The sequence below is a fragment of the Mesoplodon densirostris genome, chromosome 14 (assembly GCF_025265405.1).
Source record: "Mesoplodon densirostris isolate mMesDen1 chromosome 14, mMesDen1 primary haplotype, whole genome shotgun sequence".
Taxonomy (NCBI): domain Eukaryota; kingdom Metazoa; phylum Chordata; class Mammalia; order Artiodactyla; family Ziphiidae; genus Mesoplodon; species Mesoplodon densirostris.
The window spans coordinates 26,098,530-26,355,096 of record NC_082674.1 but is presented as its reverse complement, the minus strand read 5'-3'; the positions used below and the strand labels follow the sequence as shown (position 1 = coordinate 26,355,096).

Below are 256,567 nucleotides of genomic sequence, written 5' to 3'. Positions count from 1 at the left end.
AAATGTTACAAGCAGACTTCTGTGTGATGTCCTTTTACAGTTTGGAACAAGAAAGGAGATTTCTACCTTCCAGTCTCCCTACCTGCCTCCTCAATTCCAGTTTTCGATCTGAAGACACTTCTCTTATCCACATGATCAATGTAACATGTACTTTCATGCATTAAGGGGATAATCACTTCACAGACAAGAAAAGAATAGCCACTTCACATAAAAAAACAGACACACAGATCAGTGGAACAGAACTGAGAGCCAAGAAATAAACCCATGTATATATGGACAGTTAATTTATGACAGAGGAGCCAAGAAGATACAACAGAGGGAAGACAGTCTCTTTGATAAATTGTGTTGGGAAAACTGGACAGGCACATGCAAAAGAATGAAACTAGACCACTATCTTACACCATACACAAAAATTAACTCAAAATGGCTTAAAGATTTTAAGACCTGAAACCGTAAAATTCCTGGAAGAAAGCAAAGGTGGTAAACACATTGACATTGGTCTTAGCAATGGTTGGTGGATCTCACTCCAAAAGCAAAAGAAACAAAAGCAAAAATAAATAAATGGGATTACATCAAACTATAAAGCTTCTGCATAGTGAAGGAAACCATCATCAAAATGAAAAGGCAACCTACTGAATGGGAAAAGATATTTACAAATCATACACTTGACAAAGGGTTAATATCCAAAATATATAAAGAACTCATACAACTCAACAACAAAAAGCAACTTAATTAAACAATGGGCAGAAGTTCTGAATATACATTTTTCCAAAGAAGACAAGCACACGGCCAACAGGTACATGAAAAGATGTTCAACATCACTAATCATCATACCTGTTAGAATGGTTATTATCAAAAAGACAAGAAACAACAAGTGTTGGAGAGGATGTAGAGAAAAGGAAATCCTTGTGCGCTACTGGTGGGAATGTAAACTGGTGCAGCCACTGCAGAAAATGGTATGTAGATTCCTGAAAAATTTAAGAATAGAACTACCATGTGATTCAGCTATTTCACTTCTGGGTATTTATCTGAAGAACACTAAAACATTAATTTGAAAAGACATATGCACCCCTATGCTCACTGCAGCATTTTTTTACAATATCCTAGATATGGAAACAACTTAAGTGTCCATCAATGGGTGAATGGATAAAGATGTGGTATGTATATATAATAAAATACCACTCAGACATTAAAAAAAAAAAAGGAAATCTTGCCAATTGAGACAGCATGGATGGAACTTGAGGATATTATGCTAAGTCAAAGAAGTCTGACAGAGTAAGACAAATACCATATGATTTCACTCATATGTGGAATTTAAACAAAGAAAGAAAGAAAGAAAAACAAACTCGTAGATACAGAGAACAGATTGGTGTTTACCAGAGGGTAAAGAGGTTAGGGACTGAGGGAAAGGGGTGAAGGGGTCAATTGTATGGTGACAGATGGTAACTAGACTTTGGGGGGTGGTCACTTTACAGAGTATACAGACGTAAAATTAAATGTTGTACACCTGAAACTATATAATGTTATATACCAATTTTACCTCAACTGAAAATAAAAAAGAGGATAGCCACTTTAAAGTAATATCAGAGCCATAGACATCCTATCAAAATCTGTACACACATGGCATGGGGAGGGCTTTTCCCTCTCAGACATATAGGAGAAAAATTCCTGAAGTTTGGGAAGGGCATCAACTTCAGGGGAGAACTAAGAGAAATAGAAGAGAGTGGATTGAGAGAAAATTACCACTTTTGGGAGCAGTTAATAGTGATTCTCGAATCAGGCTGTCCATCAGAACCACCTTGGGAGTTTTGCAATCACCTGCTTGGAATCAACCCTCACTAATTAAATCAGAAGCTCTGGCAGGTGGGGAGACTCCTATTCTCAGGATTTTTTAAAGGTCTCCAGGTGAGTCTAATAAGCCAGGGACGAGAACCATGAACTAGTAGGTACCACGGATACTGTGCTAGACATTCCCCTTAAGTTATGCCCTTGATACTTATAATAACACAGATAGTTATTATTGTTTCCAATTACAGATGAAGAAAATGACTCTCAGAGAAGTCATGTGGCTTGTCTGAGGCCACACAACTAGTGATCTGGAACCAGGATGACTCCAACCTTCTTTCCTCTGCAGACCAACAAAATATCATTGACTTGGATTCAGAGTGTAAATTTGTCAATCAGCCTGAAAGTACCACAAATTCCCTTGTCTAGAGCTAAGAGATGTTCAGCCACTTTAGGAGAAGAGTGGGACATATGAAAGTCACTTTTTATGTTGAGAATAACATTCTCCAAAGTTTAGGGAAAGACTGGCTATTCTGCCAGCCATTAAACCTATTCAATTAATGAAAACCTACCTCACTGAATATACTTTTGTAAGACATCCAATCAGTGTTAGACTCTTGCTTCTGAAAGTCAGCCTGTGGGGGATGGACTCAATCAAATAAACTTACCTCTGAGTGCCAACCAACCAACAAGAGTGTCAAGTAGGTAGTCATACTTCAGATGATGTCAACTCCTTATTGCTCTGAAAGTCTGCCAGACTCTGATCTCCACACTGCCCCAAACCCATGCAAGACCAACACTCTGCTCAGCTGTGAGAGACTGGGCCTGACCAGCATAACTTTCCCACTGATGACATATTTAAGATCCTTTAAAATCAAAATGGAGTAAATGTGATTCAGGCATTCAAAGTAGAGCCTGGTGGCCATTGTGAACGTGGCTTCAGACACATTCCTGCATCAACTGAGAATCTGAATTTTCTAAACTGTATCAAACTCAAGGACACCACCAGCCATTTTGAAAACAATATCGGCTAGCAGCTACCAGATGCAACCATATGGCCTCAAGGTCTCCCCTTGTAAACATGCAACCATTTTGGACCCCAAGCAATTCTTGCTTAACAAGCACCCTTCATGCCAGCTCTAATCCTAATTCTTAACAATTTACACAACTTTTCAATTTTTGCCTATATAAGCCTCTCCCATTTTGTAGTCCAGCGGAACACAGTTCAAGTGTGTCCTGAATCTGTGTTTCCCAAGCTATAATCCTCAGTTTGGCTCAAATAAAACTCTTTTCTATTCCCGTTACAGATTGTTTATTGATTATTTGCATTGACACCTCGCTATATGTTATGGGCTGAATTGTGTAGGCCCCCCAAATTCCTATGTTGAATTCCTATGCTAATTCCTTAGCCCCCCAATTAGGACCCCTCAAAATGTGATTGTAAAAGAAAAAAAGTGATTGTATTTGAAGATAGGGTCTTTAAAGAGGTAATTAAAGGAAAATAAGGTCATTAGGATGGGCACTAATCCAAAGTGACTGGTGTCCTTCTTGTAAAGGAGAATGTGAGATACAGTTACCAAGCATATATGTTAACCAACTGTGCTGGCCTTGTTCTTGGTGTGACACAGGTTTGCCTATAACAAAGTCTAAACTTCTTCTTGGAAGAATTTCTACCTCTTATACAAAGCTATACCGTAATCCTAACTCTTGAATTTTCTTTGGTAAATGGAAAAATTAAACAAAAAAATTTTTTTAATCTTTTAAAACTTAGAATAACAATGGCCATCATGGGAAACTTTTGACATGTCATAAAGAATAAATACGTTTAAGAGGCATTCTGAAAAAATTTAGGAGACAAAACACCAAATAGACAATATCAGCTTCTTTAAAATTGGAAAAGTGAGGCCTCAAAAAAAAAAAAAATTCAAACTCCAAGACACTACCCAATGGGACTTCCCTGGTGGTCCACTGGTTAAGAATCAGCCTTCCAATGTAGGGGATGCGGGTTCGATCCCTGGTCAGGGAAATAAGATCCCACATGCCACGGGGCAACTAAGTCCATGTGCTGCAACTACAGAGCCCTAGAGCCCACACATTGCTACTACTGAGCCCACACGACACGGTTAGAGAGAAACCTGCGTGCTGCAATGAAAGAGCCCACATGCCACAACTAAGACCCAACTCAGACTCTGGTTAGAAGAGCCAGATATGAGGCCTCCGCATATAGCCCCCTGTGAGCAAGTGAAACCCGACTAAGCACAAAGGAAAAAAAAAAAAAGCCATCTCAGAGCTGTGACTATTTTCAGGCTACTGTTTTTCTGTGGAACACTGCCTGCAAAACAAAAAAGAAGTAGGTGATTCTAATGTGCAGCACAGAAGGACAGCCAATGCAGGCCAGCTTCTCCAACTCTGAAGGCACTCCTGCTGTGTGGCTCATAGGGTCTCGGTGCTCCAGCCAGATGTCAGGCCTGAGCCTCTGAGGTGGGAGAGCCAAGCTGAGGACAATGGACCACCAGAGACCTCCTGGCCCCACGTAATATCAATTGGCAAGAGCTCTCGCAGAGATCTCCGTCTCAACGCTAAGACACAGCTCCACTCAACGACCGGCAAGCTACAGTGCTAGACACCCTATGCCAAACAACTAGCAAGACAGTAACACAACACCATGCATCAGCAGAGAGGTTGCCTAAAATCATATTAAGTTCACAGACATCCCAAAACACACCACAGGATGCAGTCCTGCCCACCAGAAAGACAAGATCCAGCTTGATCCACCAGAACACAGGCACAAGTCCCCTCCACCAGGAAGTCTACACAAGCCACTGAACCAACCTTATTCACTGGGAGCAGAAACCAAAAACAACGGAAACTATGAACCTGAAGCCTGCGAAAAGGCGACCCCAAACACAGTAAGTTAAGCAAAATGAGAAGACAGAGAAATATGCAGCAGATGAAGGAGCAAGATAAAAACCCACCAGACCAAACACATGAAGAGGAAGTATGCAGCCTACCTGAAAAAGAATTCAGAATAATGATAGTAAAGATGATCCAAAATCTTGGAAATAGAATAGAGAAAATACAAGAAACGCTTAACAAGGACCTAGAAGAACTAAAGATCAAACAAATGATGAACAACACAATAAATGAAATTAAAAATTCTCTAGAAGGAATCAATAGCAGAATAACTGAGGCAGAAGAATGGATAAGTGACCTGGAAGACAAAATAGTGGAAATAACTACCACAGAGCAGAATAAAGAAAAAAGAATGAAAAGAATGGAGGATGATCTCAGAGACCTCTGGGACAACATTAAACATACCAACATTCAAATTATAGGGGTCCCAGAAGAAGAAGAGAAAAAGAAAGGGACTGAGAAAATATTTGAACAGATTATAGTTGAAAACTTCCCTAATATGGGAAAGGAAATAGTCAACCAAGTCCAAGAGGCGCAGAGAGTCCCATACAGGATAAATCCAAGGAGAAACACACCAAGACACATATTAACCAAACTATCAAAAATTAAATACAAAGAAAAAATATTAAAAGCACCAAAGGAAAAACAACAAATTAAAAGGGAATCCCCATAAGGTTAACAGCTGATCTTTCAGCAGAAATTCTGCAAGCCAGAAAGGTGTGGCAGGACATATTTAAAGTGATGAAAGGGAAAAACCTACAACCAACATTACTCTACCCAGCAAGGATCTCATTGAGATTCAACAGAAAAATTAAAACCTTTACAGACAAGCAAAAGCTAAGAGAATTCAGCAACACCAAACCAACTTTACAACAAATGCTAAAGGAACTTCTCTAGGCAGGAAACACAAGAGAAGGAAAGACCTACAATAACAAATCCAAAACAATTGAGAAAATGGTAATAGGAAAATACATATCAATAATTAACTTAAATGTAAATGGATTGAATGCTCCCACCAAAAGACACAGACTGGATGAATGGATACAAAAACAAGACCTATATATATGCTGTCTATAAGAGACCCACTTCAGACCTAGGGACACATACAGACTGAAAGTGAGGGGATGGAAAAAGATATCCTATGAAAATGGAAATCAAAAGAAAGCTGGAGTAGCAATTCTCATATCAGACAAAACAGACTTTAAAATAAAGACTATTAGAAGAGACAAAGAAGGACACGACATAATGATCAAGGGATCAGTTGAAGAAGATATAACAATTTTAAATATTTATGCACCCAACATAGGAGCACCTCAATACATAAGTCAAATGCTAACAGCCATAAAAGGGGAAACCGACAGTAACACAATAATAGTAGGGGACTTTAACACCCCACTTCCACCAATGGACACGTCAACCAAATGAAAATAAATAAGGAAACACAAGCTTTATTTATTTTTTTGAATAAAATTTATTTATTTATTTATTTATTTTTGGCTGTGTTGGGTCTTCGTTGCTGCCTGTGCTTTCTCTAGCTGCAGCGAGCAGGGCCTACTCTTCATTGTGGTGTGCAGGCTTCTCCTTGTGGTGGCTTCTCTTGTTGCGCAGAACGGGCTCTAGGCACGTGGGCTTCATTAGTTGTGGTTTGCCGGCTCTAGAGCACAGGCTCGCTAGTTTTGGCACATGGGCTTAGCTGCTCCATGGCATGTGGGATATTCCCAGGTCAGGGTTCAAACACATGTCCCCTGCACTGGCAGGCAGACTCTCAACCACTGCACCAACAGAGAAGCCCAGGAAACACAAGCTTTGAATGCCACATTAAACAAGACGGACTTAATTGATATTTATAGGACATTCCATCCAAAAACAACAGAATACACTTTCTTCTCAAGTGCTCATGGAACATTCTCCAGGATAAATCATATCTTGTGTCACAAATTAAGCCTTGGTAAATTTAAGAAAACTGAAGTCATATCAAGTATCTTTGCGAACCACAATGCTATGAGACTAGATATCAATTACAGGAAAAAATCTGTAAAAAATACAAACACATGGAGACTAAACAATACACTACTAAATAACCAAGAGATCACTGAAGAAATCAAAGAGGAAATCAAAAAATACCTAGAAACAAATGACAATGAAAACACGATGGCCCAAAACCTATGAGATGCAGCAAAAGCAGTTCTAACAGGGAAGTTTATAGCAATACAATCCTACCTCAAGAAACAAGAAACATCTCAAATAAACAACCTAATCTTACACCTAAAGCAATTAGAGAAAGAAGAACAAAAAAACCCTCAAAGTTAGCAGAAGGAAAGAAATGATAAAGATCAGACCAGAAATAAATGAAAAAGAAATGAAGAAAACAATAGCAAAGATCAATAAAACTAAAAGCTGGTTGGTTCTTTGAGAAGATAAACAAAATTGATAAACCATTAACCAGACTCATCAAGAAAAAAAGGGAGAAGACTCAAATGAATAGAATTAGAAACGAAAAAGGAGAAGTAACAACTGACACTGCAGAAATACAAAGGATCATGAGAGATTACTACAAGCAACTATATGCCAATAAAATGGCCAACCTGGAAAAAATGGACAAATTCTTAGAAAAGCACAACCTTCCAAGAATAAACCAGGAATAGAAAATATAAACAGACCAATCACAAGCACTGAAATTGAAACTGTGATTAAAAATCTTCTAACAAACAAAAGCCCAGGACCAGATGGCTTCACAGGCGAATTCTATCAAACATTTAGAGAAGAGCTAACACCTATCCTTCTCAAACTCTTCCAAAATATAGAAGAGGGAGGAACACTCCCAAACTCATTCTGAGGCCACCATCACCCTGACACCAAAACCAGACAAAGATGTCATAAAAAAAGAAAATTACACACCAATATCACTAATGAGCATAGATGGAAAAATCCTCAACCAAATATTAGCAAAGAAAATCCAACAGCACATTAAAAGGATCACACACCATGATCAAGTGCGGTTTATTCCAGGAAAGGAAGGATTCTTCAATATATGCACATCAATCAATGTGATAAACCATATTAACAAACTGAAGGATAAAAACCATATGATCATCTCAATAGATGCAGAAAAAGCTTTCATCAAAATTCAATATCCATTTATGATAAAAAAAAACTCTCCAGAAAACAGGCATAGAGGGAACTTACCTCAACACAATAAAGGCCATATATGACAAACCCACAGCCAACATCGTTCTCAGTGGTGAGAAACTGAAACCATTTCCACTAAGCTCAGGAACAAGACAAGGGTGCCCACTCTCACCACTATTATTCAACATACTTTTGGAAGTTTTAGCCACAGCAATCAGAGATGAAAAAGAAATTAAAGGAATCCAAATCGGAAAAAAAGAAGTAAAACTGTCACTGTTTGCAGATCATGATACCATACATACAGAATCCTAAAGATGCTACCAGAACACTACAAGAACTAATCAATGAATTTGGTAAAGTAGCAGGATACAATATTAATGCACAGAAATCTCTTGCGTTCCCATACACTAATGATGAAAAATCTGAAAGAGAAATTAAGGAAGCACTCCCATTTACCACTGCAACAAAAAGAATAAAATACCTAGGAATAAACCTACCTAAGGAGACAAAAGACCTGGATGCAGAGAACTATAAGACACTGATGAAAGAAATTAAAGATGATACAAACAGATGGAGAGATGTACCATGTTCTTGGATTGGAAGAATCAACATTGTGAAAATGACTCTACTACCCAAAGCAATCTACGGATTCAGTGCAATCCCTATCAAACTACCACTGGCATTTTTCACATAACTAAAACAAAAAATTTCACAATTTTTGTATAGAAACACAAAAGACCCCAAATAGGCAAAGCAATCTTCTGAAAGAAAAATGGAGCTGGAGGGATTAGGCTCCCTGACTTTAGACTATACTAGAAAGCTACAGTAATCAAGACAGTATGGTACTGGCACAAAAACAGAAAGATAGATCAATGGAACAGGATAGAAAGCCCAGAGATAAAACCATGCACATATGGTCACCTTATTTTTGATAAAGGAGGGAAGAATATACAATGGAGAAAAGACACCCTCTTCAATAAGTGGTGCTGGGAAAACTGGACAGCTACATGTAAAAGAATGAAATTAGAACACTCCCTAACACCATATACAAAAATAAATTCAAAATGGATTAAAGACCTAAATGTAAGGCCAGAAACTATCAAACTCTTAGAGGAAAACATAGGCAGAACACTCTATGACATAAATCACAGCAAGATCCTTTTTGACCCACCTCCTAGAGAAATGGAAATTAAAAAAAAATAAACAAATGGGACCTAATGAAACTTAAAGGCTTTTGCACAGCAAAGGAAACTATAAACAAGATGAAAAGACAATCCTCAGAATGGGAGAAAATATTTGCAAATGAATCAACTGACAAAGGATTAATCTCCAAAATTTACAAGCAGCTCATGCAGCTCAATATCAAAACAACAAACAACCCAATCGAAAAATGGACAGAAGACCTAAGTAGACATTTCTCCAAAGAAGATACACAGATTGCCAACAAACACATGAAAGAATGCTCAACATCACTAATCATTAGAGAAATGCAAATCAAAACTACAATGAGGTATCATCTCACTCCAGTCAGAATGGCCATCGTCAAAAAATCTATAAACAATAAATGCTGGAGAGGGTGTGGAGAAAAGGGAACCCTCTTGCACTGTTGGTGGGAATGTAAACTGATACAGCCACTATGGGGAATAGTATGGAGGTTCCTCAAAAAACTAAAAATAGAACTACCATATGACCCAGAAATCCCACTACTGGGCATATACCCTGAGAAAGACATAATTCAAAAAGAGTTATGTACCAAAATGTTCACTGCAGCTCTATTTACAATAGCCAGGACATGGAAGCAACCTAAGTGTCCATCAACAGATGAATGGATAAAGAAGATGTGGCACATATATACAACGGAATATTACTCAGCCATAAAAAGAAATGAAACTGAGTTATTTGTAGTGAGGTGGATGGACCTAGCGTCTGTCATACAGAGTGAAGTAAGTCAGAAAGAGAAAAACAAATACCGTATGCTAACATATATATATGGAATCTTAAAAAAAAATGGTTCTGAAGAACCCAGGGGCAGGACAGGAATAAAGACACAGACGTAGAGAATGCACTTGAGGACATGGGGAGGGGGAAGAGGAAGCTGAGACAAAGTGAGAGAGTGGCATTGACATATATACACTACCAAATGTAAAATAGCTAGCTAGTGGGAAGCACCTGCCTAGCACAGGAGATCAGCTCAGTGCTTTGTGACCACCTAGAGGGATGGGACAGGGAGGGAGACGCAAGAGGGAGGGGATATGGGGATATATGTATACATACAGCTGATTCACTTTGTTATACAGCAGAAACTAAGAGAACAATGTAAAGCAATTATACTCCAATAAAGATGTTTAAAAAAAAAAGACCTGACACAGCCAAAAGTAAATAAATAAATAAATAACGTATTTTTAAAAAGAGACAGTCTCAAAGCCTTTGTAACCTTCTGAATCCTATCCTTTTGAGTTACTCTCTTGTCTTACTCAGCTTTACCTGATTTTCCAAATGAACTCTTTACCTACAGAATTTTCACAAAACACACACACCTACTGTAGTGGATCAAATCAACTCTGTGAACGATAGGGAATTGAATGTACAGATTCTGGCAGAATAAAGGTACAGAGGCAGATAAACCACAAACCTAATGCAGCTTAAGTTTTATGGCCCCTCTCAAGACTCTGGGAACAGTCCTAACAATGTAGTGACCTGATCCTAAGATTGTATAAAATTTGCAATACGTAATAGGAAAGTAGGTTAATGATGGTTTAGGGCTGGTGAGGGGACAAGGGGAGCAGACAGTGGTAACTAAAAGATATGGGGTTTCTTCTTGAGATGATGAACATATTCTAAAATTGTGGTGATGGTTGCACATATCTATGAATATACTAAAAACCACTGAATTTTACACTTCAAATGGTTAAATTGTATGGTATGTGAAATATATCTTAATACAACTTTTTAAGAAAATGATACTTTTGGGAATACCTGGTGGTCCAGTGGTTAGGACTCTGAACTTCTACTGTGAGGGGCATGGGTTCAACCTCTGGTTGGGTAACTAAGATCCTGCAAGCTGTGCGGCATGGTCAAAAAAAAGATACTTTCATGTCAATCAGTTAGGCCTATTGTACCTTTCACTGAGATATACTTCCCCTCTACTCAGGTGGCTTTGGAGTGGCTGTGGTAATCTGGGGGATCCAGGAAGTTGGCGATGTGTTTAATTTTGGTTTGGTGAGATAGATTTATATAGTATGCTGTCATTTCTGTGGATATTGCTAACCACTTCAGTGTAGGAACTGGCTTCCAGGATATATTCCTACAGCCTGTGTACTGACCTACCATGAAACAAAATCGAAAGCTGGAGGTCTTAGAATGAAATGAATGAACGAGTCCTGTGGTGCTCAACACGAGAGGCAGGTGCGTAATGGAAGAGAAACAAGATTTGAAATGCCCACAACCAGAAGCTGTCGATGTAAAATTCTTCCAGTAATCAGACTAATCTAAAAGTGTGAGAAGATTCAGTCCTCATCAATGCTTGGCCAAAATGGAAATCCACTCCTATCAGGAATATACTTGATTTTTTATATCATTATAAATCCATCACGTTCTTTTCTTTTGTGATGGGAATCACAGAATACAAAATGTATGTGTTGGTGGGCCACAAACCTGTTGGAATACTGTAAACAGTGTATATGTCCATGGGAGAAGTTGTATGTTTTATGCATCTCTACCATCAATAATAAAAAGCAAAGTTTGTTCAACCATGCAGGAAAAAATAATGAATTCTCTTTCTATTCAATCTTAGAAAATATTACAAAAACTGTGGTCCTACGAAGAGGTAATCAAAAGATTACAGGCAAGAAAAAAAAAAGATTTTTAAAAAAACTGCAGCCAAAATATGTAAGGAAAAAGTATTATAAAGATGTATCTGTCAATTAATTAATTTAATTATTTTATTTTTCTGCATTTTATGTTTGTGGCATTTTAATTGATTAAGGTCTCTTTTCTCATTTTAAATAAATATCCTTTTGTGTAATACAAAAAGAAAATCTAAAAACAAAAACCAATCAAACAAAAAGACAAGTACATTGTAAAACTGCTAGGACAGAAAGACAGATTTGAAGTTAAATTAAAACTACCATCAAGAGTAAAGTAAAGGACTATAATTAAGGATTTTCATCAACTTCAGGAAAACAGATAAAGGGACAATATATTTGAGATAGGTTACAATCCTGGACTATAGCTCTGTATCAATTAGTTCAATTAACTGTTAGACTCTTAGATGGAAAAAAAAAGTTTCAGAATAGCAGGGTAAAAAAAAGATTTGGGGCTTTCCTGGTGGCACAGTGGTTAAGAATCCGCCTTCCAATGCAGGGGAAATGGGTTCAAGCCCTGGTCCAGGAAGATCCCACATGCCGCAGAAGAGCTAAGCCCGTGCGCCACAACTACTGAGCCTGCGCTCTAGAGCCTGCAGGCCACAACTAGTGAGACCGAATGCCACAACTACTGAAGCCCGCGTGTGTAGAGCCCGTGTTCCGCAACGAGAAGCCACCACAATGAGAAGCCTGCACACTGCAACAATGAGTAACCCCTGCTCGCCGCAACTAGAGAAAGTCTGTGCGCAGCAAAGAAGACCCAACGCAGCCAAAAATAAATAAATTTAAAAAAAGAAAAAAAATTTATTAAAAAAAAGATTTCAATAAAGCCTCTATGTAAAATTTAAAAACACACTACATAAAGTTCAGAAGCCTTTGTTAAGGTTGGGTTAAACTTAAAACCTAAAGTTTCAAAATTATGAAATACAGATTTAAAAAAGACTTTAACTCAAGGTGAGATAAAGGGAGCCTAATAACCTCTTTTATAAATGGGCTCAAGCATGAATTATTGAATTCAATCAGAAATAATACATGAAATTGCCAGGTTAAAAAAATATCCACTGTGTAGTTAGATATTTCCGGACAGTCTTAGAAAGTAAACAAGTGAGAAATCCATATAATTTATGTTTCTCTCTATAAAACAACAAAATGAGCCTTTCTTCTTTAAGACTTGGGGGCCTACATATAAGGATAACGGTACAGATTACAAGCAGAAGGCCCACTGAAAGAAACATTGATCCACACTGTCTATAAAACAAAAGGACAAGTGTCCAAAATCAGTCCAATGGTGCCACTCCAAGAGATATTCGCACCCAAAAATATTCTGTCCTTCATCTAAACTCCCAAGGAGAATTATCTATAATAATGGGATGATAATTCTTGTTGATATAGTGCCATTTTATCTACCTCATTCCCACTACTGTAGAACATAAAATCTTGCTGTGAACAATTTTAAAGTCGGCTGAAAAGCAAAAAGGAAAGCAAGTTCACTTTTCTTAAGAAAAAAAGAGAGGAACTTCTTGTGCCAGTGTGTGGGGGAAAATAGATAATAAAAGACAAATTTGAGGGTATACAGTAAACTGTAAAGAGGCTGAAGGGAAATGAACTTTATTTACATTGGTTTAATAGAAGCATTCAAGTAGTAAGAATCTCTAATGAGCCTATATCCTAACCTATGATTGGTGTTTTGGAATCATTAGAAGAAGAAGACTTCTTTATTCTATGGGACACACCACCTACAGTTTTAGGATTTGCTTCCAGACAGAAGATACTGCAGCTGTTATGCAGGATCAGATTACAGCTGAACTAGACATTAGAATACCTAGACTATGTATAATTCAAGAAATTATTAAAAATAATACCTCTGATCAGAGAACCTCTATAGGTAATATAGGATAAACACAGGAAGATTATGAACACAGAAGAGTCCAGATTAACTATTCCTAGAAAATTATAAATCTTTCTTTTTGTACAAATATTGAAAATGTTAGTCTGTACTTTTGGAGTATTACATCAATAACATGGTACATATTGAAGAACCATTGCCAGATAAAGCATATCCTTTAATTCAGTAGCCAATGCTTAGCCTTGCCTCAGAGCAATTACAAGAGCCAACTGGTCAAAAAAACTTTATATAGCTAGAGCTAAGATAACAAGGATAGCCACTTGTAGAAAAGGGGCACCAACAAGCTAAAGGAGCTCTAGCTGGCCCCTCTAAATAATGATAATGGCTCCAGAGAAATGGGAGTTGCTCTGGGGCTAGGTTTGCCAATTTTGCAGACAACAAGGTGAAAAGAGGAAGAGATAAATCAAAGAACAAAACCTGTAGAAAGCCTAGGGAAAAACAACAGCAAGGAACAGAAGGGGAGGGGGTGGCGAGGATGAGGGAGATCTGTGTCTACCCTTGTGACCTAGCCCTTGGAAAAGAGAGAGGCCAGGGAGGTGGAGAAGATCAATCACTCTCCTAGGAACCCCACTAGGCAGAGATACTTAACCAGAGGCTGTGTGCTGCCCAGTGACCCAGGGCAACCTGCAGCTGACACAGCTGGACTGGGCATTCCCTCCTTGGAGAAGCTCCGAGTAAAACTAAAACACTATCAAAATGGTGGCCTGTTGCAATCTCTTCCTGCACTGGAAAACATAGCTGGTGCAACCTGAGGAGGGACACATATGAATAAAGCAAAGAAAACCAGTCTTTTGGTGGAGCCCATGGGATCACTACAGGATCACATCCAGGGGCTGAGGGAAGAAGGCCAGAGGATGCCTCTTCTGCCCAGGAAATGCATAAGTTCAGAGGGCTGTCAGCTCCTTTAGTTTGAAGAATCAGGAGACTAGAAGCTGAGAAAAAGGAGGATGGCTGCTGGAAACTGGACAGATTTTGAAGAGAGAAAGAGTAAAGAGCTTCCTTTCAACCTGGTGTGCCCCTTCCAACTCAAGCATGTGGCCCCTACATTCTTACCACCTCGCTGGGCTCTGGAGGGGGTGGGAAGCAGAGAGCTTTTAGGCCTGTTCCAATTTAGCTCCAGACAGGTTTACACCAACACCAGAACCAATCCTAGTTAGAAAATATATATGATTCTTTCATCTTTGTAGAGGGGAGTTCTGAAAAAGAGTAAAAAAGTAATTAAAATCACAAAGGAAAAGATCAACAGATGATTTCATGATAATTTAAAACTTCCACGAGGGACTTCCCTAGTGGTCCAGTGGTTAAGAGTCCACCTTCCAATGCAGGGGACGTAGGTTCAATCACTGGTCAGGGAACTAAGATCCCACATGCCACAGGGCAACTAAGCCCACGTACCACAACTACTGAGCCCACGTGCCACAACTAGAGAGAAGCCCACGCACCACAACGAAGATCCCCTGCATGCCACAACTAAGACCCAATGCAGCCAAATTAAAACAAACAAACAAAAAACTTCTATGAGAAAAATTAAAAGTTAAAAGGCCATCTGGAAAACATACAAATATGATAAAAATTAATATTCTACCACACAAGTAGCTCATTTACATTAAAACATCCTAAGACAATACAAAAAAATGGGGAAAAGGTATAAACTGATTATTGACAAAGTAGAAATTCAAATGGCTAATAAATATTGATATAAACAATGTTGGAAAAAAAAGCAGACTAAAGCATGTTTAATGATGCTACATAAAAATTTCAGATTAAAAAGTTATAATCTCCAATGCTGGCCAGGGAATAGGAACGTTAACTGAACCTGGAAGTGTGAAATCAATACAATCTCTCTGGAAAGCAATTAGTCATTAAATATCAAACCCTTTGACCTAATAATTCTAGGCTTTATCATAAGGAAATAAAAGATATAGACCATGGTTATTAGAGCATTATTTATAATTAGCAAAATAGAAATAGCTTAAATGTCCAACAGTAAGGGATTAGTTAACTACATTCATATCATGCAGTCATTTTTTAAAAAAATAAATGTATTTATTTATTTTTGGCTGCATTGGGTCTTTGTTGCTGCATGCAGGCTTTCTCTAGTTGCAGTGAGTGGGGGCTACTCTTCCTTGTGGTGTGCAGGCTTCTCATTGAGGTGGCTTCTCTTGTTGCAGAGCACAGGCTCTAGGCACATGGGCTTCAGTAGTTGTGGCACGCTGGCTCAGTAGTTGTGGCTCATGGGCTCTAGAGCACAGGTTCAGTAGTTGTGACACAGGGGCTTAGCTGCTCTGCGGCATGTGGGATCTTCCCGGACCAGGGCTTAAACACATGTCCTATTCACTGGCAGGCTGATTCTTAACCACTGTGCCACCAGGTATGTCCCGCCATTAATTTTCTTTATGATAAAAGTGCATAATATATTGTTAAAAAGGTGATAAAATTGTTCATGCAATATACCAATTATATAGAAAAGAGAAGTATAGAAAACAGACTATGAAGAAAGATATCAGAAAATTGTTTTAATTTCATGTTGTATTTTTCAGTATTTTCCCAATTTTCCTTAGTAAGCTGTTCATTATAGAGTATAACTATCATAAAAGAGAAAAAAAAAAAACAACTCAAAAAGCTCAGTATTACTGAAACCAAATGAACCTGAGGCCCTGTCATGTTCTGACCATCTTGTCTAAGACTGAAACACCAGTGCAGCAGCTTGGCCCAGGCTCCTCATTCCAGTCGTCTTGTACCCTGGCTGCCTGCTCCAGCTGAGTATCTAGCTCCACCAAGGTCTGCAACTGGGTCTGTTCCCATCTCTAGGCTGATCCAGCAGGCATGTCTGTTTCTTTCTTGGAATCTTTTGGTCTAACCAATCTCATGGACGTACCAGAGTATTAACTCTTAATTGTGGAAAAGTATGTAATATGGTGAAAAAAATGTAACTATAGAAATTTGTCTACTAAATAATTAGCTTTGGTTTAAGGAATAAATGGCCAGTCAGCAATGCCTAGCTAGGGACCAACCCTCATTTGAGTTAATTAGTACAGGGCCGCTCAAGCCACAGTCCATAGACTGCGACCAGTTGGCAGTGGGCTAAGTACAGAAAGTGAGTAAGCAACAGGACAATGCTGCAATGTCTTCATTGTATTTTATAAAGTACCGGTCTCTAATGGAAAGAAAGGTAACCAAAAACCTTGGCCCTTCACCACAGTTTGACCCACTAACTAGAATATTTCACCTCACCCATCTTACCCTAAGTAAACCAAATTATAGGACATCAAAGAAAAAAATGTTGGGAATTCCCTAGAGGTCCAGTAGTTAGGACTCCTGCACTCTCACTGCCTGCTGAGGGCCCGGGTTCGATCTCTGGTTGCGGAACTAAGATACCACAAGCAGTGGGTGCAGCCAAAAGAAAAAGAAAAAAACGTTTACAGTACTTTCTATATTTGTCTGACTTCAGGGATACTGGTCTTAACACTAAAATGTTAACTAAGCAGTTTATATTTGTACTTCTCTTTAAGATCACAACTTCATAGTTAATAGTTTTATGAACTGACCTGTTGGATTTACTGATTTCCGCACGTGCTCTTGGATCTAGGCCATCCCATGTCTGCTGGCATCTGCTCCAGCCTTCTCCAAGGCCTTCACACTCACCCTTCTCCCCTGGCTCCTCAGCCTGTAAACATCCTGAAGTTATTCTCATACCAAAAAATACATATTTCCCCAAGCTCTGTCACTTGTCCCTTCCTCTCCACCCCTTCATTGTCCTAGTTTATGACCACCACCTCAACTCCAGTGTGGGCTCTCTACTGACCTCCTTGCCACCCAACAGGTGGCAGAATGATCTTCCTGAAACACCATCTGACCAGGTTGCTCCTCTCATTAAAGCTACTGGACAGCCCTCCATCACCTACAGGATGTCAAAGCTCCTTAACAGGACAACCAAGTTCTTCCATGACCCAACCCCTCCTATCTTCCTGACACCACAGTCCACATCGCACCCATTCAACTATCCCCACTTTGCCTCTTAAAGTCCAATAGTATCGAACATGGTACCATTAACTCAAGCTCTCCTTTTTACTCTCTTGTATCTGGAATAACTTCTTTTTGCCTGGCTAACTTATTTATCTTCACCCTTCCAGACTCAGGATACCTTCCTTTTTTTTTTTTTTTTTTTTTGTTTTGGCTGCATTGAGTCCTTGTCGCTGCACGTGGGCTTTCTCTAGTTGTGGCGAGCCGGTCTACTCTTCATTGCAGTGCACGGGCTTCTCATGGCGGTGGCTTCTCTTGTTGTGGAGCATGGGCTCTAGGCGCATGGGCTTCAGTAGTTGTGGAACGCAGGCTCAGTAGTTGTGGCTCACAGGCTCTAGAATGCAAGCTCAGCAGTTGTGGTGCACGGGCTTCGTTGCTCCGCATCATGTGGGATCTTCCCAGACCAGGGATCAAACCCGTGTCCTCTGCATTGGCGGGCAGATTCTTAACCACTGCGCCACCAGGGAAGTCCAGGAGATCTTCCTTTAGGAAGCTCTTCCTGACCATATCACCTCAGTGCCCATCAACATTTTGTCCGAGGTAGGTGTCCCTCCTCTGTGCTCCCAATATACCCTGTAAATAACACTATCAGAGAACTTACCATTTTGCACTGACATGTTTTCATGTTTGTCATTCAATCCTCAAGTGCAGGAACCTGTACCTAGACAAACTGAGTGCTCAAATGTTTGTTATAAAGTCTAGATTCCAGGTGGAACCAAATTAGACTAAAGTCTCAAATTCACACTTTAGGTCTTGGTTTTTAAAAAACATGAACTGGAACTTATAGTACTGATATTGTTACTTCGCTTTTATAAAGTTTTCTGAGGACTAGTGGTGTGAAATGGGGAAAATGACCCTACCTTATTTTAATGATTAAAAATAAAATCCCAAATTGGAGGTAAACAATATACTTGAAGATTTTATCATCTATCCCTGACAGGACCCTGACAGACCGAGAAACAAAAGGCCTAGAGGATTGATGACTGTCCTTTTACTACTTATTGCTGCTAATTTTATACTGAGATATAAGATAGCAGGTCTGTGAGCAACATTTAATTGACTCTGCTTTCTCATAAACTGACTCGATTTTGTCATGCTTGTGTAACTCATCACCCACTAGACCTAATGCTGTGTGTTTTGGAACCTTTGATTTCCTGGTCACACACTTTATTCACTTTAAGGAGCTCTGTACCTTGTTGAGAGAGTATCACGATCCCTAGTTCCCCTTTTCCTTCAGAGAGTAACTCACTGCTCAGGATAGAGCTTCTCCTTCAGGTCAGCTCCAGATTCAGGGTTTCCACACACCAGTTTATTTTATATAAACTCTATCAAGAATCACCTTAGCTCTTCCTTTGTGATAACGGGTTTTGAAAAAATAGCCTTCCCTTTCTCGTGAGTAGCTCTTGAAAGTGTCCAATTCTTTGTAGAAATAGCATTTCACACCATGGCAAACTGTTTTAGAAACAAGACATACCAATACACCTAAGTCTTTATTTATTTGGCTCTAGGAAGAATTTGCATGAAAATGAGCCTATATGGCAAGTACAGAATGTACTGTAACAGCACCAGAGAGGTACATCCTCTCTGCTCTACAGAGCCTCAATGTTTAACACATACATGTGACGTTAGTAATAAAACCAGATAGTCCAGGAAGAAAGGAGCCCTTTAGGAAAAACTCAGTTTAGAGTGACTTTTCAAATTGACCATTCCTCTCCATATACTTAATTTCAAATAATAGATACATTCACAGGCCCAATATTGGCATAGAATAAAATCAAGTTCATTTATTTTTCTGCATCTTAGAATTTTAGAAAGCATAAAATTAAATACGTTGAATGTAATAAATTCATCCATACAAGTGCAAGTCTCCAGCTATAATGCATTTTATGGCAGATTTATCATTTAAAAAATGTACCAGTAAATCAAAAAAGAGGGAGTATGTCCATTTAACTTTTATTGAAGTGTATGTAGGAGGTCTTCAGAAATCAAATATGAGCATGAAGATATGGCCAAACATAAAATCTATCAAATTCAGTGAAAAGTTGCTGACTTTAAATAGTAGTTGTAAGAATGATCAATATATATTCTTTGTTAACAACCCTTCACTCTACAGTAAAAAAAAAAAAAAAAAATTCAGTAAACATTCTTTCCTAAGGTAGTTTCCCTTATATAATCAGTGATTTATCCATTTCTTTGTATACACAAATTTGTTGAACATACCAATCAGTGGTTCTCACAAGTGAAAAATAAAAGCACAAAAAAGTTTACACTCTTGTACAGGTAAATAAAAGATCACCTTGAATTAAACCGGATCTCCTTAAGGGTGTAGTATAGTTTCAGTTTCATTACCTATTACATAATTAGTTTCTTACATACAAATATTGACATATTTGGCTTGTGCTTCAAAGCCTCTGCGTCTATGAAGTCCATATCAATGCAGCTCACAATTTGAAGTCACTGGGGAGTTCTTTACTGCTGCTGGGTTTGACCTGATCATGCATTAGAGTCTCCTCAGCACCCGCTGTGGCACTGCACATTTCCGAGGCATCATCGGCATCAGGGTCCAAGTCTTCAGGACAGGGAAGTTTCAGCAGCTCTTCTCGGAGCTGAGCTGTGTGACGCTACGCAGGGGAAAATGAGTGATGTTAGAATTGTAAACCCTGGGATACTAGCACAACATCACTGGAGGGAAGAGTTGAGTTCAAAACAAAACCCAAAGCATTAGGTCTAGAAATATTTATTAAGACCTTCCTTAAGCTAGCTGCTCTAACAGGCAGTGAACAAAGTTGGCACAAATGTCTAACCTCAAAGTAACTGATGCTGCTGATAAGCCCTGAGTACTGAGTAGCACGCCCACAGACCCTACCAATGCCCCAACACCTGTGACAAAAACAGCATTACTAATGACTTAGAGGACACCAGTCATTTGCCATATATAGTTTTAAAGAGAATAACATCTTGACTTGTAATACATGCTGCCTCTGACTAAAATTTTTGAGAGACAGTCTATAAATTAAAATAAAACCGGGGCTTCCCTGGTGGCGCAGTGGTTGAGAGTCCGCCTGCCGATGCAGGGGACACGGGTTCGTGCCCCGGTCTGGGAGGATCCCACATGCCGCGGAGCGGCTGGGCCTGTGAGCCATGGCCGCTGAGCCTGCGCGTCCGGAGCCTGTGCTCCGCAACGGGAGAGGCCACAGCAGTGAGAGGCCCGCGAACCGCAAAATAAATAAATAAATAAATAAAATAAAATAAAACCACTGTTATTTTAGTGAATAAAAACTAGGCCCTATGTAAAACGTTTGAAATGTTTCATACTCATTGCCTCATGTAATGCTTGGCTTACACCTTATAAATAATTTAATCATAAAAATTTTTAAAAATGTAAGCAAATGAAAAAGAAGATCTAGAGAGAGTATATAACTTTGTATTACCCCATACTGCCATTCAGGGAAGGATACAGAGATGTTAACAGAGAGTGGTTGGTTGTTTACAAACATTAAGTTTTAGTTTATAAATTTCTAGTGGGAGAGAAATGACCTCAAATCTCATACCAAGGGCTTTGAAAATTAGTTGTGTCAATAGCTGACTTTGAAAATCAACCAGCATTTATAGAACAAGGCACTGTGCTCAACAGTAACAATGTAAAAGCAATGTGTAAAATAAGGAGGACACAGCTGGATAAAAAGAGCTGACTGTACTAGGCCATTTTATCTAAGGGACTGGAGCATCTGTGGATTTTGGTATTTGCAGGGGATCCTGGAACCAATCCCCTGTGGATATGGAGGACCAACTATATGATCTCTGATTTTACAGAGCCTAAACTCTGGTTAGAAGTAGAAGACATATAAGCAAGATAAGACAACACCACATTTGCAGCCATTTTTAAGGTTTCAAAGTATATTTACATACTGGTAACTCGAAATTTTTCTAGCCCCAATTTCCCTTCCACCATGGACAACAGAAGAAAGCACTAACTAGGGAAGAAAAAAAAAAAGGACAATTATGAAGGCCCAGTTGAGGTGGGAATACTATGCCTTTATTTCGAAATTAAACTGAACAGCTGCATACTTTTCTCAAGTAGCACTCAGCAGCAAAAGTATACCTGAGATGATATAAATTTGGACTGATTCAGGATAGAGATTTCCAAATCAGGGCATTACAGAAACAAAGAATAAGAATTTGAGATACGGCTTCCCTGGTGGCGCAGTGGTTGAGAGCCCGCCTGCCGATGCAGGGGACACAGGTTCGTGCCCCGGTCCGGGAAGATCCCACATGCCGCGGAGCGGCTGGGCCCGTGAGCCATGGCCGCTGAGCCTGCGCGTCCGGAGCCTGTGCTCCGCAACGGGAGAGGCCACAACAGTGAGAGGCCTGCGTACCGCAAAAAAAAAAAAAAAAAGAATTTGAGATAAAAACAAGACAGTGACTGAAATAACAAAGCAAAAGAAGCTGGACTTTAGCCACTGAGGTTTTGTGTAAGGGAAAGATATATCTAAACGATTGAGCTATAGGAACTGAGGAGAATAATGGGGAGGAGAATCCCTGTATGAAGGCAGCACTGATAGGACCTAGCACTGACCAGATAAGTATACTAGATGAAGCGGGAGTGAAATAAAATCTGAAGATTTTAAGACAGAGAAAAGTTGTTTAAAATTAAGAAAATACAGAAAGTTATAAAATTTGATTGAAAGAAAGATAAGTTCTCTTTTTTAGATCTTCAATGAAGAGTGATGACAGGGCATCCAAGTAAAAATGCCAGTAATATGACTCTGAGAAAGCTAAGAGCAGACAACAGTTTGCAAAGTCACTTTTAAAGAGAAAATGGCCAATGTCAGGGGTATAGATACAATGATAGAGAAAGAGAATAAAATAGTCCTAAGGGCCAAATAGGAAGGCTTCGGGTACACAATCATTCAGGAGAAGGGGAAAGAAAAAACAAGCTGAAAGAATTAAGAGTGTGAGAAGAGGAGCCAAGATAGCCCACAGATGAGAAGTACAGAGAAAAAAGGAACATTAGACCAGTGTTAGGACTGTTTTTATTAAGTAGGCAACAGTGTTACTAGAGATTATACTGAAATCATCTAATTTAAAAGTCAAGGCAAGTTTCCACGAAGTGAAATTTAAGCTGAAAACTGAACAGAAGTGAGCCAGTAGAGCAGGCAAAAGTAAGCATCTGTAAAGGCCTGGAGGGGAGAGAGATGCACGGAGGGGACAGAGGTGTGTAGAGAGCAGAGCCAGGGTCACTTTGAGAACTGGATAGTGGGTAACTTCCGTAGAATGGAAATTCAACTGCAAAACGTTGATTGGTGAGAGGGTTATTTAAAAATGGAGGCAAAAGTGTTAACAGCTCTAGTTTTTGTAGTAAAAGGAGAGAAACATTTTTATAATTACAGGGGCAAAATAAAACTAGCTTAAGGGGATGCAAATGTTAAGGAGAAAAAAATTTTTCTTTTTAAAGGTTTTTATAATGGAAAATCTCAAACATATACAGAAGTAAGCAGAATATAAAATAAATACCCATGAATCTATCACCGAGCTTCAACATTTATCAGCTCAGAGCTAGTCTTCTTTCATCTATAATACCACCACTTTTCTCATTTTGTTTTGAAGCAAACCCCAGATATTGTATGGTTTTACATTCATAAATATTTCTGTATGTAACCTGAAAAATAGGGACATTAAAAAAATTCACCAATAAAAAAACCTAATAAATCCTTATCATTATCATCTAATCATTTCAAGTGAAGATACTTTTAAAGTTAGAAGGAAAGGAGCCAGTAGAGATGACCATAATCAGTGGAGGATAAAAGCAACAGAGGTGAGTAAAGACAGGTATCTCCCAAGGCAGGGGAAAAAGGGTGGCCTTTGAAGGTATGATTCCCACATAAAAAAAAAAAAAAAATCCCCAAAACCATCATGTACTGCATTTCCATTCTGTGAACGCCCTAGTTGAAAACAACAGCTCACCTCCCCCAAAACAGGATTGTATCACAGACACTTCCACACCAATCAGCTGTTGGAGGCTCTGTAGCTACCATCTCCCTCATTACTCCAAGTAATAAAATTCTGGAAGGTAAGAGGCTCAGGGAAAAGCTAATGCAAACTGTCATGGAGCACATTTTGTTGCCATCATTGTCAAACAACTCTATGAAACTCTGTTGGCTCAGTCCCTATACTCATTTTTAATTTTAGGAACTGTCACTTCATTGTCAAAAGGAATGTATCTTTTCTATAGACTTCTGGGTAACCTCTGAACTTAATAAATTTAATGTTTCTTTCTAGCGGTCATCACGGTTCTGTCAGTGAATATACAACTCTTCTTTTAAAGCCACCGACAAGGCTCCTGTTAGGGAGGGTTACTCACCTTGAGAGCTGCTGCATGGTGAGACATGGTCCTGCCTACGCGCTTATCACTGCTGTGCTGCTGGATGTCTGCAATCCACTCCTCACACTGGGCCATGATCTCAGCTCTTTTCAAGTAAAAATGTTTATGTATAACCTTAAGAATAAACCAAGTAAGAGAACAAAATGTGATCGGGTCAAAATTTAAAAGACAAAGTATGTGGCATTACAAAAACATGAAATTTAAAAGACATGGCATTTTTTTTCTCTCCACAAAACTCAATGTGGTGAACACTCTACATTATTAACAGGAAAGAATCAGGATTATGACATCAGATGACTTGTGTTGAAATACCCAGTTCTATAAGCAGAAAATAATGCCCAATCCCACTCAGACATTTCAGTAGTTAATCCTATCCAGAGAACATAAGACATCTATAAAACAACAGAGTCAGAAGGCAAATGTAAATAAATGAATAACCAGGAGAAAAAGTATTGACAACAGAAAAACTGTCAATTTCTATCTTTCAAAGAGAACTCAAAGAACATTTAGATGAGTAAAGAGATTCTCAATCACAGGCATTCGCACAGAAATCAGAACATAGCCCAAAATAGGCAATATTATTACTCTCTTAATTTTGTCTTCTGGTTAACTTATGAACAAGATTTTATTTTATGACGTTTAACTCCTTGTGATAAATGTGCTTTATATTTCAGATTTTTGAAATTCTTTCTCTGAAAAACTGAGTAAAATTTCTGTGTATGTAGTAAAAGTCTATTTTTGACAAATTTAAGCTAGAAAATAGATTATTTTGGAATTATTATTCTGTATTCTGGGTGAGCTACTTACTACGTTGCCCAATGAGCTTGTCTCCTCTAAAGAAAAGGCAATAATACCTACAAGGGAAAAATCATTAGGAAAAACTGGGAATGGACGTAAAACACCAATAAGTTATTGAGTTTGATACGTACAGGGATACAAAAATGAGTACGAAACCACCTGATACGAAGAACCATGGTAACCACAGAATAAGATGGGAGATGAGTGCACAAGAAAAAGATACGCTTTGAAAAATACAAAACAACAACAATAAGAAACAAAAACAAATCCCATGAAATTAAAAAAGTAGCAGGCTACAACTGATTGGGAAAATTAGAAAAGCATTCATGGACAAGGGGTACCCCTTTAATGTGAGCTAGGTTCTAAAAGATGAGAAAGAATTATTGTTTCAAATTATACTTATTTCCTTTTTGTGAAAGTCATGTCCCCACTCTGAGTCCCGTGTTAGCACTTTATTCTTCCAGAAAACAAAACAAAACTTTAAGCATGAACCAACAAATTACACTGACCGTGTACACTTAACAAATTTCTTTGAAAACATTTAAAAACTGACGTTTAACATATACAGAAAAGTGCCCAAATCATGTGTGTAAATGAACGCATTTTCCCACAGTGATCACAAGAAAACAACCTCTACTTAGATAAGAAACAGAACATTACCAAGCACGCCGGAAGACCCCCTTGTGCTACTTCTTACCATTAACCCTCATCGAAAAGTATTCACTATACTAACTTCTTTAAGTATGAGTTTAACTCAGTTTTGAACTTTTTATAAATAGAATCATATAGAAAGTACTCTTGTGCCTGGCTTCTTATGCTCTTTATTGTGTTTATGATATTTGTCTATCTTAATGTGTGCAGGAGTTCACTCATTTACACTGCTGTATTCCACTTTATGAAAATTCCGTGATTTCTCCATTCATTCTGCTGATCAGACTGTTTCCAATTTTTGGCAATGTTATAAACATTCTCTACACCCAATATGTACACAACTGCTATTGAGCATATACCAAGGAATGGAATTGCTAGTCATAAGGCATATATTAGGCTTATTACCTGAAAGTATTGATATGTTAGAAAGTATTGATATATCAGAGCTCCAGTTGTTCCACAACCTAACATTTGGTATCAAAAGCCTTTGAACTCTTAGAGATGCTGAAGGATAGGTAGACAGGAGCCAGACAATGTAGAGCTTTGAAGGCTATGGTAAGGACTCTGTGTTTTCATCTTCAATTAATGGGAAGTCAATGGAGTGAGATGATCTGATTATGCGTGGGGAACCATTGTAGGACAAAGTGGAAGCAGCGAAATCAGAAAACTACTTCAACAATTCAAGCAATAGGTAATGGTAGCTTGATTTTTTGTTTGGTTTTTAAAAAATATTTATTTATTTGTTTGGTTGCGCCAGGTTTTTTTTTTAAATAAATAAATTAATTTATTTACTTTTGGCTGCGTTGGGCCTTCGTTGTTGCGCACGGGCTTTCTCTAGTTGTGGAGAGCAGGGGCTCCTCTTCGTTGTGGTGCACGGGCTTCTCATTGTGGTGGCTCCTCTTGTTGCGGAGCATGGGTTTTAGGCACGTGGGCTTCAGTAGTCGTGGCATGCGGGCTCAGTAGTTGTGGCTCGCAGGCTCTAGAGTGCAGGCTCAGTAGTTGTGGCGCATGGGCTTAGCTGCTCCACTAGCTTATGGGATCTTCCCGGACCAGGGATCGAAACCGTGTCCCGTGTTGGCAGGCAGATTCTTAACCCAGGGAAGTCCCTGCACTGGGTCTTAGTTGCGGCAGGCGGGCTCCTTAGCTGTGGCTTGCCGGCTCCTTAGTTGCAGCATGCATGTGGGATCTAGTTCCGTGACCAGGGGTCAAACCTGGGCCCCCCGCATTGGCAGCGCAGAGTCTTAATCACTGCACCACCAGGGAAGTCCCGGTAATGGGAGCCTGAAATAGGCTGGCCATGGCAATGAATTAATTAATTAATTAATTGAAGTATAGTTGATTTACAATGTTGTGTCCGTTTCTGGATATAGCAAAGTAATTCAGTTATACATATACATACATATTCTTTTCCATTATGATTTATTACAGAACATTGAATATAGTTCCCTGTACTATACAGTAGAACCTTGTTTATCTATTTTATATACAGTAGTTTGTATTTGCTAATTCCAAACTCCTACTTTATCCCTCCCCCACCTCCTTTCCCCTTTGGTAACCATAAGTTTGTTTTCTGTGTCTGCGAGTCTGTTTCTGTTCTGTAAATAAGTTCATTTTAGATTTAAGTTCAATTAGATTCCACATATAAGTGATATCATACGGTATTTGTCTTTCTCTGTCTGACTTACTTCACTTAGTATGATAATCTCTAGGTCCATCCTTGTTGCTGCAAATGGCATTATTTCATTTTTTTATGGATGAGTAGTATTCCATTGCATATATACCACACCTTTATCCATTCATCTATCAATGGACATTCAGGTTGCTTCCATGTCTTGGCTATTGTAAATAGTGTGGCCATGAACATCGGGGTGCATGTATCTTTATTTTTTTTAATTAATTTATTTATTTTTGGCTGTGTTGGGTCTTTGTTGCTGTGCGCAGGGCTTTCTCTAGTTGTGGTGAGCGGGCACTACTCTTCGTTGCGGTGCACGAGCTTCTCATTGCGGTGGCTTATCTCATTGTGAAGCATGGGCTCTAGGCATGCAGGCTTCAGTAGTTGCGGCACGTGGGTTCAGTAGTTGTGGCTCACAGGCTCTAGAGCACAGGCTCAGTAGTTGTGGCACACGAGCTTAGTTGCTCCATGGCATGTGGGATCTTCCCGGACCAGGGATCAAACCTGTGTCCCCTGAATTGGCAGGTGGATTCTCAACCACTGCGCCACTGGGGAAGCCTTGTAGATTTTTTGATGATGGCCACTCTGACCAGTGTGAGGTGGTACCTCACTGTAGTTTTTCTTTTTTTTAATTAATTAATTTACTTATTTATTAATTTTTGGATGCGTTGGGTCTTCGTTGCTGCGTGCGGGCTTTCTCTAGTTGTGGCGAGCAGGGGCTACTCTTTGTTGTGGTGCACGGGCTTCTCATTGCGGTGGCTTCTCTTGTTGCAGAGCACGGGCTCTAGGTGTGTGGGCTTCAGTAGTCGTGGCACGTGGGCTCAGTAGTTGCGGCACACGGACTCTAGAATGCAGGCTCGGTAGTTGTGGCCCACGGGCTTAGTTGCTCCGCGACATGTGAGATCTTCCCGGACCAGGGCTTGAACCCCTGTTCCCTGCATTGGCAGGCGGATTCTTAACCACTGCTCCACCAGGGAAGCCTCCCTCACTGTAGATGTGATTTGCACTTCTCTAATAATTAGCAATGCTAAGCATCTTTTCATATGCTTATTGACCATCTCTATGTCTTCTTTAGAGAAATGTCTCTTTAGGTCTTCTGCCCATTTTTTTGACTGGGTTGTTTTTTTGTTATTGAGTTGTATGAGCTGTTTGTATATTTTGGAAATTAAGCCCTTTTTGGTCACAGCGAAAATATATTTTATTATCAAATTTTGATTATGCTTTGAATGGTGGAACGAAATTTGTCAACAGATTGAATGTGGTATGTGAGTAAAAGAATGAAGCCACACGTGGTTAGGGTTTTGGGTTTAGACCATGGTGCTTTTACTGAGAGAAGAAAGGAAGGAAGAATCAAGAGTGCAGTTTTGCAGTGTTAAATTTGAGGTGGTTATTATACATTCTAGTAGACTTGTCAAGTAGTTTACATATCTGGATACATTATTTGAGTCTTCAGGGCACTAAGAAATTAATTTATGATACAAACAGGAGGAATATAAGTTTATCAAGGGCAGGAACTGACTTTCACTTTTCCTTGAGTTCAGAGTACCTTAGAGCAGTACCTAGTAACAGCTGATATTCCACACAGCTGCCAAATGAATTACTTAATGTAAGTAATCCAAACTTGAAAAGGGACAGAACATTATGCTTAAGAGTACAAAGAAATGCATGTTTGTATTTCCTGTAATATTAGGAAAAGCAATTACCCACAGCCTTGAATACAAGCCTTTGCAAAAGTAAAATACCCAACTATGTCATTCAAAGTGCAAATTCATTTAGTAATAACAAAAGGAAGAAACGTTTTTACATTCCTTCAGAGTATATTCATCGATACTACTTAATGAGGAGAGTTTCGCGTGTGATGCTACATAGAGTTCACACATAATATTTGCTTAACTGTATTAAAGATCAATTTTCTATCAGGTAAATATGCCAATTCTTTGTCTAAAGTGTTGTGTTTCTAGCACAACGTAAGAAACTGATGATCAAGGGAAACGATTTAGGAAAGAAAAATGTTTCATGACAGAGTTAAAGTAAGATGTGATGAAGTAATCTGATGTGACAAGTGAAAAATACAATCATATTTTAGGCAGACTAAGAAGAGATAACTAAGTACAGGAAAAGAGCCACACTTCAGGATGTGGTAAAATGAAAGCACGTGACAGTATCAAGACTGGTTTCAGAAACTAAGTTCAACTTTTCCTAAAGAAAAGAAAATGTCTTTTTCTTCAATTTCACACACAGATATTAGTATAAGGGCAAAGTTTCTATTTGCAAGACAATTAGAAAGTATCTTAATCTCTAATAAAAAAGTATTTTTATGAAGAATATTTTAGTAACATATTCTAGCATATACTAACATAATAACTAGCACAGTATGCTAGTAGAACAGTAGCCATGAAAAATAAAGAATTAATAAAACTGTCCAAAAATATAGTCAGATGCCTTTTAGGAAGTAAATGGTTTAAAAAATTCATCTGTACTATATTATTACTGGTTTTTCAAGACTAAAAACAAGAGTTAACTTTAGTATACCACAGATATAAAGGGAAGTATAATACCTAAACTATATTCTATTATGTCTTTAATAAAGTATTTCATTAATTTTATTAAACATACCTCTTTAAAACATGGTGAAGGGTTTCTGATTTGTTCTAGCATTGCCCACTTAACCGTTGCTTGTCGAATGTTTCCATCATATTCTCGAGAACTCTGTGTGCCACTGGGAGTGCCTCTAGACCGTTCATATCCTGGTTCATTAAAATAAGGCTCAGCTACTAATATAAGGGACTGAACAGACACCAACACCTGAGGACCAAAGAAATAAAGAATAGTTATGACAGGACATTTTTACTACCAGTAAACTAATACCTTACTTTATCAACTAGGAGTGTCTTTTAATATGTGCTTCCACATAACTTTATCACCATAAAATTGATGTTAATAATTGACATTGAAATACTTTATTATTAGAGCAAAATTAAAATAGGTACAGTAGAATCTTATATAATATTTATATATATGTTTTATATTCTTGAATCCTTGAAAAAGAAAAATAGGTATGAAGATCCTATTTCCTGAAACTACTAAAAAAAACACTTGCTTATAAACATCCCATACCAATTTAGACATCATTTTGCTCGAACTGTCCTTACTCTTAAAGGGCATAAAGCTAACAATGTACTCCTAACAATACTCACTTGTGAGGAAAACTACACATGACACAGTCTTTACTTTCATTCCTAGGAAAATTTACTTTCATGGTATCACAAAAATATTACCAGCTTTCAATGGCAAGATGACATGGCTCTAAGACCACCTCTGACCCCCTACTTAAATACCAGACGGTTTGTTTCTCCAGATATAACCAATATTGAGAGTTCACTCTTAGTTAATATAGTACTGCTTGCTAATATACTTATATAACTGGCTAATATGACATCTTTGGAGGCAGGAAAATATTAGCTATAATCTTCCCACTTCATAAATGAAAAACAATTAGCAGCAGTTGCATTTTCACTAGGAAAGATGATTAAACAACATCAAGGATATGCACCTTAGAAGTCAAGGGATATATTTTCTTAAAAATTTTTAAAAATGGAAAACTTGAACCTGAAATATATGACTTATGAATACACAAAGTTAAATATGACCTGAACTAACCATGTTACTGAGGCCAAGGTCAACTACAGAAAAAAAAAATTAACCTGTATAATTCTGAGGCAAAGATCTCATAATTTTTAAACTTACTGAAACTAAATATATCACTAAAGGAAAGTGATTTCCCTTGGCTATATACTTTCCCCCAACTCAAATCTGACACTTCTGAAATAATCTTCCAGGGCAAATTTATTAGTTCCTTTCCTTTTCCCTTTTAAATAATCTTCCTCTTATTCGAGTAGGGTATATTCCCATTATCTACAAAGGTGGAGAAAGAAATTTTGTAACATAGGATTCAGTTACTTACTTAACCTCAACTCCTTTGAGACAAAATATAGTTTTATAAATCTCAAGCAGCTGGAGATTCAAACAATTTACAAACTACTTCAGATTCATAACACATCTGGTTTTTTAAAAGAGCTAAACTATATACAGGAAATGAAAAATAGATGCTTTGTGTATAGAACAAAGAAAACTACATTTGAGAAATAAATTTGAGTTTAGTATTGTCTGCTAAAAAAACTGAGCTATAACATCTGCATTTGATAACAAATAAATTAGCAGAGATCGATATTTCTTGGAATTAAATTCAAAGAATAATTTATAACACATGCTTTTTTCTCACTGGGTGACATTATTATTTACTTTTTATGGGCATCTTCTATTTACTTTTTAAACATGTACCCTTTAGGAAATATATAAATGCCACTTTATTTTTCTTTGGTGAACTCAGCTATTTAGGAGTCAAAATATTCATTTTATGGAATTTCTGGAGCTTTGAATTATCTGACCTACTTACTCATTTTATTTCACAGCACACTTTATTGTAGCCCATAAAACACTCCCATGAAAAACCAGTAAATAAATCCTTGGGAAGAGGATTTCCCTTTTTTAAAAGGATTTGATTTTCAATATTCTAAATTAATAGGATTTATCTAACTCTGAGAAACACTATATTTTGAAGTCAGAGAGACCAAGGTAGGCAGAGTAACTTTATCCCCTCAGAATCCATTTTTTGGTCATCTGTAAATAGAAATAATACCTACTTACATTATAGGATGACTGTGAGAATTAAATAAGGGGTTGAGGGGTGTAAAACAGTAGGGCTCGGGCCTCCCTGGTGGCGCAAGTGGTTGAGAGTCCGCCTGCCGATGCAGGGGATACGGGTTCGTGCCCCGGTCTGGGAGGATCCCATATGCCGCGGAGCGGCTGGGCCCGTGAGCCATGGCCGCTGAGCCTGTGCGTCCGGAGCCTGCGCATCCGGAGCCTGTGCTCCGCAACGGGGGAGGCCACAACAGTGAGAGGCCCGCATACCGCAAAAAAAAAAAAAAAAAAAAAAAAACAGTAGGGCTCATATGTGTAATTAATACACAATAGCTATTCTTTCATGGAGTGAAAATGACAGCATACATCCAGAAGATAGCAAAATGCAAAACAAAATCACTTCTACTCTAAAAACAATATATTTTAACTTAATGTAATAGGGATATGCAAAAAAGCAGTCAGCATGAGTTCCATTTTGATCAACAAAACTTAATTAAAAGAGCTCCCTGGATCAAACCAAAAAACAAACAAACCAAAAAAACCCAACATTCATCATAGCCACATCTGGCTAAAGTGTTTTCTTAGAATGAGTTGAAAACGAGTTGGTAATTAACAGAAAAATATCTATTACGTACCATAATATACTATATATATGTTATACTTAATAATAAATAGAATATATTTTCATTCCATAGTGTAAGTTCACCGATTCTTAGTCAGTTCTTTGACATTTTCATAAAGTCAAGAGTCAAAAAAGCTTTAATTCATAGGCTGAATTTACAGTCCCTCTCCTCTTTAGCTTTATGTTAGCACACACAAAACTGTAAGATGTTCTCATTATAATTTATTCAGAGGCTGATTAAATCAAGAACCATATAACAGCTTCCTTTCACTGTCTGTGTCAAACAAAAATTTTAACCCTACCAGGCCATAACCAGTCAGCAATCTTGACTCCTATGAATGCCTTTATTTTCAAATTATAACTTGTCAGAAGATTTAATTCTTTAACCTGGTCTGGTATGTTAAAAATTTTTATTATAGATATTTCAAACACAGCAAAGTACAGAGTATACAATCCAAAATATTAATTTGCAACAAGAAACTACATTATACAAACTAATAACTTGTTTAGGGTAATGGAAAGAAACAGTCTTAGTTAAAAATGCTTTTAGCCTTTCAAAATAGTAAGTATCCTCCTCTACGGAAAATTATACTGCTGTTGAGTAGAACTATAATCAGAGGCTGATTTCCAGAACTTTCCATTTTAAGAAAAATGGTAGTATTTATATATTATTATATTATAAATATATTTATAAATGGTTGATTATGTGACATTAAATATGTTTAACTCCTCTTGCACATGACATCTTTATTAACATCCAACTGGAACAAACTATTCATAGGCATTAATATGTATTTTAGGTAGATTATAACAACATTAAAAACCCGTCACAAATGGGAATTCCCTGGTGGCACAGTGATTAAGAATCCATCTGCCAATGCAGGGGACACGGGTGAGCGCCCTGGTTCGGGAAGATCCCACATGCTGCGGAGCAACTAAGCCCGTGCGCCACAACTACTGAGCCTGCACTCTAGAGCCCACGAGCCACAACTACTGAGCCTGTGTGCCACAACTACTGAAGCCTGAGCACCCAGAGCCTGTGTTCCGCAACAAGAGAAGCCACCGCAATGAGAAGCCTGCGCACCACAACAAAGAGTAGCTCCCGCTCGTCACAACTAGTGAAAGCCTGTGCACAGCAACAAAGACCCCACACAGCCAAGAATAAATAAAATTTAAAAAGTAAAGAAATTAAGTAATTTTTCCTAAGGCTCTGTAGTCTGCCTCTGAAGAACAAATCTAATAAACAACAAAGGGCAATGTGTTCCTGCCTAGATGCATTTGTTTCTAGTATGATGTTTATAAAGTAGTATAACACACAAAAAAATACAGGCCAATATTTCTTAGAAATATGGATACAAAAATCCTCAAGAAAAATACTAGCAAACTGGGACTTCCCTAGTGGTCCAGTGGTTAGGACTCGGCGCTTTCACTGCCTGGGCCAGGGTTCAATCCCTGGTTGGGGAACTAAGATCCTGCAAGCCGCTCAGCATGGCCTATATATATACCTATATATATATATAGATATAGATATATATATAGATACATACACACACACACACACATATATACATATATATATACACACACTAGCAAACAATTCAGTTACATATAAAAAGAATTACACACCATGACCAACTGAGCTTTATCCCAGGAAAGCAAAGTTGGCTTATATCAAAAAATTAATATATCGTATTAATAGAATAAAAAATAAGAATAATACAATCATTTCAATAGATGCAGAAAAAGCATTTGACAAAATCCAACATCTGTTCATGTTAAAAATACGCAAGAAACTAGTAGAGGGGAATGTCCTCAACATGATGACGGGAATTTATGAAAAATCCACAGCTATTATCACACTCAATGGGGAAAGAGTGAAAGTTTTCCCCTAAGATCTGGACAAAACAAGGCGATTCACTCTTGCCACAGAAAAGATATAACCTCTCTTGTTCTTGCTCAAGTCAATTTTGTCACAGATCTGGAAATCTATATTCAGTAAACCATCTAAAATGTAGAGAGTCATATAATAATGGTATTATTTGTAAAACTAAAATAGTAAAAGTGAAATATTTAGTCAACAGCGGTGAAATCATTCAGTTATACTATATGAACTCAAAAGATTATTACATAGCATTTACAAATTATAAAATTGTAAACTGGGAAGATGGATAGGCTCTAATGCTAGGTGAACAAAGCAATATACAAATAATTATCTACTATGTTAATTATGACTATGTAAACTATGTATATGACAAAAAACCCTAAAGAGAAAATACAGAAAAGATCATACTTTATGTGTAGTAAGGTTTCAAAGTTGTAAAATTTAAACACTTCAGAATAAGTTTCTTTATTTCACAGGATTTCTGGTATATATTAGACATACTGATAACATAAAAGTTAAAAGCAAATCCAATTTTAAATTAAAAAACTTTGAAAACTGTAAATTTATTTTTAAAACTACATAAATCCAACAAAAGTTTCAAAAATTGATTCCACTTCTCAGGTAAGTCTAATTTACTTCATGAAAAACAGGATATCTCTGAGTTTCCTTTCAGAGTAAAACTCATCATAAAAATAGTTTCTGTTGACAAGAGTAACATACATGTAGAAAAATATTTTAAGGTTTTTGAACTAGAATTGACAATTTCTTTTTTAGTTTTCTAAATTGAAGTATAGCTGATTTACAATGTTGTGTTTGTTAGTTTCCGGTGTACAGCAAAGTGAATACATATATTCTTTTCCATTATAGATTATTACAAGATATTGAATATAGATCCCTGTGCTATACAGTAGGACCTTGTTGTTTATCTATTTTATATATAGTAGCCTATAGCTGCTAATCCCAAACTCCTAATTTATCCCTCCCCCTACATAATCATTTCTCAAATGAAGAAGTATTATAGTTACTTGGGGGAACATTCTAATAACTTCCTTAGTTACTTTGCATGGATCATATAATCTCTGTTTTTCTTGAGTCTCCATGTTAGCACAAAGGAAAAATTTATATTACAGTACTATTTAATTCATGGGGCTGCTTCAAGGTCTTTTCAGAGAACCTAAAAAAGTCACATCCTAAAGAATGATTTTTCATATCTCTTTTACTTAATTCAATATAAGAATGTAGGAAAAAAATCCTTTCAAGGTAGGTCAACTTTAACAGGCTTACCTCGGGATAATTTATGATGGTCTTTCTTAAAATAAACACTAAACTGCAAATGTGAGTTTAAACTATTATGCAGCAACTGTGATTTATTTCTGTTTCCTCAATGATCAAGCAACAAAGTTAATTCCTATTATTAATATGTCTGTCTCTTTGCTGGAATTCTGAACTATTAAGATAAAGCATCAGCAAAAAAAAATTTGATGGGATACTATATAACATCTTATTTTATGTACTCAAATGGCTTGTGAAAATTAACTTAAAAAATTCAAGACTATGAAACATGTGTGTTAAGTGCTCTACAAAATAAGAATGGCAAATCCCAAGTTTTATGACTTCCAGGACAGTACTTCTAGACCTCGGATGAGACCCATTATTTTTTTTATTTTTATTTTATTTATTTTATTTTTGGCTGTGTTGGGTCTTCGTTGTTGCATGCGGGCTTTCTCTAGTTGCAGCAAGTGGGGGGCTATTCTTCATTGTGGTGGGAGGGCTTCTCATTGTGGTGGCTTCTCTTGTTGCAGTGCACGGGCTCTAGGAGCACAGGCTCAGTAGTTGTGGCCCACGGGCTCTAGAGCACAGGCTCAGTAGTTGTAGTGTACAGGCTTAATTGCTCTGCAGCACGCGGGATCTTCCCGGACCAGGGGTCGAACCCGTGTCGCCTGCACTAGCAAGTGGATTTTTAACCACTGCGCCACCAGGGAAGCACCGAGTCCCATTATTAACTAGATTACAGAAGAACCATATCACGTGTGGAGAGACATGTAACACTAGTAGTTATTAAATTCTACTCACCTGAGTTTGAGCCTTATAGTGGCTGGGAGATGGAAAAGGCTAATCTGTCTTGCCTGATCTTGTTGCACCAGAGTGTACTTTAAGGCAAGTTAGGGATTTTTTAAAAGGGAATTTTGACAAAAAGAAAATTCTAATGTCCTAACTTAAGATTCTAAACTCAAAATGAGCTATAACTCCATTGTACTAACTGCTCACCTATAAGCTATTTAATATGTACTTCCTATCAATCTAGCTTTTTATTTTTTATGGTTTACTATGTTTATTCTTGGTCGCTAAAATAAATGTTCTTAAACCAAGATGGTTCCTTATTTTCTAAGTGAAACTGTAAGAGAAATTTGTTTACTTGCAAAAAGCTTGAGGTCTGGGGATTCCACTTCTCTTCTGGTCTTCCATGCCATGTATTTAAGATGCTTAAACAAACCTGAGGAAGAAGGGGGAAAAGTATAAACAGAATTGAAAGGAGTGCTTTTTAAAAGTAATCTGCCGGAACTAGAAATAAAATTGAAATGTTATTATGTCAAAGTATCTCAGTTTTATGTACCCCCAGAAAACCCTAAGGGTTGGTCTGTTAAAACAAATTGGTATCTTCAAATGTGATCCAAATCTGTGTGGCATTATAATTTCTTCATAATGAAAAATGAGTTAGCAGCTATTACACATTAATACAAATAACATATTTTTTAATGAAAAATAACTCTTTTTCCAAACAACAACAAAAAAATTTTTGGTGAGGAAAAGTGGTATTGTTTTACATTTAAGAAAATCTCTTTCAAAATTCTGTAAATTTTGAAAATGGGTTATAGCTTAATAGAAGAGATCTTGATTTCATACCTGCCTCTATATTTGACTTGTTGTTATATATTGCTTTGGTTGAAATGTATGAATAAAATCTGGCCTCACGCAAACATGAAGTGGGAAAGGGGAGGACCCTGCATATTCCCTGAAGGGTCCTGAGGATCCCCAGAGTTCCTCGGAACAAATATGAAGACACATTAGTTACTTGTTCACTCAAAGAGCAAGAATGAACTCAAAGCATCTGCCAAACACAGGCCAACAGTCACTCTGGGAAAAAGAGAACCAGGGACATGTTATCTGTACTTGTAAACTAATAATTTCATGTAATGGACAACAGATTTGGAAAATAAGTGGTCCTTAAAAGAGCAGAGAAGTCCATCTCTTTGCTATTCTTTTAATGCTCTGTGAAAATAATGCAAAATACATCAATTTGTTTAGTAGATAAATTCATTAATCATTTTAAAAGACTTGTATCTGAACAGTTTTGTGAATTATCGTTTGAAGCACTATCAGACATACCTTTCCACCTGGTTTTTAGAGCATCCCTGTGACTACCATTGGCAGGGATCTGCTTCCTAACTACAGATCTAGATCCCAAGGTTGAATGTTAGTCCCAATGTACAGACTATACAATTCTGGGTACTGGAATCTCAAACCCTAAACCTCTTCCCTATACCAGTAAGTCTTAAGGAAGTAATTTCTATTTTTTTTAATTAATTAATTTATTTATTTTTGGCTGCATTGGGTCTTCGTTGTTGCACGTGGGCTTTCTCTAGTTGCGGCGAGAGGGGGAGGGGCTACTCTTCATTGTGGTATGCAGGCTTCTCACTGCAGTGGCTCCTCTTGTTACAGAGCACGGGCTCTAGGTGTGCAGGCTTCGGTAGTTGTGGCATGTGGGCTCAGTAGTTGTGGCCTGTGGGATCTAGAGTGCAGGCTCAGTAGTTGTGGCGCACAGGCTTAGTTGCTCCATGGCATGTGGGATCTTCCCAGACCAGGGCTTGAACCCAGGTCCCCTGCACTGGCAGGCAGATTCTTAACCACTGTGCCACCAGGGAAGTCCAAGGAAGTAATTTCTTAAATAATTCTTAACATCTACACTTAAACTCTATTCAAGTTCCAGACTCTCTCTTGAATAAAGTCAACACTGCTACTTTGTCTACTTTGCTCAGTTATAAAAGACCTGTTCTTTGCTTTCCCCAACAAAGCAAGGTTTACCTCTGGTTAAGTATCCTACAATAAACCCAGAAAATGAATTCCAATTTTGCGATTTGAGCTTATGGTGAAGACAAAATGATAACTTGTAAGCACAGATCGGAGGCAGGCTGCACCTTTTAAAAATAGGAAGGGGCTTCCCTGGTGGCGCAGTGGTTGAGAGTCTGGCTGCCGATTCACGGGACACGGGTTCGTGCCCCGGTCCGGGAAGATCCCACATGCCGCGGAGTGGCTGGGCCCGTGAGCCATGGCCGCTGAGCCTGCATGTCCGGAGCCTGTGATCCACAACGGGAGAGGCCACAACAGTGAGAGGGCCGCGTACCGCAAAAAAAAATAAAATAAAATAAATTAAAATAGGAAGACAAAACCAGGGGAAAACTTGGGCCATCTTTAATAAACCAGATCAACTTCAAGCATTTATTATTCTCACATCATCAAAGAGTCTGCTTATGAAATCCAGAAATTTCTTCTGACCTTCTAGTAATTTTTAAACATTGAATACACTCAGCATGGAATTTACTATTGAAATTTCATCAAACTGTCCAAAATTACTTTGAAAGGTGATGATTATTCTTTTAAATCTAATTTTTAAAGGTTTATTGCCATATGAAATGATTTTTATTATACCTCTTCGTCAACTATTTTTGTGGAGACAGGAATGCATCTTCCTACTTACAAGAAAATATAAAACATTTTAACACAAATTAAACTTTAAAAATAAGTTCACAATGGTACATATCATAGAAAACATGGATAGTATCTTCAGGCAATTGTGAAAAGATAACTGGAATTGAAGATACAGAAAGTAAAGAAAGGTGAATGGCAAAGACAGGCATCTGGCTCTGTTATCTTCTGAGTGGAGATAGCTCTCAATTGGCCAAGGAATGTGTTGAATAAGCTAGTCCCTCACAATAACCCCTTAAGACTATAAGTGCTTTGTAACACTGTTGTGTTTCTGCCATTTTTGGTTCCTTCTCTCTCATTCCTCAGGCTAATCTTTGCATACAGGGAAAAGAAGCACAAAGAAACTCACGTACTTTTGAAAAGAAGATAACTAAAACAAAATTTCTGTTCAAATTACAAAGAACCTTTGGGTTACAATACTTTGGCATTAGAAACAAAAGACTGCAATTACATTACCTTGCCATCATTATAAAGGTTTGGATTGAATCGCACACTATGACCACCAGTCGTCTCTAGATTCACAAGAGGAGGTGAACTGGGATAATCTTGAGGAAAATAGACATCAAACTCAAAGCAGCCATTTGCATAAGGAGTGTCTGCTGGACCAGTTATCAGAACCTAGTATGCACATACAAACACAAAAGCCTATGTTACTATTCCTAAATGCTACTATTTAGAAAAACAATTCAACATGAAATAAGAACAATCTTCTTACATCCTATATACATCTCTACCAAAATGTGTTAAAAATTAAGTTAAAAGTTAAAAACATACACAGGACTAGGAAACGGTTTTAAATTACAATTAAAGTGATTTGGTTTTGGTGAAAATGGGCTTTTAAAAGAGAGATGCTCAATTGGCAGCAGGAAAGCTTACCTTAACAGCAGATACCTTTTAAAATATTGTTACTTTTTTTTTTTTTTTTTTTTGCAGTACGCGGGCCTCTCACTGTTGTGGCCTCTCCTGCTGCGGAGCACAGGCTCCGGACGTGCAGGCTCAGCGGCCATGGCTCACAGGTCAAGCCGCTCCACAGCATGTGGGATCTTCCCGGACCGGGGCACGAACCCATGTCCCCTACATCGGCAGGCGGACTCTCAACCACTGCACCACCAGGGAAGCCCTATTAAGTTACTTTTTTTCTAAGAGCTTTCCTTCATGATCTCTACATTACTGTCAACAATTTGAGATTCTAGGTATATTCATTATCATATCTCAAAGGTATGAGAGTAACTTTCTGCTTCAAATCTTCAAGTTAATGTTTTAAGAAATAGCTTACTTTTAAAAAAAATAAATTAACATTTTAAAAATAAATTTATTTTATTTATTTATTTTTGGCTGCATTGGGTCTTCATTGCTGCGCACGGTCGTTCTCTAGTTAAGGCGAGCAGGGGCTACTCTTTGTTGCGGTGGCTTCTCTTGATGCAGAGCATGGACTCTAGGCACGCGGGCTTTAGTATTTGTGGCACATAGGCTCAGTAGTTGTGGCTTGCAGGCTCTAGAGCATAGGCTCAGTAGTTGTGGCACACAGGCTGAGCTGCTCCATGGCATGTGGGATCTTCCCGGACCAGGGCTCGAACCTGTGTCCCCTGCACTGGCAGGTAGATTCTCAGCCACTGCGCCACCAAGGAAGTCCAAGAAATAGCTTACTTTTAAATATTTTCTTCTGGGATAATGAGACAAGTAGGTAACAGGAATAAATGTTTTCATGTAACAATTTATGATAAAAAGGTTCTGAGAGAACAGTAGGTGTGATGTTTCCCTTAGGGTTACTGGTAGTCCAAAAAATAGCAGAGAACCCAACAGTGAGTGTCAGAATTATTTAATGAATTATGTTTGAGTCAATCAACAGATATTTAGTGTACAAGACATGAGCAGCAAAGCCTCGGGTCCTGAACAGCTGTGTGTGGAGGCAAGTGGTACTAGAGTCCCGTTCTGTGACAACTCTGATTTACATTTTGGGGCTCCAACTTGGGATCCTTTCTGTGAGGTACAGCATAATGCTTAACAGTCACAAGTTTGAACTTGTGTGGTCCATTTAGCAATAAAATACTTCCCTAGGCAATCATATAATAATCAGCTCTACTGTTTGTATCAAGGAAAAGTGTGGTCAATAGGCAAGGTCTATGAGATTTCTACTGAAAAATTATCCAAAAGAGCAAAACAAAAAAGCAAACAAGCAAAAAACCTTATTCAAATCAACGGGTCAATAGTTTTAGCTGTGTATCTAAGGAAGACACAATATTTAATCCATCAATTAAATCAAGTAAAGAAAGGTTCCTCCCACCCCAGGTATCAAATCTTTAAAAATTACTAGCTGCAGCTTCTCTTGGAATTTAAGGCCAGATCACCACAGTGTTAAAACATAAAGCTGCTGGTTTTATTTATTATTGTACTACCATTACTTAAATCATATGAGAATGTAAATATATAAATTTCCTAAAAAAGAAAAAAAGATAAAAAATTTTGAAGACTGATAGTATAAAACATGAGATAAGTATTCTGGATTACAAGGAAGAAGTCCTGTAACTTTTTTTCAACTGACCAGCATTAAATCCTTTGATAGTAGGTTCTAAAACTATGACAGGGTGCACACAGCCTTTGTCCAGGGAAGGTATCTTGGTATTTTCTTCTAAATCTTTATTTTGAATAGTACTCTCATCCACATACTCTGAACTAACATTAGAAAAGGACTCCCTTGGGCTTCCCTGGTGGTGCAGTGGTTGAGAGTCCGCCTGCCGATGCAGGGGACATGGGTTCATGCCCCGGTCCGAGAAGATCCCACATGCCGCAGAGTGGCTAGGCCCGTGAGCCATGGCCGCTGAGCCTGCGCATCCGGAGCCTGTGCTCCGCATCGGGAGAGGCCACAACAGTGAGAGGCCCGTGTACCGAAAAAAAAACAAAAAGAAAAAAAACAAAAAAAAAAAGAAAAGGACTCCCTTCACTGATGTCCAAAATGGTCAACAGAATTTTTATTAAATTTATTTAAATTCATGTTATTTCTAGTACTTTATATGAATATTTGAATAACTGGATTAGCCAGGGAAATAGGAAAAAAAGTTGTTTTTTCTACCTTCATGATGTCAAGTCGCTCCTCATCACAGCGCACAAAAACACTAGAGGACGATGAAAGAGGCAGTGAGGTTGACAGCGTCACAGCTTCCTGTGCAAGGCGGCGGGCTCTGGCAGCACTGTTAGCATCGTTTGCATTTTTCACCTGAGACATGTAGTGGTAGTTTACTTTAAAACCCAATTTCCCATCTTCATCTTCAGAAACCATCTCAAACGTATCTAAAAGAAAAGAAAAAAAAAAAACACTGAAAAAAAACAAAAAAAAACCAGAACGGAGGATAGCTGTCATAATAACAAAAAATTACAAATAAACAAATCACTAACCCTTCTTCCCCCCCAAAATGGAGAGGACTGCAATGTGGAAGAAGAGCAAACTATAAATGTTTATGTAATACCTACATATGTGTGTTAATGCTGCTAGAGCAATGGAATATGTCATAGAAGCAAAGGAAGAAATCAATTTTAATTTACAATTTGGACATGCAGGCAGATTATATAATATCAAGCATTTAAATCACAATGCAAAGTAGCAGATAATTTATTGTTAAAATGAATGGTATATAATGTTTTTTGCCAAAATAATTCAGAACATGAAACGCCAAAAAGTATTTCAGTATATTTCTTTTCTTTTCTTTTTTTTTTTTTGCGGTAGCGGGCCTCTCACTGTTGTGGCCTCTCCCGTTGTGGAGCACAGGCTCCGGACGCGCAGGCTCAGTGGCCATGGCTCACAGGCCCAGCCGCTCCGCGGCATGTGGGATCTTCCTGGACCCCGGTCCATGAGCCCGTGTCCCCTGCATCGGCAGGCGGACTCTCATCCACTGCACCACCAGGGAAGCCCTATTTCATTTTTAAAAAGAGAATAAGTCTTTATATATTTGTACTGATTTGGAATCAGAAAACAGAAATTGACGTTGCTGACGTTTATTTCTGTATTACTTTTGAAATTTAAATTAATAGGATAAAACAGGATTATTAGGGAAGCCTCTGAAGTACTTTGATAGAATATAAGTAATGGGTTAATTCTTAACCGTTTATTCAGGCAGATTTGGAAGGACTTAAAGTTATGATTTACTGATAAGCTATATGTCCATCCAAAATAGAAAGAAAAAAGTGGATTTGAACTCTATCTCTAATTCAGATTAAACCTACCTCACCAATGGATGAAAACAAAGATATTTAAATATCTTATAAAACTAAATTAAAACCACCTACTGATACAAGGGCAAATACAAAGAAACAATGGTAACTTTTGATCTTGTGTTCACACAATTCTAAATATACAGAAAAACATGAAAACTACATTATAATTACCATTAATGCAGTAAATTTTACCAAGAACTTACTAAGTACAAGGTCCTAGGCTAGGCTCTTTGGGTTAAATAATAAACAGGAAAATATATCTGTCTTCAGGAAGTTTATAATCTAGAAAAAAGGGGAAGACCTATAAACAGTGTCATGGGTCTGTGCACTACAAATGTACTATGTCTCAGCAAGACTACTGAGTAGTTTCTATCAGTAAACTTGTAAACCAGAGTTATTTCATCTGCTCAACTCTGCTGCCTTTCACATAATACAGGGATATATTTCCTTTGAGTTTTATAAATAGCAATCCACCAGATACACACATGAGCCTATCCCCATGCCTGGAGGAAATTTTTATATCATATATCTATAAGAAAACAGGGTCTTCTTATACCAAAATTTTATTAAAATATACAATCGAAGATAATGGCTAGTTGCTAAAAACCTACATACTGCTTGATTCAGCAATTCCTCTTCTATTAATTTGTCCTAAGGAAATAATCCTGGATGTGTACAAATATTTATATGAAATAATGCCCACTGAGATGTTGCTGACGTTACTAAAAAACTGGAAACAACCTAAAGGTCTAGTTATTGGTTAAACAAATGACAGTACTTTATATGAGAATATTAGGCAGTCAAGGACTTCCCTGGTCATCCAGTGGTTAAAAATCCGCCTGCCAATGCAGGGCACACGGGTTCAATCCCTGGTCTGGGAAGATCCCACATGCTGAGGGGCAACTAAGCCCGTGCACCACAACTACTGAGCCCACGTTCTAGCCCCTGCTCACCACAACTAGAGACAGCCCGCACGGAGCAACAAAGACCCAGCGCAGCCAAAAAAATAAAAAATATATATATATATATAAAGTACTTTAAAAAATAATTAGGCTTATAAAAATATTAGGTAGTCAATAAATATCAAGTTGTACAAGAATCATGATATGAGAAAATATTTGATACATAAGTTAGAAAACGCAGTTTACTAAAAAACAACACAACAGAAAACCCGTTATTTTTTCTAAATTATTCTAAAAGTCAATGGATAGCAAAACTCAATTACATTTAAAGTCACGTCCAACTGGTAGAGTTTATGATTTTAAGTGATAATGAGAGAAGCCTCCTGGCTGACTAACATTAATCAAGGGCTCTGGCCTATGACTCTGACAGTTAGGACATAAATCTACCTTTTTTTCTGGACTCCTACTTTGGTGTTCTTTTTAGTATAGTCAATGTCCTTTGGGCTGGTTCTCAAGAATGAAAAAGAGGGACATACAATAATAGTTAATAATGGTCATCAAAATTTGGAATTCTAGTGTTTATTCATAAACCAGCACCTTATGAAGGGTGCTTATATAATCTTTTCATCAGTCCTTACTTGTCAAGAGTTTTGGAATGGGAAAGGCTACATTTTCCAAAGGTATATCCCTTGGAATTCTAAAATGGTAAGAGTAACAGACTTGGTTCAAAGTCCCAGGTCTTGGCTTCCTTCAGGCAAGGATATACAGACATGGAGAGGTAAAGAAAGAAAACCACTTTCTGCCTGTTTGTTAGACATTTGGCTTTGTTTTTTTCCTGGTTTCTACTGAATCATGATTTCCAAACATAACTATAAACACAGATATAAATTCAGAGATAGAAAGATAAAAATTTTTGCATGTGTGTATATATAAACATACATACACACATACATAGAGTATATGAATAATTCATGGTAAAAGCAAGTTTGAAATTCTTTAATTTTACTAGAACACATTTCAATAGCACTATTAAAAAACGTAAAATGAGAGCTGAAGAAATAAAAAGTACAATTTCAACTTACCAAACTGTAATTTCTTCATGACAGCCACATATTTTTCTTCAAGTGATTTCAATAGTGATAAAGGTTTGGGTTTCATAGCCACCTTCTTTGAATATTCACCTAGTTTTTTTTCTGTTATTTAATATTTCAAGATAAATAACATAAGTATACATTTTCGAAGAGTAAAACAAAAAAACTATTAACTTTTAGAGTTCAGATTTTGAATTCCGAAAAATTACGAAACTCTTCATAATTATCTTCCTATTGTACCATTTTAAAATTAAAAGATTTCTTTCTATTTCATAAAAATAATAGGGCTAAAAATCTTATCAACTTTAAAGCTTAAATTCTTAAAATGCTAATTAGATTTCATCCATTCAGGCAAAAACAGCAGAAATGAAGCAATAGATGATGAAGCATCATTTATTTCTTCCATTGCTAATATGTGAAAACGCCAATTTTAACTGAATTCTTACACACTATTAATGTACTGTTTTCTGTCTAATACAGTTGCATTTTTCAATTTCATAACTTTCAGTGGGAAGAAAAGAGAAATTTATAATGCATGCTGTCAGCCTACTAAGAGTCTCAGAAATCATACACAGTAGAGATAAATATTTTAAAATTAGAGACTATATAATTAGCTTGAAAACCTGACATAGAACAGAATCTTTAAGTAAATAACTTGCTGGAAAACCATTAACATAGAGGGAAGAGAAGGCGGTTTTCAGTAAGTAAATGAAACATCTTTGTATCAAAAGAAAAGGAGCATAAAGAGAATAGTGCTGTACCTTGATTTGCTTGCCGCAAACTGGTAGTGGCTGCATAAACAATCTCAGCAGTCCTCTGAATGTCTGGCACCAAAAGAGTAAGTCCTTCTGGCTCTTGATCAGATGCATCTGGTTTTACTCCTGTTTTAACATTTTCCCTTTTAGATCTGAAAAGGTTTTTTTAATATGGAAAGAAATGCAAGGAAAATTAAGATTTTAGTAGTTTTGAAAAATAAATACTTCCATAAATCAGTAACAGTGGTTAAAAATCAACATGATAGTCTGCATTTCATTTGACATACACATGATATATACCAGGAGTAGTTTAAATTAGATTCATTTTGAAGCCATAGGATAATGCCTAGCATAATAACCAAAGTTTCAGATAGCTTGTCTCTTCATATGCAAAAACAGACAAGAGTTAAACACTGTAGAAATGTCATACTGTAAAAAGACCCCAATACCTGGTATGTCCTTCGATCCACACCTTTAAAAACATACTTACAGTAACTATGTACCTAGAAGTAGAGAAATCACTTCTATATCTAAAAGTAAAAGATCCTCTGCCTTCTAAGACTTGGGAAACAAAGATCCATAGGTGGTTTTTCAGTTTAATTCTATTTGTATTTCACTTAGAGTATATTAATTTCCAAGGGGGGGAAAAAGGAAAAATTCCAGAATAAAGTGCAGGTTCACTACTAGGTAACTTAATATAATGTGCTTCTATACACTGAATCTTTATTTAAACATTAAATTTTAGGGCATAATCATTTTAAAGATATTCTTCTGTATTCCCTATTCAGGGTCTAATATAGACTCAAATTAAATTTTATAGGTGAATGCAGTAGCATTTTATTAACAAGGTTCACTAAAAACAGCAACTAAATATCAATTTCCTTTTTTCTATTTCAACTCTCAGCATGTTTTATTCACATCATCATTACACTACTGCTTAGATACTAAAAATCTACATCTTTGTTAATTCATTAAATAGATAATTTAAAACAAACTGAAATCACATATAAATAAAAGTGTTTAAAATGTTTATGCTAAGGTATGATCTAAACTACGCATCATTCATTTTTCTAGTTTGTACAGCTACTAACAAAAGGACATGGCTATTATATTAAAACAACATTTCACAAAGTGGGCATGGAGCCTTAGAGAACTATAAAAAGACTAACAGAAGACAGAAGAGTCCTTAACAAAATAATATACAATCTATGTCCAAATAAACTGTTCTTTATCACAAAGACAAAAATCTGCTCAGAAGCCATTCAGTGCTTAACTTTAGGTAGATAATAAGAGGTAAATTAAGAAGAGCCACTCAGATGGATAACAACGGTAACCGGATTTAGTGTTATGCATGAGTCTTGAATTGGCTCCCACACTGTGAAAATCTAGCATCCACAGATATTTTTATACCACCTCATACACCACCTCACCTGGCAAGAGGATTTAACTTAAGAACCATAATGTGTCACTGGGTTACTGCTTTTTCTCCTACCCTCTCTTCTTATCTTCCCTGATGTATATTTAGGAGTCACAGAGAACACATGGCCAACTCTCATTTGCTACTCAGGAGCCACTTGGTAGATGTTATGTTGTGTATCATATTAGTCATCAACCTCTGTGTGTGAACATGTATATGAACATATATGTTTGCATATGTAAGTAAGGAGAATATAGTGAATGAATGTTTTAAGACTGAAATAGACATTTTACTGCTAGAATCAAATAACATACTGCATCTTTTATAGCTATGAAGTTAAGTTGAGACTACAGTTTAATAGTGAGTCTGACAATTTTTTTTTTTTTTTTTTTTTTTTTTTTTGCGGTACGCGGGCCTCTCACTGTTGTGGCCTCTCCCGTTGCGGAGCACAGGCTCCGGACGTGCAGGCTCAGCAGCCATGGCTCACGGGCCCAGTTGCTCTGCGGCATGTGGGATCCTCCCGGACCGGGGCACGAACCCGTGTCCCCTGCATCGGCAGGCGGACTCTCAACCACTGTGCCACCAGGGAAGCCCAGTCTGACAATTTTTTAAATAAAGATATGATTCTGGTAGACAAGCTCAAACAGATTCTCAAATTCTGCATTTACCAATGGCTGTTCACAAACTTTGTGAAACACTGAGACTCAAGAAAAAACACTTAAGTTGATTGACAGTACCCCCTCTGAATTTATAAAGACTCTCTCTCTCCCCAATTGCAAATGATTCTCTTCCTGGGGCTTAAAAAAATTCTTAATTAGAAGGGCCACTGAACAATAGGAAAACAACAGTAAGTAGTTTGAGAAAACAGAAGAGTTATAGTTATAGCTGTAATAAAATAAAGATGGTTTCCTAAATCTATCATTAGTCAGTTGATCCATTATATTCTCAATAAAGATGTCACTTAAAGAAACATATCTTGCCAAGCAGAGAAGGAAGATTACAGGAGTGAAGCTCATTTTTCCAGAATTAGAGTATTTTCTCCTTGAAGAAACAAGAACCTCTGGCATGGACAGTAAACTGCCTCAATGCAATTTAGAGCAAGTTACCCTCAGAAAACTACTGATTCTGAATTTCAAGCCCTATTCATGAATACCAATTTCCTAACTCCAGTTTTTAAAAGATGATTAGTAGGAGAAATCTCTATTATTAAAATACTGCAAATAGTTAGGATAAAAATTTTTGTTATTTTTCACCACAAAATTTTAAAAATGTTTAAGAATAGTGCAAAAAAATCCACAGAAATTTTAAAAACAGCATTTTTTACACCAAATGCGTAAAAGAAATAATCATATACATCTTGAAGATAATGGCTGAATCATAAAGCAGACATAATTAGACCTTTACAGCAGGTTCTAACAAGAATTTTTTATGTGGATAGTCTTTTTGAAAAAACATACAGCAGAAAAAGGAATAATCTTCAAAAGGTAAAAGTACTTCAAATATATGAAGAACACACACTACCTGCCTAATGATGACTACAACTAGTCATTGTCTGACATTAAACTACAGACAGCAGTCTCTTTTCTATAAAAGCTGCAGGTTACTGTCAACCCATATGTAGGCCCAGCTCATGAAAAAAGGCCATACCTTAGCTCACATCCTGAAGTCTGTGTGAAAAGCTATTTGAGTTCAAGGCACCTAGCTGGAAGTAGGTCTTTGAGACTGACAATGGATCCAACATGGTAAAAGCAATCAGCGACGGCCGCTACCATGGTATCCGCTGCTTTGTGCATACGTTGAATCTGGTTGTGATCACTGCCCTGAAGAAATACGAGGAATCAACTGAAGTTTCTACTATTGCACAGAATTATCTGCAAACATTTTCCACTATGCTGTGAATTCCAACTACACAGCTAATAAATTAAGCAAATTTTGGCTCTGTGACATATAATCTAAACTAGGATGTGAGCAGAATGGGCAAATCTTTCTTGTGAAAACAAAAAGAAAAAAGAAACCCATAACTCAACATTCAGTTATATTGAACTACTTCTTCTAATTCTACCACCCACATTAAGTTGGATATTTGTATGACTACAAGATATCAGAATTATGTTCTCTTATAATCTATAAACTAAAGACAGCTTAATACAACTATTTTCTTGGTCGGACATTAGGAAAGACCACTTCAATCCCCTGCACTCCTAATTCTAAAGTCAAAACTATCAAACTGTTGAAATAAACATTTAAAAAGCAGAGCCACATTGAAGAAGTAATCAGGACACCATGTGCTGAAACATCCAGATTCAGAAGTATTAAGAATTAGTGTCTTAGAGGAAGATTCTAAAACTATAAGAGAATGAAACTTCTATATTTACCTATAAAACAATGCACCATATCATACTCCACAGTTCTAAAGCTCTTTGCCAGGAATTAGAGTTTAAAAAAAATTAAAAGTAAAAGTAAGCAGAAAGATTTTTAAAAATATTACTGTGGAGAATTATTTGCTTCTAATGTCTATAGAAAACATGAAAATAATTTTTGAAATGCACCACTAAATGGGATAAGACCTTTGTAAGATGAATGTTTTCCATGCTTATTTTAAAGCTTAGTTTTAAACTTTAGATTCCCTTTTGTTTTTACTTAAATTCTTTCCAAATGGAAGTACTGGTTTTAGTTTTCAATATGATTTAAATGAAAGTAGAAAATAAAATCTTCTTTGTCTTAAATGAAGCATAAATGAGCAATAGGAGAGAAGGGAATATCCAAAACAGAGGTATGAGAAGCCTTTGAAAATAAAACCTTGATTTTTAGATTAGATAAAAATATAATCGTTTTCCAGTCAGATTAAACATCACAGGACAAATATGGTACTGTGTGCTGCTATGGAATGGAGTTGCCACAAGTAATATGCTTCACCAGGGGACAACCCAACTGAGGCTAAGAGATATTAAAATAAATGTTGGCACTGCTCTCTCCACCACCAAGTAAAAAAGGGTGACAAACCACTGAACTTGTTCAAGGTCATCACAAAAAGAAACTTAAATATATATATATATATATATATATATATGGTTGCAACAAATGCTTCTTGTCTAAGAAATCAGGCCTTTTTCACTTTGTAGGTTTGAGAAACAGAGGAAAAAGAAAAGATAGGAAATGTTTTTCCAATGAAAACAAATGTAGGAGGACTGGAACTGAAATTCTTTCTCAACTGAAGCCCTAAAGGAACTAACTTAAAGGAGTTAAAACCAGAGAGTCTGATAGAAAATATGCCATTTAAGAAGTAAATCAACTAATCTTATTGCTTAGTTGGATAAAAGGGAATTGGGTATTTCTACAAGACAATTCAGTTATTTTAAAAACTGATGAACTTTGCACCGGAAGACACTCTGGGATAGCTAAGGGGAAGGGCAATCAAGGATGCTTACTTTAATAATGCTATTAAAGAGAAGTTCAATGTTGAGAACACCTTTCACTCAACAGAGTCTTTTGTGTCACGTCCTGATTAGCAATTAAGATTATCTGATTGGCAGCAAGTACCTTTTTCAAATTTCTGGTGAAGCTATCAAGTACTAAATATACAAAATATGATTATTTGTCTACTGGAGTCTAGCAGGAAAAGTCTGCACAAAAGATCAAGGACAAAATATTTGCCTTTGCTCCAACTCCAAGGAGGCTACGAAGTGCCACACTTACTCAAAAGTGAAACCAAACTACTATGCCTGTACTTTGACTTCATTTTGAGAAGGTTGGCACACAGGTTGAAATGGCCAGCAGAAGATGAATTTCACCAAGAATGGTACTTAAATTCCGAAGGGCTCACATTTTCACACTGTGATTATTTTGTGGGCAACAAAATGAATTTTCACACTAGATAATTATATTTCAAGTGGAAACAATACATATATAAAGGTTTAAAGTATTATGTTACCGATGCCACAAATCCCTTTATTAATGGAGGTGACAGAGTTGCTTTCAAGTTCTTTCTTTTTTAAGAATCTAAAATAAAATGCTGATCGACAACTGGTCATAAATAGGCAGGAGTTGTTTTTGCTATTTGTTATTTAAATATCGAATTTTGCTAATAAACTCTTTAATTTCTTCTTGACAAGGGAGTTAAAGATATTACAAATATAGGACATAGTAAGATAGTAACAAAATTCAGGAGATGGAAAACAATAGGGTGTTTAGGGGGGTGGGAAGAGGCTTCTCCAGCAACATAGAGAAAATAATTGTATCTCCAACACACCACCCTAGTCTATGCAAGTAGACACCAAATCAGCTTGAAAAGACAGTAAAGGAAAAATACATACATCAATAACTAAGAAATTTTCAGAGGAAATGTTTTTATTGATTCTTTTGAGCAAAAAAAAAAAAATCAAATGGGTAAAGCTGACTTAATCCTCATTTAAGTGATAATTACATGAAGTTGCTACCAGCTCATGTTCTACAGACCACAAAACAGTCTACCTTACTTAGTGTACCTTAGTGATCTAATAATTATTACTTAGGCACCACTTGAATGGCTATGCGTATCTAATGAAATATGCTGCCTTTTAACATCTTATAGTGTTAACAAAAATTCTTCAGGGGAATGAAAAAAGATAAGCAAAAGAAAATATAAGAAAAATTCTGTAGAATCTGCATTCTTATATATACTTTTTAAATTATCAAAAGCAAAATTTTCAATTAAAAAATTTTACTTGTCAACATTAAAATTTTTTTTATGTATACCAAATTTCCAAAGCCAAATCAGAAATAAGTTCACACTTCGATTTCTAATTATTCACTGATGCATAAATCCAATTGTTCTTTGGAAGTTAAGTTCAATTTAGTAAATAAATATACTTGATTGGGACATTAGGAAATTTGAGGTCTTATCATAGCTCTCTGCCACTAAGCATGAGACCTTGGAACAAATCACAGTATTTATGGACCTTGTTTTCCTCATTTATAAAAAGGGGGATATGAACTATCTGAACTCTTAAGAGCATCCCTTATAGTTCTAAAAACCTTTGGATATTATGGGACAGGTTACTTATCGTGAAGTGCCCAGAAAGATTTACAAACTAAATCTTACTTGGCAAGAGACTTTAAATTCAGCAATTAAGACTGCTTGAGATTTTGTCAGAAGTAAGATAGTGGAAACCATCTTGAAACATAAAGCTCATCTAATGCAATCTGACAAGGAATAAATAATCATTTTATATGTTATGCTACTGAGGTAGAAGTATTAAGTCAATTTATAATTTTTAATGAGTTTATGTTTGTTAATCACTTAAATAATAGAATAAGCTGTACTTTGGTACTTGATCTAAGTGTTTTTCAGGAATCAGCTAAAGCTGAAGTCTAGCCATTACACATGCATGACACCTTAGTGATCAATGAACAATTTTGGTAAAAGGTAGCAATGGGGTATAAAAATAGAAGTATCTGGACTACAGGTCAATCAACTTGTCTTTTTTTTTTTTAATTATTTATTTGGCTGTGCTGGGTCTTAGTTGCAGCATGCAGGATCTTTAGTCGCTGCATGTGGGGTTTAACTCCCTGACCAGGGATTGAACTCAGGCTCCCGGCCTTGGGAGCATGGAGTCCTACCCACTGAACCACCAGTGAAGTCCCTCTTTCTTCATAAATGTTGTTTTTAATAATGAACACCACAGGCATCAGGAAAGTGGGGAGCTAAATCCCAGATTTATTACCTATTAGTAAGTTTTTAAATGTTAAACTCTAAGTAATAGTTTCATTCTTTGTCGAACAAGAATATTTTCTTGTCTACCACACAGAACAGAAAAAACTAGTAATAGACATCTAAGAACTTCTGAAACTCTATATCCTACACAGAAGTTAGGTTATAATATTATTCCTTGTATTTTTTACACAGCTATATGCTACTACATATTTATTATAACTTTACCCACAATGTAAAGCAGTTTGGCTTATTCTTCAGAAACAAGAAGGGAAATCAATAAAAACATAGAGGCTGGAACATAAATATTACACTAATCAAAATTATTTCAAACTGACAGAACAAAAGGAATTCAGGAAATAGTTTTGTCTTTTATCTGCCTAAGTCATTAATCTGACAGTTAGGAAAATTCATTTTTACCAGATTTTGATCTCTCGTAACTGGCATAAAATTAAGTGGTAGTGACCTTGGACTTATGTGCAGTAAACATCTAATCACAGGCTGTCTTCGGCATGTGTCTAACAAGCACTGCTTACACCTTTATACATCCTTTACCTCCTACTTTTGTATCAGGCTGTCATTCTCACATGCGCTCCCCCTCGCCCCCCGCCCCGGCCTCTCTCTTTTGGCCCCTAGGGAACTATTTCTTCCACTGCTTGTAGATATAAAAATTAAAAGTATTAAACACAAAAATCATCAAATTATAAAACTAAAGAAAAAAACAGAAATTAAGGCTTTTTGAATAAAATAAATGAAAAACTGTTTTTTTTCTGCATTAGGCAAGAAAGAAAAGTGTCAATATTGCTATACTGAGGGTACCTGAAAAACGGAACATTTATGGTAATAAAGTTTTCAAAAACTATGCAAGGGAGTGAATTCTACTTATCCTTTATAGACAAATGTTAAACTTTTTGTTCTTCGTAAGTGTCTATTACATCAATAGACAGGCAAAAGAATTTTATTGTTTTGGAAGTCCTTTGATCTTTTTATTGCAGTGATTATTAAGGTGGCTTCTGAATAATTTCTCTGAAATAAAGTAAATGAGCTACTTAATGTTAATGAGGCAAACGAAGTTAAATAGAAACAATATTTAAATCAACCATTTCCTATTTTTGTTCAAATTATTATAAAAAATTTCAACTGAATAAGAAAAAAGTACAAAATTTCCATATGATAGCATCATGAAATGTCCCAATTTTGTTTAAATTTTAAGTGATAGATGATGTTAGAAAATGGCCTAGGTAGAAAATTACATTTAACATTATAGGTACATTTAAGTTATGTTTTCAAAATGGTATAAAACCAGTGTACAAAACATGCTATTATATACTTAGAAAAAAATTAATTTCTGAAAAAGTCCTCATCATTAATTATCTAAATGTTATCTGTTTCAGACAAAAGTTGGAAAGTGCTGAATGTAAAAATTCTCTATTTTGAAGCAATACACTTTTGCCTAGTCTTTAGTTAGGAATGTTTCCCTGACTTATCTTAATATAAATGTTTACTAATAATCAGCCAACAGTAATATTAATCAGTTTATTTATGTTAACCATTAGACTCAAATTAACTCTAAGCAGTTACTGCAAATTGTGCATCTTGAGAGGACTTATTAGGAGAGGTGGTAGACAGTAAAATATAGAATCATGAGTAAAAGAATATTAAAATATCATCATCTTTAGGAAGTTCTTAATGCAATTTGTAAATATTTAACAACTTTTTAAAGACAGACTAAATCACAATAAATCACTCCTAGGTGCCACCTTGCCATGTCAACAGGTTAATCTTACCAGGAAAGATGAACATAATAAACTAGAAGTATATACATTTATTCCTTGAATAGTGCTCTGGTTTACACTAATACCAACCCCATCAGAATACTGTAATTATCTGTCACCAAACTAATCCTCATCCATAGGAGAGTGAGGATGAGAATCAAAATACCACTCTAAATTGTAGCCACATTAAAACAAAAGCAAGCCTAGTTTGGCTTCTGCTAACTTTCGTTTCTCCCAATTAAGCACAGATAAAAGGGGGAAGGAGAGTAAGACAGTCAATGGACATACATCATCCCATTTCTTCTCCTTTTTAATTTTGTTAGTTTATATTTGCAAAATGCCATTACTTTTAGAGGACTTGATATATCCTATTAATAAAGTTTCCCAAAGCGTGAGAAAACATTAAGTGATAATTAGACATGGTATTAGTTAACTGAACCGAAGAGTGAGAAAACTAGTCTCTTTCCAATGAAAAGAGAGGTCTCAGTAAGCCTTTGGTAATTTCTTAGCATTGTTAAATCTTCCTTCTTAAAACACAAAACGGGTCTGGAGTCAGACACTAACTTTCTTTTTTTTTTTAATATTTATTTATTATTTATTTATTTTATTTATTTTTGGTTGCATCAGGTCTCAGTTGCAGCACATGAGATCTTTGTTGAGGCACGCAGGATCTTTCATGGCAGCACTTGGGCTCTTCGTTGTGGTGCATGGGCTTCTCTCTAGTTGTTGCGTGTGGGTTTTCTCTTCTCTAGTTGTGGCGCACAGGCTCCAGGATGCATGGGCTCTGTAGTTGTGGCGCATGGGTTCCAGAGTGCTTGGGCTCTGTAGTTTGCAGCACGTGGGCTCTCTAGTTGAGGTGCACGAGCTCAGTAGTTGTGGCGCACAGGCCTAGTTGCCTTGCAGCATGTGGGATGTTAGTTCTCTGACCAGGGATCAAACCAGCGTCCCCTGACTTTAAGGTGGATTCTTTTTTTTTTTTTTTTTTTTGCGGTATGCGGGCCTCTCACTGTTGTGGCCTCTCCCGTTACGGAGCACAGGCTCCGGACGCGCAGGCCCAGCGGCCATGGCTCACAGGCCCAGCCGCTCCGCGGCATATGGGATCCTCCCAGACCGGGGCACGAACCCGTATCCCCTGCATCGGCAGGCGGACTCTCAACCACTGCGCCACCAGGGAGGCCCTAAGGTGGATTCTTTACCACTGGACCACCAGGGAAGTCCCAGACACTAATTTTTTAAATTTAGTTTATTCACTTTTAGACTTATCTTCTATTTATGGCAAATGATACTGGTCCTTCTGATATGTTAGTAATGTGAAGTTCCCTCTTTAAATAAAATGTTTGGTTTAAAAAAAAAACTGATCTAAAGAAAGATTCTAGCAAAAGCATGGGTGGTAAAGGTTTGAAAGTTCCTCCTCATAAATGTTAAGGCTCTTCACTCTGACAAAGAATTTCTACCAAGAAAAATTTCCTTCAGTTTTCAACCATGAAAATGGTTTGGTTTATTTTGATCCGATTAATAAAATTCCCATATTACATGATACTCTCTTAAGATGAATTCTAAAATAATATAGACAAAAGGCTCCAGAAAAATTAAATCTAAAGCCTACTTACTGTCATATAAGTTTTCCACATATACAACTTTAGCTGGATGACAGCTTTAAGGAAATAGAAGAATTGTATGAAAATGAATGTAGTCTCACCCTGTCATTCCTGAACCTTAATATAAAAGATTTTAGATTCTCTGCTAATGATTCTGAGCTTCTGTCAAGCCAATAGATGACTGTTTTCTGTCTTCAGTAAAAATAACCTAGTAGGATTAGTACTGGAGAACTTCTGCGAAGGATTACAGACTTCAGATTCTGGTATGTCAACAAAGGAAACCATGCTCCGAAAACCATTTATTTGATAGCACTTACACTTTACTGAAGGAGATCCCCAGGGATAAATCTGCAGTCACTGATACTAACACATAGGCAGAATAATGTAGTTAATAAGTAATTTAAAGCCTGAGTAATAACTTATTTTTTCTTTTTTAAAGTCAAACATCTGAAACATAGACGGTATTTCTACCTAGGAACTTTCTTTTAAGTCCATAATTTTAGAGCAAGAATGCTAATAGACTCAAATCCTCAGTCCCCACAATGGCAGGATGGGAGAGGACACAAACAGCTCAACCGTCAAGATAGAAAGGATGAAAATCTCCTCCATGGCAATTTAGTCTTGTTCTAACTCCCACCCTAACCATTCAGCTACACTGCAAGACAATCTTTTTTATAATGCAGATCTGATTAGATCTCTGCTGAAATCCTTTCAATGGCTCATCACATTTAAGAGTAGGTAACTATGAAGTTCTTCAAGCCCCTGCTTTCCTCTCTAGCCTCATTTCCCACCCCTATCTCCCACCCGAAGGACACCCAGGCACACCAAACTTCTTTGTTCTCTACATTTCCCTGAATACGTGATGCTTTCTTTCACTCCTAACATTCTTCACACAGCCTGGTATACCAGGCCCCTGCTCCTCTTTATTTAGCCAATTCTTATGTATTCTTTGGGCTTCCAAATCTGGGTTGATCCTCCAGTAATGTTTTAAACTTCCAATATGCCATGTACTGTGTTATTAAAACTGCCTAGTTATTGTTTCCCCCATTATCTGTCAGTCCCTTAGAAAAAGACCTTATTTTCTTGTTATGCTCTCATGAACATTCAATAAACATCCGTTAAATGAACAAATCAGTGATGCTCTTGTGACCAGGCCAGATCTCATCTATCTGAATATAAGCGCAAGCTTCTAAATCACAAATTAGATAAAAGCAAAGTAAATGATCTGCCTTTTCAGCTTCTTAATGATATTTTCCTATTTCCTCTTATAGAAGGTTTCAGGCTTGGAGGGGAGAGTCAGCTAACCTATATAATCTCTATCATTCTTTGAATTTTGAGATAAAAATTAGTTGGGTTTAAGCACTGTCCTCAAGATAGGATACTCTTAATTGGATTATTCCAACCAGTAAAAGTAAGCTTCCTCTTTAGATTTGGGCAAAACGTTTTAATTTCTTTCATCCAAAAAAGATAAAAATTTTAAGTATAACATATACAGAGGAAATAATATCAATGTAAATCATTATATGTAACCACAATTATCATCCAGAGACCTGCAAATTACATAGAGAATCTATCTTTTCTTTATCAAATTGTGCTATGTTAAATTTTCATTTGGAGGGAAAAAACTGCATGCCTTTTGTGTATGCCTGGCTTTTAGAAAGAAAAAAAAAACAGTAACAAATGAGAAATAACGAGAAGAAAACAAGGCAATACAATGATATACATAAACATAATTAGTAAACTAGTACTTGCTTTCTTGCTTTAAAAAAAAAGAAAAACCTACACTAAATAGATGTACTCTATCTACCCTTACTTTTTTTTCCCCCTGAGCCCCCAGGTGCAGATGTGGCCAGGACTTCCCAGGGCATCACCCACAGGCAACGCATCCCCCCCACCCGCCTTATTTCTTACTGAGAGAAAAAGAGACAAAAATAATGCAAAAATGTTCTGAGCTGGGGAACACCTACACATTATTTTTAAAGTCATAACTCCAAACCCTGATGAAGCACTAAAACACATCCTAAAAGTGATATGTAAACAGAATGTAATTTGCCTTGACCATCGTTTTCTCAGAGTATCCTGGGTTTTGTTTTTGTTTTTAAATTCAGTTGGGGATCAGGTAGGCAGGTAGAGGGGAGGGGGGAGGGGGAAGCTTTGCATCTTGAAACAGTGTTAAAAATAAATTTAGACCAATTTCTGTGGTTATAAACTTTACAGGAAATTGGACTACACCGTTCACTTTATTAGAGTTCTATTGTGATGAAAATATGAAAAGAAATACATTTAAGTTTTGACAGGCTGGAAAAGAGTAGATTTTCCCCTCTTTCTGTGAGGTGGAAAGTGAATTCTCAAGGTGCCAAACCTTGATAGGAAAGTAGGGACGTTATAACATGTACGTCTTTGCTGGCTTCTTTTTGTAACAGAGGCTGTATTCTACACATATATAAAAAAATAACAGATATCATGAGGAATCTTGACGAAGAGGCACATTCAAACCCTAATACAAAACTCTCTTTAGTGTTTCTTCGTCAGTAAAATAGCTTTAAAAAATAGTTAACTGCACAGGGTCACTGTAAAGATAAAATAAAAAATGAAATGATCTCTGTGAACAGTCATTATGATCTTTATGTGCATTTTTTTCAATTTTTAAAAAATTAACTAATGTATTTATTTTTGGCTGCATTGGGTCTTCGTTGCTGCGCGCGGGCTTTCTCTAGTTGTGGCGAGTGGGGGCTACTCTTCGTTGCGGTGCGCGGGCTTCTCATTGTGGTGGCTTCTCTTGTTGCGGAGCACGGGCTCTAGGTGTGTGGGCTTCAGCAGTTGTGGCTCACGGGCTCTAGAGCGCAGGCTCAGTAGTTGTGGCACACGGGCTTAGCTGCTCTGCGGCATGTGGGATCTTCCCGGACCAGGGCACGAAACTGTGTCCCCTGCATTAGCAGGCGGACTCCCAACCACTGCACCACCAGGGAAGCCCCCTACATGCATGTTTTGCTGGTACAGAATTTAAAAGTTTGAAGTGTCATTTTTTCTTGGTGAAAGATTTTAAAGAATATTTTGTTTCCAGGTAACCAAGTAGAAAAATAAAGAGCTCCTGTTAACTGAAACTCAGTTATCCTCTATCTGCAATTAAATTTTTGTAGTGGATCATTAATACATTTCATGCAGAAGTTTAATTTTTAAGAAATTATACTGCATGTTATGTGAACAGGATATACATGAAGAAAAGCAGCAAAAAAGGCACTCTAGGTGTACAAATTCCATTCACTTAGCTCAGTTAGAAAATCAGACCTTTAGTCTGATGATACCACACTATTTTTGTATAATTATGTTAGCTGCCTAGGTTACCAGTTAGAAAGATTTTTGCCATAATGAAGGATGGGACCAAAGATAATATTATTTTCTTCTCTACAACGTAAAGAAGTCTCACACTATCAAAGAAAATATACCTTTACATTTTACCTCCCTGGTAAAAGAGTATGAACCTACAGCTTTTTATATAGCTACCAACTGGCTCTTCTTTAATCTCTTCGCTAATTCATGATTCTTCCTGCCTGGCAGTGAGCCACTAGTTCTTAAAGTGATAATGACAGTACAATAAAGCTAAAAGAGTCAGAATAACCTGAGGAGTTGATTCCTTCTGAAAAATGAAAGCTGACAAAAACTATTCCTCCAATGACCAATTCTCTGCCATCACTTGATGTATACTGAGTTTCCCAAATTTTAGGCTACTAAAAAAATAAGTGAGAACAGGTAGGACAAATATATTGCAAAGATGGTAAAGAAGATTAACTGATTCAAAAGACCACTAACAAAGAAATAAGCTTCCTCTAGCCTAATTCTGAATGTTTATGCAAACATCAGAATTTATGCCATCTTTAAGTAAAACTGACAACCATTAAACAGATTCTGCTAAGAGAATGAAAAAGCTTACCAGGAAAAGGTTTTTTAAAGTTTTTGATAAGAGGACTCATCATCTGATTTCTAGCAAGGTATAAACTTAACCAAAGATTCATTTAAAAATTCAATTTTCCACGAAGATAAAATACTAACTTTACTATAACTTCAACAAATAAATACAGAATCCTCTACCTTCTAAAAAATATTATAGCATGAATTATAACATATGTATCAAAATGAAACTAGTAATTCCTAAAGCCAACAGTTCTAATTCTATGAATCTACTCTGCAGAGATTTCTGCAAGTCCCAAAAGATGTATGTCAGAGGTTATTACAAATTAGAAATAACCCAAATGCCCACTAATAGATGGTTAAGTAAAATACAGCATCTATATACAATGCATAATCAGAAATATTAAGAACAGTATCAGCAATATGTATTTACTGAGAGTGAAGGTGTCTTTCACCTCAATATTGAGTAAAACTAGCATCTATCAGTATAATAGGTACAATGTGATAGCATTTAAGAAAAACTCTATCTATAGCTATAAGACTGCATAGGGCAATATCTGATAAGCCACTGTTAATAAACGTTTCTGAGTGTAGGATTTGGTGGCTACTTTTTCTTTGTAGTTTTATTTACTGCTTGTGCATGTGTTTAATTAGCATACATCATTTTTAAAAAACCAACAAAGCTATTTTAAAAAAGACTGTAAAAGTCAAGGTCAAAAGAAATGAACAAAGTATAGTACCTTAAACGGTTGGTGTAGGTATCAACACAGGTCTTCATTTTGGCTAATAATGTACCAACAGAAGCTTGACACTCTGACTGTTCTTCTTCCTCTTCACCATTCTCTGCAGAAAGAGGCAACAATAGGGGCACCATGCACGTACAAGAAGCAATGGCCCGGAGCAATTCTAGCAGAGCTCGATAGAGTGGTACATGTCTTGCCATGTCGAGAACTGTAAGAAGGAAGAGGGGGAAAGCATAAAATGAGCACATGTGCAATATAAAAGTAAGTCCACAGCAATGTAGTTTCTACTTGGATCTTAAGATTAATTGCTTGGTTGGTAAGTGGACTAAAGTAGATGTTCATGAAGCACCAATGTGCAAAGTGTAAGACGCACTTTTAGGGAACAAAAAAAAAATGAAAATGGCAGAGTTGGGGAGACAGCAAGAAATGTAATTAAGTAACTATTTAGTTATATCACACATAAAAATGATTAAATAGTCCAGATAATAAATTATGGCAGTAAATACATTTACTTATTTACTTTTTAAAAAAATTTATTTATTATTATTTATTTTTGGCTGCATTGGGCCTTTGTTGCTGCAATGCGGCTTTCTCTAGTTGAGGAGAGTGGGCCTACTCGTCAATGTGGTGCGTGGGCTTCTCATTGAGGTGGCTTCTCTTGTTGTGGAGCACGGGCTCTAGGTGCGTGGGCTTCAATAGTTGTGGCACGCGGGCTCAGTAGTTCTGGCACACGGGCTTAGTTGCTCCGTGGCATGTGGGATCTTCCCGGACCAGGGCTCGAACCCGTGTCCCCTGCATTGGTAGGCGGATTCTTAACCACTGCACCACCAGGGAAGCCCAATGCATTTATTAATATAATGTAGAAATAATATATTTTTTAAACAATTGAAAGGAAGCCACTGTATCTTAGGTAAAATAGAATGATATGACCAGCTTATCAAAAGTATAATTAAACAAATCAACTTGTTAGGAAAAAAAAAAGTTGACAATGCCAGCTTTTAGTTATTTGCTATAAATCAAATGAATTCTTTTCTTAAAACTACATGCATCTAACAGTGGATTCCATACTCTAAGAACATGTATTGCTTCTATAGCATTTATAAGTTGTTTTGTTAGGTTTTGTGGCTTTCTCCCAAGTGTAATTTACTTTGGTCAATTATGTGAGACAAGGACCTAACAACTTTTTTCCAATACCAGTTACTGAATAAAGTTATTCCATAAATGTTTATTATTTATTATGTTAGTTATTCCCAATTATTTACTGAAAACCCACAGGTGGACAGGCTGGGAATACAGCAGTGAAGAAAACAACCAAAAATTCTTGCCTTCATGTAGCTTACCCTCAAGGTAGAGAACAAGTGAGTAAAAATTTTTTCAGACACTACTAAGTACTCTGAACGCTAAACAGAAGATTGAAATGGGAGAAGAACTGGGGAGTACCTGCTGGAGGAAGAAATGGTCTCACTGCCCACAGAGCTATACTGGGATTGGAGTATGGGGGTGGGTGTTGAGGCATCACCTAGGAATTCTGGACTTTGTTTGGCAAGTGATTTAAAGGGATAAAGGCCTTAATAAAATTAGTTCTGATGATGTAAAGACAAAGAGTGAGCCTGTTCAGAGTTATGGATGAGTAGGCCCTTGTTTCACATCTTCCAATAATGATACAGAGGACAGGGGTAAAAAAGTATGACTGCCCATTCTTTCCTCGCTTATTTGAAATTTTACTCTCCATCTTTATCATATATAAAACTTGTATACAAACTTGGTTATGTTTAAAGCTTCTTTTCCAACTTATTATCGAATGTTACTACTTTCATAGTATAACATAGTACACTATAGTTTCAGGAAATCCAGGTTAAAATCCAGTTACTAATCAATAGGTACAAAACACAACATTAATATTTGTAAGGATATAGAAAAGCTAGACTTACATAAAGAGGTGGACATGCAAAATGATAACCAATTTGGCATTATTTTACATGCCCATATTCTATGACTTAGCAATATCACTTCTTACTATAAACCTATAAACAAGGATGATCAATATAATACTGTTTTTAATACTGAGAGTTGGAAGCACCAAGGGGCAATGAAAGGATAAATATACAATAGCATGTCCAAATGATTCTATTCTATGTAGCATTTAAAAAGAGTAACAGTAGATCTATCTCCTACATCTATATTTGAGTGAATTAGGTTGCAAAAAATACATGAAGATGACATTTATGGAAACAAAGACTCACATATTTCTTTTTCATGGCTGAGCAACCATGTAGGAATACTCGAGAAAAAAATGAATTTCTAAATATTAATTTTATACACATAAGTAACATCTCAAACCAATTACTCTGACAAATAGCAAAACATTCTTGATACGGCTATAGTCTCTTTTGACCATTTCTCTCCTTCTCCACGTGTATCACTGTGGAATACATACATCTAATCTTCTTTCTATATGATGACAGTTCTGCATGTGTATTATTCTTTGGAGAAAGCATTGTGTGTGAGAAGCTAAGGTTTAGTAAGTTGCGTAAGCAGCTAAATAGAAGGCAGCAAGACCAACACTGACACCTAGGTATATCTAACCCTAGAGCTTCATTATACCATGATGCTTCCTGAGTTGTCCAATATGGTAGCTACTGGTCACATATGACTATTTAAATTTAATTAAAATGTAAAAAAATTAAAAGTTCTGTTCAATTGTACTAGCCACATTGCAAGTGATCAATAGCTACACAAGTCCATACTGGACAGCAGAGACATAGGACATTTCCATCATAGCAAAAAGTCTCTTGTATAGTGTCATCATCAAGAGCCAAATTCCTTATATTGTTTATATATGCAAACCACGAGAACTATGCAGGTATGAGCTCTATCCAAAGAGATGGGTCTTTTTCTAGGGGTTATAGGTGTCACAGAGCCACCACAGCTCTGCTTAAAGGAAACAATCTCTAGACTATATGCAAAATAGCATGAATATGTTGTCTCAGGTTTATTTCAAAATGAGGGGTACATACATGTACTGGATATACCTGCACAGGTATAGAATACTGAGAATATTAACCATAAACTAGTAATGGTAGTTTCATGTAGAAAAGGACTAGGCTTTGGTGGGGCAATGTTAGGGTAAATTACTTTTCATTATATACCTTTCTGAACTGTTTTGCAATGGTTTACCAGAGTATATGGCATGCAATAAATATTTTATTGACAATATAGTTTAGTAATTACTAGATCACAGTAACTTGATAACACATAGATGATTTAAAGAACTTAAGATATAAGCACATGCACAAACGGAATTAAGCTATGATCTTTATTTTTTAATAAATTTACTTTATTTTATTTTTGGCTGCATTGGGTCTTCGTTGCTGCGCGCAGGCTTTCTCTAGTTGCAGTGAGCAGGGATCACTCTTCTTTGCAGTGCGCAGGCCTCTCACTGCGGTGGCTTCTCTTGTTGCGGACCACGGGCCCTAGGCCCGCCAGTTTCAGTAGCTGTGGCCTGCAGGCTCTAGAGCGCAGGCTCAGTAGCTGTGGTGCATGGGCTCAGTTGCTCTGCAGCATGTGGGATCTTCCCAGACCAGGGCTCGAACCCGTGTCCCCTGCACTGGCAGGCAGATTCTTAACCACAGCGCCACCAGGGAAGCCCTAAGCTATGATCTTATCCCAGTTATAAAAAGCAACAAACAATATTAATTAATCCTAAAAATTAATCTGACCTCTATAAAAAAGAAAAATACTTAGTATTTTAGATAGTGTGTTCATTGAGATAGAAGATTATTTCCCAATGTTATTAAATAATGTATAGTTATAATCCTTTCCTCAGAATTTGCTGTTTCTCCTTACATTCTTTTGAATGGAGTTCTATGGATGTAATTTATGCTCCATTATTACCTCCAAATAATCTACACTTCACTGTCCTGCAATGTTCTATTGCCAGAAAAATAAAGCCAACTATAAGAAAGCATGGCTTTTTATAATATAGTAAATAACATATATTCTTACATTAGAAAAGCAGTAATACAAATTACCTGCTAAATCACATCATGTTAAGTAATTCTAAACATTAAAATGACAAAGGGTTATTATGTATACACAAAAACTGTCTTAGAGGTTTAATAACAGACACTTTGCCAGGATAACAATCAATGCAATTGAAAATGAGGCAATATTGTGTTCTTATTATAAGACAATAACCTTGGAGAATTACATCTAAAATGTTCTGAGATATAAATAAACTATTTGATCCAAAGAATATAAGAAATAATGTGACATAGGAAAGAACTTGCATGAAGAACTTGCTTAAGACTGTATAATCAGTGAAGTGGAGCCAGCAGGATGCACACACAGGTCATCCAGTTCTGAAGTCCAGACACTTAACTACTAAAATATAATGGCACTCAATAGTCACAATTTCAGAAAAAAACACTAACATGATTTACCAACAGAGAGGAAAAAAGTGATTTAGTCATGGGAAAAAATTTAATATGGCCTGAAATTCCTCCTAACAGGTTCCTTAAAGCACACTAAAAAATGCTAGTTGCCTTTAAGCTTTAATCTATATAATTCATAATCTTAAAATAAATATTTTCAACATAACTCACAGCAGTCTCAAACTTAGCTTTCTACTACAACATTCAAATGGTAAAATAAAAAATTTGCCTCTTAATATAATTTAATTCTCTAGAATCTTTAAGTGGCACTTGTTATTAAAAAAAATCAAAACTCTAAGTAATCCAAGCAAAATCACAAAATCATTTCCAGATGAATTATTTATAACTTTCAAAATCAACCTACTGAGGCATAACTTACAATCAATAAAATGCACTAACTTTAAGTACATATTCAATGATATCTGACAATATACACTCCTGTGTAATCACTGCCAAAATGAAGATACAGAATATTTTTATCATCCCAAACACCTCTTATGCCCCTTTGTAGTTAATCATCCTCCTCTGGCCAGCTCAGGCAACCACTCCTATGCTGTCACCATAGAAAGCAGATAAGCAACAGAGAAAACCAACAATGCCAAATCGGTTCTTTTTTATTTTTTTAAAACATTTTTAAAAACCCCACTTACTTATTGATTGATTGATTGATTGCCACACAGTGCGCCTTGTGGGATTTTAGTTTCCTGACCAGGGACTGAACCCAAGCCCTCGGCAGTTAAAGCGCAGAGTCCTAACCACTAGACCGCCAGGGAATTCCCCCAAATCGGTTCTTTAAAAATAAATAGCAAATCTCAATAGCCCCCTGTCAGTTAAAAATATTGAATTCTTACTTAAAATCCTTTGCATTAAAAAGCTCTATATGGCTTCACAGGTAAATTTTATCAAACACTTAAAAAACACATACTTTTTTGGCCACACCACGTGACTTGCGGGATTTTTCACTCCATGACCAGGGATTGACACCCCCCACCCCCCCCACCAACCCGGCCGTGAAAGCACCTAGTCCTAACCACTGGACCACCAGGGAATTCCCTAAAAAACACATACTATTAATTGTATGTGATCTACTTCAGAAAACAGAGGAAGTGGTAACAACTCATTTTATGAGGACAAAATTACCCAGATATCAAAATGAGACAAAGACATTACCAATAAAAAAAAGAAAGAAAAGAAAAAAGAAACTACAGATGAGTATCCCTCATGAACACAGAGACAAAAAAGTATAATAAATCACAACCAAGTGGCTTTTATTCTAGGAATGCAAAGTTGACTTTACATTTGAAAAATCAATGTAATTCACCATATTAACAGACAAAATAAGAAAAGCCATATGATCATCTTACCATATCTAAACAAAGCATTTAACGAAATTCAAAATTCATTGATGATAAAACTCTAACCAAACCAGAAATAGAAGAAAACTGCCTCAAGCTGATAAAGGGAATCTAAAAAAAACCCTACATCAACCACCATATTTAATGGTGAAAAGACTGAACACCTTTCCCCCAAACTGACAACTTCTGCAAGATCTAGACAGTACAATAAGAAAAAAAAAAAAAAATCTTTTAAACAAACAAACAAAACTCATATAAATTGGAAAGAAGAAATAAAATTGTCTGTCTTTAACGTTCATGGCATGATTATCTTTCTATACAGAAATCCTAAGGAATGTAGCACAACTACTAAGTTTCACAAGGTAGTAGGATATCAGGTGAATAAATAAAAATCAACTGTATTCTTATATACTAGTAACAAGAAAGTAAAAATTTAAAAAACAGTATAATTTACAATAGCATAAAAAATGAAATTGGGATAAATTTGACAATTTCAGAAATATAAAAACACTGCTGAGGCTCCTTAAAGGAAATTTAAACAACTAGATATACAATGCTCACAGAAGACCCAATATTGTTAATAAGTTAATTCTCTCCAAATTCATGTACAGATTGAATGCAATTCCAATCAAATTTCCAATGGGCTTTTAGCTGGGGGGTAGAAACTAACAAGATGACTCATATACATGGAAATGCAAAGGACCTAGAGCGTCAAAATAATTACAGCTGAATTTTATTTGCCATAAGATTACAAATTCTGCAATTAATGCATCTTAAGAGTTAAGTAAACTTTAGAAGTATTAACTGGTCAAATGCTTGCCTTTTTTGAAACTATCTAGTAGGACAAAGGAACAAGAAACAAACAAATTTACAATGATACTTTGACTAATAAAATCTCTGAGAGTAGAAATCCTCTAGGTAAAAACAAAACAAAAATACTTCGTAAATCATGCAAAGCCTAATTGTTTAGCTGAATACCTATGACTGACAAAAATACTTCCATGTAGAATTTCTATTCATTCTAGCCCACATAAAAGTTACAAGGGCTTGGGAATATAATCGCTGATGTCCCAACACCAGCCTTTCACTCTTCTCTCCAATTCTGGTAGAAATAGCTAATCTGTGTAAGTTCCAAATATTTTCATACTCTCATCTTCTATTACCAATCTGTCTGTTCATACTTCTAGCTATACATGCTAGATATAATGTTACTGATTACTATTTCTGGATGGTGGTCCATGAGGTAATTTATGTTAAAATTTATTTTTACTTTCTCCTTTGTGCTTTTAGGCATTGCTTAATACTTATAGCCTGCATAAAATGATGTCTTAAATTTGCTTTAAAATAACCTATTATGTGTATATATGTATGTGTTTGGAAAAAATGGGTTAGTGAGCATGTAAATGAAAAGCTTGGCCATATGTTTATCTGATGAAGCTGGTGACGGAACTCAAAGGGGTTCATTATGCTACATTCACTAATTTTACATATTTTGAACTTTTACATAATAAAAATTTTTATTAAATTGTCATGGTCATTAAAGACAAAGTTGGAGGAATGTTACAAATTGAAGAAGGTGGAAAAGGTTACTAAATGATCCTAGATTAAATTTTGGACAAAAAGCATTTTTTTTCTTTGCTATAGAGGACATAACTGGGACAACAGATCAAATATGAATGGTATCTATGGATTGGATGATTAGATAGGTGTATTCTATCAATGCTTTTTTTCTGATTTTGGTTACTGTAATGTGGTTATGTAGTAGACTGCCTTTGTGTTTTAGGAAATAAACAGTGAAATACTTAGGGGTAATAGAGCTATCATATCTGCAACATATGTCTCACAATTGGTGCAGAAAAAATAATGTGTATGTATAAAATTTATATATGCTTACATGTATAGACAGACAAAAGAAAGGAAGGAAGTTGGTATCAAACTCCTAGAAAGGCATGGGGTGTGGGGGGACTTCACTGGTAAGACTCCATGCTCCCAATGCAAGGAGCCCGGGTTCGATCCCTGGTCAGGGCACTAGATCCCGCATGCATGCTGCAACTAAGAGCCCTTATGCTGCAATTAAAGATCCCACATGCCAAAATGAAGACTCAGTGTGCCACAACTAAGACCCGGTGCGGTCAAAATAAATAAATAAATAAAATAAATATTTTTTTAGAAAAAGAAAGGTGTGGGGAAATAGCCACTCAACATTACTGGTATAATATCTATGGAGCACAAGTTACAATTTGTCAAAACAACAAATTGGCATACTCTTTGAATCATCAATTCTAGTTAATTCTGAAAACTAATCCTACAGATAAAATTATCAAGGTCACCAAAATTAGTCACTGCAACATTGTTTATAACAGCAAAATAATCCATTTATGTTCATTAGATGGAGCTGTTTCGATGACTAAGTATCAATTATGCAGTCATAAAAATGAAGATGTGCCTTATGCTGCACTGGAACAAATTCCGAAGTACCTAAGGTGGGAACAGGAGGAACAAGGAATAGAAATGGGGTTGTATGGGGAATTCCCGGGAGGTCCAGTGGTTAGGACATGGTGCTTTCACTGCCGGGGGCCTGTGTTCAATCTCTTGATTGGGATCCTACAAGCCTCGTGGGTGTGGCAAAAAAAAAAAAAAAAAAAGAAAGAAAAAGAAATGGGGTTGTATGGTATAGTGTCATTTGGGTAAATATAACATAACAACAACATAAAAGGTAAGGAAAGAGAATGTGTATTCATATTTACTTGTTTTTTATATATACATATATATATACACACACAGGATCTCTATTAAAAATATAAGAAATTAGTACTATTGATTATCTCTAGTGAGCTAAATTGGTCGGCTAGAGGACAGGTGCAGGAAGACAACTATTTATTAGATACCACCTTAAAGCTTTTGAATTTTAAAACAAGTGAAGAATATAATATTTGGATAAAGAAAACAATGTGTAATTTAATATTTAATAAAGCTGATTAATGTTACAAGTAAAAGGCACATGATATAGTACATTTAGGTATGTGTTGCATTTTTACTTTCAAGGAATTAATGGATGCAAAATATCCCACTATAAGGATACAGAACAATTAATGAGAGGTTAAAAATTTTACTAGGCTTTTGAAACCTAATTTTTTTTTCTCACCAGCATGATAGCATGAAGAGTTCAGTGAACCTGCTCCGCCATGAAACAGATACAAATTTTTTAAAAAACATCACCACTCAAGGCCCTAGAAATAGTCCAAAGAGCACACAACAAACTGAGAAAACATTCATTTAAGAAAATCTACTAAAACTCAGTAAGAAAAACAAGAACCTAAAATATTTGAACCAAGATCCTACTCCCTTCCTGCTCTCAGCTCAGCAAGAAAGCAAATTCACTGCAGACTGGTAGAACCTGAGCTCCCTCTTCCCCTAGCCTGAGTTGGAAGATTACCTCCCCAGGAGGGGAAGATCTCAGCATTTCTCATCCAACCACCAGCTACTTGCTGCTGTGGCTAAGTTTCAGATAAGTAGAGCTAAGAGGCAGATGCTTCCTTTTGCCCAGACCCCACTTATGGGACAGGGGATCTGAATAGATAATTCTCCAAAAAAGATACACAAATGACCAGCAAACACATCATCATTAGTCATCAGGGAAATGCAAATCAAAACCACAACGAGATACCTGCCATCTCACATGCACTAAGATGGCTGTAATTTAAAAGTCAAGGAGGGACTTCCCTGGTGGCGCAGTGGTTGAGAGTCAGCCTGCCGATGCAGGGGACACGGGTTCATGCCCAGGTCCGGGAAGATCCCACATGCCGCAGAGCAGCTGGGCCCGTGAGCTATGGCCGCTGAGCCTGCGCGTCCGGAGCCTGTGCTCCGCAACGGGAGAGGCCACAACTGTGAGAGGCCAGCGTACCGCAAAAAAATTTTAAAAAATAAAATAAAATAAAAGTCAAGGAATAACTTATTACCATGTGAACCAGCACTTCCACTCCTAGGTATACACTCAAAGAAACTGAAAGGAGGAACAAAAACAGGTATTTGTACACTCATGTTCACTGTTATTCACAATAGCCAAAAGGTATAAACAACTCAAATGTCTATCAAATGATGAATAAGCAAAATGCAGTAGATATCCATACAGTGAAATATTATCCAGTCATAAAAAGGAAATCGAGTACTGATACATGAAACAACATCAATGGACCTTGACAACACTGTACTGAGATTAAAAATGTAAACAAAAGACTACATATTACATGATCTGATTTATATGAAATGTTCACAGTGGGCAACTCTCTATACATAGAGAAACAGTAGATTAGTGGTTGCTTAAGGCTGGAGGGGTGGTAAGGAGAAAGAGGGATGATAGCTAAGGTGTATATGGTGTGTTTTTTTTAATTAATTAATTTAATTTATTTATTTTGGCTGTGCTGGGTCTTTGTTACTGTGCACGGGGTTTCTCTAGTTGCGGTGAGCAGGGGCTACTCTTTGTTGAGGTGCGCAGGCTTCTCTCTGCAGTGGCTTCTCTTGTTGCGGAGCATGGGCTCTAGTTGCATGGGCTTCAGTAGTTGTGGCGCACGGGCTTAGTTGCTCTGCGGCACGTGGTATCTTCCCAGACCAGGGCTCGAACCCACGTTCCCTGCATTGGCAGTAACCACTGCGCCACCAGGGAAGCCGTGGTTTCATTTCGTTTCTTTTCTTCTTTTCTTTTTCTTTTCTTTCCTTTCTTCCTCCCTCCCTCCCTCTCTTCCTTCCTCTCTCTCTCTCTCTCTCTCTCTCTCTCTTTCTTTATGGCCGCATTGGGTCTTCGTTGCTGTGCATGGGCTTTCTCTAGTTACGGCGAGCGGGGGCTACTCTTCGTTGCGGTGTGCGGGCTTCTTACTGTGGTGGTTTCTCTTGTTGCAGAGCATGGGCTCTAGGTGCGCGGGCTTCAGTAGTTGTGGCACACAGGCTCAGTAGTTGTGGCTCGTGGGCCCTAGAGCACAGGCTCAGTAGTTGTGGCGCACGGGCTTAGCTGCTCCGTGGCATGTGGGATCTTCCTGGACCAGGGCTCGAAGCCATGTCCCCTGAACTGGCAGGAGGATTCTTAACCACTGTGCCATCAGGGAAGCCAACTCTGGTTTCTTTTTAAATTGACAAAAATGTTCTAAATTTGACTGTCATAACAGTTGCACATAACTGTGAACATGCCAAAAATCACTGAATGTGCCCTTTAAGTGGACAAATTGTATGGTAAGTGAATTATCTTTCAATAAAGCTGTTATTAATTTTTTAAAGTACTTATTCACATACCATTTGCTCCTTTTTCTTCTGGGAAGTTTAGTTTCTTCAATTGCTTAATAATATTACTTTGTATATGAGACAAAGAACACAATAAGCTTTCCAAACATTTCCCCTCATATGATGTTTTGATTTTCAAATACATGCAAACACAGATGTAAATGCATACTCATATAGCCTCTTCCAACTTGGGACCAGCTAAAGAATGAAGTCTTGGAAAAACTTTCTTTCACTCAAGTTCTGAATGGCTTCCATTTCTCTATTTAAGTACTTGAAACATTAGAATTTCTATTACTATAAATGTAGCCAGTTATCCAAAAATTTCCATTTGTACTGCTTTATAAACCTATTTAACAAAGTATTGCACACAGTGTTTTATTTTTCCCAATCCCCTTTCATGTGGCATACAATGGAAAAAAGAACAGAGTACAAAAATCATCCCAATAAAAGCCCTAGCAAGTTATTTTGTGGATATTGACCAAATGATTCTAAAATTTATATGGAAAGGCAGAATATCCAGAAGAGCCAACACAATAATGAAGAAGAAGAACAAAGTTGGAGGACTGATATGACCAGACTTCGAAGCTTACTATAAAGCTACAATAATCAAGATAATGTAGCACTGGCGAAAGAACAAATAGATCAATGGAACAAAAACAGTAACAAGAATCTGTACATGAAGGTTTATAGCAGCTTTATTCATAACTGCACAAAACTGGAAGCAATCAAGATGTTCTTCAAAAGGTGACTGGATAAACAAACTGTTGTATATCCATACAGTGGAATATTATTATGCAATAAAAGGAAATGAGCTACCAAACCAAGAAAAGACATGGAGGAAACTTAAATGTATATTGCTTAGTAAAAGAAGCCAATCTGAAAAGGTTATACACTGTTATGATTCCAACTATATGACATTCTGGAAAAGGAAAAGCTATGGAGCCAGGAAAAATATCAGTGGTCACCAGAGGCTTCACTGTGGGGAGAGAGGGTGGGATGAATAGAGCACAGGAAATTTCTCAGGGCAGTGAAACTATTCTGCACAATACTGTAAGGGTGAAATGCACAACACCAGGCATTTGTCAAAACCCATAGAACGGTATAACGCAAAGAGTGAACCCTAATGTAAATTACTGACTTTAGTTAAAAATAATGTCATGTCACTATCTGTTTACCACTGTACCATGTACCACACTAATACCAGATGTAACAGGACACTATGAGTGGAAGGGGGTGGTGATATGTACTATCTGCTCAATTTTCTGTAAACCCAAAACTGCTTTTAAACTAGTAGTTTATTGATTAATTTTTTTAAATATTAGTCTATTAATTTAAAAAAATTAACTACCTAAAATTATAGTACTTTACATAAAATTACATAAGAATACAGGTAATCCAAGACAGGTTGATTTTTCAAAAGCAATTAAATGGTTATGAAGTTACCAAGAACAACAAGAAAAACCACAAAATGAGAAGCTACCTCTCCATTATACGAATAAAGCCGAGGATAGCCTACCATGCTGACAACACTGAAGAGAGGGGGAAAAGAATCTGACAAACATGAAGGGTTGACAATTTTTAAAATACTTTAAAATCTGGAAATAAATGGGCATAGAGAAAATAAGACAGCTCTTCTAAAATAAATGAAACATGATACTTCTTTTTATGCTATTGTTGTTTATCTTATTCAATTAAGTTAGCAGTGAGAGGATTCCAAGTGGGAATCTTAAATTATGGAAAGAGAAGATACTCTCTTCATATCAAGGAGGGATGCAAGCAAAAGCTGTGGAGGCAAGGTAATAGGCAGTGGACAATGAGATTGAAAATAGTAAAAACAGGGCAAGACAAAATTATGGGTCTGATTTACAAAGAACTTTAAATAAATTTCAGTACTATGTCATTTCTTATGATACACATTTTAAACTTAAAATAGGAAGTTTTTGTATATTTGCATTTTTCTCGACAACAGTCAGTTACATAAACAAGTGTGCTCATTTTAATGTCAAATTCCACCCAGATATTAATGCATCCGGCAATCTATGCTTATGCCAGGAAACTGGAAAGTGATTATTCATATCTGATTTTACATTACTCATGTTTTTCTTTTAAAGACTTACATCTGAATATCCCTGCAGAAGGGAATCTGGAAAACTAAGGGAGAGCTAATTTTTGCTCTCTTTTTTAAGATATGCACTTTTAAACTAACATGTATGGGTGGTCAGCGAACAAAAGGAGTCAGTAAATGTAACAAACTCTTAATGAAATACAAACGAGTACAAAATACACCAAGTGTTTCAATCCTGAATTCCTTAATCCTATGTTTGGTCATGCAGAGCTTCATCAGAAAACCTTAGGTGTTTTTTCACACAGCACACTTCATCATTAATACAGGATTAAATGTGACCAGCCTGACAAAGAAGAGCAGGGGCATAACACTGTTATGCAACTCCATGTCTGCAAGGGTGGGTTGCAGCAACTTCTTCACTCAGCAAGTGCCAAGTGCATGTTCAATGTTACTGCTTACCACCAACCAAGCAAAGACACTATCCTTTGGATCCTCAGACGAACCTGTTTGCTGAATTATGCAATGCTTGAAAAATACCTTGGAAGTATCATCAACAACTACAGATAGAGGTGTGTGACACTACTATATAATTATTTCAGTAAGAGAAATTTTCTAATTTGAAAGTAGTTACTAGTACTAGGTAAAAATAAAATTCTCATCTTCTGTATTTGAAACAACATTTCAATGGGGAAAAGGATATTCAAATGGCTGAAAAGAAACAGAATAGTTTAAAGGTTGATAAGAAATGTATAAGAAATAATCAAAAAGATTAGTCATTTTTTCCAAGAAACACATGATCCAGCATGTATAAAAGCTAAAAATAATTCTAAGAAAGAATGTAAAACATTTACTGCTTGGCTTACTACTGGCAGAAGCTCATCAATTCTTACCAAACAGTTACAGTGAAATTTACCACAGATTACTAATGGAAAAGACACACCCCTTCTGGAGAACTGAAAACATTTGCCATGGTCAATAAAGAAGTTTGTCCAGGTTTTTTGTTCACTTCTTTTTCTCTGAGTGTAAACAGAAGTTCTCCACAAAGAGAAAAGGTCCATTCATCACTACTGTGGACTAAAGCAGGATAACTGGGAATACTTTATTCCTGATGCAATGTAGAGTAAGGAACACTTTTCTTTTAATTATTTTAAAACTTGGACATTTATAGAAAATATTTTATAATAACTATAAATGGAGTATAAGCTTTAAAAATTGTGAATCACTGGGCTTCCATGGTGGCGCAGTGGTTGAGAGTCCGCCTGCCGATGCAGGGGACACGGGTTCGTGCCCCGATCCCGGAAGATCCCACATGCCGCGGAGCGGCGAGCCATGGCCGCGGAGCCTGTGTGTCCGGAGCCTGTGCTCCGCAACGGGAGAGGCCACAGCAGTGAGAGGCCCGCGTACAGAAAAAAAAAAAAAAAAAAAAAAAAAAAAATTGTGAATCACTATTTTGTACACCTGCAATTTATATAATATCATACATCAACTATACTTCAAAAAAATAAACTCAGACATTTAGTAACTTCATTATTTTAGGCTAAAATATGTGGTGATTATACATATTAGGTATAAACTGTAATTCACATTAAATACATCAGCTTAGTTAAATATACATAAAAGACTTAAAAAATGTATTTATAGCTACTAAATATACACCCAGAATATATAACTGGCAGAATCTGTGTGCCTTTTCATTATATTTTCTATTATTCTATCCAACTGTTAAAATGATAATAGATTATTTAAAGTTCTACTAAAATGCCTCTATTTTCTATCATGTTCCACCACCTTCAACAGAGTAAAACAGAACTGCAGGCTGAAAAATTATGCAACAAAAGCTAGTACAATAAATTTTTTTCCTATTTCTCTGTACAGTTCAAAGATACCTTTCCTAAGGATTTGTTTCACAGTCAACTTTCTTCTTCTCTAGACCAAGAGATTTTTTTGGAAAATGGGTACTCCTGTCATCACTACAACAGAAGATGTAAAGAAGCAAGAAGAGAAAGAAGAAAATGAAGAATCTGTCTTGACCATGTTAGGCATTATTGGGATAGTACTTAACCTCTTGGTAGTAGTTATTGTGTATATCTATATCACAAGCTGATAGTCTCTTTCATGGGGTTGCATTCAGGACAAAACCCAGCTCTAACAAAAATGATTTCTAAGAATAACCTTTAAAAGAATATTTCCAGAAGATTATGACAAATATTCCAAGGCAAGTGCCTGGCTCTAAGGGCAGTAACCAGGGTAAGTGCCTTACTCTAGGCACTGCAGTGAATATATTGATAATAAAGATTTATTTCTGTATGCCAGAAAACACACAAGATCCAGTAATAGAAATAAGACACAAAAACAACAATGTAATACATTTTTTTCTAAAAGTACATATTGAATATATATCATTTTCATTCCAATTGCTTTTAAATTTATGTTTATTTTAAGCCTCTAATATAGGAAAGTAAAATTTTTTCAGCATGGGAAAGAAAACTAACAAAATCTACAGAAAAATAAAGTTTTATTCAGTATCAATAAATGCTGAATATTCTCAAAAGTACTGTCTTCCTTTGGATTTTTACTTAATATCTCAAAAGAAATGAATGCTTTATAATAATTTTTTGGTAGTTAAGCATTTGTAACTATAAGATTGCATAGAAAATAAATACTACATAGAAAAAGCATCTTGTTTTTTTCTGATGTTCTTCAGCATGTGTTGACTTTATTTCTCTGATCAATTTCAGTAATACAAAACGAGAGGCTCACCTAAAGTATAAAAACCTCAACTCAATCTAATAAAGTAATACTTGTTTATGGAATGTTCATTTGAGTGGACTCAAAAACTAATGTGAAAATGAAAAACAATAAATCGCTCAAATATTTATTTTCAATTAAAGAATTTATTCATCCTACTTTGCCTAACTTGAAACATAAAGTCATCCTACATTTCACGGAAGTATCACATGGAAGTAAAGCAATCAGAGATCCTTAAATTATTTCTCTGTAAATTAAAAATCCTTTCAAGTAACTGAATACTAAAATTTAATCCATAACTATATGCAATCAATATCCCTACAAGTAGTGTGGCTAGTGTGCATATCTTAAAAGATAATCATGTAACAAATATATTCTGTCTGGTAAACTACCTTATTCAAAAGACAGGTCCATTTTTCAAAGTACCAATCCAATAATTTGACTTATTTTATACTCATAAACCTTCCTAACGCTAAACTATTTTCTTCCCTAGCAGATCAACAGTTGTAGAAATTATACTTGAACAACATACAGTTTTTTTAAAAAAAGGCTGAAATAAACACTGGGTACGGTAAAGTAAGAGAGAATTTTTTCACCTAGGATCTTAAATTCTCACTAAAATGTAACTCAACGAATAAACCAAAAACTCTTCCTTGATACATTTAAAAACAAAACATTGCTCTGCAATAAAGATCTTTGAAGATGAGATTACTGAAAGGATATCTTAAGTGAGCATATATCATCAAGAATATTTGTACATTAATAAAATGTTAGTTGGAAGTTGTTTTACTGCAGAGCCATGAATTTAGTATGTAATTAGTAATAACTCTATCACATACAAGTGCTGTAAGGAAAACATCAATGAGTTTTACACAAATAACTTCTGTATGTAAGGATTCATACACAATATTTCCTTTTCAATTTTTCCATTGTTTAATTTCTTGAATTTATACTTTTCAATCAAGCCTTAGCCAACAAATTGTTTTGGGGATTCATGTCAACCCCAGAACATGTTAAACTTTGGCTGAAGTTGGCAGTTAAGCCAGCCACTAGGGCAAAATAATGAAATAAATGGAAACCCTATCAAAAGGTCAAAGATTCTTGGCAGAATATCAGAGTATGAATGTTTTTTACACAAGTCAAGGCCAACTTGCTCTACTCAGCAAGAAGGATATTCTACTGGGGGCATGATACACACACACACACACACACACACACACACACACACACACACACACACACACACACACACACACACACACACAATCTTTTACAGTTTCTCATGTAAGCCTAATTCAATGATTGTTTTAGCCAATTCCCTTTTTATGCTTTTAAAAAGTATTCTACTGGGAATTCCCTGCTGGTCCAGTGGTTAGGGCTTGGCGCTTTCACTGCCACGGTGCAGGTTCAATCCCTGGTCAGGGAACTAAGATTCCATAAGCCACACTGTGCAGCCACAAAAAAAAAAAAAAAAAAAAAGTATAAGCATCTAGTATGTGTAATATTTGACTATGTAATGGCAACATAATTGGCATAAAGAAATCTGGAAACAAATATAACTCTTAATAGGCTTACAATTTAATTAATGGGAAATTATATATATATATATATATATATATATATATGGCACAAGTCAAGTTGTTTATAGAAGAAATGAAGAGTTATAGTTCACTTGGCAGGTTGGTTAGGTGGAATTTTATTAAGAAGGTGTGCACTATAAACAGACTACAATGTGAGAAGTGAAAATATAAACAATAGATGCACTGGCAACTAACAGGAAGAGAAGGACGACTCTACTTTGGGTAAACAAGGAAGGTATCTTTAAAAGGTTCCAGATATTTTACCCTTACAAATCTATACAAATCAAATCAACTGGAAACCAGATAAATTTTAAGCAACCTCTCTCCCCCTTATAAAATTTATGCAATATAATCATTTAAGAGACAGAGTAATGTATTCCATACCAAAGACATTTCAAAATAGAATACCTTTGACAAACAGGAAAATTCTAGATAAAAGAAACTAGTATTTGTTGATGAGCACTTATGTGTGCCAGATACTCTGAGTGGCCACTAACATGCTCAAAATTTTGGTATTCTGTACTCTTTTACCAAGAATGAAACAGCAGACAGGATCTTGTTTTTGACTCATGCAGAAATAAAATACATTAAATGCAGCCAAGTGTTTCAGATTTTATTTGTACTACTCAGATAATTTTTAAGAAAACTGGGGCCATATTATAACACAGTTTGGAATTAAAAACCAAGCGACCTGCAACTTTACTTAGCAGAAGAATCTTGTAAAATCTTCACTCATTTCTGATAGACTCATTATTAAAAGTGTAAAGAAATGGCAATAAAATACAATATAACTCAAAAGTTTCAAATGAACTATTACCAAGAAAACCGTAAATAAGGATATGATGTTAAGAACTATGTGTTATGACAGCTCAATAATTTCTATTTATTTGTTTCTCAGGCAATGTGTATCAACAAAACAAGCAAAATAACTATTTTCGTAAATGATAAAATAATATATTTTCTACTGATAAACCACTATATTTTCATGTAACAGAACTAATATAATTTGTAAGCCCTCTACAAACAACAGGCCCTCTTGAATTTGCTGCCCTGAGGCCTGAAAAGATAGCAATGGTTCCAACTGTATTTACTCTGAAGGATCTTTTTAGTAATAACTTTTGGATTTAAAGAATGTGGTCATATTTAAGACATTTGCCATAACAACAAAATTAACTTTATTCTCTCATAAAATTAAACTTAAATACTGAATTTTTGAGGAATTTAACCTAAGATATATTCCAAAGATATATTGGATTTTAACCCAAAATCCATTTTCCTGAAGAAAATCAGGTGGTATAAGAAAGCTTGCAATAATGGCTTCTGTCCCATTATAGCTAGTTACAGAACTACCATAGCAATATTATGAAATGAGGAAATTTTAATACTAGTATATACTATCACTTAGCTAAGACAACCAAGCCAAATTAGTAGATACTTTATAATGTTCTCAATAAAAAAAAAGTTTTGTGCTTGTTCTCCTTTCTTCCTTCCTCTAACATATCACATTTATTCATTTCTCTCTTCCATAGTGAAAAAATCCATTTATATCTTTTTTAAAATATGAAAATATGTGAACTTAGTAATGGCCACATCACAGCTAAACAGTAAAACGTGGGCAACTGAATAAATTTCTCTGGATTTCATCTGCTCTTTCCTAATCTGACACTATGAAACACACACTAAAAAGGTAGAGATTTTATAACACTTTGATAAAGAGTTTCCAGCATGCTCTACTATATTAATGGCAAGTAATTTAATGTGCTCAGTGGTGCTGTTTTCTGAACACAGGAACATGTCATTTTCCAAAATGGGAATGAGAATGATAAGGGTGAGGGACTCTAAAGTAACATTTTACCTGCTAATTCTCACATTCACACAGTTTTACAAAGTATTTCTAGCAATGAAATGAGATCGCCATCTAGTGGCCAGTGGGGTAACTGAAGGCTTACTCAATGGCATGTATGTAACTGACAGCAGCCTGAGGAAAAATGATCCTTGTTTACAACGCAGCTTTCAAAATAACATGGCTGTGACAAATGGAACTCAGAATGTTGGGAGAGAGAAATTAAAATGAACATCCTTCATATGAAGATTTTCCTATCTACCTAAGAAATCTCATGAAAATAACTACTTTAAGATTTTTATCATTCCTTTAAAATATGATACTAGAGATAAAATTAGCCTAATACAAACATATAAATCACTTATTTGTTTCAGTTACCTACCTTGAAGCTGTGGCTTCAAATTCACTGTTTTATACACAGAGTTACCTTAATGAGCATTGTTTGCCTCAAGTCTCACTCATTCACTACTTGTGCTGTGTGCACCCTTTGTTTCTATGGAAAAAAAAAAAGGCTCCTATAAAGCAATTAAGTGGTCAAAGCAACACCTCAAAGGCTAAGAGGGAACATAAAGTGCTATCTCTTGACGAGAAAATTAAAATCTTAGATCATTTAAAAAGTGGCATGTCGCCTGCCAAAGTGGACAGGTAAGGTTGATAAGAATAAGCTGAACATTCATAAAATAAAACGGAAAGAAGTCAAAATTTGTGGAAGTGTTAGTGCTGCCCTTACAATAGCAAAAATGGTCTCTCTGGTTCGTGATAAAGCGCCTGCAAAGACTGAGAAAGCATCAAGTTTGTGACTAGAGGACACGTCACAGAAGCATATCCCCGTTGAAGGCAAAACAATGTGTGAAAAGCACTTGGCCTCTGTGAGCACTACTGTGAGGGGGTTGAGGAGAGCTGAGGAGAGGAAGTTCAAGGCTAGTAAAGGATGGTTGGCTAGCTACGTAAAGTGCTACAGTCTTAAGAACTTAAAGATCACAGGAGAATTGGCATTCCCAGAAGAGCTCAAGAAACTCACAGAAGAGAAAGGCTATCTTCTAGAGAAAGTCTTCAACTGTGATGAAACAGGCTTGTTCGGGAATAAGATGTCCAATCATACCTACATCCATAACAGTACCAAGCAGGCCCCGGGGGCTCTAGGCCTGGAAAGATAACTTTACTGGTGCTGTGCGGCAACACAGCAGGTCACATGATCAAGCTAGGCCTCATCTATGAAGCAAACAATCACCAGGTCCTTGAAAACAAAAATTGCCTGCCCGTGTGTTGGCAATGCAACAAGAAGGCTTGAGTGACACCCAACTTGTTGAGATGGTTCCACCAGTGCTTCATTCCTGAAGTGAAGAAATACCTCAAAGAGAAGGGGCTGCCAATAAGGTCCTCCTCACAATGCTCCCAGCCATCCCCAATGTCTCTGCTTTGCCAACAAGAACATGGAAGTGATGTTCCTGCCTCTTAACACTACCTCACTACCACAGCCACTTGACCAATGGATCATCAAGTGCATTACTGAGGTGACTTACACCCACCTCACCTTCAGGAGGATCCCTGCTGCCCTTGATACTAACCTTGACTTCAGCATCATGGATTTATGGAAGAGCTTCACAACTGTAGATGAAACTGTCCTTACTGCAGAGGCTGCAGATGCCCTAAAGCCCAAGACAGTCAATGCATGTTGGAAGCCACTATGGGGTGGGGTAGTCAGTGATTACCCATTATTGATGCAGAAGTCAGGAATATCTTGAATGTTGCAAGTGAAGTTGCTGGAGAAGACTTCACTGACATGATTTGAGGACAACAAGGAACACATAGAAGAACATAGAGAAACCTTTCCCAACAAGGAACTCAAAGATCTACTGAAATCCTTGACAGATGATGATGATGATGATGATGATGATGATGATGATGATGATGATGATGATGCAGCAGAAGATCTAGAAGAGGCAGGGCTATCAATCTGGACACTTGAAAATTTTGCAGCAGTTTTCCAAAAGGTGGAATTATTAAAGGATATGATCCTGAGTACATCCTCCAATGGAATGAAGCCTCCGTGTCACCCGAGGGATAACAACGTAAGTACAACCACTGTAAGATTTGTTTGATGATGCAAAGAAGAAACAGCTTACAACAATGTTTCTAACTAAAGCACCTGCAATTGTGAAGCCTTGATCTTCAATACTTCAAGACCCTCAGCTCTCAACCTCCACACATCAAAACATCATTATTATTGGACCTCCTTCAAAGTATCAACATCTGCAATTAGAAGCTGGTTCTTCCAACACAGATGTCCTGTCAGCAGGTTCAAGTTAGCCTGATGTCTCACTGCTTACCTACATGCTACACATCTGTCACTTCACCATAGGCATCAGACAGCAATCATCATCATCATCACATGACAGTTAACAAAAGAGAAGAACCAGGGTTTTGGTGAGTGTTAACACAGTGTGTGTGAGAAAAAGAATAAATTTATATTTTCTCTATTTATAACTATATTTTCTATATGTACTTATATTTTAAACACTCTATGTATTTCTCTTTCATTAAATGAAAGCAGTCTGTACGTGCTGAAAGGAAGAAAATATTATGTTGTTGCTGGTGTGTACTATGTAGTTAGGTCTATGATGAGTGTCTCTGTACTGAACCTGTAGACTTTTTTTTTTTTTTTTTTACATCTTTATTGGAGTATAATTGCTTTACAATGGTGTGTTAGTTTCTGCTTTATAACAAAGTGAATCAGTTATACATATACATACGTTCCCATATCTCTTCCCTCTTGCGTCTCCCACCCTCCCACCCTCCCTATCCCACCCCTCTAGGTGGTCACAAAGCACCGAGCTGATCTCCCTGTGCTATGCGGCTGCTTCCCACTAGCTATCTATTTTATGTTTGGTAGTGTATATATGTCCATGCCACTCTCTCACTTTGTCCCAGCTTACCCTTCCCCCTCCCCATATCCTCAAGTCCATTCTCTAGCAGGTCTGTGTCTTTATTCCTGTCTTACCCCTGGGTTCTTCATGACATTTTTACGAATAGTGTGTTGTAGACTTTTTTCTTGTCATTATTCCTTAAACAATACAGCATAATAACTATTTATGTAACATTTACATTGTGTTAGGTATTATAAGTAATCTAGAGTTGATTTAGAGCATATGGGAGGATGTGCAGAGCTTATATGCAAACACTATGACATTTGATATAAGTGACTTGAGCTCCTGTGGATTTTGGTTTTGGAGGGTCCTGGAACCAATCTCCCAAGGGTTAATTATATTTTACTATAGCTCTCGAAAGAGCTTATTACATTAGGCTTGTGTTTTTGCATATCATCTGCTAGCAACGTAAGCAAACCATCTCTTGAATAAAACATCTCACACGAAATTATTAGCACTGCTCTCACACTTAAAAACCAACTTGCTGGATATGCTATAAAATAGTCCGTATTCTGTAAAAATGTCAATATCATGAAAGACAAAGAAAAGTTGGGAACTTTTCTGGATTAAAGGAGAACAAAGATATGACAATTACATGAAGTAACAGATTCTGTATTGGATGCTCTACCTTATCCCAACCCCCCAAATGGCCAAAAATAATATTCTACAGACCAATGACAAAACCGGAAAATGGACTTAAGACTAATTTTATAAAATAAGAATTTTACTAAGTTCCAAGAAGACTGACTAGATAATTTGTTCAGATTTTAAAATGTCATTTTAAAAATTAGCATTTTAACCAAAATTGATAATTTATATAAGTAGCATATTTACTAACATATTAAGCTACATTTTCTTGAAATACATCTATAACTCATATTTAGAATATTCTAAATGGGCATACTTAAATAATATACCTTGTTCCTTAAAAACTATGGATTGGATATATCCTAAGTTCCAAAAAATTTTCTCTGATAAATGAAAACATCATTTAAGAGGTGTTCTGCCAATTATCTGACCTACTTATCTTAACTAAGTTAATTATTTTATATTAATTTACCTTAACTTAAAATCTTATTTCAAAATAATTTTTGTAACCACATTCAAATATAAATCTATCAATTAAAATTATACCACTGGACAAAGTACCAGATTCAAGCATATAAATCTCAACCTTGGGCAAAGAAATTTCTTTACTCTGGGAAAATAATCACAAAGGAAAGGCAAAGATTAAATTTCTAAAGTAGTTCCAAGATAGACTATCTCAAGTCTCTGCAATTCCATATATTTACCAGAATCAAGGCTTATTTATTAAAATACACACTTAACAGAAAGTGCACCTACTTGAATAGACTATTTTAAACAGTAAAAGTAAGTAATACCAGATTTCCTGTTTGATTCTGAACCATAAAGATAAAAGCCCAGTGTTACACAAGGACTGAATTTCAGAACAAGACAAAATTAAAAATTTCTGAGACGTCATATAGTTTGAAAGTAAAAGGATTAAAAATATTTTAACAATGTGGAAGGAAGTAAAGAGAAACCTTATCTTACTCTGTTCAATTTTCCTAAACGATTTAATATTAAATTGCGGCACTGATCTGAAATACTTGTGTTTACAGCTCCAAATATTTTACTTAATCAAAAAATATATTGTGCATTTGACATCTATTTTTTCAAAAAGACAAATCTGATGGATCAAACAGGTCAATCTAAAAAAAAATCCATTATATAACACCTCAATATTTTTATGAAAAAGTTTGAGGTAGGCTGGGAAATGGTGTGTTTGGAAGCACAATAATCTTTTGAAGGTGGAGAACACAGGCAGTAAACCCTTTTCAAATACAAGTACATTTTCAATCCATCTAATTGCATTTGAACTGCTACCACAAATCAAAATAGACTACTTCAAGATTCACTTCCATTGCTTTCCTCACCTATTCTTCCTTAATAATATAATTAAATGTGTAAGTGTTTATTTTCTTGAGTAAGAATATGAATAAAAGCAGAGATGAGAAGCAGAGCAAATATTTTAAATTTTAAAATGAATAAATAAAATTAAAGGTCCTGGCTAAAAGGAGGAGATGTTAACTATTTGTTTTTCTTGGCAATACTTGTATGTCACTGAGTGTCTAAATAAAACAAACTTTCTGTTCTTATTTAGGAAAAGAATACATTTCTTGGAAGATAATTCCACAACCAAGGAAATAATAAACTAGTTTCAATCAATAATCAATTGTATATTGGCAAAGTAAGTAACTATGGTACTTTTTATTACTGAATTTGTAAAAACTAATACTCATTGTCAAGTATCTATGGACTTGAATAATTCATCTATCTGCCTTTCTTCAAATAACTACTGTCTGAAATTCTAATTTTGAGAAAAACATTAAAAACACATAGAAATTCAATTAATCGTATTCAGATCAGAATATTGTCATGAAACTGCTAGGCTTTGCCCTATCATTTTCAGTTACAGGTTATTAAAAGAAAAAAATGTACTTTCACAGTTGAAAACAAAGGGATAATGAAAACTTTTATTCTATGTTATAGATGACTACATAGTAACAAATTAGGGGCTCCCCAAAACAACTAAATGTTTCTCAAATAATTTTAAGAAATAAATCCATCAAACTCACACCTATATATATTAGGGAAGGATAATTTCAAATATTCCAATTGAACCTTATTGTTTAAACTGATAATGATAAAATAAGTAAACCAAAGTAATCATCCACTAAGATATTTCAAAGGACTAGTTACAGTGTGATTTACCTGAGTCATTTCGTAGATAAGATGACATGGCTGGGATGAGGCAGGACTGACTGAGAAGCTCTAGAAGAACAGACGGAAGGGCATTACTGTTCTGTCCTCTACTCTCGTGAGATGACTGAGCTTCTCCATTTACAGCACCACTTGCAGGATTTATATAACTTGCAAGAACCTAAAAATAAAAATTGTTGGATTTAAATTGCATTCTAGCTTCGCAGTTTAAAAGCCCATATTTTATGTTAGTCAATCTGAATATCAAGAGAATATATTTTCAACTCAATCAATGCCTCATACTACCTGTTTTAAAAATGACATTTTTTTCTTTAGATTTTCAAAAGAGGGTATGCTTTGCATGATGATGTAGTGTATGACCAGACATACAGAAGCAATCCACCTAAGAACATGAACTTAAAAGCTTAGTAGCAACTCTGAGATTATTTATTTCATTGAATAGATTCAGTTTATAGTTTGAGGGTGATGGAATCTTAGAATTTTATACAAGAATAAGCTTATCATCCTAGAACTGCAAAAATTATGTTCAAAGACTTCACCAATGCTCTAAAAAAAAAAATGGACAACTAATTTTAGTCAATTAGTTGATCCAGGAACAAAAGCTAATCTTTAAGAACGTACTCATTTCTGTGGTACTGAAGACTTTATAAGCTAGTTCACCTTGCCCAGTTCTAGAAAACTTATAGAACAATGTGAGAAACAAAGATATAAAAAATAGATTTTTTTAAAGAGTCCAGATATAGCACTTTAGATGAGAAGTTGACCAGAAGAAAGTAGACATGGCACATTCCAGTGATTTGATAATTTCATCTTTGTCACTTTCCTCTCAGTGAAGAAACTAACCAAGAGGGAAGAATTTAGAGCTACAAGTAGGGAAGAGAAATCTTTGTCCAGTATCTTAAATGTACTGAGAGCACGGAGTACAATGGGCTGTATAAAAGTAGCTTAGGATGAGATGGATAGTCAACAATAGTTAAAAATCAATACAACCAAAAAAAATTTAACTATTATCACTGACAATATCAACTTTGCAAATATACCTGCAGGAGACAGGTAACATGTTCCTCTTCCAGCCTCTGTTTAGTTAAGGCTTGTTCCACATCCCATCCAGAAGCTGTAGAGCCTGTTCCAAAGCCAGTCCCTTTGGCCCAATAGAGCTGCTGTTCTTCTGTTGACGTAGGGTTGTGAGAGCTTGATACTGGTGGCTTATAACAAAAAATAAAAATGTATTACTATTTGGTTTCATTTATCGTCAAAAATTTATCAGTAGAAATTTAAATAGTTTAGCTGCTATGGAAAACAGTTTGGCACTCCTTAAAAAATTAGACAAAGAAAGACAATGTGACCCAGCAATTCCACTCCTAGGTATACATCCAAAGACATAAAAACTGATACTAAAACAAATACGTTACTATTATGTTCATAGCAAGACCATTCTCAATAGCCAAAGGGTCAGCCCAAAAGCCCACCAATGGCTGAATGCATAAACAAACTGTGGTTTATACATACAATGGAATATTATTCAGCCATAAGGAATAACGAAGTACTGATACATGTTACCTAGATGAAACTCAAAAACATTATGCTAAGTCAAAGAAGACAGACACAAAGGTAACATATTGTATGATTCCATTTATATGAAATATCCAGAGTAGGTAAATAAACAGAGACAGAAAGCAAAGTACAGCTGTCAAGGGTTAGGGGAAGGGAAAAATGGGGAACAAATGCTTATATTTAAGACTAGATAAATGCGGACTTCCCTGGTGGCGCAGTGGTTAAAAATCCACTTGCCAATGCAAGGGACATGGGTTCGAGCCCTGGTCCAGGAAGATCCCATGTGCCGCGGAGCAACTAAGCCCGTGGGCCACAACTACTGAAGCCCACATGCCTAGAGCCCATGCTCCACAACAAGAGAAGCCACCGCAATGAGAAGCCCGCGCACCGCAACGAAGAGTAGTCCCCACTCCTTGCAACTACAGAAAGCCTGCGTGCAGCAACAAAGACCCAACGCAGACAAAAATTAAAATTAATTAATTAATTAATTTTTAAAAAGGATAAATGAAACTTTAACAATGTTTCCCAGGAATAGTTAGGTTAAAGCATTTTAGGGCCTAAAGAGTCAATAACTCAAAATTAAACAGAGAAAACAGTGAAAGGAATAGGGATATGAGCCAGATCTTTTAGGATGAATCTATAATGGTGTCATATGTTTTCAATTAAAGGAAACTTCAACTGAGTAATGTAGACTGGATCACCACTGTTTTGCCATTGTTAAAGAAGCTAAGAAATCTAATAATCACCTGTCAGTTTACACAAAGCATGCTTATTTTAGAACTAAATTAAACTTTGAATACATTGAAGTTTTTGTCATAAAGAATCTTAAGAGTGATTACTCCTTTGTTATCTTGAAGTGTTTTTGAAGTATCAAACTAAGATTAAATCAGAAAACCATATATATTTGAAGATTTTATTCAAAGTTTGTCAGGTTTCCAGTTAAAGATAGATTTGTTTGGAGACTGGCTAATATCAGAATCACTGAAATTATTTTTCTAAATTAAGGGTTGAACAAGGACTATTTTTCCTAATAATTTATCTTCTTCCTTCTTATTTGGTGTCATTTCCTAAAACAGTCTGTTATGTGATGCCTTGATATTTTTTCTGTTGAGCTCTTGTTCACTGTAGTCCTTTTTTTTCGCCACAGCCAAAAAAAAAAAAAAAGTTAATGAAATGCCGTATTTTCTACTCTGTGAGAGGTAAACATGGACAGATGCTTCAGTTTATTAAAGTCTAATTAATAATTGTCTTTCTAAAAAGTTTTATGTATTTTATGAGATGTCTTATACATCTTTTTCAGATTTACTTATAGATATTTTCTTCTTCTTTTGGCCGTGCCGCCCAAAGGATGTGGGATATAGTTCTCTGACCAGGGATTGAACCCACGCCCCCTGCGTTGGAAGCACAGAGTCTTAACCAATGGACCCCCAAGGGAAGTCCGATATTTTCTATTTTTGATACTATTCTAAAAGACATCTTTAAACAGCTCAATTGGGACTTTACTGGTGGCGCAGTGGTTAAGAATCCACCTGCCAATGCAGGGGACACAGGTTCAGTCCCTGGTCCAGGAAGATCCCACATGCAGCGGAACAACTAAGCCTGTGGGCCACAACTACTGAGCCTGCGCTCTAGAGCCCGCAAGCCACAACTACTGAGCCTACGTGCCACAGCTACTGAAGCCTACGCACCTAGAGCCTGTGCTCCAGAACAAGAGAAGCCACCACAATGAGAAGCCCATGCACCAAAGGGAAGAGTAGCTCCCGCTTGCCTCAACTAAAGAAAGCCAATGCGCAGCAACGAAGACCCAACGCAGCCAAAAACAGATATAAATAAAATGACATCTTCTTTAAAAAAAAAAAAAAAAAAACTGAACCTACCTCTGTTTGATTGAGGCTAGAGTTTGGAACTCGTGGGGCATGGTGGCTCAGAGCAGAGAGACAGACAAGTATGAGGTGTAGTGCTCCAATTTCCAATGCCATCCTCCGCAGAAGCACACCATCGTCAGTCGTCAAAGGTGTAGTGCTAAACAAGCTACGAAGGACATGGAAAGGAAGGGTTGGGAGCACGTTGGCTGATGGAGATTGCAGGATATGACCTAGATTAAAAGGAGAAGAGAACTCAAAATTAAAAATACTTAAAAACACAATAAGGAACAACACACAAGCTCACAAATTTATAATGGCAATGTAATATAAAATTATATCATTATACTTATTAGAAAACAACCACAAAATAATACCAGAAATAGTGATATCTTAGTCTTTAAGAATAAAGTGTCTAGAAAAGCAGTAAGAAGACATCATATACATAAACTCCAAAAGAAAGTTGAAATATACTCATATGATATTAGTTACAGACTGTCAAAATTATTATAATCTAGAATTTAAGCGAAAACTAACAACGAAAAAAGAAGCATTAAAAGTTTTTTTACAAGAGTATGAAAGTAACTGCTTGCCTTGGAAGTAGTTTCAACCATGAATGCAAGAGTGTAACAATTTTGTTTTGTTTGCAATAAAGTTTTCTACTACGTTCTAGCTAGAGACGAGCGTTAAATGTAAAAAAAACAAAACAAAACAAACAAACACCCACTCCTACATGAATGGGAGATGAGATAACTACTGTAAAAAGGTATGTCAGAATTATGCTTTTTAATAAACATTCATTGTATATTCACTAGAAATAGTTTGAAATGACCGAAAGACAATTCTTTTTCCTTTTCAGTTTAGTGTTACATCTACTATCTCGTAATAGAGTCCTAAAATACTATGGTTCTTATCCCTCTAGGTACTTAAAAAATCAGATGAAGCAATTAGAAATTCCCGATCTACTAAAATAAATATATACAATTTATATATGAAACCAAACAAGCAGGACTTATTTAGTATATAGACACTGTAATTTAATGACAATTATTACAAAAACATTTAAAATTATGTCAACATTTTTGAAGAATTCCATCAATATGAAAATACAAAAGAAAAAGTACATACAATGAATATTCAATAGCTTCAGAGTTATAGGATTCACGAATAAATTCATATAATTTTATTGGATTATATATACTTTGTACAGGGTTTAAAAGTGTATACTTTCTAAATGGCATGTGAAAGATTTCACCTCTAATCAAAACCACATGAGTTTAAAGTAAGATTGAAAAATACTAATTATCAAATGTAATGGTCATTGAAGAATCAGAGGTAAACCAAATGAAAATGTACTTGCTAGGCTACCCTATGATTTTTCTTTGTTTCCTTCTATTAACACAACTGCCCGCCCAATGGAAATAATCACCATAGCTTTCTATTATTATTCTCTATTATTATTATATTATGAAATAGATTATCATATAGTATATTGTTATAATATTTTCTTCATTCTGTTCTCTTTAATCTAAATATTGCTACCAGATTCACTGAAGAATTCTTTAAAAAGATTCTCATCACATCACTACTTCACTTAACATATTTTAATAAATTTTAATTACTATTCAGAATAAAATCTGAAGTTCTTAAGAAGCCTTTCCATGATTTGTTATCAATAACAACTTTTTAAATGAGATCTCAGTCCTGCTTTATGCAAATTTCATCAGCCAACTTATCCCCTCTCATATAATATGAGCATATAAACACTGCTCAAATCATTCCTTCTTTCTGAAATAACCTACATTGACAATTTCCTTCAAGGCCCCATTAAAAACTACAATGCTGTTTTATTCACAATGCTGGGTAGTAAGGAAATAATCTCACACTCGTAAGCCTCCATAATACTGTACTTCTCTCAAGGCTTTTGTAACTTGTTAAGTCTATATGTGTATATACATTCCTCACTGCTATTACTGGAACACATTAGCTACTTGATGGCAGGATCTAAATACCTGCTTCATCTTTAAATGCCTCCAACGATGCCCAGCAGTTTTGTAAGTACTCAATATATAACTTTTGAATGAATAAAGAAGTGAAAATGAAGCTTCTTTAGGATTTATTATATCTATTATTGGAACTAAGTTGCCAATAAGAAATTATCTAGTAGCTAAACTATGAAATAAATAAATGAAGAATAATAGGCAATGATCTGAGTAATTTTACACAACCTACCTACATTAAATTTCATTAATAACACTAAACACTTACTTCCTTCTCCATCATCTGTCACTCCCAAAACCAAGCGAAGAAGGCACTGGGCATGTTTCCTTTCTTTTAGTAGCACTTCAGCATAGCCCGGAAGACGAAGAAATAATCCAAAAGCAGCCAAAGAATGGGCAGGTATGGGAGACATGGTCTGTACTGCTGACTTGATAGGTGGAGGTTCAGCAGCAATGGTTTCTGGCGCTTCATAAACTAATTCCCCTGATTGTTCAATAGTCACCCATTCAAACTGATCACTATCCTTTGGTTTCTCCTGAGTGGTAGATGTTACAACTGGAGCACTCACCTAAAGAAAAAACAATTTTGTTTGGCTATTTGTACGTTTCAACATCAGATTCAAATTAAAGACTTGGATTCAAATGATCTCCTTAAAATATAAGAATATAAAAATCAATAAAGGATGTATAACTGATCACTTTGGTGTATACCTGAAACTAACACATTGTTAATCAACTATACTCCAATATAAAATAAAATTTTTTTTAAAAATCAGTAAAAGGACATGTTTTTTATTTTATTTTTTTTATTTTTTTATTTTTTTTTTTTCGGTACGCGGGCCTCTCACTGTTGTGGCCTCTCCCGTTGCGGAGCACAGGCTCTGGACGCGCAGGCTCAGCGGCCATGGCCCACGGGCCCAGCCGCTCCGCGGCATGTGGGACCCTCCCAGACCGGGGCACGAACCCGTGTCCCCTGCATCGGCAGGCGGACTCTCAACCACTGCGCCACCAGGGAAGCCCAAGGACATGTTTTTTAAAATGAGTTACATGATACCATGAGTATGGTGGTATCTGCCAAGTACCTCTACTCTAAAAATTACTATTTTCTCCTTTGTAATTAGTTAAGTACCTGTAGACAGGTTCTCTGAGACTATATAAATATCCTGTTTCGCACTAAACTTTGATCATTAGCATTTTTATGCTTGCGTGAAATAATAATTATTACAGTGGTTGCCAAATGGTGATTTTCTAATTCTACCATTCCTGCTACATTAGTTGGCACTGAACTGTAGACAAAAACATTTCCTTCTTCTCCATCTATTTATTCATTCATTTATTAATTTATATCCATATGGATTCTAATTTTACTCTGTAAGTTATAATCTGTTACTATCATTTTATCTGATGCCCAAGGAGAATCAGATTTGGTCAGTGGAACCCCCTTAAAGCAGGCTTCTGTATCTAGGCTCATCTTGTACATTCTCTGCCCCAATCCTAGAATTTTTCCAAGGGGCACTGATTTTAGTGGAAACGGTATTTTAAAAAGAAGATATGGTATATAGGTATATACACACTGCTGGAGGTAGTCTGATTCCATGCCCTATAAGCAAACAAATCTAGGAAAAAATATATAGAAACATGTATATCTGTAACCACATATATAGACAAAATTTCTAGCCTGTACTCTTCCATATGCCATGGTCATGAAAAACAAAGGTAACAGAATTGTTACAGATTAAAGGAGACTAAAGAGACAACTGAATGTAATATATGATCCTGAACTGAATCTCTGACGATTACCTCCCTCAAATCATGCAAAAGAAATTGAATTTTTTTCCTTTTGTCCTTGAGAACATTAGTGGGACAACTGGCAAAATGTGAATAAGATCTGTTCACTGACTTATTTTACTGTTAACCACAGGTAACATTTTCTTATTTCTTTGCATGTGGTAGTTTTTCTATTATACACCGTACATTGTTGATGAGATGTTGTAGTAACTCTTAGTTCTATAATCACACTCTGGGATGTGTTCAGTTTTATTTTAGAAAATAGTTAAATTACTGATAAGTCACCTTGAGGCCTTCTGTAAATTTATTAGGAGAGTCTATTTTGGTTTTGCTCTTATTTCTCAAGTGAATCCCTGATTACCGGGATGCCATCTATACTCTTAATGTGTGACTCATTTGCAATTCCAATAGAAAAGCCAAGATTTTTACCTCTAACTTGGAAGGAATAGAACTGCAAATTGTCTCCTCCATGCTGGATAGACGCTGAAATCTCTGGACAGCTCTTTTACCCTTCTAGTTTTCCCTCAAGAATCCTATGTATCCATAATTCAGGAGCCAGCTATGGTTGTGCAGAAATTCATGTGCAGAATTCCTGGAGCTCCCCCTTCTGTGGCTCCCTCCTTTCTGAATTCCTCCCCTTTTAATTTCCAGCCAGGATGGAAGAACCAAACTCCTCTGTAGCTTTTGCATGAGTTCTACCATCCTACCCCACAGAGACTGAGGAGTATTCTCAGGAGAAAGGTCACGTAGACACTAATCTCACCCAATGTGGTTTCATTCTTTTTGTGTTTAAATCCTCTTCAATATGTGCCTACTTTTAGTCACTCTCCAGAGCCTTTAAACAATTTTTTTAAAATAGTCTGTCCAGAGTTTATATATACAGGAGAGTTAATCCTATACCTGTTATTCTGTTTTACCAATTTACCTTTGATGGAAAGAGTAGTAATGGTTGAGGGAAATGTACAAAATTTTCTTCACTGGGTATAAAATTCTAGGATGGCAGATTTTTTTTTCTTTTTACATTTCAAAGATGTAATTCCCTGCCTCCCAAGGTTTCTGATGAAAGGTTAGTTGTCAGTGTTATTGTTACTGTTTTGAAAAGAAATGAGTTGACTGCTTTTTTGGCTGGTTTTAAGCTCTTCTCTTGTTTTTGTTTTAAGCAGTTTATCATAATGTTCTTAGACATGAATATCCTGCTTGGGGTTTACAGAGCTTCTTGAATTTTGGATTGACGTTTTATATAAGTTCTGGAAATTTTCTTCCTTTCTGTACTGTTTCTGTCCCTGTTTCAATCCACTCGTTTTCTGCAACCATAAATTCACGTCAGAATTTTGCACTTCTAGCTACATGTCCATATAGCTCTTATGTTCTTTTCATTCCTTATACATTCTATGCTTCAGTTTGGATGATTTCTTTTGACGCATCCTCTCTACCACTAAATTTTGTAATCTTTAGTGTTTGATCTGTGGGAAAATCCATCTAACAGTTTTCTTAATATGAAGTATTAGAAATTCCCAACCCATTCTATAAGACGGTATTACCCTGATACCAAAATGAGACAAAAACATCCTAAGAAAGTACAGACCAAAATCTGTATTCATTTCCTATATGGTATGCTGTAACACATCACCACAAACTTACTTAAAACAACACAAATTTATTATACTAAAGATCTAGAGGTCAGAAATCCAAAAAGAGTCTTATGGAGCTAGAATCAAAGCTTTTGATCCTAAATATCAAGTGTTCCTTCTGGAGACTCTCAAGGAGTGTGGGTTCCTTGTATTTTCCAGCTTCTAGAGGCTATTCACATTCCTTGGCTTTTGGCCGCTTCATTTGAACCTCTGCTTCCACAGCCACATATCCTCCTTTGACTTTGCTACCATTGTCACACAACTTTCTCTATTCTTGGCTTCCGTTTAGATGGCTGAGGGGATCCATGAATAATATGACTGATCTCTTCAAATAGCACTCTGTGTGACTGAATGCACTAGCATCTTGATTTTTCTGAGGCACCAGCGAAGGTTGAACAGCCATATCCTTGGCTTTTTCTCCAGAGCATGCTTTTCTGACAGCAAATCTCTAATTTTAGCATCTTTTGCAATCTGGATAGACTGAGAATTTCTCAAATTGTCAAGTGATGGTTGCTTGTTGCTCAACAGTTCTTTCCGCTCACATTTTACTATTAGCACCAAGAAGAAAACAGGTAACTTCATACTCGGGTTGGAAATTCAACTAAATATCCAAGTTCATCACTTACCCTTCCACATTCAGGACATAAATATGCTAGGATTTCTACCAATAAAAGACAGGGATACCCTTTCCTCCAGTTTCCAATAACATGTGCCTCATTTCTTTCTAAGCTGCACCATTAGTATTTTTAACATCCATATTTCTACCAACAGTCTGCTTAAGCCAATTTAGGAATTCTCTATGATACACAGGTTCTCTCTACTGTGATCCTCACTTTCATCTGGGCCCTCACTGGCAAAGGCTTTCCATCCATAGTTCTACTAGCCATCTGTTCAAAGCAATCTAGACCTCTTTTTATCATGCTCCTCAAAATTCTTCCACACTCTGACAACTACCCAATTCTAAAGTCACATCCACTCTTTTAGGTATTTATTACAGCAGCACCCAATTTCCACTCAATATAATAAAGCATACTGAATACTGAATTAGGGAAGTCTTTTTCATTGAACAACAATAATCTTGAGAATGTTGAAGTTTTTTCCATTTCAAACTTTTGGCTGTATCATTACATTTTCTAGGAAGAAATAAAACTTTACTCATATTTTTCTGTGACAGTCATCTTATATCATGGTTATATTATCTTAAAATAAAAATATCATAAGCTCTTTGAATAGCAGGTTAAGTAATAACCATTTACTGAAAAGGTATTATTGTGGATTGAACTGTATCCTCCCAAAGATATGCTCAAGTCTTAACCCCCAATACTTGTGAATGTGACCTTATTTGGAAATAGGGTCTTTGCAGATGTAACCAATTAAGAAATGAGGTCATAATGGCTTAGGGTGGACCCTAAATCCAATGACAGTGTTGTTAAAAGGAGAGGGAGATACAGAGACACACAGATACACAAAAGGAAGACGGCCATGTGAAAAGGCAGGCAGAAACTGGAGTGATGCAGCTATAGACCACTGAATGCCGTTAACTGCCAGCAATAACCAGAAGCTAAGAAGAGGCAAGGAAGGATAATCCCCTAGAGCCTTCACAGTGAGCATGGCTCTGGTGGACACCTTGATTTCAGACTTATAGCCTCCTGAGCTGTAAGAAAATTAAATTTCTGTTGTTTTAAGCCACCCAGTTTGTGGTACTTTGTCACAGCGGCCCTAGGAAACTAATGCAGGCATACACACACATACACATACACACGCACAGACACACACACAAGTAGATAAAATTAGAGAGAATAATTCCCCTACCTCAATCAACAGAAATCAAGAGCTTGGTATTTACAACTCTCCATGCATCACACCCCTCGCATTAATAACAGAACATCGAAAGTACATACCTCAGTGACAGTAACATTAATGAACAGGAGAAGAAGTTAAATTAATGTTTTAAAAACTACTTAAATGGAAATAGCACTTAAAAAGGAATAAAAGTTAAGCCAAAAGACATAGTGTACTTGGGTAGAAGTATACACTACTATTTCACTCTCCCATTTCCAGTAATATCCATAATTAATATCACACCTTAGGAAGCACAGAAACAAAAATGTTACAGTGTGATGACCATGAAATCAAAGTAAATGCTACAGTGTGATGCCCCTGGCAAATCTGCTTGGTCTTCAACATTTCTTTACCAAATTACTCATTTCTTTACCAAAGCTCCGTATAGGCTGAGCTTTGAAAGGTTTATATGCTACTCAAAGACTTTAGGGAAACGGTACTTCCAAACATTAAGTTAAACACAAACCGGAAAACAGATGGTCTTTCCCATGGAATGATACAATTAATTAGGAATCTTATCTTACCTGTTGAATTACTTCTGGATACAGCATGGGTAGTCTTTCTGCAATAAGAGCCAGTCCACCCATTCCTGCAAAAACTTGTAATGGTGACTGAATGGGACAGGTTTCAAGTAAAGATTCATCCAGTATCCCATCCATACATTCATCACTTGGAGTGAGAGCCTCATCATCCGGACAACTACCAAGTAAATCTCCATGATCTAGAAGAATAATTGCAAATAACAGCTAAGAGAGGATCTATTTTTATAATACTTTTTCATTTACAAAGCAAATATTGTTGTCATCTCTCTACTCAACAAAAGAGCATAATTATCTTAAGTTATTCAGATACAGCTATTTTAGGCTAGATGCTACAAACATGTTTAGGTAACTTCTGATGTTGCTCCCTACAGTCTTACTACTCGAAATATATGGTCCATGGACTAGTAAGCATCAGTATCAGCCTGAGAGCTTCTGAAATGTAGACTCTCAGGTGCCATCCTAGACTGTGTAGGAATCTGTATTTTTATAATGTTCTAGGTGATTTACAAGCATACTGAAGTTTGAGAAGTATTGTCCTTTAGGGCAAATAAGTAAAACATCAGAGACTCCAGAAAATATGAATGTATGTGCATGTTATGCTCTAAAGTATCCAATTAGGAAAAACTGAATAATGACAAAGACTTTTCTTACTGAAGACTGAAAATTATACCATATTGGTTAACTTCGAATCACTCACAGAGGAAAACCAAAAGTTTATGTTCACACATAACCAGACCCTATGAACATTAAAACAGACAAATGACCCTGCTGAAAATCTGGGCAAAGAAAATGTACTAAAATTTATTAAAGAGTACAAAAGGCTAATAACTGAATCTTTCATCATGAGAAAGACTGACAATAAATGACACCATATCCACACTATGAAAATCATTGCTTAAATATCATTTATAGTAGTGAAAAATTGGAAACAATCAGATTCCTTCAACAATTGTGAAACAGATAAATTGTTATATCCATATTTAAAATAGGCAATAAAATGCACATTTATAAATATTTAATTGAATATATAAAAATAAAAAGGTAAGAAAATGTATGATCCCACTTTTGTTTAAGGTAAAAAATGTTTATGAGCACAAAATATCACTCAATATAAATTATCAGTAAATTGGAAATTCTAAATTGGGGTTCTCACTTTGATTATAAAGTTATGAACAATTCACATGGCTCATGCAGAAATAATATTTTAAAAATTAGGGAATTCCTTGGTGGTCCAGTGGTTAGGACTCCATGCTTTCACTGCTGAGGGCCCGGGTTCATTCCCTGGTCGGGGAACTAAGATCCCGCCAGCCACACAGTGCGGCCAAAGGAAAAAAAAAAATTAAAGCATATGGGCCCATAAAATAAGTGATGCTACATAGGGAATTAACATTAATTTCCAATGGAAATAATGGCAATTTTCTATACTTACAAATAACTCTGTCATAAAGAAAGAAAAGTATCTCAAGTTGATGTAATAAAAATGTACATTAAGTCATCAGCTACAAAAATCCCTGCCTGCTCAGATTACAGACTGCAGTTTTAAAGAAATATCATACACATACCTTTTTCAGGGTGCAGTCTTTTAAAAGAATCTGTTTTTGACAGACTTGGGTCTGTGATAACTCTAGAACCCAATTTAACTGTCAGATCTATTGAACGGTAACCTTGAGGAAGTTTTCTGTCATACAGCAGAGTTAAAAGTTGGGCAAGCGTCATTTCAGCTGGCAATGGCTGGCCTAAAAATGATATAACTAAGTTAAACCTGGAATCTAAGAGGGAGACATTTACTTGATTCAATTTACTCAATTATTTAATGCTTTTACCAAGTTAAATTACAGGTAAGAGTTTCAAAGCAATTTAAAAACTGCCCACACAAAGTTTACAAAACTCAAATCTACTTCTGACATATGTGAACAAAAATATCTATACAAAGTGTTAATCAGTTGCTAACCAAATCCCACCAAGATCTTCTGAGAGCCATGGTGAACAGAAAAAAAAGAAACATTCCCACAAATCTGGGATTGGCAAATCTTTTCCATAAAAGGCCAGATAGAAAATATTTTAAGCTATGGAGGCCATATGGTCTCTGCTGCAACCTACTAACTCTACTGTAGCATGAAAACAGCTATGGACAATACATAAATGAATGGGCATAGCTGTATTCCTATAAAAATGTTTTTACAAAAAGAAGCATCCGGGCTTCCCTGGTGGTGCAGTGGTTGAGAGTCCGCCTGCCGATGCAGGGGACACGGGTTCGTGCCCCGATCCCGGAAGATCCCACATGCCGCGGAGCGGCTGGGCCCGCGAGCCATGGCCGCGGAGCCTGTGTGTCCGCAGCCTGTGCTCCGCAACGGGAGAGGCCACAGCAGTGAGAGGCCCGCGTACAGCAAAAAAAAAAAAAAAAAAAAAGAAGCATCCAGTCCACCTGCGATAGTTTACTGACCTCTGCTTTAAATCAACAATGCAAAGCTAAGAAGTAAAATCCAGTCAAAGTTAGTTGGCAATTTGATTATAATGATACAGCACAAAAATGCAGATAAAATGGTTATCACCTTGACCAACGGCAAGTATACTGGTCAAAGAATATGTTTAGGTAGAGAGGAAGCTTAACTATCAGGGCTACATCTAAGAATTCCACAGCTAGAACTAATTCTTTAAAATTCGCCTCACACTGCATCCTACATAACTTGTTATGAACACACGAAAACATTAATTTTACTGATCATTTTATGGCACATTCATAACAAAATTTAGGAAGTAAAGTATAAAAATGCAACATTATAGTGTTAAAAAGGGTACAAAATAGGTTACTCCCTTTTTGTTCTCACTTCTTTTGGAGGGAACTATATGGACAAAGTCTCACTAAATTATTTATCTCATCAATAGCACCTGATTACACAACTGATTTTACACTTGTAAGATTAGCAAAATTTCATATGTTTTATCACTGTGAACACTACCAGCTAAGAGTTTGTGGAACAGGTGAAACACAGGGACAGTAATTATTTTGTTGGCAGCCTCTGCTCCTGAGGAAGCACTTCCTGCTTTATCCGGCATTGTCCTCCCTCTCCTGGATGGTGGGCGAGGTGGTGTAGATGACACAGCACGTTTAGATTGGGATTTCAGCCCTGAAAGAAAAAAAATCACCAAGATTTTATATAGCCAACACACTCAGGAAGTAAAAGTGTATTTCTACAATATATTACTAAAGCGCCACATTCCCAACGCCAAAAGATAGAAATATTTCTTCTCATTAAATATCTATTCTCTTGGTTCTACCTGTCATTTATTATACTCCATGAATAACTGGCTGCATGTGTAACTACTTTCCAAGAAAGTATAAATTAACTCCTATACTCTCTGAGATACATATAGATGACCATCCATTTACTAGAATGTAATTTTGTGCAAATATGTACAGAAAATCTTGTGTTCTTAATTTTTCTCTGAGATAGGATGGATTAAACCAATACATAGGTCTGCTATTTGAGGAGTAAGGTAATCTAGGTTGAGCTTTCTCTTCTGAACTAAGAATTTTGTTAAGGAAAATATCCTCCAAAATTATCACTTATCATGGTCATTTTTTCTTCTTCCTGCATCTAACAGTAAAAACTCATTTTTCAACCAATTTTCTTTCGATGATCTTTATTTTCTAATTTTATGTAATAAGCACAATATCATAAGTAAAACTAGTGAATACTTTTTCTTTTTTTAAAAAAAAAGGAGGTTACAGGGACTTCCCTGGTGGTCCAGTGGTTGAGAATCCTCTTTCCAATGTAGGGGATGCAAGTTCAATGCCTGGTCGGGGAAGTAAGATCCCACATGCCATGGGGCAACTAAGCCCGTGTGTCACAACTAGAGAGAAGCCTGCGCATCGCAACTAAGACCCGATGCAGCACTCAATCAATCAATCAATAAACAGGTTACAGAAAAATTCCTTAACACTTAGTGAACTTTTAAGAGTATAATTCCCAGTATGCTGTCAAGCTGAAACAAAATATCTATTTACACATGCTGAGTATCTGATTAAAATATACTAAGCTCAAAATAAGTTTAATAAGTTCAGTGCCAAAAAGTAATGGATTGCTGGTACAATTGTGTATTTAATATTAAGACATCATTATGCCAGTTTTTTGCATTAATACTTTTTATTACATGAAGTTCCTGTAAATATAAATTGTTACATTTTACAGAAACCCAAACAAAATCAAGATCATAAAAAAAAAAAAGCAAGCAAGCATACCTGAAGCAACAACAACACTGTAATTGTCCTGAAATCCATTTTCTGCCTTAACTTTCTCCTTCTCTTCATGGTTTTTCTTTTCTTTGTCATCTTTTTGTTCATTAATTAGTTTAGCAGTGATACTTGGTGTATCTGTAAGAAATTTTTATGTAAAATACACTGCTTTTCAAAATTGTTAAGAAGGGAAGCAATAAATATCTTGGGGACGTTTACACAAGATTATATTATCACTAATACAAAGGCAATGTAAATGGTCTGGAAGGAATGTTGTTAAGGAAAATCTGACATTCAATTCTCATTGATTTTATCAATGAAAGGGACTCATCACTCTCCTAAGGCCAGGATACTTAAATTCCAATCTCTAGAAATTATTATGTATTACAATAGTACTACCTCTAGAGGCAGTTTTGAAAACCATTATCAAGAGCATTTGCTTTACTGTAGGCACAGTTCAATCTGTTTGCCACGTAACATCAATTTCAGTTCTCACAACATGCAAACCAAGGAAGAATATTATTTTCAAAATAGGGAAACAGCCTTATTAGCAAGGTTACTCATACAACCTGTAAAGGGCAATATGGAATTCAAGCTCAGGACTCCTCCTAATGCATTACTTATGCATTAGACTTCTATTTTTTTCTACAAATGGGAGTATAAAAGAACAAATTTAAGTAACAGAGGTTTCTGGTTTTGTTGTTTTTATTTGGTTAGGAATCTTAGATAAAGTGATATATTTTACAAGTACTTTAAGAATCAATACTAAAGACTTTCATAGATAGCTATTACTCTGAAATCATATTTTGTTTCATGCTTTTGAATATGGCATGCTATTATAAATCATGAAATAAATGATGACCATACAGTGATCTTATTTAACTGTTAAGAAGCTCAAAAAGCTGGATGAACTGTTCTGATATTAAGAATGTTTTTCACTAAGCGGATATGACTGATACAGGCTCTCTTTTTACTTTTCTAACTTAACACAGTTATGATCCAGTGCTTTATTATAATGTTAAGGTGAAATGATCATGTGATAAAACAGCATCTTTTGTATTATTTCCTATTTTGTAGCTTTCTTTGAATATCTGAAAATATCCCTGTGATCTCAATTTCTAGAACCTCTTCCAAACTAAAGATTGCCTTTAGACCATTTCTATTTTTGTGAAATTAAAAAAAAAAATTAAACACTGTAAATACAGCAGCTCCCCCTTATCCATGGTTTCGTTTTCTGTGGTTTCAGTTACTTGCGGTCTGAGGATATTAAATGAAAAATTTCAGAAATAAATAACTCATAGGTTTTAAATTGCTTGCTGTTCTGACTATAATGATGAAATCTCACTGGATCCATCCCACCTGGAATTCCCAAGAATGTCATTGTCTGCTCTGACATTCAGTCATGGATGTCAGTCATCATGGCTGGATAACCCAGGATCACCCAAAGCAGATGATCCCTCTTCTGTTCCTCCTTTGGATGTATTGTTAGAAGGTCAAAAGTAACCTAAGCCTATGTTCCCAATGCCTGTGTCATTCACCTCACTTCATCTCATCACATAGGCATTTTATCATCTCTCATCATCGCAAAAAGGAGGGTGAGACAGTACAGTAAGATTATTTGAAAGAGAGAGACCACATTCACCTAACTTTTATTACAGTATATTAAGTAATTGTTCTAAAAGATTAATATATATATCATATTTATCATAGATATGTATGGATGAGAAAAAAACATAGTATATACAGGGTTCGCTACTGTCTGTGGTTTCAAGCATCAGCTGGGGGTCTTGGAATGTATCCCCTGCAGATAAAGGGGGACTACTATAATAAATACATAATGCAACAATACATTTTACTTTCTCAGAAAAACAAGCAAGTAACCCCAAATGGCAAAAAGAGTTACACAAGTCAGAGGGAAATATTTAAGTAATAAAAAATTCACACAATCATAGTTCATTAGGTGATAAGAATTTATATTCTTTATTTTTATATTACTCTGTTATCTAAGACTCCTAACTAAATAAAAATAACAAAACAAGAATATATATACTGTTATCTCAATAAATGCCATTCAAACACTAAAAGGTATCACTGAGAAAGATTTTGCTCAATTTACTGTTCTGGTTTGGATTTCCACCTGTGGCCAAAATGAAATAACAAAGACCAGATTACTATCCTACCTGAAATAACTAAAAATTAGGAAAATATATGAAATAAAGTTTTCAGATACTGGGCATCAGGAAGGCAGGACAGTGATTCCTGGGTGAGTGGAAACAAATGAAGTAAGCACTAGGATTGCACCAGCTTACTTCCTGCAATTTCCCAGACCACAGCTCAGCACAACCCAGGCATCACTCAATGTGAGGATACAGAGATGAGAGTCCAGGAAGACAAAGGCAGGTTTGGCTGCAGTTCACAGGGCACAGTGCCAACGAGGAGAGATCTACACAGAGAGTGAGCCCCAGTGATCTACAGAGGGTCTCCTCTAATCTGTAATGCATACTGACAAGCATTACATACAAGGAAACCACCTAAAGGGCAAGGAAAATACTTTTAAAAAGTAGCAAGGGGGGACTCCCCTGGTGGTCCAGTGGTAAAGAATCCACCTGGCGGGTTTCCCTGGTGGCACAGTGGTTAAGAATCCGCCTGCCAATGCGGGAGATGCAGGTTCAAGCCCTGGTCTGGGAGGATCCCACATGCCGCCAAGCAACTGAGCCCATGCGCCACAACTGCTGAGGCTGAGCTCTGGAGCCCGCGAGCCACAACTACTGAAGCCCGCGTGCCTACAGCCCGTGCTCCGCAACAAGAGAAGGCACCGTAATGAGAAGCCTGCACACTGCAACGAGGAGTGGCCCCCGCTTACTGCAACTAGAGAAAGCCCGTGTGCAGCAGCGAATACCCAATGCAGCCAAATATAAAAAAAAAAAAAAAAAAGAATCCACCTTGCAATGCAGGGAACGCCAGTTTGATCCCTGGTCGGGGAACTAAGATCCCACATGCCGCGGGGCAACTAAGTCCGTGCGCCACAATTACTGAGCTTGCGTGCCACAGAGTCCACGTGCCCTGGAGCCTGCAAGCCACAACTAGAGAGAAAACCTGCACAGCACAACTAGAGAGAAGCCCGCACACCGCAAAGAAGAGCCCGTGTGCTGCAAAGAAAGATCCTGCATGCTGCAACTAAGACCCAACACAGCCAAAAAAATTAAAAATAAATAAATATTTTTTTTAAAAAGTAGCAAGGGGATGAATCTCAGGTTCTAAAATGAGGGCTAGAATACTTAGTATTCCCAATGCCTAGTGAATTTCTAACAGAGTTCTCAGAAGAGTATAACCTCAGCAGTGGGGCCAAATTAACCCTAGACCTCCGTTTTCAAATGTGGTACTGTGTTTCTATTCCAGTAGAGTACCTCCTTAAAAGTAAGTCCATTAAAATTAAAACACTAGTTCCTTAGTCTCACCAGACACATTCTATATGCATAAAAGCTACTGCACTAGATAGTATAGGGTTATAAAATATTTCCATCATCACAGTAAGTTCTGCTCTAAATTAACAGCTGCTCTGGTCCCACCTAACAAAGCTTATTAAAAGCTGGTCCTAAAAGTAATGTTCTGTTTTTAAGTAATATAACTACATCTCAGAAAGAAATAAAAAATATTTATCAGAATACAAAAATATCCACCACCTAGAAAAGTAAAAATCACATTGTCTGGCATCCAAAGAAATTTTCTAGGCAAATTAAAAAAGCAGGAGCTTCCCTGGTGGCACAGTGGTTGAGAGTCCGCCTGCCGATGCAGGGGATGCAGGTTTGTGCCCTGATCCAGGAGGATCCCACATGCCGCGGAGCGGCTGGGCCCGTGAGCCATGGCCGCTGAGCCTGCGCGTCCGGAGCCTGTGCTCCGCAACGGGAGAGGCCACAACAGTGAGAGGCCCGCGTACCGCAAAAAAAAAAAAAAAGTAGTAACACACAATCCACAATGAAAAAAAAAATCAATGTAAACAGATCAATATATTCAAGACACTAGGGACTTCCCTGGCAGTCCAGTGGTTAAGGCTCCGCGCTTCCACTCCACAGAGCACGGGTTCAATCCCTGGTCAGGGAACTAAGACCCCGAGTGCCAAGCAGTGCGGCCAAAACAAACAAACAAAAAACAAAAAATCAAGACACTAGAAGAAAGCTTGTACACTTTAAATAAAGAGAAGGACATATATAAAAAAGAACCAGATATAACTTCTAGCAGATTAGACACTGAAGTCAATTTGAAAATAGAGCAATATAAATTATCAAAAGTTTTAGGGCCTCCCTGGTGGCGCAGTGGTTAAGAGTCCGCCTGCCGATGCAGGGGATATGGGTTCGTGCCCCGGTCTGGGAGGATCCCATATGCCGCGGAGCGGCTGGGCCCGTGAGCCAGGGCCGCTGGGCCTGCGCATCCGGAGCCTGTGCTCCGCAACGGGAGAGGCCACAACAGTGAGAGGCCCACATACCGCAAAAAAAAAAAAAAAAAAAAAAAAAAAGTTTTAAATACAGGGGGAAAATGCGGGGAAAAAGGAACAGAGCTTCAGTGAGCTGTGAAACAACTTCAAGAGGCCTAATAAATGTGTAACTGGAATCACCAAAAGAGAGGAGAGTGACGGGGAGACAGAATATATTTGAGAAACTAACAGCCAAAAAATTTCCAAATTTCATGAAATTTATACACCCACACAGATTCAAGTTCAAAAACTCAAATCATAAGAAACATGAAGAAAACTACAAGGTATATTATTTGATGATAATAATAATCAAGTTGCTTAAAAACAATAATAGAACTTGAAAAAAAAAGACACATAACCTTTATTATTTGAAAGCAGTATAGTCGAAAGCTATAGGCAGTGGGTAAAAGTATGGCTTGAATAATTTTGGATTACTTGTTTTCATACATGTTAATAAAATACACATGCACATGTTAATATATCCTAAGATATGGCTAAATATCACAAATACACCTTAAAGTACCAAAGCATTGCTAAACAAAGGTTAAATTCAGCACTTAGAAGTTTCTGATATTTGCTCAGGATAACTTTGTTGGACTTTTTACTAGGATGTACTATTCTTCCACAGCAATAAGTTTTATTTGTTAATTTTTAGTCAATAAAAGGAGCTATTTTGTTAAATATCCTAAACGACAGACAATGACATTTTAGAAAATAGTATTCATTTAAAGATAAATAAAAATGTTAAACTTCCAATTATTTTGTACTATGTCTATACTTTTCCATTATCAAGTTAAATGTAAGAAATCTCAAAAATTGAATTTTAGTACTCTTCCCCACTTCCTTCCTTCAATTAAAAATTTTTTTCATCATGTAGAAGGCACAATTTCAGAAAATTGAAATTAGAAAAAAGTCTGTAAAGTCAAATTTTCACAAAAGTTTAGCTATAACAGGTAAGGTGGACATTTTCAAATAAGAAAAAAATGTTACACATTTATAATATATTCCAACATTTTACTGTGTAACATGTAAAAATGTAGGAAAGTATTATAATTTTATGCACACATTTCTGTTAGATGCAGTGTCTAAAACTGGTAAAGAATCTTTTCTACATTATTTTCTCAAAGTGATCATATCTGTTCACATGGTTTAACTTACCATCTATGGACGTATGTATGGTAACAACTCCCAAATCTATTCAACTCAGTCTTTTATTCTAAGTTTAGATTTATATTTCCAACTAACAAATAGCGCCAGTTTTTTTTCTGGATACTCCTAACTTCTTTCAGTTATCAGTGTTGCTTAAAGACTTAGGTACCCCCTCCCTCTAATGTACACAGATAGAAACACACCGACTTATATTTAAATTAAAATGCAAACATTTAAAATTTTCAGTTTATTTTTTATTCTGACAACATACAAAAGATCATAAATACTTTGAGAGGCAGAATATATGTCCTGCTCACTTTTACAACCCTAGAAGAAATTACTGTGTTTACACATAGCAGATGCTCAATGAATTCAACACTGATTAGGATTTCTGAGAGGCAATAAACCCAAACTAACCACAGTCAATTTGTATTCTACCTCAAAAAATGCTTTTACTTTAATAACTTATATCCTGTTTAAAGGCATCATCGGAGAGCTCTTGAAAAACCTAGGGGAAACGTGCTCTCTGCTTTCTTCACTGTTATAAACAATAAGGTCACCAGTTGATTCTACCTACTGACTACTCATTTCTCCCCTAGATTTAGTAAATGTTTATTACTTAGAATTCTGTCATGCAACCTAATATACTGTAATTCATCTACTATAACACAGCCCGATGGTTTATCCTGAGAAAATTCCATCAATGGCTTCCCACAGCTTGTCTACATTTCCAACTGCCCATTCTGTCATTACTACACATAACACACATCACAGCAAAAGAATTACATGTGCTGGAATGTATTGTACATTTTGTCCACTGCATCATGCTTCTAAATGTGAAGCTATCTTGACCTTTTCTAGTCATTAAATGGTTGGTGAGTGAGTGAATGCAATAAAATTATAAAAATAATAAAATTCCTATATACATCTAACATAAAGTTAAAGAAACACAAATATTTAAATGTGACTTGCCTGACACTCTGTCAAGAACTTCCGATAATGTTGTTGAGACGGGCAAATGAAGTGTACGGAACTTGTGGCCTGCTCCATACATTGGATGCTGGATGACATGGCTAGTAGCATTAATTCTACCCTTGTACAGCTGGAAATAAATTTAAAAGAAATTAAGAAGGTTTTTTTTGAAATGTGTATCATTATATAACAATTTCAGAAGCATAAAAAAAACCCAATTCTGTAATGCATACAAAAATGTAAAGAGTTTATTTTATATATTTCTTCAAATGTGGCATGTCTGCCATGCGATTTGTTCATCATACTTTGCATTAGCACTATTGTACCTAATAATCTGTCAATTCCCCCCCCCAAATCAAATTATACTATTCATGGCAAGTTACAGCTAGGTTATTCTGGACAGAGAGGGCTAGTTGAGATTTTTAAGTCCTATCCTTAAGTATAAAGGTTGTGCTAGTTTCACTTTGCTAGCACAACCTCTAATTTCTAATTTCATTTTATTTCATTAGAAATTAGAACGGAGATAACTGAAAGCTCTGACATGAAAACATAAAATATTTTTACACACAGCTCACCATAAAGATTTAATTTAATTGTTGAATACTCACTGGGCAGGGAGACTGAAGAAACATTGTCACTTTCTCATCCTCTAACATCAGCTGCAAAAATAATCTACGTACAAACCCTGAAATGTTCCCTGATGTTGGAAAGTTCCCTCTTTGAGGAGACGTCTGAAATAGTTCACAGAGAACCTGGCAAAGTGAGAGATTTAAAAAGTTAAATGAGGTGTTTACTTGTAGCTTTATATTTTAAAGAACAAAGAGGAAATTTAAAATGTGGATTAATAAGTGTATCTGAATTCATCAAATCAGCAATTAAAGAATATACAGAAGTAGACAAAAAGTTAAAAGTGAAATCCAAATTTCTGTGGATGAGAGAAGTTACTACTACAGGGTTTTCACATAATAAATACCCAGCAAAACCAACTTAATTTTAACTTCAGTCAATATCAATGTGGTTACAATACAATAAAAATTTTGACAAAATATATTAAAAATATAAAACAAAGCCTTAACAAGAAGCTAAGAGATGATTATTAGGCCAGAAGACAATGGAACACAAAGTTTCATACTACCCACAGGCACAAACCAAATTGTCAAATGTCCATATTCAAGGACTTGGTTAAAATTGGTAATTTAAGCATTTCTTTCAAATTAGACACATTAAGTAGATAGTTTCCCAATAATTAATTACTTTAGGCAACAAAGTATCTTCTTCTTCTTAAAGTTAAATCATTCAGTATTTTTTGAAAATTATGATAGCTCATCCTTCTAGATTCTAAAATTATGATAGCTCATCCTTCATTAATAGTTTAACCTGAATAAGCACTATCAAATAAGGGGGTAAAAAAAGAAGCTGGTTCCTATTTATTGGTGTCTACCATGTCTCAGACAGGCTCTATGCTAGATACTTCATATACATTATCATATTTAATCCTCTCAAAAAAAAAAACCTTTTGAGAGGCAGGTATTACTATCTCTATTTTACAGTTTAAACAACTTGCTGAAGATCACAACAGACAGAAAGCAGCAGAAACTGGCAAAAGTAACTAGAGTTATGCTCCAGATAACTCCAGCTTTCAAGATTTTTGGCCTTGTGGACTTAATACAATAAAATCATCTTTCATACCTTTAATGTGATTTGTCAGGAGTCTCCTATCTGAAACTTATTCTAATGTCTGCTTCATTAGAAGCAAATCAACAGCTATAACAATCCGGTTACTACAAAATGCAATGCCTCAATGCTGTGAGGCACTTGATGGCCACCTTCATTCAAGTGGTCAATCCTGTTCCAACAGCTGAAGCGTTGTTTTTTGGGTTTTTTAAAAATATTTTTATTTATGTATTTATTTGGCTGTGCTGGGTCTTAGTTGTGGCATGCGAACTCTTAGTTGCAGCATGTGGGATCTAGTTCCCTGACCAGGGATCGAACCCAGGCCCCCTGCATTGGGAGCATGAAGTCTTAGCCACTGCATCACCAGGCAAGTCCCTGAAGCACTGTTCTTTTGATTAGGGGCGGTTTTTTAAAAGGAGGAATGTATGATCTTTAGCTAATATCTCCATGAATTTGCCCATCATTCATCAGAAAGAATAACTGATTTATGTAACAGTTGAGGAGAGGAGGGAGGAGATATCAGTACTTAATTTTAATTATGGTTTAAATTCAAATCCTTAAATGCACCCAACCCCAAACTTCACCATCACCTGGCCTTAATACATGAACCTTTCTGAACTAATTTCAAGAGTGCCATGTCACAGCACATTAAAATAATAAGACACTGGAACATAAGCCAGTTTTTCTACTCTTACCTGGGCCATCAGCTTTTGATTATTAGGGTGACATGAAATGCACTGCAGAAAGAATGCAACAGTTGCATTCTCAATTGCTGTCCTCTGTTGAGTAGTCAATCCTGTTGTAGCAGCTGAAGAAAGAGAAGCTGATCTTGCACTGGTCTGTTGTGCACCTAAATTATGTCCTCCAGAAGTGGACCCCGAGTGACACAATAAAAACAGAAGTGCTGTCCACAGTGGATTGACTTCAGACCCACCAAGCCAGTCTTTCATAATATGGCTATTGCCAACTTCTGTCAAAAACCTAAGAATAGGAGCAACCAGGTCTGCTGTGATAGGCATCTTATTACATTGTTGTGGAACGTGATGCCGCCTGAGTTTGTCCTGGGAATTATCTATTGATTGAGCAATGCTTTCAGAATAAGAAATGTGGCTAAAACAGAAACTAGCCAGACTCCTCACAAGAAGAGAAGGCAAACCTGAGTCCAGTAATTGTTTGATAGCTTCTGGAGATTGAGAAGAGGAAGCAAGGGTTGCCAAATGTGATTCAGTTAGTGCAAGAGGTGCTTGTGCGTTTTTAGAGTCATCTGTTAAAGATGAACTAAGATCTTGCTTTTTGCTATCATCTGTCATGGACAGTCCATGGTGACACTGCATTGGAGGAGGGGTAATTCCCATCCAGCCCATAAGCAAAGAAAAATAACTTGGGTGTATGTGACACATCGAGCAAAGTAGACTGTCAACAGCTTTCTTCAAAACCATATTGCAGGAAAGAGACATGGACCAATTAAAAAGTAACCTAGGGAATAAAAGATACCATGTTAACAATATATATATATATATTGAGAAAGACCTCTTTGTCAATTATTTCTACTAGAAATCACTTTCATGAAAATTATATAGTTTGACATTCAATATAATGACACTGTAATGTTTCAGGGAAGACTAATTGTGATAAACATCATTAAGTACTTCAGTAGATTGGAAGTTAGATTAGATTTGTAAAATGAGTATAGAAAACCAAGAGATCTATATCAAAATGGTTCTACCATTCTCTGTGTGACCTCAAAAAAATGACATAAAGAAACAATTAAAAAAATTATACATAAGAAATGTCTAGACTGAATTCGACATTATTAATGGCTTTAATTCATATCTGCAAAATGAAAACTGTTAGTAAGTTTCACTAATAAGTCATGGATTATGCCAACTGACAGGACCAAATATGAAAATGACAAACTAGAGGACAAAAAGCCAACCTTTTGAGTCATGGAACTCTTCAGAAATAAATATTATATTTTGCTATAGACTTAGTAGTTATTAGGCAGTCAGCTCAACAAAGCCTTAACTGAGTATGGTGAAGAAATGTGGGTTAAGTGGAAACTACTTGTCAAAAGAACAATCATAACAGCCATCTAGAAAGAAGTAAAAACAACCAATTGTAAAAACTGTCTAAAGTAGTCTCTCAAAATTTCTAGCTACACTTTCCCTCAAAGTTGCATATTAAAGATAAAAGAATCTGGCAGGTAAATTTGCAGATGAGAATAAACATTATGACCTGCAGGAGAATATATTAAACATTCCAATTTTAGGTGGGAAAAGCAGCAATGACACTAATGTAGCTTCTTAAAACTTGAAGATAAATTAATTAAATTTGTGTAGCATCTCATTTAGAAATTATACTGATTATACTTAACTAGTACTTTTTGAAGTATTATTTTTATATAAATCAAAATGTAAAATGCTGTTTCATCAAGTAAAAATCTAAAGTGATCTAGTACTGGGGGAAAAGAGAATTTCACAAATCATACTTACTCAAAGAGCTCTCGGTCTAGCAGTGCTGGTAAATCATACTCTACCAGCAGCTCATAACTGTGCCACAGAATTGCTGCTACACAGTGCAAGTGAGAAGGAGATGGCATCAAAAGACCATACTCTACTGTTGAAGAGTTAGGACACATGTAGCTCATCCTGCCACTTCTTTTCATAGCAGCCACTCTTGCAGAATCACTGACCCATTTTAACAAGGCCTGAATTCTTAAAAGAAGAAGATGAATTTAAATAACCAATTATATTCCAGCTGACATTTAAAACAGATAAATATCACCACTGCATGTAAGCAATGTATTTATCAGAATAATATACTGATTTTTCTCAATAGTTTTAATATATCAATAAAATAGGAGGGAAAAGGAATTATACAATCAATAAGGTCATAGTAACTCTAATTTTCCAAAAACCCTACCAATCTTAAGCAATGAAAATGTTTGAGATAACTCAAGTCTAATTCAGCAAATAAACATTGATTCTTACCTCATTTATGACAGAATATATAAATATCTAGAATTACAGGATACACAGCTTAAAAAAACTCACTCTCTCCTCTAAATTTTCACTCACCTTGTAACAAATCCACATACCACAGAGCAGTGATCTGGGGCCAGTTCTTCATTGTGCAGAATTTCATGCAATACAGCATGAAATGTTTCACAACTCTGGCCCCCAAACATTAAATACTAGTAGTAGCCACCCACCCTCTTTCATAATAGCCCCAACATATGTTCTTTTTCAAGTGCCACTCTACACTCAATCCCCTAGAGCTGGAGACCACAAAATGAAAGCAAAAGGCTTTTTAAAGCAGTAATGCTTTGGAGTTTGTATTTTGGGGGGGTGGGAGTGAGATTTATTGTCAAGTTCTTAAAACACTGTATTTATCTTTGTTTTTATTTACTTTTAAATGTCTAGTTTAGAGCACAAGATTCTCTGCTTCAGGGTAAAAGAAATGGGAATTGGAATGTATATAATACTACTTAATCCCTCTCTCTACCCTGAAGGACTGAAGGGTAAGATGCTTTAAATTTCATATGACAGGACATAAGGACAAGTCATAGAAAAAGAAGGGAGATGAGGCAATTACAGAAGAGTAACATTTTCTAGAAAAACAGCAGCCAACAATCTTGTCATTAATGTTAGTTCTGAAACATTCTGAAATATTTACATTTGCATTTATGCTAAGAAAATAATTTTAAGTACAATTTTCTTATGATAAAAAAAATTTTTTAAATCACAAGAGATTTAAAGAAACCTATTCTAGAAAAATATTTAGCACGTATTTTTAATGTATTTTTAAGTCCCATTAACCATTATGATTTGACATAAATTCATATTTACTTTGTCAAAAATACTCCAGTATATTTTTAAATATAATACAGGTATCACATAGTTCATATAAAGCAAAAAGTTTAATGGAAAGGAAGTCAGCCTATTTAATATTTTAAAGTTACCCTGCTGAAACTAATTATACTTTGTTAAATATGTCCTTTAAATATTTTTAATCCAGAGAACATGAAAGCAATGAGCCTAAACTAAATGAAAGCTATTACATTACCAGAGATTAAGTAACAATTTTTCCGAGATGCCTTCACTGTCTGGCACTCTAATTCATATCCTTAAGTCTGACCTACGTAAATCTTCCCTTATGAGTGACACTGCTCTGTCTTCCCAATCCTGAGGGCACAAGCTGAACTCAATAAACTTTACCTCTCCAGTATTAGCACAATGCCAAGCATATAGCAACTACTCGGTAAATAGTTATAAAATGAGTAAGCATCCACAAAAAATAATCTGTTAATAATCTATGAAGTTCATACCAAATGATTTCACTTTAAACACAAACTAATAACAATATTAAAGAATATTAATTGGATATAAAATATTCAATATACTTCAAAGGATATTAACTCAGGAAACAATCTCTAGCATGAAGATAATTTATATTATTTATAGAATCACACACTCTATAAATATGTTCTTCAGATACGGATGATATACATAAAACCAGAGAATGCCAAAGTATCATTCAAAAATTTATCAACAAAAACATGTTTCAAAATTACTTGGAGTCCCTATCAATTTGGAGGTAAAAGACATCAAGGAAGATCTACACTAGTAAAACGCATCTAAAATTACCTATATTGAAAGATCACTAAACATTTAGGTGAAACATTCAGATATTATTTACTTGGTATGATAGTGTTTCACTTTGTGGTAGGAAGCAGGAGAAAGAGGGTAAGGAGTATATGAAAAGTTGTTCGTGAATAATATAATCAATAGCAATAAGTAATCAATAAAAACAAACATTATTACTGTTAACAAAATACTCCAAGTACCTAATATGGACACAATATTCCTATATTTCTGTATGTTTAGTAACACCTAAGCTTAACTTTTATGAAAAGATCTAAAAAGAAAGCATTCCAGGACTTGCCTAGTGGTGCACTAGTTAAGAATCCACCTGCCAATGCAGGGGACACAGGTTTGAATCCTAGTCTGGGAAGATCCCACATGCTGCAGAGCAACTAAGCCCATGCGCCACAACTACTGAGCCTGTGCTCTAGAGCCCGCGAGCCACAACTACTGAGCCCGCGTGCCACAACTACTGAAGCCCGTGCTCTGCAACGAGAAGCCACCACAATGAGAAGCCCACGCACCACAATGAAGAGCAGCCCCCACTCGCTGCAACTAGAGAAAGCCCACAAGCAGCAACGAAGACCCAACGCAGCCAAAAATAAATAAACTAATTAATTTAAAAAAAGAAAAATAAAGCATTCCAAGTAACATTCACTACATGTGATCATGTGTATGTGTGTCCTCATATGAAAACTGAGATCACCACATACCTACCTGTCTTTTGTTCCAGGATCCTGAGTTGTCCCAAGCTGGTAAAGAATATCTATCGTAGAGTCAGAAGAGAGTCCATTCAGTCTTCCAAAAAGTAAAGGGCTATTCAAATCTTGCAACAAAGAATCAAAAGGAAAAATTTGCTAAATAAGCAAATGGGATGAGAAGATTTGCTCAATTTAATCTTAAATTATTCATTAAAAATAACTTCTGTAAATTTCAACAACAAAAACAAAACTCCAAAAATAATGAAGCCATAATGGAAGTTAATTTCAGAAACAGAATTAATCAGAAATATCACATAGTTCAACTGTCATTATTTTGCAGATATGTAAAAATTAAAATATCAAAATTGTCACCTGTAGGATCACTGCCTGATGCTGCACAATTTCTCAGAAGAATGTCTATAAGCTTCAAGCCAATTCTAGTGGACTGCAGTCCTATCTTTACAAGCACAACCTCAATGTTGGGGGAATGCATTCCACAGTACGGAGACATCAATAAGGCAGCACAAGTCTGTAGCAGATTAGCAGTAGGTGCAGCTGCACTTGCCATCATCCCTTCCAGATCACTTATGTGAGTAAGGCAATGATGTAATAACCGTAACCATCCAATACTGAAATACACAACACAAAATGGCCTATATGGGTAAATTTAAGTAGCTTAAATTACTTCAGGGGAAAACAAAACTTCTCAAAGATCAGCATGTTGTGGATAGACCTAAAGATTGTCATACCGAGTGAAGTAAGTCAGACACAGAAAGACAAATATCATACAATATCCCTTATATGTGGAGTCTAAAAAAAAGGGGTACAAATGAACTTATTCACAAAACATAAGCAGAGTCATGGATGTAGAAAACAAACTTATGGTTACCGGGGGTAAGTGGGGGGAGGGATAAATTGGGAGATTGGGATTGACATATATACACTACTATATATAAAATAGATAACTAGTAAGAAACTGCTGTATAGCAAGGGAACTCTGCTCAATACTCTGTAATGACCTACACGGGAAAAGAATCTAAATAAAAAACAAGGAGAGGATATATATTTAAAAAAAAATTCCTTGTGACTTATAAAGCAGAAAAAAAAAGAAAAAAACGAAAAGATCAGCATGTTGTATTTCATAAGTAGCACCAATCTACGTTAAAAAAGAATACTTTTAGAATACTGTAACATCAATAAAGAATTAAACACACAGTAAGTTTCCCCTATAACATAAAAAAATACTTAAGTGCTAGTAGCATTTAGGAATTATGAACTTCCTTTTTATTTAATTAGTCAGGAAATGTTTTTGTATATACATATATTTATATGCATAAATATAAACTGCAAAGGATCATAGAATTGCAAAACTGTAAAGTCTTGGCAGCTCAAGAATAAAAAAGAAATCCTAAATTTTTTTGTCAGGTAAAACTTACATTAAGACAATCTATAAAATTTCCAACCATCAAACATTACCAGAAGAATGTAAATTAAAGGATATATTCAGGTCCTTCTTTGTTTGGTCAGTCTGTATGCTTCAAATCTAACCCTCTGCAGACTGGCAACTTAGGAGTTACCATATAGGGCTAGGTGCCTATCTATACGATCAATTTGTATGCTTCAGATGTATTCTTGGGGATAGGTATTTGGAAATGCTTACATAAGACTACAGTCCGAAGAACTGGAACCCACACCCACATATACCACATTGTGGATCATCCCAAGGATTAAACACACATAAATCTCAATTTTAACCAGCCTCAGGGTTTTGCTTCTATAGAATCATTCTTTATTACACTTAATAAAATTATGATATTATTTAGATACCTATGGAACAAAGAATTTCCTAAACTCTAAAAAAAAAAAAAAAAAAAAAAAAAAACCCACAGTATAAACAATTTCATGAAAAGCACAGAAAGGTTTTTCTTAAGAATGAGAAACCACATACCTTGTTTTGGATACCTGATCTTCAGATGGAAGAAAAGGATTATTAACTGTTGCTGAAGAAGTGGTACCAAAAGCAGTGAGGCCCAGTAATTTAATCTGTGAAAGGCCTAATGTGCTGGCATCTCGTGGACGATGAAGTCTAAGGCAGACAGCAGAAGCTACTTCAGCTTTTACAAGCTGAATTTTTATGTAGGTGAGACCACTTGTGACAACAGGAGTGGATAATGGTAGCATATTTACCCCATCTGCACTTACTTCAACAGACACTGAGGATGGGCAGGCTACAGGAAGAGAAAATTGAACAATTACTAAAGGAAAAGTAAACTAGAGTTCATATTTTAGTGGCAATCCCAGTAAAACAGCAGCTTTCAGTTATATTCATTATGAACTCATAAAAAGAAAATGTATACACCAAGTCATACTTTGTCACTGACTTTCACCGTAATTGATTTTACAGCTATTATGTGAAATTCACAGTATAATAAAAATTGTATTTAAAAAATTCTAACATTAACCTAAAAAAAAGAGTTAACTGAAGATATGCAATCCACATGTACTTAATTCGCTCCAAGAAAACAAAAATAGGCAATTACTTACTCTATTATTTCTACTGTACTCAGAATTATCACCAACAATATGGTGATTAATATGCTATGGTTTACTGTTGTAAATAATTTGGGAAGAATGTAACTTACAAAGTACTTTTTCACAAACTCATTATTTCACTACTACCATATTGCTATGATTTTAAACACAGTTGAGTTTAGAAATTGCTTTTGCCTCTAATCTGTTTTTGCCTTTCAAAATTTAAACAAACATCCAGAATACTTAAAAATAAAACCATTTCCTGCTAAAATTTAAGGAGGCTCAATGAAGTAATAACTGGCAGCTGTTATGGGAAAATTTCTTCCTCACAAACATGGAAGCCCATTTAATAAATTTATCTATCAACTAAAACAACCTTTGAACTTTGCTTTAATTTCAACTGTAAAATTAGGAAGTAACTTTTATTATATGCCAATTACACTCCTGGTTTACACTGAGAAATAGACAAGTCACATCAATTTTTAAATTTAATCTTACCTTTTGAGATAAGTATTATGCACATTATTTAATCTCTTTGAATCTGTCAATACAAACTGACAAAGAGATTAAATAATCCAAACCCCCAAATGAACAAAGGGCACATTTTATATTCAAGCCCATGTTTGATTCTAAAGCCTATGTTATTTCCACTGGAACACACTATATCTTCAGTTTCTGCTCCAATCCAAAACCAAAATTATTAAGCACACTTGTATTGGAGAACACCTAACCTACTGATTTTTCATAATGTACAGAGTTCTCCATTGTAACATCCTTCCTGTCCCAATTCCTATGTGCAAATTCTAGCTACATTCCAAAGCCACCATTCACAAGAACCACTTTCTCCTTCTGAATAAAAGGAGCTTCTTCCTCATCTTAGATTATCCCCTAAGTCTTACACTGACTTATATTTTGCCATGTAATATAGTTATTTTTGACCTGCTAAAACACTGTGCATTAGTCTATTTTTCTTCTGCCATTTTATTCATTATATCTATTTTTATCTAATGTGTGGATTCCACAACTGTATTAGAGTAGAATAATCTAATCTTGCAAATAAGTGGAAAAATTGATTCTTCCAAATATGCCAGGGGTCTACAAAATTCCCTATAGTTCTTCATTAAATTACTGAGTGACATATGATAGTAATGAGAATCAATCAATGAAGATAAATGACTGTGACAACTTCAACAATTCTGTACAAATTATTATATTTATATTGAAAGAATTTGGGGACCATCATAAATGTAAAATAGTACTTCATATTCCTTCATGAATACTTGAAGGAGTTCCTGCTCCTTTTAATGTACAACTTGTTTTCTAAAAATTCTTTTCAATTATTTAACGTTGCAAAATTACAACAAAATGTATTCAATGAAAATGCATCAAATGAGTGATACTCAAAATATTAAAAATCTAAAGATCATAAATATTCAAAATATCACACTCGAAGTATTAAGATAAAAAATTCTTTGCAGATGTAATTACCTTACAATGGGAAGGGGAATCTATGCTAATTTCACGTTACAGAGCTAGGACTGAGGACCAGCCTAGAAAAACTAAGACTGCTGTCTACAGCTGTATAAACTAACTCATTTTATCTTAATGCTATATAGATAGCTTCATAAATTTGAGGGAAGAGGAAAGGCAAAATAATATATAACTAGAATATGTTTGTTTAAATTTCATCACACACTCTATTTGTTTCAGGGGAATAGGCATGTCAGTTCATTTGATGGGAAATGATTTGGTGGTAGTGTTAAATATTATACTAAAACTGTTCAAAATTAAGCGATCTGGAAATTGTATCTAAGTTAATCACCGTTTGCTGAGTATTTTTCTCATTTTTTAAATGCTTCTAAATTATAGTTTATTTTCATGATGGATCTTTACAAAAAATATTACTCACTTGCAAGAGATGCAAGGTGAGGTTGGATATGTATCTCTTTAAGAAGCACTGCTGCAGGAAGGTGAATGGTAAGGTCGCACCAAGCCTCCTCTGGCAGAAAGATGTAGGACCAAGCAGCAGAGCGAGCTCTTCTGTGGGGTGGCGTGGCCTGCAAAAGCACCTCAGCTGGTTGGGCAGTAGGACTGCTAGATGTGATTGTACCTACAGAAGTATTTTAAATAAAATTAAAACTTGCAAAAGAAACCCAATAAGGCATCAAGAACTATTCAAACCATAATAATTACACTAGAAAAATTAGCTAAAAACATGAACACTTAATACTATGAATGTACTTAATACATTTAGCATAATTTGTTACAGTATTCACAAAACCTCAGGACATCCAGTCAACTGGCAAGGCGACAAATTCACTGTTAACTGCTGCCTAATTTCTATGTACTAACATGTCAAATGAAAACTAAACTAGCAACAACAAATCTAGCACAGTAATTCTCAAATGATTTAAGTAAAAAACAATGTCCAATACAGGCTTCAACGTGAAAATAATCACCTTTATTCTAAATTGTCAATATTCATGAGTTAGAAATATGAAAAGAAAAATATAAAAAGAAACTATGTAGAATGGAAAAAAAGAATAACTATATAAATCTGAAACTTCTTATAAAAAAAAGTACCACTCAAAATAAGAAGGAACAAGTCCTTTAAAACTAACATTTACAATGAAAACTGATGTAAGAATCTACTATTTAGTTTCATAAATTGTGTTCTATTTAAACTCAGAAATAAAAACAAATTTTACTACTAAAGAATAATTAAAAACTTCCTTCTAATCAGTAGAATGTTTGGAAAACTATTACCTTTAAAATCAATGGCTTGTAATTGAAATGGTGATACTGTAACACAATCAACTTACTATGACAACTATTTTTGCTTCGTACCAGCCAATTAACTACTACTTAAATTCATACCCATAAGATGAAATAACTCTTTTCTTACCCAGGGGTGCAAAGTTATGGATCCCTTCTGCATTGTCAGGCTCAGAAGCTAGTATTCGTGTTTTCAAAGTGCTGTCAACAGCTTTATTCGGACCAGAGTCAAGAAATTTCATAATAGTTGATACCATACTTCTTGCAGTGTTTACAATAGCCCTTGTACTAGTAACCATATTGTTGCAAATGAGCTGAACACCACCTAAATTTAAAGACAATGCTAAATGAAAATTATCTTAACATAGATGATTTGACATTGAGTCAACTTTCACAGAAGACTACAAAAATAAAAACATAATTTACTATCGAATGATTACACTTAAATGACAGTTTTGTAACTTTGTCTTACCCATATCGTGGAATGCTTTCAAGGCATCACTAGTATCCAGTACTCTCAAAATGAACCACAATAATGGTTCAGATAACTGGCAAGTAGCGAGAGAGCCCTAAAAAAAACCATACATGTATACTGTAATTTTTAAAAGGTGATTATTAATTTCCTGTGAATTAGGACAACTAAATTTCTTATTGAATGTAATATTCTTTTACAGTTAATTATTATAAAATGGCAACCTTAACCTAAATCACTAAATACAAAATGTCTGCCAAAATATTTAGGAAATCTTAACCTGAATCAAAAAGGAAGTGAACAGTCGCCTCTCTGAACTCAGCATTTTTTGCATCTGTGTTTACCTACTATTACCATTTTCTACCTTAAATTAATGTGCATCGATTTTGTTTTCAAGTAGACAGTACTTTCATCATTTAAAAATGTATCCTTCTCAAATATCTTTGTATCTTCCAATGGGGAAATATATACACACATGCAATGTATATTTATGAAAATGATAATTATACACTGACATATAGAAGATTCCTTAAGAAATTGTTTTAAAATCTGCTTTTGAAAAAAATGGTAAATGGACTAGAAATTAAAATAATCACACTGGCTCCTAAAATCTCATTTTTTAAAAAGGAAATTTAAAGAGTAGTAACATTCTAACCTACTTCTCTTTTAAAATTACCCTAACCCCTTTTAACTGAAAGGAAACTAAATATGTAACTTAAGCTTGAAAAAAAATACTCATATTAAATTTTCATATGTAACATCTATGAAGAACATGTTGGTTTTCAACTATGCTATGGTTAGGGGAAAGGAAAGAACTACTTCTTAAGACAATGGAAAGAAAATCTAAAATTTAAAAATATGTTAAACATTTTATTCTTACATCACTGTAGTCATCTTTGACAGTTTCAAGGAAACTTTCCTCTTCAACTTTTACTAGTAATCTATAGTTCTCACCTGCTGACTCCGTTCATTTTCCAACATATAACTAGAATACTCTGTCTCTGTCTTACAAATAATTCTCTGCTCCCATTGCTAGTAACTACTTAAATTACTGCAGTTGTTGCTGGATTGAACTTACCTGTCTGCCCATATATCCACAGGCCATATAGGTTAAAATTGGCTGCAGCATCATGTGAACTGTAGAAGCTTTTTTACTAAGTGTTGTCAGTATGGTAAATAATCCATCCCCAACTGATATGGCATCTAACCCACCATGAAAGTTTTCATGTTTGGTGAGATGTAATCCACTTGCCCCTAGTTTAAATAAAAAGATGACACATTTTTAAAAAGCATATCCTTAAAAACCATAATAATTAAAATAGAGAGTCTTAAAAGCCATTTTCCCCCAAAACCACTGAAGGATGGTACATAAAAGCTGTGTGTGTGTATACATATACACATATCTAGAAATTAAAATATCTATCATAACATTTAGTAGAGGACGTTTTTTGGTATCTTTTATAGGAGATACCTCTCTTGTTGGTAACAATAAAGTTGCTCTATTACATGACTGAGGAACATCATTATACATACCAAAAAGAAAAGGAGAGAAAAATAAGTGATACTATTATGTAACTAAACTTCAAAACTTTTAATCAAAAAGATATGGTTGTTTCCCTTACATGAAAAAAGAAATACTAATAATCAAAAATATATCAAGAATGGATTTTGTCACAATTTACAGAAGTTTAATTAGTTAAAAAAATTAACATAGTATATTAGCTTTCAAATAGGTAGAAAAGTAAAGCAACAATATATAAATTTTACATTGATATATGTGTCATAGAAACTGTTAAACTTCAACAAAATTTTATACTTCACTTTTTAAAAAACTGTGAATAAATAAATCTTACTCATTCCCTAATACGAAATCTGATGTGAAATTCTTCATCTTTAAAATGTTAGCGGTACATGACTATAAATTATGGTACCTAACTTACAAGACTGATTTTTTTTTCTTAATTCACTACAAGTTATTTTGTTAGTATTTTCCAATTTTTAAAAAATTCACACTTAAAAATTTTCAACTGATGGAAGCCACTCTATAAAAGTTTTCACTAATAAAAATCAGTCATGCTTAGAAGTTTACAAAAAAGTAACTCTGCATTATAAAGTAAAAAGAAAATGAATTCATACATTGCTAAAGGAAAGAGATATAGTACTAGAAACAAGTATAAGATTAATATTCTTAATATTAATACGTACCAATTATCATCGCCATGGCACTGCTATTACACAGGCCCAGAGCCGACAAAATCTGGCTCATTATCTGTTGGTTGGCTAACACTAAGTCAGCGACATATGCAGGTGATCCTTGAATACTACTACTGCTTCCATTACCATCTTTGCCTCCTGAAACTTTTTCTTCATCTGAAACACTGTCTGTCGTATTGGTGCTCACAGACACTCTTGCACTGTATTCCCTATTGCCCGAAAGAGGCAGCTGTACTAAAATGTTAACCAGTTTTAACAAATCAAACATGAGTTGGTCTCTTGTCATTTCACCACAAACTGCTTTTGCATCACCTGGACGAATGAGGTTGGCAAAGAGTCCCCCAAAGCATGCTCGAGCACCCACTGAGCTATCTGATCCACTTCGAGACATTACTTTGTCTGAGCAAGTGATATAGTGGTGCACTAAAAAAGTGACAGACTCTATCACAGCAGAAATAGTACTAACTGAAACAACTTCAAAATTCTGCTCCAAAGTGAATTCTAAGAGCTTTACTTGGGCATCAAGAGGTCCTTGGCCTGTCTGGAAGGCACCCCTGCAGAAAAAGAGAGAGGATTAAAAATTAATCCATTTTAAATTGTTTTGAAAGAAGTAACCACCAGAATACAAGAAAGCTAAACAATAATTAAACTCCTGGTATTCACTATTTCATTTTGTAGCAAAGAGTTTCCAGATCTTCCTGAGTCCTTCTTGTTCTTGCCTCCATTTTATCATACAAAATAAAAAATGAATTCCCTTCCAAATAGAAAACTGAAGGACAAGTAAATCAAAGAGATGATTTTGAAGCTACAGACTAAAATAATTATATATCACAAGGCACTCCTCATAATGAATGAGCTCTGGTTTGTTACAACCTCAAATGTTGTTAGTTTAAACATTTCTTACTGATTTTGATTTTCAAAAATTAAGATTCAATCAAGTAATTCTTATGCATCAAAACTGAATGCTCTCAAGTTCTACTTATGCCTAAGAAATAGAAAGCTTGGAAAGATCATCGGCCCCAACTTAACAATAAAAAAAGCCAAATTAACTCTAAAGTCGTAACTTTTCTTGAACCCATCAGAGAGCTAAGGTCAAAATAGTACCAAAAAGCCTGAAATCCATAGAAAGATAGGCACCTCCTCCAAGAAGACAGAATATGAGCATTGGCTTTCCTGTCGCAGAATCTGGGAAGTCGAGATGCTGGCAATATACATATGGGTAAGAAGAATTCAGCTAAAATACTTTACAAGCTGTTAAACCCCAGGTATGTAAGGGTGGTAACACTGAACCCTTGGAGCTCATACCCATTCACAGGCACCCTCCCTCACCATCCCCCACACATACCTTGCCCTGTGCATCTATTCCATCTGGCTGCTCCTGAGCTATACTTTATAATAAACTGGTAAAATAAGTAAAGTGTTTTTCCTGAGTTCTGTGAATTCTTCTAGCAAATTACTGAACCTGGGGGGGGGATTGTGAGACCCCCTGAATTTGTAATCAAATGATACAAAAGTGTGGGTAACCTGGGGACCTTGGACTTGTAAGTGCCCTCTGAAGTAAGGGCAGTCTTGTGGGACTGAGCAGTTAAAACTGTAAATTTGAGGCTAACTTTGGATAGTGGCAGAATAGAACTGAATTGTAGGACACAGGTTGATGTCAGATAATCAGGGAAATGGTGTTAAAAAAGACACCATGTATTTGGTGCTAGTGAAAAAAACCCTCAAATACCAATAGCTGCTTCCTACCACTGAAGAGAAGGAAATGCTCTCCTCAGAAATGGCCAGATACAAGCCAGAGTTTGGCTGACAAAAAGAAGGAAAAATTTATTGAGAAAGCTCCTTCCCCTGAGGTTCAGTCACAGAGGGCCTGCCAAAGACTGAGGCTGGACACAATATCGGAAAACACCTGCCATCACTAGGAGTCTAGTGAACATTAAGAAACAAGCAACAGCAGTTGACTGCTAGAGATGGAGCCATGGAGACAGAGTCCCTCTGTGGTACAAATATATAAGGAACAACAAAAGCTAAGGATGGAACAATAAAATTGGAAACAACCCCCTTTACCCTGACTCACATCGAAACAGAAGCTAACTAGATCATTTTGAAGCTGACAAAACACAAAAGGTAACCATAGCAAGAATAAAACCAAAGCCAGGTCAAATCTTGAAGAGAGTGATTCAAATCCTCACACGAATCACCCAGTAGAAGAGGCTTGTCCATTTCCAGGCATAAATACTATTTACTTCAGTGTCTAAAAGATATGTGATTATCCAAAGCAAAAATTGTAGGGATGTATTATGTTTACAGCATATGTAAAAGTAAACATATGATACCTACATCACAAAAGATGAGAGAAAGAAACTGTGAATTTACTGCTGTAAAGTTCTTACATTATATGTGAGCTAAGGTATAATAATATATGAAAGCGGAATGTGATGAAATAAAGACGTATATTGCAAAGCTAGGGAAACACTATAATCAAAATTTCTTTGTTATAAATAATAATACTCGAAACAAAATGAAATCATTATAAAAATTACTTAATCCAAAAGTAGGCAAGAAAAAAAATTTTTAAGCGAATAGATTAAATAAACAAAACTGGCAAAGTGATACATTTTAGTCCACTAAATCAATAACTACATTAAATGTAAAGTGGTCTAACAGATCAATTAAGAGACACATATTGTCAAACACTTATACAAGGAAAACTGAAAGAAGGAAATAATAACTATTAGAGCAAAATTTAATGAAATTGGAAATGAAAAAATAAAGAATATCAACAAAGCTTTAAGTTGGTTCTTTGAAAATATCAATAATATTATAAACCTCTAGCAAGAATGACCAAGATAAATAGATTAAAATTACCAATATCAGAAATGATAGAATGAATCAAACTACATACTATAAACATTAAAAGCATAATTTTAAAAATTACAAATAATGAATTCAACAACACAGATAAAATGAACAAATTCCTTCAAGACACAAACTGCCAAAGTTCACTTAAGAAGAAAGAAAACCTGAATAATCTTTTACCTATAAAATAAACAGAAACATTTTTCTGTTAATACAAAGAAAACTCCAGACCCTGCTTGCCTCAATGGCAATTACTATCAAATATTTAAATAAGTAATAATCCAATTTACACAACCTCTCCCAGAAAACAGAAAAGGAAGCACTCATTTTAGGAGTCCTGGATTATCTTGACATAAAAACCAAAGGCATTATTTTTAAAAATGCAAATATCTCTCATAAGCATAGATTTTGAAATCTTCAACAAAGCATTAACTACTTAAACAAGCAAGATATAAAAAGTATAATACATCATGACCGAGTGAGTATATATCCTGGGAATGCATACTGATCAACACTTAAAAAAAAATCAATATAATTTATCATACCTACAGATTTTAGAAGAAACAATATTTGATCATTTCAGTAGGTGCAGAAAAAGCAAAAAGACATACATATTATTCACTAACCACATGACTGTACAAAGAAAAATCCCAAATATATATATAACTCTATGTATAACTATATTTTTGTGTCTATGTCTATATGAATTACCATATCTGTATCTATAAATATACCTACAACTCCTCCCAAATTGATCTACAGATTGACACTTATTCAGTCACAATCGAGCAGAAGTGTTTTTTTTGTTTGATTTGTTTTTGTTTTTGTGGGGGTGGTGGGGGATCAATAAGCTGATCCTAAAACTTACATGAAAAAGCAAAGAAAGCAGAATAGCCAAAACAACTCTAAAACAACAAGAACAAAGTTGGAAAATCCACACTACCAGACCTCAAGAAATAATATAAAAATACCAAACCAGTGTGGTATCGGAAAAGAACAGACAAAACATCAAACATCAATCAACAGAACAAAACATCAATTCTATAGAGTCCAGAAATAGAGCAAAACAAATATGGTCAATTGAGTTTTGGAAAAAGGCAGAAAGAGAATTCAATTTAAAAAGGATGTGTTTTTCAACAAATGGTATAGTAACAATTTGACATCATCCACAACAAAAAAAAAAAAAAAAGAAAGAAAAAAAAGAACTTACACCCAAATGCAAATTTTAACTCAATGTAACCTACATGTAAAACCTAAAACAATAAAATTTCTAGAAGAAAGCATAGAGGATCATCTCTATGACCTTAGGTTAAGCAAGGATACTGTTATGAAACAAAAATAATAATAAATAAAAGAAAAAGCTGACAAAATTTCATCAAAATTAAAAGCTGCTTTTTCAGAGCACAGGGAGATCAGCTCGGTGCTTTGTGACTGCCTGGAGGGGAGGGATGGGGAGGGTGGGAGGGAGGGAGATGCATGAGGGAGGGGATGTGGGAACAGATGTATATGTATGACTGATTCACTTTGTTATAAAGCAGAAACTAATAAAAAAAATGGAAAAAAAAAAAAGCTGCTTTTTCAAAGATACTGTTAAAAAAATGAAAATATAATCCACAGACCAAGAGAATATATCTGCAAAACACTTATGTGATAAAACTGAGTGCCCTCTTCATATGAAGTCTGGGTACTTCTTTTCAACCTATAGTATTAATTGAACTAAAAAGCTGCAGGCTAATTTATACGGAAACCAGACACTTTCTTAAAAACATACAAAGAAAACAAAAGCTAAGAATATATTTGGGCCAATGTTATGGACCCAATTAAAGAAAATGTGCTAGAAAATGTATGAGATGTGTACAGGGCGGAAGGGTGTGGAAGAGGAGCTGGAAAAAAAAATTCTAATTAGTTTTTGAGGCACGTAAACCTATAAAAACCTTTACTTGTAAAAAAAGATATAAAATATATATTTTTTAAAAAGACAGCATGTTATAAACTAAAACAAGATGATATTTCTGTAGGAAATGTTTGAGTAAATGTATTGAATTTTCATATGAAACCTTTTACTGCTAGACCCTACATAGACAGAACTATACTAAAGTCTACACCTAATGAGTGTATTTAGAGGTCTCACATACAGTTTTAAAAAAAGCCTAGTTAAAAGAAAAATGAACTCCATGGTAACTGGCTTTTGCTTCTTCGTTGGTTTTATTTATATCACACAAAAACCTCCAGTTCACGTTTTCCAAGTACACAGATGCATATCATAACAGCAGGCTTTTGGTTTTGTGAATCTACTCCTTCCCACACCTGTGCTTCACTGTGTATACACTATAGACAAGTTGAACTACAACCACATTAGTGTCTTAAAATAGTTATAAAGGAGGAAGAAAACAAAGGAGGATAGTACTATAAAATTTTCTGCAGCTATGAAAGCATACGCCATATAAATTGTTTGCATTAATTTTTATATTGGTTTCAGGCATTTTGCTACTGATCTATGAAAAATAACTTATGAATAAATTATTATTTTATGGTAACTATTATAAATCATACCTTTTTCTGATTTCTAATATTTTTGAACTAATTTTTAACGAGTGATATAATCTACAAGTGAATTTAATCATTTTCTAACATACATTAATTTTTTTAAAATTTACTGGCACTTCCACAATGAAATTAAATAATAAAGATAGCAAACAGCACCTTTAATTTCTTCCTGATATTAATGGGAATTTTTAAAATAATCAAACATACTAGAGTTTGGTTTGTTCATAATGTTGTCTTTTATAACTTTAAGATGATACTGTTTATATTTCATTAAAAGTTTTATCAGAAAGTAATGTTGGATTTTATGAAATGTCTTAAACTATGACGAAAATGATTCATTAATATATGATATCGAAGCATTCACGCATTTTAAGAATCAACCCATCACAGTCACAGTTTATTCTTTTTAACCTATTGCCTGACTTTGGTAATCAATTTATTTAGGATTTCTGTATGAGATTAGTATTTAATTTTCTTTTTTAAGATATCTTTTTTGGGTTTTATCAAATATAGGTTTCAAATAAAGTTACTGGTAGCTTTAATTCTCTACCTGTATTCTAGAAGTAAATTTGACCTAGAAGGTTTATAATTCCTAATCTATGAACCCATTATTCCTTTCACAATAGAAGGAGTTCAGGATCTGGGAGAGTCATAATGAAAAGAACTGAAAACAACTGGGAAACATACCAATAAACCTTTCCCTCTTAATTCCTAATATTGTCCTGCTTATCTTTTCCCAGATAAACTCCCAACAAATGCTAAGGGAAAATTAATTTGGAGGATTACCTATTGCTTCTATATCAGGAATATATGTAACACCTTGAAATTTACCTTTCTGTTGAAAGTATATGAATTAGCTTGAGCAAAAATTCACTGAATATCTGAGGACATGTTGAAGAAAGATGCACTTGTAATCGGGTAAGAAATTCTTGCATAGCTTGCGTAGCTGTTGGACCAACCTGAAGAGAAATGAAATTCTGTTGACAACTGCTTACTGATCCCATCTACAGAATTATTCATTTAAAAAGTATCATCTGTATGTCTTCTTTGGAGGAATGTCTACTTAGGTCTTCCGCCCATTTTTGGATTGGGTTGTCTGTTTTTGTGACATTGAGCTGCATGAGCTGCTTGTATATTTTGGAGATTAATCTTTTGTCAACCTAAATGTCCATCAACAGATGAATGTATAAAAAAGATGTGGCACATATATACAATGGAATATTACTCAGCCATAAAAAGGAACGAAACAGTTATTTGTAGTGAGGTGGATGGACCTAGAATCTGTCATACAGAGTAAAGTAAGTCAGAAAGAGAAGAACAAATACCATATGCTAACGCACATATAAGGAATTTTAAAAAGTGGTTCTGGGGCTTCCCTGGTGGCGCAGTGGTTGAGAGTCTGCCTGCCGATGCGGGGGACACGGGTTTGTGCCCTGGACCGGGAAGATCCCACATGCCGCGGAGCAGCTGGGCCCGTGAACCATGGCCGCTGAGCCTGCGCGTCTGGAGCCTGTGCTCCACAACGCGAGAGGCCCGCGTACCGCAAAAAAAAAAAAAAAAAAAAAAAAAGCGGTTCTGATGAACCTAGTGGCAGGGCAGGAATAAAGACGCAGACGTAGAGAACAGAGTTGAGGGCACGGCGGGGGAAGGGGAATCTGGGATGAAGTGAGAGAGTAGCACTGACATATATACACTACCAAATGTAAAAAGGATGGCTAGTTGGAAGCTGCTGCATAGCACAAGAAGATCAACTCAATGCTTTGTGGTGACCTAGAGGGATGGGATAGGGAGGGAGAATAGGCTCAAGAGGGAGGAGATATGGGGATATATGTATACATATAGCTGATTCATTTTGTTGTATAGCAGAAACTAACACAACATTGTATAAAGATGTGAAAAAAAAATTCTCTTTCTCTGTATTAAAAAAAAAAAAAAAAGCATCAAATGTTAAGTCAAGAGCCATACGGGTGAAACCTTTCATTTGAAGAACAAAAATATTAACAGTGATAGGAGGAAACCAATTAAGCTTTTAGGTCTTGATATACTTATTTTAAATAGAAAGTTATAGATTCTATTGTCAATATTTTTTTTCATTATGGTTTAGAATAACTTGTTACTTTTATTTAATTCAATACAGAAAAAGACTCACCTGAATTACACAAGAATATCTTTATAATGCTTTCAAAAGCACAAAGTACTTATGTACTGATTTTCACAATCTTCTTAATTATCCCATTTCAAAACAAAAGAACTCAGACTCAGACAGGTTAAGTGATCCACAAAAGGTCATGCTTCTAATGACTAGCAGAGCAAATACTCAAGTGAATTGGGGAAAAAACCCTACAAAAAACCTCTTAAAGCTAAAAACGAACCTGTATCAATTGGTAAAAATATGCTTTCCCAAACTTCTATCTCTTCAATGAAAAAAATATGATAGTGAGAACCACACCAAGTATCCTGAAGTATGTTTTGGAATGTTATGATCATAAAACCCTAGAGGAGTTTTGGGAAAAACAAAATGCAATGTAATTCTCCAAACCATTTTAAAGTTAACAATTTCTAACACTGAGTATAAAAATCATAACATTCATAACCAAACTACAAAACCAAAATATCTGAAGAAAGCTTGACCTTCAGTAACTTTTACTTTGCCTTTAAAAAAAAAAAAAAGAGAGGAAAAAACACTACTTTATACAGAGGCATGTTCCCTGACACCTAGGCTCTACCACTAACTAGTTGTATAATTGTGGGCAATGCAGATAATGCATGTTTACTCATATGTAAAATAAAGAAGCTGGAATCAGTGATTTCAGGAATCTTCACATTCCAAATTCATGCAATCTTTATGTGTAATAATCACTTGATAACATGCCTCTGCCCTGATCAAAACTCTGGCCCAATCTAATTACAAGTAGTTTGTTCCTTCTCATTTTTTTCCTTGTCTGGTTTATTTTATGATGATCTACAAAATTCAAGTCTATTCAGTATGAGAGTACTGACTAAATGCATCCAACAGAACTTAAGCTCCAAGAAAGGCAGAGACTTGGACAGGGTAACTACTTAAATCCCTAGCACGTAAAACAGCACCTAGACCTAGCACATAGATAAGCACATAGCTAAGAAATAAAAGATAAGCTTGCAAGATAATCTTGAATAACATCCATTGGAAGGATGCTATGAACACTAAATATATTTTATGTGAAAAGAAATATAATGAAGGAAAGATATTTTTTAAAGCAGTACAATATAACAAAAGCTAAACTGATATAAAAGAAATCTGCGGTTAGACTAAAAATGTTTATAAGCTCCGATATATCTTTTTTTCTGAATTAACAAAAGCAATATTTTTTTTCATTTCAGTTTTGAGATATAATTGACATACAGGACTGCATAAGTTTAAAGTGTACAGCATAATGATTTGACTTAATACATCATGAAACGATTACCACAGTAAGTTTAGAGAACAGCCACTGTCTCATATAGATACAAAATAAAAGAAAAAATTTTTTTTTCTTTATGATAAGAAGTCTCAAGATATACTCTCTCAACAAGTTTTTGCCTTCTGGCTACCTTCATCCAATTCCCCCAACCCCTGCCTCTGGAAATCACGAATCTGATCTCTTTTTCTATGAGTTTGTTTGTTTTTGAAGTAAAATTCACCTACAACACTATATTAGTTCCTGGTGTACAACACAGTGATTTGATATTTCTATACATTTCAAAATGTTCACCACAATAAGGCTAGTTACCATCTGTCATCATAAAGATATTGCATTATTATTGACTATACGCCCCACACAGTACATTTTATACTGGTGATTCATTTATTTTGTACCTGGAAATGTGTACCTCTCAATTTCCCTCACCCTCCTTCCCCCACCCCCATCCCCCATTCTGGCAACCAGCTGTTTGTTCCCTGTATCTAGGACTCAATTTCAGTTTTGTTATGTTTCTTCATTTGCTTTGTTTTCTAGATTCCACATATAAGAGAACTCATATGGCATCTGTCTTTCTCTGTTTTATTTCACGAATCGTAATACCCTTTAGGTCCATTGATGTCATCTTTTTGTTTTTTGTTAAATAAAATACTTAATAGTATAAAAGAATTAAGTTAGGAGACCTGTCAATCTTGATAACAGAGGTCATTTAACATATACATTATTTTAAAAAATTTGTAAATTCCCCTATTTTTTAAATGCTTCCCTAACATTAAGGTAAATATTTGTTTAGGATGTCTCTCAAATTATGTAAAATTAACACCAAAAATATATCTCTACATAAAAATCCAGTAAAATTCCAAGAGAAAACTCACTACCTGCTATAATTCAGTTTCAGCATAGCTATTATTATATGTAATTCAAAACATTTTATTACATTGGTACGTAAAAGGCCATCATTTGATGCTTTAGCAATGAAAATTTTACGTATTTAGCTGTACTAAAAATTTCCCTTACAAATAAGTTTACTGTGTAATCTGGGCCTATCACTGGTTTTCAGAAGTCACATTACCTGTGGACTGTGTTGATTTGTTCCATGTGGACTGGTGCCAGAAAGAAACTTCACTAAAACATGAATCAGGTTTGGATCTGAAACCAGCAGATGGGCAGTACTCTCCTGAGTTCCAATGGCAGTACTGGAACCAGCTATAAAACATTAAAAAAAAAAGTCCTCAACAAAAGGACCCCGAAACAATGGAAATGCAGTATTTAAAACATCTTTTAGTTTCAAAGAAAACTCACATATTCCTGGGAGTTACTAAGAGGATCTGAATCTCTACTGCACTGACTGAGCCTCATTCTCTATTTTCATCTGCCATAGATCTCCTGCCTCTCTCCTAATTTGGCTGTGAAAAATACCTAGTTTAATGTGCATCTTATTCAGTATACAGTCAAGTGGAAAAGAAATAACTAAATGCTTACTGTCCTTTTGGTGAGCCTATTCTTAGTAATTATTTCCCCCTTCCAGAAATAAAGATCTATTTTTCAGGTAAATTTTAACACAGCCTTCGAAGATAAACTGAAGCAAAACCTATTCATTTTTGCAGGTCAGCTACATAAAGGTTGTATACTGTTAACTGATACACAGACAATGCACAAGTTTTCTGAAGTGAATAAAATATCCTTGAGTCAAATCTATCTTCAGTATCACACAGGGATGTTTTCAATCCCATATTTGGAAAATATTATATTCCAAATGAAAAAATGAAGTAGCATTTTGATTCTCAGCAATGATTTTAATTAATACGTCTATCAATGTGACGTTGCTTTCTAGTCAATGAAATTAAGCCCAAAGAGAATGGGGATGAAATCCACCCACCTGCTGTCATAACCTACAGATGGAATGAAGATTTCAATTCACAAATGGCTACTCCTTGCTCCCTAATATGAACTTTGATACCTACTTCCCATCAACCTCAAGAATGTCAGATAAAATCTAGACCTAAATGTAAAAAGTAAAACCAGTAAGCATTACAGAAGATAATGTATGAGAGTATCTTTGTGACTTTGAGATACAGAAAGCCAAGAAAGCAATAGAAGTTCCTTTCTTAAAAGGTTCAGAAATTAATTTTACTATCTTAAATGGGAAATAAAGGAGTGGGGTGAAGAAAGTAGGAAACTAATAGGACTTTACAATCTGAGAAGAAGCGATTAGGTTCAGTGAATGTAGGTTTTACATGTGAAAAGCATAAACCAAGGAACCTAGTCATATATGCTCATGAAAATTATAATGAATAAATCATTTTTAACTGCTAAGTTACTTTAAAAAGAATAAATAACCAACACAAGACACAGACTAACATTAAATACTTGACTTTGTACTCTAAGAGTAATCAATTTTTAAAAACTAGTAAAAGTTTTTAGAAGGTAAAAATATAATTTGATCTTGTAACTGTAGATAGATGAGAGTATATAATCAAAGTAAAGAAGCACAAAGGGCAAGATACGTTAAGAACAACAACAAAAAGAACAAATTCAGAAGAGACATATTCAAATAAAGAATTTAATCATTTGCACAGCTATATCACTTCTTGAAAAAATCTTTTTTAAGAAACTGATAGCAAGAATAATAAAGTAAATGTCAGGGACTTAAAGGAATAAATATTTGGACTTACGATTAAGCTGCATGTTTGTCATGAGTGTTAGACTATGAAGCACAAGGCACCATGTCCGGAGCAAAGTATTGGGATACCAGGCTAACACTGTGAGAAAGCTAGTTATTGATGCTATGAGGAAAAGAGAAAGGGGAAATTTTAACTCAGAAAAAGCAAATGTTTACTAAGAATTAAAACAAAAAGAATAAATTTTAAAACATGACATTATTTTTTTAAATCAATTCACTACCTCGTGTCCTCAAAACATATAAATAAAAGTTCCCCATTAAACATAACTAAAGCATTAGAGAGTCAATAACATTTTATGTCTAAGGTTAAAGCTCATCCCATGACAAATAAAATAACACGTCATCACTATACATTTGTTGTCCTTTCCAAACTAGAGGTATTTCTACTGTAACACAATTTGTGTTTTACTAAAAATCCTCACATTCTGCAAAACCAAAAATTAAAAATAATAGGGCATACTGGAAAGACAGGGATGGGGTTGACCATTCAAAACCAATGTAACTTCACAAAAACAGTACAAACTAAAACAATAACTAAGTCACCTGCAAGGCCTAAATAAGAAGCACATGTGGCAGGTGGAGAAGCCAAAAAAGTTATTAAAAATAAACAAACATAATACAGTGCCCAGTTTTTGCCGTTAAAACACTGTGTATAATGGCTGATTCCAGATCTCAGGCAGGATATATAGTTTGGAACACCTATTCTATTAAAATCTAACAAAGATATAGTTGTGTATTTCACAAAAAACAAAACCAAAAGAATCTAATGAAGCATCATCTTACTGACCACAAACAGCATAATTTCAGCATCAATAAACATAATGATTGTAACAGAAACATAAGAAATATTTTTAAATCATGAACTTATACAGATATTTACTAAGGAAACTAAGTGGTCATGATTATAGACTACCTGTGAACCAATTAATTTTTAAATTTAATTTTAAAATACAGAAAATTCCCAGCATTTTTCCTGGCTCTATATAAAAACTGTACCTCCAAAGGGTGACATGATAGCACATGAAAGGAAGTTTCTCTTTATGGAAGTATTTCAGTTAATAAATAAAAAAGGAATAACAAAATTAGACTATCTTCATTTCAAAACTTCCCGTGAACTGCTAATAATTCTAGGCATTAATCATTAGTGTCTATTAATAACATAAAAAAAGACAACCTATGAAATTGCCTTAAAAAAAAAACTCAGGTCCATTCTCTAGACTTGAGGATATGGGGAGGGGGAAGGGTAAGCTGTGACAAAGTGAAAGAGCGGTATGGACATATATACACTACCAAACGTAAGGTAGATAGCTAGTGGGAAGCAGCCGCATAGCACAGGGAGATCAGCTTGGAGGGGTGGGATAGGGAGGGTGGGAGGGAGACGCAAAAGGGAGGGGATATGGGAACATATGTATATGTATAACTGATTAAATTTGTTATAAAGCAAAAAATAAAAATAAAAATAAAGATTAAAAAAAAGTCCCACTATTCCCACATTCCTGCATTTGCCAAGAAAAAAAATGAAAGAACACAATTTCTACAAAAAATTGACATCCTTCTCCAATTTACCAATTCCCTAGAGGTATCTCACATTTTTAAAAAAGACCAGTTGCAAAAGAACAGTCTATGAACAAGACAATACTTTAAGGAACTACAATGTAAAGATAAACAGAACATTGTAGATTTTATGTCTGTGTTATACACAGACATAATACAGACCAGAGAATAAGTTTTCTGTTCTCTTTCCTGCAAATTATTAAGTCAGTATTTTAAATATGTTTTTTTCACTAAAACATGACAACCCTAATGACAAAGATTAGGTGTTAACCTAATCAATATCTTTTTAGATTGTTTATGCTATGTTAATAACTTTCCTTCTAACAAATCTTACCTTGATTTAATGAAATGACAGGTATTCGATTAGCATTATATAAAAAAATGTCTGCTCCATTTTCTTTGTTTCCAGATGAACTAGAATTCAGACTCAATGTGAGCCACAACTGGAGAAGTGATTCCAACTGAAAAAGAATGTAAATTGACAGAAAGAAAATGTACCTATTATGAAATACCATTTAAGCAAAAATCTCATGTATGAATCCTTATGATTTATGAGTAAATAATTTTTCTATTAAATACTTCTTCTGGGGACTTCCCTGGTGGTCCAGTGGTGAAGAACCTACCTTACAATGCAGGGGACGCATGTTCGATCCCTGGTCAAGGAACTAAGATCCCACATGCCATGGGGCAACTAAGCCCACGCGCCACAACTACTGAGCTTGCGTGCCTCAACTAGAGAGCCTGCATGCTGCAAACTACAGAGCCCACATGTTCTGGAACCCACTCACCACAACTACAGAGCCCATGCACTCTGGAGCCTGCGTGCCACAACTAGAGAGAGAAAACCCATATGCCACAACTAGAGAGAAGCCCGTGCGCTGCAATGAACAGCCCGCACACCACAACAAAAGACCCTGCATGCCTCAACTAAGATCCTGCGTGCCACAACTAAGACCCAACACAGCCAAAAATAAATAATAAAAATAAATGTTAAAAAAAATACTTCTTCTGGTTACTTCAATTCAGTTCACAAGCAAACACATCTTAAAATTCTAGATCAAATGAAATTTAACTGAATTAAAATTTATAATTTACCTAATATAAATGTTTTACTAAATTAAAAGACGTGATTCAAGTCTTTAAATGCAGGTGTGTGTATAATATGTAGTTGGAACAAAAGCAGTAAAGCTTAAAATCATAAAAGTTATAAATAACCTATCACTGAGGAGCTGGGATAATCAAAGTATCTCTGACATTTTTTCATCTGAGTATGACAAAGAAATCATCCCTGTCTGGTTGAGACTGATCTGCCCATTTATTTTCATCTTTTCTAGGCTGGCAATAATGTCTAAAAATACACCATTTCTCCTGAAGTCATACCTGAACGTGATGGACTTGAAGCATGGAAAAAAGTTTGTTGAAACAAACATTTAACATTGGGACAGATGATAACTGTATAATGAGCTGGCTGGATTGGTTCGCTGCTTGTAAACCCCCTAGAAGCGAATCATCTGTTCCAGTGGGAGACTGTGATACTGAAAATTAAACACAGTTATGATTTTATACACAAAGTATCAGGAGAAATGTTAACTAGCTATTAATATGTACAGGTAAGTGAAGGTATATTTTTTTAAAAATTAAAATTGCATTCTTTAAAACGGTTCAGCATTGTATTATTTGAAAACCTGTTTTTACAACATTACTTGAAAGTCCAAAAGATAATCACCACAAAGAGAAGGTCCCAAATTCACAGGACTTGTCCACCAAGGGAGAAGAACCTTAATCTCGAGAAATTTTTATTTTCAATTTTTTCCTAATTAATAAGAGGGAGGAGAAAAGGGAAAGAAAAAAGAACCCTGCCTATTTCTTGAGAAGGTAGTTTTAGAATAACCTAGACTCTAATCCATTGATTCTCAGCCTTGATAGCACATTAAAATTGCCTGGGAAGTTTTCAAAAATTCTGATGCCAGGATACACACACCAAACTAACTGAGTATATATTCATGGGGAGCAGAGAAATAAAGGGAAATTAAGAGAGTTTTTCATATATTTAGAAAGTTTTATATTAAAAGGAGAACACAGTTCTGCACAGGAAAATAATCAAAAGATAGAATATATCAAGAAAAAGAACACTAGACGAATCTTCTCTTTTTCTCCTTTTTTCTATACTTCCTAAGGCAAGAAATATAGAATGCAAACCAAAAGAATTCAATTTAACATAGGAAGATCTAAAAATCCAAATTTCTCTATTGAAATGGGTTGTGAACTTTACTTCATAGAAGAAGGACACGATGTGCTTCCTTGGTTCTAACTAGTATCTCTACACCTTTACTCATCACCATTACCCACCAGGTTTTTATTTTTCTTGGCCTAAGAAAAAAAAGTATCACCATCGCCTCAGCACAGCTCCTATCTTAAGATAGACAGGCTGCTACCTAACTATACTCACCTGACAGAAGGGGATCTACCCAAGCCTAGAACAACATCAACAGTCAGCAAACCATGTCCTAACGGCCAAATCTGACAGGCCACCAGATTCTGTAACACGGTTTCTTTAATAGCCATGCCTATTCACTTAGGTATATATTGTCTACAGCTGCTTTCCTGCTACAAAGTCAGAGTAGAGCTGCAACACACCCTGTACAGCTGCAGAAAGCCTAAAATATTTACTATCCAGTCATTTACTATAAAAAGTTTTCTTCTTTTGCTGTAGATAATTAGGTAGTAAATCCTCTCAATTCTGTAGTTCAATCAGGCCCATTTGGCTGTCTTCATTATCTAAGTCTTCCATCTTGGTCTTCAAGGAAGTTAAGGATGTTACTATTAAGAAACCCACTTTATCATAAATTTGGATATAATGCAACGAACTGCCAGGCAGCTAGCTATGCAGGCTCCCCCAGGAATTTCATTAACCACACACCACCACAATAACAAAAACATGACTCAGGTTTTTGGACTGAACTTATGAACACTACATGGAGGTATTTTGTTCCCCCTCTGCTCTCCTGATTCATTAATCCTTTGTCTTATTTCTCAACTTCCTACTAACTTAGCAAGGGAGAATTTAAAAATCCATCCTTACTGAGTGCACCTAAAAATAATCAGGAGATGAACTGTTCATGGTAATTCTCTAAGAATGGTGACTTTTACTCACAGGTAGGAGATGTATTTGTTAATGCCTGTAAAATGGAATCTGCTTCTAGGGTTGACATCATTTTCAACATAAGTTCTGCTTGTTGTTCAAGTCCAACTTCTAGGCGAGCATCTAGGGCTACAGAAAGCAATTAAAAGAAAAAACAAAACCTATTTGATAATTATTATTCACGTCCTACTTCCTACAATAAAATGTTGACATCTGAACCCAAAACAGGGTGAGGAGTGTATCTTCACGTCAGAACAACCTGGCATGGGGTATCAGAGTTACAGCAGGTAACAACATCTGTGCAAAGGAGGCTAGAGATGGGAGAGTAGATATATAAATAGAGGTAGATCAAGTAAGTGAAGTAATGATAATGGAAGCAAATAAATTAAGAATAATGAGAATCAGGTACCTCACTATCAGAGAAAAGAGAAATATGGAAAAGGAAAAAACTAATATGAAGCTTATGGAGTAGATTACTGTTAGATTAACTGATATATCAATGTGGACTCATGGCATTCTAGACGGATAGACAGACAAATATAGAAATACATATAAACACATATGTGTGTACACACTCCCTAGATTTGTCCATCAAGAGAGAGTGTGGAACAGCCAAAAATTAACAGCAAGTATATCTAGTACTCAAATCCTGAATTCTTAAATCACATTTCTCCACTAAAAGGTTTTGAAATACCATTTTCGTTCATAAAGTGGCTAATTCCCAGTCCGGGGAAGGCAAAGTAAATGATGAGCCTGGGGCATTTTGTTATGCCAGAAAACAGGAGAGTGTTCAAAGAAAGATGAAGACATTTCAAAAAGACAGAGACCAGATTAAAGGAGATACTATGGTCAAATCAGGGACATTTCGAACATCAAAATAAATAATGACAACACTGCGAATGTACTTAATGCCACAGAATTGTACACTTAAAAATGCCTAAAATGGGGCTTCCCTGGTGGCACAGTGGTTGAGGGTCCACTTGCCGATGCAGGGGACATGGGTTCGTGCCCTGGTCCGGGAGGATCCCGCATGCCGCGGAGCAGCTGGGCCCGTGAGCCATGGCCGCTGAGCCTGCGCGTCTGGAGCCTGTGCTCCACAACGGGAGAGGCCACAACAGTGAGAGGCCCGCGTACCGCAAAAAAAAAAAAAAAAAAAAAAAAAAAAAAGGCTAAAATGGAAAATTTTATGATCTCTTGAATTTACCTCAATAAAAACAAGAAAATAATGATAACAAATTATAACCCACTGAATAAAATAGGAAACCACTGGTCTATTCAAAACTAAGTGAATAAAATAATAACTTTTTTAAAAAAGAATAGATTCCAAGTATTATCCTGCCACTGCAACCCATCAAAATTTTCTTACAAAAGGGAAGAATAACTTTTCACTGGAAAATATTGGTAGACATCTCCTTTATCAAGTAATTAAACTTAAAACCACCAGCAGTGGTCCAAATTAAAATCATGAGCCACCTAATAGGATGCAGTAAGAAAACCTGAGCAGTACACTTTCTTGATATTTATGCCAAAAACACATGACCACAATCTAATTGTGAGGAAATAGCACACAAACCCAAATTGAGGGACATTCTACTGAACAACTGGCCTATAATCATCAAAAGCACCAAGGTCATGAAAGTTACCTCTGACAAAGTGGGGCAGACTGAATAAGACTGATGAGATATGATAATTACAGTTGATGCTTGAACAGCACAGTTTGAGCCACATGAGTCCACTTATACATGGACTTTTTTCAACAAATATGTACTGCACCATCCATAGTTGGTTGAATGCATGGATGCAAAACCTTGGAGACAGAGGGCCAACTATAAAGTTATACACAGACTTCCAACTGTGTGGGAGTGGGCCCCCCACCCCCACCTTATTCAAGGGTCAACTGTAAATGCAACGCACAATTTTGTACTGGATCATTTTGCATAAAGGGCATTATTTAGACACAACTGCTGAAACCTGAATGGGGTCTTAAAGTTACTAATGTTAATTTCCTGATTTTGATGGAATGTGCTTCCTGATGTGTTTATGTAGAAGAAACGTTCTGCTTTGTAAAACAAACAAAACAAAAAAACATCAGATTACCAACTTACTCCCAAATGGGTCAGGATAATAAATGTTCTCTGTATTAATTGCAACTTTTCAGTAAATGTATGATTGTTTCAAAATTTAAGATTTTAGTTTTAAAAAAAGTTATATACACTATGTGACTAGAAGAGTGCAAAAATAATACTCAACGTGATTTCATTGTTTACAAATAAAATATAAATGTATTACTAACAATAAAAATAAAAGGAAGCACAATTAATTAAAACCACCAGCAAACCCACACAACTCACAAATATATTTTGCAAAGTGTTATTCTGAGAAACAAAAAGTGGACCATAAATAGAAGCTCTTCTAAACTGACTGACACACAGCTCTGAGTGACAGTCACTCTCACGGCACCCCTGCAATAATAAACCCTCTCAGCAAACACTCAGGATCAAATTCTCAGGAGACAAAGAATACATAAATTGAGGACTTGTTTTAAGAATAGCTTATGCCTTAAAATATGAACACACACTTACCCTGAGACACTGAAACACTAACTGTCTGTGATCCATTCTTCTCTGTATTTGCTGGTGGCTTTGCTACAGGAATTCCAAGACCTCCTATGTATGGGTTGTAATTGTAGGCGCCATAATCACCCCAATAGTCATACCATGTACTGCTTATTGGCTTAAAAGAATAGGAAAAAACTGTGGTTTATTTTTGCCTCTTCACGAAGAGTGACATATTATTTACATTACCTAAAGTCAAACAGGGCTATGAAATAAACATTCTCCTTACCCTTTAAATTTCTAAAACATAATCTTAATGATTAAAGGAATGGTTCATAGTATTCTCTCCATTTTATCCCCAAATCTAAAAAGACCTTATTTGTTAGACTCTGAGAGGTAATTAGCATCTTTAATAAAATCTCTTATATACAAAATGAACCAAAATAAAGTATTAGGGAGGTATCTCCTTTAGAAAAAGTAGCAGCTAACAAAGAAGTAGATTCTGCAATGAACTCAACTTGGATAAGCTTAAATGCTGCTTGAAAGGTCAACAGTCCATAACCATACCTCCCATGCTTATTAGTGGTTCTTATTATCATACAAGATAGTGTTAGTGGCTATATTAATAAAATGATGTAAGTCCTCCGTATACTATTCCACTAGTTCTATAAAAAATCTACTATAGTACCTAGAGGAATTTAATTTTGAGTAAGCTAAATAATGGGTTACATTAGGTGTATACTTTCATCTCTTAAGTAATTAATAAACCAGAAGTATAAGATGAAAGGTTTTAATTGCAAAGAATACTCTACTATATCATACCTTAAAAACTTTGGCTGCCAGAGGATCCTTTTCCAAATCAATATCTAAAGGATCAATGTCAACTTCCATTAGATCCTGAAGTAGCTCAAGATCAATTTCTTTATCTTTTTCCAAAGAGGAAAGAGGAGGTGCACCTTCAAATAATTGAAAGTGATTTTTTTTGGCGGAGTATATAACATAAAATTTAACCAATATATTGCTTTTAATTACAGAAAAAGTTAACTTACTTATACATAATATATATTTCTACTGATACAAAAATCTCTAAATTTTTATACCTGACAATTAAGTGTAAGTATGCAAATATATCACCCTATAACACACAATTAAAACACCAGTGCAATAATATGTGACTTCCTAGGGGAACAGACCGTATGATTAATCCTTGCTGAATCAAGTTACATAAACTTTGTTGTTAAAAATAATCATTAACCATTTCTAGAATGAACAATGTTATTCATTTTATTGCCTCCAATATGTAATTCATTATATTACATGCAGTAGTTAAGGAAATAATACCAGGTATTAAAGTGAAAAGCAAAGATTTCAGTTTTAAGACTGCTATTCACCTTATTTTTCTATCATGAATTGGAAATGATTTTGCTCTCAGATGACTCCAAATTTTTAACTAGGCTTTTATGCCTTACAACTCTTACCTTCCTTCCCTTCCCACCCTCTACTATTCAACATATATTTATAGAATGCCAAGAAAATACTAGCCTGTATTAGGGTCTGAGTATATAAAGATTAATAAAACAAATGTCCACCCTCCAACAAATTAACAGAGGTTCAGAGGTGAGGGTACACTACAGAAATTAAACCAACTACAACATAACAGGTGCTATCAGAGACAATGTAGGAGTTAGGCAGCGCTGTAGGCAGCACCGACGGCAGTCTCCAGCATTGCTGGTGGTAATGGAAAAAGCTTCTTGGAGGAGAGCATGCTTTATGGGAATCTTAGATAAGAAGTTCATCATGCAAACTAGAGAAGAAAGTCTACTCCAGATAAAGGGACTATCAGACAGAAAGGATAAAATCATGAGAGAATCTAAGATTAAGGAATGAAACAGATGAAATGACCACAGCATTGCAAAACAGTCTTCAAAAGTAGGGAGTACACCACAAAGGATTGTACACGCTAAGATACACACTATAGTTTTTGAAAAGGCAGAAAACAAAGAAAGAAAAAAGAAAAAGAGAAGAAGAGCCTTGCTATCTTTACCACTGTGTATCTTTAACTGTTTTCTAGGTTGTAATTCTTTCAACATAGCCAAATAAGACCATATCAAGACAACATAGACCCTGTGAAAGGATACCATTTTATTTTAATACGCATTCAGAGAATCAAAGCAAAACATACTTATCAGGAAAATAACTGATATGGTTACTAAGGCCAAAGACCTAATATAAAACTTAATTTTATACTTCATTAATATTCTTAATTTTGAAACATGTTTCATTTTTTTAAAAAAGAGCTACGGATATTTTAAGTAAAAATTTAAGTTAAAAAAATTTAAAGAATGTACCTGTTATATCATGTGTCAAAGGTTCATCTATAGTTTCCAGCAACTGAGCTGAAGACTGCTGCAGGGAGTCATCAGAGTCACCAGCTGTTGCACCTACATCATCACTCACTATTCCTTCCTCCATGGCTTCTGCAGCTACTGGAGCCAGCAATTCTCCTGCAGGTAAGAAGAGCATCCTAACTGCTTTAGTAACTAGTAAACAGACATCCAAAACATAGTTTTTCATCCAGTATTGAGAACAGCATGTGTACTCTACCAACCACAAAATATTCTGAGGCAAATGAGTCCACACCTACCCAAGGAAATGCTAGGGCTCACTGCATTACCTTCAAATGCTAACTAACAGCAAACACAAAATGTGCAATATGAACAAGGAGTTATTATAATCACTTTACACACATTAACTCACTTATTCATCAAAATAACTTCATAAGAAAGATACTTTTATTATCCTTATTTTACAGATGAAAAAACTGAGGAGCAGGGAGTACCTTCCTCAAGTGCACATAAAGAATTAGGAAGCAGCCCACTGCTGGTATTAATAAGGAAACTGACTAGCTCCAATATCCCTGTACTCTGTAACCTAACTCCTCCATAAAAACTTGCATTTATCACAAGTGCCAACATAATTAAACGCAAAAGTAATTCTAAATGGTTGCTACTGCCATAACATGAAAGAGACACTTTATACTTTTGAGGAGCTCACGGTTTCCTTTAAAGATTAGTCAAGCAGCGACAAGCTAATTTTGACATACCTTATTAAAAATAAATCCTAACAAACCTGCTAAAATATCCTGTAGCATACAAGTTAAGGAATACTGAGCCCAAGCACCACCCCAAGATATATCTCCTCTATTGAAGTCAGTTCCAACCAAAAGTAATAGCAGTCTTTCCAGTTGGGGTTCATTCACAATCTCACACAGATGTATAGTTGGCCTCGTGGCATTCGCAATGCGTGCAAGAACCTGTAATACATTTTATAAAATCATACACTTAAATAGCAATTAAATATGTTTTCTCCAAAAATAAAGCATTGAAGTAACTGCTTTCAATGACATATGCTTTTGATGTCAAAATAATTATTTGACGTAAATGCAAAAGAAATGTAATTTCATGGATCAAATATTAAAATCCAGCTAAAAACCTGAGTTGAATAGTTTAAAATAATTCCCATAAGCAATGAATATGCTACAGGAAAGCTTTCAGGGCATTAATACACCCTTCATTGCTATAATCTGACACTCGTTTGTAGATTTCCTATCCTAATAAATAGACAAAAGGTAGGCTGTAGATAGACATACCCACATTACTTACATTTCAAATCTACATTAATCTAGTTTTAACTAGGTTAAAAATATACATTAGGTCTCCTAAGAAGTGCCAAAATATTTTTAAAACCTTTCAAGGCACATTAAAAAAAAAACTATACTGCATAAAAGGAAAACCAGTGAAAACACTTTTATTTCTCTTAAAAATCAATTAAAAACTGCATTTTTTCTTATTTCTTTTTCTTACTAAGTCTGCAATTATAAATTATGCCTATTCGTTTACTTACCTTACAAACAAATAATAAGAGATCTGCATGGCATGTAAAATCCATGGAGAGGAGAAAAAGGACAAGTTTCTGGACTACTGAAATACAACGTTCATGGGCCAGGGTAAATGGAAGTGGTTCTATCTCTGGGCTTTCCTTTGTTGTTGTAACTTCTGTGTCTAAATTAGAACGAGACCACTCTGCTGTCCGACGTAATCGAATTAAATCCTTAAAGTGCTGTACACAGAAATTTACAATATTTAAACCATTGTTTATTGAATGAAAATTCTTTGAAAATTCTTTCAGTACAAGTTTATTTGTGAAATGAAAATATTCACTCAGAAAACTTACAACTTCAAAGAACAAAATTTTTAGGCAAACCATAAGCTTCAAAAAGTAAGATTATTAAAAACTATACTGACCAATATACCTCATGTCCTATTTTAAAGTAAGGTATCAGATACATAACAGAATTTCAGAAAGGTGAAATTCTATAGAAAGGCTACATCAGGTCAAATCTAACATCTTAAATAAATACTACCAAAACATCCTAAATATAATCATAAAAGGTGAATGGTAAAGAAACCTATATATACTAAGTACAGAGTATTAATTCATTTCAAACTCTGATGGAGTAACTAATTTTATATTTATAGAAACAATATGTAAACTTGGTTGCTACATATAAATGTTATCCCCCAAATTTAAAAAAATATATCATTATTTTTAAAAATCTTATTTATAAATCGTTGAACTTAATATTCACTTAGAAAGGACACATTAGGAAAACCATATATTTCCTGAGTCCTTTTATCTTCAATTTACTGGAACACAATCCACTTTAAAGGAAATACACTAGAAAAATACTTTAAGCCCACATTAATCATATATTTACTTGAGTTAAAAGCTACCTTTCCCAAAAAAGGTACATAGAATAGATTTTTGTTGATAAGCAGAATAACATAAAGTTTCCTGATCGTTACTAAAAATACTTAACTATTCAAGTAACTTAAAATACTAAAAGGGAGAGTGACTTTTCTAAGATAATTACATTAAAAAGTAAAGATCATACCTTTGAGGTAGCCTGCTTTAATTTGGCTTGCTCTACCAGAAGTTTATATGATGATCCTTTGTTGCTTTGTATTTTTTCTTTTTCCATCTGTTCCACCAAAGCCTTCTGTTTTGCTTTTAGTAAGTTAAGTTGCTTAAAAAAAAAAAAGTTAATCTTATAGTTAACAGTGTTAAAAACAACAAAGTAAATTATTATACTCCTCAGAATCCATACATCAAACTAATGGAATAAGTAATTCTCTGAAAAATCTAGTTTAAACTATGTTGCTGATTTTTTAAAAATCACTTCCAAATTCCAAATAAAAGATCTCCCCGTGTTGTAATTAAGAAGTAATCAATTTCTTACCCATGGGAGAAGGGAAATAACTGAAATACTTTTTTATGTAAGCCACTAATGAGACTGACTGAGGGAGTATTTTTTAAACAGAGGAAAAGATTTATTTTTAAATACATGGGGAAAATACTTTTATTGTACAATATTCTTAGCTTGGCTTTTATGGGAATCTCCTTCAAAAGTAAAACATTTTTTGGTATGTCTACGTTTTTTATTAATTAAAAAGTTTATTGCAGTAACTGTAAATTCACATGCAGTTGTAAAAAAATAATGCAGAGATCTCTTGTACACTTTACCCAATTTGTTGGTTCAGGTATCCACCACTACAGTTAACACTGTACACCATCACCATCACCACAAGGTTTCCTCATGTTGTCCTCTTATGCTGCCCACCCTCCTCCTTCCTATCCTATCTGCCCCATCCCTACCCCTGGCAACCACTAGTAGGTTGAAATGAACAAATCGGCCAACAAGGAGAAAAAAATTTCTGCCTAGAAAGACCTTGAAAATCTGCTGAGTGACAAAACCACTTTGCCATATATCCATTATGCAGAACATTACTCTAAACAGAAAGTCACTAGAACATTATAGCCATAATTATAAATGCACAGTTTAGTTAAGAACTTAATCTACCTTTTCAAGGAATATTTCCTGCATTTCTACTGTTGCTACATATTTTTGTTATCAGCAAGAAAAAGAACTAACATTATATTATAAAGAAATATCCATTTGGCTGTTATCTCCATATATGAAGAAAAATGTATCATAAATTAAAACCAGCATGCATATGTATTAAATAATCAATACACGGTATGTGAATGTGAGAAGAACAAATCAGTATTTTCAGAAAATTGTTCCAAAAGTTCTACAATTAACATATACAACAACTGCAATCGAGAAAAAATATAATCTTTATTTTGAAACAACCATAATCTTAATCAACAATTTATATTGCTGTACAAAGATATTTTTTCCCTAACTATCTGAGAATAAGTTGGCAACCTGATGACCAATCACCCCTGAATACTTTAATGTGTATTTCCTAGAAACAAGACACTTCTCCTACAAACCATAATACAACCACTAAATTCAAAGAAGTAACATCCATGCACTGCTAACAACTAACCATTCCTCAGACCCCACTTTTAAGTTTTGCTAACTGTCCCAAAAATGTCCTTTATAATAAAGCATAAAATAGTAAAATACTGCTAAGAAAAATCCACTGGATCATTCTCTAGGTTTGTTTTCCATCTTCATATCCTAAAGTAAATACAGCAAATATAATCATTAAGTGCTCGATAAATTTTAGCTGAAATTGAAATTTTAGCTGATTATTAGTAGCACCTAAAATTAGTTAGGAGTCTCAAATGGAAAAAGGAGCTGAGGGAAAAGCTTCATATCATTTTTCTTGCAAAAGGCCAATAGTTGCTCATAGTTGAAAAATTCAGTAGTAAAACTAAATAATTTATTGCTGAGTTCATGGTTTTTAAAAAGCCCAAAAGCTTTCAGATCTTAAAGGCTTTTTTATAAAATCTCATTTCATCTTAAATCAATTATACAAATATTTTTAGATGACACACTAGGCTCTATACCGAGTATCAAAGATATAGTATATATTCCTGTATATACTGTAAGACAAAGAGGAAGACACGTTTTAAAATATAATTAAAATAAAGAACTGGCTCATAAGAATCTGACATCAGCTATAAACTCAGGTTAATAAAATAAAAGAATCCCAACAAAAAAGTGTGATAAATATAATGAAAGGAAAAACATAGGGTACGTGGGGAACATATTTTATGGGATAATAACTGAGAAACCAGGGAAAACGTCTTTGAGGAAGTGAATGTGAACTAACATCTGAAAAATAAGTTAGATTATCCAAGCAAAACAGTAAATGCAGTAGTTGTTGGGAAGGAGGGGAGGGATGGGGGATAAGCACATACTAAAATCCTGGATGAAAAAACTGGTGTAGGTGGTCCAGGAACCCACATTCAATATGGCTAGACCAAAATTCAAACCTGAAAGTTAGATGTGCAGATGACAGATATACTAAAGCTATGTTAAGGAGTTTGACCGTCATCCAAAGTTCAACTGGAAACCACTAATAATTTAGAGAAGGAGTGATATGATTAGGTTTGTATCTAAAAGAACTCTGTAGGGGCAGCATGAAAAATGGATTGGATTGAGAAAGAACAAAGGCAGATAGGCCTTCCGACTAGGCAAATGACGGCTGCACTTAGAATGGTAGCAATAGACATGTGAAGAGGTAGACAGTTTTTTTGTTTTTTGATGTGTACCGTTTTTAAAGTCTTTATTGAATTTGTTACAATATTGCTTCTGCTTTTTTATGTTTTGGTTTTTTGGCCGTGAGGCATGTGGGATCTTAGCTCCCAGGGATTAAACCCACACCCCCTGTATTGGAAGGCAAAGTCTTAACCACTGGACGGCCAGGGATGTCCCTACAGTTTAAAGGACATTACCAAAAATCTGTAAACTACATGTTGTTGCCATCTTACAAATAAGGAAACTCAGACTCAAAAGGGTCAAATAATTTCCCTAAATTAACTGGTTCATTAAATATCATACCTAAGGTCTGATGGCAAGTCTATCTCATGCAATGTCTCAAACATTAAAACAAACCAAACAAACAAACAAAAAATACTGAAAATTACCTGTTTATGATGAACTAGCTGCTTTCTTATTTTTCTGGAATATAATCTATCAAGGCTACTGCTGCCTTTGGAAGACCTATTTATGTTCTGGGTGTGCAGATTATTATTAATAAAACTCCACTGGTTACCTACAGGGCAAGGAAAAGTTGTATTAATAATTCTGTTAAATGAGATGTTAAAGTACTATTGACACCCAGAAAACATAAAAGTGATAAATGTGTCAATAACGACAAAGCAATTTTTTAAAAAATTAAGGAAACCATCGTAAAGAAATTGCTAAGAACGTCTGACGACCTTAGAAAAGTTAACCTAGATCCTAAATGACTTTAAGACCACAGTTCTCTCTGCCTCCAATCCTTTCAATAACAGCCAACTTTCTCCACAACTGTTTAAAATTGATCTCTGTACAACACAACTTTGATAATGTCGCTCAACTGTAACAACAACAAAATGCTCACTATTGCCTATTTCGAACTCATATGGCTTTTGTGCAGGGACCCAAAAAAAAGGATACTCAATAATCTGACTTAATGACTGCAAAAATAAAGTTGGATAGTTCAGAAACCATGCTGTGCAGCTCTACTTATTCTCATTTTGGAATGTGTCCAGATTATTCCTTGTCACTCTGCTCAGTTCAGGCTTAATCCCACACTTTAACCATCCTCAATGATTTTTTCATGTCTGCTTAACCTAATGACATCTTTTTCTGTTCTCTACTATCCTTTTGTCGAGTCAATTCAAATTCTTCAAGCCCTAAAAAAATGTCTTCTACTAATGTATTTCCATAATACATGAATACTGTAAATAAAAACTAAGTCCTCCCATACCATCCGTTACATTCCAACTTTATAGGTAGTTGTATTTAATTGTGTCTTAATTCTACATCCTATAACTGAGACATAAAGCATTTGTTAAAAAAATTTCCTGTACATGAAAAGAATTCCCCACCCTATTCTCAAACATAATGTGTACCATAAACAACTGATTTATTGGGCTGGCCAAAAAGTTCGTTCAGGTTTTTCTGTAACATCTTATACTTATAAAACATCTCAAGTGATCTTTTTTTAATATTATAATCCTAATATTGTATAAAATTCTAAGTTTTAAGGCACTTACTATCTGTATTTACATATTAGATGTAGCTACTTCATAAAGTCTTGTTAACTTGGAAGAGGAAAAGAAAACAATTTGTCTTGCACTTTGTCTTTCATTTTAAAAAGTTCTGTGCTTTAAACTTACGAAGAAAGATTACAACTCGCAAAAATCTGAGAATTTCTATATCTAAGCATAAAAGTCATTTGTAGTTAATTAGTAGAAACATTTTATAATAGTAAATGGAATGATATACTAAACTAAATACAATAACTCTTCACAGATTTCCTTTTTATAAACTTCACCTATATGTATGTTATTCCTGGTAAAGTTAATTAATATTTTACATAAATTATATACAGCTGGAATCTCCAGGCCAATGCCAGTTCTGGAAAAACTGGGTAGTCACTCAAAATCCCCACCAACAGATGATTATAAACTTCTGATACCTGTCATAAACCTCTCCCTGTCTTTACCATTCAAAGGTTTCTTTGCAGCTGCTGCTTCATCTTCTACAGTTGCCACATAATCCAGCAACCTGGACACCAGCATAACAACCCAACTGATCATAGGAATATCTAGTACTCCTGTATAGAAATGTGAGGAGAAAAAATAATCAGGTGACTCTAAGAATCCTAATGAAGTCTGATAAAATAATTATAAAATTAGGACATTTTATAAATCCAAAATACACCATATAATTATGAACACTAATATTTATTTATAGTAAGCCTCAAAACTGAAACCTATGGCCAAAAATGAAGTACACATCAAATCAAATGGAAGACTTGACAAATGCTTCTTGGTACAAAAATAGATTCATAAGTGTAGCTTCAATCTAACAGGTAATAACTTATAAACTAGAAAACAAGGTATAAGAAGATATTCTTAGACTTACAGATGACTGAAATTTAAAAAGTCTCTCAAGTTATAATTCATCCAGTTTTAAACTATGCTCTAAAGTCTTTATTCCAATAACAATTTTCTTGCTCAAATGAAGCTCATTATCCATGATCAGAACAGCAATGCTATCTTAAAGCTTAAACACAAGAGTTTGATTTTATCTATGATAGTATAAAAACAACATACCCACACCAATTCCCAAGTTCAAAATTCACATAAAGAAAAGGTAACATATTTTTAAAAAGCAGTAACCATATGGCAGTCAATCACATGAAGGCTGGTCATTCTAAAAAGTCTACATCATAAAAATATTAAACTGTGCAGCAAAATGAATAGTAAAATAAATATTTCAGACTAGTCATTTTATAAAAGCAGTATTTACAGGAATCTTACGTTTTTACTAAAGATCACTAATTTAAATAATACCTTCTGTCCTCCTATGCATGGGTAACTGTGGCTGAAGAGGTGACAATAAATTATCCAACAGATTAAGTAAGCTTTCTAATACTCCACTATTACTAAGTGATCTCTGACCAATGCAGGAAAGTAACATGAAGACCCTAAAAAAAAAAGATACAAATAAAACAGCCAATATAAATCAATTTAAGTGTTCATCTTAAAAATAATTCACTTTGTAATCTAAGAGAGTAATGATAGAATATCTGGTTATTAGTAAGGTTTATATCTGGAAGTATAATGTTAAAATTAGCTCTTCTTCAGCTACTGCTTATATTTTCTAATTTTATCTACAAGAAATCAAGTAAAGAGAACTGTATAATAGACTCAAAAATATACATTTGACACACAAAGTAACATGATCTGATAGGAAATATTTGTAAACACAGATCTATAAACTCCACAGATTCAGTTAGGAAACTAAAGAATACAGTCCAGTTACATCATGTAGAATCTTCTTCAATATGCCCTTCACTGGGCATTCCTCAAACTGTGAAAAGACATGCTTTAGTTCATTTCTCCACACTCAGTATCCACATACACAAGATTTCCAAATCTGAACACTGCGGGAAGCATAAATCACTAATAACAACTTACTCCAATATTTTCTGACTTACCTATCCTGTGGAAAGATGAGAAGCTGCTCTGAATTGTACAGTTCCTGAAGAACATTAGAAAGAAACTGGCCCCACCATCTTTCACCACCACAGAGTTGAACCAGTAAAAGGCCAGTATGTAACCGTATCTTTGGGGTTCCACTGATGCACAGGTGTTTAAAAAGCTCTTCACAGGCCTGGGCATGGAATGTACTCTGCAAAACTGCAGGAACAGAGTGTCCTATTACAAGAAAGAAAACAGTAAAATTTCCTATTTAAGAGTATGCTGTAGTATCAAAATCAGCATCCCTAAATAGGCTTTCTTCTTTACCAGCAAATTTTTGGTCTATTTATTTTCCTATTCATTTATTTACTCCTTATACGTAGAATATTAACTGTCAAATACTTGGAGAAAAGAAGAATTAGCCATTATATCAATTATATTTCTTTTCTGTGGAATTCGGTGTATCAGATGGCTGTGTGTGTGTGCGTGCACATTACATCATATATAATAATCAAAAATAGCTCCTGGGGCCTCCCTGGTGGCGCAGTGGTTGGGAGTCCGCCTGCCGATGCAGGGGACGCGGGTTCGTGCCCCGATCCCGGAGGATCCCACGTGCCGCGGAGCGGCTGGGCCCGCGAGCCATGGCCGCGGGGCCTGTGTGTCCGGAGCCTGTGCTCCGCAACGGGAGAGGCCACAGCAGTGAGAGGCCCGCGTACAGCAAAAAAAAAAAAAAAAAAAAAAAAAATAGCTCCTGGTTAGAAAATGACAGTTCTGTATTAGATTAGCAATTTATTAACACTTTTCACTGTTGCGCTTTCAAACATTATTTATTATTTTGCTAGTAACACAATGATGTGACACATCAATAGCAGAAACTCAAGAAAAATATAATCAAAAATCTATTTAAGAGATAGCCTCATCCACCAGAGAGCAGATAGCAGAAGCAAGAAGAACTACAATCCTGCAGCCTGTGGCACAAAAACCACATTCACAGAAACAGAGACAAGATGAAAGAGCAGAGGGCTACGTCCCAGATGAAGGAACAAGATAAAACCTCAGAAAAACAAGTAAATGAAAATAGGAAACCTTCCAGAAAAAGAATTCAGAATAATGATAGTAAAGATGATCCAGGATCTCGGAAAAATAATGGAGGCAAAGATCGAGATGATGCAAGAAATGTTTAACAAAGACCTAGAAGAATTAAAGAACAAACAGAGATGAACAATACAATAAGTGAAATGAAAACTACACTAGAAGGAATCAACAGCAGAATAACTGAGGCAGAAGAATGGATAAGTGACCTGGAAGACAGAATGGTGGAATTCACTGCTGCGGAACAGAATAAAGAAAAAAGAATGAAAAGAAATGAAGACAGCCTAAGAGACCTCTGGGACAACATTAAACACAACAACATTCCCATTATAGGGGTCCCAGAAGGAGAAGAGAGAGAGAAAGGACCCGAGAAAATATTTGAAGAGATTGTAGTTGAAAACTTCCCTAACATGGGAAAGGAAATAGCCACCCAAGTCCAGGAAGCACAGCAAGTCCCATAAAGGATAAACCCAAGGAGAAACATGCTGAGACACATAGTAATCAACTGGCAAAAATTAAAAACAAAGAAAAATTATTAAAAGCAGCAAGGGAAAAACGACAAATAACACACAAGGGAACTCCTATAAGGTTAACAGCTGATTTCTCAGCAGAAACTCTACAAGCCAGAAGGGAGTGGCATGATATACCTGAAGTGATGAAAGGGAAGAACCTACAACCAAGATTACTCTACCCAGCAAGGATCTCATTCAGATTCCATGGAGAAATCAAAAGCTTTACAGACAAGCAAAAGCTAAGAAAATTCAGCACCAGCAAACCAGCTCTACAACAAACACTAAAAGAACTTATCTATGTAGGAAACACAAGTGAAGAAAAGGACCTACAAAAAACAAACCCAAAACAATTAAGAAAATGGTCACAGGAACATACATATCGATAATTACCTTAAACGTGAATGGATTAAATGCTCCAACCAAAAGACACAGGCTTGCTGAATGGATATAAAAACAAGATCCTCCGGGAGGATCCCACATGCCACAGAGTGGCTGGGCCCGTGAGCCATGGCTGCTAAGCCTGCGCTCCGCAGCGGGAGAGGCTGCAGCGGTGAAAGGCCCGTGTACTGAAAAAAAAAAAAAAAAAAAGAAACAAGACCCATATATATACTGTCTACGAGAGACACAATTCAGACCTACGGACACATTCAGACTGAAAGTGAAGGGATGGAAAAAGATATTCCATGCAAATGGAAATCAAAAGAAAGCTGAAGTAGCAATACTCATTATCAGATAAAATAGACTTTAAAATAAAGAATGTTACAAGAGACAAGGAAGGACACTACATAATGATCAAGGGATCAATCCAAGAAGAAGATATAACAATTATAAATATATATGCACCCAACATAGGAGCACATCAATACATAAGGCAACTGCTAACAGCTATAAAAGAGGAAATAGACAGTAACACAATAATAGTGGGGGACTGTAACACCTCACTTACACCAATGGACAGATCATCCAAAATGAAAATAAATAAGGAAACAGAAGCTTTAAATGACACAATAGACCAGATCGATTTAATTGATATTTATAGGACATTCAATCCAAAAACAGCAGATTACACTTTCTTCTCAAGTGCGCATGGAACATTCTTCAGGATAGATCACACCGTGGGTCACAAATCAAGCCTCAGTAAATTTAAGAAAATTGAAATCATATCAAGAATCTTTTCTGACCACAACGCTATGAGATTACAAATGAATTACAAGGAGAAAAACATAAAAAACACAAATACATGGACACTAAACAATACGTTACTAAACAACCAAGAGATCACTGAGGAAATCAAAAAATACCTAGAGACAAATTACAATGAAAACACAATGATCCAAAACCTATGGGATGCAGCAAAAGCAGTTCTAAGAGGGAAGTTTACAGCTGTACAAGCCTACCTCAGGAAACAGAAAAATCTCAAATAAACAATCTAACCTTACACCTAAAGGAACTAGAGAAAGAAGAACAAACAAAACCCAAAGTTAGCAGAAGGAAAGAAATCATAAAGATCAGAGCAGAAATAAATGAAATAGAAACAAAGAAAATAATAGCAAAGATCAATAAACTAAAAGCTGGGTCTTTGAGGAGATAAAGATATTGATAAACCATTAACCAGACTCATCAAGAAAAAGAAGGATAGGACTCAAGTAAATAAAATTACAAATGAAAAAGGAGAAGTTACAACAGACACCACAGAAATACAAAGCATCCTAAGAGACTACTACAAGCAACTCTATGCCAATAAAATGGACAACCTGGAAGAAATGGACAAATTCTTAGAAAGGTATAACCTTCCAAGACTGAACCAGGAAGAAATAGAAAACATGAACAGACCAATCACAAGTAATGAAATTGAAACTGTGTTTAAAAATCTTCCAACAAACAAAAGTCCAGGACAGATGGCTTCACAGGTGAATTCTATCAAACATTTAGAAGCTAACACCCATCCTTCTCAAACTCTTCCACAAATTGCAGAGGAAGGAACACTCCCAAACTCATTCTATGAGGCCACCATCATCCTGATACCAAAACCAGACAAAGATACTATAAAAATAAGAGAAAATTACAGACCAATATCACTGACAAATATAACTGAAAAACTCCTCAGCAAAATACTAGCAACAGAATCAAACAACACATTAAAAGGACCATACACCATGATCAAGTCGGTTTTAACCCAGGGATGCAAGGATTCTTCAATATACACAAATCAATTAATGTGATACACCATATTAACAAATTGAAGAATAAAAACCATAGGATCATCTGAAGAGATGCAGAAAAACTTTTGACAAAATTCAACACCCATATATAACAAAAACTCTCCAGAAAGTGGGCATAGAGGGAACCTACCTCAACATAATAAAGGCCATATATGACAAACCCACAGCAAACATCATTCTCAATGGTGAAAAACGGAAAGCATTTCCTCTAAGATCAGGAACAAGACAAGGATGTCCACTCTCGCCACTATCATTCAACATAGTTTTGGAAGTCCTAGCCACAGCAACCAGAGAAGAAAAAGAAATAAAAGGAATACAAATTGGAAAAGAAGAAGTTAAACTGTCACTGTTTGCAGATGACATGATATTATACAGAGAATCCTAAAGATGCCACCAGAAAACTACTAGAGCTAGTCAATGAATTTGGTAATGTTGCAGGATACAAAATTAATGCACAGAAATCTCTTGCATACCTATACACTGATGAAAAATCTGAAAGAGAAATTAAGGAAACACTCCCATTTACCACTGCAACAAAAAGAATAAAATACTTAGGAATAAACCTACTTAGGGAGACAAAAGACCTGTATGCAGAAAACTGTAAGACACTGATGAAAGAAATTAAAGAAGATACCAACAGATGGAGAGATATACCATGTTCTTGGATTGGAAGAATCAATAGTGTGAAAATGACTATACTACCCAAAGCAATCTACAGATTCAATACAATCCCTATCAAATTACCAATGGCATTTTTTATGGAACTAGAACAAAAAATCTTAAAATCTGTAGGGAGACACAAAAGACCCCGAATAGCCAAAGCAGTCTTGAGGGAAAAAACCAGAGCTGGACGAATCAGACTCCCTGACTTCAGACTATACTATCAAGCTACAGTAATCAAGACAATATAGTACTGGCACAAAAACAGAAACATAGATCAATGGAACAAGATAGAAAGCCCAGAGGTAAACCCATGCACCTATGGTCAACTAATCTATGACAAAGGAGGCAAGGATATACAATGAGAAAAGACAGTCTCTTCAATAAGTGGTGCTGGGAACACTGGACAGCTACATGTAAAAGAATGAAATTAGGGGCTTCCCTGGTGGCGCAGTGGTTGAGAATCTGCCTGCTAATGCAGGGGACGCGGGTTCGAGCCCTGGTCTGGGAGGATCCCACATGCCGCGGAGCGACTGGGCCCATGAGCCACGACTACTGAGCCTGCGCGTCTGGAGCCTGTGCTCCGCAACAAGAGGCCGTGATGGTGAGAGGCCCGTGCATCGCGATGAAGAGTGGCCCCCGCTTGCCACAACTGGAGAAAGCCCTCGCACGGAAACGAAGACGCAACACAGCAAAAATAAATAAATAAATAAATAAATAATAGGAATAATGACATCTGGAAAAATAGTGAAGCCAAATCACCAGAAAAAAAAAAAATGAAATTAGAACACTCTCTAACACCATACACAAAAATAAACTCAAAATGGATTCGAGACCTAAATGTAAGACCAGACACTATGAAACTCTTACAGGAAAACATAGGCAGAACACTCTTTGACATAAATCACAGCAAGATCTTTTTTGATCCACCTCCTAAAGTAATGGAAATAAAAACAAAAATAAACAAATGGGACCTAATGAAACTTCAAAGCTTTTGCACAGCAAAGGAAACCATAAACAAGACGAAAAGGCAACCCTCAGAATGGGAGAAAATATTTGCAAACGTATCAACAGACAAAGGATTAATCTCCAAAATATACAAACAGCTCATGCAGCTCAATATTATAAAAAAAACAACCCAATCAAAAAATGGGCAGAAGACCTAAATAGACATTTCTCCAAAGAAGACATACAGATGGCCAAGAAGCATATGAAAAGCTGCTCAACATCACTAATTATTAGAGAAATGCAAATCAAAACTACAATGAGGTATCACCTCACACCAGTTAGAATGGGCATCATCAGAAAATCTACACACAACAAATGCTGGAGAGGGTGTGGAGAAAAGGGAACCCTCTTGCACTGTTGGTGGGAATGTAAATTGATACAGCCACTATGGAGAACAGTATTGAGGTTCCTTAAAAAACTAAAAATAGGGCTTCCCTGGTGGCGCAGTGGTTGAGAGTCCACCTGCCGATGCAGGGGAAATGGGTTCGTGCCCCGGTCCGGGAGGATCCCACATGCCGCAGAGTGGCTGGGCCCATGAGCCATGGCCGCTGAGCCTGCGTGTCCAGAGCCTGTGCTCCGCAATGGGAGAGGCCACAGCAGTGAGAGGCCCGCGTACCGCCAAAAAAAAAAAAAAAAAAAAGTCTGGAGTCTTTTTGGCTGAACCTAAAATTTCTCTAAAAAATTAAGTTAAGGGACTTTCCTGGTGGTGCAGTGGTTGGGACTCTGTGCTCCCAATTCTGGGGGTCCGGGTTCGATCCCTGGTCGGTGAACTAGATCCCACATGCATGCTGAGACTGATGAGCCCGCGAGCCACAACTAGGGAGCCTGCCTGCTGCAACTGGGACCCGGCACAACCAAATAAAATAAATATTTTTTAAAATTTTAAGTTAAAAAAAAAACAAAACCTGAAGTCCAGAGGTCCAGAAACAGGTGAGCCAATGGTAGCAAAAAAAAAAAAAAAAAAAAAAAAAAAAAACTAAAAATAGAACTACCATGTGATCCAGCAATCCCACTACTGGGCATATACCCAGAGAAAACCATAATTCAAAAAGACACATGCACCCCAATGTTCACTGCAGCACTATTTACAATAGCCAGGTCATGGAAGCAACCTAAATGCCCATCAACAGACAAATGGATAAAGAAGATGTGGTACGTATATACAATGGAATATTCCTCAGCCATAAAAAGGAACGAAATTTGGTCATTTGTAGAGACGTGGATGGATCTAGAGACTGTCATACAGAGTGAAGTAAGTCCGAAAGAGAATAACAAATATCATATATTTATGCATATATGTGGAACCTAGAAAAATCGTACAGATTAACCAGTTTGCAGGGGAGAAATAGAGACACAGATGTAGAGAACAAATGTATGGACACCAAGGAGGGAAAGCAGCTGGGGGGGTGGGGGGGATGGGATGAACTGGGACATTGGGATTGACATGTATACACTGATGTGTATAAAATGGATAACTAATAAGAACCTGCTGTATAAAAACATGAAGTAAAATTCAAAAATTAAAAACAAAAATCTATTTAAGAAAAACAAAAATAAGGGGAAAAAATGAATTAACCTAAAAACACATTACATAAATATATCAGAAAGGATACCAAAATAAACAGAACCCAGGAGATATTAATACAACAAAACCACATCAAATATATTTCCGGTCTTTTTAAGTACTTAAGTCAAATACAAACCATTGGAAGAGTGAAGAAGGCTGAGCAAAGTGTCCAATAAATATCTGATGATAGTACGTAACTGCTCTGTGGAAGATGTCTGAATTAAATCTTTTGGGTCTGAAGTTTCATTCAACATCTTCCTACTTGCTCCAAGAGCTACTCTGAGCCTCTGCACTGCATTATGAGCCAAATTTAGTTGAAGCTGTAGCTGAATACAGTCCTGATAGGCAGAAAAGACTCTGCTATCCTCCTCGACGGCCTTGTCTGGCTTTCGCAAAAAGTACTGTGCATTGTTAGCACTGTTGAGAGGAGGAAGATCAATACTTTGCAAAAGAGTTTCTAGTCGATGACAAGCCAAGTTATACCTGTAAGAAAAAAATAAACGAACAAAATAATTCCTGCAATGTTCTCTTTGACATACATGTACGAATACACACTAAAATTAAATCTCTAAAACAAGTTAACACACAACCATTAAAAAGAATTAATCAATTGGTCAATTAATCAGTTGGTAAGTACTAAAAAAATAGAACCAATTATTTAATCACAATATATTAATGCATTAAACATTATTATAACATGCTAGTGTCCTACCGCCTTTTGCTCTTTTCTATACACTTATGAAAAGTCATTTCTTGACAAGTATGTGGGAGACATTATAGAAAATATAAGGTTTCAATAACACTAAAATATATTGCAATTTTCTACTAACCTGCACTGTATATCCTCCTGTAGAGCAACCATCATTGTTAAATGCTGGTCAATTTCTGGTTGGTTTGCAGATTCTCCCTCTCCCCTCAGAGGATCATGCATTAATTTCAGTTCACTCTCCCAAGGCAAGATATAGGTATGACCATAGTAAAATCCTAATGGGATTTTAGCTCTGGCATTTGTACTTCCATAGCGTCCAATGACAGTGATCTGAAATGAAAACTTATAAATATACATAACCACCCATCTACCACAATAAAAATCTGAATCATGTATTTTAAAAGATAATTATATTATAAATTATAAAAAGATACTTTCATTTTTATTTTTTAATTGAAGTATAGTTGAATTACAATGCTGTGTTAATTTCTGCTGTACAGCAAAGTGATTCAGTTATACATAATTTTTCCATTATGGTTTACCACAGGATATTGAATATGGTTCCCTGTGCTATAAGGATACTTTTAAATTATATGTCTGAATATTTTTCATAACTTATCAGAAACATGGAAAGCATATCAATTCATTTTCTTGAAGTTCTTTACCTTCATGAATCTACACACTGGAGGTGGTATCAAATCATGAAGAATTAGTGAATGGGTGCTTATATCTGTTGCCACTACCAATCGCCTCCCATCAACCTCTTCTCCTAATGTCCAAATGTCAATTGACAAGGAGGCCAAGTCTCCACAAGTGGGTATCAATACGTCTGTCAACAGTATTGGTCTACCAAAATCCAAGGTCACAAATCTCCTTGCTCCTATGAGAGATAGAGAGCAACAGCTGACACAAATACCATGTATCAATTAACCAAAAGACACATTCTGAAACAATCTGGAACATTCATCTTAAAATATGAAATCAACTTACTAAACTACAAACAAGAAGAAATGCTAATAATTCTCATTAAACAACTGTCTAAAACCTCAATTTATATTAGTTTGAACCCCAAGATTTAAGTAAAAAATATACAAGAATAAGTTTGTTACTATGAAGGCAATCAACTGTACATATAAGCTTATTTTAAAACTTTACAGCAAAAAAAGGTAAATCAGCAAAAATATAGATTAATTCAATGAAGTACCTATCGGTTCTTCTTTCAGTCATTTGGTCTTTTTTTCTTTTAATTTCACAACTAAATGTATTTATTACTCATACCAAATTTTATTATTTGATTTTGGTTTTCTTAAGCCTTATTTAACATCTTTTGGAGTTGCATCTTACATTGGGGTTAAGATGTAAAGGACAAGCGTAAGGCTGAAATCACATGTAGTCATTACTACCACACTAAAAAATCTCTGAGGAAGGTCCTCCAATGGAGACAAATAAAACTTATCTCAAACAATGCTTCCCTCCCATACTGACACATCACTGTCTCTTCAGCTCAGTTCCAAATGAAGTAGAAGGCTTAGTCTTAAGGGCCACACTAAAGAGACAGTATGTCTTTTATGTGTAAGCTCATATATTAACAAAAGAATGATCTGAGAGAACCAGAGGAGCAGATTTGCATCTCTCAACTCACACACATTTCAGGAATAAGCTCAATTAAGGAAACAGCAGGCATTAATAAAATCCTATTTATTTTTCTTCTTTATTGTGTTAGGGGCAGATAGTAACCGTACCAGTTACATTTTACAGTGAAGGAACCCAACTAAATTTAACTTGTGGGACTAGTGCCATCTCCATAGAGCCATTTTAAGGAAAACAAGGCAGTATTTTCCTAAACAGAAAGACTACTGAACAAAAAACATAATTCTCCCCCCTTTAGGGGGCTTACGTGCCACAGTCGAGTCCACAGATAGAAAACCAAATCATAGTGTAAACAACTGCTCACATTTCATAAAGACTGGACAACAACGAATTTCACTCTATATGCCATGAACGCTAATTATTGTTACCAATGAATGATTAGTTGGGCAGAAAACAGCATGTAACACTTTTTTTTAAAACTCTCTCTTCCGGGCCTCCCTGGTGGCGCAAGTGGTTGAGAGTCCGCCTGCCGATGCAGGGGATACGGGTTCGTGCCCCGGTCTGGGAGGATCCCATATGCCGCGGAGCGGCTGGGCCCGTGAGCCATGGCCGCTGAGCCTGCGCGTCCGGAGCCTGTGCTCCGCAACGGGAGAGGCCACAACAGTGAGAGGCCCGCATACCGCAAAAAAAAAAAAAAAAAAAACTCTCTCTTCCAAAGGGGAAAAAACCCACTGCAATAAAGCAAATATGGTTCAACTCTTCATATGATGAAAAGTGATACAGTATGCACTATATTCATGTGAATTCCTCCTATAAAACACACCTAAAGACTTTGTCAAATTCTGCTGCTGTTCAAGCCTAGAAATAACATTTGGTAGGATAATAAGGCAAATATTGCCTACAATGTATTTAGTAAACATGCTCTAATTAAAAGCACCTATCCTGATCATAGGTCTCTAGCATATAAGCATGGTACAAGCCTAAGTAAAATATGAACTATCCAGAGACCATGAAATGTTAGTAATCCTATTCAGTTATTTTAATTAGCAGTAATTCTGTCAGCTATTCTCAAAAAATGGTTCCAACATTAGAATGCTAGTCTTAATGAATACTTCTTTAAGCATAATTTTTAGTGTATTGGTAATCGAGCAGCTATAATAAAGACAGATATTTATGTCAACCATAGTTCAACAGATGAGATTCTTTTTTTTTAATTAATTAATTAATTTTTGACTGCATTAGGTCTTCGTTGCTGTGTGTGGGCTTTTCTCTAGCTGCGGTGAGCGGGGGCTACTCTTTGTTGCGGTGCGCGGGCTTCTCATTGCAGTGGCTTCTCTTGTTGCAAAGCACAGGCTCTAGGCGAGCAGGCTTCAACAGTTGTGGCTCGCGGGCTCTAGAGCACAAGCTCAGTAGTTGTGGTGCACAGGCTTAGCTGCTCCACGGCATGTGGGATCTTCCCAGACCAGGGCTTGACCCTGTGTCTCCTGCACTGGCAGGCGGATTCTCAACCACTGCACCAGCAGGGAAGCCCCAGGTGAGATTCTTATACAGATGAAACCCACTGTTTGGATAGAATTAATGAAACCACTCAGCAGCACTCTTCCATCCAACTTGGTAAGTACACAGCTTGAGCCTTATGTAATACTTATTCTTGGTAAAAAGCACTTTCCCAAGAGCAGATGTGATTTATTTGCACAAGAAAATCAAACTACAAAATATTAAGTCTTCAAAGGGCCAGCAGACAAGGCAAAAAAAATATTTTAAGAAAATCAAAGATTACCTGAATGCATTCGTTCTATAATAATGGACTGGTGAGGTGGAGGCTGAAGAAAATGTGAAGCATGAGAAATTGCAAGGGCTAGACCAGAGCCAAGTGGATTCTAGAAAAGAAAAAAGTATAACTCTATGTTGATATCACTCTTGCTCTATAAAAACTAATAACCATAATATAAAGTTAACAAGTCCCATTTCCTGATGTATATTCTGTAACATTAAATAAAATAATCTAATTTGATATAACAAGTTAACATAATAAAACTTTGCTTTCTAAAGTTAGCGTATACATCAAAATATTTTTAAATGTCTAAGAGAACACCTATTTAAAATATAGTAATTTACCATTCTGGACTTGTTGGAATTTTTGTTATGTGCAGCAAGATTGACTGTAGGGGGATCAATAACTGAGCCTGGGAAAAGCTGTGCAAGTTCGGCATTAATCACAACGGAAACTGCTTCATTGGGTGGGGTGAGTGGTGGAGTCATAAAAAGTGGTGTTGTTTTTGGAGTGGGTGGAATAACATCAGATGGATGAATGAAGAATCCAGGGGCTGCCACTGGGTTGGAAGGCACAGAGTTGTGAACAGGACCTACTGCTGATGCTGCTGATGCTGCTGCAGCTGCTGCAGCTGTTGTCTGATGTAACTTGGCTTCCAGCTTTGCTTTCTGTAAAAGAAGTAAAAGCAACAAATATAGACTAATCCTGCCTATCTAAATTGTGGGGAATACTACGTGGGTATATATTGTGAAAATAAACATGATTAACTGGATCCTAGTTCAATAAAAATGAAATTAAGTAAAAAATGGACTCAACATGAATGGAGTACTTCTATGCTATATATGTGTGTGTATGTGTGTGTGTGTGTATAATACACACACACATACACACACACACTTCCTTAAATATTTGATATAAACTTTCCTGAGTATCTGGGAAATAGGAATTTCTCAAAGCAAAGGCAGAAAGGAACCAGAACAATTAAATGTAAATAAGGAAACAAAGTTCTCCTCAAAACAAAATATTAACAGGAAATGGATTCTCATGTTGCCTAACCTGATACAATTTGTCACCTGGAATTGTATGAAGTTTCCAAACGTCTGCTATTATTACTAAATTTTAATTCACATTAATTTAATTGGTCTTTAAAATGTTGTTTTAGGTTTTTCAATCCATTAAAATAGTAACTTTTAACTCTTATGTTTGACCAAGAGTGTTTATAAACAGAATAAAGAATGGAACTTACTTAAAGACTGCACAGAAAATATCAATTATATTCCCCCAGATATGTATCAAAGAAAATGCATTTATATAAGTTTTAAAAAGTTAAGTATATCACAAAGATGTTACCTCAATTTTTGTAGAAAATGACTAGCTCAGATCGGTCAACCTAATTTCCTTTACAAAAATAATGGTCATTTTTACAGTATTTTTTCAGCTTTTGAAGTTTAGAGACAGCATGAACAAAGAGCCAAATAGTCTCCAACCTGTTGCTGAAGCTTCAAAAGCTGCTGCTGTTTCTCTTGCAGCACCTGTAGCTGTTGCTCGGCTGAAGCCATTGCATGAGAGAGAGACTGCAAAGCTACCTGGGCTGCTGAACTCAGGGCTGTCGAAGCTTCCCCAACTGTCCCAGATGATAGTCCACCTACTGCAGGAGTAACCCCGAAGGAACTCACTGGCATAAGACAAGGGGGGAAAAAAAACAGGATGAAGAAAAGGTTCACAGAGAAACACAGACAAAGTATATACTACTTTCACACTAAAACTACAGTTAATTTTCCTTTAAAAAATAAGACTCTTTAGAGGAAATCTTAATGGTAAAAGTATATCGATAATAACAGTATTCAAGTATAAGGATCCAGGAATGACGCGGGCCTCTCACTGCTGCGGCCTCTCCCGTTGCGGAGCACAGGCTCCGGATGCGCAGGCTCAGCGGCCATGGCTCACGGGCCCAGCTGCTCCGCGGCATGTGGGATCCTCCCGGACCGGGGCACAAACCCATGTCCCCTGCATCGGCAGGTGGACTCTCAACCACTGCGCCACCAGGGAAGCCCCCAGGAATGACTTTTGATCAAAGAAAAATTAGTATGCTTTTGAGATTAAAAATATTGTCAGCATGGAAGAAATTTCATTTAATATGGCTAAACTCTTACGCAATTTGGGCATAAGAAACAGGCTGAGTTTCCTTTACTAAGTTTCTTACAGCAACACCACCTTCTTCTCCCTCCCCTAAAAACCTCAAACAACTTTCAATTACAAGAACATCATTTAACAAGACTGACGACACCTATTTCCTCATTTAAAGCATAGCCTGGAAAGAGAATCTTGCCCACAAATATGCAAAGCAATGTTTCCTACCATATGCTCCTCAGAACACTAAGAAGAAGAGAAGCATGTCAGATGCACAGTCAAATAAGTCTGGCACATACTGCTTACCCATGAACATTACCACCATTACAGTTCTCTGAAATCGCACGAAGTTAAAATCTTTTTACTCCCCTTTTCAATGTTATTTAAATATACAGCATAAAAGAACTTTTTTCCCATTATATATTTACCAGTATCTGTGTAAAACATTTTGGAAAAAGCTGAAATAAAAACTTAATTTCATAAACTCACACAATTAATCTTCGACAAAGGAGGCAAGAACATACAATGGAGAAAAGACAGTCTCTTCAGCAAGTGGTGCTGGGAAAGCTGGACAGCCCCATGTAAATCAATGAAGTTAGAACACACCCTCACACCATACACAAAAATAAACTCAAAATGGCTGAAAGACTTAAATATAAGACATGACACCATAAAACTCCCAGAGGAGATCACAGGCAAAACATTCTCTGACATAAATTGTACCAATGTCTCCCAAGGCAATAGAAATAAAAGCAAAAATAAACAAATGGGACGTAATCAAACTTATAGACTTTTGCACAGCAAAGGAAACCATAAACAAAACAAAAAAACAACCTATAAGAAAATATTTGCAAACGATGTGATAAGGGCTTAATTTCCAAAATATACAAACAGCTCATACAATTCAATAACAAAAACAACCCAATCAAAAAATGGGCAGAAGACCTAAATAGACATTTCTCCAAGAAGACATACAGATGGCCAATAGGCACAAGAAAAGATGTTCAACATCACTAATAATTAGAGAAATGCAAAACAAAACTACAGTGAGGTACCACCTCACACTGGTCAGAATGGCCATCGTTAAAAAGTCTACAAATAACAAACGCTGGAGAGGGTGTGGAGAAAAGGGAACCCTCCTACTCCTACACTGTTGGTGGGAATGTGAATTGGTGCAGCCACTATGGAAAACAGTACGTAGGTTCCTTAAAAAACTAAAAATAAAATTGCCATATGATTCAGCAATCCCACTCCTGGACATACACCCAGAGAAAACTCTAATTTGAAAAGATACATGCACCTCAATGTTCATGGCTGCGCTATTTACAATAGCCAAGACATGGAAGCAACCTAAATGTCCATCAACAGATGAATGGATAAAGAAGATGTGGTACATATATACAATGGAATACTACTCATCCATGAAAAAGAATGAAATAATGCCATATGCAGCAACATGGATGGACCTGGAGATTATTATACTAAGTGAAGTAAGAGAAAGACTTACTTATATTAAGGAAAGATAACTGCTACAATAATAACAAATGTTTAGTATGTATTACCTACTACCTTACACTGTTTTAGTTAATTACTACATTCAACAAATGAACCCTGAAGGGCAGGTAGTATGATTCTGGTCTTTAGTTGATTAAGTAAAGAATGGCTCAGATAAGTTACCCTGTAGAGCTACCTAATGGTAGAACTAGGGTTAGAACCAAGGGCTGTGTGACATCAAACCTAACATGAGGCATAGTGCTAAGTATGGAACTTACATCAACTCATTTAGTCTTTGCAATGGCACTTGAGTAGGTAATATGTTATCTCATTTTACAGATAATGTATCTAAAATTGAGGGAACTATATGGCAGAAACTAACACAACATTTAAAATCAACTATACTCCAATAAAAATAAAAATAAATAAAATAAAATTGAGAGAAGTAATATGCTCATAAAAACCTGAAAAGGGGAGAAAAAAGGTAATCTGACAGCCTATCTTAACATCTAACAATGACTATATTATGCCAGAATTCAAATAAACTATTTTTAAAAACTAAGCTATAATCACAAGATTGAAATAACAACAAAACTGTGCATAGCCTCTTAACAATTAAAAATTTCCTCAACTTAAAAAAAAAAACATGATCATTACAGTGTAGCCATCATACACCTCATTTAACTTGCACAAATTCAACTATATAAGCTTGGGCAAAGAAAAAGCAATCATAACTCATATAAGTTGTGTGCTGTAAAATGAAATCCATTTGCACCGTCAAGCGTTCCACCAAAGCAACAGCAGTTCATTCCAACCCTAGAGGGAAAATTATTAGACTTACTAAGGCATTTATGTTGTACTTGTACTTTGGGGTAATTTAAGTGATTTTTCAATATTAACCATGTGTATTTTAGCCCTTTACTGATTTTAAAAATCTAATGCCCAAATAACATTTAAAGGAAAATGAGCTAAGTCACAAGAAACACATAAGAGACATAAACAACCCAAGAAAAATAAGTCATCCTGCTACTACAAAACTAATTTTTAAATCTTTTGCACAGTCTGAGCTTTCAATATCATTTTCTATTTTTATACTAAGAGCCTCTAAAACTAGATATAAAAAAAAAAAGAGGTGAGAACAAGACAAAGATGACTACTATCACCATTTCTATTCAGTATAAATGCAGGAAGTCCTAGGAAGCATGATAGAGCAAGAAAAAGAAATAAAAGATATAACACCTAGAAAAACAACAAAGTAAAAGTCTCTTTATTAACAGATGATGTAGTTGTGTATATTTAAAATCCCTAAAAAAATATCCCTAAGAATGTACAATCTACAAGAATTAATAAGTTAATATAGCAGTGTCACCAGGTATGAGATTAATATACACAGATCAATTATACTTCTATAGACCAGCAAGAAAAACCTGGAAATAAAATTAAGAAAAATAGCACTTATAATAGCATAAAAAATCAAATAGCTAGGTATAAATCTAAAAAGGATGTGCAAAACTTCTAGTGCACCAAGAACTATAAGACATCACCAAGATAAATGAAATACCTAATTTAGCATAAATATATACTAAAGAATATTACCATGTTAATGCACTGAAAGTCTTAATGTTAAGATGTCAATCCTCCCAAACTGACTTATATTCAAACCCCATATTAAAATACAATAAGTTTTTTGAGTATAAATTATCAATCCAGTTCTAAAATTTAAATGGAATTACTGAGATCTAATGTACAGCACATTGATTATAGATCATAATACTGCATTATATACTTGAAAGTTACAAAGAGAGTAAAACTTAAATGTTCTCACCACAAAAAAGAAATAGTAATTCTGTGACGCAATGAAGTAGTATTAGCTAATGCTATGGAGGTAATCATTTTACAATATATAAATTTTTCAAAACAACACACTGTACACCTTAAACTTGCTCACTATTATATGTCATTTATATTTCAATAAAGATGGAAAAAATGGAAATACAAAAGACCCAGAATCTTTATGAAAGAGCATCTTTAAGAAAAAGAATGTTGGTGGATTACACTCCTAAGTATACACTCAAGAGAACTGAAAACATACATCACAATGAACACTTAACACAAAAATGTTCACAGCAGTATTTTTCTTAATAGCCAAAAAGAGGAAACAACCCAAATGTCCATTAACTGCTGAGTAGATAAACGAGATGTGGTATATCCAAAAAAATTTTTAAGTGGTAAATATAAAATGGAATATTATTCAGCTACAAAAATGATGCACTTAGACATGCTAAATGGAAAAACCTTGAAAATATTAAACAAAGTGAAAGAACCCAGACGAAAAGGTCATATACTATATGATTCCACATTTATGGGAAATGTCCAGGGTAGGCAAATCCATAGAGACTCAAAACAGATTAGTGATTGCTAGGAGATGGGGGAGAGGGGAATTGGGAGTGACTGTTAATGGCTACAGGGTTTCTTTCTGGAGTGATTAAAACGCTCTGGAATTAGTGGTAATGACTGCACAACACTATGAAAACTTCATATATAAATTTTCTAAATCTACCAAAAAAGAAAAAAAGTTGGTAGATTTGTACTAGCAGGGCTTCCCTGGTGGCGCAGTGGTTGAGAGTCCGCCTGCCGATGCAGGGGACACGGGTTCGTGCCCTGATCCCGGAAGATCCCACATGCCGCGGAGCGGCTGGGCCCGCGAGCCATGGCCGCGGAGCCTGTGTGTCCGGAGCCTGTGCTCCGCAACGGGAGAGGCCACAGCAGTGAGAGGCCCGCGTACAGCAAAAAAAAAAAAAAAAAAAATACCTTTAACTTTAAACGCAAGAAATTACACCATGATGCCAAATTGACCATCAAGACTGATTGCTGAAGGTGGGTAATGAAAATATAGTCTATTGTACTCTTCCCTCTGCTTTCGTTATGTTTCATATTTTCCAAATTAAAATGTTTCTAAAAATGCACATACATAAAACAAAAGATTTAACATAGGGTTCTAGAGGGTAGGAAAAAAACCATGAATAGACTTAGAAAAGAATATGAAACCACTTATGATTTTTCCCCAAAATGTGCCTTCTACCAATAAGTTTCTACTAAACATGACAGCAAAGGAATTTACATATACTATAAACTGATATGTAAATACTGATATATCACTTTATTACAACATAAAATATGTAATAAAAGAATGTATATAATAAGAGAAGGTATATACCAGTAAACGTACTTGCATCATCCCTTTCTATCCTGGTTCCATCACTAGTTGACACACAAGTAAAGTGCAGAGGTTCAACTTCTAGAAGTCCAGTGAGAGATGTGAAACTACCTTCAGCAGCTGTGCAACTACTGACCTTTCCATTTCCTAATACAAAAAAGAGACAAGTTTTATAAAACGTGAATTAATCTTAAAAAGGCAATAGCCATATTGAGAATTATAGCTACTATTTCAATTTTAAATAGAAAGATGTATAAATGCATAAACACAGGGTTTACACAGGGCTTCAACAATGGACATGGTATTAAGAAAACACACAAATAGATACTAGTCTCCTAGCTACAAAAGCAGAGTTGCAGAGAAGCAACCTAGTGGCTCTTCACATTAACAAGAAACTACTGTAACAAGTGATTTAGATTTTAAATGAGGAAAAGAAGACAAAAGAAAAACAATAAATAAATAAATAAAATAGATTTTAAATGAGGGGGAAAAATAACCAGCTACTTAGATTAGCTATTACTCAATCTGTTTAAGTATGCAAAATATCAGAATATATTCTATGATGTCAACGGTACAAATGACACTTATTAAAAACTAAAGAAATATTCTAAAATATTAGCAAGGTTTATCTATAAATTTTATATTTTGAATATAATATCAATATCCTAGAATGAGATATGCTACCTTATAATCATAAAAAGTTTAAGTTAGCACATGTAGTAGTAAGAAAGAAAAATCAAATGGTCACAACTATGCGAATCATAAAACCACAGTAAGAAGACTGGACAGAAGAACACAAAAGAATGAAGAGTGGTGTATATCGTACGAGGGGAGGAAGAGGGAAGGGTTATTTTTAGTACTTTTCAAATGTTCTAATCAGAGCACTACTTTTAAACAGAATTCTTTAACACACAAAGTAAAACAGAAAGAGGAGATGGAAAGAATGGAGAGATATAAAAAAACATCATCAAACATCTGAAGGAATAAATTAAACGCAAGACTAAACCATCAAAACCTTGTTCTCCAATGTCCCATTGGCACCCAGCATAGGACCTGACACGTGTGTTAAAAAAATATTTATTGAGCACTTATTCAATAGAAGACATGGGAGATACAAGAATAAAAGGACAGGCCCTAGTTGTCATGAAACACATATTCTGTTCAAGGTTACCAGGTATTAAATAATTATACAACTGAACCTAAAAAAAGGTGCTATGCTTTACTTAAGAGAAGTTCAAAGGATAAATAAGTCAAGGGGAAATCAGTCTATGCCAGGGGTAATAAAATACTTCCATGATGAGGTGATGAGATATATGGGAATAAAAGATTTTTATGTATTTATTCCACTGGGACGGGAATCCAGGCAGAAGCAATGACATGAGTGAAATCCCTTCAGTAGGAAGGAACATGACACATTAGAGAAACTGAAAGAAAAATGTGCCTAGAGGAACATTTCTCAACCCTAAAACCCCTCTACACATCTTTAAGATAATTAAAAGAACTTGAAAATTGAGTTTTCATTTATGTTGGCTCTGTGTGTGTGTGTGTGTCTATATAGAAATATTTATCAAGGTAGAAATTATAAGATGAGAATACTTTAAACATTAATTCGTATAACAGTAATAAACTCATTAGGTATAAAAATAAATAGCATACTGTAATGAAAAATGACTGTTATGACCAAGAAAACAAGGAATAATGGTCGTGCCAAGAAGGGCCGCAGCCACATGCAGCCTATTCGCTGCACCAACTGTGCCCGACGCGTGCCCGAGGATAAGGTCATTAAGAAGCTCGTCGGGGCTTCCCTGGTGGCGCAGTGGTTGAGAGTCCGCCTGCCAATGCAGGGGACAAGGGTTCGTGCCCCGGTCCGGGAAGATCCCACATGCCGCGGAGCGTCTGGGCCCGTGAGCCATGGCCGTTGAGCCTGCGCATCCGGAGCCTGTGCTCCGCAATGGGAGGGCCACAACAGTGAGAGGCCCGAGTATCGCAAAAAAAAAAAAAAAAAAAGCTCGTCATTTGGAACATCGTAGAGGCCGCAGCCATCCGGGACATTTCCAAAGCGAGTGTTTTCGATGCCTATGTGCTTCCCAAGCTGTATGTGAAACTGCATTACTGCGTGAGTTGTGTCATTCACAGCAAGGCAGTCAGGAATCGTTCTCGGAAAGCCGGGAAGGACCGAACACCTCCACCCAGATTTAGACCTGCTGGTGCTGCCCCACGACCTCCACCAAAGCCCATGTAAGAAGCTAAGTTCTTAAAGACTAAAGAAATACTGTCCCCTGGAAAGACAATAAAATGGAAATTATACTTAAAAAAAAAAACAAAAATAACTTAATGAGAAGAGTGGTGATGTTTTACATTCTTGCATATCTCTTTAAAATCTGGCTTATCAGAAGGTAGCTGGATTTGCCCACCTGCCTCCGCATTCAATGTATTACAATAGGATGCTCTGGCAGAAATACATGAAGAAACGCTGACCCAAAACAAATATGTGATTGGAAAAGAACAGAATATTTTAATAAAGTATTAAATATTCAAAAACTTGAAAAGTGGTAGCTTAGGATTAGTTGCAATATGGTATCTGAAATCTTAAAAAAAGAACTTCTCAAACTCTATTACATTAAGATTAATTGGCCTATCTTATGCTTTTAGGTAATCTTCTGCCCATGCTTGATGTTGAATCACCATGCATCAATCATAGGGAAAACACTGGTCCGCTGCTATATACAGATCTTCCAAATGTTAACACATTTCATCATATAATATCAGAAAATGACACTCACTAATATCATCGTAGCCCATCAAAAAAGTCATTAAAGTTCACTTTGGAGGAAACAAGTTTTCCAAAATTCTAATTTCTGCTTAAAAGTCTACTTCTAAAATTGGCAACAAATATTATCAACTGGATGGATACTGACAGGCATTTTTTATTCATTTTTGAGAAAATACCTGCCAAATAATCAAATCTGAATAAACGTATTTTATCAGTCATTCTTGCAAATAAAAATGGTATACCATGAAATAAGCAACTAGTTCAGCTTATAACTCTAACAACTACACAAGTGCACTTCCTTGAAACAACCATGGTTCTTCAGCATGCAGCAGAAGTGTTTCATGCACACTTCCCATTTCATCACAGGACAGTTAAAAGATGCATACTCGTTAATTTAATAAAATTAACAATTTTTACTGTTTCATCAAAGGTATTTCTAAGTGAAACTGCCATACTTTTTACTCTAAGTGCATGGGGAAGAACATCATGCTTTTGCATAATCAGTATGAATGTCAATGCAATGAAAAAAGGCAAGTAACATTGTTTTATCATGAAAACATTTAACCCGTGGACTCCCTGAAAGGATCTCAGGAACCCTGAGGGGACCTATGGACCACACTTTGAGAATCACTGGGCCACAGAAAGAAAACTAACAGGGCAGATCACACAAGATGTTCTCTACTGTATTAGAGACTCTGGACTGCACAATTATGGAAAGAAATGAAAAGTATTTTAAGAAGAGAGAGAGGATGATCAGATCAGGTTTGCAGTCAAAAATGATTACATTCATTGCATTGTGGAGAATGTACAGAAGTGAGCCAAGAACAGATGCAGGATGACTAGTTAGAAAGCTATTACTGTAGCCCAGGTTCAAAACGACTGTGGCTCAGACCGTAATATTGTGATTGTGGGAAGTAAGAGGATGGGCAGATTTGAAATATATGTTGGTGGAAAAATAGACAGAATCTGATGACAGCCTCATTGTGGAGGATGAGAAACAGAGGATAACATTCAGATTTCTGTTTTGTGCCATGGATGCCATTAGCTGAAAAAAGGAATGCTGGATGGTGAGAAATAAAATGAAGAGACGTTCATATGGAGACGTATATCACGACTTCTAAGTCCCTTCTTCTGGGACTATAATACTCTATAATGAGTATGGCTGCTCTTACTTATTTAACCCCCAGGCTTGGCCTGAGCTTTATGGTCCTCTCCTTACATTCTCTCTATAAGGAATTTCATTCTATCCTAAGGAGTTCAAAAGGCATCTACAGGTCTAGTTCTAACCCCTCCTCTGAGTTCTACTCATAATTAGACAAGTCACTTAGATAGAGACACACTGGCAGTAAGGTAGTCAGGAGCCTAAGTCATCAAACAGAGGCGATAACACCAATATCTAAGGCAGAATAAGTCATTAAAAAGCAAGTAACAGACCAGAAGTATAGTATGACCTCTTTCATTAAAAATGCTCATAAACACGTGTAGCAAATAAGTCTAAATAGCTAAGCATCCTGTTAACAATGGTGATCTAAAAGGATGAAGAGGTTAGAGTTGAGACATTTTATATATTATTTATATTTCTATATCTGATTTTTCTCTTTTGCTTTTTTCACAACTCATAATTTACAAACCTGAGACTAACTCCCAAAATTTACTTATAATTAATGTGGTAATTATAATATGTGTACAAATAAATTTTTTAACATTTTGGTTTACCAACACTTGCAGTAAGTTCGGTAAGATGGAAGAAAACAAAAAATAAAGCGATCATTGCTCTATCTGACAAAACTAGAAAAACACCAAATTCTAGCACCTGAAAAGATTATACAAATAGTGCTATACATTCAATCCTAAAAACATATTCTTTAGAAATGCATACAAGAATACATGTAACATGGTGTACCAAGTTCACCTCAGGAGAGTGTGATAGAAGATGCAGAAAATTATTTTTTCTTTCTGCATCTTTGCTTATTAAAGTAAGTGTAAATTAATTTTATTTTCATATCTTGTAATATGAAATAACATGTTCTTTGAGTTTATGAACAAAGGCACACCACATAAAACTGAAAGGACTACAACAAATAACCAAATTTTAATCTCTTATTAGCATTAAAGTCATACTGACATGCAATGAAACACACACACACACACACAAAAACCAAATTTGCAACCCTTTCAAAAATAACTTCAATATTTTTTGAGGGGGGAGTTAAGAAACAAAGGCAAATAGTTTAATGACTCACAGATACTAAAGTTAAGTTCTAAAAATTTTAGTTCTCAAAGATAGAATGTAGTGACTACAATCTATTAAAAAATCAACGGTAACTTAAACCCAAGATATAAAATTCAAAAATTCCTTTAATAAAAGACTTTACTACCTGAAAGGACATCTGATAAATCAATTTCATCTGACTGGACACCAATGCTGCTGTTGTATACATTTTTACAAGAAGAGCCACTCATCTCCAAATCAAAGAGGACTGGATCGAATGGTGAACTATATAATCCATATCTGAAAAATAAAATAATGTCCTAACAATTTTCCTGTCAGCCATCTAATTAACAAATTTTCTATTTACTTAGTTTTCAAAGCAGTTTTTACACAGGGCAGAAGGAAACACTATTAACTCCTTAAATTCACTGAATCTCAACTGTGTTCCCTGAAAACCTATACTCCAAAAGATATAGTCCAGAGACTCAATAAATCTGATTTCAATTAAGCTGATAACTAATGAACCAAGACAACCTTCATCTGCAGTCTGAATCAAGAAAGAGCTATCAAGCACCCCTCCCTTGCCTCAATCATTACATTGACTCAGCAGAAGGTACAAAGGATTTGAGTACCATCTCATCGAAATCAAGATTTCTAATCTATAAAGATTATAAAAATCCTTGCTTTAAATAAAATACTTCAAATAATGAAGACTAGGCAAGAACTCAAATCTAACCTTTAGCTATTTCTTATTTCATTATGTTTAAGTTTTAGAAAATCAAACAGCAGATAAAGAATATTAGTAAAGGGCAAAAAGTGATTTACATAATTTTGCTTACAAAGTTTTAACAACAAAGAAACAAATTACCTTAAGTGCTTCTACCATTAGCAAGATACACCACTTTTAAGTATTTTAATATAATTAGCCCTCTGAATAACCATCTCCAGGACTTCCAAAGTTGTTAAAGGGAATTATTTTCAGAGAAAATAAAGGGAAGAAAAACTTAAGCAAATATATATAGTAACAGTTGTGTGCAAAGGTGGTATCATATCCAGAAAGGCCCATGATTAGTCATTTCATAGATTAAAATACCTTGTCTGAAGCAAAGCCTCCATTGGTGTTAGCCTGTCCTGTAACTGTCTGGACACAGCAGTAAGCAGAGATGCACATGTGGTACTGCACCCAGCCAAATCTTCATCTTTAACATAATTCAGTAAGACAAAATACCAGTAGACAGAACCTGAAAACAACAACAAATCAGTTGTTTAAATCACTGTTTCTTTTCCTCATTTTTCTCTAATAAAGAGAACTTCAGATTTCATATTTATCAGTATGTCCCCTTTTCCTAGAAGGATTTTCTGGAAATAAAATCTGTAAGGGCAAATTACAAAGAAGGACTAACTCCTTGGAGGACTCTAAGAGGACACTGACAAAGAATTGCAATCATATTTTTGAGAAGTGTATAGGATCAACCTAGTCATTTAGGTTTTCAGTAATGTGAGATGACTCTGAGGGACATTTTATAATAGCTAGAAAAGCAGAGATGTCAGGTCCTTCAAGCCATCTTTCCTAAAATACTATTTCTCTGTACCAAAAATTTCAAAACCAGTTGATGGCAGTGAGCTACAAATAATATACTTTAGCAAGTGAATGAAGTATAGTTATTCCATACTGCCAGTTAGATACAGACCAAAGGTGATATTAAAAGGTGACCATGATGATGTATTTTAAGACTCTAACTTGAGATATCTAACTAAATACACCCCATAATTTAAGCACCCTACCTCTAACACTATCCTCAGGAAACTGTTTTAAACACCAGAGACTATTAAAGTGAGCAACCAAGTCCAAAACATTCTACTCTATATAACAAACAGTTCATAGTTTTAGTCAATATATGTTCAAGGTAAATATAAACAGACTCTTTGTCTAAATTAAGGTATTGATAAAATAACCATTTATCAACTAACTTTGAGCAAGCTTTTTTTCTGGTATACCACCAAGATCAAATCCTTGTGGAATATGTTTATCTCATTGAGATAACTTGTTGAATGGTTATTTATAAAATAAAAGACTGTGAGAAATGCCTACAAAAAATTAACACTAGGTAAAGGACAAATTAGTAGCCCTTCATAGTAAATTCCTACCTGATAACTACATTCATTTTTGAATGGAATTTCCACAGTCTTTAGGTGCTGTCAAAAAAAAAAACAACCCACTGGCTCCTTTTAGGGAATCAGAATTTGCCACAGACCCTACTATTCTCACACAATATGTGTATGAACCATTCTTCTTATTTATGTCATGTCTCTGGCACTTACTGACATTTTAGTTTGTGAACAGCCAAGCAACTCAATTATTTTAATGAAGTACAGAAAATGTATGAATTGAGATGACCTGGTTATTTACTTAAATCTCCCATTAACTTTTTCCTAAAAATAGTATCGAACAGAGTATCTGCCTACCCAATCACAATTTGAAACCCCTTAAACCGATAAGCTATAGAAAAAAAGAAAACTAATTGAGAAAAAAAAAAGAAAGTTACTACACAACCCCAAGCATACTGTGAGATATTTCCTAAGGCTACAGCTATTTGTGATTGAACTAATTTCACATACCACCAGTTGCTGCTGCAGGTAAGAACGACATGTTATCAAGTAAGGCCTTCAACAGAACAGATCCAAATCCTGGTTGACATGGGTCACATTTGCCATTACTGAAAACGATTTTAAAAGAAAAAATTTAAACACATTACTCAAGGTCTAAATCCAACTCTAAACATGGTGTAGTACTTTTAAAATCTTTAAAATGTGTTCATACAAATTGAAAGAAAATCTGCCTTAAAGCCCTACAGACATGCAGAAAGATAGTAGGGATTGATTATACTAAGGGTCTTTGTAACTGTTTTCTTACGCATTAAACCACCCTTTTTTTTTTTTTTTTTTTTTTTTTACCAAAAAGGGCTAACAAGCAGGTATAGTCAATATAGACTATTAGCTTTTAAACACTTCCTAGATAGTTTCAGAGTTTAGAGAAAATGATCTGCGTAACACTACAAATAAGTCTGGTAAAATTATTATATAACTGGGAACAAGGCCTCAAGTGAACAATCCAAAGACAATCAGGGACAGTAAGAGTGAAAGTGGGGGAAGGGATCCCCTTACCAAACTCCCCAAAGTCTTCCTAATAGGCAAAGAAGCCTAGTAGAATTCTTTTATTACTAGATTTATTTAACATGACATTTTGCCCAAAAAAACCCAAATTTTTTCTTAGAATCTCAATAATCCTCATCAACTTTTGAAAATCCTCTTAAGTTATACATATATTCAACAGGAACCAAATAACACTATAGACAAGGTATCACCTGCCAAACTGCAGGTGCACCTACGAAGTATATTTTCAACTTAAAAAAAAAACCAGGGGCTTCCCTGGTGGCGCAGTGGTTGAGAGTCCGCCTGCCGATGCAGGGGACACGGGTTCGTGCCCCAGTCCGGGAAGACCCCACATGCCACAGAGCGGCTGGGCCCGTGAGCCATGGCCACTGAGCCTGCGTATCCAGAGCCTGTGCTCCGCAACGGGAGAGGCCACAACAGTGAGAGGCCCGCGTACCGCAAAAAAAAAAAAAAAAGAAACCAACCTGATACACAAGGCTAGAAATCGTGCACACTTATGGGCTATGCTGCGTCCGGCCTCAAAGAAGCAAACATGTACAATGTCTAAAAGACATTTTCGTGTTTTTGAAAGCAGGCTCTCATTTCCTTCCTTTGAGCTGCAAAACAATAGCAGATGTTTAGGCTCATCTTGAACTTCCAATCATAAAATCCAAAGGGCAATCCATGGTAAATAAAATCTTATTAACCTTCCAGGTCCATTTGAATGTACTCCAGCTAACCAACAAAGAATGTCTAACACAAGGCTCTGGGCATGTTCTGTGATTTGGCCATCATCTGCTTTTCTACACAAAGTGTTAAGAAGTTTCTCATGAAATTCTGAAAACTGTAACATGGCACATCGTTGCACTCTACAAAAAAGAATATATAAACACATTAACAACCAAAACAGAAAAGTTAAAACTAAAGCTATTTCAGCCCGGTTGGACATATAATGTTTCATTTGAAATCATTACTATCACAATTTAAAAAAAGAACTTTTGAAAATTCCCAAACACTATAAAGACACCGGGGATGAACCAATGAAGTGGAAAGACAGTATATACCATCACTGAGATAAGTTCTTAAGAGAAATGAAAAGCAAATAAAAATTTTCAAGTAAAAGTTAGGATTTAAAAATTTTGTTTATTTTGGTATATTTATTGGAATTCTTCCTTTGTACTCTTATTACTTTAAGAATAGTAGAAGAAAATGAGGTTACCAAAATGAGGTTACCTTTCCTTAGAAATTGAAGTTTTCTTAAATCTTCGGATGGTGACTGAGACTTCCTGAAGTAAGTCACAGCCCCGGAGGTTTTCGGATTTACGGGTGCCACTTGCATTTTCATTCTTAACATTAGAGGATTTTTCCTAAACATACAAAAATAAATAACTGAATGAACAAACAAATGAAACAAAAAAAATGTTTACTATTAAAGTCTATAAATAAAAGAATATAACTGAATTATGGCTATCAAAACATAAATCTCAAATTAAAATGACAGCTTTCACCCTCATATTCAGTAAATGACTAATTTAGCCCAGAATCATAACAGGGAAAGAAAGATAGACATAGTCACTGTTTAAAGGTAATAACCCAATGAATTAAGATTATAAAGCCAAAGTCTTGAGTCTAAGTCCCAGCTACAGCTCTACAAGATATGCCAGCTCCCCAATCTCCAAGGTTCACTCACTTTCAACATGAAAAAATGGAGGTAATAACACCTGCTCTGCCTACCTCAGAGTTATTTTGAGGATTAAATCAGATAAAGTACACAGAAGTCCTTGAAAAATTGGAAGACCTATACAAATATAAGATGATTGGTGTTACTGATACTGCTATTGTTGCTTATGAATAATGATGATAGAGAAACAAAATCTCCAGAGTTCGGGAAAGTCCAAGATCAAACAAGTATGAAGAAACTGCATGATATATAGCTAGCTGTAGAAAATGAACCATGAAAATTAAGATACATCTCTAAAATCACTTCTCAACTTCTGTTCCTGCAGTCTCCCAAATGTTTACAAAAAAAAAAAAAAAAAAAAAAAAAGTGGTGCATTATCAGTAGAGGGCAGAGAAACCCAAGGAACTAAGAATAATTATACAGGGAAGTACCTGCTAACAATTATTCCCTACTGAATGTACTTTATATAAGCTAGGTAGTCGGCTTAAAGTTAATTCAAATATTTTCTCCTTGATTATATATTTTTAACTTGCTGCAGAGAAAAAATACAAACAGACAAAGTGTCTACTGATAAATCAATTATGGGCCATACTACTTCTAACAGTGTGTCAAATCTCAACCACCATGTTTAAAACAGCATGTTACAGTTCAGAATGATACTGTTTCATACCTTGCCTGCTGCAACTTTTGCCAAGAGTGAAGCAAGTGAATAACCCTTGTTACTCTGGTGTTTTAGGGATGGAAGTCTTACTACTGGACGTATACCACCATTACAGATCTCATCTGTTCCTCTTTCATTCACTGCCTTGACATGGATTAAAAATGAACGATATTTTCCTCCTGCCATACCTAGAGGAGTGGTACAGAAGGGGATAAATTATTCAATCACCAAAAAATCAAATTGTTTTTTGTCTTCCCAGAGCAAGTTAAATTAACTCCACAAAAAGAAAAATACACTTGGCCAGAATTTTTGAATTACACTGTTTGCATACAATATGGCTAAATAACCTTTGGTAGCAAAAGAACAAAAAGCACAGGAGTTATATGAACAGCGTAAGATAGAAAGTTTTGACACCTGGCATGTTTTACCCCAATCAAAGAAGTTATTCATTTTAATAACATAAATTTTGTGAACTACAGAAAAACACAAAGAAAAAACTGTCATTAAAGCACTGCCCAAAGATAATGATGTATCATATGTGCATCCATCCAGTCCTTTAATTCACGCATGCACACACATACATATGTGAATGCATACATACACATAAGCATTATAGCATTACAGTTGAAAAAGCACAGGCTTTGAAGCCACTACCTGGCTTTGATAATGGTTCTGCCATTTTATTAGGCATGTGACAAATTAACCTCTCCATGGTTCAGTTTCTTCAAAAGTAAATGAGAATAATAATAGTACCTACCTCAAAGGTAACTGAAACACTTATAACTGCATGGCACAAAGGAAGCACTAGATGAATATTGGTTGTTATTATCACTAGCTTCAATTTTATATGGTTTTAACTAAGCTGAGATCGTACTATACAATCTATATGTAAAATTTATTGCAAAAATACCCTCAAACTAATATACCCATGAACAAACCATAAGCTGATTGTTGCCTAAGCAGTTATGAAATCCTTCTGTAATTACAAAAGCTACTTTTGTTGTTTTCCACTGATCTGTCTGCCTACTGTGCTAGTGCCACACTGTTACATTCTTCTTACTGTTGCATTATTCTAGGTTCTAGAATCTAATAAGACCCTCCTCCTCAATCTTCTTTTTCTAAATGTCTCTGGCCAATATCATCCTTTTATTCATCCACAAAAATTTAGCAATCATTTTCTCCAGTTCAAAGTTTTAGGAATTTGATGGGAAGAATAGTCATTTCTACTAAATTCTGGGAAAATTAACACTTTTACATTATTGAGTCTTTTGAAATACATGTTACATAATTTTATCCCCAATTTTGTCAAAGCCGACATTTTAATTTTCATATAAAATTTTCAGTTTCACACTCTCATTCAACAAAATTAACTTATACTCTCAGCAATATGAGAGAAGAGATGTTATTAGTTTTGCTCACCACTGTAACCCAATATGTGGCCTAACACATCATAGGGTCTCACAAAGTTAATGAATGAATGAATAAGATGTAGTCAGGGGAGTACATTCAAACTTGTGTATATACTATGTCTGCAGCTAAAGGTAACTGTGTGAATGGGGAGAAACATTATGAAGGGAATGTACACAAATTAAAATAGTTGTTACTTAGGTGGTCAGATATGTTCTTGGTTTAGGGAAGGATCTCCACACCTTACCCACCTCCAATTTTACTTTAACAATCAAGGTAAGTGTCTCATTTGTTGGCTTTTTTTATTCACCCCTGAGATACAAAGGTGAAATAAATGTCCTACTACTGCAATATCTAACATCTTACAGATACAAGATATAAAATATACATTAATTATAATTTGTGCTTAAGACACTCAGATCATTACATCTGATACTTTCAAAACTCCTCTATAAAAATCCCATAAAAGAAGATATTATAACAATCTACAACACTCTGAAGACACAGGACTTTAAATTGATGGAAAAGGCAAACATGGCAGAACATGATGTCTGGTTATTTGAAGAATTCTGTATGTCATGCTAAGTCATCCTACATTCATCTTCTTTATGCTTTTTTAAAAAGCACTGAGACCTTCAAGACACAGAAAGTAGGATCTGAAGTTTCACATAACAATAATCACTTATGAGAGGAAATTACCTCAGCTACCAGGAAACTGATGGAATCACTAATGAAAAGTCCCCCAAAAAACAATACCTTACTTTTCTGAAATCAGTTTTTTCTAATCTACTTTTACAATTGTGGGATTATTTATTCTGCTTTTGTAAAATATGTTACTTCACCTTTAACAAGTTTGGGGCTTGTTAACGTCAACATCCCAGCATGCCCTGATAGATCAAGGCCACTAGCAAGCCATACTGGCCCACACAGAATGTCTTCTTTATGATCTTCTAAAAATGGACATAATCTAAGACCTAAAAAGAAAAAGACACATTTTTCTTTTAAATTAGCTTATAATTTAAAATGTAATATTTAATAAGCAAATATCCATCCCATTTACATGTAACAGCACCACACAAAATTCCATATTTGAATGTGTTCAAATAAGAATTCACTATCATGCTAAGGAACTATAGTCAATTATCTGATATATTATGTTGCTTTTCCACTCCCATATTATTTACATTCACCTTGATTAAAAAAAAATTATAGAATCATGACATGATTTCAAATCTCAAGATATTAAAAAACAAGAATGCAAGTATTAGTGCAGCTGTGTTCACAAAGATGAGCTGAAAGTTAAAGCATACTGCCAAAGCAGAATTATAGGTTATTTTTAACTGTGTTCTTAAAACCATGTTTTTGCAAGCCATAAGGAAATCTCTGCCCAACATGATGCATTTGGATCACTACTCCTTTTACTGTCATGGACAACAGCTCTATAATTTAACTCACACTGTGATTCCTCTACATCCATGTGCTGCATTTCTTCATTCAAATCAACCAAGGACGGTTTCCCATTTTGTTCCACTTCAATGTTAAGAGCTGGAGACAAAGGAAAGGTGATCTGCCTATCTACTGCTGTTTCTAGAGGATAAAAATATTAGTAAACTTAATTTTGCTTAATATCAATGATTTATGTGCCTAAAATTCTAAAATTCTGTTAAACTGGGAACTGCAGTGATTTTTATCACAGATGCTAAAATGGTTGTTAGGAGAAGAAGAAAATTAGATTCAATTGTTTCATACACTCTTCTCTCTTTTAATGGTGGATATTCACCTGAAGAAATAATCTGCTGGCAACTAAACTAAGAATTCTTACCCTAGGCTACACAGTACCGCACCTGAAGGCTTTTGAAAATACCAACACCTAAGTCCTAACCCAATTACATCAGAGGCTGTCATGATTCAAAATAATACACACACACACACACACAAATACACACATATATATACAAACACACATATATACACAAACACATACATACATATTTGTGAAATAGGAAACTTTTCAGGATTCAATGTTTTTACCCCTGATGTGAAGTAGCCATTTTACTCTTAAAGTAACCCCAGTTTTTTAAATTATCCTATTAAGAAGAAAACACTGAGAAATAACATCTAGTTTCCAATATGCCAAGTATGTACAATCTATTTTAATAACTCAATACATCAAATTCGGAACTTGTAAGAAAGATAAATAAAGATGAATATATTTCTGGCATTACCTTCTGGGTTTTACTAATAACCTTAAAAGAATATGTGACTCCATAACAAAGCTCTTTTCCCAATCAAGTCTCCTCTTAGGAAGAGAAATGTGTAAGTCTACTAATGCTAAAAGTGAAACTAACTCACAAAGGAACTAACTGCATTTCCCAAGAACCATAATTAAATTACTCAAGTTTATGCAAGTCTGAACAACAATGAGTTACTGAAAAGCTCTTAAATGTTCTCTGGATTAACTTTTCTAAATAGAACCACAAAAAGTAAAGAAGGAAAATAGCACAGGGGTGGGGGTGGGTGGCAAGGAGGGACGTCAAACCTAGACAGCCAAGTTGAAAATTCGTTTTTTTAAGAAACCAACTACAAGATAAAATCTTCAAATGTAAAATTTGATCCATTCTTACCATTGACTTTCCCTAAGCCTGGAGCTTTATTTTTCAGCAGTGTCACTTGTATCTGTGGAATATTGGTGATGTTTGAGTTCAAAACAAATTTGAAGTCCACATGTCCAACCATACAAGCTTTAGGTAGAACCAATTCAAAAACGTGTTCATCCCAGCTGTTGCTGTCAAGTAAGGGAGAAAATAATAAATAATGCGAAAATCTTTCTTCAGTCGTAACCATTTTACCACTAATATCACCTTTCGTACTCTGATTTGCAGCCTCCAATAAAACTTAGTGCTTCTCAATCGGATCAGGAGAGAAGGTAAGCAGTTCTATTGAGAAAGATTAAACTTAGGGCAATGAATAATCTTACCTCAGGAATCTCTACCTGCCTTCGGAACTGTACATTCCAAAAAGCCCTTGTTCCTGTAAGTGTGAGCTACTGTGCATCAGAATTATGTGCAGATTCATGGGCCCCACCCTGAATCTAAGAGTGGGGTCACAAGAATTTGTATTTTAAAATAAGAACTTTTTGTATTTCTTATACATGTCCATTCTCTGATTTTAAATTCTACATATATGTTGAAAAATAAAACTCCACTAAATTCCAGATTCATATCCAAATGCCTACCAGGTATCTCAAACTTTTCATAAATAAACCCAAATTACTTGATAACCAACTTCAATATCAGTAAAAAGAAATTCCATTTTTCAATTAGCTCAATCCAAAACATTAGAGTAATCCTTAACTATTCTCACTCTCACCAGATGCTCAGTACATTAGCATACACTATTCCTTCTACCTCCAAACTATATGTGACCACTCTTCTCACTTACTCCATCAACTATCATCATGGTCCAAGTTACCATCAACACCACCAAAGTTACCTGAATTACCACAATAGCAATCAAGTTAGAATCCTTGCTTCTATCACTTCCCCCCAATACACACACCACAACCACTCATAATCTACTACCAACACAGCAGTCTTAATGTATCCTTCTAATATATAAATTATATTGCATCACTCCTATATTCCAAACTATCTAACATCTTCCATTCTCACTCAACATAAAAGTCTCACTATGGCCTATAAAGATGGTCATGATCTGGCTACCAACTATTTCCTTTGATCTCACCTCCTACCACTCTCCTCCATGTTCACTGCACTCCAATAGTAGTGTCCTTGCTCTTCCTAAAATTCATAAAACATACCTCTCAGGGTCTCTGTACTTACTATTGTCTCCAAATTAATGTCTTCATGGAGGCCTTTCTGAGGGCCCTTATAAAAAAATATTACACATATTTTCTCTCCTTCTCTCACTCTCACACACATGTACACCCAACAACTATTCTATCACCATACTGTTTTAACATGTTTCAGAGCTTTTATGACTATATGACATAGTAGGTATCTGCTACTGTCTGTCTATCCCCATCAGAATGTAATTCCATGAAAGCCATATTATTAGTGCCTTCAAAAGTACCTGCACAATTGGGAGATTGGGATTGACAAATACACACTGCTATAAAACAGATAACTAATAAGAACCTACTGCATAGCACAGGGAACCCTACTCAGTACTCTGTAATGGTCTATATGGGAAAAGAATCTAAAAAAAGAGTGGATATATGTATATGTATAACTGATTTACTTTGCTGTATACCTGAAACTAACACAACATTGTAAATCAACTATACGCCAATAAAAATTTTAAAAAAACAGAAAAAAGGAAAACTCATATTAAAAAAAAAAAGTACCTACACAAAACAAACATTTAAGTATTTAGTCACACAATCCACAAATTTATTTAACAAACTAACTGCAATGATGGATTACTCTTAGCGTTTTATCCTACAACTAAGAATACAGTAATTTCTAAAATTAAGGTGACAAATGAAAGGAACAAAGCTGTTAATATGCAAAAGTTAAGAGAAAGAGTAACATATATAATAATTCTATGTTGTCTCTAACAAATATATAAGATGAGCTTGGAAGAATGTTTTACCTGTCAGTCTGTAGTTTCCAAGTTCTAGTATGCTGAGCAGCATCTCCATGATGTTGCTGATGCAAATGCTGAGGATGCCTCCTTTGCTGCTGTTCTTGTTGAACTTCTACCCAGCATGGAGGAACAGTAGCTGAAAACCGTGGAGTCAAAGTCTCAAAGCGGGTTAGCTCCACTAGAGACGTCAAGATGTCAAGGGTAAATGGCTGGTCCACCAATAAATCAACTCCTTAACAATAGTGAAAGTAGAATTTGAAATAGGTTTTAAAAAAAGAAGTTTTACCATGTTTTTTGTATAGTCAATTACAACATTCACCAAATAGCCTCAAAGTTAATAATGTAGGCTCAGATACCTATATACAACTAAAGTAACTAGCACTGACTACACAACTAGCATTAAGAAAAATCCATCTTGAATATTTTAAATTATAGAAAGGGTACTTATTGGAGAAACCTAAACTCAACCTGTTAGAAGAGCCCTGACTGAGCTCTAACGAGCGCCAGGTTAACAAGGGCAACAGAAGTAGTGGTGCTGAAATGCAAGCCTGACTTACATCAGATCAATAATTAATTTTTACACTTTGTTATTTACAAAACAAAATGCTAAAGATCCGCAAGCACATAATATCTGCCCTATTTTACTGTATTAAAAAGTAATTTTTAAGAAGTCAAAGCTATACTGACGGCAAACAAATACTTACAAACCAAAAGCTTAAACAGCATTTTTTCCACTTCTGGGGTAGTCAAGAATACCTTGTATACATACCAGTATTATACGAGTAACAACCTGCTTCAGACAGATTAGTTTGCATTTACAAATATATGTATGCACATCTGTGAAATGCCTAACATAGGACAAAGCTGAAAAACTGGTGTTCTTATTCCAATTAACAAAAATAACTTTTAAAAAAGACTAAAATATGGGGCTTCCCTGGTGGCGCAGTGGTTGAGAATCTGCCTGCCGATGCAGGGGACACGGGTTCGAGCCCTGGTCTGGGAAGATCCCACATGCCGCGAAGCAACTGGGCCCGTGAGCCACAATTACTGAGCCTGCGCATCTGGAGCCTGTGCTCCGCAACAAGAGAGGCCGTGACAGTGAGAGGCCCGCGCACCGCGATGAAGAGTGGCCCCCGCTTGCCACAACTAGAGAAAGCCCTCGCACAGAAACGAAGACCCAACACAGCTATAAATAAATAAATAAATAAATAAATAAATAAATGAATGAATGAATGAATGAATGAATAAAAGGTACTATTTTAAAAAAAAAGACTAAAATATGAAATCTGGTAAGTTTAGAATAGTTTCACAAAGAAAGCTTACACTGCATTCTATATAATTATTACAAGTGTACTTCAAATTACATTTTTCCTCAAAGCTTAGAGCTTTTAAAAATCTGACTGAAACTGTATTAAATGTTGTTTGTAAACATTAACAACGTATCAATGCTCCTTCTTTATTTCTTTCTTTATAATCTAATTCACCTTTACTAAATAGTATTTTTATGGAATTTATATGAAAACTCTTATTACACCAATACCCTATAAAATATGAAAATATTCAATACGTTAGCTTTTTAAACCAACTTGTGTAATCAAGACAATCAAGTCTAATTATACATAGCAAGAGACATGAGTCACTTTATCTCAACCAGAGGATAATCTTGCCTCTCCAGGGCCATTTGAATGAGGATAACTGTGTGTGCTACAGGAATCAAGTAGGTAGAAGCCAGAGATACTGCTAATACAGCACAGGACAGCCCTCCCACAACAAAGAATTACCTAGTCCGAAACATCAATAGTGCTGAGAATGAGAAACCCTGCCTTACGGTAGTAAAGACTGCTATATATTATACAAGTAATCACTAAAATTAAGATATATTATACTAGTAATCACTAAAAGTTTCCCTTTGATGCAAAGAAGAATGATCAAATGCACAAATATAAGTATTCATGAAGAACAAATACCAACTTCATGTATTATTTGTTTGGAATACATTTGAGTTTAAACACATTTTTTCTTTAAAGATTCATTAAATTTCTTTTAAATGCTAGGTTTGGGGAATAAAATGTGGTAAGTGCTAAGAATAAAACATAACAGCACAATGGAAGTACAAAAGGACTGTGGTATAGGGAAAGGATAAGGAAAAAGAGCTTAGTGTAACATATGAAGAGCATGAAACTGAATACACTTAAGAAATCATGAAAAGTTTCCTATAATTGGAGGTTGAGAAAAAGACTAGAGTTATTAGCCCACAGAGCAAGTAAAGATTTTTAAGCAGGAGTAACAATGCTAACATTACTTCTTTTGAAAAACAAGTTTTGGAGGGCAGTAGAGAAGATGGGTAGGAGAAAAGGAGAAAAAACAACAAACAAAACCAAACCTATCTAAAGGTTCACAATGGGGCAATGAGAGTCTGAATATATCACCCCTGGGAAAGAATATTTTTTCAGCATTTTTATTCCAGTAGTAATATTAGTAATATTAGCCATTCCACTCACTTTACACTTACTTAATGAACTCTTCTCTTTTTCATACGCTTTGTTGCTCCCTAACTAGACCGAATAGCTCCTTAACGACCAAAATAAGGTTTTTACCTCTTAGGTGACTTCACCAAAACTGATCAACCTACCACAGGTTGAGAACCATTTCTTATTCTAATGTTTACAACATTTTCCAACTACTGAAAAAATAGTGATAAACAATAGACAAAAACAAGCCTGGCAAGAGAATGTCAACAAGGAAATGAACTCTCTCAAAGTAACCAAGAATTGGGCCTCCCTGGTGGCGCAAGTGGTTGAGAGTCCGCCTGCCGATGCAGGGGATACGGGTTCGTGCCCCGGTCTGGGAGGATCCCATATGCCGCGGAGCGGCTGGGCCCGTGAGCCATGGCTGCTGAGCCTGCGCGTCCGGAGCCTGCGCGTCCGGAGCCTGTGCTCCGCAACGGGGGAGGCCACAACAGTGAGAGGCCCGCATACCGCAAAAAAAAAAAAAAAAAAGTAACCAAGAATTGACTATAAAAAATGAAATAATGTTTAAGATTATATAAGAAAGATCCAGAAAACTTTGAACATCACAAGAATTTGCATTTTTAAGAATCATTTTAAAAAGTTAATACCATACCTGAAATGCCAGGACTTGAAGGATTTGATAAAGGTTTGGAACCTTCTGAAGACGGTTCTATTCCTTTAGAAAGAGATCCATCCACTAGTATGTCAGCTTCATCAATATCATCACAGGTTCCTCCAATTTGGAGAAAATGAAGCTCACCACCTACAGTGTAGTAAAATTCCATCAACGTAGGTACGTGAAAAATAGGTAAACAGACAAGTGCCTACTATTTAGTTAAGAAACTATTTATTTTAATATCACTCAAAAGGCAAAAAAAGAGGGCTACCAAAGTGACATATCTCTAAGAATTCAGAAATCAAACTGTCAAGGAAAATTAAATTTAAATTTAATGATGAAAATGGCAAATACATAAACATATGTAAAAATAGTTATTTATCTAGTACTTACATGTGTAAGACACTATTTTAAATGCTTAATTCATTTAGTCTTCACAAAAAACCTTAAAGTAGGGAGTATAATTGTGGCCACTTTACAGATGAGGAAACTGATGCACTAGCTACATTGGAATCCATAGCCCAATCTCATAATCACAGCAGTAACAAAATGAACAAAGATTCTTAATTTTTTGAAGCATTCACAATAAAACGAAATCAAATTTCTATTTTTCATATTTCTATCACAGAAAAGAAAATGGAAAACAAGCTTAGCAAATATTTAAGACCCAAAAAAACCACAAGAATATTTGGAGATTCGCTTCCAGAATAATAAGGAAGACAAAAATCTTATTCGTGAAAAGCATCTATAAATTGGACAAAACTGTAATTTAAACAGAGTGGGTCAAACGGTGAAAACCAGCAGATATGCTACTACTGCCACAGGGGACTCTGATTTGGAAAGCTTGTCTGCTTAACGTGGCGAAAAGAAGGCCCATCTACTCTACTATCTGAAGTCAGAATCCTGCGTAGGGCAAGCAAAACACTAGAAATAACGAGAGATTAAGAAAGAATTACAAGAAGTGAGAGAAACATAGGGGGCTTGGTAAACATTCCACATATCCCACATTGATCAGAGGTTGCAAATATGTGCAGCAAAGACCAGATGGGGTCCAAGCCATCAACACATTCTCAGTCAACCAAGTCCCCATGCCTATGCAGAAAAGACCTGAAAGGGCACAAGAGAAAATAAAAATAAAGAAAATAACAGCCAGGGCACACCTGAACACAACCTTACCAGTAAAGGTGTTTCGTCACAACCAATTATCAAAATCATTGGCTGAATACTAAACTATGTGGACAGAGAGGCAACAAATAAGATACAAGTCTTAAAAATAAAAATCAGACGGTTTCCCTGGTGGCGCAGTGATTGAGAATCCGCCTGCCAATGCAGGGGACACAGAGTCGAGCCTTGGTGCAGGTAGATCCCACATGCCATGGAGCAACTAAGCCCATGCGCCACAACTACTGAGCCTGCGCTCTAGAGACCGTGAGCCACAACTACTGAAGCCCGCGCACCTAGAGCCCGTGCTCTGCAACAAGAGAAGCCACTGCAATGAGAAGCCCACGCACCACAACAAAGAGTAGTCCCCATTCGCCGCAACTAGAGAAAGCCCGCCCGCAGCAACAAAGACCCAACACAGCCAAAAATAAATGAGGAAAATAAATAAATTTTTAAAAATAAATAAAAACCAGAGGGGGGAAAAAATGAAAGAAACATCAGTGGCTGCTCACTGCAAAAGAAACAGATTTCACAGATATAGGCCAGGTGGGTTACCAAATAACCAATGCAACAACCACCTCCAAAGGGGGGTAAATCATAGTCCAGAGTTTCTACATTATTTAAAATGTCTAGTATTAAATTAAAAATTATAAAACATGTAAAGAGTGACACATGCTCAAGAAAAACAAAATCAATGAGAAATATCTCTGAGCGCCCATATTTAGATTTAGCAGACAAATACTTCAAAGAAGCTATTGTAAATATTTTATAGAATAAAAGGAAACCAGGTATAGAGAATTAGAAGAACGAACGGTGAAAATGACTCAACAAATAAAGAATCTCAACAAAAAAACAGAAATTATTTTAAAAGAACAAAAGGGAAATCCTAGAGTTGAAAAGTATCTAAAATGAAAAAGTTCACTAGAGACTCGATGCAGATTTGAGATGACAGTAGGATTCAGTGAAATAAAAAGAGATGAATAGTTGTATGTTATATATGAAAGTTGTTAAGAGAAAATCCTAAGAGTTCTCATCAAAAAATAATAATAATAGGGAATTCCCTTGTGGTCCAGTGGTTAGGGCTCCACGCTTCCACTGCATGGGGCACAGGTTCGATCCCTGGTCGGGGAAGTAAGATCCCACATGCCGTACGGTGTGGCAAAAAAAAAAAAAAAATTTAACTTATAACATTAATTGTAGATTTTTATCAAAAGACTCAATGTTTCTCCATGAGAGTCTTATACTATTTGAATATACTCATAAGACAGAGTCAAATCCATTTGATTTACAGGCTACAGCGCTTTTCAAAAATCTACTTTATGGGCTGTCATACATACATTTTAAAACATCAACTTTTCTGTCCTCTTTATTGTTATTAATCTCATCTTTTCAAATGCATCTTGATCAGTCAACCCTTAAAGAACTGGGGTATAATTTTTAAAGTGGTTAACTTCTCAGGCTTTCTCTTGTCCTTCAATTCATCTAAATAAATTCCATCACATGAGATCACTTCCTAGAAATTTTCATTGTCCAAACTCCATGAAAACATTAATCTATTTCATAGCTTAAATACTATTTCTCCTCTGAATCGCCAAAAGCTATCTCATCAAATAAATCAAATCATTAAACTCTGATTGCATTTGTGGAAACTACTAGTATCTTATGAATATGTGCCCTGGGACTGGGTAACTCAGGTTCCAAACCCAGCTCCACTTCCAGATGGCCTACAGCAAACTATATTGTTTTCATTTTTTAAATCTTTCAGATTAAAATATTCCCAAAAATTCAATGCATGGGTGTTCTGCTTTTATTATATTCTGGCAGTTTAATGTAGTTTAAGCACTCTGATGACAGACTGCCCAGATCTGAACGCTGACTCTGTCATTTATTAGCTCTGTGACTTAGGCAAGTTACTTAACCTCTTTCCCTCGGTTTCCTTATCTGTAAAATGGAGACAATAACAGTACATAACTCATAAAGTTGGGTGTGATGACTAAACAAATTAACAGGTAAAACTCTCACAGAAATGAACTGGCATATATATGATTAATAAGCTCAAATTACCCTTGTAATTTTAATGGTTTTTCTGAAAGTTCTGTTATTCTAAAGTTATTCTACACTGCTCATTTTTTAAAATAATCTAGTTGGATTTTGATGTTATTTGAGGTTTTTTTCCCCTTGTTATTTCACTAGATGTGTTTCAAAGAAGGCAACCCACACCACCATGTCCACCGTTATCCTTCTTAGCCAAACTCTTAAAATCTTTTTAAAGAGAGGAAAATTTCAGGTTAATTTCTACCAGAACCACAAATGAGATGCATAACTCTTCCCAAACCCAATTCCTCTGCCAAGCATTGGTTATAGTTACTTAGGCTTCAAATATTTCCTGGCCCTAAATTCCTACTGAACAATCAATAGGACTATTCATTTTGCCTGATATTGTCAGTAATTCCTTAGTAACACTATCTGTTACTCTGTATGGAGCCTCAAATGTTGCAAAACTGATTCACTATCAGCAAAAGGTTAGGAGTAAATTAGACAAGAAAAATTTATTTGGCAAAACTAAGAATTATTTACTAAATACTTTTATTTCAGAAGGAAATAAGGACATGTATTTGTGCCAGAAACTTTACATACATTATTTCATTTAATTCTATCAAGCCTGGAAATAGGCTGCCTTGTCCTAGTTTATAAATAAAGAAACAAAGGTTTACTGAGTTTAAAGTAACTTGTCCAAAGCCACAAATTTGAGCAGATGCAGAGTCAGGACTCACAGAAACAACAGCAGGTTATTTTCTTGAGGTTAAAGCAGAGAAGATACTTTCTGAGAGACTTATTAACTTATTTAAATTAGAATCCTTACCTAGGGCAGTAGAAAAAAGTTTTAAAAACAGTTAAAACAGTAGAAAGATTTACGACTTCATTATAAAAAAAATAAATTTCTCTCCATCTATATGGATCTCAAATTCATGCTAAGTATGCACATAAATGAATGCCATATACATTGATTTTATAAGATTTGTAGAAGAACCAAACCAATCAATAGCTTACCTTTGGTGCATGCACACAGCCTGTCTGTGCCCGAGCAGTAAATGACAGAAACAAATGTGTCTTGTTCCTCAGTGCCCTCCTTTTTAGGAGGTTCCACTTTGGCCAAAATTTCAAAGTTTGAAAGATCTAATATTTTTACATATCCTCCCTGAGTGGTTATTACCAGGTGTCCAAGAGTAGAAATATCAGATTTTTTCTCTCTCTCAATGCCATTCTTTGAGGTTAACTGCATTTCCTCAGCAGGTTCCTCATAGTCATCCTCTCGATTATCCAGTATATCTGGTGGAAGCAAAATGAGCGAGGTAATTGTGTCCTGGGGATCTTTGATATGTTGGATTTTTATTGGCTCCTCTTCTAAAGTCACTATCCGAGTGGCATAATTCATTTTATAAAGTATTAAATATCCACCACTAACATTCCTCTGCTCAGGTTGAATTATCAAAGGAGTCTGTACATCTGCTGGTGATTCATGTTGGATTATACTAATATTTGCACCATTCACTACAGCAAGATTTGATTCCAGCTCACCTTTCCGTCTATTACATAGTGCAGAGTTTAACTTATTTAAATTATTCAAGGCCTCTACTTGATTTATTGCACTCAAGGATTCAACAGGGCATGTCCGCAGTCCTACTAATAAATGAATTCCATCAGCACAAGGAGTTATTGAGTCTATACAAAGATTCTCCTCCTCCGCAAACTTTGGCAGCCTCAAACACTGAACCAAAGTCCCAGGCTTGGGAAACACAGAGTTCCACTTCTCAGAATCTGGAGAGGTAAGGTTGGCTGCTGCATCTGCAAATTGCTGAATGTAAGTCACAGGAGGATCCTGCAACAACAACTGCTCCTGACTATCCAGCTCCATTTCAATAATCTGTGGAACTGTAAAACCATCATCATGCAAACTTTTACTCATTATATTGTTCATCTGTGAAAAGATTTTTCCTGCTTTCTCATCAGATTCCTTGATGCTATAAAGAAGCAAAATGGGTAAAGTCCTTCTTACCAGAGGAAAATTTAATTCTGAATTAGTGCAGGATTCATTGTCAGTTGACCCTTGTTCTGATATACTTTCACCCTGAGTTCTGCTTAAACCATCCAGTGACCTGTGAGAATTACTACTAATGGGTGAGGTAGCAGGAGATTTATATGTTAATAAACCTCCAGCTAATAAACATGGAAAGGGAATGTTGTGTTGTTCCTGGTGCTTTTCCTTTGTCTTTTCACTCTTAGAGTTGGTTAAGCAAGGATTTGCCCCAAGTTCTTCAAGATCCTTAACAGTATCTTCAAGAACATTTGCAACAATCTCCCACTGAAGTTTTTCTGGCTGCTGGAGGATGCTGAGTGCTGTTATATCAAGGCTCACGTCCATGGCTTCCTTCTGTGATGCATGCCCTTTGAAAAGGAACAATATTCATTACAAATGGCCTTGTGAATATAAATCAAAATCTGTAGTATAACATTTTCATTAATTTTCTTTTTTTTTACTCATCCAGTTGGTGCATTTTAATTACACTCGTGGAAGAATTCAAGACCTTTTAAAGGAAATTTAATCAAACCTGAGATGAATCTACTCAGAAAAACCACAGAGGTATTAAAGAGTTTCAGAAATCATTTTAAATTCAGAATACATTCTCCTGGCAATCTGTGAACAAAATCCTTTAAAAAAAAAAAAAAAAAGGGTTAAAGAATGAAGACATAATTAGTATCAAAATAAAAGATTTCTGTCCTTCAACTCTAAACCAAAAATACACTCAATACTATGCATATGTCATTTATGCACTTTGAAGAATATCCATGAAACATTACTGTAATCTCAGTTCATCACCTCTCTCCCACCCCACCCTGCTAATTATCAGTTGACTGTCATATTATGCAATTTAATTCTAACCTCAGCTCAGAAAAAAATAATAACTAGAAAAAAAAAGTTCCCAAAATTTGTCATTTTAAGGGAAATATAAGTATCTTCTGTATTATCCTCTCATTTTTAGTTCATTTCAAGTCAACTACATAACATTACCCTTACTGACCTTTTGTCTACCGTGTGATCTTCAAGCTGTCCCCTTACAAATAGTATAAAGATCATTCCTCAGTCTCAATGCTCCAAAAATAACATCTCTCTCAACACAAAACCCTGAAGTAGATGTCAGTCAACCTCTAAACCAGGTATAATCTCTTGATACTGAATGCAAAGTTTCAATCAATCTGTTTTTCTCCTCAATAGCACAAACTATCAGGCAACAACGTTATTAGCAATACTAATGTAAAGCTCACTCTATGTAACTTGTGGAAATACCAAAAAAACTGGAATTGGTTTTACAATTTTAGATTAAGAAGAACATAGAAGAGTAAGGAAATAAGTATAAAATAACTCAAGGTGATTGCATGGAAGTTTGAAAGTTACCCAAGTACAAGAATGAGCAACAGAGATTCATGGAACATCCAACACTTGAGATATACTGAAAGCTCTGTTTACACCATTTTTGTTAACAATTTCATAAGCAATATCTTCAAAATGCTCATGGACAGCTTAACCTAGACTTTCCCATTTTCTGAGCATAAACTTCTCATTTCACACAATGTCACTATTATCATCTAAAGCTAAATCCATTTCTAGCAAAGCAGAAAAAACTTTAGTTATAAACTTAACAATTTAACTGTACTAATGAAGCTGTTTAACCACTCATTTGACTATATTCACATGCAGCCTTTTTATTGCCATGCAATATTTATATATATTTACTTTACAAATTTACTCATTTAGATATGAGGCTGAAAGTTGAAACATTATTTTGAGTGAGATTTTTATAACATGCAATACACTGTAATAAATCTTGAGGATGCTAACTATCTATTGGACTAAACTGAAACTTACTTAACTGGTTTTTTTTCAGTTATGGTAGGAAATTGCCAAGAAAAAGCTATTATGTACATATTAAAGCAAAGTAAATTAACCGTAAGTTACATATATTAACACACATTTAAGACAATATTCAAAAGACATGTGAGATGAGATTATCCATTAAAAAAGAAAATATAACAAGTGGCATTACTACTCTGTTTCTTCCCAACTATTTAATCGATGTCTAGGAAACAGCGTATGCAGTACATTCTCCTCAGAAGATGGACGACCACTGTCAAATACTGCAGTAAGGAAAACTATTATCTTTACTTGTCTCAGAATTTCTCAAACCTTTTGGACCACAAAATAAATGTTTACAGAACATAGTTACAAATATCCTGCAGTATAATATTCTTCAGATAATCATACTGGGAAACGCTTCTCTATTCTGCTTACTTAGGTAGTGTCAACCCACAGTTCTGCCAGCCAAACTTCCAGAGGTTTACATCAGGCATTTTCCTAAAACCATCAAATTTCAATTTGAACTGTTCTTCAGTCTCTTGCCAAACATTCTTCTCCTTCTACACAAGAAGGTATGTTCCATAATTCTGATATATGAACCAAAGAGCAAACTTTTCTCTCTGACACCATCTACTTACAAAAGTCATAACCTTCAACTAAAAAAACAGATAAAAGTCTCTTAGTCTCCACTTACATTTCTGAAATTAAGAAATATATTCTACAATTTTTCAGACCATATCATTCAATTTGACAGGAAGAACTTGGAGTTAGTAAATTTAAGTTTTGAAATAGCATCTATGACTTATTTTAGATACTTCAGGAAGAAAATACATATCCCATTAATATCACAAGCCTCCAAAATTCACCAACAGTCTCTCAATATAAAAGAATTAGCTTAGAAGATACATATTTTACTGTAAATGAATGAACTACTTACAAATCCTCAAATGAGGGAATTAAAAATTCTGAACTGGAAGGATTTTTTTCTCTTACCATGGTTACCTTTTAATACTACATGAGGACACCACTCCCAACCCTGAATGAGGTATCATAAAAAGAGTCAACAGAAATATACGGTAAGTGGGAAGTGAAGTAAACAGGACTACAGAATCTAAAGGAAGTGTGAAAGATCAAACAGGCATAGATGAAAAAGATAAAGGTAGAAAAGGGATAAGGAAATAGATCAATATATAAGTACTATAATTACAAAAATACCTACTGAGATCCCTAGACCCAGAGGAAAGAGCTAGGCCACTACATACAAAGGAAAGGATAATAGCTAGAATCAAAAAATTTAAGAGCAGAAAAAGGAACATTTAGTTCAAATACTTCACTTGACAAAGGAAAAACTGAAGCCCAGAGAGTTTAAGTGACTTGACAAGACCAAAGACTAATTTTGCAAAAGAGTTCAAGCTCTAACCAGATCTCCAGATAACCAGTGACCAATGTATTATTCTTCATCAGATTTTTCAAAATGCAATAGTAGCCCTTTCTTTTGCAAAGGGGTAACAAAGTGGAAAAAGAGCACTCTTCATCCGACTAAATTTTTTAAATGTAATCAATTATTTTTCCTAGAGCTAATTACACATTTGTATATTATTCGGGGCAGTTTCCTACATTTCTCTTGATTTTTTTCATTGCTAAGAACTACCTTAAAACACAAATGAGGGTTAACCCAAAAATCAGTGCAGTATTCTGTTTGGTGGCTTTAAAAAGATTTTACAACAAATTAGAATTGAGAGCACCTGCTACTCTGTACTAACTTTAGACACATAACTTTTAACAACTGAACTATACAAAACCAAGTCTCCCCTAAAGAGATTTAATAAGTCAAATATGTCCTTATTTCATGACATTTGCCATTAGAAAATAGCCAGAATTTAATAATGGTCACTTCTTTAAAATAGTGGCTACTTCCCAGGTAATCTGTTTACGTATTTTTATCTTAATCAATTCCCAAAATTTTAAGTAACAGATGTTAATATCACTATTTTATATATTAGGAAGTGCAATCAGACTATAATAAGTGACAGGGTTGGGCTTCCCTGGTGGCGCAGTGGTTAAGAATCCATCTGCCAAGGCAGGGGACACGGGTTCATGCCCTGGTCCAGGAAGATCCCACATGGCACGGAGCAACTAAGCCTGTGCGCCACAACTACTGAGCCTGCGCTCTAGAGCCCACAAGCCACAACTACTGAAGCCCACGCGCCTAGAGCCCATGCTCCACAACAACAGAAGCCACCTCAATGAGAAGCCCACGCACCGCAACTAGAGAAAGCCCATGCACAGCAACGAAGACCCAACACAGCCAAAAAAAAAGTGACAGGGTTAGAATTCAAATTCTGAGATGCCTTGCCTATAATATAACTACATTAAAATATGAAGCATACTCTTTTGCCTTAATATTTCATAAGTTAATGAACAAGGCAGCATTTACTTGATGGCTTAGTCTATGATTTTATACTTTAAAATTTATTCTCTATTCACCTGTGTTTTGGGGAGAATAAGAAATCATTAATTAATAATTATTCATTTAAATGTTACTTTTATTTAATAATACAATACACTATACAAATAAGCTGAACACATTTGGAAGAGTTTAATGCCCCTGAAATATGTGACAAAGATTTAATAAGATTCATTTTAATTCCTTTGGCTCAAATAGGTACTATTTAAATTTTAAGTACGAAACTCTATGAACACACTACTAATTCAAGATCTCTGATACATAATATTTGAGATTTCTTTGTGTATTAATGAAAATTTAGAGTTTGCACTAAGAAATATAGAATTAAGTGGTATTTAGCTTTACCTAAAAACTATATAAATGCAAGGATATAAAAAACAGATTATCTAGTATTTTTTACATACCCGTCACAGAATCTGATCTGGAGTGCTCTTCACTGTCTGAATCCTCTAGTAAATCATCACTTAAAAGATAAAGTAAAAATTAATTTCCATTTCAAAAAAAGTATACATAACATGAGACAGCAAAGAAAAAAGGACAATGTTACAACCATTGTTTTGCATCTCAAACAAGCATCACACAACTAGCTTAAATGATATATAAGTAGTTTGAGACCCTAACTGATTAACAATGCTAATAATGAATAATCTTAAATCATTAAATAAATGCTTGCCTGAAATAGAGTGTGGTAATCTCTAAAAACTTACAACAGAATCTATGGGAATTCGACAAATGAATAGGTACGACTAGGGACAGTCTGGGTAAATAAAATGAAAAAAGAGAAAAACAGCTAATAAGATCAAGCACAAGCTTCCAGTAGTAAAATTTTAGTAACTATTCTATTACTGAATTCAGAAAAGTTACCCTAAAACCAAATAGAATAGCTGTATAAATATGTGTGTATGTAAGTGTTTTCACACAGATATGCATTTCATTTGTGTTTTGCTTTTCATTTTTTTCCCTTGTTTGGGAGGGGCTGTTAAGACCGCTTTGATAAGCAGGAAAACTACTAAAACTCATAACTTAGGAGTCACGACAACAAGATTCTTTTTCCTCTTCACTCAGGTGGCCAAGAAATTGCCAGCCTCTCTCTTTGCATCTAATGTTATCCTTAGTCTCCATTGTTAGCAAACAGGAAAAAAGATATAATTACAGACCACTCTAGCACATTAGGCAGTGTATGAACTAACAATCAGCACATTTACAGCAGTTCTAAAATTTTGATAACCTAAACTACAAAAATTAAAAGATGCATTTCACAAGAAGAAAAAGTAATTCTCCCTTTTTGAAACAGTATATTGCACTTCCATCTGAAATACCTAGGCATTTATAATGTTATTTTATTATGAAATGTAACCTGGTAATGTCCCTTAAAAATGCTTAAAGTAATGTCTGAAATTGGGGTGGGAAGATACTTGCTTAGATATTTTTGACATAATTTCTGTGTTTCAGTTTTTTCAACTGGTAATAATTAACCATAAACAAATTTTGTGCTATAATTTAAAAATAACAAAAAGAATGTGAAAAAGATGAGCTGCTAATTAGTCTCAAGCCACTAACTGGCTAGTTTCAGAAAAATAATAAAGATATTTGGAAAAATAAATCCTAAGAGGAAAAATTAATGATTGGGAATTATCCAGAATGAAGAAGTCCAAACCAAGAAGAAACGATAGGTTTTGAGGGCTTTTGCATTAAGAAAAATAGCCAAATATTACCCAGTTACACTGAGACAAAAGATAAAATCTAGTAGTAGTATATTTTAAAGAAGGAATTCAGCTGTCTTGAAGTTACAGAGAATGTTACAAAGGGTTGCCAGATAATTGCCTTAATTAGCCCACACAAAAAAAAAGCTTTATTGTGAAATTCTTCAAAATAAAGTAATATTTTAAAAAACATTATTTCTTGACAGAAAAAATGCTCATACTACTAAGTGATAAAATCATATGAGTAAAACCACTAAACTGTACACTTAAAGGGTGAATCTTCTGATAGGTAATTATGCATCAATAAATGTTTTTTAAATCACATGGGTTTAAAAAAAACTATACACACCTAAACGTTAACATGACTAGATGGTATGAGAATGGGGACTCTACTTTTCTTCAATTTACTTACATTATTTTCTAATATTTCTACAATAAACATGCATTACAGTTGACCACTGAACAACACAGGGGTTAGGTGCACCAACCCTCCATTAAGTGGAAAATCTGTGTATAACTTATACTAATTGCCCTTCTGTATCCGTGGTTCTGCATCTGCAGATTCAACCAACCGCAGATTGTGCAGTATTCACTGTTAAAAAAAATACACACATAATTGGATTCACGCAGTTAACCCATGTTGTTCAAGGGTCAAATGTACTTATATAATAGACACTAGATTTACTAAAGTCTTTTACATGATATAAAACCTTTTCCAAAGTAATAAACATGCAAAAAAATATATATGGTAAGTTTAAAATGCTTAGTTAAGATTATATATGCTAATACTACAGGTGTACCTTAGTTTTGATATATAACTAAGATATACAATACTATAAGCAACTTCAAAGTTAAACTCAGGAAATTTTTGCAAATTTGAAAGACATAATATACAAACGAGGCATCCAGACAAAAATGTTAATTCATTAAAATTAAATGTGTCCCAAATAAATATTCTTCCTTAAATAAATTCAGAACAAAGACAAATGTTGCCTCCTAAGTAGAAATAGACAAAAAACAATTGCCAAGCAAGCTATACTGCTAATTACTTTAAACTTCTTGGTCAAGCTTTAATTTCTTCAATTAATGTATTCTTCTTCAAGCTAATGAAGCACAGCATATTTTAAAACAAAATATACTATATCTCGTGCCACAGAAGCAGAGGTAGTCTGGCTCATTATATCCACTACCAATTCAACAGGAATCCTGCTACCTCTGGAGGAAAAGAAGGGGAGAGAAAGAGCTTGAAGCTCCACCTCTTCAGCTTCCTCCTACCACCCTGACACACAGTAATCTTTGTATATGACTCATTTCACACTATCTTGGGAGAAAAGGGTCATTCTACCCTAGAAAGATTTTAAGTCTCTTAAAAAAGCAGGCAGAGAGATTTATATCTCAACCCTAGCACACAAGCTCAGATAATACCTGTCCACAAGAAATACTGGACAAGTGTTTACCTAAAATGTACATTTTACCAAGGTATGTATATGTGTGTGATCTTAAAACTACATCTTGATTCAATTTTTAATCCTCAAATTACAAAACTGAGTCAAAAGTTCTAGTTAAAGTCAGTGTTCAGGACATACCAGTTTCATTATCTTCCATGAATAATTTTCCACTAAGTTTGAAGTAAATCAAAGAGATCACGCATGCTTACTTTTCAGTCTTACTGGCAAATATGGTCTAACTCAAGACAACAATGGGCCAGCTGCTTTCCCATCAAGCTCTCACAGGGACTTAAAATAACTGAGAACACCATGAAGCTTTAATTCAGTCTGTTCCAGAACTCAGACCACATTCATTTACCTACTAATAATTTCCACCTACTATTAGCAAGAGGGACTAGACAGAGGTAAACTTGCCATTTTATATGTTGTGAATTCTCCATTAATTTAAATAATGAAATCATTTCCATTAGTAAAGTTTTATATTACTTCTTAATGAAAGTGCATGCCACCAAATAAATAGATTGTGAAATAAAAATGATAAATCACTGTGGTGTAACACCAATCACACATCAGTAACACAAGAAGCCCTGCAAGTGAAATGATAGATCTCAGTATACCAGGACACCTGATCAGTTACACAGGCTCCATTTCACATGGCTACCATCAGAATCTTAAAAAGTAGTAGCTGCTATTGCTTAAAACAAGCTGAGTGGCTTATGGACCCCTTTCTTCTGCCTACATTGGGAGTATCGCAAATGTTGCTCTATAATCCTACCCAGTTCAGAGTTACAACTGCAGAGCTTCTTTGGAGACAAGTAGGTAAGATGGGATTTTAATTTGACTCTCTTTCCCCCACATAGGTCAAATACAGCCACAGAAATCATGCATCTCCGGAAAAGCTGAATAGAATAGAATCCAGCACAACAATTCTACCAGAATCTTTCCTTAGCATTAATTATTGTACCTCAACTCACTGCTGACTACTGATACATTTATTGTTTTAAATAATTAGATCACCTTGCCTAGCCATGGGTTATTTCACTATTCATTACCACTTCTATATTTTAGCTGCTAATGAAAAAAGGGGAAATGAACCAAATGATTCAAATGCTCTATGAAAAGATTTAGAAGAAGGCAAAATTACAAATCTAATCCAAGGATTTCATTTCATTATTTAGACTTTACTTTTCAATGGTATGATTATTCGCAATTGGCATAGACTGAGATAGAAAATAAAGTATATTTTATAGACCATGTTGTTTGTGAATGACAATTTCTTTCAAGAATTAATTCTTTCAGATGTCTAACCAAACACTAAGTCTCTCATCTCTTGAGACTAACAATGTTTTCTACCTCTTTAATTAGAATTAAGAGAATATACAATTTAGGAAAAGAAAACACTTAACTTCTATAAATATTATCAAAACAAATTTACATACCTATCTCCTTCCAATTTTGGAATATCTGAGCAACTAGAGGAGTCTTCCAGCCATGCCAAAGTTGGTCTCCTAGATTCAACTGCTGAGCTTGGTTCTCCCGAGAGAATAAGCTGTTGTACAATTGCTGGATCATATGCATTAATTTCAAACTTTAAGTGCACCTAAACAAATAAATGAAAAGCCTAAATTTACAACGGATTTTTTCTCAATTACTAATATGTTTCTCCAAAATTAAAACATACCTTCATAAGTTTGGAAACATCCCATATGCAGATCTTTCCTCGTTTCGTTGCAGCAGCTAAAAAGTGAGGGCAGCTCCCGGACCCAAAGCAAGATATTCTGTCAGTTCCATCCGTGCAAGGGAACTGCGCGGGACTTGTTGCAAGAGTGACTGACAATGGCACATTCTGTGTGTGCTCACCTTTCACAAACGGGCAGTTTGGGGAATGTCTCTCGTGTTCAGACCTTTACACAAATTAAGGAAGGGAAAGTTTACTGAACAACTAAGCTGTTAAGTCTGTACACTAAAAGAGAACTGCACGATATTTTTTCTTTAAAAAAAAACAATTAATTGAACTTAAAGTATTCTTTAATTAAAGACTTAAATAGCAAATTGTTTCATTTTACTGAGATCACTCTAACATGTTAATTACTCACTTTAACAGCAATTGTTCACTTCAACTGATTACAAATAAAGCCAGTCTCAGTTGAAACAGAGATAAATGATACAGTAAAATTTATATCATATTAATATACTGATAAAACTGTTTAATCTCCTTATATTTCTTCACACTGGTTTCCCACAGCTTTAAATAAATAACTACTTTGTTTCAGTTTCAAATTTTCTATGTATTCTACAGCATGGTGACAAAAGATAACATTACCATGTTATGTATTTGAAATTTGTGAAGAGGATGTATCTTGAATTAAATATTCTTAACACACAAACACACACAAACTGGTAACTATTAGAGGTGATGGATATGTTAATTAACTTGATTATGGTGATCTTTTCACAATGTGTATATATACTAAAACACCAGACTGTACACCTTAAATGTATGTAATTTTTACATGTCAAAGGTATCTCAATAAAGCTGCTTTTAAAATAAATAGATAAATAATCCATACGTAGATACAGACCCACCTATCTATATAAGTGGCCACAGCTGTAAAGAGCATACAATAACTCTATAAATGCCATTCATACTGCAAAAAACTTTTTTAGTAAAGACCTGAAAGCAGAAAGATCTCTAGAGTAAGGATAAAATGACATATATTAAAAACACAGAGATATACCTTTCACATTCACTATCAGACTCCATCAGACAAATAACTTCAAAGAAACTTGGATAATGTCTATAGATTGTACATTATTTCCTTCACATAAATACTTACTGAGCAAAATGAAATGGTAAATTAGTTTACTAGAAAATCCTAACGTGTGTAATAAGAATAAAATACTAGGACCTCAGATCAAGACTGGTATACTGACTTGAAGAAATTTCTCAAATATTTAAAGCAGGATCAACTTAACACTTAAAATTTATCTGCCCAACTTTGTGACTACTTTATTTCTTTTTGGTTATTCTTTTTTTTATTTTTTAAACTTTCACTAGCTATAATTACAAGGCATTATTTGAAATGTGAGAATGCTGCCACCAAAAAAAAGAGGCTTTTTTAAAAACCCATTTTTATACTTCCATGTCAAAGAAAGGAAAGCTATACTTGTAAAATATTCCATGGGGTATACATATTTCTTTTTACACTGCACCTACAACTTACCTATAACCATATATAAATCCTGGACAATTTACAATACACAAGGTGTCTTACGTTAATGCTTTTACATGGCATCTGCAGGCACATGATATCTGAACTGGATTCCCTCACATCCAAACCTTAGGGTATTTTTCCTCTTTCCATCGTTCTCTCTTAACCTGAGTTTTAACTTTTTAATTAAAATTTTATTTACGTGACATATGACTATCTGAAATACAGCAAAAGACCCACTTAGGTTATAATATCCAACCCCAGTAATCTCCTATCCCACCTCCAGGTAACCACTATTACGAATTTAATATACTTCTAAAATATTTTTATAAATTTATACATGTACATTCAGAAAATATGGGTTTTTTCATTTTAAATAAACAATATTATTATATGAATCATTCTACAACAGCTTTCTTTTTGTTGTTGTTGTTCTTTTTATAAATTTACTTATTTATTTATTTAATTTTTGGCTGCGTTGGGTTTTTGCTGCTGTGCGCGGGCTTTCTCCAGTTGTGGAGAGCGGGGGCTGCTCTTTGTTAAGGTGCGCAGCTTCTCACTGCGGTGGCTTCTCTTGTTGCGGAGCACGGGCTCCAGGTGCGCGGGCTTCAGTAGTTGTGGCACGTGGACTCAGTAGTTGTGGCACCCGGGCTTAGCTGCTCCGCGGCATGTGGGATCTTCCCAGACCAGGGCTTGAGCCCACGTCTCCTGCATTGGCAGGCAGATTCTTAACCCCTGCGCCACCAGGGAAGTCCCACTATTTCTATTAACAGGGCCTCAGAATAGTTATTTCTAAAAATGAGGTTCCAATACATGATCTCTGTTGTTTAACCAAGTTCTAAACTTTCATGCACTAAAATTCAAAACCACCACAGACTCCCTAGAATTACTTCAAAATTAGAAATGTAAATCATAAAGGCCCTCCTTCGTGGATTCCCTATTGATGACCTGCCCTCAAAAGAACAAGGCTAAAGTGCTTAATTTAATCATGCTTCTTAAACTTATTTTATCATAGCCTTCTAGTTTTCAGTCAGAGTCTAGTTCCATTCTTTGGCACTTCTCCCATGTATACATCTTGGAAAGTCACACATTAGAGATCCTGTATGCCAAGTGATGTGACAGAGCATAGACAGCATTACCTCATTCTCAGAGGCAAAAATACAGACGACAAAAGGCAAGAATATTAATATACAGATATCAGAAAAATAAAATTTAGAAGCACATTTATAGAACTTAGCCTATTACATTCAGAAATATCAAGACTCACCAAGGTTCATCAGTAGGTTCCCAACAGACGAGACATACACTACAAGTAAAACACATGGCTCTATCATCTCCAGATGAGGCGGGCTGCAAATTTATAAAGAAGACAGAAAAGGTTTATCAATATTAAAACTGCTTAATAAAAACTCTTCTAAATAAGTTCATAATTTTAGGTAAAATTCCATATTGAGAAAAAGAAAATTAGCCTATACTATTAGGACTCAACAATATACTTTTAATCCCCAAATGTTTATAAATTTGCTGCCTTATTTGAAAAATTATGTTTCATCAGCAAATGACCACTAAATCAAATATGGAGACACACACATCCTCAATCTCTGATCTAGCATCTTCTAATTATATTACTAAAGTATTTTAAATATAGTTAAGTATATGAAAGGAAATAGTCTAACAGGTTTATTATTAAAAACTGAATTCTAGGGCCTCCCTGGTGGCGCAAGTGGTTGAGAGTCCGCCTGCCGATGCAGGGGATACGGGTTCGTGCCCCGGTCTGGGAGGATCCCATATGCCGCGGAGCGGCTGGGCCCGTGAGCCATGGCCGCTGAGCCTGCGCGTCCGGAGCCTGTGCTCCGCAACGGGGGAGGCCACAACAGTGAGAGGCCCGCATACCGCAAAAAAAAAAAAAAAAAACTGAATTCTATACTACTACATAGGAAAGGGCAAGTAAAAAGGAAAAGCAAACTAGTGAATGTAATTAAGGTAACATTCTTTAAGTAAGACACATATGACAAAATGACATTTATATATATATATAAAATCTAAATCTGAACTGAAATATACCTCTAAAAACTAACATTAATATTTTTGAATACTTACTCTACTTAGCACTTAGTATGTCTACAGGTGTAAATATATTATATTTTTTAGAAGACTGAGAATAATCAGCACCTAATACAGGTAGAAAATTCTAGAAAACCTATGATTTGATCTTTGCAAAAATGGAATACAAGGACTTCCCTGGCGGTCCAGTGGTTAAGACTCCGTGCTTCTAATGCAGGGGGCATGGGTTCAATCCCTGGTCAGGGAACTAAGATCCCACAAGCCGCATGGCGCGGCCAAAAGGAAAAAAAAAAAAAAAAATGGAATACAATGAACAAGAGCTCAACAGAAAAAATATCAAGGCATCACCTAACAGACTGTTTTAGGAAATAACACCAAATAAGAAGGAAGAAGATAAATTATTAGGAAAAATAGTCCCATTCAATCCTTAACTTAGGAAAACATATTCAGTGATTTTAATATTAGCCAGTCCCCAAATAAATCTATCTTTAACTGGGAATTTGACAAACTCTGAATAAAATCTTCAAATATATATAGTTTTCTGATTTAATCTTAGTTTAAGATATTTCAAGAACACTTCAGGATAACAAAGGAATAATCACTCTTAAGATTCTTTATGACAGTAACTTCAATATATTCAAAGTTTAATTTAGTTCTAAAATTAAATATGCATGCTTTATGCAAACTGACATGTAATTATTAGATTTCTCAGCTTCTTTAGCAATGGCAAAACAGTGGTAAGCCAGTCGACATTATTCAGCTGAAGTTTCCTTTAACTGGTTTATTATGCCTATCTAAACTCATTTTTCTTAACTTCCTCTACTTTAGCTCCACGAAGCTTTCTATCATGTCCCATTCTCATGTCTTTTTGTCACACTCATCCTTACCTGTACACCCTCCTCTTTTCCTACATAAAACCATGACTATTTTCCCTGATTAATTCTTTCTCTTTCTAAATAATTTCTTAATCAATTCTTCAATACATATGTATTCAAGTCACACTGTACTACCCACAATGCTGCTTCCATAGTTATCTAATATATGGGTAATTTTTAATCCCAATAAAACTAAAATTTCAAGAGTAACTGCAATGTATTGCTTTTATTGCATTACCCTAACATGTACTGCTCTGTTATGAATGCATAAGTCAAAACTGAAAATAAACACACACCCAGAGAGAATACTTCTCAAGACACAAATCTGGAGAATACTGCCTGTTTGCTGATTAACTGTATACATAAACATATTATATATATCATACTTATCATATATATAATCTGAAAGAAAATAGTTATAAAGCATTAACTCAGTTATTGGTTACTTTTTTTTCTTTTTTAATGTTTTCCTCTTTCATACACAGTATGTGACATAGGAAACAGCCAGTCAGTATTAAGATCAGAAGTATAAGAACAAAACTCACATTACATATATACACACAAGCACAGAGCCTGGGTGCAGAAAATAGTATAATGACTGAAAAAGTATTAAAATGTTGACAATTTTACTAAAAGCTACAAAGGCTACAAAGTCATATTGAAAAGAAATTTTTGACAGCCTTATTTACCTGATGATAAAATCCAGCTTGAGCCATGGGATCTGGCTGTGCCCATCTATAGCCTACATGAGGCCATGAGGTAAACGTCTCCCGTCTGTTAGCTTCACTATACATCAATGATCTAAAAGTAAACGAACTTTATGTAACCGAAGTTGAGCATCAAATTACACTGACACTACTATCTACCACTGAAGAAAAAAGTTTACTGGATTATCAACACAAACTGGGAATGTCTAATTACCAATTCAAATTTGTGTTTTAAATTAAAAATGATCAGTTTTAGGAACTTCCCTTGAACAGAGTAGGGAAAAAAGAAACGTGATAAGATAGCTACAACTGATAAACAATTCCCAGGGAGATTAGATTAACCAATGTTGCATAATTAGCAATCAGAGAGCAGAAAATCTGAAAATGTAGAGGCACAGAACCCTACACTTTCATCATGTGACGAGTTTTGCAAAAATGGATAAAACCACAACCAAAGGAATGGTAGTTTTATCTCAACCATATTGAGAAAGTATATTCTAGTTTAGTTTTTTCTTTTTTAAGTAGAAAGCAATTTATATGTTCTTTCTCCAGAGAAATCCTTTTCCAGGAAACTTGTACTCTCCAGGGAATTATCAAAAAAAAAAGAAATCTTCACATATGTTTTCATTAAAATACATTAGCTCACTAAGAGTGAACCTGTGACAATACTAGAGTATCTTTTTAAAGGAGACTACCAAAATTAGAAAAAGTCCAAACAGCTTCAAATAAGAAAGGACTGATAAGCAGAGCTTCCTCTTCCTAACACAGAAGGGCAACTGATTTTTAAAAAGAGAGAGAAAGTGGTAAAGGTCACCACAAAGAGACCACAAAAATACTTTCCTTTAAATTCTTCCCTTAAATTAGTACATGGTTTCCTATAATATTGCTAGAGAGCTTTAGGTTTAACTCATAGTTGTGTTCTGATTTGAAAAAAAAGAAAAACAGGCACTTCGCTGGTGGTGCAGTGGTTAAGAATCTACCTGCCAATGCAGGGGACACAGGTTCAATCCCTGGTCCGGGAAGATCCCACCTGTCATGGAGAAACTAAGCCTGTGCGCCACAACTATTGAGCCTGCACTCTAGAGCCCACGAGCCACAACTACTGAGCCTGTGCACCCCAACTACTGAAGCCCATGCACCCTAGAGCCCGTGCACAGCAACTACTGAGCCCATGCGCCGCAACTACTGAAGCCCACGCACTCTAGGGCCTGCGTGCCACAACTACTGAGCCCGCGTGCTACAACTACTGAAGCCCACGCACCTAGAGCCTGTGCACTGCAAAAAGAGAAGCCACCACAATGAGAAGCCCGTGCAACGAAGAGTAGTCCCCGCTCACTGCAACTAGAGAAAGCCCTCACGCAGCAACAAGGATCCAACACAGCCAAAAATAAATAAAATTTAAAAAAAATAAAAATTAAAAAAAAATTGTTTAGTTAGAAAAGTTTTATCATCTACAGGCTATATAGATGTCTTCAAAGATCTGTGTCAGTCTCAAAACAGAAAACCTGTCCATTTAGTTATATTACCAAACAAAACAGCAATAGCATCCAGTAGACCCTTACTCAAACCTCCAACAGAGTTCATCAAGGTTTTCATAAGGTTCCTAGATTCATATTTAATGAAATAAACACCACAGGCTATATCAAAATTAATACTTTGAGACATTTTAACACCTCCAGAAACACTGACAATCCCATCTAATGAATGCATTTTCTAAAATAAACCACTTATGACAGCTTGCACTGAGTTCTTCAGATACTCTCCTACTGATTGCAAAGAAAATAGCTCTGAAATTATAGTGTCAAGATAGGCATGGCTCTCAGATAAGAAACATTTATTCTAAATACATACTTTTCCTTTTTCTCCCCCTCTCCAGACATATTCCAAAGAATATTTTAATGATAGCCACAGTACATATCATCTGACAGTTATTAAAAATGAAAGTCTCCACATTTTGCCCAAAAGTTAGAGATACAATATTACTATGGAATACAAAAATTCTTCCCAAATGTTAACAACCAAGAGAAGTTATTTACATAATAATAAAATCACTTAACAAAACAAGGGCAATTGATTAAGCAGTTTCAGTTTACAAAAGGATAAACTAATAAATATCGCAAACTAATATAAGAGCTATACGGGAATTCCCTGGCTGCCCAGGGGTTGAGACTCCGTGCTTTTGCTGCCGGGGGCCCGGATTCAATCCCTGGTCAGAGAACTGGGATCCCACAAGCCACACAGTGCAGCTGGCGGGGAGTGGGGGGGGGGGCAATACTTAAGATAACATAAGTTAAAGGTTAACTCGTTCAGTAATACTTTTGCTACATCAGCATGTACTCTTTATAAATGTACTTCAGAAAACAGCATAGGCAGTTACAATTCACATTCAATGAAGGAGTGAAAATGTAAAATGCTACATGGAAAGGGAAATGTGAACTTATCAAAACTGCTAAATTTAATATCTCAGTAAAGCATTTCTGAACTTCAGTACTGATAAATTTTATTTCAAATAACAAATCATTTAAGTTTTTCAGTGAATGCATTACTGACTTTTTAGTTAGTTTTATACAAAGCAGAACTCCAATAAATCTCTAGTGAAGAAAATAATGATTGAGTTGTGGTTTTTTATAATACTGCTTAAATCCAGGGCAGGCAGCATAAAAATCTTAATTCAAAATTGCCCTAAAAAAACAAAAACAAACAAACAAAAAAACCACAAAATTGCCCTGCTTTTTTTTTTTTTTTTTTTTTTTTTTGCGGTACGCGGGCCCTCTTACTGTTGTGGCCGAGCCCGTTGCGGAGCACAGGCTCACAGACACGCAGGCTCAGCAGCCATGACTCACGGGCCCAGCCGCTTTACGGCATGTGGGATCTTCCCCGACCGGGGCACAAACCCGTGTCCCCTACATCAGCAGGCAGACTCTCAACCACTGCACCAGGGAAGCCCATCCCTAACTGCTTTTTTAACTCTGTTCATTTTTTAAGTAGGAAATAATATATGGCTCTTTTTTGGGTTTGTTTGTTTGTTTGTTTGTTTGTTTTTTATATGGCTCTTATATTCAGATTCTGGCAGAGTCTTTTAATTTACCAAAATTTATGCCAAAGGTCACAAAATTTCATCAAGGCAAAATAATTCATATATATTTAATAATTATAATATTTTTAAATTGACTCAAATATTTACTAAGCAAGTACAAAGATGGAATTTTAAAAATATAGTTTCATAATCCTTTTAAATACTTTCCAGGCACCAAAAGAAATTGTTTAACAAGTCAAGGAGTAGTTTACTTCACTTCAGTACTTTAAGAGAAATAAAAATCTGAGTGGTTTTCAAAAATATTTTGAAATTTTTTAAATCATAATCAAATTTTAAGTTATTCTTTGTTAATCAAAAAACTCATCAATTCAATCTCACTGTCACACCTTTTTATAAGCAAGGTCATACCTGTCCACAGAACGACCTGGCCCCACCCCAAGTTCTGGACGTGCACTAGGTAAGAGGTAAGACAATCTGTCCATCACTGAGGACGCCACAGGTAAGGCAGCAATATTTTGATTTATTTTCTTAAGTTCATTCACAATGGCACTGGCAATGGACTTCAACACATGATGAGGAAGATGAAATGTAACTGTGGCCCACTGAAAGAAAACAGGAGTGTAAGCAAAGGAAAACATACTCAATAGTTTTCACCAAAACCATGACTTATACATTATAAGATAAAGAACTATTTATAGTCTCAAGTGAGTTTACTCCATTAATTTATCATTTAAAGTAAGAACCTGCAATTACATAAAAAATGAAACTAACCATCCTGAAAAAGAAAGTTTAGAAACAAATGGTAGCACATCTTCTTACATATCTCATCCACAATTAAGGATAACTAAAATCATCTGTAGTGAGAAGCTGCTGCATAGCACAAGGAGATCAGCTCAGTGTTTTCTGACGACCTAGAAGGGTGGGATAGGGAGGGTGGGAGGGAAGCTCAAGAGAGAGGGGATATGGGGATATGTGTATACATACAGCTGATTCACTTTGTTGTACAGCAGAAACTAACACAACATTGTAAAGCAATTATACTCCAATAAAGATGTAAAAATAAATTAATTAAAATTAAAATTTTAAATAAATAAAATCATCTGTCATTTTTCACATTCCTCCAGCACATACACAATGTTAAGCATAAACTAGGCACTTAAATATCTCCACTCATAAATATATAGCTGTACAATTCATCACTACTAGGTTATACAAAGATTTACTTCATATGTTGTATTTTTTGTTGTCACCATAATCCAGCAAATTATCTAAAGCACAGACCTTATTGTCACACAGGCTTGGATTCTAAGCCCAGCTTCTCCATCAACCATGAGACCCTAGTCAAATTAACTTCAATTTCCTACTTCTGTGAAATGGGAAAAAAACAAAAAACTATTCACATAATGTTTTTACAAGAATTCAAGTGAGGATTGGTAGTGTCTAACAGAGTAAGCCTTCAATAAATGTTAACTACAATTATTTAATATTAAAATAATTACTTAAGAAGTTAGACTGCAAAAAATGCTAAGTATTAATCTCTAAGAGAAATAAGTCTATAAAGTAATTTCATCTTTATATCCTGTTCCTGCTTGCCTATGAATGGTTTCCATTCTGTCTAATACACTCTAGGCAGCCTACTAAATTACTACTTATCTATATTACTGGAAAAACTTGTGGCCAGAAACATGACTTCAATTACCTAAGAGACAGAGAGAGAGAAGCTCTTACTTTGTTTCTAGAACTAATCTGCTCATAGACCCAGAGCCTCTTGGTTGAAAGGGAGGCCAAATCCCCTTGAGAAAGGATCCTACAACAATGCCCCAACTCTACACTGTAAATCATACTCCAAGCCTTCCCCAAAGGCACCTGTGGACATTCACTGTAGTCACTGTGCACTAGGGAATAGAAAATATTGTGATCTTTCAGGCATCACAAGATAGTAACACTGAACTGACCTAAAACATCACTGTGGTCCACTAGTGAAAGTGGGGACATGATGGTGAAGTGATTGATGGAATTTTGGCCCAAAGCTGTCTCAATGAGCTCTGTGGATCCCCAGACCTATCTTGTAGCTATTTTTCTACTTCCCAAATGTACAACTGGAAGAGAAATAGAATAGGCAACTAGAAAAATTCCTACACTGTTTCTCTGATCCTCTTGGAGTACTACTAAAGTAAGAAAGGCCAAGTGGAAGCCCCTAGAACTTTCATTTTTTTCTACAAAGCTACTAAACAAAAGCAATGCCATATCCTGAGGAAATTTCTGAGATTAATGTCACTATACTAGACCTGAAAGATACAGGGGTAATCAAATTATCTCATCTCCATTTAACTGACCTATTTGGCCCATGCAAACGTAAATGGATCTTGAAGAATGACTGTGGACTGTAAAATCAGGTGATGACTTCAACTGTAGCTGCTGTTCCAGAGGAGGTATTTTTACTGAAGCAAATCAACAAATCCCTTGATATTTTGTAGGCAGCTACAATTCTGTCAAATACTTTTTTGTCTATACTAATTTTTAGGGCCATCCAAAAGTAGACTGCTTCTATCTGGCAGAAACAATAAATCTGCAGTCTTACCCTAGGACTCATGCTTTTTACCATCGTCTAGTCTGCAGAGATCCTGATCAGCCTAACAACCTGCAGATCATCACCTTGGTCTACTACATTAGTAACATCACACTAACTGGTCCAGATGAGGGGGAAGTAGCAAGGAACTTAAATGCCTTAGTAAGACACATGCAAGCCAGAGAGAATCAATAATCCCCAGAAAAACTCAGGGTCCTACAACCTCTTTGAAGTTTCTAAAGGTCCAGTAGTCTGGGCATGACAGGATATTTCCTCCAAGGTGAAAGATAAGTTACTATAACTTGTAAAGGCCAACAATGAAAAGAGGCACAATGCTCGGTGGGCCTAAGTGGATTTTGGACACCAGCATTCAGCATATTTGAGTATGCTGCTCTAACTCAATCATCAAATAATACATAAGGCACAAGAAGCTCTGTAGCATGTCCAGGCTGAATTGCAAGATGCTCTACCACTTGTACCTTGTGAGTATATTCAATGACACTAGAAGTGTCTGCCGCAAGTAAAGATCCTATCAGGAGTCTCTGGGACAATCACGTAGCAGAACGCTAGGGTAAAGCCATGCCCGCTCCTGTAAATAACTCTTCTCCTTTTGAGAAACAGCTCCTGGCTTCTTAGTAGTCCCTGATAGAAACACCTACCCATGAGACAAATGTCTATGCAATCAGAGTTGTTCACCACAAACTAGGTGTTATCTGACACACCAAACCATAATACTGGGTATGAGGGCTAGCCTTTATTAAGTGGTTTATAAGAAATCAGTCTTGAGAAATCCAAAAGGCAATTCAATTTCGGACCACTTGAATAATCGAGTAGCTCACATTTCCACAATACCTACTCTTTATGACTCCTTTCTCATTCCACATTGATGGCTTCAGAGGGAACTCCTTATGAGACAAATTGAGGAAGAAAACCTTTAGCTGTGACATACAGATGGTTCTGCGTATTATGTTGGTACCTCCCAAAGTGGATGGCTGCAGCATCACAGTCCCAATCAGGACAGTGGTGAAGGTGAAATCTTCTCAGTGGTCAGAACTTCAACCAGTTCATCTGGCTGTTCTCTTTGTCTGGACTGAGAGTTGGCCAGAAGTAAAGGTCCTCAATGATTAATGGACAGTAGCTAATGTTTTGGCTAGATGTTCAGGAATTTGGAAGGATCAGGATTGGAAGATTGTTAACAAGGAAGTCAACGGTTAAGGTCTTTGGACAGACCTCTCAAAATAAACACAGTGTGAAAATATTTGTGAAATACGTGAATGCTCATCAAAAGGCATCCACTCTAGAGGAAATGGGCAAATTATACGCACTATACAAATGTCACTCACCCTCTGGCCATAGCTACTCCAGTGCTTGCTCAATGGACCTGTATGCAAAATGCCATGGCAACAGAGACAGGGGGTATGTACAGGCCCAACATTAATTTCCTCTCACCAGGACTGAGCAGGCTAATGGCAGGTTAACCTGCCAATGGCAAATATCAAAGCTGAGGCACCAATATGACACCATTTTCCAGAAGAAACAGCCAACTATGCAGGTTGATTATATTGGATTCCTTCAGTCACAGACTGGGTAGCAATTTGTCTTCACTGTAATAGACACATATTCCGGATGTGCATTTATATGTTCTGCCCACAATGCTCTGCCATAATATTAAACCACTACTGTGGACTAATAGAATGGCTTATGTACCAACAAAGTATTCCATACAACTTTGCTTTTTGCTTCTGACCAAGAAAGCACTTCAAAGGAAAAAAAAAAAAAAAGGCAGCAATGGGCTCTTGCCCATGAAATTGACTGGTCTTACCAGGGTATCATACAGAAGGAGCTGACCTGACAAAAAGGTGTGATGCCTTACCAAAGACTTATCTTCAGTATTAATTGAGAGAGACATCTGAAAGTCTGGAGTTCTACCTTACAGGATTATGTATATGCTTGCAATCAGCAAAAAACACATGACACAGTTTGTCCTAGCAGGGTTGCTATTATATGTAATAATCCATTCACAGACTTTTTTTTTAAGCTTTAGGCTCTAGAGGTCTTGTGTCAAGGAAAGAATGTTCCACCAAGGGTACAATGGTTCCATTGAATTAGGTGTTGATACTGCTAACCAGCAATTTTGGGTTCCTCTTGTCACTGAATCATCAGGCAAAGAAGGTGGTTATTCTACTGGTTGGTATGATGAAAACTGACAAACACAGGGAAATTGGATTGATGCTAAATAACAGGAGCAAGGAGAACTTAATTATAATCCAGGAGATTCTCTAGGGTGCCTCTAAGCTCTTCCACATCTAATAGTAACAGTGAAAGGACAATTACAACTTAACACAGTACCACAGAAGATTTGGATCCTGCAAGAGTGAAGCCTTGAGTCACCTGACCATGTAAAAACACCAGACCAGTTGAGGTGCTGGCTGAGGGCAAAGGGAATACGGAATACGTAGGAGAAGAAAGAGGCTGCAAATATCAAATATATCCTCTTGATATTACAGACCATTATAGAACTGAGGGATACAGCAACTATATGTATTTTCTTCCCTTATTACATAAATGATAGATGGATATATATTTAGATAGATACAGACACAGAGAGATACACTATTTTATGTAAAAATTTTTGGTTGTAGTTAATTTAGTCTTTAGGTAGCACAGTTCTGTTACCTAAACCCTTGAAACTATAAATTCTAGGAGTAGTTAATATCACCTAGGGATGGATAAAATATCTGTTGGAACTTTGTGTCTGTTCTGGGGACGGGGAGAGAATATCTTCATTTGTAAGAAGGAACAGTACGTCTTGCTAAGTAAAAGCATAATATTTTTGTTGTATGAAAGTTCAAACACATGTAGATGGTACGTATGGAGATGCGGAGGAGCCAAAAGAGTGGCATGTGCCAGTTATTAAACTACTGTCTCTCGGGTCCAAACCTACCCTTTTCTTTCTTCTCCATCATGTTTGGGCTGGGATTCTGTAAACTATTATTTCTTCTTTGCCAACCAGTTTCCTGGCTGTTAAGTTCTGACAAAAGGAACACAGGGTGGAAATTGGAAAGCATGATGAGGGGAGAAAGACTCGTTCCTTGCTATTACTTGTCATTACTATCAATATTGTTTTAGCGAAGGACCTGGTGGCAGCAGTTGATTCTTCTGGTCTTTAGAGGTTTTTTGTTTTGTTTTCTTAGAATTCCCAGGACCAGTTTCACAGAGCTCCCTCAGAGACACTAACATTAGCCTAGTAGCATCTCTCTTCAGAAATCTGAGGCTCAGTTCATCAAGTTCCAATCTCCAAGCTCCTGAGGTACCTACTGGATAACAGCTCCTCCTCAGAAGTCTGAGTCCCAGACCCATGGGGCCTATTCTCTAAGTTTTTAAGTATCTAGGTTCTAAAAATCCTAACCTCTTGTTCCTTCAGACTGAGGTGAGTACTGATTCCCATAGCTAACATCTGTGTATTACCTCAGGGTTTCCTTTTCACTTTTTTAGTTCTCATACACATATTACGTCAATTCCTTACAATAAATTCTCTCTGTTGAAATACACAGTATGATTTCTGTTTTACTAAATAAAAATGTCCCATCAATGGAATAAGCATTCATAAAATCATGGTAAATCTATAAAAATAAACTTCAACGTAAATATTAGGAAGAATACAGATGATCTATGAGGACTGATATGAAAAGATACTCAAGATACATCCTTCAATGAAAAAAAGCATGGTATATGCTATAATCTGAATGTTTGTGTCCCCCCCCAAATTCATCTGTTGAAATTCTACCCCCCAAAGGAGAGGGTTATTAGTAAGTAGGGCCTTTGGGAAGTACTTAAGTCATGAGGGTGGAGTCCTCTTTATAAAAGAGGTTCCAGAGAGATCCCTTGCCTTTTCCACCATGTAAGGACACAGTGAGAAGGTACCAGCTATGACCCAGGAAGAAGGACTTTACCAGAAGAAATATCACTCAGTCGGTGGTATTCCGTTATAGCAGCCCAAACAGACTAAAACAGTACATCACAATATTTTAGTATAATTTCAACTGTACTCGAGAAAAAAAGGTATTTATAGATGCAAAAGTTATTTTTAGGAAAATAGCTTTTACCTTCTACCTTTTATACCTTCAATATAAAAATTGTATATGTACTACATTTACAACTTAGAAAAGATGTTAAAAGAAAAACACAGAAAAATTAATGAAATATATCCAAGGATTTAATTCAAAGCACCATCTCCCACAGACATCCTTAGTCATCAATGTGGGGAGGACGGAGAAAGGCGAACGTATAGAGGTGTTCTTTCTATTATAACCCCAAACAAGGTAATTTTTTTTTAACTTCTTACCTTAGCAACTTTGTGGTTTGCTGCAGTCTCATGAGATGTATTTTTCAAACCATCTTTGAGCTGTGTGATGAACAAATCATAACCCTCCGTACTAGAAATATCTACCTTTTCTAAACATGCAGATAAGAGCTGTTGTGCCTAAATAAAAAAGATGATCACAAAAAATTAACCATAACCAAAAATGTTAAATTCAGATTCTTATACAAATATTTTAATTCTGATAGGTACTACACTAAAGCTTCCTACTTTTACGTTTTTTAAACAAACTTAGTTAAATCAAATAATGACTTGAAGGGCTGTTACAAAATTAAATGAGATAAAGCAACGTATTCAGTGTAGTACCACATAGTAAAGTTTTAGTACATAGAAGCTTTTATAAGCCAAAGCAAGACAGAAAAACTGGTTAAGCTGAAACCATGAACAAAAGTAAAAGAGATAAAAATGTAAAGACATAAATGTAAAGTCCTCCAATGAGCTTTAAATACTCAAACTATGCAAAACCGTTAAGAGGGGTCACTCACTAAGTCAGCAGGTAATAAAAAAAAAGCCCTTTGCATTGTTACCCACATATTTAATATGAACTACGTTAATAGAAATATTTGGGCAATATATGGAAAAGAACACATCCACACTAATCCAACCAAACCCAGGACCCCATTCTTTAGGCAAGACAGTAACAAACTAGTGTGATGCAGGAAAGGATACCTAGGATGGTGGAAGGACTACAAACAATATTACGTGAACAAGAGAGCTGTAATTATTTATGTAGAAAGAAAGAAAACCAGCAACAGATATTATGAGCTGGCAAGGTGGAGGAGGTGGCAGAAGCTGGCTAAATATCTAGCATTTAGGTCAGAGTAGTAGGAAAAATATTGACTTGACGGTCCATTTCATATAAATGTTCAACTATTTGACTGTAATTCTGTAGTTCCTTTTAAAACCCAACAGTTTGATACCATCTTTCATTGTAGGCTACGATGTATATCCTTTATTAAGCTATCACCTGGTCTAAGTTCCTTAAAGTAGGAAAGGAAAAAATGTTCAGTACAAGTAGAAATCATTAATTCTCTGTCCAAAGATTTTAAACATGCCCCCAGATCCAGATATTCTGATGACAAAAAGATGGCTACTCTGTTTTCAGAACTCAAACCTTTAGCAACATGCTTTCAATATTAACATATACTAGATGACTGTGACATGACACTAAATATGAAATCTAAGCAGATATACGTTGGTACTTTTTTTTTTACAAAAAGCCTTCCAAAGAGGGAATAAAACATTTAAACTGCACTTAAAATTCACACATTAACACTTTTCATGTCCTAAAAATGGGAAATATGCTATATTGATTTTTATCAATTAATCATATCAGTCTGCCAAATGCAAAACAATTAATAATCAACAACTTGGGATGAAGGCAAATAATATCCCACTTTATTAGCGTGTACAGCATTATAATCTTTTATATTCTGAGATGATTTAAAATCTGATAAATCCGAAAAATGTACTTTCAAATTACATGATATGAACATCAACTCACACAAAAGGATTTAAGTTAGGATAGACTTACAAATTAAGTAATGAATATGTAACACAGAAAAATACATATAGCTAAAATTTTAAACTGGAATTGTTAATGACACATAGCAAAGATTACTGGTTGTCCATTACTATTTGTTCCTTCTTTTTTAATATTAAAGAAAAAAGAACCACCTCAGCTTAATGTGGCCATGTGACTGAATTCTGGCCAATGGAGTAAATATGAAAAGGGCATATATGAAAGAGTTTGTAAAAGAGAACAAGAAAAAGGAAGGAGGGGAAGAGAGGGAAGGAAAGGATGAGGGAGGTAGGTGAAAGGAAAAGGAGAGAAAGAGGGTGGGTAATACTAGTGTGCTCCCCTGGCCTTTTTTGCCCACCTTTTCCTTAAGACTGGGAAGTAATGAGACTTGAAGCAGCTGTCTTGGACTCAGGAAATGGAAGCTAAGTGTTGAGGCAAACAAAGCTGTCCCTATAACTTAGCCCAGTACTGTTACTGGAAAGAAACTATCTTGTTTAAGCCATTGTATTTTGGGGCCTCTGTTACAGTGGTATAACCTGTACAGTTCATACTTCTTTGTTTTTATAGGGATACATATATAATATCCTCAAAGGACAACCTAATTTCATTTAACAGCTAGTAAGTCTGAAACTACATTAAGTAGAAAAGCATATAGATACTTATTTCAACTTACCTCTGTGACAGGTAATTCAAGCTGAACCACATCATCCTGCTTTGAAACTGGAGTTTGCAGAGCAGTGTCTAACAACAAAATTCCATTAAGGTCCTTTCTACACCCTACTGCATAATCATCCACAAAAATAACTTTATCCACAGCAGAAATATACTGACATTTCACCTGTCCACCTGGTTTAGCTGTTAAAAGAACAAAAATTAAACACTTAAGATTTTAAGACCAAAAGTTCATTTAAAATAAATGTTTACATGGCAACTAAATATAATAATCTTTGGCTGAAAAAAACTGCTCTAAAGGACATTAGAACTGATAAATTGGAATATGTACTGTAGCTTAAAGTAACAATATGAAATTATCAGAACTTGAAAACTATATTGCTGTTATAAGAGAATATCATTATTCTTAGAAATACACATGGAAATAGTAAAGGGTAAAGGAACATGATATACGCAACCTATTCACAAGAGAGCAAAAGTAATATGTATGTATGGGTGAGGGAATGATAAGCAAATGTGGTAAAATATTTAAAATTAAAATTAGTGAAACTGGGGGTTTCCCTGGTGTCACAGTGGTTAAGAATCCACCTGCCAATGCAGGGGACACGGGTTCGAGCCCTGGTCGGGGAAGATCCCACATGCCGCGGAGCAACTAAGCCCGTGCACCACAACTACTGAGCCTGTGCTCTAGAGCCCACGAGCCACAACTACTGAAGCCCGTGTGCCTATAGCCTGTTCTCCGCAACAAGAGAAGCCACCGCAATGAGAAACCCGTGCACCGCAATGAAGAGTGGCCCCCACTCACGTAACTAGAGAAAGCCAGCACACAGCAATGAAGACCCAACGTGGCCTAAGATAAATTAAAAAAAAATAAAATATATAAATTTAAAAAAATTAGTGGACCTGGGTAAAGGTTGTAGAGAAGTTCTTTGTACTACACTACTTCAAAATAAAGTGTTTGGAAAAAATTTTTAAATATTCAATACTGTACAACATTGTAAATCAACTATACTTCAATTAAAATAAATAAATACTCAATATTTTCTTTATATCTTTTTTTCTTTTTTTCCAAAAGTCATTAAGCATAAAGTCAATGTGGACAGTTTCTAGGTAACTACCTCAAAAGTTCTTTAGGGCTTTTATGTCTGAGATAAAAGTATGGAAAATGGTTATAACCTAAGCTAAGAGAACTAGTAAAGTCTCTAGTTCAACTACCACTGAAAAAACAGTCAACTATCACTGACAATCAATGTCCCCTGAAGTTTCTGCTAAATCAATTTCAGAAGAGTATTTTAACAGAAATAAAATTTCTCAGAATAAATTAGAGTAGAATTTCAAGCAGTATTACAAAAGACAGTAAAACACAGAAGCTTTAAATACCAAAAAGTATTGGAAAAGATAACATCAATTTCTACATTTTAATTTATAAGAGATTTATAAGGAGACTAATGTTAAGTATTCTGCCATGAATACACAGTCTCTGTAAAAAAGACTTGAAAGAATGATCAACTGTGAAATTTTATTGCACTAATGAAGAAACTTATCTGGGAGCAAGCAATCCTGCTGCCAGTATACCTTATTCTAAACCCCCACCAGGACGCTACAGAACATTCCTGATAGCAGTACGATTATTGTCTAGTGATAAAAAAGCGGAAAAGAGGAGATAAATCAGGGTCCTACTCATCAATCTATAGGACAACTATAAAACATGTTATAATCAATGAATATTAGGGTTGGCTTTCTTTTTTTTTTTTTTTTTTTTTTCCATTTTTTTTATTAGTTTCTGCTTTATAACAAAGTGAATCAGTCATACATATACATCTGTTCCCACATCCCCTCCAGGGTTGGCTTTCTTAATCCCAGATTATTACAGCTCTCTCAAGCTCCTGGAGACATTACATAACTGATTAGGAACTAATTCATTATCTACATAAAACCAAGAAAAATTCATGGAATTTCTATAGTTCATTCCCAGATCTTTTGGTTTGAAATATATGTTAGCATATAGGAAAATAATCTCTGTAATACAATAAAACAGGAATATTTACCTAGCACTTTTGATCTCTAGGTAAAATCACAAGAAATCATACACATTATAGGAACTGAGTAAAATTATGTAAGAACTTGTAAAGATAGTTTCAAAACTCATTAACTATAGTTTTTTAAAATAGACTATTCTTTTTTTACAGCAGTTTTAGGTTCACAGCAAAATTGAGCAGAAGGCAGAGATTTCCCATATGTGCCATGCCCCCCCCCACATAACTATAAAATTTTTAAAAACAAAACTACAAATTCTGTTTTATTGTTTTAGGGATAGGTAATTAGGTAAGGAACTGTAAAAACCATTATTTTGTGAAAAGTTTCCCAGAGAGGTATAAAATGTGAGAATCTACACAAAGGTTTTCAACTCAGTTTCCATGCAACCCTAGAATTCCATATAATGTCACTAGAAATTCCTCAATAGGTCATGACAAAAAAAAGTCAACACTTTTTTGGAACTTCTTATACTATACAATATTAGCACTCAAAGTAATGCACAGTGACCAAGCAGCCTTATTGGCAATTTCTTCAGAGGTCTTCCAGGCCCACAGAGCAGCATGTAATAGGACCGTGTTTATTCAGATGAGTCCATTCCCGATTTTTTGACCTAAGTTACAGAAGACCATTTGTAAGCGGTGACTTGCTGTACTACACACCGGAAAGACAGTAAACTTATTATCAGCCATACTACCCCAAAGGCTCTTTGAGTTCGTATGACCTCATCTTAACTAATTACATTAGCAAAGACCCTATCTCTAAATAAGGTCACAGTCTGAGGTCCCATGTGCACATGAATTATACAACCCACACAAACTCTTTCTCTGAATCTTTTACTCAGCCTGAGAACTTTATTTCGAGAAAAAGAGCTTTGCTAATGTAGGCTGATAGTACGCTCAAGATTTGATTTACATCTGTCCCTAAACAAGTTCTAGATTTCTGTGAAGAAAAAATATCCTGCAATGAACAAAGAATATTTTATGGAACTTTTCACCTTCTAGCACGTTTGGGCACGTCTTTTCTTACTTAACAAGAAATAAGACCAAAGACACAAAATTCTCTAACTTGGGATAAAAATGAAATCCATGTGTGCTTAAGTCTGACCCAGAACTGAGTATTTGTACAGCAAAAAAACAAGCATAGGTTTCACAATGAGAGGTAACAATCGACATTTTTTAGTTATAAGAATAACAATTTGGGGGCTTCCCTGGTGGCGCAGTGGTTGAGAATCTGCCTGCCAATGCAGGGGACACGGGTTCGAGCCCTGGCCTGGGAAGATCCCACATGCCGCGGAGCAACTGGGCCCGTGAGCCACAATTACTGGGCCTGCGCGTCTGGAGCCTGTACTCTGCAACAACAGAGGCCGCGAGAGTGAGAGGCCTGCGCACCGTGAAGAAGAGTGGCCCCCGCTTGCCACAACTAGAGAAAGCCCATGCACAGATACGAAGACCCAACACAGCCACAAATAAGTAAATAAATATATTTTTAAAAAAAGAATAACAATTTTAAGTGCATAAAGGTTCATAAAAGAGATGAAACCAAGAAACCTATGTTCGAGCCAGGATGTGTCACTCAGTAAGAAAACATCTTTCCAAAGGTTTGCATGAAATTGTCTCTTAAGTTGTATGTTTATTCATATTGCTTTGTTCCATGGTTTTAGTAGTATTACTATACAACACTGTCGATAAATTTTAATGCTGCAAATAACATTAACAAAAAACTTACAGGGCTTCTCTGGTGGTGCAGTGGTTAAGAATCCACCTGCCAATGCAGGGGACACTGGTTCGAGCCCTGGTCCGGGAAGATCCCACATGCCGTGGAGGAACTAAGCCCATGCGCCACAACTACTGAGCCCACGTGCCACAACTACTGAAGCCCACACACCTAGAGCCCGTGCTCCGCAACAAGAGAAGCCACCACAATGAGAAGCCCACGCACCACAACAAAGAGTAGCCCCTACTCGCCCCAACTAAAGAAAGCCTGCACGCAGCAACAAAGACCCAATGCAGCCAAAAATAAATAAATAAATTTATAAAAAATAAAAAACTTATAACCTGTACTTAAACTAAAACTCCCAAGTTCACCTTTAAAAAACTTAAGTCCCATTTTGGCATAAGTCAGTTATTTAATAGAAATTTATTTTGTTTGCCTTATGAGCTTAAAATGTCTGAAAATAAATTTCTCAAAGAAAGGTAAGTCATGCTTAACTAATGTTTAAATTTTCAAGAAAAGTCAGCTAAAAAGTCATTTTTGGTTTTTAAATACAGGGGAAAAACTCCTACACCTACCCTCTACCACATGTTACACCTTGTTAGAATTTTCTATAGAAGATACTTGTAAAATGACTTTGAACCCTACATGGATAAAGTTTAAAAAGAAATTCAAGCAGAAAATTCTAATAGAAGAAACACTCAAATTTCCTCCAACTATACCAGAGATCAGCAAGCTTCTTATAAAAAGGTCAGATAGTAACTATTTAAGGCCTCACAAGACATATGGTCTTTCTCACAATTACTCAACTCTGCCACTGTAGTGCAAAAGCAACATGTAAATAAACCGGTATGTATGTGTTCCAGTAGCATTTTATTTGCAAAATCAGGAAACAGGTTGAGAGCTACCGAGGTGGCAGGCCATAGTTTGCAGACTCCTGCCTGACACTAATGACTTGCATTAGTACAGATTTTCTTTGGGGGCAGGGGAAATTTCACAAAAATAGTAGGTTAAAAATTCACAGCCAGACACAGTAAGCTGCTGAAAACTAACACAGAAAAATCTTGAAAGCAACCAGAGGATATGTTACATACAAGCAAGTAATAATTACAATAAAAGCACATTTATCATTAAAAACCATGGGGGGCTTCCCTGGTGGCGCAGTGGTTGAGAGTCCACCTGCCGATGCAGGGGACACGGGTTCATGCCCTGGTCCAGGAAGATCCCACATGCCGCAGAGCAGCTAGGCCCGTGAGCCATGGCTGCTGAGCCTGCGCGTCCAGAGCTTGTGCTCCGCAACGGGAGAGGCCACAACAGTGAGAATCCCGCATACCGCAAAAAAAAAAAAAAAAAAAAAACAAGCAGAAAGAGAAAAAAATAGAGGAAAAAAGAGGAAACAAATAAATAATCAACTGGAGTATCTAAATCAAAATATCAACAATTACATTAAACATAAATGGCCTAAGTATGCCAATGAAAAGATACACTGAATTTAAACACGCACGCACACACACACACACACACACACACACACAAGCCAATTCTATGATGTCTACAAGAAACTTTTACCATTCTAAAAGGGTAAAAGGATGGAAAAAAGATATATCATGCAAATGTTATCAAAGAAAGATGGAATAGTTATATTTAGATCAGCCAATGATCATAACAAAGAAAATCACCAGGAATAAATGAGGACATTACATGATAAAAGGGTCAGTTCATGAAGAACAAAAAGCAATCCTAAATATATATACATGTAGGAGAACTCCAAAATACATTCAGCAAAAATTAACAGAACTGAAGGGAGAAATAGTAATCCATAAATACAGTTGAAGACTTCAACTTTCAGTAGTTGACAGAACTAGTAGATAGAAAACAGTACCATCAGAAAAAAAAAAAGAGAAAACAGTACCATCAACCCATGACATTTTAAAAATATTCCACCTATCAACAGTAGAATGCATATTCATTTCAGGTGCACACTGAACATTAATCAAGACATATCATATCCTGGATCATAAAACAGACCTTAATATGCAAGAAGTGAAGTTAAAAGTATGTTCTCTGAGAGCCCAGAAATAAACCCATACACCTCCGGGTCAATTAATCTTCAACAAAGGATGTAAGAATATACAATGGGAAAAAGACAGTCTCTTCAGCAAGTGGTATTGGGAAAGTTGGATGGCCACATGTAAATCAATGAAGTTAGAACACACCCTCACACCACACACAAAAATAAACTCAAAATGGCTTAAAGACTTAAATATAAGACATAACACCATAAAACTCCTAGAAGAGATCATAGGGAAAATATTCTCTGAAATAAATCATACCAGTGTTTTCTCAGGTCAGTCTCCCAAGGCAACAGAAATAAAAGTGAAAATAAACAAACAGGACCTAATCAAACTTATAGGCTTTTGCACAGCAAAGGAAACCATAAACAAAACAAAAAGACAACCTATGAACTAGGAGAAAATATTAGCAAATGATGTGACTGACAAGGGCTTAATCTCCAAAATATACAAGTAGCTCATACAACCCAATCGAAAAATGGGCAGAAGACCTTAATAGACATTTCCCCAAAGAAGAAATACAGATGGCCAATAAGCACATAAAAAGATATTTAACATCACTAATTATTAGAGAAATGCAAATCAAAACTACAATGAGGTACCACCTAACACTGGTCATAATGGCCATCATTAAAAAGTCTACAAATAACAAATGCTGGAGAGGGTGTGGAGAAAAGGGAACCCTCTTACACTGTTGGCGGGAATGTAAATTGGTGCAGCCACTAGGGAAAACAGTATGGAGGTTCCTCAAAAGACTAAAAACATAATTACCATATGATTCAGCAATCCCACTCCTGGACATATATCCAGACAAAAATTATTCAAAAAGATACATGCACCCCTATGTTCACAGCAGCACTATTCACAATAGCCAAAACATGGAAACAACCTAAATGTCCAGCAAAAGATGAATGGATAAAGAAGATGTGGTACATAGATACAATCAAATACTACTCAGCAATTAAAAAGAACAAAATAATGTCATTTGCAGCAACAGGGATGCAACCAGAGATTATCGTACTAAGTGAAGTAAGTCAGAAAGAGAAAAACAAAATACCATATGATATCACTTATATGTGAAATTTAAAATATGACACAAATGAACCTATGTATAAAACAGAAACAGACTCACGGACACAGAAAACAGACTTGTGGTTGCCAAGGGGGAGGGGATTGGGGGAGGGATGGGGGCAGCAGATGTTAGCTATTGTATACAGAATGGATAAATAACAAGGTCCTACTGTACAGCATGGGAAACTATATTCAATATCCTATGATAAACCATAATGGAAAAGAATATTTAAAAGAAGAATGTATATATGTATAACTGAATCACTTCAGTGTACAGCAGAAATTAACACAATGTTGTAAAACAACTATACTTCAATAAAACAAACAAATAAGCAAAAAGTATGTTCTCTGACCACAATGGATTTAAGTAGAAATCAGTAACAGAAATATAATGGGAAACCTCTAAATACTTGTAAATTAAACAACATACTTCTAAATAATCTTTAGGTCAATGAAGAAGTCTAAACATTTTTAAAAGAATGAAAATGAGGGAGTTCCCCATGGTCTAGTGGATGGGATTCGGTGCTTTCACTGCCGTGACCTGGGTTCAATCCCTGTTGGGGAACTGATACCCCACAAGCTGCAGCACAGTCAAAAAAAAAAAGAATGAAAATGAAAATATAATATCAAAACATGTCATATGAAGCTAAAACAGGGACTTCCCTGGCGGTCCAGTGGTTAAGAATCCGTCTTCCGGGGCTTCCCTGGTGGCGCAGTGGTTGAGAGTCCGCCTGCCGATGCAGGGGACATGGGTTCATGCCCCGGTCCGGGAAGATCCCACATGCCGTGGAGCGGCTGGGCCCGTGAGCCATGGCCGCTGAGCCTGCACGTCCAGAGACTGTGCTCCGCAACGGGAGAGGCCACAACAGTGAGAGGCCCATGTACCGCAAAAAAAAAAAAAAAAAAAAAAAAGAATCCGTCTTCCAGTGCAGGGGACGCGGGTTCAATCCCTGGTCGGGGAACTAAGATCCCACATGCCACAGGGCAACTAAGCCCTCATGCCACAACTACTGAGCACACGGGCCACAACTAGAGAGCCTGTGGGCCACAACTAGAGAGAAGCCCATGCACCACAACAAGGAGCCCACATGCCGCAACTGAGACCCAATACAGCCAAAAATTAAATAAATACATAAATAATTTTTAAAAACAAAAGAAGCTAAAATAGTGATTAGAGTAAAATTTATAGGAATTGAATGCTTATACTGGGGTGAGGAAGGAGGCCTTAACTCAATAACCTAAGCTTCCTACTTAAGAAAACCAGAAAAAGAGCAAAAGAAAAGAAACAATAAAGATAATAGCAGAAATCAGTGGAAGTGAAAGAGAAAAACAACACAGAAAATCAATATAAGCAAAAACGAGTTCTTTGAAAAGATCAATGAAATTTATAAAGCTGTAGCAAGACTGGCAAAGAAAAAAAAAGAAGACATAAATTACCAATAATATCAGGAATGAAAGAGGAGCTAGACGACAGATCCTGCAGACATCAAAAGATAAATAATACTATGAACATCTCTATGCACATAAATTTGACAACTTAGGTCATCAAAATAAATAAATTTGACACTACAAATGTTAAGAAGATAACCGAGGAATAATACGGGTAGAGCTATACACATAAATTTTGAAACAGAAGTGAGATTCTTTAAAAACCACAAACTACCAAATTATCCAAAATGAAACAGATAATCTAAATTAAGGAAAGTGAATTCACAGTTTAAAACTTTTCAAAGAAATCTCCAGGCTTACCTGATTTCTCTGGAGAACTTAAAAAGTAACACCAATTCTACACAATCTCTTTCAGGAAACAGAAGAAGAGGGAACACTTCCAAACTCATTTTATGAGGCCAGATATAACCTGATATCAAAACTAGAAAAAGACAGTACAAAAAGAGAAACTGCATACTATTATTCCTCACGCAGATTGATGCAAAAATCCTCAACAGAATAAAAGCAAATGGAGTTTAGCAATATATAAAAATAACAATACACCAGGACCAAGTAGGGTTATTTATCCCAGGGATGTAAAACTGGTTCAATATTCAAAAATCAATCAATGTAAGCTATCATGATAATTGCTTAAAGAAGAAGAACTACATAATCAACTCAGCAGATGCATTTGGCAAAATACATCTTTTCATGATTTAAAAAAAAAAAAAAAGCCCTCAGCAAATTAAAAGGTAATTTCCCCAATCTGATAAAGGACGGCTACAGGAAGTCTACCACTATCTAACACTTAATGGTAAAAGACTGAACACTTTCCCCCTAAGATCACGAACAGGACAAGGATATTACACTCTCACCACTCTTATCCAATATCATAATGGAAGATCTAGCCACTGCAATAAGAAATGGGGAGCCAGACAGATAAGAAAGGAAGAAATCAAACTGTCCCTATTCACAGATAACATGACTACCATGCAGAAAATCCCAAAGAATCTAAAAAACAAACAAAAACTCCTAGAGCTAACGAGTTGAGCAAGGTTTCACTGAACAAAGTCAATACACAAAAATCAAACAACTGTATTTCTATATACTAGCAATGATCAATCTGAAACCAAAATTTACCCACAAAATTAAGTCTACAAGAGCTCTAAAAACATAAAATAAAATACTTAGATATATATCTAACAAAAGGTATACAGAATATGTATGCTGAAAAGTACAAATGACCAGGGAAAGAAATCAAAGAAGAGCTAAATAAAACCATGGTCACGGAATGGAAGAATCAACATAGCAAAGATGTCCTCTATAAATGTAATACAATTTCAATCAAAATCCCAGCAGGAGTTTTGAGATATAGATAAACTGAGTCCAAAATAATTTGAAAAGGCAAAGGAACTGGAATAGCCAAAACAATTTTGATAAAGAATAAAGCTGGACAAATCACATTATATGACTTTAAGACCTGCTATAAAACTTATATTACCACAAGAATGTGTGCTACTGGAAAATGGATAGACACATTAGACCTATGGAACAGAACAGAATCCAGAGACAGAACTGCATAAACATGACCATCTGATTTTTTTAATGATTTTTTTAAATTGTGGTAAATTATACATTACATAAAACTTACCATTTTAACCATTTCTAAGTGTACAGTTCAGTGGCATTAAGTGCATTCATGTTTTGCAACCATCACCACCATCCATCCACAGAACTCTTTCCATCTTGCAATACTGAAACTCTATAACCATTGACACTAGCTCCCCACCTCCATCCCTATAGAGCCTGGCAACCACTATTCTACTTTCTTCTGTCTCTATGAAATTGACTAAGTACCTCATGTAAGTGGCATCATATTTTGTGACTGGCTTATTTCACTGAGCATAACGTTTTCAAGGTTCATCCATGATGTAGCATGTGTCAGAATTTCCTCCCTTTTTAAAGCTAATATTTCATTGTATACATACACCATATTTTGTTTATCCATTCATCCACTGATAGACACTTGGGTGGCATCTACTTCTTGTCTAGCTGGGAATAATGCCACTGTGAACATGGCATACAAATGTTTCTTCAAGATCCTGCTTTCAATTCTTTATACCCAATACTCAAACGCAGAATTTCAAGTTCATACAGTAATCTGTAATTACTTGAGGAACTGTATTACTCAAATGTGGAACTGCAGGTTCATCTGGTAATTTTTAATTATTTGAGAAACCTCATACTGTTATCTACAATGGCTGCACCATTTTATATTCCCACCAGTATGGCAAAAAGGTTCCAATCTCTATATATCCTTGCCAACACTTACTCTTCTTTTTTCTTTTTTGATAACAGCCATCCTAATGGGTGTGAAGTGATACCTCATTGTGGGTTTGATTTGCATTTCCCTAATGATTAACGATGCTGAGCATCCTTTCACGTGCTTGTTGGTCATTTGTTTATCTTCTTTGGAGAAATGTCTATTTAAGTCCTTTGCTCATTCTTTAACCAGGCTATTTGTTTTTTGCTGTTGTTGAGTTGCTTCTCTGTAATTGTCTAAATATATCTGGCTATATCTCTGGATATCTGATTGGCAAATATTTTCTCCCCTTCTGTGTTTTGCCTTCTTACTCTCTTGATAGTATCCTTCAATGTGCAAAAGTTTTTCATTTTGATGAAGTCCAATTTGTCTATTTATTCTCTGGGTGTCTGTGCCTTTGGTATCATATCCAAGAAATCACTGTCATATCCAACATCTTGAAGCTTTTCTGCTTTGTTTTCTTCTAAGAGCTTAAGAGTTATAGCTCTTACATTTAAGTCTTTGATCCATTTTGAGTTAATTTTTGTATATGGTGTTTTGTATATGTTTGACTGTGGTATATATGATTGTATAATGGTCGAACTTCATTCTTTTGCATGTGGATATCCAGTTTTCTCAGCACTATTTCTTAAAGAGATCGTCCTTTCCCCCTTTGGATGGTCTTGGCCTCCTTGTCAAAACTCATTTGACCACATATGTAAGGGGTTACTTCTGTGCTCATTAGTCCATCAGTCTTTATGTCTGTCTATGCCAGAACCACATTGTTTTGATTACTGTAGCACTGTAGTAATAAATTTTGAAATCAGCAAGTGTGAGTTCTCCAACATTTTTCTTTTTTTTTTTTTTTCAAGAATGCGTTGGCTATTTGGGGTCCCTTGAGATTCCATACAAATTTTAGGATGGATTTTTCTATTTCTACAAAAAAAGTCATTGGGATTTTGATAAGGATTGCAATCTGTAAACAGCTTTGGGTAGTACTGACTTCTTAACAATATAGAGACAATACCAAATGCTGGCTAGGATGCAGAGCAAGTGGAACTCATAAATTTCTAATGGAAATGCATAATGGCACAGCCACACTAGTTTGACAGCTTCTTATAAAGTTAAATATACACTTACCAAATGGCCTTGCAATTCCACTTCTATGTATTTACCCTAGAGACATAAAACCTTTATTCACACAAAAACTTGTACTCAGTTGTTTATAACAGTTCTATTCATAATTATCAAAAGCATGTCCTCCCAAAAGTGACTGACTAAATAAATGGTGATACATTCATATGATGGAATACTATTCAGCAATAAAAAGGAATGAACTATGGATACATGCAACAACTTGATGATTCTCACAGGCTTCATGCTATGTGCAAAAAGTCAGTATCAAAAAGTTACATACTGGGTTTCCCTGGTGGTGCAGTGGTTAAGAATCCGCCTGCACGGGGTCACGGGTTCGAGCCCTGGTCCGGGAAGATCCCACATGCCGCAGAGCAACTAAGCCCGCGCGCCACAACTACTGACCCTGTGCTCTAGAGTCCACAAGCCACAACTACTGAGCCCACGTGCCACAACTACTGAAGACCGTGCTCCACAAGGGAAGCCACAGCAGTGAGAAGCCCACACACTGCAACAAAGAGTAGCCCCCGCTTGGTGCAACTAGAGAAAGCCCACGCACAGCAACAAAGACCCAACGCAGCCATACATACATACATACATACATACATACATACATACATAAAGTTGCATGCTGTAGGGTTCCATTTCCATACATTCTAGAAAAAACAAAACTAACAGTACAGAGAACAGATCAGTGATTACCAAAGGTTGGGGCTGGGGGTGGGGGGAGGCTAACTACAAACGGACACCAAAGTGGATACCACAGGGAACTTTTCAGGTGTTGAAACTGCCCTGCATCCTGATTGTGGTGACGGTTACATGAATCTATGCATGTATTACTAGTATACACACATAAAAGGCCATTTACTATAATCATTAATCAAAATTTATTTTTAAATTATATAAAAGAATAAAGACAGGAAAATATTTACAATACAGTTTTAACAAAGTAAAGGGGGGAAACAGTTCATAACATATCTTACCATCCAAGTTCTATAAAAGTATATTAAATAATAGAAAAAGACAAAAAGAACCTGTTACACACCAAAATGCTAAGACTGGCCATCTCCAGGCAATGAAACCATAGGCAACTGCACTTTCCCTTAGTCTATCTGATGTCCTATAATAAGGTAAATCACTTTTAAAATGGAAATTTTCAAAGGAAGAAGATTGCAGGGTTTTTTTTAATTAGTTATCAATTTTAATACCCACATTAAGAAATAGTCAACTCTTTAAAAATACACCATCCAGGGCCTCCCTGGTGGCGCAGTGGTTAAGAGTCCGCCTGCCGATGCAGGGGATACGGGTTCGTGCCCCGGTCTGGGAGGATCCCATATGCCGCGGAGCGGCTGGGCCCGTGAGCCATGGCCGCTGGGCATGCGCATCCGGAGCATGTGCTCCGCAACGGGAGAGGCCACAACAGTGAGAGGCCCACATACCGCAAAAAGAAAAAAAAAAAAAAAAATACACCATCCATGTGCATCCCTATAAAACTTCAAAAAATACTATCAGAAATACATTATCTTTGCAAACTGACACAACGCACTGTAAAAGTCCATGTCCACTGAGATATCATCAGACTTCAATGCTTAAAATAGTCCACCATAACATACATACAAATATCATTAAAAGTCAATAAAGAGGGTGCAAAATTAATGTTAGGTTCTTATAAAGCCCTTAAAATTTAATTAAAGTTACCAAAATAAAATCATTTAACAAAAGTTGTTAGTATACTGTATTATTCAAAGCCAAAATGAGTATTCCTATAAAAGAGAACTTGGTGCAAAGCAAAGGAAGTTTGGGAAAGTTCAGTGGCTAGGTCATGAAGAAAAAGTAACAAATGGATAAAATATAAAGCAGGGATAGTATTATTCCAAGCAGGAAAACGAACATCTACCTAAACATGGAAGAGGTTCTCCGAAATATACAGAATTATTGGAATTAAGAGATCCAAGTTCCAATTCTCTCTATTCACTTTATCCAAAACTACCACCATACCACTTATTTTTACAATAATCTTAAGTATCTGACATCAATTGAGAAAGTTTTGAGAACATAATCACCACTGAAAAATTTCCATGGATGGGACTCAATCTTTAAGGACCTACTTCCTGTAAGAAATTGTGGGGCCCCTTTCATATACATTACTCAATTTGTCACAGTTAAATCTCTTAACCAGTCTGGGATACATAGGTTACATTCTTCCTTCAGGATTTTGACCTGGCTATAATTAAGTAAAATTTGGGGACTAACTTCCCTATCTGATATTACACAGCAGAACCCCTAACCATCTGTAAATAAATTCCTGTTGCTACACAGGAAGTTGCCCATGTGAGAAGCAACTCAGCTACAAATCAATATAATTCTACAATTTGGAACATGTGACCTTGTGAATTTCTATTTGGAGCTCATATCTGAAACTTCTATTTTCTGTTTAACATAGATGGCACGTATTCATCATGCCTCACATAGCCTACATTTTAAGTCAGTTCAAGTCAAATTCCATCCAAATAGGATGAAAATGCACCCAGCAGTTTTTGCATACTACAGTAGCAGGCCAACAAAAACTTCCCCTGGATATCCTCCTTGCTGCTCTCTCACATCACTGGGATCTTTGCTCAAGTGCCATCACAGAGAGACCCCCACCCCCACCCCGCCAGACCACCACACAGCACAAATTTATCCACCATCATCTCACATCAGTTTTGATATCTTATGGCATTTATCACCACCTGATATAGTGTATGTGGGTGTGGGTGTGTGTGTGTGGTGTGTAATACACCTCTTTCCACTAAACCATGAGCTCTAGGAAAGCAAGGACTTTGTTAACTGCTATATCACCAGTGCTTGACACACAGTAAATGTTTTTGAATAAATGAATCATTTTCTATAGTTTTGAAGAACTTTTTAATGGATTAAAAGTAAGCTAGGGCCTCCCTGGTGGCGCAAGTGGTTGAGAGTCCGCCTGCCGATGCAGGGGATACGGGTTCGTGCCCCGGTCTGGGAGGATCCCATATGCCGCGGAGCGGCTGGGCCCGTGAGCCATGGCCGCTGAGCCTGCGCGTCCGGAGCCTGCGCGTCCGGAGCCTGCGCGTCCGGAGCCTGTGCTCCGCAGCGGGGGAGGCCACAACGGTGAGAGGCCCGCATACCGCAAAAAAAAAAAAAAAAAAAAAAAAAAAAGTAAGCTATACTGGGACTTCCCTGGTGGTTCAGTGGGTAAGGCTCCACGCTCCCAATGCAGGGGGCCCGGGTTCGATCCCTGGTGGGGGAACTAGATCCCGCATGTATGCCACAACTAAGAGTTCACATGCCGCAACCAAAAGCCCACATGCCACAACAAAGATCCCTTGTGCCACAACTAAGACCCAGCACAGCCTAAATAAATAAATCATTAATTAATTAAAAATTTTTTTTAAACTAAGCTATAATGTGATAAAATGAAACATTCTAACAGTTAGCTTTTTTCTTAATACAACATGAAACAAAGACATCTGAAGCATGGAACAGTTGATCTGGTAGATAATCCCAGCCATTTCTACCCTCTGTAGCCACTTTTCCCCCTGCCCTCCTTCTGCCCTCAGTATGAGGTCACTGTCCTTGCTATAGCGGCATTTTGGTGAAAAAGAATCAAAGCACTTAATTGGTTCCAAAAAATCAAACAAAACTGAATTACATGAGAAAAGGACAAAATAGAAAGCAACAGGAATTTGGCCCTTGGTATATTCCTGCTGCTTACAAGCATGTTTCATTATATATACACTAAATACAATTTAAGATACAGTGGGGTAGGTTTTATTAGCAGACTAACTTGGGAGGTTTTCTTACCAAAAAAAAAAAATATATATATATATGGCTAAATACAATACTATTCAATTCAAATAAAATTTGTCTCTCATTCATCCCAGGCATATGAAATAAACTTGCTCATTTAAGATTCTAGGTGAAGTTTGAACCTCTAAACCTGGCTGCCCATTAGAATCATCAGCCATGCTCTAAAAAATTTTTTTAAATTTTTTTTTAAAGTATGCTTGGGCTCCACTCTAGGCCACTTAAGTGAGAATACTGGGACCCAAGCAGAATATTTTTTTAAAAGCTCTCCTGATGATTCTAATGAGCAAGTGGCGCTGAGAACCACTGCCCTGTGCCATCACCCCAGTCTTACTTGTCTCTCTCCAACTTCATAACTCAAAGTAAAAGCACAGAACAAATCATAAAGATTTAAATTCCTGGTGCCCACAATAAATCTCAAACAAGACATTTCTACCTGCCCTACTCTAACATTTCAATCATTTCCTCTAAAAAGTAAGAATATTTATTTCCTCTAAAATACATCCTTGATTTAACATACTCAAGTAGAGCACAGTTACTTCTTTTTAGGAGCGCTGCCCTTGTCACAAACTGTTTTATATAGCAAATAACTTATTCTTTTTGTCATTTGTACCTCCATTTTCTCCTCTCTATACCAAAGGAGTTTGGCTTAAATTTTTTGTATCCCTCACATTTGAAGTACAATTTACAAAGAATTTCTACATTCATTATCATATCACATAATGAAGTAGTCTGGGCAAGAATTACTAGCCCATTTTAGAGATGGTAACCCAGAGAAGTGTCTTGCCAAATGCACCTTTGCATGAGGCTATGATCAGTACAATGCACATATCAGAGAGGTACCTCCCACGACCTCCCCACTATTTTTACATACTCCATTACAGAAATCTATTATTGTTTATATTCTATCTACAGTTATAGAGAACATTCCTAAGGATAGATTTCCAAATGTTCAACAACTTAAGTACGGTTACAACTACAGATTTCCAGTTAAACAAGGATATAACGCACACACATTTACCTCTGCTCTCTGCCATGCTCCCACGGAAAGACAGGAAAGACACACTAAAGAGGGCATTAAACAAGCCCACAAAGACCAAGTGAGAAGATGGTAACAACAAAATTTTTGAAGTCAGAGGGCAGGTAGAAGAGTATTAACTGACTTGTTCCCCCCCATAAAAATTTCAAGGTTAAGTCAGCAAGAAGGAAAGCTCAAATTACATGTTGTAGTATTTTTCAAATTACACAGACAATAATAAGTCTAAAATAAAAATTACTTAAAAGTAGCAGCTTTCGGGCCTCCCTGGTGGCGCAGTGGTTGAGAGTCCGCCTGCCGATGCAGGGGACACGGGTTCGTGCCCCGATCCCGGAGGATCCCACATGCCGCGGAGCGGCTGGGCCCGCGAGCCATGGCCGCGGGGCCTGTGTGTCCGGAGCCTGTGCTCCGCAATGGGAGAGGCCACAGCAGTGAGAGGCCCGCGTACAGCAAAAAAAAAAAAAAAAGTAGCAGCTTTGGGCTTCCCTGGTGGCGCAGTGGTTGAGAGTCCGCCTGCCTATGCAGGGGACACGGGTTCGTGCCCCGGTCCGGGAAGATCCCACATGCTGCAGAGCGGCTGGGCCCGTGAGCCATGGCTGCTGAGCCTGCGCGTCCGGAGCCTGTGCTCCACAACGGGAGAGGCCACAACAGTGAGAGGCCCGCGTACCGCAAAAAAAAAAAAAAAAAAAAGTAGCAGCTTTTTGCAATATTTTCTCAATTAACTAACACTAAAAACATACTTATCGTAAGAGGGCCCTACATTTTTTACCTTAAGTTGGGAGTTCTTCAACTGAAAAATATGGGAGCCATAGCCCAGGAGGGCCAAGTCCAAGATCCTCAGGCTATCCCTCACTCCCTTCCTCATGTTCTGCACTCTAATACTAAACTGCTTATAATAAATATTACCTGCTTCATGCCTCTGCTCTTGCACATGCTGTTCCCTCTACCTGGCTAACTCCATTTCTTTCAAGTCTCAGCTGAGGTGTCACTTCTTTTAGAAAGCTTTCCAAATTTGGGAGGAGAGTGGACTTACAATTCATCTTATTATCCCCATGTGGCAGACAAACACTTGTTGAAATGAACTATATAATTTAAAACACCAATACAAAAAGTAACATTTACTGAGTGCTTATGGTGGGTCAAGCAATGTCTACATGCATTAGTTTACTTAATATCTTTCCAAAAACCAAATGAGTTAGGTACTAATTATGAAGTACAGAGAGAGGTTAAGTATCTTGCCTAAGACACAGCTAGTACATGATGAATCATAGACTGGAACTCAGTCTGGCTCCGGAGTCAATATCCTTAACCACTAGACTAAGCTTTGTCTATAAATGCCAATGCCTTCCAAGTCTGTATTCCCAAATCTTCAAGCTTCAACCCTGAATTTCCAAATGTCTTCTGGACATCTCTACATGGATGTCCTTCAAGAACCTCAAAAGTAACACAAGTGAAAGCACTATGTCCCTCTTGCTCCTCAGCATTCGCCAACAAAAGCTACTCACCACACCTTCTTGTACTGCTATTCAGGTTAATTCATTCATCCAGTTACCCAAACTAGAAAGCTAAGTATGAGTAATTTTCACCTTGTCAATCCCTCTCACCCCCACGTTCACCAAATTATGTTGTTCCTACCTCTCAAACTAACTTACATGCAGCTCTCATCACTTCTCACAACTGGGCATTAGCTTGGAATCTTTCTTTCTGACAAACAAATACCATATGCTAACACATATATATGGAATCTAAGAAAAATAAGAAAAAAAATAAGAAAAAAAAAAGGTCATGAAGAACCTAGGGGCAAGACGGGAATAAAGACACAGACCTACTAGAGAATGGACTTGAGGATATGGGGAGAGGGAAGGGTAAGCTGTGACAAAGTGAGAGAGTGGCATGGACATATATACACTACCAAATGTAAAACAGATAGCTAGTGGGAGGCAGCCGCATAGCACAGGGAGGTTAGCTCGGTGCCTTGTGACCACCTAGAGGGGTGGGATGGGGAGGATGGGAGGGAGACGCAAGAGGGAAGAGATATGGGGATATATGTATATGTATAGCTGATTCAGTTTGTTATAAAGCAGAAACTAACACAACATAATTCTAAAGCAATTATACTCCAATAAAGATGTTAAAAATAAATAAATGAATAAATAAATAAATAAAAAACGACTGTGATTCTGTCATAACCTACAATGGCTCCCTACCATTGATATCAACTCCAAACTTCTTAGCAAAACATATTACGATCTTGTCTCTGCCAATCTCTCAGCTTCAACTCTAACCATCCAACCCCAACTCGTCTTCCCCCCAAAACTTCCCTGAATTTACCATGCATTTATTTATGTATTATTTATTTATTTAATTTCTTTGGCTGCGTTGGGTCTTTGTTGTTGCACGCGGGCTTTCTCTAGTTGCGGCGAGCGGGGCTACTCTTCATTGCGGTGCGTCGACTTCTCACTGCGGTGGCTTCTCTTGTTGTGGAGCACGGGCTCTAGGCATGCAGGCTTCAGTAGTTGTGGCATGTGGGCTCACTAGTTGTGGCTCGCAGCCTCTGGAGCACAGGCTCAGTAGTTGTGGCGCATGAGCTGAGTTGCTCCGCGGCATGTGGGATCTTCCCGGATCAGGGCTCAAACCTGTGTCCCCTTCATTGGCAGGCTGATTCTTAACCACTGCACCACCAGGCAAGTCCCTACCATGCTTTTAAAGACCAATATGTCTCTGCATAAGCAAGTACCTTGGCCTAAGATGATCATCCCCCCCACTATGTCATCTTCCCAACCCGATCATAAAGGCAACATCCTTTGAGAAGCCTTCTCTATTCTGCTCAGGTTGAAGAAACTCCCTCCTCTATGCATTTAAAGGTCAAAATGTTGCCTTAATTATTTTGTGCCCCCATGACTAGCACATGTTCAATAAATGTGTAAATGAATACCAATCAACCAGCTCTTCACATCACTGTGCTCTTTTAACAATTTCAAGTCCAAAATCAATTAACTTACATAATTTTTTTTACTCTCCTGTAATACAAAATTACTGCTCTTATGTCTATTCGATTTCAGTGGTCACATTTCCACATACGTGGGAAACTGGAAGAAAAAAATACTGCAGTTTCAACAGAGTATCTATAGTAAAAACATCTACTACACTCAGCAAACTTTCAAACAGCCACTGCTACCACAAGAACAACTTACAGAGCACATACTATATACCAGGCACTATTCTATATGTTTAACGTATGTTGACTCATTTTAATTCTCACAACTACTTTATGAGGTAGATAGTATTATTATGTTCATCTTAGTGATGAACCTCAAGATCAAATAGAACCAAGACTAAAGCTCAAGCTATTTGGTTACAGAGCCTGATCTCTTATACTGCCTCTCATTAATAAGTCTAACACTACTAAAACAAAGACTAGGATAAATTCTTTCCTAGAGCCAAGCCATCTTTGAGCATTGAATAGTTAGGAAAATGTGGGAGGTAAATGTAAAAATTTGGGTAGATATAGAGGATCTTGAAAACATAACAAAATATTTTTTAAGAATATTAATTCACTCTAATTAATTATAGAAAAATATTCTGCTAATAAAACACCAAATCTCTGACATAAGATAGGTCATTCTGTAGCATTACTAAAGTCAGTCAACTGAAACAGAGCCAAAGTACGTAGTCATAGCCCACAAAGATACTTGCCGAATTAAGTTTTTATAAGGAACTCAGATGTACCCAGAAGACAACTATCTTGAAGGGCTACTGAAATCCCAACTCTATACCGTGTTTATACCTGAAACTAGGAAGGCTTCATGCACCAAAATTAGTCAGGAAATAGCAAGTGATCTGTATCATTTACAATTTCCAAAACTGAGATCTACAGGAAGATGGTTGCATTTTACCCAAATTGATGCATGCCCAATTCAGAAGTAGTAAGAAAAATATTTTCCACCTCTAAACAGGTGATAAATGAGTGTCATCCATAAAATTCATTTCGTGAGGACTATGCAAGCTAACCTAATTAGTTTTCTATATTCCAAGACTTCTTGGAACAGGTATCTCTGAGTTCTAAGTCTGAACAAGAAGCCGTTATACCAGATAATCAATCAATCAATTAAAATTCACCCAATCTGAACTTCACTGCAACTGGAGTAGAGTACAACCTTTTTTCTCATTGATAACCACTGTACAAACTTCTCAAGTCAAATCAAAGTCAGCGTCTTAGGGACTTCCCTGGTGGTCCAGTGGTAAAGATTCCGCCTTACAATGCAGGGGATGCGGGTTCGATCCCTAGTCAGGGAACTAAGATCCCACATGCTACGGGGCAACCAAGCCCAAGCGCCACTACTACTGAGCTCACGTGCCTCAACTAGAGCCCACGCGCTCTGTACCCCGCGCACCACAACTAGAGAGACCATGCACCCTGGAGCCTGCACGCCACAACAAGAGAAAACCCACACGCCACAACTAGAGGGAAGCCTGCACACCACAATGAAGAGCCCAAGCGCCGCCATGAAAGATCCCGCATGCCACAACTAAGACCCGGCACAGCCAAAAACTAAATGTCTCAGAAAAGGAAAAGGGGAGATATTCATTTAAAAAATATATAAAACTAGAATGATTGTCTAAAAACACTGAGCAACTCTGGAGTTTCCTCTTCTTCACTATGACAGAGATCTGTAACCCACTTCAGAAGCTGAAGAAACGTGACTTACTCTTACACATATACTACAATATTCATTGATTAATACCCATATATATCTTCATTTACTTATGTACATATATTGCATGAACAATCTGCTGGGTTGGCCAAAAAGTTCATTTGGGCTTTTTCTGTGGAAAAAACCCAAATAAACTTTTTGGCCAAATATGTGTGTCTGTGTGTGTGTGTGTGTATGTGTATACACACACACACAGAACTAGTAATACAACAGTCTTGACTTCATTCTGACATTTAGCCACACCAACACAATGAAAGATATTTATCCAAATATAGATCATATTTGTTACCAACATTTTTATTTCCATCTACATTTTAATGAAATCTATCCTCTGTAATATAAACACTAAGTCAGTGAACAATTTTTAAAGTAACAGTAAGGGGCACGGCAATACTAAGCACCCTGTGGCTTAAGAGAATTAGTATTCACTGTGTATCTACTTAGACATATGCCTAGTAGTGTTAGGCACTTTAAAAATGTTTACCTCTTAAATCTTCACAACCATCCTATTAAATATTAATCATAACTTTAAAATGAGGAGGAAGCTGGGGTTCAGGAAGTTTAGGTAGTGAGCTAAAATTCAAAATTCAAGACTACTTAAAACATAAAGCCCATTCTCTCTCCACATGTCCTCAGAAAAGCTTGCTTAAAAATATGTATATAGGGCTTCCCTGGTGGCGCAGTGGTTGAGAGTCCGCCTGCCGATGCAGGGGACACGGGTTCGTGCCCGGGTCCGGGAAAATCCCACATGCCGCGGAGCGGCTGGGCCCGTAGGCCATGGCTGCTGGGCCTGTGCGTCCGGAGCCTGTGCTCTGCAATGGGAGAGGCCACAACAGTGAGAGGCCCGCGTACCACAAAAAAAAAAAAAAAAAATGTATATATACACAAAAAGAAAAAGAAAAAAAATATATGTATATATATTATACATATATATAATGTACTACACATTTAGTGGAGAAGGGGCTCTATTTCAGGAAGCAAGAGAAAACACCACCACCAGTAATTAAATAAATAAGAAAATACTAAACAAATTAACAATACCTTACTCTTACACTGAAGCAAAAACTAGATGGATTCTACAAGATGGTGAAAAGTGGTAAATCACAAAAAATTCCTAAGAAGTTCAAATGTGGTGTTAAGTTCAAAAAACTTAACAATATCAAAATGGTTTAAGTAAAAAAAAGAGATTTACAAATAAATAAAAAACATGTTTTGAACAGTAAATACACTATTCTAAGCACTTTACATGTAACACTTAATCCTCACAATTAATACAGTCATCACCCCCTTTTTGCAAATGGGGAAACTGGAAAAGAAATGCTAAGTAATTCAAAGTTGCACAGTTCAGGGAGGAAAAAAAAACAAAACAGAAACTAGGATCTTAACTCAAAACTTTGCTCCTTCCTATTATGCTAAATGGCATTAATAAACAACAGTTAAAGAGAGGGACATATCTAGTAATATAAACAATATGGTCAAGTGGTGTACGCAGAGCTATTTTGATTTTTAAAACCCAAAGTCCACAAAGAAGCATATGAAAACGTGTTCAACATCATATGTCATTAGGGAATTACAAATTAAAACAATGAGATATTACACACATATTAGAATGGCAACAATCCAAAACACTAACAACGTCAAATGCTGATGAGGGATGTGAAGCAACAGGAACCTTCATTCATTGCTGCTGGGAATGCAAAATGGTACAGCTACTTTAGAAGACAATTTGGCAGTTTCTTACAAAACTAAACATATTCCTGGGACTTCCCTGTTGGTACAGTGGTTATGACTCTGCACTTCCAATACAGGGGGCACAGGTCAGGAAACTAAGATCTCACATGCCGCGCGGTACAGCCAAAAAATTTTTTTAAAAAAGAAAGAAAACAAATTAAACATATTCCTGCCATAAGATCCAGCAATCATGCTACTTGGTATTTACCCAAATGAACTGAAAACTTATGTCCACACAAAAACCTAGACATAGATATTTATAGCAGCTTTATTCATAACTGTTACAACCTGGAAGCAACCAAGATGTCCTTCAGTAGGTGAATGGATAAATAAACTGTGGTACATCCAGACAATGGAATATATTATTCCATGCTAAAAAGAAATAAGCTATCAAGCCACAGAAGGACATGAAAGAAACTTAAATGCATATTATTAAGGGAACGAAGCCATACTGAAAAGGTTACATACTGTATGCTTCCAACTATATGACATTCTAGAAAAGGCAAAATTATGGAGACAGTGAAATATCAGTAGTTGCCAGGGAGCAGAAGGGAGAGAGAGTGAATAGGCAGAGTAAGAGGATTTCAACGAAACTATATTCTACAATACGTCATATACAGTCAGAACCCATAGAATGTGCAGTACCAAGGGTGAACCCTAACATAAACTATGGACTTTGGGTGATAATGATGTGTTAATGCAGGTTCACTGATTGTAACAAACATACCAATGTGTGTCAGATATTCGTGGGGGGGGTGGTAAATAGAGGAGCTCTGTACTTTCTGCTCAATTTTACTGTGAAACTAAAACAGCTGTAAAAAAAAAATAGTTTATTTAAGAAAGAAAAAACAAAAATCACCAAAGCCAAAGAAAGTGTGTTTACTTAGCAGTTGATATGTAAAGAAGCATCCATTTAACATACTCATTCGTATACATATACCAAATGAAAAATATTTATTAATATATTGTACTAGGCATCCTGGGGAGGGGATATAAACAAGTAGACAAGGCTCCTTGTGACAAGGAGTTTGAAATATAGTTAAACAGACATCATGTACTCACAAAAAAACTAAATAAAATGGAATTTAAATAGTTCAAGACAGAAAACATACCACAAAGAGTTAAGTTGCCAAATTACTAAAATAGGAATTAATAGAACAATATGTGCTTAGGGGTTCAGTGGATCACTTCAGGCTAAAAGAATCAGGAAGTCAAAGATATGCTCTAGGTCTCGAAAAATGGGTAAGATTTGTCTAATTTTCTGGAGGGAATTGGTGAATTCCAAGAAACAGTAAAACTACTGGAGTTGGGAAAGAAAATTAAATGAACCAGTTTCACAAAACAAAATAGGGAGACAAGAGTAGAAAGACTGCTGGAGGCCAGATCATGGAGGTCACTGAATGCCAGGCCAAAGAATGAGCACAGAGACTCAGAAATCTTAACTCTAAAACACTAACAGGGGGCAAATACTTGCCTAACCTAAGTATATACTGATGACTCTTAATCTAAAGAAAATGCATTTATAAACATTTTTTGTGAGATACAGATAATTTAAACATATACAGTAGTCAACAACGGTGGTTTAAAATTCACCATCTTTGCCATCCAAGTGAATACATATACATACAAGTCCTACTCCCATTTTTCGATTTCCAATCAACACCAACAGGCTACCCATAACCCCATAAACTGAACCTATCCATAAGACTACTCTATCACCCAATAAAACTCTCTATCCCCTTAAACCACTTACATCACCACTCTATCCCCTTAAACAAAGATGTCTTTCCTCTGGGGTAGAAAAGAAGGTGGCTCACTGCCCATGAACTGGAAGGAGGGGTCATGTTAGGGCCATCATCACTACCGGCACCTTCTGCCCATTCTATTTATAGGACTGTCACCCTCTATTCATCATTAAAACCAAACCTACATATTCCAGGCAAAACATAAAATGCAGCATTCCTTCCCCAATCATCTGAAGAAATGACACACACAGGACCCTATACAACCTCTGGCCATTATTATTAATAAACTGCACTTCTCATATACGAAAACACTTCAGAATTTGTCCAGTGTTAATTTCAAACTTTTTTTGTAATTCTGTTGTTTTATTTGCCATAAACTCTTCTACATAATTTTAATCACATACTACTCAATTCTCAATGCATGGCCATCCACCATTGTATCCAATCCCACACTTTCTAATTAAATGTTCCAACATACCTCAACTAAGGTATCCCAAATCAGTGCTATAGTTTGTATCTACCTTTACACTTACATTATGTATCTAAAGCCCTCCCCTTAAGTAATCTACCATTAGTGACTGTTTTCTTCCCTTTCATGAACAGGCACATTCATATTTGTCCAATTTCCCCAATCATTTATAACTAACTCTGGCACATATAATCTTTCTGAAATACGGCTTCCAGATATAAAATCACCCTGTGAGAGCCCTCTTTCTACTGAAAACATTTTAAGACTTTTGTTAATATGGCTTTTTATAGAAATTCAAGTACATATACTATGTTAACACTTATTCAAAATTTAAAGTCATGAAAGACAGTAATAGATACCGTTTAAAGATAAAGGTATATACTAAAAAACATAAAGACACGTATAAGAATGATAAAACCAAATTAAGGATAATGCTCATGGGGGAGGGAGAGTTGAAGGAATGCAATCCAGGAGGGACACACAAGACTTCAACTCTATTTGTGATGTTTTATTTTTTTTTAACCAAGTCGAGAATACATGGTTGTCTGTCACAATTGTTCTTTATACCTTTTCATACGTGAAATATATTTAAGTGAGTTTAAGAGGAAAGAAATCCAGCTATTAATGGGAAGCACCCTCTCATACAGAGTGACAAGCTGTTATGTCCAAGTTGCAGTAAATGCTCATTGCTACATCTGGGACACCACTCCTGCGCTTTACCTAAGCCAAGAAGAGAAAAATAACAAGACTACAATACAAACTTTCCCTTAGACATATTTTAGATGTGTTCCAGGTTTATTTTCTATAGCTATACACAACCCATTTCTTTCACAACGCTCACAAAAACAAAAATTAAATCCTTTAACTTTGTATACCTAGAGTCCCATTTACTCTTAAGTGCCTCAGACAGTAAATCAGAATAACGACCTTTCCTTATTTGTCTCTGTTAAAATACAAGTGAATGGGTAAGACCACTTTACTACTTCCACTTGGCTAAATATGGACAGTCATACACATTACATCTCTGTGCATGAGTCTAACTCACTTGTATACTAACTTTTCAATATCAATTCGTAACATCTAAATTAAGCCACTCATCATTCAACCGCAAATGAAATGTCGTCTCAGCCAAACGAAACCTAGCCAGGGCAATTCCAAAACACTCCACCCCAGCCGACCGAGCGTTCACCTCATGCATACTCTAAGTCCCATCCCTGGACCAACGTTTACACCAGCCAGAACTGCTCTCCTCCAATGGTGAGCCTCACACGCGCCTCCGTATCCCAACTTTCAGCTCGCAGTGGTAAAACCAGCAGAGAGGGCCGGAAGTTTCACCTAGTTCGGAACCCAAAGGAATCTATAACTCATACACCGCAGGTGCCGAGTTTCTTGTCCCTGATGAGTAGAAGGTGGAAGCCCCGAGCTAGGGAACAAGGGCTAGTCTTCCATGGCGTCCTCCCGAGTTCTAAAGTCGTCGACGGAACAGTTCAGGCACCTGGCCCGCCTACTTCCCTCCCCGCCCCCACTCCAGACCCACCCCACCCCCAACCCGGGCGCGAAGCCTGCTGTACATCCCAGCACCTGCGGGTCCCAGGAACAGACACGGATCCACTTCTCTCCACAAGAGGGTAGGGCTTGGATGTCGCCTCGGACGCTCGCCTCTGGCCACCGGCCTCTCGCGTCGGGACCAACCCTGCGACCCTGTCGCTTTCTGATCTAACAGAAGGCAGTACCGACACCCTCTCCAGGACCTAGCAGGGAGCCTAGGCTTCTCCGGTGCTGAGCTCCTAGGCCTCCTCACCTCTCCCAAAGGACCAACCTACACCGGACGCTCAAAGCCCGAAAGGCAACTCCCACCACTCCCCGCCTCGCCCGTCTTTTCTTCCCAGCTGCCGCCGCTTAAAAAGCCAAGTCCTAAGGTCCTCCTCAATCAGCTTCCGGGCCTCCCTTCACAGCCAGGCCTGAGCCCCCAGTCCTGCCCTCCGCCACCCGCTCCAGTCACGCCGCTTCCCTCCTCCGGAGGCCGAGCCCCGGGGCTGGGCGGCTTCCTTCCCCGGCATCCCGGGGCCCGGCTCCTCCCGCGGCCGGCCCGGCCCCCGTCCGGCGTGCGGCACACTCACCGCTGAGCGCCGAGGCCTGCAGGGTGGCCCCCGAGGTGCCGTCGATGACTTTGATGGTCCCGCGACTGGTGACGGCCAGGATGGCGTTGAGCGCCGGGTGATAGGAGAGGCTGTGCAGCCCTTCGGCGTCGCAGCGCATGCAGCCGTCCCGCAGCACCAGCCACTCGGAGACCCCGGCCGCTCCCGCCCCCGCCGCCGAGGAGCAGCCCGGGCCCGAGGCCGCCGCAGCCGCAGCCGCCATCTTCCGGCCTGCGCTCAGCACAATCACACTGGAAGCGGCTCAGTGACAGTCCCGGGAGGTGCAGCACCACCCCCAGTCACCATCCGGGGCCAGGGGGCAAGCCGAGCGCGTTAGCCGGAAGTGAGGTCAGGCGCCGGCACGCACGCGGGACGTCGGCCGCGCGCCCGGAGGGGCCAAGCTCAGAGGGAGGCTGGCGAAGGAGGGGGAGAGGGAGATAGAGAGGCGGGACCCGGGGCGGGAGGGGGAGGTGGGCGGGCGGAGCATGCGCGGGAGGGCTATCGCGTGCCACGCGCCTCTGGTGTGGCCAGCTACGCGTCCGCAATGTCCCAGGTTTTTTTCGAGCCCGGGGAGTGGCCGCAGCCTGCGCCCCGCCCAGCTCCCGTGCTCCGGGCCGCGGCGGGGTGGGGTGGGTGGATGGAGAGTGGGGGCTTGGGACGTGTATTTCCGCTAGGCGAGGACCCCGGCCGGTGCGACCTGGACGAGACGCTTTGAGGCCCGTTGCTGCGGTTCCAGCTGCGCCCGGACTGTTTCCAGCAGCGCGGTGCAGCGGTTTGGCTCTGGCCCAAAGGAGACCTCAGGTCTGGGCCTCGGCTCAGCAGTCTGAAAAACGTCTAGTCTGGATTTGGAGAAACCGAGCGACTTCCCCAAGCCCACGAGTATTACATCGCCCCCCGTCCCATCCCCAAATCTTTCTGTTGAACAGAAGTGCCAGATACTAGGTGCTGGAAGCATATAGTTAAGCTTAGTTTCTTTATCCACATTCCAAACGCAAAACTTGTTAATCGGTGTGTATGGGTGTTTTGGGACTGCAGTTAAGTAAATTTACAAATCCTCCTCTGGAGCATAACAATACTTTTTTTTTTTACTTTTTATTTCAAAATAATTATTATTCACAGTTAGTTGCAAATATAGTACGGACTTCTGTGGTCTGTCACCCCAAAACCCGTAACCTCTATCTAACTGTGAGAAAAACATTGGACAAACCCAAACTGAAGGTCATTCTATAAAATACCTGACCAATACTCCTCAAAGATAGAGAGGTCCTACTTATCCAGAGTCCCCTAACAGTTACATAATTGTAGTACAATATCGAAAGCAGCGATTTGACGTACAATGTGTGTATAATTCTTTGTCATTTTATCACGTGTAGATTCATGCAGCACAATCAAGGACTATTCTGTGTGTTTGGGGAACATTGTATTATCCCGGAAAGCCTAATTTCCTCTTCCTTAAAACCTAATCAAAGTGCTACTGAGAGGCTTAAGAATCGTTTGTTAAATGTGTAGAATAGGATCTGACATATAGTAGGTGCTCAATAAAAGTTGTGAATGTTAATTACCTTCCCACATTCCTGCAGATGTCCTTCAGGAAATCTTCATGAATTATCCCAACTACATCGTAAACCTGTTTATTCATATGCAAAGTTGTATTTATATAAACTATATATTCATTCCATTTTAGAATGGCGAATATGCCATTTTTATCCGATGTTGGGAGGTAACATATAATAAACTGGGAAAAATACCCAAGTATTAAAGTCTAAATGAATATCTGATATTGAGTCACTGTGGCTTCATTTATCTGTGAACTTGGGCAAGTCACTTACACATTCTGAAAATGTTCCATCAAGAGTCAAATGGAGATGATCAAATTATTTCCCCTACCTTGGCTTGTTACGAGTCTTTGTGAAAGTACCGGTAAACTGTAAAAATTGAAACACTGGGAGGTTAAATGGCTTGTCCAAGGTCTCACAGCTTGTGAGGAGGAGTTATAATAGCATACTAGAGTTTGAACTCAGGCAGTTTGACTCCAAAACCCATACTCCAAACTTAAGCCTCCTGCTTAAAACTTCAGTGTCTTGAGGTAAATAAAGGAGTGCAAATGATCAAATCTAAATGTAACTGGAGGTATCCTTCCAAAACAGTTTTTTAAATCAGAGGATTGAAGCTGAAACTATAAAAACTGCCATTTCAAAGATTTTCTCTCTCAAGACCCATTTGGGCCAAACTTTTCCATTAATCTGAAAGGTTCCTCTGAATAGGCCTTTAATACAAATCAAGCCCCCCATCTTGTTGGTAGGGAAAACAAACTAGTAACCTGAACACTAAATTTAAACTTAGTGTACTTTAATGTGCTATATTGAAAAGAATAAAAGGCATAGTTTTTTCTGTTAGACTATGTTACATTTTTTCATTGGAACAAAAAGATATATATAATTCTTTCTGTGAATTTAGATTTCTTTCACCTATAAATTAGCTTTCTCCAAAGCTCATTACCCAGAAGATGTCCTGAAATACAACACTTCCATAATCAAAAAATTTTGAGAAAGAACTCCCTCTATATTTCTCCTCTTGGGAGATTTATCTTACATACTAGCATATCAATACTGTTTAACCTCCTTTTATCAACATTTCACAAACTCATATAACCATAGAACCCTGAAAAACCAGTGTTGCAAAGAGCAATCTTTAGTGTAAATTGCTGCTTGTTTTTGTGAGTGTGTATTTTTGTTTGAGCACTGGCTGAGACCTCCAGACTGCAGTGAAGTGTTTCAGGACCCAGGGTAAGATTCTTGGAACTGATCATGGAAATGAAATTAGGCAAAACTGGGTGAAGTTTAGCATCAGCTGTGTTGTCTTTCGGCTTGCGGGGTTGAGAGCAAATACTCCTGACATTGAAAATGTACTGATTTTCATTGGTATTCTATTTTGAAGCGGTGGCCTTTTGAGGGCCTTCAGCCCAACCATTTTGGGCATAGGTGGTGATCACCTAAAGGAAGTAGAAATTCTCACAGACAATCATTCTGGAAAGAGAAATTTGCTGGAATCAGATATGTGGACTCAAAAAACAGGCCTTATTGATACAGAAAAAGCATTTTTGTTTGTTTGTTTGTTTTTGCAGTACGCGGGCCTCTCACTGTTGTGGCCTCTTCTGTTGCGGAGCACAGGTTCCGGACGCGCAGGCTCAGCGACCATGGCTCACGGGCCCAGCTGCTCCGCGGCATGTGGGATCTTCCCGGACCGGGGCACGAACCCGTGTCCCCTGCATCGGCAGGCGGACTCTCAACCACTGCGCCACCAGGGAAGCCCCAGAAAAAGCATTTTGATAAAAATCCAACATCCTATTTGTAGTGAGGTGGATGAACCTAGAGACTGTCATACAGAGTGAAGGAAGTCAGAAAGAGAAAAACAAATACCGTATGCTAACACATATACAGGGAATCTAAAAAAAAAATGTTTCTGAAGAACCTAGGGGAAGGACAGGAATAAAGACGCAGACATAGAGAATGGACTTGAAGACACAGGGAGGGGGAAGGGTAAGCTGGCATGAAGTGAGAGAGTGGCATGGACATATATACACTACCAAATGTAAAATAGATACCTAGTGGGAAGCAGCCGCATAGCACAGGGAGATAAGCTTGGTGCTTTGTGTCCACCTAGAGGGGTGGGATAGGGAGGTTGGGAGGGAGACACAAGAGGGAGGAGATATGGGGATATATGTATATGTATAGCTGATTCACTTTGTTATACAGCAGAAACTAACACCATTGTAAAGCAATTATACTCCAATAAATATGTTTAAAAATCCAACATCCATTACAAGGAAAAAGAAAAGCCTTTCAGCAAACTAAAAATAGAGGGAAATTTCCCCAACTTGAAAAAAAAAAAGCATCCACAAAAAACCTACATACAGATAACACCGTATTTAACAGTAAAAGACTGACGACTGCTTTCCCTCTAAAATCAGGGACAAGTCAAAACATCCGCTCTCATCAGTCCTTTTTTTTTTACGATACGTGGGCCTCTCACTGTTGGGGCCTCTCCCGTTGCGGAGCACAAGCTCTGGATGCGCAGGCTCAGCGGCCATGGCTCACGGGCCTTGCCGTTCCGCGGCACGTGGGATCTTCCCAGACCGGGGCACGAACCCGTGTGCCCTGCATCGGCAGGAGGACTCCCAACCACTGCGCCACCAGGGAAGCCCTCATCAGTCCTTTTTAACACAGTACTGGAAGTTCTGGAACTTAATGGAAGTCACTGCAACAAGGCAAAAAAAAAAAAAAGAACTAAAAGGCATAGAAAGAGAGAGAGAGCAGAGTTTCTCACCCCCTCCTGCCCCTCTCTTTCCCTTGCGCAGTCACTGGTGATGGGGAACCAGCCTGTAGTAGGAGGAATAGAGGCGAGGTCTAAAAGAGACAAGCTTCCCCAGAACTGCAAGATGATGATTGGCAGAGGAGTAAGCAGGGGCTCTAGCTGAGTTGAGGCCTGTCTGGAGCCACATAGGAACAGAGAGAGAGGTAAAACTGATTCTGGAGCTTACAGAGCAAACACTATCCCTGAAGATTCCCTGGTAAGTACTAGAGAGAGTCTGAATGGATGCCTGAGGTCATGCCATAGGAGCTACAATTGGGGCACATTTATAACATACTCCAGTAAAACCCACAATACACACACACACACACACACACACACACACACTTAAGCTATATACAAAATTGCATAAAACAAATGCTTTATGCATTTGCATTTGCTTAATGCTTTGATATAGTAAGGGAATCTGAATTTAGGGAAGAAAAAAAAACTTTGATGACAATAAAGAAATTTTTAAACTAAAAAAAGAAAAAAAATTGGAAATCGACAGCCTAATGCCCAATTAACTTCTCTGCTGAAGTTTACAGGGAGATTTGCCTTGTCCCAAAGCAGAATACAATGAAGTTCTAATGATTTCTAATGGAAAGGCTAATCTCCTACAAATTCTTTCTATCTGGCCTGATACTGACAGCCAGTATATGTATCACTAAAATTCACTCTAAGGATAAAAAGCACAATGAGATACTACTTCACATTCATTAGTATGGCTACTATAAAAAACAAAACAAAACAAAAGAGAACAAAAAACAAAAAAACACAGAAAATAAGTGTTGGCAAGGATGTGTAGAAATTGAAACTTGTGCACTATTGGTGGGAATGTAAAAGGGTACAGCTGCTGTGGAAAATAGTATGGCTGTTCATCCAAAAATTACAAATAGAATTACAATATGATTCAGCAATTCCACTTTGGGGTACATACTGAAAAGAACTGAAAGCAGGATCTCAAAGACGTTTGTACATCCATGTTCATAGCAGTATTATTCCCAATAGCTAAAGTGCAGTAGGAACCCAAAGTTTCCATCAATGACAGAAGACTGATGACTGTATAAGCAAAATGTGAGACATATATCTATATCTATATATGGATATTATTCAGACTTAGAAAGCAAGGAAATTCTGAGTCATGCCACTACACAGATGAAACTTGAGGCCATGATGCTCAGTGAAATAAGGCAATCACATAAAGACAAATACTGTATGATTCCACTTACATGAGGTACTTAGTTAAATTCTTAGAGACAGAGAGTGGAATGGTGGTTGCAGGGGCTAAAGGGAGGAGGGAACGCGGAGCTGTTTAATGGGTACAGAGTTTTAGTCATGCTAGATGAAGAGCTCTGTGGATTAATGGTGGTGATGGTAGCACAATAATGTGAATGTACTTAATGCTGCTGAACTGTGAACTTAAAAATGATTAAGATGGTACCACTACATACCTATTAGAATGGCTAAAAAATTTTAAACTGACAATAACAAGTGCTGATAAGGATGTGGAGCAACAGGAACTCTCATTCACTGCTAGTAAGAATACAAAATGGTAAAACCACTTTGAAAGACAGTTTGGGGGCTTCCCTGGTAGCCCAGTGGTTAAGAATCCGCCTGCCAATGCAGGAGACCCGGGTTCGAGCCCTGGTCCGGGAAGATCCCACGTGCCGTGGAGCGGCTAAGCCCGTGCACCACAACTACTGAGCCTGTGCTCTAGAGCCTGTGAGCCACAACTACTGAGCTTGCATGCCACAGCTACTGAAGACCATGCGCCTAGAGCCCGTGCTCCACAACAAGAGAAACCACAGCAATGAGAAGCCTGCGCACCGCAATGCAGGGTAGCCCCCGCTCACCGGAACTAAAGGAAGCCCACGCACAGCAACGAAGACCCAACGCAGCCAAAAATAAATAAATAAATTTATTTTTTTTAAAAAAAAGACAGTTTGGTAGTTTTCTATAAAGCTAAACATAGTTTAACCATACGAGCCAGCAATCACACTCCCAGATATTTACCCAACTGAGTTGAAAACTTATGTCCACACAAAACCTGTACACAAATATTTATAGTAGCTTTATTCATAGTCACCAAAACTTGGAAGCAACTAAGATGCCCTTCAATAGATGCATGGATAAGCAATCTGTGGTACATCTGTACAGTGGATTGTCATTCAGTGATAAAAAAGGAATATACGATCATGCTATGAAAGACTTGGAGGAACCATAAGTGCATAAGGCTAAGTGAAAGAAGGCAAACTGAAAAGGCTACCTACTGTATGATTCCAACCATACAACATTATTGAAAAGAAAGAAGTGTGGAGACAGTAAAAAGATCAGTGGTTGCCAGTGGTTAATAGGAAGGGAGGAGCAATGAATAGGTGGAGGATGGGATTTTTAGGACAGTGAAACAATTTTGTGTGATTCTATAATGACAGATACATG

The 256,567-nt window shown here is 36.2% G+C and overlaps 2 protein-coding genes across 7 annotated transcripts; one reads left to right on the top strand and one right to left on the bottom strand.

Annotated features, from left to right (window-relative positions):
• Positions 1–19,104: 19,104 nt before the first annotated feature.
• Positions 19,105–250,080, bottom strand: BIRC6 (baculoviral IAP repeat containing 6). Of its 6 annotated transcripts, none has more exons than XM_060117774.1 (74): positions 249,758–250,080; positions 222,361–222,542; positions 220,130–220,267; positions 213,624–213,817; positions 210,161–210,272; positions 207,800–207,882; positions 205,002–205,224; positions 204,760–204,920; positions 200,574–200,632; positions 194,840–196,234; positions 190,625–190,774; positions 187,508–187,733; positions 185,518–185,678; positions 184,349–184,480; positions 183,736–183,867; positions 181,496–181,674; positions 180,378–180,511; positions 179,852–180,013; positions 179,630–179,761; positions 178,611–178,708; positions 177,085–177,232; positions 176,158–176,291; positions 171,007–171,153; positions 165,653–165,840; positions 164,510–164,833; positions 164,172–164,271; positions 161,467–161,681; positions 160,923–161,131; positions 160,229–160,575; positions 153,049–153,268; positions 152,402–152,535; positions 151,522–151,659; positions 149,981–150,108; positions 146,973–147,104; positions 145,922–146,137; positions 145,148–145,331; positions 144,367–144,522; positions 142,841–142,974; positions 142,046–142,196; positions 139,476–139,592; positions 137,702–137,856; positions 136,656–136,782; positions 134,760–134,870; positions 133,157–133,290; positions 129,479–129,606; positions 123,236–123,798; positions 122,109–122,284; positions 121,031–121,127; positions 120,689–120,883; positions 119,693–119,893; positions 117,200–117,479; positions 115,624–115,880; positions 115,268–115,376; positions 112,400–112,621; positions 110,603–111,383; positions 108,842–108,985; positions 108,234–108,363; positions 101,648–101,779; positions 100,365–100,532; positions 98,967–99,140; positions 97,387–97,583; positions 91,870–92,170; positions 89,617–89,834; positions 87,226–87,390; positions 86,177–86,345; positions 61,177–61,387; positions 46,055–46,200; positions 45,285–45,395; positions 42,162–42,379; positions 39,548–39,709; positions 36,744–36,821; positions 29,739–29,927; positions 23,981–24,115; positions 19,105–20,240 (listed from the first exon to the last, which is right to left on the bottom strand). In XM_060117774.1, the coding sequence occupies exons 1-74, from the start codon at positions 249,996–249,998 to the stop codon at positions 20,061–20,063; spliced, it is 14,580 nt and encodes a 4,859-aa protein (XP_059973757.1). In that variant the 5' UTR covers positions 249,999–250,080; the 3' UTR covers positions 19,105–20,060. The 6 variants fall into 6 exon arrangements, 5 of the variants coding, with proteins under 5 accessions (XP_059973757.1, XP_059973758.1, XP_059973759.1 ...); XM_060117775.1 differs by having other exon boundaries at positions 153,049–153,250; XM_060117776.1 differs by having other exon boundaries at positions 165,752–165,840.
• On the top strand, positions 172,674–173,290 carry LOC132501698 (small ribosomal subunit protein eS26-like). The gene is made up of 2 exons (XM_060117396.1): positions 172,674–172,799; positions 173,015–173,290. The coding sequence occupies exons 1-2, from the start codon at positions 172,674–172,676 to the stop codon at positions 173,246–173,248; spliced, it is 360 nt and encodes a 119-aa protein (XP_059973379.1). The 3' UTR covers positions 173,249–173,290.
• Positions 250,081–256,567: the final 6,487 nt, after the last annotated feature.

What these genes read in the sequence shown, in the direction of transcription:
- BIRC6 (XM_060117774.1), bottom strand. Translation starts at nt 249,998, where the DNA reads ATGGCGGCTGCGGCTGCGGCGGCCTCGGGCCCGGGCTGCTCCTCGGCG. An exon ending in GAGGCTTTGCTTCAGACAAG is followed by an intron (nt 176,292 to 177,084) that starts GTATTTTAATCT and finishes TTTATTTTTCAG; the next exon opens with ATATGGATTATATAGTTCAC. An exon ending in AGCGACTTGACATCATGAAG is followed by an intron (nt 39,710 to 42,161) that starts GTAGAAAAAACA and finishes TGTGCATACTAG; the next exon opens with GTTCTGATAACTGGTCCAGC.
- LOC132501698 (XM_060117396.1), top strand. Translation starts at nt 172,674, where the DNA reads ATGACTGTTATGACCAAGAAAACAAGGAATAATGGTCGTGCCAAGAAG. An exon ending in ATAAGGTCATTAAGAAGCTC is followed by an intron (nt 172,800 to 173,014) that starts GTCGGGGCTTCC and finishes AAAAAAAAAAAG; the next exon opens with CTCGTCATTTGGAACATCGT.